Source organism: Eutrigla gurnardus (assembly GCF_963514095.1).
Source record: "Eutrigla gurnardus genome assembly, chromosome: 10".
NCBI classification, from domain to species: Eukaryota; Metazoa; Chordata; class Actinopteri; order Perciformes; family Triglidae; genus Eutrigla; species Eutrigla gurnardus.
This window is the reverse complement of record NC_139924.1, coordinates 28,499,211-28,781,710: the sequence shown is the minus strand read 5'-3', so window position 1 is coordinate 28,781,710 and position 282,500 is coordinate 28,499,211. Positions and strand designations below refer to the sequence as shown.

The 282,500-nt window shown below is 45.6% G+C and overlaps 20 protein-coding genes across 23 annotated transcripts; 11 read left to right on the top strand and 9 right to left on the bottom strand.

Annotated features, from left to right (window-relative positions):
* The first annotated feature begins 1,189 nt into the window (after positions 1 to 1,189).
* LOC311019306 (rho guanine nucleotide exchange factor 26-like) lies at positions 1,190 to 21,068 on the top strand. Of its 3 annotated transcripts, none has more exons than XM_084018624.1 (15): positions 1,190 to 3,122; positions 3,261 to 3,291; positions 3,605 to 3,656; positions 3,781 to 3,929; positions 5,109 to 5,165; positions 6,002 to 6,162; positions 8,247 to 8,402; positions 8,499 to 8,628; positions 8,870 to 8,944; positions 9,560 to 9,649; positions 10,493 to 10,647; positions 14,044 to 14,253; positions 19,872 to 19,942; positions 20,025 to 20,129; positions 20,379 to 21,068. In XM_084018624.1, exons 1-15 carry the CDS (start codon positions 1,870 to 1,872, stop codon positions 20,519 to 20,521), a joined length of 2,838 nt encoding a protein of 945 aa, XP_083874750.1. In that variant the 5' UTR covers positions 1,190 to 1,869; the 3' UTR covers positions 20,522 to 21,068. The 3 variants fall into 3 exon arrangements, with proteins under 3 accessions (XP_083874750.1, XP_083874749.1, XP_083874748.1); XM_084018623.1 differs by having other exon boundaries at positions 1,190 to 3,154; positions 3,248 to 3,291; XM_084018622.1 differs by having other exon boundaries at positions 1,190 to 3,291.
* Positions 21,069 to 21,182: 114 nt separating this feature from the next.
* Positions 21,183 to 40,392, bottom strand: dhx36 (DEAH (Asp-Glu-Ala-His) box polypeptide 36). Its single transcript, XM_084018621.1, has 24 exons — positions 39,788 to 40,392; positions 39,011 to 39,159; positions 38,809 to 38,922; positions 38,474 to 38,708; positions 37,755 to 37,793; positions 37,488 to 37,658; positions 37,302 to 37,381; positions 33,935 to 34,009; positions 32,616 to 33,008; positions 31,640 to 31,745; positions 28,839 to 28,926; positions 28,522 to 28,577; positions 28,229 to 28,293; positions 27,868 to 28,011; positions 27,567 to 27,684; positions 26,630 to 26,728; positions 25,883 to 26,056; positions 25,633 to 25,719; positions 25,477 to 25,560; positions 25,195 to 25,294; positions 23,325 to 23,415; positions 23,125 to 23,245; positions 21,766 to 21,921; positions 21,183 to 21,690 (listed from the first exon to the last, which is right to left on the bottom strand). Exons 1-24 carry the CDS (start codon positions 40,118 to 40,120, stop codon positions 21,469 to 21,471), a joined length of 3,300 nt encoding a protein of 1,099 aa, XP_083874747.1. The 5' UTR covers positions 40,121 to 40,392; the 3' UTR covers positions 21,183 to 21,468.
* A 5,801-nt stretch (positions 40,393 to 46,193) lies between these two features.
* Positions 46,194 to 55,064, bottom strand: LOC311019748 (putative G-protein coupled receptor 149; the record flags this gene model as incomplete). Its single annotated transcript, XM_084019318.1, has 5 exons — positions 46,194 to 46,836; positions 47,593 to 47,736; positions 51,706 to 52,148; positions 53,062 to 53,242; positions 54,120 to 55,064. The coding sequence occupies 5 exons, from the start codon at positions 55,062 to 55,064 to the stop codon at positions 46,345 to 46,347; spliced, it is 2,205 nt and encodes a 734-aa protein (XP_083875444.1). The 3' UTR covers positions 46,194 to 46,344.
* A 12,065-nt stretch (positions 55,065 to 67,129) lies between these two features.
* Positions 67,130 to 96,813, top strand: LOC311019643 (neprilysin-like). Its single transcript, XM_084019232.1, has 23 exons — positions 67,130 to 67,512; positions 71,949 to 72,125; positions 72,873 to 72,908; positions 74,165 to 74,326; positions 83,391 to 83,471; positions 83,561 to 83,656; positions 83,728 to 83,846; positions 86,465 to 86,533; positions 86,700 to 86,834; positions 87,260 to 87,361; positions 87,433 to 87,569; positions 87,664 to 87,757; positions 88,339 to 88,467; positions 90,389 to 90,487; positions 90,786 to 90,863; positions 90,973 to 91,076; positions 91,480 to 91,538; positions 91,625 to 91,744; positions 92,035 to 92,168; positions 92,416 to 92,481; positions 93,006 to 93,101; positions 93,911 to 93,987; positions 94,079 to 96,813. The coding sequence occupies exons 1-23, from the start codon at positions 67,470 to 67,472 to the stop codon at positions 94,176 to 94,178; spliced, it is 2,313 nt and encodes a 770-aa protein (XP_083875358.1). The 5' UTR covers positions 67,130 to 67,469; the 3' UTR covers positions 94,179 to 96,813.
* A 16,694-nt stretch (positions 96,814 to 113,507) lies between these two features.
* LOC311019878 (extracellular calcium-sensing receptor-like) lies at positions 113,508 to 116,971 on the bottom strand (the record flags this gene model as incomplete). The annotated part of the gene is made up of 10 exons (XM_084019507.1): positions 116,898 to 116,971; positions 116,275 to 116,578; positions 116,122 to 116,208; positions 115,921 to 116,028; positions 115,667 to 115,833; positions 115,102 to 115,579; positions 114,800 to 115,030; positions 114,560 to 114,683; positions 114,009 to 114,481; positions 113,508 to 113,939 (listed from the first exon to the last, which is right to left on the bottom strand). Exons 1-10 carry the CDS (start codon positions 116,954 to 116,956, stop codon positions 113,508 to 113,510), a joined length of 2,463 nt encoding a protein of 820 aa, XP_083875633.1. The 5' UTR covers positions 116,957 to 116,971.
* Positions 116,972 to 127,428: 10,457 nt separating this feature from the next.
* On the top strand, positions 127,429 to 130,370 carry LOC311019747 (extracellular calcium-sensing receptor-like; the record flags this gene model as incomplete). The annotated part of the gene is made up of 6 exons (XM_084019317.1): positions 127,429 to 127,649; positions 127,734 to 128,022; positions 128,099 to 128,839; positions 128,911 to 129,138; positions 129,253 to 129,376; positions 129,463 to 130,370. 6 exons carry the CDS (start codon positions 127,429 to 127,431, stop codon positions 130,368 to 130,370), a joined length of 2,511 nt encoding a protein of 836 aa, XP_083875443.1.
* A 1,102-nt stretch (positions 130,371 to 131,472) lies between these two features.
* Positions 131,473 to 134,687, top strand: LOC311019746 (extracellular calcium-sensing receptor-like; the record flags this gene model as incomplete). Its single annotated transcript, XM_084019316.1, has 7 exons — positions 131,473 to 131,487; positions 131,569 to 131,774; positions 131,864 to 132,137; positions 132,266 to 133,060; positions 133,142 to 133,369; positions 133,548 to 133,671; positions 133,780 to 134,687. 7 exons carry the CDS (start codon positions 131,473 to 131,475, stop codon positions 134,685 to 134,687), a joined length of 2,550 nt encoding a protein of 849 aa, XP_083875442.1.
* Positions 134,688 to 135,295: 608 nt separating this feature from the next.
* On the top strand, positions 135,296 to 144,653 carry LOC311019744 (uncharacterized protein; the record flags this gene model as incomplete). Its single annotated transcript, XM_084019314.1, has 11 exons — positions 135,296 to 135,501; positions 135,598 to 135,883; positions 135,981 to 136,793; positions 136,874 to 137,104; positions 137,245 to 138,393; positions 141,040 to 141,314; positions 141,405 to 141,705; positions 142,062 to 142,856; positions 142,967 to 143,194; positions 143,353 to 143,476; positions 143,743 to 144,653. The coding sequence occupies 11 exons, from the start codon at positions 135,296 to 135,298 to the stop codon at positions 144,651 to 144,653; spliced, it is 5,319 nt and encodes a 1,772-aa protein (XP_083875440.1).
* A 273-nt stretch (positions 144,654 to 144,926) lies between these two features.
* Positions 144,927 to 147,956, top strand: LOC311019743 (extracellular calcium-sensing receptor-like; the record flags this gene model as incomplete). The annotated part of the gene is made up of 6 exons (XM_084019313.1): positions 144,927 to 145,138; positions 145,233 to 145,506; positions 145,596 to 146,408; positions 146,480 to 146,707; positions 146,793 to 146,919; positions 147,037 to 147,956. 6 exons carry the CDS (start codon positions 144,927 to 144,929, stop codon positions 147,954 to 147,956), a joined length of 2,574 nt encoding a protein of 857 aa, XP_083875439.1.
* Positions 147,957 to 151,148: 3,192 nt separating this feature from the next.
* LOC311019879 (extracellular calcium-sensing receptor-like) lies at positions 151,149 to 153,921 on the top strand (the record flags this gene model as incomplete). The annotated part of the gene is made up of 5 exons (XM_084019508.1): positions 151,149 to 151,427; positions 151,564 to 152,376; positions 152,449 to 152,676; positions 152,795 to 152,918; positions 153,002 to 153,921. Exons 1-5 carry the CDS (start codon positions 151,173 to 151,175, stop codon positions 153,919 to 153,921), a joined length of 2,340 nt encoding a protein of 779 aa, XP_083875634.1. The 5' UTR covers positions 151,149 to 151,172.
* Positions 153,922 to 159,688: 5,767 nt separating this feature from the next.
* Positions 159,689 to 162,749, top strand: LOC311019742 (extracellular calcium-sensing receptor-like; the record flags this gene model as incomplete). Its single annotated transcript, XM_084019312.1, has 6 exons — positions 159,689 to 159,891; positions 159,971 to 160,241; positions 160,336 to 161,139; positions 161,267 to 161,497; positions 161,617 to 161,740; positions 161,836 to 162,749. 6 exons carry the CDS (start codon positions 159,689 to 159,691, stop codon positions 162,747 to 162,749), a joined length of 2,547 nt encoding a protein of 848 aa, XP_083875438.1.
* A 1,027-nt stretch (positions 162,750 to 163,776) lies between these two features.
* LOC311019741 (uncharacterized protein) lies at positions 163,777 to 174,874 on the top strand (the record flags this gene model as incomplete). The annotated part of the gene is made up of 14 exons (XM_084019311.1): positions 163,777 to 163,895; positions 163,988 to 164,273; positions 164,349 to 165,173; positions 165,262 to 165,483; positions 165,551 to 165,674; positions 165,804 to 166,692; positions 169,051 to 169,221; positions 169,820 to 170,108; positions 170,174 to 170,260; positions 170,986 to 171,177; positions 172,103 to 172,636; positions 172,705 to 172,929; positions 173,758 to 173,881; positions 173,973 to 174,874. The coding sequence occupies 14 exons, from the start codon at positions 163,777 to 163,779 to the stop codon at positions 174,872 to 174,874; spliced, it is 4,989 nt and encodes a 1,662-aa protein (XP_083875437.1).
* Positions 174,875 to 190,306: 15,432 nt separating this feature from the next.
* Positions 190,307 to 193,940, bottom strand: LOC311019740 (extracellular calcium-sensing receptor-like; the record flags this gene model as incomplete). The annotated part of the gene is made up of 10 exons (XM_084019310.1): positions 190,307 to 190,732; positions 190,901 to 190,981; positions 191,090 to 191,562; positions 191,648 to 191,771; positions 191,876 to 191,972; positions 192,054 to 192,184; positions 192,265 to 192,846; positions 192,941 to 193,141; positions 193,239 to 193,391; positions 193,512 to 193,940. 10 exons carry the CDS (start codon positions 193,938 to 193,940, stop codon positions 190,376 to 190,378), a joined length of 2,628 nt encoding a protein of 875 aa, XP_083875436.1. The 3' UTR covers positions 190,307 to 190,375.
* A 1,626-nt stretch (positions 193,941 to 195,566) lies between these two features.
* On the bottom strand, positions 195,567 to 199,974 carry LOC311019739 (extracellular calcium-sensing receptor-like; the record flags this gene model as incomplete). Its single annotated transcript, XM_084019309.1, has 6 exons — positions 195,567 to 196,658; positions 197,572 to 197,793; positions 197,872 to 198,071; positions 198,474 to 198,769; positions 199,327 to 199,616; positions 199,714 to 199,974. 6 exons carry the CDS (start codon positions 199,972 to 199,974, stop codon positions 195,567 to 195,569), a joined length of 2,361 nt encoding a protein of 786 aa, XP_083875435.1.
* Positions 199,975 to 201,469: 1,495 nt separating this feature from the next.
* LOC311019738 (extracellular calcium-sensing receptor-like) lies at positions 201,470 to 205,871 on the bottom strand (the record flags this gene model as incomplete). The annotated part of the gene is made up of 6 exons (XM_084019308.1): positions 201,470 to 202,561; positions 203,469 to 203,690; positions 203,769 to 203,968; positions 204,371 to 204,666; positions 205,224 to 205,513; positions 205,611 to 205,871. The coding sequence occupies 6 exons, from the start codon at positions 205,869 to 205,871 to the stop codon at positions 201,470 to 201,472; spliced, it is 2,361 nt and encodes a 786-aa protein (XP_083875434.1).
* A 4,976-nt stretch (positions 205,872 to 210,847) lies between these two features.
* Positions 210,848 to 215,963, top strand: LOC311019737 (extracellular calcium-sensing receptor-like; the record flags this gene model as incomplete). Its single annotated transcript, XM_084019307.1, has 9 exons — positions 210,848 to 210,984; positions 211,052 to 211,346; positions 211,420 to 211,506; positions 211,595 to 211,864; positions 212,990 to 213,193; positions 213,271 to 213,546; positions 213,845 to 214,069; positions 214,857 to 214,980; positions 215,059 to 215,963. The coding sequence occupies exons 2-9, from the start codon at positions 211,080 to 211,082 to the stop codon at positions 215,961 to 215,963; spliced, it is 2,358 nt and encodes a 785-aa protein (XP_083875433.1). The 5' UTR covers positions 210,848 to 210,984; positions 211,052 to 211,079.
* Positions 215,964 to 217,077: 1,114 nt separating this feature from the next.
* LOC311019736 (extracellular calcium-sensing receptor-like) lies at positions 217,078 to 224,519 on the top strand (the record flags this gene model as incomplete). Its single annotated transcript, XM_084019306.1, has 9 exons — positions 217,078 to 217,214; positions 217,282 to 217,576; positions 217,650 to 217,736; positions 217,825 to 218,094; positions 219,108 to 219,311; positions 219,389 to 219,664; positions 222,789 to 223,013; positions 223,413 to 223,536; positions 223,615 to 224,519. The coding sequence occupies exons 2-9, from the start codon at positions 217,310 to 217,312 to the stop codon at positions 224,517 to 224,519; spliced, it is 2,358 nt and encodes a 785-aa protein (XP_083875432.1). The 5' UTR covers positions 217,078 to 217,214; positions 217,282 to 217,309.
* Positions 224,520 to 225,076: 557 nt separating this feature from the next.
* Positions 225,077 to 229,218, bottom strand: olfcr1 (olfactory receptor C family, r1; the record flags this gene model as incomplete). Its single annotated transcript, XM_084019506.1, has 10 exons — positions 225,077 to 225,499; positions 226,145 to 226,426; positions 226,506 to 226,699; positions 226,804 to 226,927; positions 227,021 to 227,230; positions 227,314 to 227,763; positions 227,838 to 228,026; positions 228,097 to 228,276; positions 228,852 to 228,935; positions 229,039 to 229,218. 10 exons carry the CDS (start codon positions 229,216 to 229,218, stop codon positions 225,077 to 225,079), a joined length of 2,316 nt encoding a protein of 771 aa, XP_083875632.1.
* Positions 229,219 to 232,523: 3,305 nt separating this feature from the next.
* Positions 232,524 to 236,842, bottom strand: LOC311019735 (extracellular calcium-sensing receptor-like; the record flags this gene model as incomplete). The annotated part of the gene is made up of 10 exons (XM_084019305.1): positions 232,524 to 233,272; positions 233,352 to 233,545; positions 233,650 to 233,773; positions 233,867 to 234,076; positions 234,160 to 234,630; positions 234,693 to 234,881; positions 235,215 to 235,394; positions 235,970 to 236,061; positions 236,142 to 236,359; positions 236,598 to 236,842. The coding sequence occupies 10 exons, from the start codon at positions 236,840 to 236,842 to the stop codon at positions 232,568 to 232,570; spliced, it is 2,628 nt and encodes an 875-aa protein (XP_083875431.1). The 3' UTR covers positions 232,524 to 232,567.
* A 1,288-nt stretch (positions 236,843 to 238,130) lies between these two features.
* plch1 (phospholipase C, eta 1) lies at positions 238,131 to 272,648 on the bottom strand. Of its 2 annotated transcripts, XM_084020281.1 has the most exons (23): positions 272,363 to 272,648; positions 264,407 to 264,553; positions 263,021 to 263,307; positions 262,528 to 262,647; positions 260,716 to 260,886; positions 260,543 to 260,636; positions 258,193 to 258,396; positions 257,137 to 257,257; positions 254,100 to 254,271; positions 252,210 to 252,317; positions 249,893 to 250,048; positions 249,285 to 249,347; positions 247,856 to 247,962; positions 247,187 to 247,284; positions 246,111 to 246,290; positions 245,260 to 245,367; positions 244,820 to 244,944; positions 244,638 to 244,722; positions 244,138 to 244,284; positions 243,389 to 243,468; positions 243,239 to 243,298; positions 242,404 to 242,797; positions 238,131 to 241,703 (listed from the first exon to the last, which is right to left on the bottom strand). In XM_084020281.1, exons 1-23 carry the CDS (start codon positions 272,541 to 272,543, stop codon positions 239,197 to 239,199), a joined length of 5,715 nt encoding a protein of 1,904 aa, XP_083876407.1. In that variant the 5' UTR covers positions 272,544 to 272,648; the 3' UTR covers positions 238,131 to 239,196. The 2 variants fall into 2 exon arrangements, with proteins under 2 accessions (XP_083876407.1, XP_083876406.1); XM_084020280.1 differs by lacking the exons at positions 243,239 to 243,298; positions 263,021 to 263,307; positions 264,407 to 264,553; positions 272,363 to 272,648 and having other exon boundaries at positions 238,132 to 241,703; positions 262,528 to 262,651.
* Between the last annotated feature and the right edge of the window lie 9,852 nt (positions 272,649 to 282,500).

Below are 282,500 nucleotides of genomic sequence, written 5' to 3'. Positions count from 1 at the left end.
AGGATTATTCACAATAATAATAATAAAAATAATAATAATCATAATAATAATAATAATAATAATACGTTTTATATCGCGCTTTTCCTGCTCAAAGATGCTTAAAAAAAAAAAAACAAGTCAAAACAAAAAACAACGGAACAAAGCAAACAAGCCAGCAGAAGAAACTAATGTGATTAATGTGATCACATCAATCACGTGATTAATGTGATCACATTAATCACATTAATCACATTATTGAATGTATTTCCTCGTCTGTCTGAATAATGAGCACTTCATTGAAACATCAACTGCTTTACAGGATGACGCTCCTCTACTTCCGGTCTTCTCTGATCTTCCATATGAGTTGTAAACATGACGATCGCGCCCCCTAGCGGCCAACAGGCGAAATAACAACAACGACCAGTATTTGACCTGATTAGATATTTACAGTTAAAACATCTTAGTGTTTATGTTTGAGAAACTGAAAGAGGGTTTTATTATTATTATTATTATTATTATTATTATTATTATTATTATTATTATTATTATTATTATTATTATTATTATTATATGTGAGACAACTAGTTTCCATATAGCTGCACAAAAATGATGTTATTTTGTTTATTTTTATTATAAAAACATAGTTCTGGATGTGAATATTTGGGGTTTGTAGTCCTGCTGACTATCGCTGCCACTTCAATCACTTAATAAATGTTTTAATATCACTGTTTATGCCGCAGGTCTGCTGTAATTACGAGACGAGAACACACGGTGGCGCACAACATCAACGGGTCAGTTTAGTGTTCAGAACCTCTAAGAATGTTTTAAAATAGATCTAAATACTTTTTGGGGAAATGTTCTAAACATGCCTCGACCTCCTAATAATATTATCATAATAACATTCCATGATCATATTAATTAGACACGAATATTCTTGTTGATCAGCTTTAAAAAACAATTAATCCCACTTAACTCTACTTTCTTTATCAAACTCACAGATATGTTGCTTTTTGTTGAATTTATTTCGTTTGATTTCGTTTGTTTTAAACAGTGAGTGTTCAGAATATATTAAATCAATTGTGTTATTATTGTGAACTATGATAAAACTATACATTCAGGTAAATATAAAAAAAATAAGCTTAAAACACAACAAATGAATTTGTTACAGAACATAATTCTTTAAATTATAAGAAAGTACTTTTTTCGTAAGTTTAAATAACATTTGTAAGAATGTATATAATCTTTATGTCACTGCTTTATTAAAATCATCTTCATCCATAACTCCGCCCCCCGGTAGCTCCGGAGGTGAGTTCTGCTCCTGTCTGCCCTCCTCCTCCTCCTCATAGAAAACGTGCAGCTCCCTCGGCAGCGCTTCAGACGCGCTCGCCGCCGCCGCCGCGCGCTCCCGTTCCCAGTCGATCCCACACTTCCCAGTGAAACTCCGCGGATCCACCTCCCCGTGTTTCCAGTTCCGTGCCGGATTAAAGTTTACTTTCTGCAGCGGATCTGCCGGTTCGAGGTGAGTTGAACCTGGTTTCGGGACTTTGGACGAGAAAGTGGATTCAGCGGGACCCGAGTCTCGGTTGTGGACTCAGTAACTGGTTTCCTGTGGAGTCTCGCGGTGGTTCCTCCCGGATCCCAAACATCCCGGAATAAGGCCATTCCAGCACACTGCACACACACAACGGGATTATCTGCTTCTGTTGCGCAATGCAGCAACTTCTCTGCTGCCGCTGAAGTCCGGATCCCAGGTTTTGCTGAGTCCCTGTTAATGATTAAACCTCTGGGACCGGACTCACTGAGATCCTCATTGTTTGCCCTCAGGGAGGGGGGATCGGGTCCTCTGCAGGGTTTGCACTGTGACCTGCAGGTCTAGGAGAGTCCAGCATCATGGAGGTCGGCAACGATGTGGACCTGTCCAACCAAAACATCACGCCGCTGTGGAAACGCCGCACGGACACCTGCAGAACCCCCCAGGACCCCAGCAGACCCAAACCCCGACCCCTCAGCTACCACATAAACGGGGTCTTGACCACAGACTTCCCCGTGGAGGACCACAAGTGTCCGTTCACCTTGAGCCAGCCGGCCGAGAGGCTGCTGGTGGCCCCCCAACACCGCTGGGGTGCCAACACGGCGGTCCTGAAGCACATCCTGCACAAACCCTCCAGGAAGTCCCGGGTGGTCCGCAGCATCAGCAACGGGCACCTCTCCCACGGACTCTTCTCGCTGGCCCGGTTCAGGTCCGAGGACGGCCGATCCGCCTCGCTGGACAACCGGACGTGTAACAGGGACGAGGGGGGGACAACCGGAGGGACGGCGTGGCAGGACAAGCACCTCCAGGACCCTCAGGACCAGATCGGATCCGCGAGGAAACACCAGGGACCTGGGAGGGGTCCCCCGTTGGACTCGTCTCCCGTCTCCCCCAACAACAACACCTCCAACCATCACGAGCGCTCCTCCCTCTCGTCCACGTCCAGCTCCTCGCCCCCGGCCCGCCGGACCCCGCCCCCCTCCCACAGCTCCACCTCCAGCATCCCGTCCCTGTCCTCCCTGACCTCCTCGGACCCCCCGACCCCGCGGTCCCCGTCGCCGGCAGACACCAGGCTTCCCTCCCTCTCCTCCCCCTCCTCCTCCCCCTCCATCGTGCTCAGCACCCACAGCGCCGCCGCCCTGAAGATGGGCACCCATCAGCTGATCCCCAAGGGCTTGGCGTCCGGCGTGCGGCAGGGCAAGCCCACGTCCGAACCGCAGGGCCTGGCGGGGCTGCTGGGGTTGGACCATTCCAAGCGAGCGTTGAAAACCCTCAGCATGGTGGAGACGGGGAGCTACTTCTCCACGGGAGGGGGCCACGGCGAGGGGGCTGACGGGGACCCCGAGAGCCCCGGGACCCTGAGGAGGGGTCTGAGGAGTCCCTCTTATAGGAGGGCCGTGGTGAGCGGGGTAGACTTGGAGGTCCCGTCGGTGGATCCCAACGCCCAGCGGTTGGCCCAGTCCGTCGTCAGGTGGCTGGACGAGGAGAAGGCAGGTTCACCAGTAAATCCTGGACCTGCAGGTCTCACCAGTCCTGGGACACCCAAACCCACCAGTCCTGGGACACCCAAAGCCACCAGTCCTGGGACATCGAAACCCACCAGTCCTGGGACGAAACCCACCAGTCCAGGGACATCGAAACCCAACAGTCCTAGGACATCAAAACCCACCAGTCCTGGGACGAAACCCACCAGTCCAGGGACATCGAAACCCACCAGCCCCAGGACCCCCAAACCTGCCAGTCCTGGGACAGAAAAGCTGACCAACCCTGGGAAAAACAAGGTGGGTGAACTCGAGAAACAGACACCGGTGTTATATACAGATATAACTAACTCAGACAATGTCGCCAATAAAGAGAAAATGAATGCAGATCTGAAAACCTGGTTCTGGACTCACAAGTCCTGAAATTAACCCGAGAACATCTCTTTGTGTTTTAAACCGAGTGACTCATTTCATTATAATCTGATTGTGGACTCAAATTGTAAAATTGCTCTGTAATTAGACGGGTCAGTGACCGGAGGTGAAAGGTCACGGACAGGTGATCTTTTAAAGGTGTGTGTGTTGTCATGACAACCCTGTTTCCTTTTTCTCTCAGACTCCAGATAAGAAGAAGGTTTTGACGCCTCAGCGGACGTTTGACAGTGAGGGTGAGAAATCCCATTTTTATTTTTAGTGTTTGTCCTAAAAAACGTCTTCTTTTTTTTTAAAAATAAAAAGTTTAAGAACTTTATTTTTGGCGTCTGACGGCGGTTTGTGTTCTCCCGTCTCCAGAGGAGGAGCTCTACCAGAACTACCAGGAGAAGGCGCTGCACGACGACTCGGACGAAGACGCCGAGTCCAGATCTGCTCCCGAACCCGACGGCAGCGGCATCGTGGTCCAGTACAGACCCATACGGACCTCCTGGAGCCAGCTCAGCGTGGTGAGACACACACACACACACACACTCTCTCTCACACACACACACTCTCTCTCATACACACACACACACACACACACTCTCGCTGCTGTCTTGGAATGCGAGCAGCGTGAAGAATGCTGTCATATCCAGTTTGCACCCGTCCTCCCTCCGTCCTCCCTCCGTCCTCCCTCCTTCCTATCAGGGAGGACGGGAGCTTGCAGGACTCTGGTGGGCTGGACTTGTCAGCCAGACCCACAGGAAGTCTCGCGGGCCCGATGCCGGCCCGTTGGCAAACTCCCGAGTCGCATCAGGCTGCAAATATGCTTAAAATGCTGCTTCTGGAGGGAGAAGTGCGTTACGTAATCAAGTTAGGGAAAGAATGGATGGAATGGAGTACTGGTTTTTATCCTCGTGTAAACCAGTAAGACTCTGATGTGAACTGGGCCGACAGGACCAGGACCAGCTGGGATCAGGTGCCCCTGTGGATCCTGTATCTGGCCCAGACCGAACACGATGATGTAACACTGCTTTCTAATTGTGTGTCGGGAGGTTTAGTTCCCGGCGAGTTGATAGCCGTGTGAGTCGGCAGCGTTTACGGGTTTTGATTTCAAAGGTCAGGGTCCAGGATGATCACATTTCCAAGGAGACTCACCACCTGTAGTTTGGGGGGGCGGAGCCTCCCCTGGAGCTAGGAAACACCGGGTAAAGCGGTCCAGCTACGGGAAGGTCTAATAAGCCGGTTGGATAATGACACCGTTAATTGATGGTGTTTCAGTCACACCCAGTGAAACCAGTTCACACGCTCCGACACCAGCTCACTGAACCAGCCTCTAGACGGTCAGCTGAGTCTGTGTTGGAGGTTTGGTGGATCTGGTGGAGCGCACACACACACACACACACACACACACACACACACACACACACACACACACACACACACACACACACACACACACACACACCAGGTTTTTTGGTTCCTATTCCTAAGCTCGTCCATCTCGTCTTCACTCAGTGAAACTGTTCTGTTTGGTATTCAAAGGGCTCCTTTCCTTTGTGTGTGAGGACAATGGTGACACACACACACACACACACACACACACACACACACACACACACACACACACACACACACAGACCCAGACTCCTCAAACAAGTGTGTCTTTGTGTCTGAAATCTCTTCATGTCGTTTGTTTCCTGCAGGTGAAGAAGAGTGGACTTTCTGAGCGGATGAATCAGGAGCAACGCAAGAGACAAGAGGCAGGTTTTACCTTCTGGTTTCAGGGCGGCTTCATGCATGCAAGTTAGGTTACCGAGCCGAGTTACCGTGGTTACTGGGCATCGTTAGCGAGCATCGTTACCGAGCATCTTTACTGAGCGGCATTACTGATCGTCGTAACCAAGTGTTGTTACCGAGTGTAACAGTTTCCAAGGGTTACGAAGGATTTCCAAGGGTTACCAAGGGTTACCAAGGATTTCCAAGGGTTACCAAGGGTTTCCAAGGGTTACCAAGGGTTTCCAAGGGTTTCCAAGAGTTTCCAAGGGTTGCCAAGGGTTGCCAAAGGTTATCAAGGGTTACCAAGAGTTACCAAGGGTTTCCAAGGGTTTCCAAGGGTTACCAAGGGTTTCCAAGGGTTTCCAAGAGTTTCCAAGGGTTGCCAAGGGTTGCCAAGGGTTATCAAGGGTTACCAAGAGTTACCAAGGGTTTCCAAGGGTTGCCAAGGGTTTCCAAGAGTTTCCAAGGGTTGCCAAGGGTTACCAAGGGTTGCCAAGGGTTTTCAAGAGTTACCAAGGGTTACCAAGGGTTGCCAAGGGTTTCCAAGAGTTTCCAAGGGTTACCAAGCACTGGTGAGAGCATGAGTCCATTTGGTCTCTGTAAGTCCTGACCAACTAAAGGCCATTAAAGCAGGACTCCTCATCAGAGCGTGGTAGATGGAGGAGGACAGATGTTGTGTTTAAGAAGACAGAGGAGGAGAACGGCTGAGCAGCGTTCCTGGTTATGATGAACATAAACAGAACTGTTGCATTATAATATAATGTATATGATATAATTCTAATAATCTAACGACCCGTCTCCTTCCTCTCCTGGCCTCCAGGCCATCTTCGAGGTGATCTCCTCGGAGCACTCGTACCTCCACAGTCTGGAGATCCTGATCCGCATGTTCAAGAACTCCGCTGAGCTCAGCGAGGCCATGACCAAGACGGAGCACCACCACCTCTTCTCCAACATCGCCGACGTCTGCGAGGCCAGCAAGAAGTGAGTGTTGTTTTCCTCTTCATCGTCACACCGATGATGACGAGCCGCTTCTGACGCTGCCAGCTGGTATTTGTAGCTTTCTGTTCCCTAAACGTCCATCATGTTTGTGGCTTCTGGTTTTGTTGGTGACCCAGATCAGTGTGTGGGGTGTGTCTATTTACTGGATGTGATCCCATTCTTCCTGCTTCATTCGTTGTTTCCAGCGGTGTGAGGGATTGTGGGTAGGCAGCGCTGAGCTGCTTCCTGTGTTTTATGACTCTTCAGTTTGATAAAGTGCTGATGATGTCTGGGACGGCCTTCGTGCTGATCTGAAGTCAGCATGCAGTCGCTCTGCGATGTCATCACTGTGCTGACATCATTCTATGAGCCAACTAGTTGACCACCGAGGAGTCGTTACCACGGTGATGATACGAGTTAATGAGTCTGAGAGTGAAACGAGGTCAACGTGAGAGTCTCCGTATGGTGTTTCCAGTCAAGGAGGTCGGGAGGCGGGGCTTCTGGTCTTGAGGTTGAAAAAAGATGAGGTCACCACTTCCTCCAGCTCTGATTGGTTGACGGATGGAGGTTGATATATTATTGGGTTTTTACTGCTTGGTTTCCAGGAAGAACAGAAGACTGTATTTTCTTTCAGCGGGTGAACGATGTGATGAACACTCACTTACTTTGTGTAACTTATGGACTACACTGTATTTATTGAGTTTTACACTTTTGTTCATACAGGAACGGATCAATACAAGTACGATGCAAACATTAATAACTTCTGGACATTAGTTGCAGGTTTTCTTCCCTTGCTGCATGAACGCTGGTTCTCTGTGAATTCCTCCCTGCATTCAGACGTGCTGCAGCTCATCTCTACTCTCTCACTCCTTTACGTCGGCCACACACACATTAATGCCCCCCCCCCCCCCCCCTCCTAAAGCCCCGGGCAGCAGCAGAGTGGAGGAGGTGGAGGAGGAGCACGGAGATAATCGGCCGGTAGCACCGGTTCAGCAGCATGTTTGCCTTGGTAGGAGAGTTTCACCTCAAAGTGTGTGTGTGTGTGTGTGTGTGTGTGTGTGTGTGTGTGTGTGTGTGTGTGTGTGTGTGTGTGTGTGTGTGTGTGTGTGTGTGTGTGTGTGTGTGTGTGTGTGTGTGTGTGTGTGTGTGTGTGTGTGTGTGTGAGAACATATACGTTATAATGGCAGCAGCGTTCTCGAGGTGTACAGGGAGGTCTAAAAACTATTTTTACTTTTATACGATTTATTCTATTTCTTGGTCTACAGCCAAAATGTAACTCCTCCCCCTCATGACATCACACTGTCATTGGGGTCAGTGAGGTTGTGCCCGAGAAAAGGGCTGAGCATCTGTGACCTGGTAAAGCCCCGAGTACACTTGTAGGACCAGGTCCAGAGGACAGGGTATAGAGGATGGGGGTCCACAGAATCAGGTCCAGGGACGGGGGTCCACAGAATCAGGTCCAGAGGACGGGGGTCCACAGGATGGGGTCCAGAGGACGGGGGTCCACAGGATGGGGTCCAGAGGAGGGGGTCCAGAGGATGTGGTCTAGTGGACGGGGGTCCAGAGGATGTGGTCCAGAGGACGTGGTCTAGTGGACGGGGATCCAGAGGACAGGGTCCAGAGGACGTGGTCTAGTGGATGGGGTCCAGAGGACGGGGTCCAGAGGAGGGGGTCCAGAGGACGCGGCTGTTTCCCTGGGCGGTCTGGGGGGTGACGGCGTGGCTCGGGGGCAGCAGAGGTGCTGTTGCAGATGAGCTGAAAGTCAAGGTCAGCTTCCTGTTTGTCAGCGTGACAGCTTCCTGTTTGTCACCTCGGGGTCGTGCGTGCGACGACACTTTGATGCTCCTGAAGTTGGCCGTCGCGGCGTCCATCTGCAGGAAGAGGAAGCGTGCTCTGGTTGATGGGGGTGTGTGTATTTTAAGAGGCGTTTAGAAAGGTGTCGGCGCTGCTTCCTGCCTTCCTGCCTCTGTCATCGTGTCCTGTGTTTCCCCCGCGGCGTGCGATGACTCACGACTCGGCGGTTCTGAGCCGTCTCCATATACGGGCGTTAAACCCCCGACGTTCTGACTGGTTCTTCTTGTCATCAGGTTCTTCAAGGAGCTGGAGGAGCGACACCAGCAGAACATCGTCATCGATGACATCAGCGACATCGTGGACAAGCACGCCGCGCAGTCCAACTTCGACCCGTTCATCACGTACTGCTCCAACGAGGTCTACCAGCAGAGGACCCTGCAGAGGCTGCTGTGAGTGGACCCGGACCCGGACTCCAACCTCTCAAATACTGGACTCGGATCCAACGTGACTCCTCGTCCTGACCTCCCTCTGTCCCCCTCTGGCAGGTCCAAGAACCCGGTTTTCAAGGAGGTGCTGAGCCGGATCGAGAGCCACCCGGACTGCAGGAACCTCCCCATGATCTCCTTCCTGATCCTGCCCATGCAGAGGATCACCCGCCTGCCTCTGCTCATGGATGTGAGTGCTGGTTCCGCTGACCTCGGATCAGACTCGATCACCCAACGGATTTCTTCCTTTCATTGTGTGAATGTTTGATCTTCTTCTTTGGTTTCACACCACTTCATTCTGTCTCCCCTCCCTCCCTCGCCCTGCTTTCATCACCCCCCTCCCCGGAGTCTCTCCAGGACTCTGGGGGTCTACGTTTGCTTCCCACGCTGGTTTATCAGTGTTTTGGCTGATCTGAGTCTCTGTGTTGCAGACGATCTGTCAGAAGACGCCCAAAGACTCGACGCAGTACGAGGACTGTAAGAAAGCGCTGCAGGCCGTCAGCAAGGTGAGTCCACCGCCCATGTTTCCATGGTTTCATACCTCGTTGTCATGGTGATACTACCTCTCCTCCTACTGCATCTGTTTCACTAGAGAATATTCTACAAAAATGTTCTATTGATAAACACACCTGTCTGTCTGTGTGTGTGTGTGTGTGTGTGTGTGTGTGTGTGTCTCTGTGTGTGTGTGTGTGTGTGTCTACGTGTGTGTGTGTGTGTCTACGTGTGTGTGTGTGTGTCTCTGTGTGTCTCTGTGTGTGTGTGTGTGTGTCTCTGTGTCTCTGTGTGTGTGTGTCTACGTGTGTGTGTGTGTGTCTACGTGTGTGTGTGTGTGTGTGTCTACGTGTGTGTGTGTCTATGTCTACGTGTCTGTGTGTGTGTGTGTGTGTGTGTGTGTGTGTCTACTTGTCTGTGTGTGTGTGTGTGTGTGTGTGTGTGTGTGTGTCTACGTGTGTGTGTGTGTGTGTGTCTATGTCTACGTGTCTGTGTGTGTGTGTGTGTGTGTGTGTCTACGTGTCTGTGTGTGCGTGTGTGTGTGTGTGTGTCTATGTCTACGTGTGTGTGTGTGTGTGTGTCTCTGTGTGTGTGTGTGTGTGTGTGTGTGTGTGTGTGTGTGTGTGTAGGTGGTAAGGAAGTGTAATGAAGGAGCTCGTACGATGGAGAGAACAGAGATGATGTACACCATCAACTCTCAGCTGGAGTTCAAGATCAAGGTACGGACACTCATTAGTACACAGTTGCATCCTGGGTAATATTTATTTTGAATAAACATCATCAGGTGACTGACATGACGACGAATAGTGGGACGTTTTTCTGTAACCCTTCAGAGTATGATTATGTGAATCCTTCATGTAGTCCTGCATGAGTCTGCATGAGTCCTTCATGTAGTCCTGCATGAGTCTGCATGAGTCCTTCATGTAGTCCTGCATGAGTCTGCATGAGTCCTTCATGTAGTCCTGCATGAGTCTGCATGAGTCCTTCATGTAGTCCTGCATGAGAGTCTGCATGAGTCCTTCATGTAGTCCTGCATGAGAGTCTGCATGAGTCCTTCATGTAGTCCTGCATGAGAGTCTGCATGAGTCCTTCATGTAGTCCTGCATGAGAGTCATGTAGTCCTGCATGAGAGTCTGCATGAGTCCTTCATGTAGTCCTGCATGAGAGTCTGCATGAGTCCTTCATGTAGTCCTGCATGAGAGTCTGCATGAGTCCTTCATGTAGTCCTGCATGAGAGTCTGCATGAGTCCTTCATGTAGTCCTGCATGAGTCTGCATGAGTCCTTCATGTAGTCCTGCATGAGTCTGCATGAGTCCTTCATGTAGTCCTGCATGAGAGTCTGCATGAGTCCTTCATGTAGTCCTGCATGAGTCTGCATGAGTCCTTCATGTAGTCCTGCATGCAGACTCTCATGCACACGAGGCTCTGCAGGCTGGAGTGCCTCTAAGCATTGTGGGAAAACAGCAGTTGGTCCGTTTGGGATCCTCATGAACTCTCAGCTGTCGATTCAGGAATCCCCGCCAGCAGCTGACACTGCATGTCCACTTCCTGTCCCCCCCCAGCCGTTCCCGCTGGTCTCGTCCTCCCGCTGGATGGTGAAGAGAGGCGAGCTGACGGCGTTCGCCGAGGACAGCGGCCTCTTCCTGAAGAGGACGTCACGGCACCACGTCTACTTCTTCCTCTTCAACGACGTCTTCATCGTCACCAGGAAGAAGAGGTGAGTCCTCCGCTCCCTGTTTGTGTTGGTGTCGCCGGTTGCTAGGCGGTTGCTAGGAGGTTGCAGGCTCCGCCCATGACGACTTTGCCTGTTCTGACACGTTAGCGGTGAAAGTGTTTTTCGCTGTGAACTACATACGACCCGGAGGATTATAGTGCTGGAACAACAACAAAGGGTGTAGATTTAAGTGTGTAGATTTAAGTGTGTAGAAGGATCCTGGACCACGGTCTTCCTCCCTGGACCGGCGTGAACCTGAACCCGTTTTTATCTGAGTGTTGTTGAGCTTCTCTGTTTGACTCCTCTGACGCCTGCAGAGCTGCTTCCTCTAGTTTTCATGTGAAACCCTGGAGAGGACTTCCCTGAAACGATGTGGTTTTCATTTGTGTGCGTGCGTGCGTGCGTGTGTGTGTTAGAGTGCGTGTGTGCGTGCGTGCGTGCGTGCGTGCGTGCGTGCGTGTCTACTCCCTCGCTCTGCGTCTGGAACTGATTGTCCTGCCGTTTGCAAGAAGACACCCCTGAAGAATTCCTAGGAATCATAAAACATAAAAAGGGAAAGAAACATGTGATATTGTTCTGGGAATCTGACCCCGGGTCTGTTTGGCGGAGGGAGTGCTCCGGAGTCACGGTGTGTATTTGTGCCACCTGGAGAATCGCCGTGTTGTATTATTGGTTTGTGCTGTGGTCGAGCGCCCGAGTCCTGCCGCTGCACGCCACTCGGTTGCCGTGGAAACAAACCACCCACCTGATGCTCTAATAGCTCTTCCCTTTGTCATCAGGGTGTCGGGGATCCATTACAACCTGACTTCCATTGCCAAATACAATAATGCCGTGCGCTCGAATCCTCATTTGTCTTCAGCTTTCGTTTGAAGGAACACATGAGGACCAGAAGGTCAAAGGTCAAAGCCTTGAAACGTGGAGAGCAAACACACCTTGGACCCGAGAAGGTTCCGGGTTTCTAGGATGATGGATGTGAATGTTCAGTAGAACGACGTGTGAGCTTCAGTAGTCTAGGATCAGATCTGTTGTTTCAGGTGTTATTACACGTGTTTAACTGTAATAACTTTGAGTACGTGATGGAATAACTTTAATCACTGGTTGGTGTTTTACCTCGCTGGTTTCCATGACGATAAAAGGTTTCAGTAAGGGATCCGTTCGGCTCTCAGTTTAACAAACATCTTGAACTGGATCCAAAAATGAAAGTGGCCTCTGGAAGCCGAGTCCACGTCGGACTGGTCTGCTGTCACGCAGCGGGAACACTTACGCAACGCCGAGCCCCGCCCCCATCCCCCCCCCCCCCCCCCCCCCCCCCCCCCCCGTTTCCTCTGTGATGCTGCATGTAAACATTCAGACTCTCATCTCTCTTCTTTCCCTTTCTTTTTGGGTTGTTATGATGTGTGTGAAGCTTTGTGTGTGTGTGTGTGTGTGTGTGTGTGTGTGTGTGTGTGTGTGTGTGTGTGTGTGTGTGTGTGTGTGTGTATATATGTGTGTGTGTGTGTGTATATGTGTGTGTGTGTGTGTGTGTATATATGTGTGTGTGTGTAAGCCTATAATTCCATCACTTTCTGTTCTCGTTTTCTTTCCACTCCCTTTTGTTTGTTTGACCGTCACAGACTCAACACTCCTACTGTACTTTGCACCAGAACATTATGCTCTGACTGTGTGTGTGTGTGTTTATCTTTGTGTGTGTGTGTGTATGTGTGTGTGTATGTGTGTGTGTGAGAGGAGGATTGTTAGTTTCTCCCACATTTTAACAGAGAATATTCAAACTAGTTCCCAACTTCATTCCTGTATTCAGCAATAATCCAACACTGTTACCCCCCACCCCTACCCTGTAGATACCCCCCCCCCCCACTAATATACAGATACCCCCCCCCCCTCTAATATACAGATACCCCCCCCCCTCTAATGTACAGATACCCCCCCCACCCCCACTAATATACAGATGCCCCCCCCCCCCCTCTAATATACAGATACCCCCCCACTAATATACAGATACCCCCCCCCTCTAATGTACAGATACCCCCCCCCACCCCCACTAATATACAGATGCCCCACCCCCCCCCTCTAATATACAGATACCCCCCCCCCCCCACCCCACTAATGTACAGATACCCCACCCCCCCCCCTCTAATATACAGATACCCCCCCCCCCCCACCCCCACTAATATACAGATGCCCCACCCCCCCCCCTCTAATAAACAGATACCCCCCCCCCCCCCCCCCCACCCCACTAATATACAGATACCCCACCCACCACATTCCCCAAACCTCATGTAAATGGATTCCAGCCATTTCACCTGTGGGCCGTCAGGATCCTAAATTCCATTCATGGTTTAAATTCAGGGGCGTTTTCATGGCTTGGTTGATATTTTTAGAAACCCTTCAAAAGTAACTTTATTTAAACCCCTTTAATTATGTCATTAGTATCACTTCATACATTTATTTTCATTAGAAGTTTTGGGGATTTGAAGACAAAGAAATTAATGAAGTCTGTGGATCATTGCTGTGTGTGTGTGTGTGTGTGTGTGTGTGTGTGTGTGTGTGTGTGTGTGTGTGTGTGTGTGTGTGTGTGTGTGTGTGTGTGTGTGTGTGTGTGTGTGTGTGTGTGGGGGGGGGGGGGGGGGCGGGCTCTAATGGACCTGCTGGCTCACACACAGCCGGTTTCTGTCTCTTAGCTTCTGTTTCAGTCTGGGGTTGATAAAACAACACACACACACACACACACACACACACACACACACACACACACACACACACACACACACACACACACACACACACGTACACATCAGAGGTTTCACAATGGGCTCCAGATGTGTCGGCTCAGTCTGGTGCTGCAGGACGGCGGGTCACGGTGACGGGGCTCCTGGGAAACGTAGGCCTGTAATAAAGATGATTTATGAATCCAGGTGAATGGGATTAACTGCCGAGCTGTTTTTCCTCCGTCGGCTCCAAATACGATGTTTGCTTTGGTTTACTTGATGATATTATAATTGTATTCACTCTTTAATTTGCTCTTAATTTAGATATTCATTCTTGAAACATTTTAATCTGTAAATATAATATTTGTAACAACAACGTAGTGTTTTTCTTGGGCAGGAACAGGAAGGCAGACTGTCCCAGGTGTTATTCCAAAATGAAAATGAGGAAACAAGCTTCTGTTAAATGAAATGAACGGTTGTTTAGTTGAAGAAAAGAGGAGAAAATCAGCCGAATCCTCATTCATGTTGAATCTGAAACACGGGAACAGTTTTATCTTGAAATGAGGAAATGAAGAATGGTCAAATAGTATTTAATTAAATTTTTCATCGTTGTCTGCATTGGCTTGTGTTTCTGTTTGAACTGTGAAATAACTGACTCCCCGGTCTGAACCCTGTGGTGCTCCGTCTCCCCCAGCGAGGACAGCTACTCCGTGATGGACTACGCCCTCCGGGACCAGATCTGGGTCGGGCCCTGCCAGCCCGAGGACCTCTGCCTGTCGCCGGTCCGGAGCCCCGCCGGCATGCTGAGCTCGCGGCAACCCGGCGCCAACCATCTTTTCCGTCTTCGTTTCCGTAGCAACCACTCCGGAGAGAAGGTGCCCATGATCCTGGGAACGGAACTACTGTGAGTGACTTTATTTCCTTTACCTTCGGTTTTCTGGTTTCAGCTACAGATGAGGGACGTCTGCTGAAAAACAGGGAGAATCATTTATTATATATTTATATATATATAATATGAAATATATGAAAAAAAATACTTTTTACATTTTTATTTATATATGTATAAAATTATAAGTACATACATATATATATCCCATCACCCCTCTCTCTGTCTCTCTCTGTCTCTCTCTCTCTCTGTCCCACTCTCTCTCTGTCCCACTCTCTCTCTGTCTCTCTCTCTCTCTGTCCCACTCTCTCTCTGTCCCACTCTCTCTCTGTCTCTCTCTCTCTCTCCCTCTCTCTGTCTCTCTGTCCCTCTCTCTCTCTGTCTCTCTGTCTCTCTGTCTCTGTCTCTCTCTCTGTCTCTGTCTCTCTCCCTCTCTCTGTCTCTCTGTCTCTCTCTCCCTCTCTGTCTCTCTGTCTCTCTCCCTCTCTGTCCCTCTCTCTCTCTGTCTCTCTGTCTCTCTGTCTCTGTCTCTCTCTGTCTCTCTGTCTCTCTGTCTCTGTCTCTCTCTCTGTCTCTGTCTCTCTCCCTCTCTCTGTCTCTCTGTCTCTCTCTCCCTCTCTGTCTCTCTGTCTCTCTCCCTCTCTGTCTCTCTCTGTCTCTCTGTCTCTCTGTCCCACTCTCTCTCTGTCCCACTCTCTCTCTGTCTCTCTCTCTCTCTGTCCCTCTCTCTCTCTGTCTCTCTGTCTCTCTGTCTCTGTCTCTCTCTCTGTCTCTCTCCCTCTCTCTGTCTCTCTGTCTCTCTCTCCCTCTCTGTCTCTCTGTCTCTCTCCCTCTCTGTCTCTCTCTGTCTCTCTGTCTCTCTCCCTCTCTGTCTCTCTCTGTCTCTCTGTCTCTCTCCCTCTCTGTCTCTCTCTGTCTCTCTCTCCCTCTCTCTCTGTCTCTCTGTCTCTCTCTCTCTGTCTCTCTGTCCCTCTCTCTGTCTCTCTCTGTCTCTGTCTCTCTCTCTCTGTCTCTCTGTCTCTCTCTCTCTCTGTCTCTCTCTCTCTCTCTGTCTCTCTGTCTCTCTCTCTCTGTCTCTCTCTCTCTCTGTCTCTGTCTCTCTGTCTCTCTCTCTCTGTCTCTCTGTCTCTCTCTCTGTCTCTCTCTGTCTCTCTGTCCCTCTCTGTCTCTCTCTCTCTGTCTCTGTCTCTCTCTCTGTCTCTCTCTCTCTCTGTCTCTCTGTCTCTCTCCCTCTCTCTGTCTGTCTCTCTGTCTCTCTCTCTCTGTCTCTGTCTCTCTCTCTGTCTCTCTCTCTCTCTGTCTCTCTGTCTCTCTCCCTCTCTCTGTCTCTCTCTCTCTCTGTCTCTCTGTCTCTCTCTGTCTCTCTCTCTCTGTCGGCATCATGGCAGCTCACAGGGATATTCAGTTACGTCTATTCTCCAGCTTCCACCTGAGCCGCCGCTGGTTGCGGCTGTGAGCTGGGAGAGGGAGGATCAGGGGTCAGGGGTCGTCCTGTCACACGGACCGGCTCCACCGGAGACTGTTGTGTTGACTGAGCGTGTTAGACACCATCTATTCTGGGGAGAGCTGCTCTCTTTGTCTGCAGCCCACGTCAATGTTTACATCTGAACTGTGGTCAGCTGGTCTGAGGTCTGAGCTTCCTGGGTCGAGGATGTTTGCATGGATTATGTAACGGACAATAGGCATCTGTCATATGTTGGGCTTCATACAGGCTTTCTGTTCTGGCCAGACGTGCACGCACTGAGGTCGTGATTATGTTCTTTGTTGAGAGGCGTTTCCGTGAGCGCCGGTCCTGTTCCTCCTCATTCCTTCTGTAGATCATTACAGAAATCATCAGCTCCACTTTACCAACAATACCTTTAAATGTCTCCCCGCTCTTTAAAAGTCTGTTGCATCAGCTAAATGTTCCGCGGGGACATCGTGTGTTATTGTGTCACGACAACGTTATATAAAAGAGTTCGCATTTTAGTTCTCTCGTCTTCTCCTGAACCGAGAAACACAGCGAAAGAACATTTAAATGTAGCAGAATTAAATGTATTTATGTTTTTACCCAGGTAAATTATCTGGAACCACTATGCTGCAGAAATACTGAGAAAATGGTCCTACTTCTCTCTGCTGGCCACCAGGGGGCGACTCCTCTCTGGTTGTATAGAAGTCTATGAGAAAATGGTCCTACTTCTCTCTGCTGGCCACCAGGGGGCGACCTGCTGATTGACAGGTCCATTTAGCGTCCACCAGACCAGAAAGCAGGGGATGCTTTAGGGGGCGGGGCTTACCTGCTGATTGACAGGTTGCTACCACGCTACCAATGCTAGTTAGCTACTAAGATGACTTTAACACTTACGCTCTAAAGTTGACCTTGAGATATAGAAGCTAACTTTGTTAGCAGCTTCATACCAGAATCCACATGGATCCAGATCCAGTAAGGGTGTTGTGTTCATCAGATCCACCCGTCGCTCCTCCACAGTCCCAAATATGGTCACTTCCTTCCAGAACACCAGTGTGGACGGTGAAACCTGATAAATGACCCCAGTAACAGGGTTTGTTGGGACTGATGGTCTGTAGGAGGGAGTCTCTGGGTCTCTGGGTCTTATGGAGGGCTCATGTAGACATGAGGGGGGTCTCCTAGTCTGACTGGTCCCTCTGTCTTGGAGGGTCCTCCTGGAAATCCCCTAACCCTCCCGGGGTCTGGGCCCCTCGGCGAGGATCTGGAGATGTGCGTTAGTGCTCTCTAAGCTGAGGAGACCTCGGCAACCTATTGTTCCAGCGGTTGCTAGGCATTGTTTAAGCTGTTGCCTAGCAACGGTCCATCGTGAAGTGGGGGGCCGTTTCCCACGACTCTTCTTCTTCCTCACTCTTCCTCCCTCAGACAGCAGCCGGTGTCGGCTCTTTGTCTCCGGCGACCAGAATAACTTCCCCTCTTTTCTCTCGGACGTTCGTCAGCGAATTATCGAGCTAACGAGACGCGACACGAGTGTGGGCTAACGGCAGATCAACGGGACAAAGAGGAGCACTGAGGCGTCGTGAGAACAGAGGGATGATGAACTTTCACCAGGAAACTACTTATTGTCTTTAAAACGTCAGAACACTTCTTCATTTTCCACTTTCTTTGCATGAATACATTTCAGTCCAAATTTAGAAACATTCAAACATTCAGTGTTAGGGGTGGGAATCTTTGGGTGTCTCATGATTGGATTCAGAATAGATTTTTTAACGAGTCCATGTTTCAGGATCTTCTCCTAAATCTGGCATAAATCATGGCATTAGAGCATAAGATGATATAATTTATGTAAATACACAAAATGAAAGTCTAAGACCAAAGATCACATTAATTCTTCTTCTTCTCTCGTGTGACGGACGGGGTGATTCTGTAATTTCACTGTCTTCATATAATGACAATAAAGTCGACCTTCCTAATTCACGCTTAACTTGCACAAACTTTTAGTATTAAAAACACAAATAAAATATAAAATAAATATATTTTTGGAAGTTATGAATCGATTTGGAAGAAGTACAAGTTAAATAGTTTATGCCTTTCGACCAAGAGTCCAAAACTTACACGTTTAAATTGCAAAACAACAAAATAGAGAAATCATGCACAAAGTGCTACAATCAGCAGAACCATCAGAACCATCAGAACCAACAGAACCAACAGAACCATCAGAACCATCAGAACCAGCAGAACCAGCGTCCGTGTTGAATCCGGACCACATGGTTCCACCTCAGAGCGTCTCTGAAGCTGAAGTCGGGTTACGATGGGAAATTCCTCACATTCTGACCGAAGGCGGGTCTGTGTGTTTTATTTTGTGGAAATGAAAACCGTATAAATTCTTGTCATGTCGGTCAGTTTGCGGTGAGGGGGGGGGGGGGTTCTGCTTCCTGCTGACCCTCTAACCCCCCCCCCCTGGATCCCTGTGGGGGGTCTGAGAGTCCTGCAGGCTGCTCAGCTCTGACATCAGACATCAAGAATCCAGACAAGACAGCTGCTGGACACAAGGACGCCTTCTCTCCGGTGATGTCACCGCGTCCCCCCCCCCCCCCCCCATGACGGGTGAGTCCTGTCTGTCGTGGAACAGAGAACCTCAGAGGTCAAACAGCTGGAACACGGAGCAGCAGCCGTTACGTAACAGTTGTTTTTCATTATCGAGGATGGAACCGTTTCCCTCGGTAGATGTGGAGGAGGAGGAGGAGGAGGAGGAGCAGGAGGAGGAGGAGGAGGAGAAACACTGATGGGTGTGAGCCGAGATAAGGAACGGAGGTCTGGTGATGATTTGAAGTTGGCCGTGGTTGGAGAGTCTGTCGTCGCTGTTTATCTGCTGAGAATGAGTTCTTACAGCAGCAGAACCTCCGACGGCACATTCATGGTTCTCAGCATTCTCTCACGTCGGGTTAAAAGGCAAGGAGGGGTCAGGGGTCAGGGGTCGGGGTGTAGTCTAGTAGAGGACGAGGGAGACCACCTGCTGATTATGCATCATTCACATTATGTTCTATGAGTGTTGTAGGAGCCTAAATGCAGTTTAATGAGAATAAGTTAAGAAGAAGGATACGAATATTTACTTTATTAACAGTTTTATACTTTTGTTTGTTTATAGTGAAGCAATAAGTATGTTTGGTAAATGTAATATTTGTGGACAGCTTAAATGATCCTTTCTAGTATATTTGTGGTTCTTTATAGTGGGCGGATGTGTTGCACCTTTTAAGGAGGTTGAAAAAATTAATGAAAATAATAGATCAAATGAAGTGAAACAAAACCAACACAAACATGGTCATTGTTAGCATTGTTAGCATGAAGCTAGCTGCCTGAGGGATATAAAGTGTTGCGTCATGATTGAAAGTGATGACTCACCAGGACGGATAACCTAAAAACAGGTAGTTGAACCGCACCCGGTTAGAAATAATAAACATGACATCAGTGTAATCATAATGATTATTCTGGACTCTGGACTCCACCAGGACCTGATCAGGGACTCTAAAGCTCTTATCTGAGTCCAAAGGTCAGACCTGATCAGGTCTCATGTTGCATTGTGGTCGATGACCTCCATGTTAATCATTTTAGAGGTTTATAGTGCCCCCCCCCTCCTCATGGTAATGAGGTCTGACTCACGGGGACTTTTCCTGGTCCGAGGTCCGGTTTAAGGGGCCACACAAAAACCCTCTGCAGGACTCGAGCCAGCGGTGCTGAGTCACGGGGCCCTGCATACCCCCGGTTCATTTTCTGACCCTCCTTTGTCTCGCCCCGTTTGCTCTCTAAATCTCCTCCCCATTCAGTCGTCGACGGCAACAGGTGAAACCAGAGAGTTCTTTGGAACATGACCTGAGGGACTCCACCCACCGGTTGATTCCCACGAAAGAGACAAGAGAGAGAGAGGGGGGAGGCAGGAGGGAGCGGGTCTGTTCCCTCCTGGGAACCGACCTCATGTTCTCCCGGTTCTCCGGCTGAAACACACCTCTGTTCTCCCGTTGGGGGTGGGGGGGGGGGGGGGGACCTGCTGGGCAACTAGATGTCTCGGCTCCTGTGTATTAAAGCTGGCTTGTTATTGAACCTCCTTTGTTTTCAGATCCAGCTGTGACATCACCTCTGTAACTGTGACATCATCGTCTGGATGAAGCTCTAATGAATAACTGTGTGTTTCCAGGAACGAGCGAGCCCGGTGGATCAGCGCCCTCGGACACAACGTCAACAACAACAGGAGTCAGGACAGAACCAGTGAGTCCTCTGAGCCTGCAGCACCACCTTGTGGTCGCCTCGGGAACTGTTATTGTTGAATTCACACGTGTTGTTGTTGCAGACGTGATGCAGGTGGAGGTGATCCGCACGTACACGGCCAAGCAGCCCGACGAGCTGTCCCTGCAGGTCGCCGACGTGGTTCTGGTCTCGCAGACCGTAGAAGACGGTACGTTACCGGACCCGTTCCCCGGACCTTCACACGGACCCGACACCTTTCAAAGCTCCACAAACACACACACAGAGTCCCAAGGTCGTTTTTTACCCGCCTTTTGGTCACCATAGCAACTGACGGACAGTCGGCGTCGAGCATCAAAAAGCAACATTTTGAAAAGCTATGAAAAGACACAAAGACCTGGATAAGAATGAAATAAATACATCAAAATCTAAATAACAATCATGCTTCTCTTCCTCTCAGGCTGGTACGAAGGCGAGCGGCTGCGTGACGGAGAAAGGGGGTGGTTCCTCGCCGAGTGCGCCGAACCAATCACGTGCCAGGCCACCATCGAACGCAACATGCAGAGGATGGACCGCCTGCAGGGTCTGGAGACCAACGTGTGACCCGGGAGCAGCGATCCGGCCTCCTGAAGACCTGGACCAATCACAGGAGGCGCCTGCCGCTGATGATGTGTGATGTCATCAGCTTCATCAGGAACAGTTCCACTATGAAGATCGGCAGCTTCTTGAGTGTTTGATTATATTGATATTTACAAAAACAAAGCTGCCCCCCCCCCCGTCCACTCTGATTTGGAACAGTCTGAAACCGGCAGATGGACCGGCCCTCAGGATTTATTTCTGACATCACGGAGGCGAACCCGAACCTTAATGCGATGTCCGGCATGAGTCAGCGTTTTTATGTTTTTTGGGGGTTTTTTTTAGCGACGATGTCGGTTTTTTTGCACTCAGGGAAAAACACAAAAATTAGCTACGTGACGCCACACATCTGATCTTTATTTCCAGTCACTTCCTGTTCTAATGTAAAGCATCCGCGTTCATGTAAATATGTAAAACAGCCTGAAACTGTAACATATATATTTCCAAAATACAGATTTATATCGCAGAAGAACTTGTTGTGTTTCAGCCACTTTAAATAAAAGTTCAACTGTGTGTCGTGTGTTGAATGAATACTTCCTCCGTTAACAGTCGGACCAAAGAAGAACTTTTCACATATTTATTCCAACCAAATATTACTTAGAACAATGATGCTGGTTCTACGGTGGCCCTGAAGGGCAAACGGCAACGGCGTTAACAAAAACACGACATTTTTGTGGTTGTGTTGTTGTCGTTGGCCCTTCAGGGGCCTCATAAAGTATTTCAGGGTTATCACTCTGTGTTTTCAGCAGATGAAGCTCAGCCAGGCATCTTTGTTTGGACATGCTTTTTTTTTTATTGCACCTTACGTGTACAAACTGAAGAAACAGAAAATGAGCTCATTAGAACGTGGATTGGTCCTTTTTACAAACAGTAACGACCCTTCAAGAGGAGAACCGTCATGGAGGAAGTCTTTTCTAATCGTCCTCGTCGTCGTCCTCGTCATTGAAGTGGGTGTGTTGTCCCCTCGGCGTCCTCTCGTAGCCTCTAGCGCCCCCCGTGGGTTGCTCCTGCGTGGTGATGAGGTCTATGATGGCCGTGATGACGGCACAGTCTTTGGACTGGCGGTCCTGCCAGTCCACGGGGGCCGGGTGGCGGATCTTCTCCTCCAGCAGAGAGTGCAGCTCCTTCCTCAAACTCTGTGGAGACGAAACCAATCAGTGAACATCAACCTCATCATCGGCGGCGTTGTGATGTCATCGCCCTCGCCTGACCTTGACCAGGTGAGCGATGCGAGCCGGGGACCTGAAGATGATCCACTGGTCCACGGCGATGGTCTCGTGGCCGCCCTCGCCCTTCTGGATGGTGATGTCGCCGCCGAAGAACAGCAGCGAGAACGGCGACACCTCGGTGCAGTCGTACAGGAAGATCTGAGGGGAGAGAGACGTCACTAACGGCCAGCGACCTGCGAGCATCGCTAAGGTCGCCATGGTAACGCCACGCCCCACAGCCGCCGTGCCGTCGGGTGTGAGAGTGTCCCATTAGCGAGGAGAGGATGTGTTGACATGTCATCGTGTCCCGACGCCTCCATCTGTTTCCTTCTAGAGATCAGCTGACAGCTGCTCCAACACACACACTGATCACGCACACACACGCACGCACACGCACACGCACACGCACACGCACACACACACACACACACACACACACACACACACACACACACACACATCACGCACACAGATCACACATCACACACACTGATCACACACACTGATCACACACACTGATCACACACACACACACACACACACACACACACACACACACACACACACACACACACACACACACACACCTACAACCTCAGACACCAAAAACATACAACTAGTTCATCTTCGAAGAAAAGGTGGAGAGGAGACGAGGAGGAGGAGGGAGGTGGAAGGAGGTGGAGAGGAGGAGGGAGGTAGTGAGGTGGAGGGAGGTGGAGAGGAGGACGGAGGTGGAGAGGAGGACGGAGGTAGTGAGGAGGAGGGAGGTAGTGAGGAGGAGGGAGGCGGAGAGGAAGAGGGAGGTAGTGAGGAGGAGGGAGGCGGAGAGGAAGAGGGAGGTAGTGAGGAGGAGGGAGGTAGTGAGGAGGAGGGAGGTAGTGAGGAGGAGGGAGGCGGAGAGGAAGAGGGAGGTAGTGAGGAGGAGGGAGGTAGTGAGGAGGAGGGAGGTGGAGGGAGGAGGAGGCGGGACGGCCGGTCCATAAATGTGTGATGTCATCGACCACCAGGTGAGATAAAGAGACTTCTGCTTCCTTCTCTCTCTCTAAACAAATAACCGTGACAGTGTTACCTTATTATTATAATACATAAATGGATAGCATAATAATAATAACTGCAGCATAAAGGCGTGAGCGAGGACATGAAAGGTGATTTTCATTCACCAACAGAAGAGAACAAAGACAGACGGATGGATGGAAGGAGGAATAAAGAGAGGAGGAGGAGGAGGGAGAGAGAGGGCAGCACCCCGCCTCCCTTTATTGTGTCTGAACGCTTTGAAGCTTCAAAGAGTTGAAAGGCAGCGTTTCATCAAATATTCATTCAGAGTGAAGCTGGACGCCGCCGACCTTTAACCCCCCCACTCACGCTGCTCGTCCTCATCTTCAGGTGGTAGATGAGCCACGAGTAGTTGAACTGGGTCTCCTCGGCGTTGACAGACTTGGGGTGGATGCAGACCTTCCCGTCGGCCTGCGTGTACGCCTTCACCCTGAGGGAATAATACATAATAATAACATAATAATGATGATGATGATGTCTGTCTGTGGGCATCGAACCGCCGGACTCACCCGGGCCTCTTCTTGCTGCGAGACGGTCTGATGGTGGCCACCTTGGGGTACAGCCCGGCTACGATCACGGCCTTGATCAGCTTCTCGTTGTCTGAGGAGAACGTGTCATATTTACTGTTTCACAGCTTTAACATTCATTTTAACGCACGAGTACTGGACTACTGATGGGGTGATAGGGGCTCTCTGGTTCCCTGTGTGCTCTCTGGTTCCCTGTGTGTTCTCTGGTTCCCTGTGTGCTCTCTGGTTCCCTGTGTGTTCTCTGGTTCCCTGTGTGCTCTCTGGTTCCCTGTGTGTTCTCTGGTTCCCTGTGTGCTCTCTGGTTCCCTGTGTGTTCTCTGGTTCCCTGTGTGTTCTCTGGTTCCCTGTGTGCTCTCTGGTTCCCTGTGTGTTCTCTGGTTCCCTGTGTGCTCTCTGGTTCCCTGTGTGTTCTCTGGTTCCCTGTGTGCTCTCTGGTTCCCTGTGTGCTCTCTGGTTCCCTGTGTGCTCTCTGGTTCCCTGAGTGTTCTCTGGTTCCCTGTGTGCTCTCTGGTTCCCTGAGTGTTCTCTGGTTCCCTGTGTGTTCTCTGGTTCCCTGTGTGCTCTCTGGTTCCCTGTGTGCTCTCTGGTTCCCTGTGTGCTCTCTGGTTCCCTGTGTGTTCTCTGGTTCCCTGTGTGCTCTCTGGTTCCCTGTGTGTTCTCTGGTTCCCTGTGTGCTCTCTGGTTCCCTGTGTGTTCTCTGGTTCCCTGTGTGTTCTCTGGTTCCCTGTGTGCTCTCTGGTTCCCTGTGTGCTCTCTGGTTCCCTGTGTGTTCTCGGTTCCCTGTGTGCTCTCTGGTTCCCTGTGTGTTCTCGGTTCCCTGTGTGTTCTCGGTTCCCTGTGTGCTCTCTGGTTCCCTGTGTGTTCTCGGTTCCCTGTGTGCTCTCTGGTTCCCTGTGTGTTCTCGGTTCCCTGTGTGCTCTCTGGTTCCCTGTGTGTTCTCGGTTCCCTGTGTGCTCTCTGGTTCCCTGTGTGTTCTCGGTTCCCTGTGTGCTCTCTGGTTCCCTGTGTGCTCTCTGGTTCCCTGTGTGTTCTCGGTTCCCTGTGTGTTCTCTGGTTCCCTGTGTGCTCTCTGGTTCCCTGTGTGTTCTCGGTTCCCTGTGTGTTCTCTGGTTCCCTGTGTGCTCTCTGGTTCCCTGTGTGCTCTCTGGTTCCCTGTGTGTTCTCGGTTCCCTGTGTGTTCTCTGGTTCCCTGTGTGTTCTCTGGTTCCCTGTGTGCTCTCTGGTTCCCTGTGTGTTCTCTGGTTCCCTGTGTGTTCTCTGGTTCCCTGTGTGCTCTCTGGTTCCCTGTGTGTTCTCTGGTTCCCTGTGTGTTCTCGGTTCCCTGTGTGCTCTCTGGTTCCCTGTGTGTTCTCTGGTTCCCTGTGTGCTCTCTGGTTCCCTGTGTGTTCTCGGTTCCCTGTGTGCTCTCTGGTTCCCTGTGTGTTCTCGGTTCCCTGTGTGCTCTCTGGTTCCCTGTGTGCTCTCTGGTTCCCTGTGTGTTCTCGGTTCCCTGTGTGCTCTCTGGTTCCCTGTGTGCTCTCGGTTCCCTGTGTGTTCTCTGGTTCCCTGTGTGTTACTGCTGATGCTGGTTCCTAACGGGACTAGAGATGAAATCTCTATTACAGATATTTTTAGTCCCCGGATCAGAAAGCACGACGTCCCGGGACGTTGACTTTCTGCAAACAAAACAACGAGGAGGAATATGCAGAACGTGTTTATGAATGTGTAGCAATGTGTCCTATGTAACCTTCTGGAAGTCACATTTACACTCTTCTGTTTTCTCTTGGCTGCTTGTTCTGCCCCGTGGTTGCCGTGGCGATACCGTCCCGCGGTCCTGGAGTGACACCTGTATATTTCCATGTGTGGACGTTACCTGAGTTGACGTTGGAGGCGGGCTCTTTGGGGTCGCGGCTGCTGACGAAGCCCGTGTTCATCAGATGTTCTGCAAACTGGCCCTTCATGTTGTGAAGCATCTGAATTATTAAAAAACATCGTTACTTCTTCATCTGTTAAACTCCAGGGTTCCTCACCTTCTCCAAAGGCACATTCAAGCACTTTCCAAGCATTTCAAGGTGCATTTCCATGCTTTTCCAGCACCTTCCAGCTGCGGTAAACTCCATATTTGTATGTATTCAGTCTACAATCTTAAACTCACCTGGAGCGTGTTGGCAGACAGGAAGTTGTCCCAGCAGTACTCCCGCTCACACCTGGGCCCACGCTGTCTTGCGTCCTCCCAGCCCTGGACCAATCAGAAGAGGGCATTAGGACACGGTCCCGGTACAGCCAGAGAGGGCAGACAGGTGTGTCTTACCTGGCAGGCGTTGACGATAGTGAGGTGGTCGCTCTTGGAGTTCTTGGACAGAGTCCTCCTCCTCATGTCTGCTATCTTCTGTTTACCCTGAAACATTTATATATACCGGTATATTAATATATATATATATATATATATATATATATATATATATATATATATATATTAATTATATTAATATATATATCTATATCTCGCCGTGGATGGCAGCTTTGATGTGCGTGAGCTCGGCGGTCACGCTGCTTCCTACCAGCGGGATGAAGAAGGGGTCTTTGAAGCTGAGCGAGGCGGCGATGGTGAGGACCGGGTCCAGGCAGCCCAGCAGAGCTCCGAACAGGATCAGCTTGCCGATGTGAGGCTCCACGGGGAGCCGGGCCAGGTGGAACCCCAACGCCGTCAGGTTCTCCATGTGGTCCAGGGCGTTCTAGGATCCACAGCACAGTCACACACCCTTCAAAATCCACTATCATCCTCATTCTGTTTCTGGTGGATATATTTAACAAAATTACATTGGATATGAATGATTTAATTTAATAATAATTATAATAATAATAATATTGTATATAATAATAATAAATACATATTAATATCTAAAAAATATATTGTAAAAAATTTATAAATATATAATTTATATAAATGAATATACAATATTGTAATATAATAATAATTTAATTATTTTATATTTAATAAAACATTAATTATGTCACCTTCCTCGTTACCGTCACAAACACTTGTGTTGATTCTCGTTGTGTTTAAACCTCGTTAAGCATGAATGTTTCATCCTCTTTAATACGTTCTGATTTCTCATTTAATACGACAGATTTGTAAAAGTGAGACTTTGAATCCACGAGCTCGGGTTCAGAGTCTGTTCTCCTCTCTTTGCTGCCACAGAAACTATTACTGAGGGGATTCATCCAGTACATTTCAGCCGTTTTATCCCATGTTTCTGATGTTTCACGTATAAAGCATGTTGAATAAACCAAGCTTCTTGTCTCACCAGGTCTTTGAGGTTCTTGACGGCGAGGCTGACGGCCTTGTCTGTGGGGGGGTCCAGGGCCTTCTGCAGGAACGGAGCTATGGAGCCCAGCTTCAGGATCTGGACGGGGACATCACATGTTCATCGGCTTCTCTGACAGCATGCTAATAACATCCATCAGTGCTGAATGAATATATATATATATATTATATATATATATATTCCACATCAAGGAGAGATTTTAAATACACAGCGACAACATTTCTACGTCTGACTAATAATAATAACAACGAGCTGGCGTTGGAGTGTGTTAGCATGTTGTCAGGGTCTCTCTCTCCTTTTAAAGGACGGAGCGATGCATTAGTCTTCCTCCCACACACACACACACACACACACACACACACACACACACACACACACACACACACACACACACACACACACACTCCAACTGAAGTGGTGTAGACTCTGAGTATCCGATAAACCACCGGTGAGAACAATCGGATCCGAGTGAACTTTGGCTCGCTGTTCCATTAGCATGGGTGGAACAAATGTGAAAGTGAAAATCAAGCACTTTCCAAGCATTTCAAGGTGTATTTCCATGCTTTTCCAGCCCCTTCCAGCTGTGGTAAACTCCATATTTGTATCAATCCAATGGTCAGTATTCAGTCTACTTATTCTGTCACTTGTTCATCACATTAAATGAGATGTTATTGTCCTCTAAACAACCAACATGATGTTTGGAGACAGCTTTTTACAGAAGGACCACAAATGAAAGGAAAACTAATTCCACTAACAGATCCACAGAAATATAATCACCAACTATTTTCATCATCTGTTCATCATCAAAAGTCATTTTTCATAAAGAAATGTCACAAAATGCTGTTTTCAGTCTGGGCTTCAACACCTGTCTGTCTGCCTCCCTGTCTCTCTCTCCACATATATGTATATACAGAACCTTGATCTGCAGGCAGAGCTCCTCCAGCGGCGTCCTCATGATTTCGGGGAGCTGGTAGGCGTCCAGCAGGCTGGCCCGGAGGCCGTTGTACAGGTGGTAGCACTTCCCTGGACACACTCTGAGAGCAGAGAGGGTGTGTTACATCAGCTTCATGTCAGACCTTCACTCAGGAAGCAGCTAATTGGACGCCGCTCCGCTTTGATGTCAGGAGCAGATGTGGAGTCTGGGAGTGACGACGCTTTGCTTTCTGCATGTTTACAGACGGGAGGATCATATTGGATCTAATCATAAATGAACGTACCGGCCTGCGCGTCCTTTCCTCTGCTTGGCGTTGGCCAGGCTCACCCACTCCGCCATCATGGTGCTGATGTTGTTCTTGGTGTCGAAGTTGGTCTCTTTGATCTTCCCGCCGTCGATCACGAAGACGACGTCGTCGATGGTGATGCTGTGAGACGAAGACGAAGAGAATAAAAAACCCAACTTCAAAAGGAAATCTGTCAAGAGTGCTGATCTAACTCAGTGCAATCCTTAAAGGAGGGGAAAACATCTAATGCAGCTCTTTGGTAGGTTTATATTTAGCAGGCAGCTTCTGATATGATGATAGACTGGAATATATATATATATATATATATATATATATATTAATATACACACACACACACCTGGTCTCGGCTATATTGGTAGCGATCACAATCTTTCTGACTCCAGGTGGAGGCCGTTTGAACACCTGAGGAGAGAAACAGGAGATTTGAATATTACTGACACTGGAGAGAGAGAGAGAGAGAGAGACAGAGAGACAGAGAGAGACAGAGAGACAGAGAGAGACAGAGAGAGACAGAGAGAGAGAGAGAGAGAGAGAGAGAGAGAGAGACAGAGAGGGAGAGAGAGAGAGAGAGAGAGAGAGAGAGAGAGAGAGAGAGAGAGAGAGAGAGACAGACAGAGAGAGGATGCTGACCTGTGTCTGATTAACGGTCGGCATCAGGGAGTGCAGAGGGATGATAACGAACCGGTCTGAAACACAAAACACCGTTTGCTCGTGTGTCAGGAAGAATAATAGAACCTTAAATAGAATAAATATCCAAAATGCAACTATTCACCCCCCAATAATCCACTATATGTAAATGTCAGTCATCTGTATGACATATAAACATACTGCTTGGAATAATAATGTATGTGTTTTACACAAAGGAATGTTAAAATTCTGTTACATGTGTGTGTGTGCGTGTGTGTGTGTGTGTGTGTATATATGTGCGTGCGTGTGTGTGTGTGTACCTGATTTGAACATCTGCTGAGCCATGAGCAGGTCGTTCAGGGTGCTGATGTTGTCCCAGCCGGGGAGGAAGACGAGGATCGCTCCTTCCTGTGGGTTAAAGACACCAGAACCAGCTTCAGAAGAGAGAAGAGGAAGAACCGTCCTCGGAGGAGCCGACCTCTGACCTCTGACCACACTCACAGCAGACCCTGAGCCTGCCAGCAGCACTCTGACAACAATATGTTCTAGTGGTCGGAGAAAAGATCGATTCTCATACTAAACACAGCTTTGTTTTTCTCCCCAGAATCAATATATTTCTATTCTATTTACTGATTCAGGGTCGAGTGGAGCAGAAAAACCAGCAGCGGGCCGTGGAGAGCCAGCGGAGATGAAACCTGCAGCCTTCCATGTGAAACCAAGGTCCAGGAGAAGCCGGACCCAACCGAAGCTGGAGCTCTATCATGGACGGGTATCGTATCGGGGTAACGACTCCAACATGAGGGCTCAACTTGCCGTCGACATGGAGACAAAAACAAGTCAAACGACACTAAATGTCGCAGAATAATCCCCGTTTACATTTGATGTGTCTTTGGAAACGGGACTCAGGATGTTTTGTCTCTTGAAGAGAATAGTTCAACGTTTGTTTTTGTTTAAGAAGGGAAAAATGGAATTGTAAAAAAAGCATGACACATCCCCCACAGGGTCGACTCCTTCAAACTGCAAACACAGAAACCAATCAGACGAGGAGTTCTCCAGCTCCTTCATCAGTCTGACATGAAGACGGACGACCACTTCCTGTGAAGTCGGCGTGGAACCCTCAAACGTGAACCAGAGAGATAAAACAGACTCACAGGTTCCAGACAGAGCGCTGCTCGTATTAATCAGGTGTTCAGATGAAAACATCCTTATGTACCAACATCTCAAACTCCTCAGTGAATCAGTGTTTAACGTCGTCTTCAACAGCTTCACTTCAATACCGTTTAAAATGAGCCAGTCACATTTCATCATGATGTTTGATAGCTGGCACATCATCAGTTCTAAACAACAACAGGGTGTCTTTAATGTAAGAATCCAACTTTATGTTATCATCAACGGGGGAAACATCACAGACCTGAGTTTAAACCTGATCCCGGGGCCAAGATACGTCTTTAACACGGCACGACTCAGAGAGATGATCAGAGGCTCCCTGCCTTTAATTAAAGCTAATTATTATTACCAGAGTCACACACACACACACACACACACACACACAGTCACACACACACACACACACACACACACACACACACACACACACACACACACACACAGTCACACACACACACACACACACACACACACACACACACACACACACACACACACACACACACACACACACACACACAGTCACACACACACACACACACACACAGTCACACACACACACACACACACACACACACACACACACACACACAGTCACACACACACACAGTCTCACACACACACACACACACACACACACACACACACACACACACACACACACACACACACACACAGTCACACACACACACAGTCTCACACACACACACAGTCTCACACACACACACACACACACACACACACACACACACACACACACACAGTCAGTCACACACACAGACAGTCACACACACAGACACACACACACACACACACACACACACACACACACACACACTCTCACACACACTAATTAATGCCGGTATGTTGCCCCCCTCCCCCCGTGTTTAATCACAAACCCCTACGATGTCTTAACCAACCATCATCAGAGCGGCGAGCTCCAGCAGACGGTTTCAGAGCGCCGTCGTCACGGAGGATCCCCCCCCCCCCCATCAGCTGGTTGACGGGCTCAGACCGCCGTGACCGATGGGTACGTCTCCGTGTGGGACGGGGGTAATTATTCTGTCTGACCGCGTTAGTCACAGCCGTGTGTTTGGAGGATTCAGGCCACGCGGGGCTGAGAGTCGAGTGACGAAGGCTCCGACAGTAAAGAGACCATGTGACGACACATTTAAACACCATGGGTGTGTGTTGGTTGGAGAGCATCTGCTCTCTCATTAGCACATCTCTGCTGCCAGACTCTGATCCTCGTCGCCCCGGGTTTAGTGTTTCTTCCATCTGCTCTACCTAAGAATGCACTCCTCTTTATCTAACCCAGAACCCTCCTCCTGATGGCCAGTCTACCATCAACAACACTGACAATCTACAAATCTGAAAGACACGAGCAATGGACAGGGCTCCTACACCGTCTCCTAAGTCAAATTCAAGCACTTTCCAAGCACTTCAAGGTGAATTTCCATGCTTTTCCAGCCCCTTCCAGCTGTGGTAAACTCCATATTTGTACCAATCCAATGGTCAGTATTCAGTCTACTTATTATGTCACTTGTTCATCACATTAAATGAGATGTTATTGTCCTCTAAACAACCAACATGATGTTTGGAGACAGCTTTTTACAGAAGGACCACAAATGAAAGGAAAACTAATTCCACTAACAGATCCACAGAAATATAATCACCAACTATTTTCATCATCTGTTCATCATCAAAAGTCATTTTTCATAAAGAAATGTCAGAAAATGCTGTTTTCAGTCCCTCAGATATGGAGATCTTCTTTTCTCTGTTCTATCATAGATGTCATCACATACAACACACATTTCAAGCACTTTAGTCTGAATCCAAGCACTTTTCAAACCTGGAAAGCACCACACTATAATTCAAGTGTTTTCAAGGATTTCCAGGACCCCTAAGAACCCTGAATGGAATCCCATGTATTTAGTTTATTTAGAGCGCTCACCTCCTCATGGAGCACGATGTGGCGAATCAGAGCCAGGATCAGCTCCAGGTCAATCTTATCGTCGTTGTCCAACAACTCCAGAGTCTCCACGGTGTTGTCAGAGTATCTGTAAAAAAACAAATCAATTCATATTCCACAAGCGTCGGTGCTTGAACAATAACACGTATTATTTCTGGCTACAGTCCCTGGACTGAAGGTCGGCGAGGAGGCACAGCTTTTATCAGCCTCGCTGCTGAAACCTCGGAAAGAGAAACCGTTTCTACGTTCAGACGAGCATCGGAATATAATTCCAAGACTCAACTTAATTCTACGTGGGCATGGAGGACTTCCTGTTTTGGCTTTGTGACACCGAGCCGCTGTAATACATGTTTGCTGAGTTACTGAGAGGAGGCGACGTCTTAAGTGGAGCCGGGCTCCTTCAAAAAGGCCAATAAAAGGAAGTGCCAGCAGGGGAAACCATCCAGCAGTAAATCAGCACCGTCATCTACATGCAGTTAGAATCCTGCAGAGGCATAATACGCCTTTTTACATTCTGTCTTCCTGTTTTACACAAATCCATCAAAAAGGGTCAAAAGCACTCAAACTGCACTCGGGGGGAAAACTTTACAAAGACAGTATTCATTTTGAATAGGAGCTGAAAATCCTCTCGTTCTCCACCTTAACAAACAAATCCATCGTCATGGCAACCGCCAGAACGATCCGACCACTTGTGGTGTGAATTGTCAGTTAATATCACGGTTCTATATATATATATATATATATATATATATATATATATATATAGATCAAATTAAAAGAAACAAAGAAACTAAATATAGTTATAAATAAAAAGTTTGATAATGAGGATTTTTCCTTCTTTCAAATCAATCCTTATTTGTATGATACAGTTGATGTGCTACATTACTTAATAAAATGTGGAACGACATTTAAAAGATAAAACACGACTGCATGGATGCAGAATGGTTCTCTGACTCACCTTCCCTGCAGCGTCCGAGCGTAACAAGGCCAGCTCTCCTTGTACTCGGCCTCCTTCTCCTCCTTCTCCGGTCTGGAGTTCTGGCGTCCCTGCCAGAAGCCTCTCTTCCAGGAGGAGCGCTGGTCCTGGCTCTGTGGACGATAGCCGAGCATCTCCACGACGTCCTCCAGCAGGAACTCCTCCACCGGGAACGTCAGCCCGGGGATGTGGATCATCGCACAGTCGTCGAAATACCGGGAGAACTTCTCGGCGTTGAGCGTGGCGCTCATGAGGATGACGGTGAGGTCGTCTCGGAGACTGAGGATGTCCTTCACGATGACCAGCAAGATGTCCGACTGCAGGTTCCTCTCGTGGATCTCGTCCAACACCAGGTGGCTGATGGTGGACAACAATCTGACACGCACACGGAGAAAATACATGCAAGTATTTAGTATGACAGGAAACCATTTAAGACCAACGGGTTGCATTTTACCGTATTATATTCTGACTATCTGACCCACAATCCTTTGCTTCGGCGGTTACATGAGACGATGAAAAGCTCAAGGTGGAATGTTACGTATGTGTTATGAGAGAAGCTGCAGCAGGAATGTCTATCATTGGGGCTGAAAAACAGCCGTTCTGTGTCCATTATATCTGATTTCTCATTTTTACATTCTTTTGCTTTGCTTTTATTTCATTTATTTTTCATTGTAATTTTACTGTGGATGTTTGTTTGTTTTTGGATCGTTCTTGTTTTTACTGAACTGTTCTTTATTTTTATTTAACTGTTTTCAATTAATTGTTTTACTCTTATATTCTTCTTGTCGTAGAAAGTGGAACGTGCTTTATAAATGATCAATAATTTATTATTATTATTGATGCAGTATATGATACATACACATTTCCTGTAGTGAGACTGACAGTGGATATAATTGGGTTCTGTGCTTCTGTGTTACAGCAGCGGTCTAACGAGGACAATGTTAATGCATCACCACCACGTAAGTAAATGATGTGATGACGCCAAAAAAGACAAGAGTTGCAGCATTTCGTGAGACGACCGACGTCCTGAAATGACACACGAGAGCCCATTCTGAAAAAAGGAAAGCTGGCTCCCTCGCTCCGACTCAGCGTTTTCAAGGACTCGGGAGGCAGCGATGAGTCACTGAGTGCGTGTGTGTGTGTGTGTGTACACCACCCATACTAATGCTCCTTCCACAGACAGTCAACCACAAACCAGCGGGATGAAACAGAGTAGATGAAATGAGAGAGTGAGAGGAAACAGAGAGGAAGAAGAGAGGTTGAGATGAGGAAGAGGAGGCCGGTGAGGTCGGGTTACTTACGGGTCTGAGCGAAGCCACTGAAGAATAATGCCTGTTGTACAGTACAGGATGGAGCCTTGTCTCCGTGGTAACCGGCTGAGAAACAGGAGGGAGAAAAAAATGACGTTCTTAGTTGTTTTCTTAGTTATTGCTTTTTATTAAAAATGTTATATCCACCCTACATTTGGGGGTTTTACACACACACACAAATAAATTAACACTTAAAAAAAGGATTATTTCAGAGCTACAGTATCCTGATGCTCAGCCTGCACACAGAAGTACACATGAAGCTCGATCGCTTTAAAAAGTTACAGAAAACCCGTAAATGCAATATAGTGCACAATATCTTCATATCACATCATGAGAAATAGCACCAAAAATAAAAGAACTGTTTGAAACAAGTATTTAGAAGCAAACAAACAAATTAAACCTCACTGATAAAATAAAAAAAGATTACAGGTCGTCAATAGCAATGATACGACAGATCATAAATACAAGAAAACACATTCTAGATCAATAAATCCAAAGAAGGTAGTGGAGGAGAAGTCTGCCTAACACTGGCAGCAGATTTGCTGTTTTTTTTAAACATGTTTTTTAATTAAGTACTATGCTACAATATTATATGCTACAACCTTATTTTAAAACGTTTTCAACTACACCTGCTGTATGAATAACATTTTATTATCATCATTATTATTAGTTTAAACACCAGTTTAATCTTTCACACTGTATTGCATCTCATTATCTTTTATATATTTATAGAACTTATTAAGCTGTAAAATATATTTAAAATTAATAAAAACATACATTAACCTACAGGATCGTTATATGGACACAACCTTGATATTTCTTTACGACTCATTGTACGGACCGTGATCATTTTAGTTGTCCTCGACGTTGCCCGTTGTATTTAGCCGTTTGTTACAAATTGATATCCGTCTTTAATTATTTTAAAAAGGCTCCACGAGCATTTGTATTTATTTATTTTTTTACTTTCTTGACTTGTAATTTTATCTTTTAAATTGACAAACATTTTATTTGTATTTATTTAATTAATATTCAATGTACAAAATAAAATACTTATTTGTCTTTACTATGCTGTTATGTTAGCATTAAATCAGTGGCGTGACGCGATCTGCGACCCATCCCGTCAAAGACACGCCCCCCCACTGATGAACCAATCCGGTCCTTCTGGTGCCGTTTAAATGATGACGACGCTGAGATCCAAGATGGCGTGCCGCGCTGCGCGGAAGGGAAGCGACAGCGCAGCGCGGATTGTTCGGCTCGTTGACCGCCGTCTTAACGTTTCTTCGTAAAAGAAAGTAAAAAAAGTCCGCGTCCGTATTGCGTGTTAGTTCCGGCGCTCGCGAGGCCAACTGAAGCTGCATCCAACTTCACGAAGGTAAGATCCGGACACATAATGGCGCTCAATGGGTGTGTGTTTGTGTGCTAGCCGCAGCTAGCTAGCGTGCTAAATGCTAACCGGATGTGTCTACTGTTTTTAAATGACTGAAATGAGATTAACTGTGATTTCACTGCGTTATTCTATTCTCCCCTTTACGAATTTGTTTTTTAAAAAACGCTTACGTAAATGTTAAACTGACGTATTTAAAAAACTTTACAAACTTTATTGAATAATTTCACATAAAATTGACATGACAATACACTGAGAAAAAAAGAAAATAAATAAATACGTGGATAAAAAGTCCCAGTATAACATACATATGAATCATATAAAAATGTATATTTATTAATATGAATCTTCTATAAATGAATTCGTTTTAAATAACTTTCAAATGTTCATGAATTTGAGAGATTTGAGATGGTTCTGGAATTCAGTTTGGAAAGCGATAGTTGGGCATAGTTTTGTTTCCTTACATCTATGCAATTAAAATGTACCACATCAAATCATCAAGTTAACAGATTCAATATTCTATGCCTTCAAAGTACAGAATCACATTTTTACATTAAATTCTGATATATTGCAGTTAATTTTAAGAGTCCAAAAAGTAGCAGAATGTAAACGAATACGTGTCAAAGATTCTGGTTCATTGTTGCAAAAAGTGCATTTGTTCTTTTAATATGTAGGAATTAGGATAAATATAGATTTGTAGGATGTGTAACATTTTGATATGTACTTCCTTAATCTTATTGTGTTTAATTTATATGGAAATAGCCCTCACTGGTGTATTTTTGTGTGTATTTTGTGTTTAGGGCTTTCCATGTGACGTGTCCGGCCGTGTGCAGCTGCAGTGGAATAAACCCAGCACCATGGTAACTAACTCGGTAATTTGGATTTTAATTTCTTTATATTGGTTTGTTCATTGAAAAAACACTTTTCCCATCGTTGGTTCGCAGCTTCCTGCCCTCACTCTTTGCATGAATGTTTTTTTAATGACCGTACTGAATAAATCATCTTTTCCATCATCTATCACTTGCTCTAGTCATTTTTTTTCCTTTAAAAAAAAAAGTACCTTTTGCTAAAACTCATGTTTGTAGTTATAGACTACTATAAATGCTGTGAATGATTTTCATGGAAATGCGTGTTTAAATGCATCAGCTGTTGTTTTGCATGTGATTGAAATGAGAAGAGAGTTGAATATAAGCGTTCAGCTGTTGGTGGTTTGAACTCAAAAGGGACATCATGGAGGTTTTGTGGCATCATTTTGGATTTGTTGAAGCGTGTTGTGAAGGACTGAAGTAATCATGCCGGTGTGTTAACGGTGTTGGTGTTCATTTAGGCGACCCAGGGCAAAATCATCACGCTGTTAAAACCAGCATCCCTGTGATGAGGGTGTCTGGACCAGGAATATCTTGTTTTATTGGAGTGGGAAATAAGGATTTTGAGTTTTCTGAAAGGAACTATTTTTCTGTGTTCTTTGCCTTGAACCATTAAGCAGCAGGTATTATTTCACTTTAATGGCGTGTGTTGACACTGTGGATGCTGCTAACAAGCTGTAACTGATGCACAAAACCGCTCGAGTCCACTTCAGTGTTAAATCTCAGATTTTTATTTTTTTTAAGAATTGCTAGCTATGCTTGCGACATAAGTGACAAACCTGCAATTACTGCTTATTGCCATAGGTGTTGCCAAAGAGAACAAAATAGAAATGTTCCAGTTTTCTACTTTAAAAGGGCAATAAGGTTATGCACATGTCTCCATACATGAATCGTTGCAGATGTAAAGATTTGCTTCCAGAAAATCTATAGTCGACTAAATCAAGAATGGAAGAGACGATTTCACGCTTTTTCAATGAAAATTCACGGCTCTTCTGGAATATCGGAGCCCATTTAATTAATATTTATCTACATGTGGGGTATCCATTATATCCTGAGCAGGGCCTGAAACTCAACAGGACCCAAACAAAAGGTGAGAAGACTTCCTTACCTCTGCAGGCGGATCTGGTAACCACAGGAGTTTCCATTCCCGACACTTTCTGCCCTCTCTGCTGCGACACGCTCCGCTACCTGAGAGGAAACACGCAGAAACACGTAACACGATCGATGTGAAAGAACAACCAACTAAATGTGCATGAAATGACACATGCAGAGCGTGAAGCCCGATGGGACGTACCGAGATGGCGCTGATGCGGCGAGGCTGCGTGCAGACCACCCGACACATGGAGCCCACGCCTCTGCTGATGTAGTCGTCCAGGATGAACTGGGTCACCTGGGTGGTCTTCCCACAGCCCGTCTCACCGCTCACCACCAGCACACGGTTCGAGTTGATCAGATCCACGAGGTCCTGACGAGGACCACAAACAATTCAATATAGATGAGATTTAATTTGGCAGAATAAACGATGAGAATTTGATTTAAGAATGTGAAATCAAAAACTTACCTCTTTTTTGCTATAAGATGGGAGTTTTTCTCTGAAGGTCTGAAGGTACAAAGATGAGAAAACTTTGAATAAAGCCAATCAAATAACGAGCAGATGTTCAATCTTAACTATACACATTATCAAGTGATTACACACCAAACATCTAAGTTGTTCTTATCACAGAGTGTGCAGTGAAATACTGTGACATTACTACAATAATAATAGTAATACATTTGTTTTATACACGCTTTACAAAAGCAACTACATCAAATAAAACTGAACAGAACAAGCAATTTTGTGACTAATCTGCACATTCAACATTATTTTGATATTGAAGGAATATTATACCATCTGATTATGAGATATATTTGCCAGGGTTAAGTGTATTATGGTGTTGTGCTGAACTATTCAGATCCATAAATACTTGAACACCAACTGGCAGGTGTAATTAGTTTGAGGCTCTCATGCTGTGCCCATCTCCAATTATCCTGCTTGTTTACAGTCATTTTTAACACTTCATCGCTTTCTCCCCCACAGAAATAATAATGAAACTTTTTAATAAGATGATATCCATCTTATTTAAACGATCATTTAGGCAGACAACAAACCTGGCAGAGGAGATATTATAATAAATATCTGCAGACAACATTATAGCGTCAGAGAAAAGCAAACGGAGGACGGCAGGCTGATCTCAGTAGCCGACAAGCTTCCACTTAATGAAAACTAATGTGCAGACTCACCAGCATCTCTTTGTACTTCGGTTCGGACTTCTTGCTCTGCAGATCTCGCTTTAAGCGCTCGTCCAGTGTGCCGTCTCTGGCCACGTCCTGAAATAAGAAGTCCAGGTCCCTGTCTTTCACTCTCGGTTTCAGTTTCTCTTTCTCCTCCTGCTGCTCCTCCTTCTCCTCCTCCTCCTCCTCCTCGTCATCATCCCACGTGTCTGGAATCTCATCTTTATCGACTTGAGAGAAGTTACTGAACAAAAAACATTAAACGTGTAAATATCCACAATATAGTGCATCACCACCAGAGGATATTGCAGCAATCTGAATTTGGAGCAATGCATCTCAGTTACCGTCGTGATTTGGTCGTTGCTTTCTTCTGAGCCGAAGAAACTTCTTCCTCCTCATCCTCCGACTTGAGGTCATCCTTCAGTTTTTCCTCTTTGGATTTGTCCCCGTCAAAGTAACTGCAGGCACAAATCAGGAGTCAAACTTTCATCCGGGTTTCCCATCGGCTCCGTTCTGAAAGGTCTCCAACAGATCAGCTGATCCTACCAATGTCCACCGCTGCTGCTGCTGCTGGCGGCCGTCTGCATGCTGTTGGACATCGAGGCTATTGCGTTGCGGCCGTCGCTCCTCTGGACCGAGTTCAGCAGCTGGGTGATGTGCTGCTCTCTGGCCTCGTCCATCTGGACCAACTCCCGCTGCACACAGGGAAAGGAAAAACGTTCAGCTGGAAACTAAATAAACAAATGAGACGCCAAATTTGATCTAATTGCACTGAAATAAATCCCTGTGAAACGGTCACATCCATGTTACAGATGTTTTAATTTCAGTGACATCTGAGGGATTATTATGCAACCTTAAACCCTCAGACTCTAGATTTTGTAAGTTTTCCCACGTTTTATTGTGGCGGTGGTCCACCTCGGCTCTGCCGACACCAGCTTTAGTGTGTCTGTTGTTCAGGCCGTCGTCTCCGGACTAAGTCCAGGTGGTGAACCCGCTTTCTGCGGGATTTTGCAGAATCACGGATCAGGGTCCACGTCACTGCACCTGCAGTATTCAGGGTTCCTCCACCTTTTCAAGCACTTTCAAGGGGCATTTCCATGCTTTTCCAGCACCTTCCACTCCACACTAAAATTGTAGTGTTTTCAAGGATTTCCAGGTACCAACCCTGCAGTATTATTGCCCTGAACCCTCAATTAAATCAGGGTGTTTGAAGCTGTCACATTTTGAACCTTAGTCTCCCAGTCTCGTATCTGGACCTGGTCCTAAGAGACTCGAGCACGCGCTCACGTGCACGAGCATGCAACACACAAACATGACCCGTACCGACTTCCACTCGTCCTGCTTGTTCCTGGCCTGCGAGTGTTTGGCGTACCACATGCCGATCTCACGTCCCTTCAGGTGCGGGGGAGGACGCCGGCCCCGCGGGGCCCCTCCTCCTCCTCCTCCTCCTCCTCCTCCTCCCGGGTCCCGGTCCAAGTCGGAGCTGTGTCCCCTCGAACCTCCTCTTCCTCGGTCCCATCTCTCCCGGCTTCCATCCCTGTAGCCTCCTCCTCCTCCTCCTCGGTCCCTTCTCTCCCGGCTCCCATCCCTGTATCCCCGGCCTCCTCCTCCTCCTCTCCGGTCTCGTCTCCCTCCTCGACCTCCGTATCCGGACATGGCGCCGTCACAGCCGTTAAACGTTAATAACCGTGAGCCGGTAATAAAAACGTTAGTTAGCAGCTGATGCTAACGTGGCTAAGCGTTTACGACGCTCCAGGATGTGTTGGCTCGAGACTTGGGTGTAAAACACGCGAGACTTCAGCGACGGTGTCCGGGTGGCTGGTGTTTTGAAAATGTTGCTCCACTTTTAAACTCATAAACCAAAAAACAAACCAAAACAAACATGCAGGTGAATCTGGCTTCGCTTTCTCCGTTCACGTCCCGGCACGTCGCACAGAAACCTCGTCATAGTCGTAGCCGCGCCGCCTGATATTGTCGTCACAGCGCTCTGTGATTGGCTGTTTAGATGTATTTAAAGGGACCGTACCGGTGTTACTGCATGTCATGGCTGTTGACAGCATAAACCTCCACCTTGTTAACAGAGTTGCTTTATTTCTAATAGCATATACACGGTTGTAAATGGCGGACTACTGAACCCTCCTTTGATTGGTTTCTAAATTATTTTAAGTTGTTTTTAAATCACTCAAGAAAATGCATTGCAGCAAAATTACAAATAAGATAAGTGCAGAATTTTCTAGGTTGTTGTTATTTTGAGTGATGGCCTTGGATTTGTACCTTAATGTCTACACTCCAGCCTGTACATTTAAGATGCTTGGTGTTTTTATTTTAAAGTTTTTGTTTAGAATACTTAATTACTTCCACTTAATCCCCCCGAGTCTTTCTGTGTGTTATTTGTATGGTTTTGCCTGTCCTCGTGTTGTTATGTTTTTTTTATGTCATTATGATTGTACATCCTCTGCGAGACAATGTATGATCTTATGTTTAAATAAAAAATAAATAAAAAAAAGAGTTGCTTTATGTATTTTTCATAGATATTCTTAGATTTGTTTGTTTACGTTTTGTCTAGATTCAATAAACATTCCAGAATGTTCCTGAGAATGTCTGTCCAGATTAGTTAAAACACATCTCGTTAAAATCCTCCTTTTAGTGCAAATTCCAGTTAGAAACTCAGTTCTGATTGACAGCTCAGAGGGGCGGGGCCAACGTATAAAGGAGCTCAACGATTGGCTGGAAGTTACGCCTCAAGCTCTGATACATCTCAGTCGCAATAAATGAATGATTTCACCTTCTCCTCATATCCATACTGGGAGATCTGGGAAGTTGTTATACACCAGTATCTTCTTCTCTACGATGAATTGTCGATCATAAAAAAACAACGTTGAACTAGATATTAACGGCTAGCCCCACCCGAGCCACTTGCATAAACTGGAATGAGCCAGACATTAACAAGTGCACCCAGAACCTGCTTCTATATAATAATGATAATATTGTTAATAATAACAGTTAGAACAACAACAATATTAATAACAATTACAAACTTTATTTCTAGAGCACGTATCAAAACAAAGAGTGCTCCACAGAGAGAAAATAAAAAACCAAGGTGAAAGATACACAAACAAGAAATACAAATCAATACATCAAGCGGACAACTCGGATAAAAATCTGTTTTTCTGATAAATGTGTGTGTGTGTGTTTTAGAAGACACTGACTCAGACAGACTTATGTGTTTGAGAAGGTCTGTTCAGAGTCCTGGGGGACCTGATCTCCTTCAGTCTGGACTCTGGACTCCACCAGTCAGCCTCAGAGGATACCAAAAAGATTTCTAAATAAGAGATTAAAAGGTCTAAATGTAGTCTGGATCGTCTAGATGTGGTGGTAGCCGACTTTCTATACTTACATTCTCATCACTCCACAGGCAGATAGGGTTATAACTCCACAATGTCATGAATTAAATTAGATTAGGAAATCCTTCTTGTTGTCTTGCATTTGTATTTCCGAGGTTTTAGTAGTCGGCTACGAATGTAAGCACGACCCTGATGACAGACGGTGTAATAACACGAAGAGATGACGGAAACGAGTCTGGTGTCTAACGATCACATTTATCTTTTGGAGATTGCGATCACAAATGTGAAAGTATCGCATCGATCTGTATTCTTTCTTTGAATTGCTTGTCAACAATAAGGTGTTGCTCTTAAAATACTGTTTACTAAAATGAAATATGTATTTTCTGAGTCATCTTCTGCATGAAAATGACATAAACGTTTTGATTAGTTCCCCAGTTAACCCATGCATGACGTGTTATGGTATATATTTCTTCATGTATGGGTTTTCTCTGATTCCTCATGTCCGTGATGCTGCTGCAGCAGAGCGGCGAGGATGACCCGCCGTCTGGGCCTTAAAGGTCACAGACTGATGAAACAGATCCACCGTGACTGCTGGACCGCCTCACCTTAAAGGTTCTCTGCTGTATTCAGGCTAATAAAGTCTACAGAGTTTCAGTTCAACTGGTGTCCTTTTTGTTCTAAAATAAATAATCTACTGCCGCTAATAAAGCACAACCACTATCCGTCACCTTGTAATTGAAAATGCACTTCACACACTAATTAGTAAAGGAACGTCTTTAACGAACCAGATTAAAAACACAATTAGCAGCTAATAGACTCCATTCAGCCAATAACGCGTTCTTTCCATCTGCGTTGTTCTTGTTTCCAGAGGTGTCTTAAGTCCAGATGTTCTCTAATCGAGGAGTACTGATATACTTGTGTTCAAAAATACTCAGTAATGATATAATAAGTCATGATTTTTGAGATAATAAGTAATTATTATGAGATACTAAGTCATGATTTTTGAGATAAGTCATGATTTTTGAGATAAAGTCATGATTTTTGAGATACTAAGTCATTATTATGAGATACTAAGTCATTATTTTGAGATACTAAGTCATGATTTTTAGATAATAAGTCATGATTTTTAGATAATAAGTCATTATTATGACATTTTATGAGATACTAAGTCATTATTTTGAGATACTAAGTCATGATTTTTAGATAATAAGTCATTATTATGACATTTTATGAGATACTAAGTCATTATTATGAGATACTAAGTCATGATTTTTAGATAATAAGTCATTATTATGACATTTTATGAGATACTAAGTCATTATTTTGAGATACTAAGTCATGATTTTTAGATAATAAGTCATTATTATGACATTTTATGAGATACTAAGTCAATGTTTTGAGAAAGTTACTCTTTTTTCCCCTGACAGTAGTGTAAACGTGTTTCCATAGATACCTGATAATTGTCGAGTATATAATATGTATAATGTATGTAAGAGGACGTAGACGTGTGAGCATATCGACCTCCGGTCAGGAAACGTCGGCTTCTCTTCTTCACGTTTCTTCATCACGGCAGCGATTCAGTCGACGGAGCCAAACGTGTGATTTTATCCACTGTGAAATGAAAAAGTCACATTCTGCAGCAGCATGTCGACGTTCACGGAGCTGCTTTTAAAAACAGAGGAACCCCGACTACCACACACACGATATCCAGATCAAATTAACGTCTTTACTGTCACGGTGTGTGAACGATCAGCTGATTTATGTGTAATTTTGAGATATTATTGCTGTCTCACATCAATCGTTATGAAAGTGTTCGATATTAAGCTTCGATAGAAGAAGATGAAATATTGCCTCGGAGATGAAATCCGCTGCCAGCTCCTTTCATCCGTGTGATTATTTTTTAAACGTGTGAGCAATAATCAATATCTGGCCGGGGGAAGTAGAACGTAACGTGCAGAGTGAAGCCGAGGTGTGGGGAGGCTTTTTAAAAAGGATGGAGACTCTGACCTGCCATGAAGGCACCTAACGAGACATTTAGATGAAAGGATGCATGTTCTCCTGCTGCATGTTTGGTGAGGAGACGGAGCGCTGCAGCGCTGGGTTGCAGGCGAGTGGTAGGACGACCTTGAGTGGGAGGAGGACGACCTTGAATCGCAGAGAAAGGACCAAAGTTTAGCTTCTGGCAACTCCGTTCTTAAATGAGTTAAATTTGTGTTGTTGTCTCCCCCATATACTCCTCTACAAAGATGAGTTTTACACCTTCCTAAAAACAGCTTTCACTATATTGTGAGATACTAGGCCTAAGTCGATACTTTTGAGATATTAAGTCATTATTTTTGAGATATTAAATCAATATTTGAGATATTAAGTCAATACTTTTTAGATATTTAGTGAATATTTTGAGATATGAAGTCATTATTTTTGAGATATTAAGTCAATATTTGAGATATTAAGTCAATATTTTTAGATATTAAGTCAACATGCTGGTGTTCAATTCCTGTTTGCTCTCCGGGTCTCTCTCTCTTCACTCTCCTACAAAAATCACAAAGATGAGATTATAACTGAGATATTAAATATTCCTTCTTAAATGCTGACCTGAGGTCAGCTCACACACATGAGAAGATTATGATTAAGATGTAGATGAGTCATATTCCCTTCGTCCTCCACGACTTCATTATTCCACTTTATTCTCTTATTGTGTGATAGAATCCCGTTAGAGGAGTTAGTGCTGCTGGCGCTCCTGATCTAATCTAATCTATAACCCGTCATTGATCACATGACACCAGAACCGACGTCCTGCCGGAACAGTGAGAACAAGCAGATGATCCGATCACGGGCTGCCGCGGAGGCCAAGCGGACCTTTTTGGCACCATTAAACGGATGAAATGGTTTCTGACATTGAATAACTTTACATTCATTATGAGTCAACTTTGTACATCATTATTTTTTCTATTGCCCTCGGGGGGAGCACTCAACTGGACGGGGGGGGGGGGGTCGCGGGGTCGCAGCTGATGAAGTAGACGGTTTCAAAACACTAACATTAGCAACAAAACCAGACTTAATTACAAAAAATTGTTTAAAAAATAAAGAAAGAAAGAAATGAATAAATAACTAAATAAAGTGATGCGTTGAAGCTCGAGCATATTGAAAAATATCAATAAAAGATTGTAAAACAAACTGAAATAAATAAATATCTACTCTAAACTCTACCTTATGTTTTATGTAAATATGCATATAAGTTATGGATATACTGATATTATCGTGTGGAGAAAACATGAGTATTTGATTGATTCTGATGGATATTGGCAGTTTGTGTAACGGTTCAGTGAAACAGTAATACTGGATATGATATTGATACGTGTTCAGTGGGGAAGCGAGCTCTCTGATTGGCTGAGCAGCGAGCTCTCTGATTGGCTGAGCAGCGAGCTCTCTGATTGGCTGAGCAGTGGCTCTGTAAATGAACATTCATACGCTGCCATTCTGCAGGAGAGTCTCCTCGACCACTTCTTCACCCCCCCCCCCCCCCCCCCCCCCCCCCATGAGTCATCCATGATGTCCATGCATGGGAGCATCTTCACTGTGAGACCTTATTGGCTCCTCCTTTTCTCACTTCTTGATCGGCTGCCAATATGACTCTCTCTCTCTCTCTCTCTCTCTCTCTCTCTCTCTCTTTGCATTAAAGGTAAATACGTGAAGGACGTCCCACCTGGACGCCAAAGAAAAAAAAAAACGTCATACGTCCGTCGTCGTGGCGAGGTCGTTTCACACACATAAGCGGGATGAGTCAGACACACACGGGTCAGGTGACCCCTCCCCCCACTGATGAGTTATCCATGACGTCGTCCACGGGAGCATCTTCACCGGGAGACCTTATTGGCTCCTCCTCTTCTCACTGTTTGACCGACTGCCAAGCTCTCTCTCTCTCTCTCTCTCTCTCTCTCTCTCTCTCTCTCTCTCTCTCTCTCTCTCTCTCTCTCTCTCTCTCTCTCTCACCCTGACACAGCGCTGCAGGGATGATTCCCTAAAACCCAGAAGTGACTCAGCACTTTTTACACTCCCGGTTCCCTCGTGTTGGTTTGATTTGTTTTCGGTTTGGGAACCTGAAATGAGCTCTGTGGTGAAAACAAGCTTCAGACATCTGACATGTTGTCTTTAAAAAAAGGCGGCTACTAAAGCATCGCCATGACGACCAGTCCGCCTCCACACCCTGAGTGGTGTTTACTGTTATGGTGATTGTATTTACGCTTCAGGAAAACAAGGGTTTCATCTGTGAAGATTGTCTGTAATGATCAGAAACACTCTGTGTTGAGGGAACCGGTCGCTCCTCCTTTCTGGGGGTTGGACTACAAAAATGGTGGTCCCTGCAGCGCTGCGTCCAATCACGGACCTCCATCACTCAGACAGGTGACGTGTGTGTGATGCTCTAAAGGTGACGTAGAAGAAACGAGCCACGTCTCTGTTGGTGGTGATTGATTAGGAAATCTCCTCGTTATCCCGTCTGCCTGTCTGTCTGCCTGTCTGTCTGCCTGTCTGCCGTCACTCGTCGCCCTCGCCGCCCTGCTTCCTGTAGGCCTCGTTGAGCAGCTGGATCTCCTCGCGGTACCCGGAGCTGTCCCCGGTCTGCCGCCGGCTGTTCTTCCGGTGGGCCTCCACCGTGTCGGGGATGGTGATGTTGATGGTCTCGGCCTCGGCGGCGCCGCTGCCGGGGATCAGCAGCGAGTAGGACGCCGTCTCGCCGAGGTCGCAGGACACGAAGCGGTTCTCCCGCCGCGAGTAGCGCAGGGAGGGCGAGCGGGCGTGGCCGGACGACTGGCTGATGTTGGAGATGATGGAGACGCTGTCCATGGCTTCCTCGTTGTCGCAGATCTCCAGGACCTCCAGGTGGATCTTGACGTTGGTGTCCCCAATGCCGGCGCCGATGCCCACCCCGATCTCCATACCGCCGCCCACGTCTCCGGCCGGGCCGCCGGACGCCTGGTCGTCGGCGCTCGGCTCGTGGCCGACGGACTTGGAGCGATACACCTCCACCTTTAGAAGGAGGCAGATTTTAGAACGCTGAAGCGTGGAAATCAGACCTAAAATAGTTTCCTTATAATTAACTTTTCTCCTTATTTTCAGATAATATGTCGATATATTTTACAGTGGCGGAAATGGGCGTCGCCAGAGAGGTTGTTTTTTTTCAGTGGAAGTGCGCCCTCTCATGGTGAGAATAGAATGGCGTTGTTTTTCTTTTCGGTCGCAGCAGAATATGCTAGCAACATATTTTTATTAATCAAGCTATCATTATCGATAGATAAAAAAATTAATTGATAAAAACAATCTAGATAAATAAATAAATAAAAATAAATTATAATAATTAAAATAAATAAATACAAATAAATAAAGAAAAATAAATAAATACAAATAAAGAGAGAGAGAAATAAATAGATACAAATAAAGAAATGAAAATAAATATATACAATTAAAATAATTCAATAATTTAAAAATTACAAAAATAGACACTGCATGAATCTAATTAGATGTCGTCATAAATGACTTCAAAGAAGGCGTGTTGAGATTTAAAACGGTTATTGTTAACAGTTCTCAGAAGTTTCCTTAAATATTTGTTATTATGTCTTTTTCATATTTTTTTATTATAAATTCTACATAACTCATGCATTATTTATTGATATTGTTTTAATATTTAAAAAGGAAGTCTACCATTCTCCTCTTTTTGTCACACATTTGTATTTTCTTCTCAAAGGTCAAACAGGCGTTGACCTTGTGTCGGGGGATTCTTGTTACCTTCTTGGCGTTGCCGGGGGAGATCTTGAGCCCGTCGCTGCTGACCTCGTAGGTGGACAGGGAGAGGGTCTTCCCGGTGGGCGCCTGCAGAGATACGGTGCCCTGGAAGGCACAAAGGGGGATGGACAGACCGCCTGAAGACCGCTGAGGAGGGAAACCAGAGACCAGGGTTCAGTCCACGTCTTCATCTCAACTCATTCATTTACAGTAGATTACATTTCCTCATCATGTCATTGCATCTTGCTAGTAGAGATGACATCATATCGATGATGTCATCGGGGCGCTGTGCATCAATGACCCCAGCGATGATCCCTATCAGCTCATTTAATATGAATCATGTCCAGCAGTTGTTAAATGTCATTTCTTCTGGGTTTCTGATCACTTTGCCATCATTTTTCAATCGTGTTTCAGATTTTCCTGTCGTGTGTTTCCTCTAGTTTTCACAGACACACGTTGTCGTGTTGTTGTGTACATGTTGTGTACATGTTGTGTTCATGTTGTGTTCATGTTGTGTTCATGTTGTGTACATGTTGTGTTCATGTTGTGTACATGTTGTGTTCATGTTGTGTTCATGTTGTGTTCATGTTGTGTTCATGTTGTGTTCATGTTGTGTACATGTTGTGTTCATGTTGTGTTCATGTTGTGTACATGTTGTGTACATGTTGTGTTCATGTTGTGTTCATGTTGTGTTCATGTTGTGTACATGTTGTGTACATGTTGTGTTCATGTTGTGTTCATGTTGTGTACATGTTGTGTACATGTTGTGTACATGTTGTTGTGGACGAGGAGCCTCCTGCGTTGCCGTGGCAGCTCTCATTCATCCTCTAAATGATTTACAGTGGAACATCTGATAGTGACGAAGACGCAGAAACAATAGAAACAAACAGAACGTCCATCTCATGTCCTCGCCGACTCTTTGTGTTCGCATCGATGTGAAGGACGAGGACGCACAAAGAGACGGGGGGGGGGGGGGGGGGGGGACCGCCATGTTGAGCTGAAACAGATGATGGATGGATACGTGGATAAAGAAACGGATATGCATATTTAGATATATTTATGTCTATCTGAATGACATGAATGTGAACATTTACTGCTTTGACTTTGCAGCCAATCTCAACAACTTTTGAAGGAATTGCCATGTAATGCTGCTCATGTTCTCCAGAGGAAGAACCCTGCTGGTCCCCTGACTTTTCTCTTTTCGGTTGAAATGTCTCAATAATGACATGATAATCACGTCCTACAGACTGTGAATTATAACAACCTTTCGTGGTTACGATTGAGAAGTCTCGCCAGGAGTCGGATGGATTGTTGGTTGACGTTCATGGTCCCCTCAGGATGAACGTTAATAACGTCGGTAGTCCTATTCTTGGCGTGTGTGACCCATCAGACTTTAAGATTAAAACATAAAACCCAAACATCAGCATTGTGTTAGCATGCTAAATTTAGCCTTCTTGGTTGAAAGCCTGCCTCACATCCTGCTGTCAGATCCCTCCACTCCGTCTGCTCCTATATTTAACTCCTATATTATACAAGCCACGCCGTCAGTCATCTGTCCTTGATGCCTGCAGCTGATGTTTGCTTCTTGCTGCCCGTCGCTGAGAACAAAGATGCATTCTGGGAGCTCTGCTAAACGGGTTTCACTCCCCCGGACGTCTGAATGCACATTAGATCTGGGTGCTGCCCCTCTGGGAGGCAGCTGGAGAACTGAAGCTCTGCAGCAGGAAGTCACCGAGAGGGTAAAGATGTCTTTAAGCTCTAATTCCTCGTCTCCCCGTGGACGAAGGCGAAGGCCGGCAGGAAGCGGCGTCCACGCCGGTAATGACATCTCACCGCTAACGAGCAACAAGCAGGCAGGAGATGGAGCAGCCAAACCAGTTAGACGGGCTTTCATCTGTGTGTGTGTGTGTGTGACTGTGTGTGTGTGTGTGTGTGTGACTGTGTGTGTGTGACTGTGTGTGTGTGTGTGTGACTGTGTGTGTGTGTGTGTGACTGTGTGTGTGTGTGTGTGTGTGTGTGTGTGTGTGACTGTGTGTGTGTGTGTCTCAGATCATTTAGAGTGAAATGTGTCTTTGTGACGGTTGTTGGATCTTTATGTTATTTCTTGTCTTTGTTGCTGCTGCACTGAACACTGAATATCACATATAATCTCATATATGATATAATATATAATATAATATAATATATAATATATATAATATAGTCTGCTACTAAGAAACTGGGATGATCATCATTTCATTTTTCACTATTATCGTCTTCACCTTTTTAATTTTTTTCTCCCCTCTTCTCTGTTTCTGTTTATTAACATTATTACTACTATTATTATTACTATTATTATTACTACGGTTATTATTATTTTTCTTATTTTTGTTATTATTATTATTACTATGATCATTATCTTTCATTACTGTTATAATTATTATTTTTATTATTATCATTATTTTCTTCTCTTTTTTTTATCTATTCAGTTGTAGCTTCATTTTTCATATTACCCCCCCCCCCCCCCCCCCCCCCCCCCCACACACACACACACACACACACACACACACATACACACACAGTCACACAGTCACACACACTCACACACACACACACACACACACACACACACACACACACACAGTCACACAGTCACACACACACACACAGTCACACACACACACACACACACACACACAGTCACACACACACACACACACACACATACACACACACACACACACATACACACACACACACACATACACACACACACACATACACACACACATACACACACACTGGTGATTTTCAAAAACCCCAATCATGTCAGACTTCTGAGCGGAGAGGAAGAGCGACGGGGATGAGCGTGTGTGTGTGTGTGCTGTGTTTGTGCACGTGTGCCCGTGCATGTACGTGCACGAGTGTGGAATCGAGCTCACGGTGTCGTGTGGTGGGAGTCACATCACGCTGCTTCTCTGGAACAGAATGAGGCTAAAGACGGATTTGAGGTCCGTTCCTGGAACAAACTTCTTATGGAATAATAATAATAGTCATTTATGAGTCTGCTCTTTGATTCCACTCTAAAACAGATCGAGTGTTTTTCACTCAATATTCATATTAAATCACATATGCAGAAAAACAGGTCTGATCTGGTCTGAGAGTCTGGTCTGAGAGTCTGGTCTGAGAGTCTGGTCTGAGAGTCTGGTCTGGTCTGAGAGTCTGGTCTGAGAGTCTGGTCTGATCTGAGAGTCTGGTCTGAGAGTCTGGTCTGATCTGAGAGTCTGGTCTGAGAGTCTGGTCTGAGAGTCTGGTCTGATCTGAGAGTCTGGTCTGATCTGAGAGTCTGGTCTGAGAGTCTGGTCTGAGAGTCTGGTCTGATCTGAGAGTCTGGTCTGAGGTCTGAGAGGAATGAGAGGAAACATAAGTTCAGGGGAGGAGGAGAGAGTCTGATGGAGAGGGGGGAGGAGGTGAGAAGGGGGAGGATTGAGTCTGAGGGAGAGGGGGGAGGAGAGAGTCTAAGGGAGAGGAGAGAGGAGGTGAGAATCGAGATTGAGTCTAAGGGAGAGGAGAGAGGAGGTGAGATGGGGGAGGAGAGAGTCTAAGGGAGAGGAGAGAGGAGGTGAGATGGGGGAGGAGAGAGTCTAAGGGAGAGGAGAGAGGAGGTGAGATGGGGGAGGAGAGAGTCTGAGGGAGAGGAGGATTTGAACTGTTTGCTGTAAACCACATGCAGCTCTGCGTCCGTCGGCTCGATGATGAAGAGGCAGAATCACAGATGCAGAAAGAAAAACCCTCCGAGATCACAGTCGGACGGACAAAATGCACACACACACTTCTCCTCCTCCTCCTCTCCTCCTCTTCTTCTCCTCCTCCTCCTCCTTTCCTCCTCCTCCTCTCCTCTCCTCCTCCTCCTCCTCTTCTTCTCCTCCTCCTCCTCCTCTCCTCCTCCTCCTCCTCCTCTCCTCCGGTTACGTAAACACGTCTTCTGTCTGAAACACAGCGTCTCGTTTTTCAACAGAAGGTAAAACGGGAGAGTCTTCAGACGCTAACGACCCGTAAACGTCTCTGAGTCACGTGTTGCAGGGGAACCAATCAGAATGCAGCCTGACACATGACTTCCTGTGATGGTGAACTCACCTGTCGGGGCGTCCTCTCCGACTTACTCCGGCACCACTCCCAGTCCGTCAGCTCGATCTTCCGGCACTCCTCGTGGGACAGCCTCCTCTCGGGGCCCTCGAACACGGACGACGCGTCGGCGAGGTCTTGGTCCTGCTCCCCGTCGTCATGGTTACCGTGAGGGAGCGTCTCCCCTCCTCCTCCTCCGGTCTCCAGCGGGAGGTCCGCCTGAGAGGAGCTGTCCACGGGGCGGGGGGTGCTGAAGTCGAAGCCGGGCCCCAGTCTGGAGAGGCCGCCGCTTTCCAGCGCGTCCAGGCCGCTGCTGGGGAAGTCGCAGTTGAAGAGGCTGTGATAGGCCGGCTTCTCGGGGGCGGGGCTGTGGTAAGACGCCGCCGCGTGGGAAAGCTTGTACACGCCGTAGCCTTGTTGGAAGGAGAGGTTGAACTCCAATCTCCTCTTCATCACTGGAGGGAAGACAAAACACAGAGGATGACGTCATTACACCTTTAGTCCTTTAGCTTTACTCTAGTCTCCTCTGGTCTCCTCTAGTCTCCTCTAGTCTACTCTAGTCTCCTCCAGTCTACTCTAGTCTCCTCTAGTCTCCTCCGGTCTCCTCTAGTCTCCTCTGGTCTCCTCTAGTCTCCTCTAGCCTCCTCTGGTCTCCTCTAGTCTCTATTCTCCTCTAGTATCCTCTGGTCTCCTCTAGTCTCTATTCTCCTCTAGTCTTCTCTGGTCTCCTCTAGTCTCTTCGTCTCCTCTAGTCTCTTCTAGTCGTCTCTAGCCTCCTCCAGTCTCCTCTAGCCTCCTCTAGTCTCCTCCAGTCTCCTCTAGTCTCTAGTCTCATCCGGTCTCCTCTAGTCTCTAGTCTGATCGAGTCTCCTCTAGCCTCCTCTAGTCTCTAGTCTCATCTGGTCTCCTCTACTCTCCTCTAGTCTCTAGTCTCCTTTATTCTCCTCTCCTCTAGCCTCCTATAGTCTCCTCCAAAACCCTCTAAAAGCCTCCTATAGTCTCCTGGTCTTACCTGAGGGTTCCTCTAGTCTCCACCTGGTCTTACCTGAGGGTTCTTCTAGTCTCCACCTGGTCCTACCTGAGGGTTCCTCTAGTCTCCACCTGGTCTTACCTGAGGGTTCCTCTAGTCTCCACCTGGTCTTACCTGAGGGTTCTTCTAGTCTCCACCTGGTCTTACCTGAGGGTTCCTCTAGTCTCCACCTGGTCTTACCTGAGGGTTCCTCTCTCCTCCTGGTCCTACCTGAGGGTTCCTCTAGTCTCCACCTGGTCTTACCTGAGGGTTCCTCTCTCCTCCTGGTCCTACCTGAGGGTTCCTCTAGTCTCCACCTGTCCTACCTGAGGGTTCCTCTAGTCTCCACCTGGTCTTACCTGAGGGTTCCTGGGTCGGATCCTGCTTGCAGTTGATGAAGCAGCCACAGGGCATGTGGATCCAGCGCTCCGACAGCACGAAGAGCGGCGTGGCGGCCGGGGCGAGCAGCGTGAGGAAGAAGCTGAGCGTCTCCAGGGAGGAGCAGCGGGAGTCGGCGGCGTGGCGGAGCAGCAGCAGCGTCTGAGGACGGCGAGGAGGCGGGGCTTTAATTCTCATACACAGCAACAGCTGCATCTTATGCACTCATAATTTGCAGTTTGAAAAATAATTTGATCCTGAAGCATTAATTAGGACTCCCCCCCCCCCCCCTCTCATCAGTGACATGTTGAAAATCCTGATTTTATTCACACATTTTCTGTTTGTTGAAAGTTGATGTTTGCTCGTCATCGTCCTGAAAATAAATGTCTTAGTTGTTTGTATGAAACGTGTTTTATTCCTGCGAGGATGAACGCTGCCCTTTAGGTGTAAAACAACAACACATCCTTCTCTGGAGGGAGTCTGGATTTAATGGGACGCTCATATCAGCAGATCGCTGCTTGTTTCTTAAATGTCACAGTTTTAATGAGATGTGCCATGAATTATTAAAACTGATTATTAGTGAATTAAATAGAAATAATCTAGTGTGTCCAAAAAAATGCCTCAAGCGACACATTTTTAATCACAGGAAAGTGTTTTTAGTAAATAATAATACACTTTTATTCCACTATCTATGCTTGCTATAAACTCTGAGAGCTCAAAGACCCTAAAACAGAGACAATGCTTATATTTGAGGTTGTTTGACATTTGCTGCGAGTTTCATGCTGAATGTTTCTCATTCAGGGAAACGTTATAGTCCTTTTTGGGTGTAAAGTTTTCTAATGAATTGAGCCTCAGATCTCAGATGTGCTCCCTCATTAAGAAGAGGGAAGAAGTTTAACTGACAGGAGGTTTCAGGTTCAACTGACTTTATTATTTCTATATAATATAATTAAACACTTGTTGGAAATAAGTCAGATCTCAGCAGGTAGATGTTCCAATAAAAAGCTAATTATGTGAAGTCTAATAGATCTGATCTCACCATCATCGGCATCCAGAGGACCACCCGGACCACCGCCAGGATCATGGAGAACCGCTTCTGCGCGAACCCCACCGGCGTGTCCCCGACCCCAGCCGGTCCCCCGGTGCCCTGCTCCCCCTTCCCCCTCGGCTCCGTCCCGCACGAACTCGGGCTCAGCTCGTTGTAGGCGCCGAGGCTCGCGTCCGGACTGTCCCGGGAGAAGGAGGGGAGCTCGCAGAGGGGCGGCGCGGAGCCGCTCAGCGCCTCCAGGTACCGCGGGTACAGCAGCGTCCTCTGGGGCTCCCGGGAGCACAGCAGCTGGTACGTGAGGGACACGAAGAAGAAGAGCAAGCCGCAGAAGCACAGCGAGTACACGGAGAGGAGCAGCGGCGCGTAGAAGCCGCCGCTCTCCGGGAAGCAGCCGAGGGAGGCCGGCGTAAAGCGACCCCCCCACCCGCACAGGGGCAGCGCGCTGACGGCCAGGCTGACCGCCCACACGCCGGCCACGGCCCACAGCACCCCGCGGGGCCGGCGCACGGACCGGAGCACCCCGAACCTCTTGGTGACATAGAAAGTGTAGGCGGCGATGAGGCACGCCTTCATGTTGCTGGAGAGCCCCTGGAACACGTACAGGAGTCCCGCCAGGGTGCACAGGCTGGACCCGGAGCCCCCCTCACCGCCCCCCCACTGCAGCAGCAGGAACAGGGACAGGGGGACCACGCTCAGCAGGTCGTCCACCGACATGGACGCCACGATGAGACACAGCGAGGTCTTCCTCCTCATGCGGAGCAGCGACAGCAGCGAGAAGACCCCCCCGACGAAGGTGGCGGCGGCGAGCACGGCGCACAAGCCGAACATCAGCAGGCGGACCTGCCGGCGCGCGTCCGCGGGCGAGTCCGGCTCCCCGGACGCGGAGAGGAGGACGCTCCGGTTGGAGCTCAGCAGCGGCGGTGAAGTCGTGGACATGTTGGTGGAGAAATAACTTTCAGCTTCTAAGTTTCACCTCCGTGAGACGTCACCGTGGAGATGATGGAGACGGTGACGCGTAAAGCCGCGCGCCTCTCCCCCTCCCCCCCATCAGAGACCACCGGACGCGGAGCCTGCTCCGGGATCCGAAGCTGCCGCTGCACTTGTGTTCAACATTCACGGCGCGTAACCGGGACACTTTCTCGTTTTTGCAGCTGCCGGATGGATTTACGCGCTGGCGTCGTCATCGCTGGAGGGGGCGGGGCCAACCGTGCTACTACGTTTCCCTGTGTAGGTCTGGTTCCGCGGAGCCAATCAGGATGCGATCTCCGTTGCCCCCCTCAGGTCCCGGTTTAAAAAGACTTTATCTGGGAGCTAAATTCCAGACCTCCATTTACAAACATGCATGTGAGTTGGTTTGACCTTGTTGACCTTGTAGACCGGATGCTCTGAGACAAAGTGCACGTGTGTCTGTTTGGATCTGATCCAGTGGGGAGCTGGAATGATGCGTTCAAGTACTTTAGAAGTCCAAATGGACATTATTATAGGAAACCATATAAACTGATTTATATAAAGATTAAGTTGTAAATAATCGTCATGGTGACGTCACCCTCTGGATTTGAAGCCTCTAGTTTGGCATTTTGGCCGTCGCCATCTTGTATTTTTTTGCAACCAATAGAAGGAAGTGACCATATTTGGACTGTGATGGAGCGATGGGTGGATCTGATCCCCGAACAGCACCCTTACTGGATCTGGATCCATGTGGATTCGGAAGTGAAGCTGCTAACAAAGTTAGCTTCATAATTCAAGGTCAACTTTACAGCTAAGTGTTAAAGTCATCTTAGTAGCTAACTAGCATTGGTAGCATGGTAGCGACCTGTCAATCAGCAGGTAAGCCCCGCCCCCTAAAGCATCCCCTGTCATGAAAACAGGACTGTGTGTGTGTGTGTGGGTGTGTGTGTGTGTGTGTGTGTGTGTGTTGGCCTTGTGTCATCTTTCTAAGAAGCGATCAAGGATTTCCAGGCTCAAGGACTCCTCTGTTTGTTTAAAAGGTTGTTTGTTTCTCACATTAATACAGATAGAATCCTCGTCGAGTATTTCTCTGTTTATCTGATAGATTTCTGCTCTTTATGCTTCATGAAAACGTGCCCTCTATTATGATTTCACTGTCTGCAGCTCTTTCAGCCTTGTGAGACAACATGAACACACACACGGCATCTGACTTCAATTCCAGGTGTTGTAATTGAATTAGCGTCGGGTCTGAGGGACTAACAGCCGTCTAATGAGTCCACTCCCTCCGGGCCACGAGGACTCGGAGCTCAAAACACACTCGGCATTCAAAAGACACACAGAGGAGCTCAGCGTCACACATCAAGGTGACCCACTTTGTGTGTGTGTGTGTGTGTGTGTGTGTGTCACACAGTGTATGCATGAACAGGTAAAGTGAGACTCTCATAGACAAACAGACTGAAAGCTGAATCTGTGGGTGGATATATGACGTTCTGTCAGAACGGTTTTGGAAGAGACAGAAAACAGAAATCTGTGAGAATGTAGTTTAACTGAAGGCCTGATTTATGCATAACGTGTCACCGTCGAGCAAAACAACACCTCTTACATCCATTATGGATGCGTAATGAGCTCACCTCACTCCGGAGAACACCAAAGCATATTTCTTTTATACGTTTGCTGTAATATACAAACAGAGAGCACACTTCGGTGGTCGTCTTCCCGTGACACTCGTCCTATTTGAACGTGGATCAGCAGCTTCTAACGTTCACGTTGTGCAGAATACGATTAGATCAGAGAAACATCGTCCATCTGCAGATGTTCCCGCCGACTGATTCACGTCCATCCCGATCAGAGTTGTGGGCAATTAAATATGTGAAATGAGGCTCTTTATGACTTCTATTGTTCTTGTGTTAAGAAAAAAAAGTGTTTTTGCTGAAACTGGACATTTTCATTGCCTGCTTCAAAACACATTTAATGACGTCAAATCATTTACATTAAAACTAATGAAGTGAAGCTTTGATTTGAGAATAACAGCAACATCTAATAAACCATTCGTCTGTGATATTGGCTGGGAAATGAGTATGGAACCGCCAGTTCTGAAAAGTGAAGCCAACTCTGAAGTGCCTTAAAGCTGCATTCTCTCTGCTGGCCACCAGGGGGCGACTCCTCTCTGGTTGTATAGAAGTCTATGAGAAAATGGTCCTACTTCTCTCTGCTGGCCACCAGGGGGCGACTCCTCTCTGGTTGTATAGAAGTCTATGAGAAAATGGTCCTACTTCTCTCTGCTGGCCACCAGGGGGCGACTCCTCTCTGGTTGTATAGAAGTCTATGAGAAAATGGTCCTACTTCTGGCTGGCCACCAGGGGGCGACTCCTCTCTGGTTGTATAGAAGTCTATGAGAAAATGGTCCTACTTCTCTCTGCTGGCCACCAGGGGGCGACTCCTCTCTGGTTGTATAGAAGTCTATGAGAAAATGGTCCTACTTCTCTCTGCTGGCCACCAGGGGGCGACTCCTCTCTGGTTGTATAGAAGTCTATGAGAAAATGGTCCTACTTCTCTCTGCTGGCCACCAGGGGGCGACTCCTCTCTGGTTGTATAGAAGTCTATGAGAAAATGGTCCTACTTCTCTCTTGATGTATTATCTCAGTAAACATTGTAAACATGAGTTTATGGTCTCAATCTCTAGTTTCAAGTCTTCAACACTCAGCTGTAATGTATGAATAATGAATCATCCAGATCCAGTAAGGGTGCCACTCTGCTTCTTGTGTTTATCAGATCCACCCGTCGCTCCTCCACAGTCCAAATATGGTCACTTCCTTCTACTGGTTGCAAAACACCCAAGATGGTAACGACAAATCAGCGGGTGACGTCACCATGACGACGACCACTACAGTCGATGATCTCAGCATATATTTATCTGAACTGTGAAAATAGAGGCAGCTAATCAATATAGATGATTGAAATACCCTTCAAATACATTAATAATGTACTGTGTTGTACATGTATCTGCTGGCCCCTGGTGGACACCTGTACACACACACACACACACTATCCTGAGTCACATCACGTATTAATGAAGCAGCACTTGACACAGAGATACAGAGACAGAATGGGAGATTGTATTTGCATAAAAGAGAGAGATAAAACAGAGGACGAGTTAGTTGGTGTCATGAATTCATAATGACTCAACCTTAAACTAAATTTGGCTTATTTAAGTCATAAGCAGCGAATCAAACGAGGGCTGATCACAGAACAGTCATCACTTCCCTCTCAGAGCTTCAGGGCCTTTCACAATGATTCAACCCCTCCTGGTGTTTTTCTTATCTTCTGGAATTAAAATGTTTGTTTTTTTACACAAAATAATAACCATTGGCGAAGTGAGAAGAAAATGATGAATTGAAATGAACAAAATAGAAAACTGAAAAGTGTCACATTATGTATTCACCCCCTCATGAATCAGAGGTGAGTTCTCCCAGTTACCTTCAGAAGACACATTAAATAACGTCCACCACTTTATTTCACTTCATCATTTTGACTATTTTATGTAGATCCAGTCCAAAAAATTAAAATCAAATTAATATTATTTATTTATTTATTATATAAATTTGATTCCAGGTTGTAAGGCAGGGAAACATTAAAATAATATATGCTGTAATTATATATAATTTATTTATAAAAATATAATAAATATATAATTATTTATAAGACGTGAATATTGTGGCTGTGTGTCTCACAGCTTATTGAGGTGTTTCTGCCTCTTAGTGGCCAGAGATCATGCAGCTTCCAGTTGCTGAGTTGTCTCTCTATGGGACGATACGTAAAAAAATTGTTGCCATTATCCTGCCAAAAATAATTGCGATGCAGGATATTATCCCAGTAATCATCAAAACATGCTTAAAACTCTTAAAATTGCACTAAAACATGCTGGAATCACTTTACATCATATTAATGCAACATCCTTTTTTGTGAAAAACAAATCACTCAATGCTTTTTGAGATCAAACAGTATCCATGGAAACGAACACCAGCCTACCCACCTACGAAGACTTGAGCAAATGTATTCAAATGTCGTCGAGGTGAGAACACCACTTCAAGTTTTCTAAAAGTTTTTTGCCAGATGATGTTTTCGTGCCGTTTGGCTGATTTTAAATTCGCAACAAAACAAAAGTCTTTTGTTTTGTTGATGAGCTGAAATATAACAGCTGATGAAAATATGTTTTTGACATAAAGCATCCCCTGCTTACTGGTCTGGTGGACTCTAAATGGACCTGTCAATCAGCAGGTAAGCCCCGCCCCTTAAACTTGAAACTATAGATTGAGACCATAAACTACAATGTTTACTGAGATAATACATCAAGAGAGAAATAGGACCATTTTCTCATAGACTTCTATACAACCAGAGAGGAGTCGCCCCCTGGTGGCCAGCAGAGAGAAGTAGGACCATTTTCTCATAGACTTCTATACAACCAGAGAGGAGTCGCCCCCTGGTGGCCAGCAGAGAGAAGTAGGACCATTTTCTCATAGACTTCTATACAACCAGAGAGGAGTCGCCCCCTGGTGGCCAGCAGAGAGAAGTAGGACCATTTTCTCATAGACTTCTATACAACCAGAGAGGAGTTGCCCCCTGGTGGCCAGCAGAGAGAATGACAGTTTAAGGACCTTCAGCAGACTGTTCTCAGGTACCAAAGAATGTGGATTTGGTGTCCCATGGCTGACATGGTCTTATAGAGGGGTCCCTTTAGGACCATGAACAGGAGAACCTTGTGTGTTTATGGGCTTTCAGACAGAAAGCTCACCTTTAACGTCCAGCTCACATCGAGTTGTGAATCGTCCACCAGATGGAGCTATTGCACCGTGAAACTCCGGCCTGTGTGCCGGACCAGTCAGACACTTCCTGTCCTCAGGTTTCTGAACCCTGCTGGTGTTGGACGTGAGGACGCCGGTGCAGCTCTGCAGGTCCTGACTGCACCTGCAGCCTCAGGTGCTTCACAGGGACTCGGGTCATGTGACCGAGAAGAAACGCACGAATCAGCATAATCAATTCATCCGGCTGTCTGGCTGAGAGGGATCAATGACAGGAAAACACCTTTCCTGGATGTTCACGGAGAGAAACACATGTAGTGTTTAAACAGAGGAAGTGATGATGATGAACTGTTTTCACTGTTGCTGGAGGGAAAGGCAGCAATACGTGAAGGGAGAGCAAGGACATAAAAGGAGTGCATGTGACAAAACCATCTGTTTTTCTGTGTGTGTGTCTTTCTACGTTAACGAGCCGGCTGGAGATTTTCATTAAAGGTCCTATTAGAGCCTCCGTTCCCCTCCAGGCCCCTGGAACTATAAATCTGCAGACAGACAGACAGGCGGCAGACCCGTCTCACTGTCGCAGGAATTCACTAAAGTGTTACCTTGAGAATAAACTCACTCTTTTTGTTTTTTTACTCAGGCTTTAAATGGGTTTTCAGAAAGAAAAGGCTTAATGATGAAATATGATTGTCGGGCGTTTTTTTAAGGTTCAGAGCTCCATGTCTGACTTATCTCCAACAAACAGAAATGGGATGCGGCCCTGGATTTTCTTCCAGCTGACGTGCAGCTGACAAGCTCGGCTGGGCAGCTTCATTTAAAAAGCTCTCAGGCGGTCGAGCTGCTCTTCAGAAACACTGAGGAAGCGTTGCATCTCCCCGGCAACTCAACGGGCAGCAGATATGTTTTTATGTTTTTCGATCTCGGCTTTTCACAAATCGAGTGTTTTTGAACCTCACAAAAAAAGACAAGCGCGCCTCACAACATGGGGGGATGAGAGGGATGAAGCTGTGCTTTCATTCCAGAACATTAGAGGGCAGTGGCTTTACATAAAGCAGCTTCAGGATCAGCCAGCCTTTCAAGTGCTCTGGTGGTGAGCTGTCACAACGCTTCCACCGCTCCACAGACACAACGCTCACTTACTGCTGCATCTTTGATGAGGAGGAGGAAATACAACGAGCAGGTCATGTGGTGCAACCAGACGGGAAAAAGGACGGATGACGGGAACGTTTCCCGTCTGAGAATTCAGGACGAAAGGGGGAGGAAGGAGTGTCAGCGGTCATAGACTGTATACGTCGTCATGGTGACCTATTGGTTTATGCACTATAAGGCCTGATGCCTCCAGTTCTGCATTTTGGCATTGTCATCTTTATAGTAGCTCCTTTTATTCCACACGATGCCCAGCAAGGCACCTTTCAACAAGGCAATCCAAAGGGCTTTACATAAAACATTAAAAGCATTGGAAAAACACATTCAAACAAGCAAATACAACTTTTATTAATAAAATACTAAAAGGAAATAAATACAAATAAAAACAAGCATATCAAAGCAATAGAAATGACAGTGCCGTATAAACTATAACTTCTCTTGCAGTTGAAGAGTCGTGTAAAAGTTCACCTTCCGTTGTTGTTTTGGTCCAGCTGATCGTATTTACGACACATAATAGATCACATGACCGCCGACGTCTTACACATCACGGCCGCTCTGCTTCCTCAACGCCAGGATGCTCCTGGAAAACGCTATTGAGGGCTCTTCTTTCCGTGATTACGGCACTAAAATGATAAATAAGTGAGGAGTAGTGTCACTTCCATGCAATCATGTGTCGCCCCCTGATGGCCAGCAGAGAAAATGCAAGTTTAAAGGCACTTTGAGCCTTGGCTTCACTTTCTCAGAGAGCGGATGGTTTTCCCGTCCTGGAACATCTCCCACGGTATTACCTGGAGGAACCGTGGTGGTCCTCTGACTCGGGGAATCCGTCTAGACAAGCTTTACGTTTCCAGAGAATCCGTCCTTGCGTCGGGCTCAGGAATCGCACGCCCACGCTAACACGCCGAGTCCAGATTCCTGCTGAAACACGCGGCGATGACGGCTTCATGAAAGTATTCTGGCTGCCGTAACCCAGTTGGTTTTGTCACATACTTTGTACTTTGGGCTCATTCAACAATCTGTGATACTTCCAGAGACGAGAGTGATATCCTGTAGACACTCCGAACGTCCTCTCAGCAGCCTCGCTCCATTAAAAAGACATCGATGGAGCCTCAGAATGGAATGGTTGCCAGACACAATGTCTTTTTGATGGCTTGTGAGGAGCATCGTCACTTGATAACGAGTCCTTCATCGTGTTCTCATGAGCGTGTTCTAGTCCTGAGATAATGAACTGTTATTAGATCTATCCACCAAATAAACTCTACGATGACGGGGACGTCATGTACCGAGACCAACTGTACACTGTGGTGGTTTATCACAAAGATACTCAGTCAGGAGAAAACATGCTGAGTCACCTTGATAGAGATACCACACACACACACACACACACACACACACACACACACAATGCATATGTAGTTGTTGTAAGTGTCCTGTGGGAAGAGATGGAGGGCGGGAAAGCTTCAGGGTTCAGCACACAAGTAATAGCAGGACCGGATTTCACAGAAATACACAACACGTTGTACTACACTCTCTTATTGGATATGCATTGTTGGGATACGACCACTGGGGGGCGCCACCTTAGGGCCTGTGTCCACATGGCGCCTTTTTTCTGGCTGAAAAGTGTCCGCATGCATTGGGAGTGCTTTATCCCAGAGTTTTTTTGTTTCCATGACAACAATATCTTTACAAAATATCACCACTCTCATCAGTGTTGTATGAACTAGCACCGGCCCGTTTTATTAGCATGATGCTATTTCTTTTCACCAGAAGAATCCGAGGACGCTGCTTCTGTACGACGAGCTCAACCTGACTGACGATCCGTCACAGAGTACAAGTACAGTGATACAAGTACAGTGATACAAGTACGATACAAGTACAGCGCTACAAGTAGGCTACAGCGATACAAGTACAGCGATACAAGTACGATACAAGTGCAGCGATACAAGTACAACACTCTCCAGCAACATTCAGTGTTCTCCACCGACCTGCGAGGAAACATATATACGGCTTCTAAGCTGCTCTGTTCTTTACTATGTTGCTGTCAGTCTGTTTTTTTGGCGCTGGGCCGCTAGCAGAGCATTTACCAGAAGGTTTTGAGGACGGAAACACCGGGAGGACGAGAGTGCCGAGGAAGCGGAGCGAAGGACTAAAGGTCGCGGATCTAAAACCGTCAACCTGAAAGATGGTAAAACACTCTGCTGTTGAGTTGAGTGGATGAATCCTCCCGGCGCTCATCGCTGCAGGTGACCCCTTTCACTTCGTTCATAGTCATTAAAGCCATTGTCGAAAACATCCATTAGTGCCGTTTTTAAAATAGACTTATGATAGAGATAAAATATTCATATTCCGGGGTTCAACTGGAAAAGTGCATCAGTGCATGTTTATGGGCGGAAACGAGCTGAGTAAACACCCTTCATCTGTGTGAATTCATCACGTTAATATGATAAAAGAAGAGGATTAGAAACAAAGTGAGTTCTGAGTCTTTAAATACGTCCATCATCATTATTCTCCAAATAGGAATTATGGATATTTAAGGCAGGTTTAATGTGGATCTACGGGAAGGCTTTTCTTTTTGAACGGACTGTCTGTGTGAGTCACTTGTCATTCCTCTTTCCAGGCGATCAGATTCCTGCAGATAGCAACTCCCTGTGGGGAAGCGTGTGCAGGCAGGTGGAGGAGAAGGGAACGTCGCTGTCCGTGACGGCTGATAATCATAAAGCAGCGAGACGGGAGAACACACAGGACGACCAGAAAACACAGAGACCTGGAGGAAACACATCATATGCAGAATAGGCTTTAGATTTATATATATATATATATATATATATATATATATATATATATAATTGTAATAATTTAATAATATATAATAAGTGGAATAATGTGCAAATGTCTTGTCTTATAGAGCTCCAAACAAATGATCTCAGCTCTTATTGATGCATGTAAATAGGAATGAACAGAGGATTGTTTGTAAAAACTTCATGGCATGTACAGTGTTGATACTTTTTTCTTTGGGGGACACATTGTTATGGTTTAAAGTTGGTTCTGATTAGGTATTTCTAGGATATTGCAGATCTCCAGAGAATGAAGTAAACATTTGATCATCCGGCCTTGCTTCATTGTTTTTTTGTAACGGCTTCCCATGTTGGCTCATGTTTTATTACAACACTTTTATTTCATAGTGAAATAAACGTGCAACAAAAGAGCCTCGGATACTGTCGTCTCCCTGTGGAAACGTCAGCTTAGCTCTTCTTCTTCTTCTTCTTCTTCTTCTTAACTGCCACAAACCTCTGAGTGACAGTGCCCATGCTCATTATGGGCGTGTGTGTGTGTGTGTGTGTGTGTGTGTGTGTGTGTGTGTGTGTGTGTGTGTGTGTGTGTGTGTGTGTGTGTGTGTGTGACAGCAGAACTGGACAGCCTGTCTGCCAGCTGATTGGACGGTTCCTCCCCCGACGCTTCCTGATAGAACGTTCCTGACCTTGATCCGTGACCAACAGAACACATCTCCTCGTGGTTGTGACACTCGCCGTGATTCACGGAGCATATGTGGACCGAAAATACAGAACTGCTCCGTTAGTCAGCGAGTGTTGCTTCCTCCCATCTCTCTGGTAGCAGACGCGTTACTCACGGCTGGATGGGAAATCACAAAGCAGCATCTCGAGGAGTCGCGTAGGTGTTTTAAGAAATGAAAACCACATATTTCCAGTCATGCTGCTGCATGATCCATGTGTGGACTGTAGACCTAGACCCAGACCACCGGAGGACTTCCTCTAATCCAGCTCTTCTCTCCCTCTCCATCCATATACATGTTAATACATGTATATGGATGACAATGTGACACGAAAGCCAATCAGCGTTGGAGATCGTCCTCCCGTCGTCATGACGTCGACCAATCCTAAACGGAGGAACGAGATCTTGTCTCCTGGGTCTGTGGTCCCCCAGAGGTCTAGATAGTAGCTCACATGAGTCCAGAGACCAGACCAGACTATGTGGAGGAACCAGAGACTGTCTGTGGTCCCCCAGAGGTCTAGATAGTAGCTCACATTAGTCCAGAGACCAGACCAGACTATGTGGAGGAACCAGAGACTGTCTGTGGTCCCCCAGAGGTCTAGATAGTAGCTCACATTAGTCCAGAGACCAGACCAGACTATGTGGAGGAACCAGAGACTGTCTGTGGTCCCCCAGAGGTCTAGATAGTAGCTCACATTAGTCCAGAGACCAGACCAGACTGGAGGAACCAGAGACTGTCTGTGGTCCAAACAACAAGGTCTCTGCTGTATTTATGTCTAGATGACCTTATTTGGAGTGTTGATGGAGCAGCTACAATGTTAGCGTAGCCTAGCACCCATCAACCAGACTCCATTCAGAAAACCAGCGTTTTAACAGTAGTTTGCATGTCTTTATTTCAGGGACTTTTTTCTTCGTCGTGTGCTGAACAGATTCAAAGACCTCCGAGGCAAATAAGTGATTTGTAATGTTGGGCTGTATTAATAGAATAAAGTTTAATTGAAAGTGTATTTTTGGCACTGACTGCTTTCATTGAGAAAGAGTGTGTGTGCAGGTCTGTAGTGTTTCTATCTTTTGCAGAGAAAGGCTGTTTAATACCTGCGTCACCCCGGGCACAGCGCAATTAAAACTCAACCCTCTCCGGGAGTCGACCCCACGCTGGGCTTCCTCCGCACGGCCACAAGGACGGGAGAGAGAGAGCTTTTATTTGAAGAGCAACAAAATGAGGGAAAATATGATCACAGAGGGCTTTTATGCTGCTGAACATCTTCTAGATGCACTGATATGTGTAAAGCCTTCAGAGGGGGAATCATGCTGTTCTCTATCAGAAGGCTTAAAGGCACCATCAAGGGGACACTAAAGGAGGACCTGCATGAAGATCCATGTTTTACGTCCAGCTGTAAATAGAGAGTCATAAAGCGGAGAGGAAGTGTGACGAGGCCACGAGGAGACGGTTGGGGTGCAGGATGAGGGTTAGATCATTTAGAAACAGGTTTCCTAATCCTGTCGGCGTCGTTACCAGATGTTTGATTGCTTCACTTTGACTTCAACTCTGTGGGAAAATGTTCTGTAACTTAAAGAGATAAATAAATAGCACATCCCCGCTCGTATCCATCACCTGACCTAACCTATAACCTATACATCTTAATCCAGGGTCCTTTTCTTATCCTGTAAAATCGGATATCGGCTATCACATTGAGACGTCCATTATTCAATCGAACGGAAGATCGGTGGTTCGAATCCCGGCTCCTCTGGGCGAGATGCTGAACCCCACAGTGTGAACGTGTAGCTCCTGATGCGTTTAATCTTTCCAACCAATCAACGTTATGTCCCGCCTCCTGTTTCAGCCCCGACCGCGATCGGCCGCTGACGAATGAAATCACCTCATTTATACTCGTTTCTTCTCACGTTCATGTTAATCCTGCTGTGTTTGCAGATCCAGATCCAGATCCAGATCCAGTAAGGGTGCCGTGCTGCTTGTGTTCATCAGATCCACCCGTCGCTCCTCCACAGTCCAAACATGGTCACTTCCTTCTATGGTTGCAAAGAGGTTTGCGCCCCAGACCATGAATACAGCAGCTACCGGTAACTTTACTTTTGAACCTTTTATTGCAATTATACATTTAAGTCAGTTATAGGCGATATTATTGTTTAAAAAATTATGTAAAAGTAAACGTTTTATCCAATGAAGGCTATAGATTCTTCTTTGTGTGTGACAGCGCCCTCTATTGACCAGCCGCCACTGCTGCAGGTAGTACTGGTCCCGTTCATGCCTTCAATCAAGGAGTTACATTGTGACAAATTGGAGTTCCACCTCAGAAATGAATCATCTGTGTTATTAAAACTGTCCAAATATGAATATGATCACAGCGGTGTGTACTTAATAACCACAACTTTATTGACAGTGGTTCACTGGGACGCGCGCCAGTTCACCTGGAGCGGCGCGTCCCGGATCCGGGATCCGTGTAGGTGTTCCAGGCGCCCCGAAGAGGAGGCAGCGCCGCGGAGGACCAGGAACTTCCGAGGGGGGCCGCCGCTCAGCGCCTCGCCGTCCGTCACCGGCGCTATAAATATGCCCCCCCTTCACACACACACACACACACACACACACACACACACACACACACTTGACCAACCCGCCGCCGCCTCCACCGCGCCGACACTCTGATGGGTCACATTTGAATCCAGCGATCCTCCTGTGAGGGACGCGGACTTGTGAGCTGTGTGCGCGTGAGTGTGTGCGCGCGCGTGCCCTGCTAGAATAAATAAAAAAAGCCAAAGAAAGAAGAAGAAGAAGAAGAAGAAGAAGAAGAAGAAGAGGGGAGAGAGATCTGCGCGCGCCCCTTTGGTTTGGAATCCGGGATGAATCGATCAATCTGAACGGATCGATCAGCACCTCGCGCTCCGCTGTGTTGGGTTTTTTGATGGATCAGCGGATGTGATGCCCATTTATATCATCGACCGAAAATTTCCCGACACATCTGGTAAGTCGCTTCTCGTATGATGGCGCTGCCATGCGCGTGCGCGTGTGTGTGTGCGTGTGTGTGCGGTTTTTTGTGCGTGTGCATGCGCGCGCTTTTTGCCGGCTGGGTGACACGGGGGTACCGCGTGCACCAGTTGATCATGACACCCCCCCCTCGGAATTCCCGACGTGCAACAGGAGACCTGGCAACGCGTGTAATACACTGCTGGAATAGTACCGTGACAGTATTGCAGTAATATCGACACAGTATTGCAGTACTGTAGATACTTCTGTCCCAGCTGAAAGAGGGATTTTTTGGGAGTTTTTTTACATTTATTTTCCCTTTTTCAGAATAAAAAACCCTAATTATGAGGTGAAGTTCATTCCAGCCCCTCAAAGTGAGACATGGGGTTCTAACCTGACTTCAGTGGTGCAGTGTGCAGGTCCAGGGTCAGTTCTCAGAGTCGTATACTTCCCACAGACACAAGGTGTTATTCTAAGTTAAAGGAGGCCACATTCCTCCACTCATTCAAACTCAATTAGGAACATGACATGTTCATGGGCTCGCATGTAGGCTGTCAAAGAGAAATGTGTGTGTGTGTGTGTGTGTGTGTGTGTGTGTGCAGACAGACAGATGAGTGATAGTTTTAATTTTGGAGAGCGTGTGAGTTTATGTTTCAGATTCATCACGACGGACAAAAACAAAACAAAAGAAACCAAGAAAAAAAAAAAACATCATGGAAAGTAAAAAAAAAACATTTACAAAATAACAAATCAGGCGTTAAACAATCCTCAGCTACGCTAACGTTAGCACGCTAACCCGATCCTTGAATCCACCCGGGTCCAGGTCCTATAGTGTCTCTCCGAGGTCCCGCAGGGAAACGGTGGGTAGATGTCTGTACAGTAAGTGGCTCCTTAAGATTCATACCTAACGTGCCTCCGCTCACTGAGACCTGATTTAAGACCTGTCAGGGTCCAGGGTTGTCCCCCCTCCACCTCACTAACACATTCCTCCACTCATTATGTTCCCTTTCAAATACATTTTCATGTCTTGCACACGTCGGTTTCACACGAGATGCAAGCGGCCGCCGTCACACTAATGGGTTAGCTCACACAAAGAAAGAGACAGCGAAGTTCCCGCCTCCTCCCGTCAACCCGCCGGCTCCACAACCGCCTCCTCGTCTCCTCAACCGCCTCCTCGTCTCCTCCCGTCACTCCTTTTCCTGCTCGGATCAAAAACACAGAAACGCTGCTGGAGGGACCCCCAAGGCCTATAGAGACCCAGGAGGGACCCCCGAGGCCTATAGAGACCCGGTGGAGGGACCCCCAAGGCCTATAGAGACCCAGGAGGGACCCCTAAGGCCTATAGAGACCCGGTGGAGGGACCCCCAAGGCCTATAGAGACCTGGTGGAGGGACCCCCAAGGCCTATAGAGACCCGGTGGAGGGACCCCCAAGGCCTAAAGAGACCAGGTGGAGGGACCCCCAAGGCCTACAGAGACCTGGTGGAGGGACCCCCAAGGCCTATAGAGACCTGGTGGAGGGACCCCCAAGGCCTAAAGAGACCAGGTGGAGGGACCCCCAAGGCCTAAAGAGACCAGGTGGAGGGACCCCCAAGGCCTACAGAGACCTGGTGGAGGGACCCCCAAGGCCTACAGAGACCTGGTTGAGGGTTAGGGTTATATTACATATAAAACTGTGTTCCTTATTAAACAACACTCATGTGTAGTGCAGCCTATAGTTCCATGTGTAACAGTACTTTGTAATGATGGATGGATACTATAAGACATTAAAATAATAATTGTTCTATTTTGACATTTCTACGTCACAATTTCTCAACACGATATTAAACAAACAGGAAGATTTATGTTTGATTATTGTAGGTTGTATTCATGTTAAGGTGGATTTTTGGACACATTTACATTTTTGGAAGAAAAAAAAGTTTGGCATCAAATAATTTTGGGGGACCCCCTGCAGTAACTCTGTGGACCCACTAGGGGTCCCGGACCCCCTGTTGAAGATTGCTACTGTTAATCCAACACCAAACCCAGATGGAAACCCAACAGAATTCTGCCTAAAAGTCTGTTAAGGTGGGTTTTTTGGACTCTGAAGATCCTGATCCTGGTCTAGTCCCGACTGCATGTGTAAATGTCCTGAGGTAACTGTTGTTGTGACACTATAAATAAAAATTAATGGAGTTAGGAGAGTGGCCAATCCCCGACCTGGATAACGGTAAATGGATCTGCATTCCTAGAGCGCTTTTATAGCCTTTTCGGCTTCTCAGGGAGCCCTTCGTTGGCAATATGGGGGTTCTGTGTCTTGCCCGAGGACACGTCGGCACGTGGACAGGAGGGGCTGGGATTCGAACCGTCGATCTAAGCCACAGTCGTTTAATCACGAAGAAGAATGGTTTGACATTCGGCAGGACAGAGGCCGAATGGTGCTGTTAAAGGCAGAGTAGGTCATTTGGAAAAACAGATTTTGACTTTGAAAACAAAGCCCCGCCCCCCTCATTCAGACCTCTGTTCAAAGCCCCGCCCCCCTCGTTCAGACCTCTGTTCAAAGTCCCGCCCCCCTCGTTCAGACCTCTGTTCAAAGTCCCGCCCCCCTCGTTCAGATCTCTGTTCAAAGTCCCGCCCCCCTCGTTCAGACCTCTGTTCAAAGCCCCGCCCCCCTCGTTCAGACCTCTGTTCAAAGTCCCGCCCCCCTCGTTCAGACCTCTGTTCAAAGCCCCGCCCCCCTCGTTCAGACCTCTGTTCAAAGTCCCGCCCCCCTCGTTCAGACCTGTGTTCAAAGTCCCGCCCCCCTCGTTCAGATCTCTGTTCAAAGTCCCGCCCCCCTCGTTCAGATCTCTGTCAAAGCCCCGCCTCCTTTGTTCAGACCTCTGTTCAAAGCCCTGCCCCCAGAACGCCAAACGAGTCCTCGAGATTGGCAATCAGGAAGTAGGCAGGCAGGCCGTCCAATCATTTTCTCCGGCCCGACTCTTTTGATTGGACGGTGGTTTTTACAGTCCTGCCACGGACACAGAAGACATTTATCTATTTATTTAATGTCAGAGCATTAAAGTATTCATTGCTGTCGGTATGTTACGAGGATTTCAAGTCATATCAGAGAAAGTGTTTCCGAATAGAAAAACCTCCTCAACCTTTAATTCATAATAATAATAATAAATACAGTGACTTTGTCCTGTTGGTTGGCGGCGCTCTCGTCTCCGTCAGACCCGCCCATCTGCACAGATGCCTCATGACAGCAGCTCGTAAAAGTGTGTGTGTGTGTGTGTGTGTGTGTGTGTGTGTGTGTGTGTGTGTGTGAGGGATTAAGCATTAATTGCCTTCAGAGATAAACTCAACCGCTTGTTACATGAACTTTGTAAAGTTCTCACTCGGCCCCAGAGAGAGAAACAGCGAGAAGAGGAGAAGGTTTCTTCAGAAGTGTGTCTTTCTTTCTTTGGTGTGTTTTTTTGCCACTTGAGGGTAAGAACTAACAACGTTCTCACCTTTTGCTACTGTTTGTCTTTCCTCATTACGCTTTCCTCTCACTGCCGGCTGTGTTTCATGCTTTTTTTATCTCACTTTCACTCTTTGTACTTTTTTTCTTTCTTCAGCTTGAGTTTTAAAAAAGATTTAACAGAATGTTTGTCTTAATGTCTTTATTTTGATTTTGAATCATACGTTTTAAAGAAGCTGCAGCCAGAAAGTGTTTTGGGATTTTTTGAGGTTGATGACTCGAAAGTTGAATTTTCAGAATTGGATTTTGAAATGATGCTGACATGATGAGATCGTCTTTCCTTCAAGTTCCTACGTGATTGTTTTTTTAATGTTAAATAAGTCTTTTTATTCTGTTTTTTAAAATTATTTTCAACCTCAATTAATCTATACATTAACGTATTTGTTTGCCAAATCCATTAATTGATTGGTATACTGTCAGGAAATTGTGCGAGCCCAAGGTGACGTTAATGTTCAACGTAAGATAAGATAAGATAAGATAAGATCATCTTTATTAGTCCCACATCACCCAGAGGTGCTGGGTGAATTTCATAGAGCTGTTTTCAGTGTGAATATCAAGACAAACTAAATAAATCAACTTTGTTGTGATTTAACTGCAATAAACGGATCAAAATGATGCCGAATTAACGACATAATGACGATGATTGGTAAAAAGTCAGAAGTCGTGGTTTGTTAAGTCTATCTGCAGGACGATACGCAAATCACTTTTAAAATGCTTGTTTTCTGAATGGAGTTTGGCTCGATCAGAGCTAGGCTACGCTAACACCGTAGCTTCTCTGTAAACACTAAATATAACATCTCGCTGTTCATTTGCACCCTTTTAAAAATCGCTTTGACCTTCCATCAACAGCCAAATGTGTAACGACGGTGAAGTGATCGTTCGCTGATCGGTTGCTGATCGGTTGCTGATCGGTGGACTGGCGTTGCCATGACGATTCTTCTTCTCTCCTCAGGCGAGTCGATACAGCCGGCGGCTGAACGAGGAGAGCTCACAATGACGGAGACCAACCCGCCCAAGTCGGCGAAGAAGCCTCGCTGGACCTCGCTGGAGGTCGGCCTCATCACCATCGTCTCCCTGCTCTTCATCGTCATCGTGGCCCTCGTCATCCTCTTCGCCACGCAGAAAACCGGTGAGTTCAGAGGACCGCAGACCTGGTCCCAAACCCGCTGATCATGAGATCCAAAGCGTTGTGTTCCGGTGACCAGAAGACACTCGAGCTGTTGTTGCTTCTAAAAGCAAAGTGCAAAAGTACAACGACTGAGCCGGAAAGAAGACGAGCAAAGTTCAGGGATGTTTACCTCCAAAGTGTTCTGCTCACTTTCACTTCAGACTCTGTGAATCACAAAGAATGTAATATCTGGAGCAGTTTGACGTGTCTCGTTGCCGTGGGAAACCGATCCAACCGGCTGTGTCCAGATCAAATCCCATCAGTGATAGGATCATTAACATCCTCACTTTTCTCGCCTTCTTGCACTCGGATGTCAAGCGTTTTTAAAAAGGCGCTGACTCGGCGGTCCAAGGTCTGCTGCTGCGAGTCCAGCTGTCTGCTAGGGTGACATTAAACGCTCGTGATAAACAGCTTGTTTATGGATCCGCTGATTAATTATTGACAAACAGAACTGAACTGGGAAGTTTGGCAGGTCAACAAACACCCGTCGGGTAAAAGAAGGTGTTTAAATTAAATGTGATGATGCGTACGAGAGCGGCGGCGGCGGCGTATAATAAAGCCTTTAATTACTGTTTGTACCTGAACACATCGTGTGCATTCAGGCGTAGCGTATTTACCAGCTCACTGTGTGTGTGTGTGTGTGTGTGTGTGTGTGTTCTAAAGGAGGATGAGTTGATGATTTATTCTGTGTTTCTTTTCTTCCTGCAGATGAAATCTGCACCACGGCCGACTGCACACAGTCAGGTGAGCCTCGTTTGTTTATCGTCTCCTTCTGAAGGCTTTGCGTTTGTGGTCCGGGGACGGGGGGGGGGGGGGGGGGGGGGGGGGGGATTGTGAAAGGTATTTCAGAAACACTTCAGTTGTGAACATGTTTCCTCTCAAAGTCAACGGCGATCAAACGATCCCGATCGGCTGAAACGTGTCGCAAAGGATTATTGTTCCCGGATCAACGCTTTCTCAACGCTGATGTGTGCGAAAGGTTTCAACATGTAACTGTAAGAGCTGCTGGGAAACATGGTTGCAGAAATCCTGCAGAGACCTTTTTGTTCTGGATCACGTAGAACCGCTCTCAGACTAGAAGTCAAACATTTCTTTTATTACTCCTTCATGCAAACAAACCCTCCACCTCTCAAATCTGACATCTTTATTTGATAATTCAGCTCATCAGCGCTGTCGTATCACATCAAAGATAGAACTCCTCCTCTGACAAACGCTCGTTTACGATGTATTTTTGGGAAACCGACGTCCCAATTCAGTCAGATTTGACGGACAGACTCGTCACAAGAGATTCTCTCGGCTGCTTCGTGTCATTAATTGCAGCTCAAAGAAAAAAAGTTCCCAGTTTTTCCGTCTCCAAGGAAAAACATAACCCAGTTATTGCCACGACGGAGTCCATTAAATATATATAAATATGTATATGGATACATATTTATGGCTCCTGGAAGAGCGTGAAACATCCTGGCCGCCATCCAAGGTCTAAAGCGCTCCATAATCTTCGTTAATAGTTCGGATCAGAGGATCAATCCGACTCACATCTGTCCGCCGGCCGAGCAGCTGCTCATCTGCAGCACAAAGACCAGAAACAGCTGGAAACAGCTGGTCCGCCTCCGTCTGAAGGTAACTCACGTCACACCTCTGAGCCCACAAATTAGCACATTTACACTTTTAGAGAAGTGAACCCCACACGGCGCTGGTTCTCCGCTAAGACGCAGATCAGCGAGCTTCAGGGCCCGTTAGCCGTTAGCTCCACTAAGCTAACCGGCTGCTTCTAACAAAAAGAGCGTGAGTGACGTTAAACTTCTGGTCTAACAGGAATAAAACAAATATGAATATTTCCCGACTATTAAACAATGTTAAACAGGCTCGTGGCGGCTCTGGCTTGTACGGCGCCCTGAGGGACGCCTCCCGGAGCATACGGGTCTTACAGTTTTCATGAGGATTTCACACCAAACCCAGAATAGAATGCAACTTGTTGTCCCCCCCCCCCCCCCCCCCCCCAGCTTCCCGCCTCATCGAGAACATGGACGCCGGCGTGGACCCGTGTGACAACTTCTACCAGTACGCCTGCGGAGGCTGGCTGAAGAAGAACATCATCCCTGAGACCAGCTCCAGATACAGCACCTTCGACATCCTCCGGGACGAGCTGGAGGTCATCCTCAAAGGTCACACACACACACACACACACATGAATCTTTGTTGTAAAGCAACAATAAACAGCGAGTCCTTTTCAGAGCGGCTTGAATAGGAGCTTAAAACAAGACTTTTCCTTCAGGGACTCTTTAGATTGGAAGTAATAACGTCTGAGTGGAGAGATTGGCAGCGTTGGCATCATTGGTGTGTGTGTGTGTGTGTGTGTGTGTGTGTGTGTGTATGGTGTGTGTGTGTGTATATACATTACTTTCAGACATCTGAGGCTGTTTTTCTAAAGACGTCAACACTTCATTTGGAGTTTGTACGTTTGCGGTCCGATGGAGGGTCAAGTTACTCTGCACCCCCCCCCCCCCCCCCTGTGTGTGTGTGTGTGTGTGTGTGTGTGTGTGTGTGTGTGTGTGTGTGTGAGGCTCCATACTTCACTCGGAGGCCGGTCCGTTCCCGAGCCGGAGGAGAGTTAAATCTTTCGAGGGGGGCAACAAAAAGTCTCCACGGACCGAAAACTGAAAACACTCAATCTGCCAACGAAATGTACAGTTTATGTGCGTCGAGCTGATTGGCTGCCGGAGAGCGACGGGGTGACGGGGGGGTGACGGAGGGATGGGGGGGGGAGATGGATCTTAGTGGCTTTAAAGTGCAGCCTGTCTCTTGGACTCCGATAATTTGCAGCGGCCTTGAGCACTTTATCTGTCCGATGTTGACGGGCGTCTCGGGACGCTGCTGTTGTTGTTTTTTTTCTCTTTTTCCATCTGGCAGATCGTCTCTTCATAAAAACAAACCTGAATCCAGCTGGTGTGAAGATTTATTTTATCAGTGAAATTAAACATATATCTACGATAATTAACCTTTCATAATAAAACACATTATTGTTATGATATCAGACGTCTTTGCTTTAACTTTAATTTGTTTTTTCATTCCATTTTTTTGGTTGAAATTGGAATACATAATACGTCATTTTTTTTTGCTAAAACACACACACACACACACACACACACACACACACACACACATACATACCGGTATGTCCATAAACACACCCAGAAGTATAGCAGCTTTAACTTTTAAGCTGTCCTTCTACTTCCACACGTCACATCGTCTGTTGTCTTGTTATTCTTTAAGGGTTGTTGTCGTGGTAAAAGTGTATCATCCTCATTATAAAAGCGGCTCGTTGAGGTTCTTTCACAACAATTAGGAAAAATGCAACGACGTTAATGTTTTTGGCTTTGTGGTTTATCGGCTATAAAAATCACAACTACGGCTCATTTTGGGCCTTTTAATGTTGTATGTGCATTCATGCATTCACGTACATAACGTGTCTCCTTGTTAGCGTGTGTGTGTGTGTGTGTGTGTGTGTGTGTGTTTGTGTGCAGAAGGGGATGGAAAAACACACTTCTGCAACTTAATGATGAAATATTGGGCAAAAATGTTTTGAGACTTTGGTGTGATGGAATGGCGAGCAGCCAGAGACTGCTCTTAATCATTCAACAGCTTAAACTCATTGTTGTTGTGCTCATTCCTCTGGCTCGCCACTCAGAGTTGGAATGCGGCCGACTCTACTGTACACACACACACACACACACATGTTCAGGTTCTGTGTGTGTGTGTGTTCTGCAGTAGCAAACAGGATTTATTTTTCTCCTCGATGACTTGGAGGTGTGAGTTATGACCTCGCCGTGGAGGTGACATCAAACATGTGACCTCTGGTCCTCGGGACGCGGCCGCCGCCACCACCTGCTTCAGGAGCGCGCTGACGGACGGATCCGTCTTCCTGTCATCAGCCCGCGGCGGCCTGGAAACACCTGGACGCGGTGCAGCGAGCGGCTCCGGGCCGCGAGGGCGGCAGTAAAAAAACAAAAGAAGAAAGGTGGCGAGCGTTTGATGGGTTTGCGGCTGCTTGTAAATGCCTCGGATTGTTCTCTGCCGCTGTAAAAGGTCATAAAAGATTCATAATGAGGACGTGAGTGTGACCACAACACACACACACGCAGGTGTAGCATACTGTGCAATGACTTGCCCAATTGGCTGTGAGTGTTTTAATTACCAGCTCGTTTGTGTCGGGAAGATGAAGAGGCGGGAGGAAGAAGAGGACATTCCTGAGGTGAAATAGAGGACAGAAAAAGAAGAAGAAGAGTGATGATGGAGGAGGAAGAGGAGGAGGATGATAGTATATCGATGTTTGAGCCAGTAAATGTGAATCAGCGTGCGGTCGTCGTCGAGTGAGAACAGAGAGAGTCAAAGTGCCACTACACCGCTTATAGACATGCTGGCGTCAGGCGGCAACCTCCGGCTCTGAAAAGTAAAGCCGAGGTTGAAGTGCCTTAAAGCTTTCGCTCTCTCCGCTGGCCACCAGGGGGCGACTCCTGTCTGGTTGTATAGAAGTCTATGAGAAAATGGTCCTACTTCTCTCTGCTGGCCACCAGGGGGCGACTCCTCTCTGGTTGTATAGAAGTCTATGAGAAAATGGTCCTACTTCTCTCTGCTGGCCACCAGGGGGCGACTCCTCTCTGGTTGTATAGAAGTCTATGAGAAAATGGTCCTACTTCTCTCTGCTGGCCACCAGGGGGCGACTCCTCTCTGGTTGTATAGAAGTCTATGAGAAAATGGTCCTACTTCTCTCCTGATGTATTATCTCAGTAAACATTGTAAACATGAGTTTATGGTCTCAATCTCTAGTTCCAAGTCTTCTTCAATCCAGCATGATGTTCATTTAGTACATTATGGTCCATTTAGAGTCCACCAGACCAGAAAGCAGGGGATGCTTTAGGGGGCGGGGCTTACCTGCTGATTGACAGGTCGCTACCAAGCTACCAATGCTAGTTAGCTACTAAGATGACTTTAACACTTGTCACCTGTTAAGATGAACCTTGAACTACAGAAGCTAACTTTGTTAGCAGCTTCACACCAGAATCTACATGGATCCAGATCCAGAAAGGATGCTGCTCTGGCTGCTGCTCTAGATCCACCCATCGCTCCTCCAGAGTCCAAATATGGTCACTTCCTTCTACTGGATGCAAAACATCCAAGACGGCAACGGCTAAAATGCCAAAATGAAGGCTTAGTCCACAAACCAACGGGTGACGTCACCATGACGACGTCTGTAGTTTTTAGTTATGAAGCTAACTGCCATCGTGACTCTGGACTCGTGTTCAGATGTCGATAACAGAAAGTTTGTCCAACGCAGCAGATAAGACAAAGCACTTTGTTCACATGACCTTCAACATTCCAGTCCGTTGCACAACAACATAAATATTCTCATCAACATATCGAATAAAGATAACAGAACCAGACGATCGCGGCCAAGTTAAATACGCCGACTATTCAGGGCCAACAAAAAGATCCTGAGGTGAAAGTGTGTTTCTGCCAGCGAGGATGCTCATGAATAACAGGAAGGAGTCCAAAATCTGCCCCGTTGGCCGTTTCTGGGCCAAAACTGGCATATGACTTTGATTTAGAGGAAGGGGAGCTGAGGGGCATTACTGTCACTTCATATATGCACATGGATCATATACATTTGATCAAAGAAAACCCCATAGTCTCCAGCAGAGTTTAGGAAGGGTTGTTGTTCTGCTTTGGACGACAATTTAAACGTGTTCTTTAGTCTATTACATTTCCTTAAAATGGGACGACTGTCACTGTTTTTATGCCACACAGAAGAGGAAACGTACAACGGCGTAGCAGCGGACTGTGGGGGCAATATTCAGAGAGAAAAAGTCCGAAATTTGCCACTTTATAAATATAAATATAGTCGATATAAACAAGATTCTTGGTTCTGCTAACAGCCGATGTTTGCCGTTGCTATGACAAACAAACATAAACACCCATAAGATGACAATCTGTCCTCATATGAATAAAGGCATCAACATCATCACCATAAGGACCTTAACGAGGTGATGTCACACGTTGGGATGATTCATTACAAACATACACGTACATTCATGGGACGTTAGCTAGCATAGATTTGGTTGTTAGCGTCGTAATAAACATAATAAATGCGTTTTTTCTCAGCATATTGCCCCCCTCTCTCGGCTCTTGGCCCTGACGCCGTCGTAGTAAACCGCTCTATTGCTGCAGATTGAGACTAATCACATTCATAAAGAGTCGAGTCAAGAGTCAGTAAAAATAAGGACTATAACGTATAGATGTGTTGCATCACGATGATGAACCGGAAACACGGAAACAACGTGGAAAGGAGAGGCAGCGGAGGAGAGAAATAATCTCAGGACTGCATTCTGCATCACGCCGAGTGTTTGACGTGACGTCTCAAACGAACGTCGGGGGGCACAAATCCAAACACCCACACACACACATGGGGCGAGGGAGGGGGGGCGAGGGAGGTTAAGCCTTTGCTGTGGTTAAACATTAGCACCAGGCAGTCGGTAATCCCATCACACACACATGATCTGTGCCCTTTAGCAGGAAGCGCCGTTGCAGGACTTCATTAAGATTAAATGAGCGCATGAATAGTTCATACGTGGTAATGAGGCGACGAAGACGCCACTGTTTGATTTACTGAAAAAAGTGAAATATTGGATTCAATGTGATTGAATGAGATATATTCCATAAATGATGCAGGAAAAATAATCTGATGTGACGGGAAGTGAGATCGGAGATTTAAGAAAAGTATAAACCTGTCCTTCATCTCAGTCAGCAGGTTTGTGCTGCTCAGGTCATTTTAAACTGTATTCATATTTAAAGGTACTTCACTGTTCAATCTGATGATCTGATCACTATTTATTGCAGGACTACTTTCTCTCTAGATGTCTCCGCTAGCTGCATAATAACGACTAATTGTTGTTTTTAAGATGCAACCTTAGTTGTTCTGGAGCAGCTACGAGTCTTTATGCTAAGCTAAGCTAAGCTAATCGTCCATGGAGTGACGCACCAATCTCCTCCTCTAAAGCTAAACTAGTTGGGTTAGAAATGTAGTTCCGACGATGTGAACAGAATGTGTTTTAGGACTTGGAGATGAGTTCCAGGTAGCCTGTTGAGTTTCGGGGGAAGTGTGTATTAGTTGTGTGTATTGTTCTGGAGCTCACCGAGCGTGAACAGCTGGCAGCTTATCGTGAAATCACAGGCCGCTGTTTACTGTGATACCCATGATTCATAGCACCTTTCAGACTTAGAAAGCCGAGGAAGCCGTAAATCATCAACCGGAGGTTTTATTAATATGTGACGTAAATGTAAATGTACGTGGAGTTTAAAGGATGAACATGTGGAATTCATAAAAGCGTAATTTCCATTTTGCCTCCACGTTTTGAGTTGATCACACGCTCCGGGACTTCAAATAGATTTACATCATCCATAATAAAAAAAAAACAGCAATTCTACGTCCTCCACATAATAACCAGGTCTCGTTAATGTTACACACATATGTGTGTGTGTGTGTGTGTGTGTGTGTGTGTGTGTGTGTGTGTGTGTGTGTGTGTGTGTGTGTGTGTTTTAAACAAGCATTTTCTCTAAATTGTAATAATTTAAACATTTCACTGTAAAGCGACAACACGCAGCTTTGTGTTGAAGCAGGGAGGTTGATGCTCCTCCCCCTCCCCCTCCTCCTCCCTCCCCCTCCCTCCTCCCCCTCCTCCCCCTCAGTTGAGCACGTTTATCACTCACCTTGATTATCTGTCTACCCAGAATGCCTCAGGCTGAGCTTCGGGGCGTTCAGGCCTCCAACAGGTGTTGAAAAGTTGATGTTAGTGGGGCAATAAAACCTAACGTCCTTTCACACCTGCAGCTCTGCTCCTCCTTCCTGCTCCTCCTTCCTGCAGCTCTGCTCCTCCTTCCTGCTCCTCCTTCCTGCAGCTCTGCTCCTCCTTCCTGCAGCTCTGCTCCTCCTTCCTGCTCCTCCTTCCTGCAGCTCTGCTCCTCCTTCCTGCTCCTCCTTCCTGCAGCTCTGCTCCTCCTTCCTGCAGCCGGGACTCCCCCGAGGTTGCCCTCCTCGCCGGAGATTTTAAATATTAAAATCTGAGGTTTGAAGGACCTCCGTGAACAAATGAAGCTAATAATCTTCACCAGCTGGATGAAAACGATTCATTTCACTGCAGCTCATAAATGGTTGTTGATCAGTTATTCGATGCATCAAAGAGGAGCGTGTGATCGCAGCACGCCGGCGAGGCTTTTATGGATCGCGTATTAAAACGTTTGATCAACAACGACTCGAGACGGCTCGAGACGACTCGTCATCGATGTGGAATCATGAAGACTCGCGTGTGAACGTGAAGATGAGGTCAGAATACCAGACCAGAAGGTTTTGTTTATTGGATCAAATCCAAAATCTCAGAAAACCCCTCACATCACCATGGAGACCTAGATGGAGACCTGGATGGAGACCTGGATGGAGACCTGGATGGAGACCTGGATGGAGACCTGGATGGAGACCTAGATGGAGACCTGGATGGAGACCTAGATGGAGATCTGGATGGAGACTTAGATGGAGACCTGGATGGAGACCTGGATGGAGACCTAGATGGAGACCTGGATGGAGACCTGGATGGAGACCTGGATGGAGACCTAGATGGAGACCTGGATGGAGACCTAGATGGAGACCTGGATGGAGACCTGGATGGAGACCTGGATGGAGACCTAGATGGAGACCTGGATGGAGACCTAGATGGAGACCTGGATGGAGACCTGGATGGAGACCTAGATGGAGATCTGGATGGAGACCTAGATGGAGATCTGGATGGAGACTTAGATGGAGACCTGGATGGAGATCTGGATGGAGACTTGTATAGAGACTTGGGGAGAGACCTAGATGGAGACCTGATGGAGACCTGATGGAGACCTGGATGCAGACCTGATGGAGACTTAAATTGAGACCTGGATGGAGACCTGATGGAGACCTGGATGGAGACCTGATGGAGACTTAAATTGAGACCTGGATGGAGATCTTAAATGGAGACTTGGATGGAGACCTGGATGGAGACTTGGATGGAGACTTGTATAAAGACCTGGATAGAGACCTGGATGGAGACTTGTATAGAGACCTGGATGGAGACCTGGATGGAGATCTTAAATGGAGACTTGTATAGAGACCTGGATGGAGACTTGTATAAAGACCTGGATAGAGACCTGGATGGAGACTTGTATAGAGACCTGGATGGAGACTTGTATAAAGACCTGGATAGAGACCTGGATGGAGACTTGTATAGAGACCTGGATGGAGACCTGGATGGAGATATTAAATGGAGACTTGTATAGAGACCTGGATGGAGACTTGTATAGAGACCTGGATGGAGACTTGGATGGAGACCTGGATGGAGACTTGTATAGAGACCTGGATGGAGACTTGGATGGAGACTTGTATAGAGACCTGGATGGAGACCTGGATGGAGACTTGTATAGAGACCTGGATGGAGACCTGGATGAAGACTTGTATAGAGACCTGGATGGAGACTTGGATGGAGACTTGTATAGAGACCTGGATGGAGACCTGGATGGAGACTTGTATAGAGACCTGGATGGAGACCTGGATGGAGACTTGTATAGAGACCTGGATGGAGACTTGTATAGAGACCTGGATGGAGACCTGGATGGAGACTTGGATGGAGACTTGTATAGAGACCTGGATGGAGACTTGTATAGAGACTTGGATGGAGACTTGTATAGAGACCTGGGTGGAGACTTGTATAGAGACCTGGATGGAGACTTGTATAGAGACCTGGATGGAGACTTGGATGGAGACTTGTATAGAGACCTGGATGGAGACCTGGATGGAGACTTGTATAGAGACCTGGATGGAGACTTGTATAGAGACCTGGATGGAGACTTGGATGGAGACTTGTATAGAGACCTGGATGGAGACTTGTATAGAGACTTGGATGGAGACTTGTATAGAGACCTGGATGGAGACTTGGATGGAGACTTGTATAGAGACTTGGATGGAGACTTGTATAGAGACTTGGATGGAGACTTGTATAGAGACTTGGATGGAGACTTGTATAGAGACCTGGATGGAGACTTGGATGGAGACTTGTATAGAGACCTGGATGGAGACTTGTATAGAGACTTGGATGGAGACTTGTATAGAGACCTGGGTGGAGACTTGTATAGAGACCTGGATGGAGACTTGTATAGAGACCTGGATGGAGACTTGGATGGAGACTTGTATAGAGACCTGGATGGAGACTTGTATAGAGACCTGGATGGAGACTTGGATGGAGACTTGTATAGAGACCTGGATGGAGACCTGGATGGAGACTTGTATAGAGACCTGGATGGAGACTTGGATGGAGACTTGTATAGAGACTTGGATGGAGACCTGGATGGAGACTTGTATAGAGACCTGGATGGAGACTTGGATGGAGACTTGTATAGAGACCTGGATGGAGACTTGTATAGAGACCTGGATGGAGACTTGGATAGAGACATGGATAGAGACCTGGATGGAGACTTGTATAGAGACCTGGATGGAGACTTGGAGGGAGACTTGTATAGAGACCTGGATGGAGACTGGTATAGAGACCTGGATGGAGACTTGTATAGAGACCTGGATGGAGACTTGTATAGAGACCTGGATGGAGACTTGGATGGAGACTTGTATAGAGACCTGGATGGAGACTTGTATAGAGACCTGGATGGAGACTTGGATAGAGACATGGATAGAGACCTGGATGGAGACTTGTATAGAGACCTGGATGGAGACTTGGAGGGAGACTTGTATAGAGACCTGGATGGAGACTGGTATAGAGACCTGGATGGAGACTTGTATAGAGACCTGGATGGAGACTTGTATAGAGACCTGGATGGAGACTGGTATAGAGACCTGGGTGGACCTTCAGTTGAATCCAGGACTCTCTGCTGGATCCGGTACACAGGTTCCAGCTGCTGACAGTTGGTTGATGTTCCAGGTTTCATCTTCTTATTCTGTAAAAACTAAAAGTCTTCTTTGCTTCTTTGAGGTTTTTGTTTGGTCCTTCACGTTCGTCCCTCGGTGGATTAACGCCGGTTCGTCTGCTGAACGTCTTCGCCGTTTGAAGTCATCGCTTTGCTTTTGTTGACAGAAAACACACGATGAAATGCATCTGGAGGGACAGCTGGTCTTCTTTCCCATCATGCTTTGCTGTGTCTCTGTCTCAGGCGTCCTGGAGAAGACGGTGGAGGGGGAAGCCACGGCGCTCACCAAGGCCAAGACCCTCTACAAGTCCTGCACCAACGAGAGTGAGTCACATTCCGCATCTCACTTCCTGCGTTTGTGATGATGTCATTGTGATGATGTCATTGAGATGATGTCATTGTGATGGTGTCAGGTTTCATCGAGCTGAGGGGCGGAGCTCCGCTGCTCGACATGCTGCCCGACGTGTCCGACTGGCCCATCGCCGTGGACGACTGGGAGACCAAATACGGTAGAGTACTTCCTTTTTCCTCGCCGCCACACGCCGGTGACATCACATAACTCGCCCTCTCTCTCTCTCAGGTCCAACATGGCGGCTGGAGGATGTCATCGCCAAGCTGAACGAGAAATACGGGACTCAACTGCTCGTCAACTTCTTCGTCGGCACCGACGACCGCGACTCCAGCGCCCACATCATCCACGTAGGTGTCGGGACGAACCGGCGGGGCGGCTGCAGACGCCAACCCGCTTCCTCCCCGTCTCACCTCCCCGTCTCACCTTCCCGTCTCACCTTCCCCTCTCACCTTCCCGTCTCACCTTCCCGTCTCACCTTCCCCGTCTCACCTCCCTGTCTCACCTCCCCGTCTCACCTCCCTGTCTCACCTTCCCCTCTCACCTTCCCGTCTCACCTTCCCCGTCTCACCTCCCTGTCTCACCTTCCCGTCTCACCTCCCTGTCTCACCTTCCCCTCTCACCTTCCCGTCTCACCTTCCCCGTCTCACCTCCCTGTCTCACCTTCCCCTCTCACCTCCCCGTCTCACCTTCCCGTCTCACCTTCCCGTCTCACCTTCCCCGTCTCACCTCCCTGTCTCACCTTCCCCTCTCACCTCCCCGTCTCACCTTCCCCTCTCACCTCCCCGTCTCACCTCCCCGTCTCACCTTCCCCGTTTCACCTTCCCGTCTCACCTTCCCCTCTCACCTCCCCCTCTCACCTCCCCGTCTCACCTTCCCCGTCTCACCTTCCCCTCTCACCTTCCCCGTCTCACCTCCCTGTCTCACCTTCCCCTCTCACCTTCCCCTCTCACCTCCCCGTCTCACCTTCCCCTCTCACCTTCCCCGTCTCACCTCCCTGTCTCACCTTCCCCTCTCACCTTCCCCGTTTCACCTTCCCCTCTCACCTCCCCCTCTCACCTCCCCGTCTCACCTTCCCCGTCTCACCTTCCCCTCTCACCTTCCCCGTCTCACCTCCCTGTCTCACCTTCCCCTCTCACCTTCCCCTCTCACCTCCCCGTCTCACCTTCCCCTCTCACCTTCCCCGTCTCACCTCCCTGTCTCACCTTCCCCTCTCACCTTCCCCGTTTCACCTTCCCGTCTCACCTTCCCCTCTCACCTCCCCGTCTCACCTCCCTGTCTCACCTTCCCCTCTCACCTTCCCGTCTCACCTTCCCGTCTCACCTTCCCCTCTCACCTTCCCGTCTCACCTTCCCCGTCTCACCTCCCTGTCTCACCTTCCCCTCTCACCTCCCCGTCTCACCTTCCCGTCTCACCTTCCCCTCTCACCTTCCCCGTCTCACCTCCCTGTCTCACCTTCCCCTCTCACCTTCCCCGTTTCACCTTCCCGTCTCACCTTCCCCTCTCACCTCCCCGTCTCACCTCCCTGTCTCCCTTCCCCTCTCACCTTCCCCTCTCACCTTCCCGTCTCACCTTCCCCTCTCACCTTCCCGTCTCACCTTCCCCGTCTCACCTCCCTGTCTCACCTTCCCGTCTCACCTTCCCCTCTCACCTTCCCGTCTCACCTTCCCCCTCTCACCTTCCCGTCTCACCTTCCCCTCTCACCTTCCCGTCTCACCTTCCCCGTCTCACCTCCCTGTCTCACCTTCCCCTCTCACCTTCCCCTCTCACCTTCCCCTCTCACCTTCCCGTCTCACCTTCCCCGTCTCACCTCCCTGTCTCACCTTCCCCTCTCACCTCCCCGTCTCACCTTCCCGTTTCACCTTCCCGTCTCACCTTCCCCTCTCACCTCCCCGTCTCACCTTCCTGTCTCACCTTCCCCTCTCACCTCCCCGTCTCACCTTCCCGTCTCACTTTCCCGTCTCACCTTGCCGTCTCACCTCCCTGTCTCACCTTCCCCTCTCACCTCCCCGTCTCACCTTCCCCTCTCACCTTCCCGTCTCACCTTCCCCTCTCACCTCCCCGTCTCACCTTCCTGTCTCACCTTCCCCTCTCACCTCCCCGTCTCACCTTCCCCTCTCACCTTCCCGTCTCACCTTCCCGTCTCACCTTCCCCTCTCACCTTCCCATCTCACCTTCCCCGTCTCACCTCCCCGTCTCACCTCCCCGTCTCACCTTCCCGTCTCACCTTCCCCTCTCACCTCCCCGTCTCACCTTCCTGTCTCACCTTCCCCTCTCACCTCCCTGTCTCACCTTCCCCTCTCACCTTCCCGTCTCACCTTCCCCTCTCACCTCCCTGTCTCACCTTCCCCTCTCACCTTCCCGTCTCACCTTCCCCTCTCACCTTCCCGTCTCACCTCCCCGTCTCACCTCCCCGTCTCACCTCCCCGTCTCACCTTCCCGTCTCACCTTCCCCTCTCACCTCCCTGTCTCACCTTCCTGTCTCACCTTCCCCTCTCACCTCCCTGTCTCACCTTCCCCTCTCACCTTCCCGTCTCACCTTCCCCTCTCACCTTCCCGTCTCACCTCCCTGTCTCACCTCCCTGTCTCACCTTCCCCTCTCACCTTCCCCTCTCACCTTCCCGTCTCACCTCCCTGTCTCACCTCCCTGTCTCACCTTCCCCTCTCACCTTCCCCTCTCACCTTCCCCTCTCACCTCCCTGTCTCACCTTCCCCTCTCACCTTCCCGTCTCACCTTCCCCTCTCACCTTCCCGTCTCACCTCCCTGTCTCACCTCCCTGTCTCACCTTCCCCTCTCACCTTCCCCTCTCACCTCCCTGTCTCACCTTCCTCTCTCATCTTCCCGTCTCACCTTCCTGTCTCACCTCCCTGTCTCACCTTCCCCTCTCACCTTGCCGTCTCACCTCCCTGTCTCACCTTCCCGTCTCACCTCCCTGTCTCACCTTCTACTGTCTTCCTTCTCTGCCAGTTTGACCAGCAAACGAGCCTTGGCCTCCTCTCCAGAGATTACTACGCCTGCACCGGGCCTTACGCAGAGGTACACACACACACACACACACACGCACACACACACACACACGCACACACACACACACGCACACACACACACACACACACACACACACACACACACACACACACACACACACACACACGCACACGTATGATGACTGTGATGAACCTGATGATTGTGTGTATTTTAGGCGTGTCGAGCCTACGAACAGTTCATGGTCGACCTGGCGAAGCTGATCCGCACCGATCGGGGATTGGTCGTCAATGAGGTCCGCATCAGGGAGCAGGTGACCCGGGTCATGGACCTGGAGCGGGCCATCGCCAACGTGAGTCTGGTTTCTCCTCTAGTCTCCTCTGTGTTTGAGGCTCCGGTCTGCGTTCGAGGCTCCGGTCTGCGTTCGAGGCTCCGGTCTGCGTTCGAGGCTCCGGTCTGCGTTCGAGGCTCCGGTCTGTTAAAACAAGCCGTTAAGCAGTGTGATCCCGACCCGTCGGAGGTTTCCACAGTCCGTCTTTGTCATTCCGAGCTGCTTCCTGCTCGCCACGCTCCGCTTCCTCTCCACTCGGCTGCTTTTACAAGCCGGCCGCTGTTCAAAGCCCTGACATTTACAGGGCCGGAGCCTCCCGGAGCCTCCCGGGAGTCCTGGACTCGTTCTGCTGCTGGACCTGCAGCCCAACACGAGTCAGGAAACAGCAGCGTTGTGTTTGTGACTGCGGTCTGATCCCTCTTCTTCTCCCCCCTCGCCGCTCCAAGGCCACGGACACCCCCGAGGACCGGAGCAACCCGGTGCTGCTCTACAACAAGATGGAGCTCGGAGACCTGAACGCCAACTTCACTCTGGAAGTCGAATCGCAGGTGAAGAAGAAAAATAAAAACTCTCTTTTTCACCTTCCTTCCTGTTTTCTAACGTTTGCTGTTTTCTGAAGGCGTTCAACTGGAGCTACTTCACTGCCAAGATCATGGACACGGTGAACACCAGCGTGCCCGACACCGAGAAGGTCATCAACTACTCGCCCAACTACTACCGGAGACTGAACCCCATCCTGGCCCGATACACCAAGAGGTGTTTGTGTTTGTGTTGGTGTTTGTGCTGAAACGGAGAAAACATCGTAGCTTTGAGAGAGAGTTTGTCTTTGACGACCTCCATCTCCTCACAGGGATCTGCAGAACTACATGGTGTGGCGTTTCAGCATGAACATGGTGGTCGGCCTGAGCCGAGCGTACCGGGACACCAGGAAGGCCTTCCGCAAGGTAAACCTGGAAAATGTCAGAACCCTGCGGCCGGCGTCCGATGATCATTTGTTCACACGCTCAACGATGCCGTTTGGTTTCCATTCTCATTCAGAGATGAATAAACTCGTTAATGAACATGTTAGATGACCCAGACGTGGTTCAAAAACCTGCTTCCTGTCCTCCTACACCTGATCCTCTTCTCCACTACACCATTCATGAAGCGGTGTGATCGTTCTGAATCTCAGGCTCCATGTTGAAGGTAGAATTCAGTAGTTTTTACTGGATCTCATGGCTTGAATACCAGGCCGAGTGTTTCTAACCTGAAGCAACCTCACCTAAAGTAAAGTAAGGAGAAGCCCATTTATCTACAGAGGTGGGGAGGTGTGGGAGTCGTTTCTCTGAATAGTTTAAACAACAGCTGATCCTGAGTCCCAGAACAGATCTACACCGTCCTTGTGTGTAAAAACATCGCTTACGTTAAATCACATTAAATCACAGCGAAAGTAAGTCATGTGACTTCCTGCTGATATCCTGTATCCTGATTCAAGTCCACCGCCTATATGAGACATTGATGGGCGCCTCGTTTCCGCCCCCTGCAGGCTCTGACCGGGACGACGTCGGAGGCGGCGGTGTGGCGGCAGTGTGCGCTCTACGTCAACAACAACATGGACAACGCCGTGGGACGGCTGTACGTACAGGAGGCGTTCTCCGAGAAGAGCAAAGAGCTGGTCAGTGGGAGGGGGAGGGGCTTCATGTTGTTTATCATCCACTACTGTTGCATGTTGTGTCTTAACTTCCTGTTTACGCCCACTGAAAGTAGCTGAAGGTGTGTTTGTGAGTGTCGGGTTGTGATGCTGAGAGTCTCGCAGGGCGTAAATCTCCCCGGACCTCGACCCACTCCGGCATGTGGATCTCACATTCCTGAGTGTGTGTGTGTGTGTGTGTGTGTGTGTGTGTGTTGGGTTGACCCGCCGCTGGCACGCCACGCCGCGCTCCTCACATAGCGGCCTTCCTCTCCGCCGCTCGGATTCATTTCAGACGGGATCGCCGGCGCTTTGACACGAGTGCTGCACTTGAATAGATGTGAGAGTTACTAGAAGTTCATGTCACTTAATACGGACGCTTCCTTATTTAGACGCAAACATCACACATTTTAGTCCGAGACGTTCAGGTCAACGATGGTAAAGTCTTCTTCAATCCAGCATGATGTTCATTTAGTACATTATGGTCCATTTAGAGTCCACCAGACCAGAAAGCAGGGGATGCTTTAGGGGGCGGGGCCTACCTGCTGATTGACAGGTCGCTACCAATGCTAGTTAGCTACGAAGATTACTTTAACCTTGAACTATGAAGCTAACTTTGTTAGCAGCTTCACACCAGAATCCACATGGATCCAGATCCAGTAAGGGTGCTGCTTTGCTGCTTGTGTTTATCAGATCCACCTGTCGCTCCTCCACAATCCAAATATGGTCACTTCCTTCTACTGGTTGCAGAAATCCAAGACTGTAGTCCACAAATGGGTGACATCACCATGACGACGCCCACTTCTTACATACAGTCGATGCATTTAACCCATGAATACTGAAGACAGTCCTGCCTGCTAGAAGGTTTCCAGTGAGTCCTAATCAGTCTGGTCTCTGTGGTCTGTGGTGGTCTACGTGGTCTTGTGTGCCCCCTCTGCTGCTGTGATGGGAACGTTTCTGTGGGATCCACGGGGACTCTAAACCTTTTGCTTTTGCTGAACTATTTCATAATTCTGGATTCCGGTGAATTCTATGACTTGTGTTTGTTGTTTAGTCCGTGGGTCCGGCGGCCGTGGCCCGTCCACAGTTTCCCTCGGCATCGAGCCATCGCCACGGCGGCGGCGGTCGGTCTGTCTCGTGTGCATGCAGGCACATTCTTGTAACCGAAGATGCATCATAGAAAGTGTGAGCGCTGCACCGCAGGTTGCCTGAACGCTCCGTGCTCCCGTGTTGCTGCTGGAGCGCCTCGCTGTGAGAATTTACATATAAAAATAGAAAATGTCATCATCGTGAGAAGTAAGCGTTTGTGCCGATACGTCATGTGACGACGCCGCGCTCAGGAGGAGATGTTTGTTCACGAACACACATCAAGCATCTCTCCTATCGTTTAGATTTCTAAAGCTTTTCAAACATATTTACACAGAAATGCAACACCCCCGAACTGCTGGACCGCAGCTGAACTTTGCAGATTTAAATATGTAAATCCGCAGCCTCATCAATAATGCATCTGCAAGAAAATGTGCCAGCTCAGCAAAAAAAATTTATTCTACAGTAGAAAGTTTTAATATGACAACAGGAGACTTTTGAGTTTTCTTTTAATTATCACAAAGTGACTCTGCCTCCGACCTCATACATAAACACAGTTGATGTTTTTTTTTATTATTATTCCATCTGTCCCTATTAATCAGGCAGAATATGTAACCGGGGTAATATTACCGCTGGGCCTCCACACATGGAGCGAGTGTAACCGTTTACATTCAGATGTTCAGCTTATTTTTAGGACTTTGTTGCACCATATGTTTGTTCTCTGCAGATCTCATTATTATATTATATATGACTAATATTATATTATATGTACTGACTGTGTTTTCTAGTAAACATGTTAAATATGAGCGATGTGTTTCAGATGGAGGAGATGATCAAAGACATCCGGGAAGTGTTCATCAGTAACCTTGACGACCTGAGCTGGATGGACGCAGCGACCAAGAGAGCAGCCGAGGAGAAGGTACCGCGTCCAACGGCTGTGTGATGATGATGATATTGTACATATTATTATTATGTATATTAAGTGTCTTTTTCAGTTCTTGACTGCAGTACTATTTTTAATTATTTGTAATAATATTCCTAGAATTGCTACACATACAAATTCCTTGTATGTGAAAACGTACTACAATAAATAATACCAATAATACATTTTATAGAGTGCTTTTCCAGACAAAATCCAAACATAAAAAAACATTTAAAAGGTTAAAAGCTATGGATGATGATGAAGATGACGAAGATGCTTGTCTCCTCTTCTTCAGGCCCGAGCTATTCGGGAACGGATCGGCTACTCCGACAACATCAGGAACGACGAGTATCTGAACAAAGAGTACAAAGATGTGAGTGTTCCACATCCTGGATCTCTTCCGTTCTGTGAGAACATATGACCACGTGTTGATAGTCAGAGCTCTAATCCTCTCTCTGTCTCCCCGGCGGTGTCGGTGTCAGCTGGACTACAGTGCAGAGGAGTATTTTGAAAACATCCTCCAGAACCTGGAGTACATGCAGAAGAAACGCCTGCGGAAACTCCGCGTGAAAGTCAACAAAGAGGAGTACGATTTTAACTGATTTCATTCCGGGAAGGAAAGAATCAATGTCTGCAAAAAACCAGCTCTCATTCCAAACGTGGAGTCATTTAATTCCTGAATAATAATGCTTATAGGTGCTTATAGGTGCTTGTGTGTGTGTGTGTGTGTGTGTGTGTGTGTGTGTGTGTGTGTGTGTGTGTGTGTGTGTGTGTGTGTGTGTGTGTGTGTGTCTGCATTTAGCACAGCTTCCTCCCACACACACCTCCCACTCACACATAAAGTTCAGCCTTCCAGCTCAGCACAGCAGGAATGTTAATATTAGCTGGCGGTTGATCACAGCTTCATTTGCATATCTCTCATTAAAAGGTAAAGCTCATCATATCTCTGAATCAGCCTCCTCTTCCTCCTCTTCCTCCTCTTCCTGCAGGTGGGTGACCGGCGCCGCCGTCGTCAACGCCTTCTACTCGTCCAGCAAAAACCAAATAGGTGTTTTTCACTTTTATTCAACGTTTACATTTGTGTCAAGTTTTTGTAAAGATTTTGTAAAGACGGATGGTTTCCCCCGCCGACAGTTTTCCCAGCAGGCATCCTGCAGCCGCCGTTCTTCAGCAAAGGCCAGGCCAAGTCCCTGAACTACGGCGGCATCGGCATGGTGATCGGCCACGAGATCACGCACGGCTTCGACGACAACGGTACGATGTTTTCCACGCCGTCGCTCCCTGGTTTCCCTCCGAGGTGGTTTCACGGATTATGCTGTAAACGTGTGACTGGTACCAGAGGAAACGGAGCCTTGTGAAGTGACATCTCTTTGTGCTGCACGTCGTTACGTTTCAATGTCTGGCTTCTTTCACAAAAACACGCCACCCAGAAGCACCAATGGGAAAGCCATTTAAACGTGATGACATCACTTGCAGCCTTTTGGCGCCGACCCAGATTCCACTTTTTTCCTTCCTTTTGATGCGTTTGACTTGTTCATTTTCAGGTCGTAACTACGATAAGGACGGAGACCTGAAGGACTGGTGGACTCCACAGTCCACCCAGCGGTTCCTGGACCTGTCCAAGTGCATCGTCAATCAGTACGGCAACTTTTCCTGGGACCTCGCCAACGGACTTCACGTACGTCCGAGTCCACAATCCACATCTACTTTACATTGTCTTGCTCTTTGCTTCCCCCCCTCCAGTTTCTACATTCTCTTCTTGCCTTTAATATCTCGTGTTGACATATTTTGTTTCTCCTCCTTTTGAACAAGCCTCCTTTCATCCCGCGAGTCAATGCCTCCTTGTGTGTCTGTGATGAGGAGAACACGAGTATCCCCCTCCACCTCTCCTTTGTGTTTCACTCCCTCTTGTGTTGCCTCTCCAGCTAAATGGCAACAACACCCTCGGGGAGAACATCGCTGACAACGGAGGGATCCGGCAGGCGTACCAGGTAATGATCCCAACACAAAAGGAGGACCTGGTTTCATGAGGACGGCGGTTCGGTCTCATTAAGAGACTTGTCATCTCTGCAGGTCGGGTCACCGACTCGCTCATTAGCTCCGTAAACAGTGACGGACGTGATGTTGCTGCTGATTTCATCAGGTTTTTATATCGAGGTGAACGGGGGAAGGGCACATTTAATCATTCTCCATCAGGTCATCCGGTCATTTCATGTATTATTTATGTTATTTATGTTAACATCTGTTGAGGCAGAGCGGAGGTTGGGTTTGACAGAGGAGTAAACAAACAGACAGAATGTGACGGGTTTTATTTCTCTCCATAAACACAACGTGGACATTAATTAGCATTTAAATGATTATTTCAGAGTCTGCAGGGACATTCAATTTGTTGCAGTAAGTCAATGAATTGTGTGTTGACCAGACTGTTTACACACACACACACACACACACACACACACACACACACACATCATAGTAATCATAATCAATAACTGTTGTCATATGAACTGTGCAGGCCTATCAGAACTACGTGCAGCAGCACGGAGAGGAACCACCACTTCCTGGTATCGACCTTTCACACAATCAACTCTTCTTCCTCAACTTTGCTCAGGTATGTTTGGATGGATGATGGATGGATGGATGAATGAAAGAAAGGATGGATGAAAGGATGGATGGATGAATGAATGAAAGAATGAAAGAAAGGATGAAAAGGATGGACGGATGGATGGATGGATGAAAGGATGGATGGATTGATGATGGATGAACGGATGGATGGATGGATGGATGAATGAAAGAAAGGATGGATGAAAGGATGGATGGATGAATGAATGAAAGAATGAAAGAAAGGATGAAAAGGATGGACGGATGGATGGATGGATGAAAGGATGGATGGATGGATGATGGATGAACGGATGGATGGATGGATGGATGGATGGATGGATGATGGATGAAAGGATGGATGGATGGATGATGGATGGATGGATGGATGGATGATGGATGAACGGATGGATGGATGGATGATAGATGGATGGATGGATGAAAGGATGGATGGATGGATGATGGATGGATGAAAGGATAGATGGATGGATGATGGATGGATGAAAGGATAGATGGATGGATGGATGGATGGATGATGGATGAACGGATGGATGGATGGATGGATGAATGGATGATGGATGAACGGATGGATGGATGGATGGATGGATGATGAAGGATGGATGGATGGTGGATGGATGGATGGATGGATGATGAAGGATGGATGGATGGATGAACAGATGGATGAATGGATGATGGATGGATGGATGGATGGATATAGAGATGGATGGATGGATGGATGAACAGATGGATGGATGATGGATGGATGGAGGAATACCTTGTAAGTGGTCGTGGTCTCAGACCTGATGCGGTTCCTCTGTGCAGGTCTGGTGTGGGACTCACAGACCGGAACAAGCTGTTAATTCCATTAAGGTGGACGTGCACAGTCCAGGGAAGTTCAGGTAAACCTCTAAACAAACAGCAGCAACGTTTCTACATGTAAATGTCCGAGTGTACATGGACCCCCAACGATCCGCCTCCTCTCTGCTCCAGGGTCCTCGGATCCCTGCAGAACTTCCCGGAGTTCGCCCGAGCCTTCAGCTGCAACGCCAGCAGCTCCATGGTCCCCGACAACGTCTGCCGGGTCTGGTGATCCTCGGACCGCCGGGACGGGACTGTAGTGACCCGGGTCGTCCCCTCTGACTGTTGGGGACTATATGGGGGGGGGGACTCTTTTTTTACTGGACCAGGTCTGGTGGAGCGACACTTCAGTACACACTTCCTGGACCGTTTCCCCTCGCGGGACAGACGGAGGGCCGTCCAATCAGACGGCTTTCTTCTACCGGATACAATCAGTCCTCGTGCTCTCTCTGTTTTCATCTCGCCGTTTATGATTTGATTTGAGTCAGTCTGTGTGTGTGTGTCTGTGTGTGTGTGTGTGTGTGTGTGTGTGTGTGTGTGTGTGTTTCATTCAAGATACTGTAGTTGTGAAGAGAGGGGCGGACGGATGAATGTGCTCGAATCCCCTGGCTCTCGAATGCACCACTCACTCACTCACTCACTCACTCACTCACTCACTCACTCACTCACTCACTCACTCACTCACTCACTCACTCACTCACACAGGGCTGCACCACTCTACTGTACGTGGGACTCGTTAAAGAGAACAACCTCAGCTGGTTTCAGCCTTCATCTGCCGCCGTGTTCCCCACCGTGTACTCGTGGTTAATATGTAGAACTAGATGAGGTAAATTATTACAGATTAAAACGATCTGAATTTGCTGAGTAGACCAGTAAGTATTTAACCGTATCACATATTACACAATTACTGTCCTATATTGAATGATAATGAGTCGGCAGGCGGCTGCCGTTTGAAATAAGCCAAAATTATGTTGAACAAACCAAAATGTTTGCCTTTTTTAAGATGACGGCCGGTCACCAATCATTGAGCCGACAATCGAGTGTTTTTCTACGAGCCTCCCGTGTTTCCACGTCTCCGTCATCCGATCGTCCTGCTGTTTGAGTCGGTTTGCCTTACATGCTCCGCCGTGCTGCTGTCTGAGACCGAACGAAGAACGGATCAGCGATGCAACAGTTGACAAATAAACGCCTCTTTGCTTTTCTGAGAGTCGGACGAGGACGTTGATGCCGCTCCGTCGCAACGTAAGCAAGAACATTTCCTGCCAAAGCTCACAAAGAAATATGTTCTTTCTCATTTGTTTGATTGGTACGAGAAATGTTTGTCAGACCATTTGTTGGCCAGATGCAGTGACTTCCTGCAGCCTAAAGGGGGCGTTCAACACCACGAAAATTCACATAATGATGGCGGTAAAAAGTCAGAAATCGTTAAGTCTGTCTGTAAGATGATACGCAAATTACTTTTAAAATGCTTGTTATCTGAATGGAGTTTGGTTCTCTCAGAGCGAGGCTCTGCTAACAATGTAGCTGCTCCGCAAACACTGAAAATAACGTTGTCTGGGCGTAAAGACGGCCGTGACCTTGTTGTTTGGCCAACAGGTCTCTGGTTGGGTCTCTGTATGAAACATGAGATGCTATCATCGAGTTCCAGGAGACCACAAACAAAAACATTAGCATTTGACTTTGTACGTAATTGGGTCTCGTGAATAATTTGCGTTGCGTTTGGTGTGAGCGCCCCTTAATGGTGATGCTGGACGTTTAATAAACACGATGCTTGAGGCTCATTTATGCTTCCATTTCGTGCGTAAATAGAGACGTGCGTTATCAACGTTCTAAACGTCGCTGCCCTCATGCTTTCATGCGTCCTCTACGTTGGAATGGACGTTGAGCAAAACATCCTCTAGAGGGCGTCGTTCACATTAAAACGTTACTCCAATAAAGTTTAAAAAAAATAAGTTTATCACAACAACAAACATGGCGACTGGACAATGGAGGAGATAACAATCCTGCATCTATTGAGAAGGAGGCCAAATGGCAGGCAGCGTTGTAGACGGCGGCGGTCTGTGAGACCACTGAATACATCCCGAGTGTGGACGGAGAGAACGGACAGAAGGCTCCGTCCGTATCCGTATGCGTGTCTAGCGTAGAGCATAAATGAGCCTTTAGTGTTGATTGGTTAGCTTAAAAGTTCTGGTGGGTAGATTTAGTCACCAGGCTTTATGCTAAGCTAAGCGAAGCTAAGCTAAGCTGACCATCTCTCATTATTACACAGTTTTGAGTGGCATCAACATTCTCAACTAACTCTTTGAAAGAAAAGCAAATAATCGTATTATTTCACAAAAAAATTGTTGAACTATTTCAGAAGCGCGTCACATGATCCGCCTTTTTCTACCGATCATTTTCCACGCCGCCGCGGACGATGACGCCACGAAGCTTCTGGAAGGCTTTTCAACAAGCGGACAAACTTTTCTGAAACGCAGGAGTCGCATCGAGTCGGCCGGTCGTTTGCAGGTTTTGTACGACTTTTTTGTTTTCTACGTGAAAATATAACACGAGGTCGTATCGTAACGGTGGAGACTCGAAGCCTTTTGCCTTTTTTATAGAGAAATTAGTGCAACGAATGATGTGATGTGGTGAACAAACAGCCTCCATGTTTCAGCTTTCTGTCTCTGCTGCTCGACGCCTCAGGCTCTCTCTCTCTCGCTCTCTCTCTCTCTCTCTCTCTCTCGCTCTCTCTCTCTCTCTCTCCACCTATAGAAAGACAGATATACCTCAGTTGCCTGTATTTAGATACTTTATTATAATGACTGATAATCATCTTGAGGAGCATTTTTTTTCTTTTCCTTTCAGAAATAAATATTTAAATAACACGTGTTGCAGTGTGTGTGTGTGTGTGTGTGTGTTACATTAAGTGCTTCAAAATGAGACACTTTGCTATAATGTGAGACTTAAATCCAACAGTGACAGAACGTCTCGGTGTCTTTTCACGCTTTCACGTGGTGATTTTTGTAAAACCTTCTACATCAAAGCAGAATTTCAGGGTTTTTTTCATGTTTTCGCTCCCTAACGAGCGTTTCTTGTCTGATGTTCACATAAAGCCTCCGTTCTGTTATCTCGTATATGAGCTGACTGGAGGAGGGGGGGTAGTTTAATTTTGTAGTTTCCACAGAGCCGAGAAGAAAAAGTTAAAGTCTTTTTTCCTGGATAATCGTACCTTTAGGCACATCGGAGCAGCCGGAGATGATATGTGGAGTTCAGTCGGAGGCACAATGCAAATAAATGAAATCTTTACGGCTGCTTCACGTTAAATACACCCCACGCTGCAATGAAAGTGAACCGGAGAGCGAGGCAGCCGGGGACGTTCAGGGAATAACAAGTAAAAAGAATTACAACAGATGGGAGGTGTGCAAATACACACAAGTTAAGTTGGGAAGTTCGTGACCTTTATCGTATTTATTTTGTACGAAAATAAACCCAACCTATTCGTGACTTCCCGCCACATCGTAAACAACTCGCCAGCCCACCTCTGATTGGTGGAGGCCAGCAGCAGCATTTTTGAGGTTTTTTTACTCCACATAACATTCGATGATGACTGAAAGTAAAAAAAAACAACCTTTCCACTTGTTTCTTTTTGGTTATTTTCACAAAAACATGCCTGAGTGGATCGACGAGGCTCATTGAACAGTTTGATCTCAGTCATTTGTGATTTACCTCACACCGCCCACGTCTCCTCACGCTCGCCTCGTTAGCAGCATCGTCGCTAGCGCTCACAGCTAACGCTGCGTGCTAACAGCTAACATGTTCCCGGGAGAACACAGTCGCCTTGCACATTCACCAGATTCAGCAGCACGGAGGGACGTTGGAGACTTCAGGGGGGTCACAAAGAAAAAAGCAGCTTTTACACTTTTTAAAAAGTCTCCGTGTCGAGAGCTTTTGTTTTTGCTTCAGTCTTCAGTCCTCGGCTCGTAAAACCACTCGCTTTCCTTTTGTGTGGCCTTTGGGCGACCCTCACAGTGGGTCCAGAGGTATGTGTGTGTGTGTGTGTGTGTGTGTGTGGATGAGGGGGGCACGCAGCCTCTGGAATGCCTGTCAGTGTGTGTGTGTGTGTGTGTGTGTGTGACCACATGCATACCTTAAAGAACATGTGCACAAAAAGTACACATGTGTGCAAATGATATATCGGGACGGCGGTGGCACAATCTGCTGTTTGCTTAAATTTGAGAGGAGCTCTTATTGTGAAAGGCATCCGATAACATCCTGTCTGATAAGTAGTTTTTATTTGTCGTGGCTTTAATTCACAGAATAAAAGCAGCAATATGGTGCTTTCGACTTCAAATTACATTTAAAAACACAACTTTTATGTGTCTTTTTTGACTTGTGTCAAAAACAATGACATTTCAAATCATTTAAATAATCAATATTTAAATGATTTGCTTAACCTGACCTCAAGCTTAACCTGAATAAAACCGAACTCCTCTTCATCCCAGGGAAAGACTGCCCTCACATGGACCTGTCGGTCACTGTTGAGGGCATCACAGTATTTCCTTCCTCAACTGCGAGGAACCTGGGTGTAATCCTCGATGACCAGCTATCCTGCACCCCCAACATCACTGCTGTGGCCCGATCCTGCAGATTTGCCCTCTACAATATCCGCAGGATTCGGACCTTCCTCACAAAGGATGCAACGCAGCTCTTGGTCCAAGCACTGGTCATCTCCCGCCTTGACTACTGCAACTCTCTCCTGGCCGGATCCCGGCCTCTGCGATTAAACCATTGCAGCGTATCCAGAACGCTGCAGCACGCCTTATCTTCAATCTACCCAAATTCTCCCACGTGACCCCCCTCCTCCGTGACCTCCACTGGCTCCCTGTTGCAGCACGCATCCAATTCAAGACGATGACACTGGCCTTCAGGGCCATCAATGGAACGGCACCTGCCTACCTTCAAACACTGGTCAAACCTCATGCCCCGAAGCGAGCACTCCGCTCCTCTACTTCAGCTGGCCGGCTGGTACCACCATCGCTGAAATCAAACAAATGTCGCTCAGCAAAGTCCAGACTCTTCTCTGTTCTGGTGCCTCAGTGGTGGAACGAACTCCCGACCAATGTCAGGACAGCAGAGTCATTTGCCATCTTCCGAAAAAGGCTCAAGACTCACCTGTTCAGACTTCACCTCGACTCTACATAGCATGACCCACTAACACCCTCCCTCGACCCCCCCCCCCCCCCCCCCCCCCGCAAAAAAAAAAAAAAAAAAAACTCGGATCGTAGCACTGTTACTCTTGAAGTACTACTTTACTCAGATGAGGACCTAACACTTGTTCTATTTTTAGCTCTTACTGCATCGGCAATGATACGTCGTGGTTTCTTTGTTTCCTTCTTTTGACAAATGTACTTATTGTAAGTCGCTTTGGACAAAAGCGTCTGCTAAATGACCTAAATGTAAATGTAAATGTAAATATAAACTGTGAATGTACCTGCGAGCATTCGGAGACGGACAGCAACACAAACTGGCTGTTTGTAAAAAAAATACATCCGTGACTGATCAACGCTGTCAAAATCTACCAACTAACTTTAAAGAAAAACTACAACTTTTTCCCGATCTATTCCAGAATACAAAACTACGCATCGTTTTCCCTCTAAATGGATGTGAAACAGTGACCCCCTGTGGTCGTTCAAAGTATATTCCCATCTCACTCAGCGGAGTCTTTATTTAAAAGAAGTACTTGAAAACTTCAAACAGCAAATATAATACACACTATCATTTATAATATAAAGCGTCTGTTTCTTCTTCACAGGTTAAAGCTGCATGTTGGGTTTGTTTTCATCTGGAACTGACGGCGCTCTGATGTCATTTATGAATGAGAAGTCTGGAGGAAGACGTTCACACTCTTTTGATCTCCTTCACTCAGCGTTTCTTTTCCAACCTCACATTGATCCCCGCCATTCCAATCAGTGAATATAGTATCTAATGATGAGGAATCATCAGAATAATAGGTACCTTTAATGAATCAACCATCTCTGGTTGGCCGTATTGTACAGTTGCTGCAACCATTGATTGCCCGTTCGCAGCCTCAGGGTGAAACAGCACTTTCATCACTTTTAGATCTCGGCGCCGTCAGACACTCTGAAGACTTTTGCAAATTCTAACGATCAAGTTGAGCGCCGTGAAGGTCACAGCACTTAATTGGTTCTGTCACGAAGGGAAAATGCCACTTCCTCTTCTTCTTCTTCCCCGACATGCACGACTCCGTTGGCTTTACTTTCCACTCCGATGCTTGTTAGGCCAAATAATCCATAAGCTCGGCGGTTCGGTGGCATCTTGCATCATTACGAACTGCTGAGTCGCTCTCAGAGAATATCAAAGGGAAGGCGTTTAAACTGCCAGATGTTTTCTCTTTTAGGGGAAAATGTGGTTTCTCTTCCTTCTTCTGCAGGTTTTCAGTTTGAAGAAAAGCCTTTTGTGTCCTCGGATCTCCCGACATCTGGACCGGACCGAACCGCCGTGTCGTCACAAGACAAAAAAGAAATGTACACTGTTTTTTACTGTAGGATAAAAAAAAACAGGGCCGAGAGAGGGGGCAATATTCAGAGAAAAAAAGTGGCAAATGTGTGAGTTTATCAATATATATAGCCGATATAAACAAGTTGCTTGGATGACAAACACTGGATGTTTGCCGTTGCTATGACAACAAGTGAAAGTTACCGCTAGCATCTTAGCCCAACCGTCCCGATCAATAAACACCCATAAGATGAAAGTTTGTCCTCATAAATAAAAGCAACAATAAGCATCAACATCATCACCCTAAGGACCTTAACGAGGCGTTGTCACATGTTGGGATGATTCATTAGAAACTTAAATACGTACATTCATGGGACGTTAGCATATTAGCATAGTGATAAACCAGCAAATTTGCTTGATAAAGTCGCAACTTGTTTATATCAGCTATATTTGTAAACTCTTAAATCCCGCCAACAAGACGTTCGAAAGGAAAACAACAATCTATATTCATGACACATATTTTTTAAATCTGCATCATTAGATCACTTTAACAAGCTGTCATTTATTTATGTTTTGCACAAATGACATTACCGCCATGCATGTTGTTGTAATTACCTTTTAAACACGGTGTTTAGGGAACATCTGTCTAATCACATGTTTTCCACGGTGAAACGCCGGCAGAGCGCCAATTTAGACTTAGCGTAAATAGAGGGGGACGATGATGGCGGCGTTAATGTGCCACCTGAGAGACGTCTTACTCCGGAGCGTGGAGCGGAATGATCTGAGGGGAGTCATGCTGAATTAGCAGTGTTGTTGCAGACAGCTGCATCACTGTCTGTTGCACAGTTAACATATTTGCACGCGTCCACTCGTGCGAGCGTTAGCGTCGTCGGGTCACATGTGGTTCTACTCAGCCTATCGCTGCGGTGCAGAGTTTCCGTCTGGTTATGCTGCAGCAGGCCGGGCGTGTTTGCATGTGCTGCACATGTTCCAGTGTGCACCATTATTCGGGTCTGTGCAGGTTTATAACTCCAACCTGAGTCCCTGTTATTAAAAACACTCTTTAAAGCTGGACCACGCACATTTGGAGAGGCTCAGTCATGTATATAATGCATCATAAGCACATTCATAACACATTATAATGCATTTATAAGGCTTCATAAACGCTCTAACGTAGTATAACTAGGGCTGTTAATCAATTAAACATTTTAATCAGATTAATCACAAGGTAGCTGTGGATTAATCACCATTTATATATATATATATATATATAAATATAGAAATATTCTGTTATGATACGTCCACCACTTATAATGCTTTATAAACCTTGTTATAAAGGTGTCACGCATGATTATAAACATTTATGACAACGTATGAAGCCTGATAAATGCATTATAATGTGTTATAAATGTCCTTATGATGCATTATGACCTTCATAGAAAGTGAAGAGTTCTGTAATGTGCTGAAGGTACTTCATCAAGTGTTTACGCTTAATTAAAAACGAATTACAAGAAGAAAAAAAATCCCTGAAGTCGCCTCCGAACAATTAAAGGTGTTTACGATTCAGAAAGTGCGTCTCCCCAAACAATCCTCCCGTCTTTTGTTTTTCTGTTCACGTCTTCTATGAGAGAACAGGACGACTCAAAAGAAAGACATGTTGTCGCCATGGCAACGACACTGCCAGTCCTGTACCGCCCAATAGTTCTGATGCCCGGCAGCACACACACACACACACACACACACACACACACATACACACACACACACACACACACTACACACACACACTACACACACACACACACACACACACACACACACACACACACACACACACACACACAGGTATATATATCCATCCCTCATTTCACTTCCTCTTAGTTATAAAACACTTTTTCCTGCTTTAACTATGAATAAATTAGCAGCCCGGGTAGATTTATTATGATGTGTGAATATGGAAAGTAATGATTTATGTTACTGTTCTAACTTACAAAAGGCTCCCAAAGCACTTCGAAAAATATGCAACTCACTGCTGGTGTACTTCTACTTCAGGGGGACATATTGTAGTACTACATTTACATGACAGGGAATGTGTTAATTGAATGCAGTGACTATAGTGTTAATAGTTTTTATTATTATTAATTAGTTTTACTATGATTGACTAACAGTTAATAGTTGTGCTTTAGATAACAGGGTGGAAGGATGCATGTCAGGAACACCAGTGTGGAGGTAAACCCTCGTTTTCTAAAGCAGAGCATGGACTTAATTAGTGGAAGTATTTGGGTTTAGCCTGCTACATACATGTAGCATTAGCAGGCTACATCCATGTAGCGTTAGCAGGCTGCATCCAGGGTCCATGTAGCATTAGCAGGCTACATCCATGTAGCTTTAGCCTTCTACATACATGTAGCAGGCTGCATCTAGTGTCCATGTAGCATTAGCAGGCTACATCCATGTAGCTTTAGCAGGCTACATCCATGTAGCTTTAGCAGGCTGCATCCAGGGTCCATGTAGCATTAGCAGGCTACATCCATGTAGCGTTAGCAGGCTGCATCCAGGGTCCATGTAGCGTTAGCAGGCTGCATCCATGTAGCGTTAGCAGGCTGCATCCAGGGTCCATGTAGCATTAGCAGGCTACATCCATGTAGCGTTAGCAGGCTGCATCCAGGGTCCATGTAGCATTAGCAGGCTACATCCATGTAGCATTAGCCTGCTACATCCAGGGTCCAGCAGCAAAGGTGAGCTGCAGTCAGTGAACTGCTACATAAACGCTTGTATTTTAAAAGTTGCATCTTTCACTCCTTTTAAATCAAAGTTGAAGACTTTTTTTCTGGTGACTTTTATTGCATCGTTTCTTACACTGTAACTTGTTTTATTGTATTTTGTAGCCAACTTGCTCGTTTTAATTTTCTATTATCTCGGCTCTAAAACTAATTGTATTGTCCTTTTCTAATGTGTTTCATTCGTATTTCTTCCTTTGGCTTCTGATGCTTCATGTTAATTGCCTTGAATTGCCTTTTTTGTTGCTGAAATATGCTGTAGAAATAAATTAGACTTTTTACCAAGTATCCAAATTGGAAGCCATCGCTCTGTGGGGTCGACAGCAAACACCGCCAATGTGAGTAGAATGGTCTGAAGACAGACGACAGAGACGCCTGGCTTCATATTGAAATATCTTACAATAATTCATGTCCAAGGAACCACAGCAGAGAGCCACTCAAACATCTATCTGACAGGAAAGCAACATCAACGCACAGATTATCTTGTCCGCTTCACTCCTGCGATGAATTCAGGGTCTTCCCCGAACGCCTCTCTTCTGCCAAGAGAAAGAGAATCGGAATCCGTTAGTTGGGATGTTAACATGCTAACTTTGTGACGTTTAACAAGAATTATGTCCGCCATCTTTGTTTGTTGGCATGCAAACATTTGTGGATTTGCACTAAAGTGCAGCCGAGGCTGATGGGAATGTGGTGTTGTTGTGGCGGCGACATGAAGAATTATGGGATTATCGCAGGTTTTACGATTCAGCCCGAGGGGAGACTGTACGTCAAAACATTCTCCTCAAAAACCACAAACGATGAAGAATTAATCCTCCGAGGAACAGGAAAGACGGACGGACACGCCCGCGCCATCACTCACACACGGATTATGTGTGTTTACAGGGATATACATCTACAGGAAGGAATCCTACCCAGGCAAAGACGAAGACAAAGTAGACGACCGCCGTGCAGCCGACGATCCATCCGAGCGTCAGCAGCACGGAGAAGAGTTGGTGTGGAGAAGCTGAGAGACAAAGTATAGAAACAGGATGAGGATGGAAAGTCATTCAGTTGAACTCTGGATGTTCATTTCTCTCTTACCTCTCCTGGACGTGACGGCTCTCTCCGCTCTAATCTTTCGGCTGCAACGCCAGACGCCGTGCTGCGAACAGTTGGCGCCGGCATCCGGCGGCGAAGGGCGGAACAGATGGAGGGGACTCGGGTTCAAATCCACCCTGAGCCCCTCATCGGTCCCGTCTAAGTCCAGCATCCTGCCGTCTCCGCCGACATTCACCAAACACATGATCCTTACTGATGAAACTTACATGGTTTTTATTTTTTTACTTTGGGAGGTGAGGCCACATCCTGGTCTCTGTGGACCTGGTCCCAGCTGTGCAGGCTCCCTGTATTCCCCCCAGAGGAGCTGCTCCAGCTGGGGCCGGCAACTTGGTCTCCAGGGATCTCTTCTTCCACTCAGGCCAATACGGTCAATGTCAGAGCAACATGGAAACAAATACAGCTCCTTTATAACGAGCAACATCTGATCCAAAGTCAGCTTCATGAAGGGAAACTAACTCGAGCTTTAAAAGAACAAGTTTGACATTTGCAGAAATGTGCTTCCTGCAGCCGGTAGAGAGATCCATGGATCCCACGTTCACATCTGTAGGATAAATGTGAAGCTACGTCACTGGATGCAAACTTGGGAGTTTGTCTTATTTGTAGAATAAAACCAGTAGAAGTTTAAAAATGTCACACGGGGTCACTAGCTGTGACTTCCTGTGAGTCTCAGCTAGTTGCCTGGCAACCTGATGGAAAGCTGTCACATTTATACTTTTCACTCGTGTTTAAACTTTAAACCTGTTTGATTTATTGATTTATTAATTTGTTATTAGTTTTGTTTAGATTTTTTGCTGGCTTGCTGGTTTTTATCTGTTCTCTTTTGTTTTGATATTATTATTATTATAATGCGGGTTAAATGGTGTGATTTAGAGGTTGCTGGATGGAGACGGACTGTTTTCCACGTTTTTCAAAAATATGCATAGAAGATAAAATAAAGCTCTTATATATTTCCCCCCAAATATCAAACTACTTTAAAAGTGAAGAGGAGAAGAGCAGAGCAGCAATTAACGGAGACTCCAGAAGTATCAACAAAGGCTGGAGGAGGAGAGATCTGCAGGAGGAGGAGGAGAGGTCAGGTGGTGCAGGAGGAGGAGGAGAGATTTGCAGGAGGAGGAGGAGAGATCAGGTGGTGCAGGAGGAGGAGGAGAGATCTGTAGGAGGAGGAGGAGAGATCAGGTGGTGCAGGAGGAGGAGGAGAGATCTGCAGGAGGAGGAGGAGAGGTCAGGTGGTGCAGGAGGAGGAGGAGAGATTTGCAGGAGGAGGAGGAGAGATCAGGTGGTGCAGGAGGAGGAGGAGGAGAGATTTGCAGGAGGAGGAGGAGAGATCAGGTGGTGCAGGAGGAGGAGGAGAGATTTGCAGGAGGAAGAGGAGAGATCAGGTGGTGCAGGAGGAGGAGGAGAGATCTGCAGGAGGAGGAGGAGAGATCAGGTGGTGCAGGAGGAGGAGGAGAGATTTGCAGGAGGAGGAGGAGAGATCAGGTGGTGCAGGAGGAGGAGGAGAGATCTGCAGGAGGAGGAGAGGTCAGGTGGTGCAGGAGGAGGAGGAGAGATTTGCAGGAGGAGGAGGAGAGATCAGGTGGTGCAGGAGGAGGAGGAGAGATCAGGTGGTGCAGGAGGAGGAGGAGAGATCTGTAGGAGGAGGAGAGATCAGGTGGTGCAGGAGGAGGAGGAGAGATCAGGTGGTGCAGGAGGAGGAGGAGAGATTTGCAGGAGGAGGAGGAGAGATCAGGTGGTGCAGGAGGAGGAGGAGGAGAGATCTGTAGGAGGAGGAGGAGAGATCAGGTGGTGCAGGAGGAGGAGGAGAGATTTGCAGGAGGAGGAGGAGAGATCAGGTGGTGCAGGAGGAGGAGAGATCTGTAGGAGGAGGAGGAGAGATCAGGTGGTGCAGGAGGAGGAGGAGAGATCAGGTGGTGCAGGAGGAGGAGGAGAGATCAGGTGGTGCAGGAGGAGGAGGAGAGATTTGCAGGAGGAGGAGGAGAGATCAGGTGGTGCAGGAGGAGGAGGAGAGATTTGCAGGAGGAGGAGGAGAGATCAGGTGGTGCAGGAGGAGGAGCATGGGAAGGCTGGCGGTGTAATTGGACGGACACTTGTCGCTGACAGAGCCGCTCCTGGAAGTGACAGCTCCTCTCTTTCTTTTTATTGGCCACTCGAGATCCCCCCTCACACACACACACACACACACACACACACACACACACACACACACACACACACACACACACGCACTTAGTCTCAGCATGTCTGCGTGTAAACCCGTGATTAGCGCTGTGATATTGGAGAGGATGTACGGTCACATTGATTGCATGATTGCATGGAATTATCTGATCCTTACCGTCGCTGGAAAGGAGCCGTTTTGTTGATGACCATCAAATATGATGAAATCACACCTCTCTACGTTATCGACCAAGCAATTTGCAATTTGCCCCTCACTCCCCCGTAAACACTCTGACCTGCTAATCGGGAGCAATTTGGCGTTCAGCGTCTTGCTCAAGGACACTTCAACATGCGGACGGGAGACGAACTTTGTTATTAAATGACGACCCGCTGTCTCCCCTGAGCCGCAGAATAATTGCAGTAAATAACAAGACAACTTGTAACTATAGACTGTATAGAAGAGGTGGACGTCGTCATAGTAACGCCAACCATTTGTGGACTATGGTTTAGAAGCGTTGAGATTGCCATCTTGGGTTTTTGCAACCGGTGAAGGAAGTGACCATATTTGGACTGTGAAGGAGCGACGGGAGGATCTGATGAACACAAGTGGTAGAGCGGCACCCGTACTGGATCTGGTCTGGACTCTAAATGGACCTGTCAATCAGCAGGTAGCCCCGCCCCCTGAAGCATTCCCTGCTTCCTGGTCTGGTGGACTCTAAATGGACCATAATGTACTAAATGAACATCATGCTGGATTGAAGAAGACTTGAAACTAGAGATTGAGACCATAAACTCATGTTTACAATGTTTACTGAGATAATACATCAAGAGAGAAGTAGGACCATTTTCTCATAGACTTCTAAACAATCAGAGAGGAGTCGCCCCCTGGTGGCCAGCAGAGAGAAGTAGGACCATTTTCTCATAGACTTCCATACAACCAGAGAGGAGTCGCCCCCTGGTGGCCAGCAGAGAGAAGTAGGACCATTTTCTCATAGACTTCTATACAACCAGAGAGGAGTCGCCCCCTGGTGGCCAGCAGAGAGAAGTAGGACCATTTTCTCCTAGACTTCTATACAACCAGAGAGGAGTTGCCCCCTGGTGGCCAGCAGAGATAATGCAGCTGTGTGAGCAGCAGTGTCTATGAAGATTTAAATCTTATATTGTATATGTATATATTAAACACATCGTCGCCCTCCTCTTCCTTCCTGCAGCCACTGCTGCTCAAAGCAAGTATCCTGTTACCGGCCTCTGCTATTAGTTTGTGTTTTGAGAATAAAATAGAAACATTTCATTTGGTGTGCAATAACAGAAAGAGCATTTGTTATAAATTCACAAATCCACAAGACAAGAAGGGGAATAAACGTTATTAGTATCGCACCTTTCATACAATAAAGAAACAAACATAAAAACCTTCAACAGAGGTGATGTGAGACTTATTAAATGTAAACTCTGAAAGTTTGTGAAGGATAAATATTCGATAGGCGTCTGATGCTACGTGTGCTACATGTTAACATCTTAATGTTGTTTTTGTACATTGGGACGTCATCAATCAATCCCAGTAATGCATATGTGATCATCCAGGTTCATAGAGGCGCTGCCAGCTGGTTAGAAGTCTATTCCAGGAAGAAGATGCAGCGTCATGTTCATGAAGGCATCGATTTCCCAGCAAGAAGGTTAAAGCTTCCTGTGAAATCTGAGAAATTGAAGAAGTAAATATTTTCTTTTCTTGTACACACATTTCATATTTGTGATCTGAGTTCAGGCTGTGATCTTTGCAGCTGAGGAAATGAAGGATAACCCGGAGATCGGAGAGCAGCGCTCCGTCTGGCGCCGTGGTTTCTGTTAATTTGGCGAACTGAGAACGAGGATCGGTGCCATTTATTGTTGGGACGCCCCTCGGCCTCCGTCGTCGTGGCGAACGCTGTAGTATCTCTAATAATAATAATAATAATAATAATAATACTGAACCACGTGTCTACGTTTGGGCTGCACTTCTCTGTGTCCACAGCTGCTCCTCTTGTCTTCTGTATTAATTATCAAACCCTTTTTCCAGCAAATTTAGCGCATTTATGCAACTAATATCTGTTGGCTTGAATTTGTGGTGCGATGACAAAGAAAGAGCCGGAAGATGGGAATGAAATGAGCCTTTTTCCATCATGTTTCACTGCTGATTGGCCAATAAAGACCTGGAGACTCCTGCAGACTCGTTTGTCCAGGACCGATGCTGACTGGAAGACAGATGTCAGATGTGAGGTGTGGAAACCGGACTTTAAAGATGCTCCACAATTACTTTGGATAAAAACATTGGATTGTGATTCTTGACATAAATAGTTGTCAGGATAATATTCCTGTCTGGTGCTTCTGTTTTTCACCTGTAACTATCTCCCTGTCTCCTCCTCCTCCCATCCGTATGTCTACCATCGTATTGTAACTCCTGTGTGTCTGAGTACGGGTCTGGAGTATTACATATTAACAGCAGGTAGGAGGCTGGGCCGCGGTGGACTTGTCTCAGCGGGGGAGAAGACTCTGGTGGGGGGGCTGGTGTTTGCAGATGAGGATATATTTGGCAGATTTGGGATTCAGGGAGAAGCAAGAGGAACAATGTGTGCATATTTGCTGATATTTCTACCTCCATCGGAGTCTATTTGAATCACTCAGAACCTCAAGATTATGATGAAATATTCCTGTAATTTTACGGATTAGGTGATCGGTGTCTTTGCGTGCTGCTTTGACTTTGTGCTGAATTAGCACAGAAGATTCATTTGATTTGTTTGAAGGAAAACACATTTGTTCCTGAAGAAATGCTTCACTGGTTGTAAGCAATAAATCAAGCGAGAACGAGGGTCATTTTCTCTTCTTTGCAGTCAGACTTCTCTTTGCAACTTTAAGGCACAACTTTGGCTTCACGTTTCAGGACAGCCTGCTCCTTCCCAGGAGGGCTTCTGCAGGAGGACACAGAGGCCACCCGGACAGTACAGCAGATCAGCATGCTGGAGGTGATCCATCAAGCTTCATTAAAGGCTGAGACAGGCCGGCAGGGCGGCCCACAACCACGTGCCGAAGGCCCACCAGAGGGCTCATCGCACATTCACCGATGACCTTGGATCTCCCGTGGTTCATGTTGTCCTTTCCTGCAGTCTGAGGAGGCAGCGGCGGGGTCGGCCACAGCACACAGATGAGCAGTACGGTAGGTCAGGAGATGGAGGGTTGTTGAGAATACAAAGGAAACTAAAGCAGATATCACATATGGAAACAAGAAGCAGGAACCTTCAGGACCTTGAAGAAGACACTGAATCTCTACTTCTACAACTGACCCGGTCGCAGCTTAAAGCAGCGGGTTAACTAACAGCATGGTGCCTTAAACTGTCATTCTGCTGGCCACCAGGGGGCGACTCCTCTCTGGTTGTATAGAAGTCTATGAGAAAATGGTCCTACTTCTCTCTGCTGGCCACCAGGGGGCGACTCCTCTCTGGTTGTATAGAAGTCTATGAGAAAATGGTCCTACTTCTCTCTGCTGGCCACCAGGGGGCGACTCCTCTCTGGTTGTACAGAAGTCTATGAGAAAATGGTCCTACTTCTCTCTGCTGGCCACCAGGGGGCGACTCCTCTCTGGTTGTATAGAAGTCTATGAGAAAATGGTCCTACTTCTCTCTGCTCGCCACCAGGGGGCGACTCCTCTCTGGTTGTATAGAAGTCTAGAAGACCAGAAATCAGGGGATGCTTTAGGGGGCGGGGCTTACCTGCTTGATTGACAGGTCACTACCAATGCTAGTTAGCTACTAAGATGACTTTAACACTTTGCTGTAAAGTTGACCTTGGATTATGAAGCTAACTTTGTTCGCAGCTTCACACCAGAATCCACATGGATCCAGATCCAGTCAGGGTCCTGCTCTGGGATCAGATCCACCTGTAGCTCATCCACAGTCCAAATATGGTCACTTCCTTCACTGGTTGCTCAAACAATCCAACATGGCGATGGCCAAAATGCTGAACTCGAGGCTTCAAAACTCTAGTCCGAAAACCAACGGGTGACGTTACCATGACGACGACTACGTCTTACATAAAGGCCATACGGGAGTAAACTATTCTGTCACAGTGGAGATTTTGTCGTCCTTGCCTTCTTCTTTCTGCCTCTTTTTGAGAAACAATCCACAAACACGTCAGGAAACATCCACTCCTCATGACATAAAAACATCAGAGGGAAATGAAAACAGAAGGATTGGCTTTTTAAAAACAGTGTGACAAACGCTACGACAACAACAACAACAGCAGCAACAAAAGAAAAGAAGCAATAAAAACACATTGTTGAAATGAATTGTGTTATTTGTGTTTGAATACTGTCCCTTTTCTTTTCTCATCTGTAGTTCACATCATTCTCTAAAATGTTCAAATACCTGCATATGTATTTCTGCATGTGTGGAAGGAAACAGTTGACTGACGAGTCCGACATCCCATCATAAACATCCACTCATCAGCGTCTGTTGTCATCATTGTTTGTTCTCTCGGATATTTATTCAGAGTGGGAAGCGTCGTCTCTCGGTTGATTCTGCCAACACAAATGTAGGACTTGGACGTGGATCTGGTGCCTAATTAGATCACCCACATAGAGACTACTATGAACCGTCATCTCTACCAGTACCTCAGTTTCTCTGAGACCGCCGGATCGTTTGCTGCCGTATAGATAACGACTGCCAGACAGTGAATGGTGCTTTTGTGGCAGAGACCATTAGTTTCTATGGTTCTCCTCTGTGATATCGGCTCTCGCTGCATAAAGGAAGAAAACATGGGTTTGAAGAGGGAAAGATGGGCCGGGGTTACGGTGAAAAAGAGATTTTAGGTCATGATTCATTCACTCGGTAATGATGATACAAAGTGATGGTGTGGTTCCTAAAGCTGGAGCAGATGAGAGAGATGCTGTCTCTCAATGCAACACTGTATTATTATTATTTATACAGAACTGAATGTTTATTTGAGATATTGATTTAACGGGTTATTTTTGAGGAGGTTTGCCTCCGTCGGTGTACGAATGTGTGAATCTGACAAACATATTCAGTCATTTTGCCTCATGTTGGTGTTTTGCATTTCCCTGTTTCCATATTTCCTAATATTTCAGCGTTAATGATGGATCTATCAGCAATCCAAGACATATTTAATCTGGATATATCTGCCAGTTCCTTGCTGCTGGTCGGACTGGAACTGACACATAATGCTAATTGCTGCTTTTTTACCATTTTGCCTCCTCCGCGCTTCAAACGCTTCAAAATTAGGTGACAGAAAAAAAAAGTACAAGGCGACAGTGAACAGCACTTGGCAGAATATTTGATAAACGACTGTTAAATTAAAAAACTCCTTCCCTGGAAACAGGATATTAAGTTAAAAAAAATAAAACAAAGGCTGCATTAAATTAACATTTCAGGTGTTTTTGTTATTTTTTTGCTATCTCTAACACTTCCTTTCACCCCGACACATCACACTACATCTTCCTATTCACAACACAGGATTTAGTATTAATTCTCAACCCCTGTCTTTGGTGAGGTAACCCCCCCCCCAAACATCTGCTCAGCATTAGAGAGACTCACTGATGAAAAGATTGAGTAAATAGCTGCATGTAGTTCTGATTACATTCCACCTCGACGAGAAGCAACGTCGTCACGTCTCCGGTTATCTGCTCTCATTATGTTGAGGAATTCTGGGCCTTTTCTCTGCACTCACTCACAATATTGGATTTCCTTAATGAAATCATGCGATTCTGAAGGATCACACCAGTAGCAGCCACATGCTGGTTACTGGAGCTGTCAGTGCTGGACAGACAGACAGGCAGACAGACAGCTGTCTTACCAGGAGAGAGGACAGACGAGCATAAATTGTGAAGGCTCAGAAGAGTGAAGGTTGGAAATGAATGTAAATCAATAACACAGTGCCCCCCCCCGACACCTCCTCACCCCTGGAGGACGCCAGACACCAGACGTCTCTCCGTCTTCCTCTCTCGTCTTCGTCGGATCAATCAGTGGCCGACAATCAATGTGAGGCCGAAAAGCAGCTGTCTGACGTTTTAAAGTTTGTTATTGGAGGGAACAGCCAGGCGTGATGTTTATATGTAAAGGCCTCTGGAGTCTGGAGGTTTTAAACGAGCCAATGACAGCTGGGATTTCTACAGAGCGTTCCTCTCAGGGACCCGGGGCCTCATCAAGTCTATCTCAGGTCAGATCAGCACGGACGCTTCGCTGCCAAAACCCCGATCACGCCGTCCAGCAGCGTGATGTCGGAAACATACAGGAGATTATGCTCATTCATTCTTTATGAAGTCTTCTGTATTGGTTACACTGTCTGTTTGCATTTAAACACTGAATCAAGTTGATAGATCTTAATCTAAACCAAAGAGAAGAATTTACATTACAGGAACAAAAAAGGGAAATGTCTTCCTGGAAAAGGATGTGGGGAAATGTATGTGTTTGGATGGATGTGAAGCTCCACCCACAGTGATGTAGAAGTCCAGTGTACTACATGAAGCAGCCGGCCGATAACAGGATCCACAATGGAAGTTATGTGATCCACCTTATCAAATGGACCAGGATCAACGACACCTGGAGGCACAGCATTCAGATCGGAATCAAGCGTGTTAAATCTCCCAGAAAAAGGAAGTGATGTGTTCTCATCTTGTCTGATTTGTGATGATGAATATGAATGTGTTTTATTTGTGGAGGTAGTGTTAGTTTTGATGTTTTTGCTTCATTGACCTGTCGACGGTTTATGGACATCATCTCCTTTTGATAAAATATCCTGAAGATCCCAGCAGGATGGAGACGTTTCCATGAATTCATTGTGGTGTGGAGTTACAGGTGGGATGTGATGGATGACAGAAGGCAGCACTGACAGCACAACACCACCATCTAGTGGTCAAATGTTCATATTCAAGGACAAGAGGCTTATAAACTGTCTCTTTGCCACAAAACTCACATTTTGAAATTAAATCATATATATTTTATGAATCCATGAGAAGAGAAGAAGTCATGAAATGTGCATTAAATGTGTCAGTGGCAGCTTTTCGACATCAGGTGCTTCCACGTGTTCTTTTCCGGCCGTAGAAGGAGGATGTAGCACTTTGGCGCGAAGATGCATCCCAGCAGTCCGTAGCTGGAGGCCAAGATGGCGAACACCTCCGTGGCCGTGGCGTACTTCCCCGGCGAGCTGACGTAGGCGGGGACGAAGGCGATCCACACGGCGCAGAAGATCAGCATGCTGAAGGTGATGAGTCGGGCCTCGTTGAAGTTGTCTGGGAGTTTCCTCGCCAGGAAGGCCAGGAGGAGGCAGAGGCAGGCGAGCAGGCCGATGTAGCCCAGGACCAGGGCGAACGCCACGGGCGAGCCTTCGTCGCACACAAGGATGATGATGACGCTCTCGCGTGGCATCAGTTGGCGTGGAGTGGGCGGAGCAACCACCAGCCACGCCGTGCAGATTATCACCTGCACAGAAAGAAACACGTCAGACATTTGAATAAACGCTGACTGTTCAAAAGCAAATCAAGTCCTCACCTGGACCAGCGTGCAGAAGCTAATGATCGCCTTTTGCTGCGGCGGCCCGAACCATTTGATCACGTTGCTGCCTGGAAGCGTCGCCTTGAAGGCCATCAGCACCACGATGGTTTTCCCCAGGATACAGGACATGCAGAGGACGAAGGTGACGCCGAACGCCGTGTGTCGCAGCATGCAGGACCAGTCGGAGGGCCGGCCGATGAAGGTCAGAGAGCACAGGAAGCACAGAGTCAGGGAGAAGAGCAGCAGGAAGCTCAGCTCCGAGTTGTTGGCCCGGACGATGGGCGACGTCCTGTGGTAGGAGAACACGAAGGCCACCGCGCAGGTGCAGATGGAGCCGATGAGGGAAATGGCCATCAGGATGATGCCCATGGTGCTGCCGAAGGACAGGAACTCCACCTGTTTGGGGATGCAGGCCGTTCTCCCGCCGTTGGACCAGAACTCTGGCAGACAGCGTTCACACTCTATGGCATCTAGAAAGAGGGACAAAGATGGCTTCAGCTGCTGGACTGTGGCTTCACCGCTACAGACTGGGGGTCGGGTTCTCTCACCGGTCTGATTGCTAATCTCCCCCGCTGTGCAGACCACACAATCATGGCAGCAGATAGGGAAGTTAGGTCGGATTGCCTTCCGGGTACCTGGGGGACAAATGCTGCTGCATACTGACAAGGGAATCTATAAGCAGAAGAGGGAACATACACTGGTCCCAATACAATCACATAATAAATAAAAACATTACTACACAAAATGCAATTAAGGAAAACACTATTTTATTCTCTTGAGATCCCTACTTTGGTCTGGTTGCCGTTCCACACGATGAGGTCTTCCTGGATCTGGAGTTTTTGCCTCCCATCCGTGGTCGTCTCATCAAATATGCCGACCGTGACGAACTCCATCTCTCCGTCGGGTCTCAGCTGCCAGTTCACGAGGTCGTACATGGCGGCCGGGTCGCCGTTGTCATCGAACTTTGTTTCCTCGCCGAAGGAGTTTGTGTATTCCACGTTTTTGATGTAATGAAGCAGCTGAGGGAAGAAAGTTGTTCTGTGGTATTGGCGAGATGCATAAGTGATGTTTTAGCATCGCTGACTGGTACCTGCCACGGCTGGATGTTGTCTGCATCCGGACAGGCCTGCAGAGGAAACGGCCCTTTTCCCTTCACACACTTCCTCATCGCCTTGAGTGCGTGGACGATGGCGTACACGGCCTTGTAGACATTGTAGGAGATCCTCAACTGAGACACGTCTGAATAGATATTGGTCACCGTCCTCAGCTCTTCTTTCCCGGAGCACGGTGGTTTACCTTCGACGGGGCGCCTCTGACCTGCAGCCTTCGTGCCCAGACTGCAGTGAAACACTTCCTCCCAGAAGGGCGTCAGAAAGGGGTCCGCTGGGGCGCCGGGGCTCGAGGGATGCAGGCGGAGCAGGAAGTCCTGCAGGCCGGGGATATGTGCTCGCCGAATGGCGAATCCCATAGAACCCTGGAGAATCTGGTGGTGCTTTCTGGGGGTGGAGAGGACGGCGGCCGTGCTCCAAGCCTCGCTGGCCAGCCACTGGATCCCAGAGAGCCCCTCTCTGAATCAAAGACAAATCAACAAAACTAAAGTTGATAGTGAGTTTTCATCACATCATGAATACTCTAGTGCTGTTAATGCGTCGTGCCTGAGAGCTTCGTCGAACAACGCGGCGGCGTCTTGTTCCACGGCGAACACCAGAACGGCCCGAGCCCCGGAGGAGCGGATCTTGGAGACGATCGAGGAAATGGTGGCCTGGGCTCGGTTCTTTGGGATGACCTCATAAAGGGCGATGCAAACACCCAGCTTTCTCACCTGAGACCAACCGGAGCCAGTTCACAACACATTAAAGAAGTTGAAGAAGTGAAAAATGAATTTTTCTTCTTCTTTTTTTTTTTAAACCTCATTAGCGAAGATGTTTGCGCCACCGCGGCCGTAAGCATCGTCCCCTGCTATCACACCGACCCACGTCCAGCCAAAATGCTTGACGAGTTGCACTAATGCATGAACCTGGAGATGGAGGGAAAAAAATACTTAATATTATTCCGGAAATAAAAAATGTGGATTTTGTTCGTGTGTCGAGGTCACGTGGGTTTGTCTAACCTGGAAGAAGTCACTGGGCATCGTCCTTAAAAAGGCGGGAAACTCCTTTTTGTCACTGAGGCAGGCACAGCTGGAGAAATAACTGACCTGATGGCAGATAAAATTGTTTAATTTGAAAAAATGTCAATCTTTAATCAGTTGGTCCGGACTCACCTGTGGCATGTGGAAGACCCCCAGGAAACGGGCGACCACCAGAGACTGGGTGGAGCCTCCGTCCCCAATCACCGCCGGCACCGTCCCACGGCAGCCGTCCTCGCCCAGCGCCTGCCCTCCGAGCCCCGAAACCTTCTCACTCCTCACCAGGTCCATGGCGGCCTTCAGAGCCTGATGCGGCGTGCTGCAGGAGTCATAGATCTTGTAGCCCAGCGTGACGTTGGGAAGCAGCTCATCATCTCTGTTGATCTCCTCGATGGCAAAGATCATAGTCTGCATCCAACGGAACGTCCGGAAGTTAAATCTGGAAGAAGAGAACAGAGAAGAGATGTATCGAGGGCAAGAAAGGAACTATATATTTATTATTTCAGAAGTCACTTAGGCACTCCCGCTCCAGAGACCACATCACACCCGTCCCTCAACACCTTCACTGGCTCCCAAGACAGCATTGTATTTACTTCAAGATCAAAGTCCTCTATAACCTGACCTCATCACCAGGACCAAGCACCGCACCTTGGGGGGACCGAACCTTTGCCATTGCTGCTACAACCATCCTACAACACCTGACTCCCACTTCTTGTCCACACCTGAACTGTCAAATCCCCTATTAGAAGCCAGCTCACCTGGTGCACTGTGTTGGTGGAGGTGTGGTGGTGAAGGACAAACTGGGCTCCACCACCATGTCATGAAGGGAGAAGAGTCCCCCCAAGACGATGTCCCCCTTCTTCTCCAGCACAGGCAGGGACGTGGACCCCGGGATGAGTCTGCATCGTCTCTGGTCTTGGTGGGAGTCGTGGGGGAAAATCAGGAACCACAGGAGGCTCAAAAACATGAGCTCCGTCCAAAAAACATCCATCCTTTCTTTGGGCTTAGTCACTGATGTATGTCTACATTTGGACCCGTGCAAACAGTGAATACTGAACCAAACAAACACCAATCAGTTTGATCTAATGCAAAGAAAAGAATACATTACTTGCCCATTCGGGAGAACACAGTATCGACAGAGTGTAACATTTCCAGTGCGGTAATCATCTTTAAGTCTTATATAAAGGCAAGGTTCCTGAACCGCTGCATTGATGCTGCACAGACCAGCTATCTATCGGGTTTAGGTCTTAGATGCCGCCCTGTAGCCTTTATACGCCGCCTGCCTCATATCACAACTGTCAGATTGACCTAATTTCCCCCGTGGCCTCTCGTCAACGGAAAAAGAGTCGTCGCTTTCTAACAACAGCAACAACAAGCGACTGGAATGAACACTTGACCTTAATGGAGAAAGACGTGAGCCGTGTCATGTCACGGTGTCATGGCTGACTGGCCTCGTACACTCATGTGGGAATAAAAAGAACAAAACAAAGGAACCGAGTGAGAGGAAAACCTCAAAGTAGCAAAACCTCAGAAGTATGAGTGATGGATAGAAAGATGTAAATGCATCATTGTATGGTTTTGCATATACAATTTAACGTGAACATATTGAATCGGAGTGTTACCTGACGTACAGTGTAACTTAACAAACTTCCAAACTTTTTCTTGCCCTCCTATAGAATATCTTTACGTAGATTTGAGCTGGTTGACTACGGTGAAAGCAACGAGTCATTAGGGTGCTGTGTGTATCATTAAGAGGAGAAACCCTGCAGGCTACAAAACAGATCACTAAAGAGTGTGTAGCAAACATCATTTACATGCTGCCTCAGGTCATGTGTGCTGTAGGTTTTGTCCCTGTTTAACATCAGAAGACGAAGGAACACTCGGTATTATGAGTCAGGCGGCTCCTTTTCATCTCAGAAAGATCACAGACTTGGGATTTATGCTCTCAGGGGAAGATTAGAAGATTAGGAGTGAACAATAAGGACATTTGCAATTGTATCACAGTGATCCTCACAGGATGAGTCGAGATGATTGAAGCCCCCGAGGGTTTGGCTGTTTCACTGGATTCTATTAAGGCCGTGAGTGTTCAGGGAAACAGGCCGACACACAGTCGTACAGACGGAAAGTGTTTCTGACAGAGACACAAACAGTGGTGATGATGTGAGAGATGTGAAGAGTTCAAGCTTCGGTTGATTAGAAAATAAACAGTCGGACAGGAAGAAAGGGACGAGAGACATTGGAGGCGGTTCAGACCAGCAGATGGGATCAAAGACACAATCTGGAGTTGATTAAATGTAATATCTTTTGTGTATTGCAATATATCAGATATATAATATATGAAATTGATTTTATGTTGAAATGTTAGCACTCTCTCTTCATTGCAACATGAAAAAGAAATGTCCCCAGTAAAATAAATTGTAACAGTGTTTTAAATGTGAACAGATGAACTCTGCTTGAAGGTCTTCTGTGACTGAAGACGAATGAAGAACCCACGAGTGCACAACTGTGGGCAAAGAGATGTCGGCTTGGTGGACGAAAGCAGTTCCCGAAGCAGCAGATATGGGAAAACCAGAAGGGCTGCAGATTCTGTGGTTGCTGATGCAAAAAGAAACGTGGGTCCAGGGAGGTCATAGGAGGCCTCAAAGCAACGTGGCATCATGACTTTTCATAAATATACACGCCACTTCCTGTGGCTTCGTGTGGCGGCTTGATTCATTCATCCAAAGACTGCATACAAGAAGTCCTCGTGACATCACCCGTTGGTTTGTGGACTACGGTTCTGAAGCCCCAAGGTGACATTTTGTCGCAGAGGAGCGACGGGATCTAACGAACACAAACAGCCGAGCGGCAACCTTACTGGATCTGGATCCATCTGGATTATGGTGTGAAGTTGCTAACAAAGTTAGCTTCATAATTCAAGGTCAACTGCATTGGTAGCAACCTGTCAATCAGCAGGTAAGCCCTGCCCCCTAAAGCATCCCCTGCTTTCTGGTCTGGTGGACTCTAAATGGACCATAAAGGCCACCAGGAGTCGCCCCCTGGTGGCCAGCAGAGAGAAGTAGGACCATTTTCTCATAGACTTCTATACAACCAGAGAGGAGTCGCCCCCTGGTGGCCAGCAGAGAGAAGTAGGACCATTTTCTCATAGACTTCTATACAAGCAGAGAGGAGTCGCCCCCTGGTGGCCAGCAGAGAGAAGTAGGACCATTTTCTCATAGACTTCTATACAACCAGAGAGGAGTCGCCCCCTGGTGGCCAGCAGAGAGAAGTAGGACCATTTTCTCATAGACTTCTATACAACCAGAGAGGAGTCGCCCCCTGGTGGCCAGCAGAGAGAAGTAGGACCATTTTCTCATAGACTTCTATACAACCAGAGAGGAGTCGCCCCCTGGTGGCCAGCAGAGAGAAGTAGGACCATTTTCTCATAGACTTCTATACAATCAGAGAGGAGTCGCCCCCTGGTGGCCAGATGAGAGAATGACATGTTCAAGACACTTCAGATTTTGGCTTCACTTTTCAGAACTTGAGGTTGCCACCTGGTGTCATCATAGCAAAAATGTTACAATCAATTTCAACATAACATTGTGGATACAGGCCAGTAACCAGTCTCGTCCTGTTATTGCTTAAAGGAAAACACCACCGCATTTCCATACTGAACTATGTTTCTGCTCTGATCTTAGACGAGGTGATACATACCTCCCTCTCCTCTGTGCGTGCACTCAATGGCTCTTGCGCACACTCCGCGCAGCACTAATTTGCTAGCATGTAGCTTGGCCCAGTATATTCCTTAGGATCCAAAGGGGGGTGAAGTTAGAAGCAACCAAGCACTTCCACGTTGTCCCTATTTAAATACGGTTACGTGAGTAGTTACACGACCCAAGTTTGGTTACACAAAATGAAACATGCCAATTTTTCTAAGCGGATAACAAGGATAACTATATAGTATGGCGGAAATATCGTCACTCAAAACATGACGGGACTATATACCTTCTGCTTGTTTTCACAACCCTGTACGATGCACGTTATAACCATGATGTTTGATTGTTCACAAACTATCTTACTACAACCTGATGCTTCCTCAACTGTGCACAAACTACTACAGGTAGTGCAGGCGACGGCGTGCAGGTCACGTAGGTTCTATTGACGGAAGTAAGAGGGGGAGCGGAGTGATGATATTACTGCGCCGACGTCGAAGTGCTTCCAGTTGTTATTCCGCAATACTATATAGTTATCCTTGTTATCCGCTTAGAAAAATTGGCATGTTTCATTTTGTGTAACCAAACTTGGGTCGTGTAACTACTCACGTAACCGTATTTAAATAGGGACAACGTGGAAGTGCTTGGTCGCTTCTAACTTCACCCCCCTTTGGATCCTAAGGAATATATTGGGACAAGCTACATGCTAGCAAATTAGCGCTGCGCGAAGTGCGCGCAAGAGCCATTGAGTGCACGCACAGAGGAGAGGGAGGTATGTATCACCTCGTCTAAGATCAGAGCAGAACATAGTTCAGTATGGAAATGCGGTGGTGTTTTCCTTTAATCTGTAACGATGATTTCTGGTTCGTATGATTGATAAAGTATGATTTGTGTGGTGCTTCCTGGTTTAGACCTGCTTTTAAGAGGCGGAAAATGTCAAAATAGCACCGCACTCTAACTCGCAGTTTTTGTAAAAACTGGGGAATATATAATTAGGTGCACCCATGACCCTTTCTGCTCATGTGGCACGCAATCTGCGCTTTTACCCAGGTGCCCCTGTTTGTAAATACCGTTCCATGTTTTTATGCGCTAGTTGTGAGCGGATTGCGCCTCAAGCGGGCGCAAATGTGTTAGTTAATCTGGCCCTCAGTGTGCAAAGGCCTTTAAAGTCATCTCATCATTTTATTTTCCATACACACACACACACACACAATCTCCCACTAGGGAGGGCAGATAAGCACCCCTACACTAAGAAATGTTGAATTCAATAAATAGTTTTGTTTGTACAAATGTATGTCTTTTATCAGATTCACATGTTTTTATCCGCTCTACCCGTCCGCACCCCATCTGACCCCCGATCTGACCCCTGACCCCACCAACGCTGCAGTCTCAGGGAAGATCTTCAAGTTCAAAACTTGAGAGCCCTGCTGTAGTGTGTCAGGACTGCAGCTCCAAGGTATTATAAAGCTAGTTTTATGTAGAGAAATAAAAGGGAAAATATAGAGAAGACAAAACGCTGCTAAAAAAAGATAATAACTGCAAGGCCTGATTCTAAGTTTCATTGATTAGAGCTCTATAACATAAACTCCCTGATTAAACGTCTGGGAGGAGCACCATATGGGGAGGAGGCGTATGAGTGTGTGTGTGTGTGTGAAGCAGTGAAGTGTAACACATCTGGGAAACACTTCCACTTGTTATTGTGTATGTTTTGAAGGTGGTGTCATGGCGTCATCCTAAACCTGCCAATTTATCTTGTACCCGGGGGGATGGAGGGGGAACCGGGGGCCAGCTGGGCAAGCAAAGACAAGCAAGTGTTTCCGAGCAGACTGATGACATCTGAGCCCCAAGGCTGTTTCACCAGGTGCTGTGTAGGAAAATTAATTAATTTTTAAAGTTTTAATGGAAGGGTTGATTACACCGCTTTCAAAAACAAGCTGCTCAAATTAATTAGCAGCAGAATTATTATTCAGTACCAGATACACCAACTACTTAATAATTTGGTTGAATGTGATGAATCTGATTAACACAATCTAACACTGTGAAACATTAACACATAATAAAGTCAAAGTTATGAGCTTATATCTAGAAAGTGATATAAAAAGTTCAAGCCTTTGACTCGACAAGGTTTCAACATTATATTATATAAATTTAGGACTTTAGGAATCTTAGGCTGCCGAAGGTTGTAAATATAATGTCTGCAAGATAATAATAATTTCCAACATCTGGGCTGAATAAATAGATCTTGATGTTCCTCCATCCACAATTTGGATGATATTTAATTAGTCTGTAGAAATACATAATTGTCCTCATGAAACACTTGATCATCCAACACAGTCTCAGTTCGTAAAATAGTCACCAAAATGTCTATTGGATTGGTTCTACTAATATGAATTTCAATTTTTGGTTCGCTCAGCACAAATTTCAAACCAATGTATTTTGAGTATCAGGCGGACAATATTACACTACAAATCATGGTTGTGTTTGAAATAACGCTAGCTTTAGGTGACAAAACCAACATTAGCTATATAAACAACAACACCAACGCTTTCTAGACAACAAAGCCAACGTTAGTCTTAGACAACAAAACCAATGTTAACTTTAGACAACAAAACCAAACCAACGTTAGCTTTAGACAAAAAAACCAATGTTAACTTTAGACAACAAAACCAAACTAACGTTAGCTTTAGACGACAAAACCAACGTTAGCTTTAGACGACAAAACCAACGTTAGCTTAAGACGATAAAACCAACGCTAGCTTTAGACAACAAAACCAACGTTAGCTTTAGACGACAAAACCAACGCTAGCTTTAGACGACAAAACCAATGTTAACTTTAGACAACAAAACCAAACCAACGTTAGCTTTAGACGACAAAACCAACGTTAGCTTTAGACGACAAAACCAACGTTAGCTTTAGACAACAAAACCAATGTTAACTTTAGACAACAAAACCAAACCAACGTTAGCTTTAGACGACAAAACCAACGTTAGCTTTAGACAACAAAACCAATGTTAACTTTAGACAACAAAACCAGACCAACGTTAGCTTTAGACGACAAAACCAACGTTAGCTTTAGACGACAAAACCAACGTTAGCTTTAGACAACAAAACCAACGTTAACTTTAGACAACAAAACCAAACCAACGTTAGCTTTAGACGACAAAACCAACGTTAGCTTTAGACAACAAAACCAACGTTAGCTTTAGACAACAAAACCAACATTAGCATTAGACAACAAAACCAACGTTGGCTTTAGACGACAAAACCAACGTTAGCTTTAGACAACAAAACCAAACCAACGTTAGCTTTAGACAACAAAACCAAACCAACGTTAGCTTTAGACGACAAAACCAACGTTAGCTTAAGACGATAAAACCAACGCTAGCTTTAGACAACAAAACCAACGTTAGCTTTAGAAGACAAAACCAACGCTAGCTTTAGACGACAAAACCAATGTTAGCTTTAGACAACAAAACCAACGTTGGCTTTAGACAACAAAACCAACGTTAGCTTTAGACGACAAAACCAACGTTAGCTTTAGACAACAAAACCAACGTTAGCTTTAGACAACAAAACCAACTTTAGCATTAGACAACAAAACCAACGTTGGCTTTAGACGGCAAAACCAACGTTAGCTTTAGACAACAAAACCAACGTTAGCTTTAGACAACAAAACCAATGTTAACTTTAGACGACAAAACCAACGTTGGCTTTAGACAACCAAACATCTTAGGCTTAGTTAGGTTTAGGATAACACTTTGGGACATGCCATGTTCCGCTTCTTTCCTGTTTGTCTTGGATGTCACAATAAAGAAGATAGATGCTGATGATAGATGATAGAAACAGCACTTGGCCATTTGAGGGAAATGGTTAATAAACCTTTTTTTCTTTTTAACTAAGCAAATTAAACTTGTTTCGTTTGGTGTTGGGAAACTGAAGGCTGAACTGTCTCACAGGGAGACGAGTTTCAGAAGTCCTCTGGAGGACCTGCAGATTTAGTGGACTTAAATGTTTCTATAGAAGGCTTCTCATTAGCCAGCTGAATCCCCATTTCATGTATTTATAGATTAAGTGCACTATAAAGATGGTTTCTACTGACCATTACAGGGTAGACTTGCTGCAGTACCTTTATGGTATCCCAGTAATAAATAATAATATACAGTACTATATATTTAAGTGATGAGGAGCCAGCTGGAGGCCCCGGGGCCGGAGAGTTAGACTGGAGGGGTTCAGGGGGGCAGGGCCTTGGACCCGGAGAGCTTGCCGGAGGCCGGTCAAGGACCACCGAGTGTCACAAAGAGAACCTGGGCCACGAAAATCTCCTTCTAGTCACAACAGACTCCTTCCATATTTAAAATTTCATTGTCCTTTTATCACATTTCTTTATGTTACTCATATCTTACCTTACAGGTCGGTCCATTTCAAACTTTATTTCATCTCTTAATACATGTATGTATGTATTCATATTCATATTGGTTCTATTTGCTTGAAGCCTTTATTATTGTGTTTTAATTTGTCAGCAAGAACAATTAAACAATTTATAAAATATTGTTTTCTTCTCAATACTACTACTAGTAATATCACATATAATAATCATCCTCAATAGCAGCATAATTATCTGACAATATTTTTTTAAAGATTTTCAGTAATTGCACAACATTGCCAGTTGATGGCAACATTGCCCATGCTATGGCTGCTCATTTGTTTACACAGTAAAGATTTGTCTATATTTATATCTACTAATATTAGTTTTTTATTAACTGTCACATTTGCTGAAACACATCTTGTAATCTTCAAAAATGATGTCTTCTCAGATTTTGGTATTTTGTATTCAAAAAGACAAAAACACTCATAATATCCTATGAAGAGACATTTAAAAGTAAGACTTTAAAACACTCGTATGAATGTAAATGTATGCCTTTTGTATGTTCAGTGTTATAATATATTTATTTATAATGTTTTTATACTCCGGACATACTGGAAACATCACAACAAACACAAAGTCAGATTTGTAAAGTTTTTACATACAGAACAAACTATAGAAACATGTTCTGGAGACAATCATCGTAAAGATTTCTTGAGTCTCATCAGAGATTCTGGTTTCTCTTGGACCTGGTCTTGGTCCAGGTCTGGGTCTTCTCTCACTCTGTGTTTGCATCCATTGATCCAAAAACAGAAGAGGAGCTCACCTGTGTGGCCCTTTTAGTTGCTGAAGTTCTTATTGATCATTTGAACAATTTTCCATGTTGGGAGTCGGAGTGGATTGTGGGGAATTTATTTTTTCTGAATGAAACACTATGAGTGATTCTTGGTACTTTTTGTGAAAACATCAACAGTTGTAGCCAATTAATTCATGTTATCTGCTTTAGTGACAGAATAAGTTTTGACAAGTGTTTAGAATAAACATGTCCCTCCTTATTTGCATGACTATTGTAATATCAATGTCAGTCGAGTTTGGTAAACAGCATCGTTTTGGTCACGTTTGATAGACAGACACAAAAAACGTGATGATGATGATGATGCAACAACAGGCCTGATAGGAAGTTTCCAGTGTGAGCTGATGGGACAGCCTGAGGCAGACTAGAGACCTCTAGAGGGACTTTGTTAGTTTGTCGGCTCGTGAGTGGGCGGAGCCTGAGGGGTGAGTCGTGGTCAGGCCTGAGGCATCTGCACTTCGCCACATGTGGTCCAATCAGCCCACCCCCCCCCCCCCCCCCAAAAGATTTAATTAACTAACAGTCGTTTCTACAAACACACAAACAACAATTATGTTTTTAATTAAAGAGGACCTAAGAGGCAAAGCAGCTGAGTGTTACCATCCCTTTGGTGGAGAAATAACAATAACACCAAATTAAACGTCACACCTGATGACTGGCTGGATCAGCTGTTATTATTATAATTATTTATTTTGATCACTTGTCATAAGTGTAACTTTAATTACTGCATCCAAATGCAGAAATCCATAAAACTGATGATGATGACATGTAGGGGGAAATTATAGAAAATGAAAAATAACAAATAATGTACCGATAGGGATGAACACACAAATACATTTTTTTTCACATTTACATTTACATTTAGGTCATTCAGCAGACGCTTTTGTCCAAAGCGACTTACAATAAGTACATTTGTCAAAAGAAAGAAACCACAACATATCATTGCCGATAAAGTAAGAGCTAAAAAATAGAACAAGTGTTAGGTCCTCATCTGAGTAAAGTAGTAGCTGTTCAGCAAACATACCTTAAGAACAACAGTGCTATCATCAAAGTGCTATAGGTAAGGTTTTTTTGGGGGGGGGGGGTTAGTGGGTCATGCTAGTCGAGGTGAAGTCTGAACAGGTGAGTCTTGAGCCTTTTTCGGAAGATGGCAGTGACTCTGCTGTCCTGACATTAGTCGGGAGTTTGTTCCACCACTGAGGCGCCAGAACAGAGAAGAGTCTGGACTTTGCTGAGCGACATTTGTTTGATTTCAGCGATGCTGGTACCAGCCGGCCAGCTGAAGTAGAGGAGCGAAGTGCTCGCTTCGGGGCATGAGGTTTGACCAGTGTTTGAAGGTAGATGGGTGCCGTTCCATTGATGGCCCTGAAGGCCAGTGCCATCATCTTGAATTGGATGCGTGCTGCAACAGGGAGCCAGTGGAGGTCACGGAGGAGGGGGGTCACATGGGAGAATTTGGGTAGATTGAAGATAAGGCGTGCTGCAGCATTCTGGATACGCTGCAATGGTTTAATCGCCGAGGCCAGGAGTATTTACACAGTTAAAGCTGACATATTTGGAAAAACAAGAAAGAGGGGAAATGAAAAATGAATGAAACATCTTCTCCCATTCTTATGACGTTTAAGATCTGGTCACAATTTTTGCATCGAATGTCCATTTTCTGCCTTAAAAATGCATTCACTAAGGGATTGTGGGTAATAAATGTTCTGGACTTCAACCTTCCAAGTTGATTCTGTCCGACATAGTTTTAAAAGTGTTTTCAAATATAACTAACTACTCCTCACTTGTATTTAAATAAATATGGTTTGTATTATAGTGTTTATTAAGTTAGAAATATAAGTAAAAATGAAATAAGGCATTCACAATTTAAGTACATTTAAAAGAGAAAACTACATTTCAATTTGTATTTGTTTTTAATTTGTATTGCTTATTTTTTCAGCAGTAAAAGTGGGACAAGCTGAATATATTTGTGAATAATATGCATGTGTAATGTATTATTAACACAACAGAGCTGAGCATGTCACCAGAATTCACATTATTGAATATAAAGATGTCAGCTTAATATTAGTGCATCCAAAGTAAAAGTACCAGTTATTCATTTTGTTACTGTGTTATTGTTCCTATTTTCTACTTTTTAATCTATAACAATGCATCATATTTGGTAACTTATCATATGTTTTGTACAAAAGAACTTAATCTGCAAAATAAACTTGGCACAATTTCATGGCAAGACCCAATCAGAGCGTCCGGTCTCTCATTGGTCGGTGAGAGGTCAGTGACCCCTGTCGTCAGCCTGCATAATAAAACGTTGCATTTAAGTCTTGTTCCCGAATTGGCTGGTTGGCTCTGCGGCATCGCCATCTGGGGAAGGGGGAACATGTCGCCGGTGGTAACGGGGCTTCTTTTCACGGGGCTGCTGGTGACATTGGGAGCAGCCGAAGAGGAAGCTCCCATCTGTCACATCTGGGGGGGTCCAGAGTTCCCCTTTCTGTCTGCCAATGGAGACGTCACGATCGGGGGAGCGTTCTCCATCCACAGCAAAATCACACAACCTCCGCTTTCCTCCGCAGAGAAACCGACACGTCTCACGTGTTCCAGGTACATTTATTGTTAGTGTTGCCTCATAAAGTTGTTTGTAAGTTCTATCACAGTGTGTTTGTTTTTTTGCTCTTTCTGTCTTAGCATCAACCTCAGGGAGTTCCGATTCGCCCAGACTATGATCTTTGCAATCAAAGAAATAAACAAAAGCTACTTTCTCCTTCCCAACATCTCGATCGGTTATCGTATTTATGACAACTGTGGCTCAACATTGTCCTCGATGCGTGCGGTGATGGCGCTGATGAACGCTGGCGAGTGGACCGCTGGAAACAGCTGTTCGGGGCAATCGGCCGTCCATGCCATCATAGGGGAGTCTGAATCCTCCTCAACCATTGTGCTGTCTCGCACCACCGGACCATTCAACATACCCGTGGTAATACCGACGTGTATGTGTATAACTGTGTGTATTACAGGTGAACGCTCCTCATTCTGTCTCTGTCGTTCCTCAGATCAGTCATTCAGCCACGTGTGAGTGTTTGAGCAGCAGGAAGGAGCATCCGTCTTTCTTCCGAACCATCGCCAGCGACCTCTACCAAAGCCGAGCCCTCGCCCAACTGGTCAAGCACTTTGGCTGGACCTGGGTGGGGGCGGTGAACAGCGACAGCGACTACGGCAACAACGGTATGGCCATTTTCCTCGCCGCGGCCCGGGAGGAAGGCGTGTGTGTGGAGTACACAGAGAAGTTTCACCGGGCAGAGCCAGATAAACTCATGAAGGTGGTGGAGGTGATCCGGAGCAGCAGCGCCCGGGTCATCGTCGGCTTCCTGGCCCACGTGGAGATGAACAACCTCCTGGAGCAGCTGAGTCTGCACAACATCACGGGCCTGCAGTTTATTGGCGTAGAGGCCTGGATCACCGCCGACAGCCTCGTGACGCCCACCAGCTTCCGCGTGCTCGGAGGCTCGCTGGGTTTCGCCGTTCAGAAGGCAGACATCCGTGGTCTGGATGCTTTTCTGATCAAAGACTTCTGGGAGACAGAGTTTATGTGTGAGGGGACAAATGGAGCAGAACTGTGCAAAGAAAACCAGGATCTCATTGAGTTTATAGATTATGCCGATGACGTGGCAGAGCTGAGATACTCCACTAATATCTACAAAGCTGTTTACGCCGTGGCTCATTCTCTGCACAGAATCCTCAACTGCTCCAGACCTCAGGGCTGTGACAAGACTGTTAAAGTCACTCCCTGGCAGGTAGAAAGGTTACTAACTTGTTTTATTTCTCAGCTCTGTTCATATTGAAATATTGTCTTACTGCTGTTCAGGTGGTGGAGTCTCTGAAGCAGGTGAATTTCACCATCAACAACGGGGACCAGGTGTGGTTCGACAGCACAGGAGCCGCCGTGGCTCGCTACGAGGTGGTGAACTGGCAGCTGGGATCGGACGACTCGGTCCAGTTTAAATCCGTCGGCTACTACGATGCGTCTCTGCCTCCCGGACAGAAGTTCGTCCTCAAAACCCAAGCCATCATGTGGCCCGGAGGGAAGACAGAGGCAAGTGTCCCAATTGACTGTAAAATTACAATTTGAGTAATGCAAAAACATGACGATATTTCATCTGGAACCATTGTCTACAAATAACGTGACGTGATCTTCTCTGATCCGAAGCTGCCGGTGTCTGTGTGCAGTGTGAGATGCCGACCAGGATCTCATCGAGTCCTGCAGAAAGGGAAGCCGGTCTGCTGCTACGACTGCATACCATGTGCGGAGGGAGAAATCAGCAACAGCACAGGTATACGTCTGTGCATCCTGTTAAGGTTGGCCATGGTCCGCTCCCTCATTTACGTGTTTAGCATGTAACTGATTTCTCTATTACAGATTCTAATGACTGCAGAAAGTGTCCTGAAGAGTTTTGGTCCAATCAAAACAGAGATGCTTGTGTACTCAAAAATGTAGAGTTCCTCTACTTCACCGAGGTCATGGGTATCATACTTGTGTTTTTCACGTTGTTCGGGGTGTTCCTCACTTTCATCGTGGCCACTCTGTTCTTGATCAACAAGGGCTCTCCGTTGGTGCGGGCCAACAACTCGGAGCTGAGCTTCCTGCTGCTCTTCTCCCTGACTCTGTGCTTCCTGTGCTCTCTGACCTTCATTGGCCGGCCCTCAGACTGGTCCTGCATGCTGCGACACACAGCGTTTGGCATCACCTTTGTCCTCTGCATCTCCTGCATTCTGGGTAAAACCATCGTGGTGCTGATGGCCTTCAGGGCCAGACTTCCCGGTAGCAACGTGATGAAATGGTTCGGTCCTGCACAGCAGAGACTCAGCGTTCTGGCTTTCACCCTCGTGCAGGTTGTGATCTGCGTTCTCTGGCTGGCGATCAGCCCTCCGTTTCCTGTCAGTAACATGTTGCTCCATAAGGACAGAATCATCCTGGAGTGTGATCTGGGATCAGCTGTAGGCTTCTGGGCCGTGTTAGGGTACATAGGACTTCTAGCCCTGTTGTGTTTCGTTCTCGCTTTTTTGGCCAGAAAGCTGCCCGATAACTTCAACGAGGCTAAATTCATCACCTTCAGCATGTTGATCTTCTGCGCCGTCTGGATCACCTTCATCCCGGCGTACGTCAGCTCTCCGGGGAAGTTCACCGTCGCCGTGGAAATCTTTGCCATTCTGGCCTCAAGTTATGGGATGCTTCTCTGTATATTTGCACCTAAATGTTTCATTATCGTATTCAAACCTGAACTGAACACAAAAAAACATCTGATGGGGAAAACAGGATCCGATTAAATCTAAAAGAAATGCATGAATGCACTTTTTTATTTCATGGCATTTTGTAGAGCCTGAAGCATATCCAGAGGCAATAAAACAACAATAACAATGTTTGCATTGTTGAATTTGGATGTATATATTATATCATTATTATAACAAAAATAACACAAGAGACTACCGATAATAAACAAATCTGTATCTTATAACACTTTGTATTGTCTTGCACTACTCTACCACTTCATTGCACTGTAAATAATAGAAAAATAAAGACTATCCATGACTTCTTGTCTCTTTATTTTAATAAGCAGAATTAGGGCCTGAACAGTCCAGAATACTGTACAATCCTTCACTAATAAACTGTCATCAGACAAGCACAATATGCACAAATTTAACAAAAATAAGTGGGTGAAAATGTTTTGCCTTCATATAAAAAAATGCGTGAAGAGAAGCTGAAGCTGACTATTCTGTCTTCAGAAACCCAAAATATGAAACAGCTAATGAAATAACTAAAATGTAATATTAACTTTAATTAATTGATAGACGCTCCACTGATGTCATTCACACCTTGAACCCAGATAGTGCATAGCTCCACTGAGTCGGGTTAGTTATACATCATGAGAGAAGCAGTGTCATTTCCTTAGGCTTCATAGACTTCAATGCAATCAGATGGCCAGAGAATGACCGTTTATGCCACTTCAGCTTTGGCTTCACTTTTCAGAACCTGAGGTTTGCCACCTGGTCGGCTCTGAACATTGCCGTTGTACTCAACGGTGACGTGTAGAAGTTTTAACACAAGTACACATTGTTGAATATTAAATGAACACATTCAATAACACATATGGCCATAATGCCACACCAGTGGTGTATACATGGTTGAGTAAAGAAACTGGGTGTGAAGGGCCTTCTCTTCTAATAAGCTGCACCAAACAGTTCAACTCATTCTACAGCTCCACTCAACTCAACTTAAGTTTAAAAACCATAAATGTTCGCATATTTGTCCGAATCACAAATAAATGTTGCGTTTCTCCAGATCGTCGATTTGATTTCCAGCTTTACTTATTTTTCCCCATATTTTCCGTTTTTCCCCTTTTATTATCATAAAAGCGATAAAAGAGTTATGATGAAGAGCAGCAGGGTAAACTCATTTGATCATCATCATCAGAGGTATAAAGCTCTGCCCATGAAAGGAGATACGTGTTTTGATTGTTTGTTCCAGATGTGTGACTGTACGATGTTCCTGGTTGTGCTCTTGCTGGCAGCCTTCGGAGACGCTGAGCTCTGTGAATCATTGTCTCAACCAAACTTCCCTCTGTTATCCAAGGAAGGAGATCTCACTATCGGAGGAGCGTTCTCCTTCCACACCGTAATCTCAAAGCCTCGGCTCTCCTTCACCGATCCTCCACCACCTCTCGTGTGTTCCAGGTACTGATAGTTGTCTCCTTCCTCATTTATCATTTTCTTTTTTATCAGAAGCAAAGTGATGCTACATTTTCTATTCTTTCTGTTTTCAGGATCAATTTGAGAGAATTTCGTTTTGCCCAAACAATGATTTTCGCCATCCAAGAGATCAACAACAGCAGTTCTCTGCTGCCGAACATCTCGCTGGGCTATAAGCTGTTTGACAGCTGTGGGTCGACGCTGCCTGCAGCCCGAGCAGTGATGGGTCTCCTGAATGGGCAGGAAAACTGCTCCAGTCAGTCACCTGTCCATGCCATCGTCGGAGCCTCCGAGTCCTCCTCAACCATCGTGATGATGCAAATTTCAGGGATTTTCCAAATACCGGTGGTAAATATTCATCATATTTGTTGACGCATTTCTCTTTTTAAGGAAGGCTTGTAATGATCTTTATGTCTAATGAATCAACAAAGAGTTTATTTCAGGGCTAAATGTTCCCTTGTTGTCTTTCCTATCAGATCAGCCACTTTGCCACCTGTGCCTGTCTGAGCAATATGAAGGAGTTCCCATCCTTCTTCAGAACCATTCCCAGCGACTTCTATCAGAGCCGAGCCCTGGCAGCACTGGTGAAGCATTTTGGCTGGACCTGGGTCGGTGCTGTTAGAAGCGACAACGACTACGGGAACAGCGGCATGGAAACATTCATCACGGCTGCCAGACAGGAGGGAGTCTGCATTGAGTACTCGGAGGCCATCTCAAGGACGGACCCCCGTAGGCAGGTGGACCGGGTGGTCAGGGTGATCCGGAGTGGCAGTGCAAGGGTTTTGGTTGCCTTCATGTCCCAGAGTGAGCTGGAAATTCTGCTGGAGGAAGCTTTGAATCAGAACCTGACTGGGCTGCAGTGGGTGGGCAGCGAGTCCTGGATTACACACAGCCTCCTGGCCTCTAAGAGGTACTTGGGAATCCTGACAGGGTCTCTGGGCTTCACTATCCGAAAAGCAAGAATCACAGGCCTGCATGAGTTTCTTTTGCAGGTTCACCCTAGTGAAGACCCTTATAACGAGCTGCTCAGAGAGTTCTGGGAGGCCACGTTTGGTTGCAGCTTCCAGTCCAGTCCGCGTGGTCTGACCAAGCTGTGCTCTGGCTCGGAGAGACTACAGGCAGTGCACAATCTTTTCACAGATGTGTCAGAGCTAAGAATATCCAACAACGTGTATAAGGCCGTGTACGCTGTGGCTCATGCGATGCATAACATGTTGAAATGTGGTGAAGCGGAGTCGTGTATCTGGAAAGATGATTTACAGCCGAAACAGGTGGGAGCTGAAGAATCATTGTGAAACGTTTGAAATAGTTCTCTCTACTTCTAGTTATTCACTGTTGTTCTCTGTCGGCAGGTCGCAAAACATCTCCAGGATGTGAATTTCACCCTTCGGTCGGGAGAACGAGTGGGTTTTGACGAGAACGGAGACCCTTCAGCGACGTACGAGCTGGTGAACTGGCAGAGGGATGCGGCAGGAGGCGCCGTGTTCGTGGTTGTTGGGAGCTTTGATGCCTCGTTGCCGGATGGGATGCAGTTCACCATGAACGGAGTCAACACAACCTGGGCTGACCAAGCCACTAAGGTACCACCCCCCCCCCCCCCCCCCCGAGTAATTTTTAATCAGTAAAAATGGGAATTCTGCTTTATTTAGGAAGTCATATAAAACTAAACAAAATACATGCATTGATATGCAAAGTGCCAGGAGTTTCACTTCTGATGCTGTAATCGATCGATGTGTAAGAGGTCTAAACTTGTTCCAGAGACCGCAGTCCGTCTGCAGCCAGAGTTGTCTGCCAGGTTCCCGGCAGGCTGAAATTAAAGGGAAACCTATCTGCTGTTTCTCCTGCATCCACTGTGCCGCCGGAGAGATCAGCAACTCCAGCAGTAAGAAGGCTTCCCATCTGTAATTCATGATGTGATAAATCCCTAAATAAAAATGCTTAAATTCTTAATATGAGCTCACACATTTCTGTGACCACGTTCCTCATTCAGATGCTGCCGAGTGTTCCCGGTGTCTGCTGGAGTTCTGGTCGAACGAGGAGCGCAGCCGGTGTTTGCCAAAGATGATCGAGTTCCTTTCCTTCGGAGAGACTATGGGCTCCATCCTAGCTGCGTTCTCGTTGGTTGGAGCGGGTTTGACGCTGGCGGTGTTGTGTGTCTTCTTCCGGTTTCGCCACACACCTCTGGTGAAGGCTAACAACTCGGAGCTGAGCTTCATGCTGCTCTTCTCCCTGACTCTGTGCTTCCTGTGCTCTCTGACCTTCATCAGCCGGCCCTCCGACTGGTCCTGCATGCTGCGACACACGGCGTTCGGTGTCACCTTCGCCTTGTGCATGTCTTGCGTCTTGGCTAAGACCATAACGGTGGTGAATGCCTTTGAGGCCAAAAGGCCGGCAAACGCGGTTCCTCAGTGTTCCGCTTCGCTGCAGAGAACCGGCGTACTCGGCAGTACCTTACCGCAGGTGGTGATTTGTGTGCTGTGGTTGACTCTCGCCCCACCGTTCCCCCACAAGAGCACAGCTCACACCACCGAGTGGATTATTCTGGAGTGTGATATCGGTTCTCCTGTGGGGTTCTGGGCTGTTCTGGGATACATTGGACTTCTGGCCTTGTTGTGTTTCGTCTTCGCTTTTTTGTCCAGAAAGCTGCCTGATAACTTCAACGAGGCTAAATTCATCACCTTCAGCATGTTGATCTTCTGTGCTGTCTGGATCACCTTCATCCCGGCTTACGTCAGCTCTCCGGGAAAGTTCACCGTTGCCGTGGAGATCTTCGCCATTCTGGCCTCCAGCTTTGGGTTGCTCTTCTGTATATTTGCTCCAAAATGTTATGTTTTACTGTTAAAACCAGAGAGGAATTCTAAAAAACACATGATGTCAAAATCTCACAACAGAAACTAAAATGCCTGAATTTTCTATTTCCATATTAATATTTTCATTTATCTACGGATTAAATCGGATTGGCCACTTGGTTGTGTTTAAATGCAATAAACTATTTCACTGTGTTTAATATTAAATGTTCTCATCTGAACTGCATTGAATGCCCGAAAAGTAATGCATTGTAATACATTTTTAATAGAGTGCAAATGTCATATGTAGGATAGGATGTGAAACGTTATGCTTTAGCTCCCTTGAAAGAATGAGATAGTTAAAATTAAAAGTTAAAATGATCACCTTCATATATTGGCTCATAATTAAGCTCAGAATTAAAGGTAAAAACTTAAATAGAACAGCTCACATCCCGTCAGTTGTGGCTCTGAAATTCATATTGTAAGAAATTGGTTGTGCCAAAAACAACAATGACATACAAATGAAGCAGGCTCTCTGATTGGCCGATCCATCTGTCAATAACACCACAAGCACCATCATTGGTGGAGGAAGCATGATGTTCACATAGGTAGCAATCAGCCCCCCAGGGCCCCCGGGGGCTTTGTGATAGAAAACCCTATAAAAAGCTCTGTGTTGGGGGTTTCGTTTTTGGGCCTTGGGTGGTAAATATGGAGGCCATGATGCTGCTGGTGGCAGATCTGCTGCTTCTTTCCCTGCTGGCTGTCAGAGAAGTGACGACGGCGTGTCAAACGTACGGGACAGAAGAACAGTCTCAGTTCTCTAAGGAGGGAGACATCAACATCGGGGGCATCTTCTCCTTCCACCAGAACCCGGTCAGTGTCTATCCAGCTGACCAGGTCGACCCCGGAACGATTCACTGTGAAGGGTAATATGAGAACACATGTGATACATGTTGTTTATTTATGTTCGTTTTTAACTTTGCACAAATAGTAAACGTCCTCCCTCTCCTTTTTTTATTAAGTCTGGACCCTGGAGAGCTTCAGTATGCATATACTATGATATTTACCATTGAGGAGATCAACAACAGCTCAGATCTGCTGCCGGGAGTCACGCTGGGCTACAGGATCTTTGACTCCTGTCCCAGCATCCCCCTGTCCATCAGGGCGTCACTGAACCTGATGAACAGGTACGAGCGCGGAGACGGCAGCTGCAGCAAACTCTCTAATGTGCACGCCGTCATCGGGGAAACCACGTCCACCTCCACTATAGGTATCGCACGCACCATGGGACCCTTCCATATACCCGTGGTGAGCCTACGCAAACTCACACATGAAGCATCTGTGTTGTAGAATGAGAAGAAATATGATATTTGAGTGCTTCATGTGTGTGTTTTTTTAAATTCAGATCAGTCATTCAGCCACATGTGCATGCCTGAGCAACAGGAGAGACTACCCCTCCTTCTTCAGAACCATACCCAGCGACATCTACCAGAGCAAAGCCCTGGCAAAGCTGGTGAAGCACTTTGGCTGGACCTGGGTTGGGGCAATCCGGACTAATAGTGACTACGGGAACGACGGCATGGCCACTTTCCTGGAAGCGGCCGAGAGCGAAGGTGTGTGCGTCGAGTACTCGGTAGCCATCTACAGAACCGATCCCAGGAAGTGGTTCTTAGAGGTGGTGGACATCATAAAGAAATCCACCTCCAAGGTGATCATGGCGTTCGCTGACGGCACCGACCTCGACATCCTCATTAAGGAGCTCCACGCTCAGAACGTGACGGGCCTGCAGTGGGTCGGCAGCGAGGGCTGGATCACGTATCGCTACATTGCCTCGCCAGTGAACTACGGCGTGGTGCAGGGCGCCGTGGGCTTTGCGGCTCTGAACGCTCACATCCCTGGACTGCAGGAGTTCCTGGCTGACAGCAGGCCCTCCACCACACTGGGGGACCGGGGCCTGGTGGAGCTGTGGGAGTCTGTGTTTGGCTGCACCCTGACTCCCCGGGCGGAGGCTGAGAGCCGAGCCTGCACTGGGAAGGAGTCTCTGAGGGACACGGACACGCGCTTCACGGATGTTTCAGATGCCAGCCTGCTGAATAATGTTTACAAGGCCACTTATGCCGTCGCTGAAGCGATGCACATGTTGTTCTCCTGCACAGACAGACATGGGCCCTTTGAGAACTTCACCTGTGCTGATAAGGAAAATGTTCAACCGTGGCAGGTAAAAAATAAATTTGGAGTCTAAATTAAACCGACTGTACACATTAACGGCTATATAACATAACCTCTGCTTCCCTGCAGGTGCTGCATTACCTAACAAAGGTCAACTTCACCACCAAAATTGGTGAAAACGTGTTCTTCGACAAGGTGGGTGACCCCGTGGCACGGTACAAGCTGGTGAACTGGCAGATGGACGAGACAGGTTACATAGTGTTTGAAACCATCGGTTTCTATGACGCCTCGCAGCCCGAGGGTCAGCAGTTTGAGATGAAGACAGACGTGAGGGCGATCTGGGCCGGCGACAGTCTTCAAGTAAGCAGATCTACACTGGAATAAGGAACTTTTTGGTATTTTATTTTGAACGTAACATGCAACCCTTTTTTGTGAGCACTACTCAGTTCATGACCATATTAACACGATGCATATATAAAAATGTATATTTTTTAATGCAGGTGCCGCGGTCCGTTTGCAGTGAGAGCTGCTTGCCCGGGACACGCCGGGCTTTCGTCAAGGGTAAACCCATCTGCTGCTTTGACTGCATCGCCTGTGCAGACGGGGAGTTCAGCAACAGCACAAGTGAGACAGTGGGAGCGCTCGCCATCACACTGGCGCTCATCGTGTTTCTGTTGGGTAAAATCAGCGCGGGCACGTTGCTGCTCTCTCTGAGGATGTGTACGCCATTCAGGCTAAACGTCTTTATGCTTTCAGATGCGGTGAAATGTGACAAATGCCTCCCTGAGTACAAGTCCAACGACGAGAGGGATAACTGTGACTTGAAAGCCATCGAGTTCCTCACCTTCAGGGAACTGATGGGTATTATGTTGGTCACCTTCTCCGTCTTTGGCGCCTGCCTGGCGGTGACCATAGCACTGATATTTTTCCACTACAGGCTGACACCCATCGTCCGGGCCAACAACTCGGAGCTGAGCTTCCTGCTGCTCTTCTCCCTGACTCTGTGCTTCCTGTGCTCTCTGACCTTCATCGGCCGGCCCTCCGACTGGTCCTGCATGCTGCGACACACAGCGTTTGGCATCACATTCGTCCTCTGCATCTCCTGTGTTCTGGGTAAAACCATCGTGGTGCTGATGGCCTTCAGGGCCAGACTTCCTGGTAGCAATGTGATGAAATGGTTCGGTCCTGCACAGCAGAGACTCAGCGTTCTGACTTTCACCCTCGTGCAGGTTATTATTTGCATTCTCTGGCTGACAATGAATCCTCCGTTTCCTTTTAAGAACATGAACCACTACAAGGAAAGGATTATCCTTGAATGTGCACTGGGATCAGCTGCAGGCTTCTGGGCCGTGTTAGGATACATCGGCTTCTTAGCCCTGTTGTGTTTCGTTCTCGCTTTTCTAGCCAGAAAGCTGCCCGATAACTTCAACGAGGCTAAATTCATCACCTTCAGCATGTTGATCTTCTGTGCCGTCTGGATCACCTTCATCCCGGCGTACGCCAGCTCTCCGGGGAAGTTCACCGTCGCTGTGGAGATCTTCGCCATTCTGGCTTCAACTTATGGGATGCTGTTCTGTATTTTTTTGCCAAAGTGCTACATCATTTTATTAAAGCCTGAGAACAATACAAGGAAACATTTGTTGGGTAAAGTGACCTCAAGGAACCTTTGATTTATTTGTTGAATCACAGCACTAGATTTATATTTATACTTTTATTCTATGTCTAATAGACGCTTATGGGTTTATATATATATATATATATATATATATATATATACCTAAAAAATAATAATTTCTGAGGAAATAGGCCCTGTAATGTAGCAACGTTTTCTCATGTAACCGACTCAGAAAATAACCTTTTCAACTGGTTATATGTGTATCACTGAATCATGTAAATGCACTTAAATGATATGTATCAATAAAACAGAAAGGAAATTAAAATATTGTGTTTTTTTTCATGTCCATGAGAACATAGTCTTTCCCTCCCTCCTTTCTCCGCCGTAGTTCACATACATAAAACATTTCACACAGTAAACACTTCACGTAACAGAATGGATCATGACTCATGTGAGTTAACGTATTACAAATTAAACATAAACATGGCTGCTCAGGAGTACATCTAGTACTAATGCACTCCTGAAGCTCATTGAAGTACATCTTAAACTGCTGTAATTTTAAGGCTCAACATTGACTGAGAGTTGAATTCATCTGTATAGTGACGTTTTTCTGAGTGAAACAAGAGGCGTGACATAATGGGAAGTGGGATGGGGAGTATGAATAAATAAATATACAAGATTTTATCACCGATCGGGATAAAAAACACAAGTTGATCTTGGTGAATTTCTATAATCGGGATAATTGTAATTAATCGCTGACTTCTAAATGCTGTCTGGCCTTTTATTTAATTTAATTATAATTAATTTGGCTTTTTTAGTGGTTTTTAGGTACTCAAAGACACTTGCTTAGATTCTGGAGAAATACAGACTCAGGATACAAAAGTAAAATAAAATTTAGACACATCAGTGGAAAAGACCCAAGTTATGAACTCAAAAGGATGTTTTATCTGTGCTGCCATAAAAATATTTATTTTTCAACAAAATGTAAGGTGATGTTTTAAGCATATTTTAATTACAATGAACAAAAATATAAACTTTTGTTTTTGCCTCAATTTTTCATGAGCTGAAATCAAAGATCTCTGACTTTTTTGAAGTACACAAAAGGCCCTTTTCTCTCTTTGTTCACAAATTTGTTTAAATCTGTTAGTGAGCACCTGACAGGTGGTGATGTGATCTAAGAGGGTAAAAAAGCATTTTCACTTCAGCTCGACTTGAATACTAATGATTTAATCAGAGGCTGTAAATGGGAAAATATATGTTTGTGTATTTATACATAAATAGTTTAAAATTATTTTTGTCAAAGTTACTTTTCATTCTCTATTATTTCACCCTACATGCCTGCATTTGGATGCAGTAATTAAAGTTACACTCATGACAAGTGATCAAAATAAATAATAATAATAACAGCTGATCCAGCCAGTCATCAGGCCGTGTGACATTTAATTTGGTGTTTTTTGTTATTTCTCCACCAAAGGGATGTTAACACTCAGCTGCTTTGCCTCTTAGGTCCTCTTTAATTAAAAGAAACAAGCAAATTGTTGTTTGTGTGTTTGCAGAGATGACTAGCCAATTAAATCTTTCGGGTGGGGGGTTGATTGGACCACATGTGGCGAAGTGCAGATGCCTCAGGCCTGAGGACGTCTCACCCCTCAGGCTCCGCCCATTCACGAGCCGACGAACTAACAAAGTCCCTCTAGGGTTCTCCAAGCCTGCCTCAGGCTGTCCCATCAGCTCACACTGGAAACTTCCATTCAGGCCTGTTGTTGCATCATCATCCTCTACAGATCTCTACTGGAGAACTTTGTCTCGACTAGGCCCTGGAACAAATCAACGTTTAATTTATTGTCACAAAACAAAATTCTACTTCTACTTAAAAAAATATATATTAATGAGCTAACAATTATCAATGTGGTGAGTTCACTGTCCCGAACTCACTGTACAAATCCAACAACATGGACTAAGTTACTGTGGATAGACATCTTCAGTAGCTGGTGGAAAAACCCAGAATCTATCCAAAAGAAACACTCAAGGCCAGTCACACTGGAGAGTCAGCACTGAGAGTTCTCAAATGATTTCAGTGTTACGGGCCGACGTACTGATGAAGTCCTCAATCATCACACTGTAACACCAACTGTGTTGTATCGGGCGACTGTGGCTCAGTTGGCAGCCACGCTTCCGTCAGCTGTGGCTACTATCCTAGTTTACCACCACCAGTATGACTGTGTGTGAATGAATGGAACCCGGAACCCTGTCAGAGTGCTTTGAGTGTCTTGAAAAGCGCCATATAAATCCAATCCATTATTATTAATATTATCTGTCCCAAGGCGAAGTTAGCAAAGTTTGTGCATTGGGTGGATTAATGGAGGACAGCAATGCAGGCAATGCAATTTTTAGGCTAAATTAAACATACACATGACTATCATCTCCAAAGCAGCAGGGGGAGATACCTTTACATGTCTTATTATCTAAGGTGAAGCACATAAAAGGCAAACAAAACTGGACTGAGAACAGAACGTTGGGGAATACCACAAACTGGTTTAGAGTCTTTTTCTTTCCCCTTTTTGGGCACCTCGTTCCTCTCCCCCCACCAAGTCCAGTTGGAACTTCACTGTTGGATTATTATTCCCATGTTGCTCCAAAAAAGTATAAATACCAGTACCAGCTTTGATTTAACATTAAGGTAGGCATGATGCCACCCAGTGGTTTCCCTCTATTAGACAGCATGGCATCGACCCAGAGGTGGCCGGAGCAGGGATGGGCGCTGCTACAGCTCCTACTGGTGGCATCTTTCTCTCAGACTGGGGAGCTGGTGTGCAGGCAGAGGGGGGACCCTGAGACCCCCCAGCTGTATCAGGATGGGAACATCATGTTAGGGGGAATCTTCTCTTTACACACCAGCTGGAAAGACAGACTGGACACCTTCACGCACAAACCAGTGCCGCTGCAATGCACCAGGTAAATTACCATATTTGTAATAAGAAATATTCCCTTGTTTTCATTGATTATGCTATTAAATTCCAACTTTTTCCAACTGTCTGCATCCAGTTTGAACTTCCGAGGGTACCAGTTTGCCCAGGCTATGCTCTTTGCCATTGAGGAGATCAACAACAACACAGACCTGCTGCCTGGTGTCTCTCTGGGCTATAAGATCTATGACTCATGCGGCTCCATTGCCAGAAGTGTGAGGGTTGCACTGGCCTTGGCCAACGGCAACGAAGCGGTGTCGGCACCCTCCGAGGAGGACCCGTGCACCAGACCGGCCCGTGTGCAGGCCATCATCGGAGAAACCTCCTCCTCTCCTTGCATGGCCATTGCTACTGTCATCGGACCCTTTCATCTCCCGATGGTGGGTAAGATTAATAAACATGAACCCTAATACAATATGAGGAGGTTTAGCTCAGGAGGTAGAGTGGGTTGGCTGGTAACCGCAAGATTGCCGGTTAGATCCCCGGCTCCTCCTAGCTGAGTGCCTGGTGTCCCTGAGCAAGACACCTCACCCCAATTGCTCCTGACGAGCTGGCTGTCACCCTGCGTGGTTGACTCCGCCGTTGGTGTGTGAATGTGTGTATGAATGGGTGAATGTCAGTCATTACAGTAAAGTGCTTTGGAGAAAAGCACTATATAAATGAGGCCATTTACCATTTATACAATATCATTCTATTTTCACACTTGAGATATAATTTCTCTCTTTTCCTTTTTTAGATCAGCCATTATGCCACGTGTGCTTGTCTGAGTGATAAAACTAGGTACCCGTCCTTCCTCAGAACCATACCCAGCGACTACTACCAGAGTCGAGCCCTGGCCCACTTAGTGAAGCATTTTGGTTGGACTTGGGTCGGAGCCATCAGAACGAATGACGACTACGGCAACAACGGCATGGCCACGTTCACGGAGACGGCCCGGCAGCTGGGCGTCTGCCTGGAGTACTCCGTGGCCTACTTCAGGACGGATCCTCCAGACAAACTGCAGAAGATAATCAACGTCATCAAGGCCTCCACCTCCAAGGTGATCATCACGTTCCTGTCCCACATGGACATGGACGTGATAATACACGAGCTGTCCCGCCACAACGTGACCGGGTACCAGTGGGTGGGCACCGAGGCCTGGATCTTCGACTCCCAAACCGCGGCGACGGACGAGAGCCACATTCTGGATGGCTCCATCGGCCTGTCCATCCCCAGAGCGCACGTCGGCGGCATGAGGGACTTCCTGTCTGAAGTGAAGCTGCTCAACTCGTCCGGCGATGAAATGTTCACAGAGTTCTGGGAGGCGTTGTTCAGCTGCAGGTTCGAGCGGTCAACGGCGTCGTCAGAGCGTCGGAGAGAATGTTCCGGAGACGAGGTTCTGAGCGGAGAGCAGAACAGCTTCACCGACATGTCGCTCATGCCCATCTTTAACAACATCTATAAAGGAGTGTACGCTGTGGCTCACGCACTTCACAGTGTTCTGAGCTGCAACCAAACATGCAACAACACGGTGCAGCTGGATCCGTTCACGGTGAGCTGAATTCACAGGGAAGATAAACGCATTTTACAGTCTCTCCATCACCGTATTCAGTATAACAAATGTTTTTCAGATGATTTATACATTGATACATCTCTTCTCAGACTTTACAGCGCATAAAAAAGATCAAGTTCAAAACGAAGGAGGGAGAGGAGGTTTACTTCAACGAGAATGGAGACCCAGCAGCAAAATATGAAATCATAAACTGGCAGCCGACAGAAAGCGGCCTCGTGGACTTTGTCACGGTCGGTCATTATGATGCATCTTTGCCTGCAGACGAACAGCTGAATCTGCTCGATGCATCTTTAATTTGGGCACAGAAGTCACGACAGGTACGATGATGACTGCTGATTCCTGTCTGTTTGAGATGAATACGCTTGTTAACAGTTATTGTATCATAATAATGTTTTATTTTTGATGCATTGCATTTATAATAGAGGCTTGCAAAGTGAAGGGCCACACAATTGTCTCACAGGTGTTGTTCATGCAGGTACCGTTGTCGGTCTGCAGTGAGACGTGTCCCCCAGGAACCCGCAAGGTCCTCCAGAAAGGAAAACCCGTCTGCTGCTATGACTGTTTAAGATGTGCAGAAGGAGAAATAAGCAACGTTACGGGTGTAGTAAAGTTTTTATTGATAAAAAGTTCATTTCAAAGTGGTCTTTAAAGGACGCATGCAGATCTCTGATGATTTACTTATGTTTTTGTGTTGACAAAATGTAATGTTTAGTTATTAAGAAACGAAAACACTGTATCTTCATGTTGACATCATAATTCCATCCATGTATCAGCTACTCGTGTCCTGACCTCGTGTGCAAAGAAAAGACGCAACAAGACGAATGCATTGAGTTGGTGAAACACCTGCTTCGATGTTCCGTTTCAGATTCCATCAACTGCGTGCGATGTCATCCCGAGTTCTGGTCAAATGAGAGGAGAGATGCCTGCGTGGAGAAGGAGGCAGAGTTCCTGTCGTACGCAGAGATCATGGGAGCGCTGCTCACCGCGGCGTCCTTGTCCGGAACGTGCATCACCGCCGCCGTAGCACTCGTCTTCTTCAGACACAGGCGAACACCCGTCGTCCGGGCCAACAACTCAGAGCTGAGCTTCCTGCTGCTCTTCTCCCTGACTCTGTGCTTCCTGTGCTCTCTGACCTTCATCGGCCGGCCCTCCGACTGGTCCTGCATGCTGCGACACACGGCGTTTGGCGTCACCTTCGTCCTCTGCATCTCCTGCATTCTGGGTAAAACCATTGTGGTGCTGATGGCCTTCAGGGCCAGACTTCCAGGTAATAATATGATGAAATGGTTCGGTCCTGCACAGCAGAGACTCAGCGTTCTGGCTTTCACCCTCGTGCAGGTTGTGATCTGTATCATCTGGTTAACAAATGCTCCTCCTTTTCCATATAAGAATTTTAAAGAATTCAAAGATAAAATCATCCTTGAGTGCGCTCTGGGATCAGCTCTGGGCTTCTGGGCCGTACTGGGCTACATCGGCCTTCTGGCCATGTTGTGTTTTATTCTCGCATTTCTGGCCAGAAAGCTGCCCGATAACTTCAACGAGGCCAAACTGATCACCTTCAGCATGTTGATCTTCTGCACCGTCTGGATCACCTTCATCCCAGCGTACGTCAGCTCTCCGGGGAAGTTCACCGTCGCTGTAGAGATCTTCGCCATTCTAGCCTCCAGCTTCGGACTTCTCATTTGTATTTTTATGCCAAAATGTTATATTATCTTACTGAAACCTGAGAAGAATACCAAAGGTAATATGATGGGGAAGGGGGCTTTAAAGGGTTGAAAGCATCAAATAATATAGTGTAATAATGTAATTTGTTTTTCAGACTCTATCTATCTGCATTTTGTACCAACCGATATGTAATCAAAGAATAAAATCTTAATTTTCACAGACAATAACATCTTTTTTTCTGGACTTGTTTGGTTCGATCTGGTCTCCCGAGACCTGACTTTCAACCATGACTCCTTCCTCCCCCCGTGTGGTTGGAAGTGTATAAAAACCCTGTCCTGAGCTGCGGAGCTACTATTTGCTAGGCCTGCAGAGCCGAGCAGAGCGATGCCACTGTCGAAGCTGCTGCTGCTGCTCCTCTTCCTGGTTCTGCTTGTGATGAAGGGCAACGGCGTGTGCCGACGGCGAGGCTCAGCACTACTGCCTGAACTGGCCCAAGATGGCGACCTCGTCATCGGAGGCATCTTCTCATTTCGCACGGCGCAGGATTACGTAGTTGACACGTTTCAGACATTTCCAGAATTACGAAAATGCAAAAAGTATGTGTACTGTATATTCTAAAGTGTGTATTTCGTATTGTATCTTAGACATTAACATGAACACATGATCTCATTCTATCTTTCATCTCACCAGCTTCAACTTCAGAGAGTTCAAATTTGCTCAAGCGGCGATATTTGCCATAAACGAGATAAACAAGAGTCCCGACTTGCTCCCTGATGTTAAACTCGGCTACAAGATCTACGACAACTGTGGGACGATGGACGTCCTAAGAGCAGCTCTGGCGCTGCTGAGCAGCGCAGACGACAACTGCACCCGGTCCGAGACGGTTCAGGCCATCCTGGGACATTCGGGCTCCAGACCAACTATCGCTTTTGCACAAGTTGTTGGAAGGTTTCGTGTCTCTGTGGTAAGTCGGTGGGAAGTGTTACCTAAGTTATTACAATGTTCAAACTGTGTGTTTGCTCTGTCGTCTGATATTTGTGTGTTTGACTACAGATCAGCCATTTCGCCACATGTACCTGTCTGAGCAACAGGAAAGAGTTTCCCACATTTTTCAGAACTATTCCCAGTGACTACTACCAGAGCCGAGCACTGGCGAAGCTGGTTAAGCACTTTGGTTGGACCTGGATCGGGGCGCTGGCCGTGGACAACGAATACGGCCTCCACGGCATGGCGGCGCTCACCCGAGCTGCACACGAATACGGCGTGTGCATCGAGTATTCTGAAGTGTTTTCGTCCTCGGATCCACCTGACAGGCTGCAGAGAATAACAGAGGTGATAAGGCATGCCACCTCCAGAGTGGTCGTGGCTTTCATGTCTCACAGGGAGATTAAGTTGCTCGCAGACGAGCTGTTCAGGCAGAACGTTACGGGTCTGCAGCTGGTGGGCAGCGATGCCTGGATCACGGACCACTCTCTGACTGACGCCAAGGGCCACGGCATCCTGGTGGGCTCGCTGGGCTTCGCCGTGAGCAAGGCCCAGATCCCGGGTCTGGAGGATCACCTGAGGCAGCTGCACCCCTCGCAGTTCCCTGACAGCCGGTTCGTCAGAGACTTCTGGGAAGACACCTTCGACTGCTCTCTGAACGACTCCGCAGACGCATGGAGGACACCGTGCAGCGGCGAGGAGAGCCTGCAGGACGTCCAGTCACCATTCACCGACGTGTCCGAGCTCAGATTCACCAACAACGTGTACAAGTCAGTGTACGCAGTGGCTCACGCCCTCCACGACATGATCACGTGTGAGGAAGGTCGAGGGCCGTTTGCAAACGGGAGCTGCGCTGATGCCAAACGCATCGAACCCTGGCAGGTGAGGACGCGTCAGTGAAGTCAAATCAGCAGCAATCCGCCCTCTTAACCTCTCTGTTGTTTATTCACCAGGTGCTGCAATATCTCCCCACGGTGAATTTCACCACCGAGGAAGGAGAGATGGTTTACTTTGACGGCAATGGAGACTTGCCGGCGAGATACGAACTTGTAAATCTACAAATGATGAATACAGGAAGCGTGGAAGGCGTGACGGTCGGCGTTTATGACGCTTCGCTTCCAGAGATTCATCAGCTCATCATGAACCAGGTCCCGGTGGTCTGGGGGAACCGGCTCACGGAGGTACAGCACACTGCCTGTTCACTGAAAACCTTGATGTGGATGCTGAGTTTTATGTTTTGTATGTGATTGTGTTTGTGGACCGTAGGAGGTTCCTGTGTCCGTCTGCAGTGAGAGCTGCCTCCCAGGAACCCGTAAGGTCCTGCAGAAAGGAAAACCGGTCTGCTGCTTTAACTGCGTCCCCTGTCCAGCAGGCGAGGTCAATAATTCAACGGGTAAACAAACAATGTGACAGCATTATCCCTGTTTGAAATGCAATCAAATATTACACATAATGACATAAAGGGAACAGCAGATCAGGATATTTCTCTGTATTGTGTTACATTTTGCAGATTCAATCCACTGTATGAAATGTCCTCCAGCATTCTGGTCCAACAAGCAGCGAGACGCCTGCGTCCACAAAGCAACAGAGTTTTTAGGGTATGATGAGATCCTGGGAGTGCTGCTGGCCTCGTTCTCTCTGCTCGGAGTTTGTTTGACAACGCTCACGACACTTGTCTTCTTCGGCCACAAGGAAACGCCCGTCGTCCGGGCCAACAACTCGGAGCTGAGCTTCCTGCTGCTCTTCTCCCTGACTCTGTGCTTCCTGTGCTCTCTGACCTTCATCGGCCGGCCCTCCAGCTGGTCCTGCATGCTGCGACACACGGCATTCGGCGTCACCTTCGTCCTCTGCATCTCCTGCGTTCTGGGTAAAACCATTGTGGTGCTGATGGCCTTCAGGGCCAGACTTCCCGGTAGCAACGTGATGAAATGGTTCGGTCCTGCACAGCAGAGACTCAGCGTTCTGGCTTTCACCCTCGTGCAGGTTGTGATCTGCGTTCTCTGGCTGGCGATCAGCCCTCCGTTTCCTGTCAGTAACATGTTGCTCCATAAGGACAGAATCATCCTGGAGTGTGATCTGGGATCAGCTGTAGGCTTCTGGGCCGTGTTAGGGTACATAGGACTTCTAGCCCTGTTGTGTTTCATTCTCGCTTTTTTGGCCAGAAAGCTGCCCGATAACTTCAACGAGGCTAAATTCATCACCTTCAGCATGTTGATCTTCTGCGCCGTCTGGATCACCTTCATCCCAGCGTACGTCAGCTCTCCGGGGAAGTTCACCGTCGCCGTGGAGATCTTCGCCATTCTGGCTTCGAGTTACGGACTTCTGTTCTGCATATTTCTGCCCAAATGTTACATCATTGTGTTCAGACCTGAGCAGAACACCAAGAGACACCTGATGGGAAAGACGCTTAATAGTGAGATACGTTATTAACAACCGAAATGTAATCTGTGATTTAAAAGTACATTGATTTGTGATCACTTTAAAGGGTTTCGGCTCCATTTGGACCCATGCTGGGTCAGCTATTATGTCTGCAGGTGATCTTGTGGTCCCCGAGTCCTGAATCTAGTTTTGCAGTAGCAGCATTTTCTTGCTATATATACAACCAAACATCCTCATCACATTCACAGTATATAGAACACTGCTCTGCTGCACACTGGTGGTCAAACTACAGAAAAGCCTCAAGTTGCTTGTAATCATGAGACCTCCATGGTTTCTTGCTGCAGGAGTCAAAAGTCCACAAACTGTTTTAATAAATATCATCCATCCATCTATCCATTGTCTACCGCTTATCCTGTATTCAGGGTCGCGGGGGGGCTGGAGCCGATCCTAGCTGTCATTGGGCGAAGGCAGGGTACACCCTGGACAGGAGGCCAGTCTATCACAGGGCCAACATGTAGAGACAAACAACCATCACACTCACATTCACACCTACGGGCAATTTAGAGTCATCAATGAACCTATCCCCATCCTGCATGTCTTTGGACTGTGGGAGGAAGCCAGAGAACCCGGAGAGAACCCACGCTAACACGGGGAGAACATGCAAACTCCACACAGAAGGAACCCGGGCCGACCCTCTTGCTGTGAGGCGAGAGTGCTACCCACTACACCACCGTGTAGCCCTAATAAATATCATGTTTAATATAATAATAACAAACTGTGTAGTTCTCTTCATACTACCGATCCCACCCTTCATCTCCAGCATCAAATGTTCATGTTCCTCTCATTCATCATTTCATTTAATAGTAAATATTTGATGGATCTCTCAGAAAAGGATAAAGTATATAAAAATATATCATAGTATGTAAACATAAATATCGCTTCTATACAAATACAATGAACCTGCTGTATAAAGGACTTAAACAGAATATGTGAACCCCTTTTTAAGAGAATTACAGTTTGTCTAAAATTTGCAAGTCTTGTTCTTCACGTCAATTTAATAATTTCCATTTCTCAATTTTGTAATAAGATGCAATCTGATTAAAGTTTTCTCACATATATACAAGTTGAAAGAGTTATTAATCATTCTACATGTCCATACTGAGGATTAAAGAACCTAAATTGTATTGTTATCAGAATAATTCAAGTTACACCATTAAAAAAAATTCATAACTGCATTCCTCTCAAATTCTTTTCAGTTTTGTTGAAATTTTCTTAAATAAATATCGAAAGCAAATGAATAAAAGTTTTCATGTGAAAGTTCATGTGAAGGAGAAGTAAATCAAAATAAGATTGATGATGATGATGCAATACTGACAGGTTACACATAAACAACAACAACAGTGGTAGATAACTAAGTTCCCATCTGTTGTGGGATTATTAGCCGGCGGCTCGGCTCCGGTGGGAAACTCCCACAAAGACACAAGAGATTAAAATTCATTCTTTCAACACAACAGCAACAACAGGTGACATGTTGCCTCCAGCTAATGAACATCCTGGTCACAACATGTCAGTGTCACGTTGTTAATCAATTAAGAGATTGTTTTGATCTTTCATTTTCCCTCCTTAGATCGAGCCCGCAAAATAAAGTTAATGTTGTATTTTAAATAGTTAAATAATAAATGAATATGTCATCATATATCACTCCCTGTTTATTCTAACTGCAGGTACAATATGACAGACCTGCATGAAATTCAAACATTTCCCTCTTTTAAATAATGAGTAAAAAGAATCATTCAGCTTTACCTCCAACAACTGAATGATTAATGTGAAATAGTTGGATAATAGCAGTGAAATCCTGCAGGATGTTTTTGTTGATGACACAAATAAATTCATCATCAGTTGATTTTAAATCATTTCTCTGTTTGGTTCACGGTGAAACTGGTTCATCGTACTAATGACCGACACAAATGGATTCATAAAGATATACAAAACACTCATAGAGAGAATATTTGCAAAAAGACACATTCATCTGTGTGATTATAGATTTGTGCACTAAAACACATTATGAAGCATTTTGTAATGACTTACATGGTCAAATATAAAACTTCATAATTGCTTGTCCCTCAAATAAATAAATTCATTATTAAAAGACCAAAATGTAAAATGTATTATGAACATGATTATAATGCAATAAAAAGATAATGCATTACAACAATTAATTATTAAGTATTATGAGACCAGATCTTATAAATCAGAAAATGCTTTATAGTGTGTTATGATTGTTATTAAGCCTTTTTAATATGCACGACTGCTTATATTTATGATTATATAGCACTATACGCAGATTCACATAAGTATGTTTATAATGTATAGTATAATAGAGTCAACATCAAAATGGGAACCTAAAGACAAATGTTGAAATTGAAATTACATGAGAAAATAGTAAAAATTAAAAAAAAAAGCCTTTTCACAATGATAGGAAATAATTAAAAAAACTGAACCTAAGTCATGACAACCTTCTGCCATAGCGAGATATCCCAACAAACCAAAAAAAATACAAAAATAAAAGAAAATACAATAAATAAAACCTGGGATGGATGAAATCAGAAAGAATCAGAATAACAAAGGAGTTTATTGCCAAGTACGTTTTCACATACAAGTTCAGTGTGCACAATAATTCCAAAGAATACACAAATTACCATAAAATGAAAAAGACACTATATACATATGCAGTCAGAAAAACACCGCATTTTAATAATAACATGTACAATTTGACAGTGCAAAAATATAAAAAAATATGTTTGCTTCCGTTTCTGTGCAGGAAACACCGTCTGTCCTGCGTCCGTGGGGACATTCGGCTCACGGGTCCGTGGGTTTGATCACGGTGGAGTACGGAGGCCCAGGTAGTGTATAAAGGGCCACGAGTGTCACAGGGGCCAGTCTGCAGAGTGAAGCCATGCCTCTGCTGGAGCTGGTCCTCCTGGTCCTCTTGAGCAGAAGGGGGACGCCGGTGTGCCAGCTGCAGGGGCGGACTCAACCGCCCGAGCTCACCAGACCCGGAGACTTTGTCTCGGGTGGCATCTTCACCTTCCGCACTGGCTACAGAGGCAACAAGCCCACGTTTCAGACCGCACCAGATCCTCCAACGTGCCTCAAGTACGTATGTTTTATTATGTGATTTTCTCATTTTTGTGCAACTCAAATCTTTTAAATAAAATGTGCTTTATTTCCAGCATCAATCTAAGGGAATTCAAATTTGCCCAGACCATGATCTTCGCGATAGAGGAGATAAATAAAAATCCCGCCATTCTTCCGAACCACACGATGGGTTACAAGATATACAACTCCTGTGGGATGACCAACATCATGAAGTCGGCTCTGGACTTGGCCAACGGGCGGAGGGAGGTCATCGATGAGAGGAACTGCACGAAGGCTGACACGGCACTGGCTGTGCTCGGCCACTCCGGCTCAGCGCCCACGGTGGGACTGGCTCGGATGTTAGGGAGGTTCCGGATACCCGTGGTGCATATTTTACAAAAGATGATGTTTCTAAATCCCTGTCACAATCTTGCATATGTTTAATGCTTGATTTCAAACAGCTTCTTTCTGATTTTGCACAGATTTGACATGTTCTTGTTCTGTCTACATTTCTGCACAGCTCAGCCACTTTGCAACCTGTGCATGTCTCAGCAACCGGGAGGAGTTCCCGTCCTTCTTCCGGACCATTCCCAGTGACCTGCACCAGAGCAGAGCCCTGGCCAAGCTGGTCAAGCACTTTGGCTGGACCTGGGTTGGGGCTGTAAGTAACAAGAACCGCTATGGCGTCGATGGGATCGCGGCATTTATCAGAGCCGCGCAGGAAAACGGGGTGTGCGTTGAGTACTACCGGGCGTTTGAGCAAACGGGTCCTCTTAGTGAGTTGAAACGAGTTGTGGAAACTGTGAAGAAGTCCACGTCTAAGGTCCTGGTGGCCTTCATGTCCCACAGAGAGGTGAAGGTTCTGGCGGCCGAGCTGTTCAGGCAGAACATTACAGGCCTACAGCTGGTGGGCAGCGACGCCTGGATCACGGATCACTCTCTGACCGACAGTGAGGGCCACGGCGTTCTGGTGGGCTCGCTGGGCTTTGCCGTGAGCAGAGCCCAGATCCCGGGTCTGGAGGATCACCTGAGGCGGCTGCACCCCTTGCAGTTCCCTGACAGCCGGTTTGTCAGAGACTTCTGGGAAGACACCTTCAACTGCTCTCTGAACGACTCTGCAGATGCATGGAGGACGCCGTGCAGCGGCGAGGAGAGCCTGCAGGACGTCCAGTCGTATTTCACGGATGTGTCTGAGCTCAGATTCACCAACAACGTGTACAAGTCGGTGTACACGGTGGCTCACGCCCTCCACAGCCTGGTGTCGTGTAGGGAGGGGAGGGGCCCTTTCGGCAACAAGAGCTGTGCTGACACCAAACACATCCGACCCTGGCAGGTGAGCAAGAAATCATTTGTAATAATTATTTGTGCCACAAAGTGTTTAAGGACATCTCTCCTCGTCCCACAGATGCTGCATTACTTACAGAACGTCAACTTCACGACCGATCAGGGCGAACAAGTGACTTTCGACCAGAACGGAGATCCGCCGGCCCGATATGAACTCGTGAACGTGCAGCGCGTGACCTCTGGGACGATGCAGGTCGCCGCGGTCGGGCTCTTTGACGGCACTCTGCTCCGCGGGCGCCAGTTCAAAATGAACGGCGTGCAGATAGTGTGGGGAGGAGAGAGTCTCACGGTACACATTCACGTCGCTTTGTTCTCACATTTCTGGGTTGTTGGTTGTAATATAGTACTGCATAATGTTTAACATTAACCGGCGAGCATGTGACCAGATGACCGCTCCACATATTCAGGTACCGGCGTCCGTGTGCAGTGAGAGCTGCACCGCGGGAAAACGCAAAGTCCTGCATAAAGGAAAACCTGTCTGCTGTTATGACTGTGTGCCGTGTGCAGAGGGAGAAATAAGCAATGCTACAGGTTTGATTCATGAGAAACACAAATGTCTTTCTGTGATCAGCATTTGGCCCTAACCGATGTTTCTGTCTCCTTTTTAAAAACAGACTCTGTGACGTGCTTCAAATGTCCTGTTGATTATTGGTCGAATGCCCGAGGAGACACATGCATCTCCAAGGAAGTGGACTTTTTGTCATATACGGAGATCATGGGCGTCGTGTTGACGTTGTTCTGTTTGATGGGCATTGTTTTGACCACTATAGTCATGTTAGTGTTCTTTCACTTCCGGGAAACGCCTGTCGTGCGGGCCAACAACTCGGAGCTGAGCTTCCTGCTGCTCTTCTCCCTGACTCTGTGCTTCCTGTGCTCTCTGACCTTCATCGGCCGGCCCTCCGACTGGTCCTGCATGCTGCGACACACGGCGTTCGGCGTCACCTTCGTCCTCTGCATCTCCTGCGTTCTGGGTAAAACCATCGTGGTGCTGATGGCCTTCAGGGCCAGACTTCCCGGTAGCAACGTGATGAAATGGTTCGGTCCTGCACAGCAGAGACTCAGCGTTCTGGCTTTCACCCTCGTGCAGGTTGTTATCTGCGTTCTCTGGCTGGCGATCAGCCCTCCGTTTCCTGTCAGTAACATGTTGCTCCATAAGGACAGAATCATCCTGGAGTGTGATCTTGGATCAGCTGTAGGCTTCTGGGCCGTGTTAGGGTACATAGGACTTCTAGCCCTGTTGTGTTTCGTTCTCGCTTTTCTAGCCAGAAAGCTGCCCGATAACTTCAACGAGGCAAAGTTCATCACCTTCAGCATGTTGATCTTCTGCGCCGTCTGGATCACCTTCATCCCAGCGTACGTCAGCTCTCCGGGGAAGTTCACCGTCGCCGTGGAGATCTTCGCCATTCTGGCTTCGAGTTACGGACTTCTGTTCTGCATCTTTCTGCCCAAATGTTACATCATTGTGTTCAGACCTGAGCAGAACACCAAGAGACACCTGATGGGAAAGACGCTTAATAGTGAGATACGTTATTAACTCTTTCACAAATCCCTCGTTTTGTAGTTTTTTCTTTTACTCTGTAATTAAAAAATATGAAATGCTATAAAGAGAATATTAGTGGAGATATTTGCTATACTGACTTCAAGTTATTCACTTCTTTTCTACATTTTTATCCCTAAATGTTATGTAATTTTACCAAGACCAGAACAAAATACCAAAAGGCAAAACAAAATTATTCAATGTTAATTTTATATTGTTGGGATTCCTTTCTTTTGCCTTATTTTGTTTTCTTTATGAATTACTTGCTATCTATTAAAGTTCTATCATCATGGTTGTTTCCCTTATGTCAAAGAACATATATTTCTTCATGAAATACGACTACTCCTAATATTAAAGATGTTTATTACATGTAACACATCATGAATCAATAAACTTGAAATTTGCATTGCATAATTATTTGAGTATTCCCACTCACCAACATGTGTTGTTTCTTATTACACACCAGTGCACGAGTACACATATTATTTATTAACATCCTATGATCCTTTAATAAATGAAATAACCACAATATTATATCAGCAAAATATTCCAGAGGTTATAATAGATTTTCAGTTCTCAATTTGTCTTTATTAAATTACATTTTAAATAAATTAAATACAAATTTGAGCAGGTCCTTTTTTAGAGTTTGTTTGCAACAGCATCAGATTGTGGCACAAGTAGGGTTTTTTTTTTAAGCATTTAATACTTTTTACATAGTGGAATTAGATGTGACGCGTGTAAATTATAAATTTACCACTCGGCTAAACTCTGACTGAGCAGACGCTGAAAGTTCTATTGATTCATCACTTCCTGCTTGTGTTTTAACAAGCCAGGATCTCTGTCAGACACAAGATAGATAGATAGATAGATAGATAGATAGATAGATAGATAGATAGATAGATAGATAGATAGATAGATAGATAGATAGATAGATACTTTATTGATCCCGAAGGAAATTCAAGCATCCAGTAGCAATAAATTAAATTAAACATACATTAGAAACTATACAAAAGCTATATCAAATAGAAAGTGACTAGAAATAAAATGTTTTATTTTACACAACTATAAACTATATTACAACTATAAAGTGACCAAGTGTCCATTGTCTATTGTGCCTCCTCCTGCCATCACTGAGAGCTGTTGTATAGTCTGATGGCCAGGGCGACGAAAGAGTTCTTAAGTCTGTTGGTGGAGCAGGATTGGGACAGCAGTCTACCACTGAACACACTTCTCTGCCTGATGAAGGTGTTGTGCAGAGGGTGGTGGGTGTTGTCCAGTATGGACAGCAGTTTGTCCAGGGTCCTTCTCTCTGCCACTGTCACCAGAGAGTCCAGCTCTGTGCCCACCACTGAGCCAGCTCTCCTCACCAAGATCGTTAACCAATTAAATATTCTATGTGATTAAAAAACTACTTTGTTAAAGGAAAGTGGAGTAAAATCTACCTGAACAGGTATTCTCTCTCCCTCTGTGTGTTCATAGACTAAGAAGTGGATGGACGTCATTAAAGAAGCATCACCTCTGTTGCTGTTGTTTGCACTGTTAGCACCATTAGCTACGAGCCGCCAGCTCAGCCGTCACCAAGTTGTGAGCCGTGCAGTGCAAATCAAGCATCTTTAACTAAAGTCTCATAAATTGTGTGTCTGACATGATTTATTTGATTTGATTTAGTGCCGGCTGTAAAAAAGTCAAACAAGTCGATCTCTGTGAACACTTAAACTGAAGACTGATCGTTAGGAAACGTGGACCCATGTGTATTCTAGTCCGATTCAGGTCTTGTGTATTTGCATGTACCTCTGAGACGGGACCTCGGAGTCGCCTCCTACATCCGAGGAAGCTATAAAACATGTCTCTGTGAGAATGCCCGACCGCCGCCGGCGAGCTTCTTGAGATGACAAGCGTGGCGTTCGTCCTCTTGACACTCTTCTTTGCTTGGGCGGTGTCATCCGGTACACGGCTCCGACCGGACTGCTGCACTGAGGTCAGTCAGCGTGGCAGTGATGGCGAGGCGAGGCGAGTATATTGTTGCAAAGCTGAAGTCTTTTCTCTTCTATCTTGCTCATTGACTTGATTTTTTCTTTGTCTTGTCGAGGACCTGGAATGGAGGACCTGGAGGCCCAATTTCCCACAGATTCATCAGCAATTATCTTGTAATTTTATGACCTCCTCAGTGGGGAACCTGTCTGAACGATGGCGGCCTAAACACCTCCAAACACAATTAGACCGTCTCTCTCGAGGAGCTTTTATACAAGTCAATTACAATTTTAAGTCCCTCTTACTGTAATTAAGTCTCTCAGTTGGGTCATTATGCTTTCCATGCTGTTAGATTTGTACAATTGAATTGTCAGATTAGCTCATGTGTGGTTACAGATGGTGATTAATGCGACTGCAGCTGATGAATTTGTGATGTTTGTGATCATGAGATGACATGTTTTCCCTCCACGTGTTTAGATCTCATGAAACAGAGAGGATTTTCAAACAGGCCGGGGTTAACGGAGGATGCATGAGCTCTAATGAAGGCGTGAAGCCAGACAGGCGAGTCTGCAGGTTCCAGCAGCCGTTGGTGAGCTTCCTCTCTGAGACCGACGACCGGCTGCTACGTACAGTGGAGGTGAGAGCAGGAATCATGTTCATCATCATGACACGTTGTTTCAAATCTGAATTTAGTTGCTTTCTTGTGTGTTCAACAGTGTTCCTGATGTTTTATGAAATGATCTTGTGTGTTTTCCTGTCATTTTCCTTCACGCAGACACAGACCGATAATCACAGCACACACCTGAACAACAGAAGTATCAGTCGTTTGTCTGTCCTCCTGAGATATACTGTCATTCTGACGGGTCGCTGGGAAACAAAGCGTTGCATCTGCACCTTTAACGACTGCAACCTCAAATTCAAAATCCTGCGAGGCTTCCTGTCCGGAGACCTTGGACCTGCGTTTCTGGAATTTTGTATCTTCGTCCTGTGTGAGAGCCGAGCGAGCTCAATGTCCTCAGAAGATCCAAAGTGTTGCAGCGTCTGCTTCCGGCAGGTTTGTTCATGATGTTTTAATTCTGCCTCCGACTCTCCAGATCGGCCATCTGCTCATCCCAGCTGAACACAAACACTGAACCTTTTTATTTCTTTTTTATTATTGGTACAAGAACAAAACAAACAGTAGAGATTTTACAGATATTGTGAGTGTAACAGGAGTAAAATACTGAATAATTCATATAAATAAAAGAGAAAAATTAAATAACAATAACGAAAAGAATATAACGTGACACAATGTGAAACAAAATAGCTAAATGTATTAATACCATAATACAAAACATAAATGTATGTAATGAAGCTTACAAAAATAGGGGATACATTTTTAAATAATGTCAGATATGGATGCTGTGAGAAACCTGCTGTGAGCAAATATGAAGATATTATAATATTTATATTATACTAACCATACAGAGACGTCTCACAGATATTATTGTCACCTCACTTTGCATGAATGTGTCGTGTGTTTGCAGCAAACTAACTTTCATATGTTGCCAACAGATTCCATCAAAGTTCTCTCCATCACGCTGTCGTAAAGAAGCAGGTAATGTTGAAAAAAACTACAAGAAAAGCATGCTTTCATTTCCTTAATAAGTTAAGCAAAAAAAATTAAACAATTTAATGGGGGTCTGGGTTTTTCCACAGAGATGTGGTTTCCTGTATTCTGACACATTTTGACCTGGTTTGATACTTTTTTCTGGCTATAGCATGATAAATATGGGTTCATGTTGTAGTGGTCGGCTCCTGTCAGATCACATATTTTAAAAATATTAAATAACAAAAAGTATAATTTGATTCCATGACTAATTCAGAGGAACTACTTATGCTTGCATGCAATTGCAATGTGAGTTAAATTCATTTCTCTTGATGTTATTAAATTAGTTATCGGAGAGAGGAAACTCTCCAATAAACTACATTTCCCCATTGTGGATTATTCCTCATGTATTATATTCTTTCCCGTTGATAATAACAAGTCCTACCAACGTGAGGACGGGTCAAAAAGTAATGATTTTAAAGATTAAGTGAGACTCCATACAATGATAACGCACTTTTTTTTCCCCGCCCAGACGGCGCCACGTTGAGTGTCCGACCTGCAGACGCCAGCAGGCGCACTGCCAGATACTTCCTGGCAGCCGTGTTGCTGTTTGGAATCTACATGACAAGAATAAAATCATCTCCGAATGGCGTCAGTGACTCGGCGGTGATGCTCTTCACTGCGATGCTGCGTTTCTTCGCTCCGTCCGTTAGCGTCCGTCGGTGCTCCCGGGCCGCCGTGACCCTCTGCTGGGCCCCGGGGAGAACCGATCAGATGGTGTTAATCTACAGGGCTTCTCGTACTGTCGTCTCTTTGTTTTCTCCCACTCAGCAGCAGAGATTTAGCTGTCTGTCCGTCACCGTGTTGTTGGTGTGGTTGGCTTCTTCTCCTGATAAGAAGATAAAACGTTGGTTTGAAGGAGGCGTGGCGTCGAAGCTAACATCCTGGGCTGTTTCGGGGCAGATGGCAGCGTTAGCTGCCGTGTCCCGTCTGCTCGTCTCACTTCCCACATTGCTGCTTTCCATCATGGCTGGAGTCAATGTGTTGAGTTTGCTTGTTCATGTACAGCTGGTGAAATGTCTCCGGAGTTCAGGGGGACCGACGAAATATGTCCTCGTTATTAAGATCAACAGGTCGATTTACGAAACTTAAACATAATTAAACCTGACGTGTATGTACATTTATATGTGAGTTCTTGGTGAATGTTTTTTTTTTTTAATATTACACAATATAGCAGACGGCCATAATAAGCCTCTGTGGATATTTATTAATTTTCTCTGCTACTAATTTTTCACTTTCTGAAAATATAATAAAGTATATTATATATTATTCTTTTTTTAATGGAGATGTCTCCTTTGGCGTTCATCAATAGTAACTTGACATCATGATATCAACAAGTACACCAAGCATACTGTGGCTGAATACATTTAACACATCTCTATTGAAGATATATTTTGATTAAATAAATCTTTATAAGTGTGTGTGTGTGTGTAGAGTTTCCTAATGACTTTAAAAACATATAAATATACATCAGGCCAAAGTACAAAGGAGAAGAAGTGTGAAATGAAGGTGTCCTTGAACAAGACACTGAACCCTGATTGATCCTGATGGTTAGGTTATTATTGTGTGTGTGTGTGTGTGTGTGTGTGTGTGTGTGTGTGTGTGTGTGTGTGTGTGTGTGTCTGTCTGTGTTTGCTTTAAATGAGCCTTATATATGCAGACCAATCCATTTTTTTTAAAACAATGATGCATTCACGGAATTGAAGTTGACCAAAATGTGTTATTTTAACTAAATTCTAATGACCAAAAAATGTATTCTGGATAACTTTGACGGATAACTTCTCACCACTTCAACATGTTTATGAAGCTCTTGAAGCCTTTTTCTGAGTGATGCTAAATCATTTCCATCGATTTATTAATCCAACAAATCAATTAACACACAGCACATCACATACCCACATTGTATTAAATTCTAAAGTAATTATGTTGATTCTCAGGAAACTAGGTGAATCGAGCCTTCTGTCTCCGACACGTCGATCAGCTGATCAGACACATAGAAGTGCAGCGATGTGTAAAAACAACACGCTAATCTTTCGAGGATTGAGCAAGACTCACATTGGCTGCTGATGCTTCTCATCCGGTTAGAATAAAGCTATAAAGGTCGGATCCCGGGTGAGAGCCGGGTAAAAGGGAGGGGGACTTGTGATGGCTCGCATCACCATCATCTTATTCACTTTGCTGGTGAGGGCCAGGTCAGAGAACCAAACCTGCAGGTTGATCGGGCAGTCTGGGTTCATGGAGTTCTCAAAGGAAGGCGATCTCATTATAGGAGGCGTTTTCTCCTTTTCCAGTACACGCCAGTTGGTCGATAATGGCTACCAGGCGTTTCCACGCACATATTGCATTCGGTAAGTGGTTGAAATATGTATTAAACTGTACAAAACGTGGTTTACGTGCAGATCTGCACCATATGTTGTTTATTTGCAGGTGGAACGACAGGGAGCTGAAGTTTGCCAGGACGGTGATTTTCACCGTGGAGGAGATCAACAGAGAAGCCAAGCTTCTCCCCGGAGTGACTCTGGGCTACCGACTGTTCAACGGCTGTGGGAGTGAAAACCTGATCCGAGACGCCGTCGAGGCCGTGAACGGAGAGTATGCGGAGGGCTGCGGGAACCGGATCCAGGCTCTTCTGGGCCATTCGTCCTCTGGAGTGAGTAAAGACATAAACCTCATTCTGAGCCCGCTGTCCATCCCACAGGTAAGAAGAGAATCACTGCAAACTGTCCAATTTATTATTCAAAGAAATAACAATTTGTTGTATTTTCCGTGTCTTTTTCTCTCTCCCTTTGAAGATAAGCCACCTTTCCACCTGTGCTTGTCTGAGCGATAAAAGACTGTATCCCACCTTCTACAGAACTGTGCCGAGTGACCGCTTCCAGATCATCGGTCTGGTGCAGCTCATGAAATATTTCGACTGGCGCTGGGTTGGGATTATTCACTCTGAGGGTACGTACTCAGAAAAGGGCACTGCTGAGTTGACCAAGGAGGCAAAGAAAGGGGGCATATGTGTTGAATTCACAGTACCTCACTCCAAGAGCGACCCAAAGCAGCTGGCTGCTATTGTGGAGATGCTGAGGGCGTCCACGTCTAAGGTGGTCGTGCTCTTCATGTCCTTGTCATTCACTAAGTCATTCCTGTCAAAGATTGAGAATTATAACATAACTGGAAAGCAATGGCTCGGCGGTGAGGCTTGGATCACGCAGGCAAACCTGGCTTCTGTCAAGAGGAAGAGCGTCTTGCAGGGTGCGATGGGCTTCGCCCTCCCTCGGGCCTCCATACCCGGTCTGGGGGAATTCCTACTGAGCCTGAAGCCTTCAGACGAACCCCAGAGTATGATTGTTAAAGCTCTGTGGGAGAAGTTCTTCGACTGCAGCTTCTCCCCGTCGAACACCACAACTTTGTGCATGGGCACGGAGGACCTCCGAGCCGTCTCCAGCCACTACACCGACGTGACACATTTCAGGGCTGAGAATAATGTGTACAAAGCCGTGTACCTGGTGGCGTACGCCCTTCACGCACTGCTGCAATGTAAGAACGGCTCAAATCCCACCACAGGAAAGCCCTGCGTGAACAAGACCCAAGTTCAGCCAAAGCTCGTAAGTTCTGGTGGCAAAGTATTTAGTGCTTATCCAGTCTATGTGTTGTGGTAAATGCAACAAAAAAAGGAAATGTTTGTCTTGTGGCTGCATGTTATGTTTGCTAAGAAATGTACCTGGTCTGCAGGTGTTGGAACACATCAACTACGTGAACTTCACCACTCAGAATGGGGCGAAGGTTTTCTTTGACGAAAACGGAGATTCAGTCGCCCAGTACGACCTGGTCAACTGGCAGATGAAAGATGACGGCTCCGTCGAGATCGTAAACATCGGTCGATACGACACATCTTACCCAGAGGCGGAAAAGTTCAAACTACAAGATGACGCCAAGATAGTTTGGGGAGGAGACAGTGATGAGGTAAAGTGTAGAGATGATATCTCATATGTAGCTGATCCTATAGGGATCAGTTCACACTCACACATATGCAAATGCTTGTGTCCTGATTAAGCTTTAAACACGGCGTTTTGGCTGATCAGGTGCTGAGGTCTGTCTGCCGAGAACCATGTCCACCGGGGACCCGTAAGGCCATGAATAAGTTCAAGCCTGTGTGCTGCTTTGACTGCTTCGACTGTCCCGAGGGGACGATAAGTAATCAGACGAGTGAGTGAGGAATTTCAACATTGAAGTCATTCATGTGTGTTGCATAAAGAGTGCTGTATTTATACAAGATATGTTTGATTGTTGATGTTTCCCAGATTCTCCAGACTGTCTGATCTGTCCACCTGAGTTATGGCCAAATGAAAAAAAAGATGAGTGTCTCCCAAAGCCGACCGAGTACCTTTCCCACAGAGAGATCATGGGAGCACTTCTGACCGGATTCGGCTGCATCGGAGTGTTTTTATCTCTCCTGACATCTGTCGTCTTTCTGACTCATAAAGAGACTCCGATCGTCAAAGCCAACAACTCGGAGCTGAGCTTCCTGCTGCTCTTCTCCCTGACTCTTTGCTTCCTGTGCTCTCTGACCTTCATCGGCCGGCCCTCCAACTGGTCCTGCATGCTGCGACACACGGCGTTCAGCATCACCTTCGTTCTCTGCATCTCCTGCGTTCTGGGTAAAACCATTGTTGTGCTGATGGCCTTCAAGGCGACGCTTCCAGTCAGCAACGTGATGAAATGGTTCGGTCCTGTGCAGCAGAGACTCAGCGTTCTGATTTTTACCCTCATTCAAGTTGTCATTTGTATTCTCTGGCTGACGATCAGCCCTCCGTTCCCGATGAGGAACATGCAGTACTATAAAGAGAAGATTATCCTGGAGTGTGATCTGGGATCAGCCGTAGGCTTCTGGGCAGTGTTGGGCTACATCGGGCTTCTCGCTCTCTTGTGTTTCATACTCGCTTTTCTAGCCAGAAAGCTACCAGGCAGCTTCAACGAAGCCAAGCTCATCACCTTCAGCATGCTGATCTTCTGTGCCGTCTGGATCACCTTCATCCCAGCGTACGTCAGCTCTCCCGGGAAGTTTACTGTGGCTGTGGAGATATTCGCTATTTTAGCCTCCAGTTTTGGTTTGTTGGTGTGCATTTTTTTCCCAAAATGTTACATTATTATCTTCAGGCCAGAACAAAACTCCAAAAAACTGTTATTGGGGAAAATACCACAGAGAACTCTTTAATTTGTAATAAAAAAGCAGAAAAAAACAAATGTCTTTAGTGTAACAACAAATAAACCAAAATTATAGGAAGATATTGTAAAGGCAAGATGTTGTGATTCATGACCTTCTTACTTGTGATGTGTTGAATAAATGATATGCACTGACTCAGGTCTTTCTTCTCATTTTTACTTTACGATCAAAACTGTTTAGTATGAAAGATAGTTTGTAAAAACATTATGTTCATGTTAGATGCAACATTTCTATTAGATTCATTAAAAAAAATGTGAAAAATGTGTAGTCCCTGATGTCACAGGGAAAATGCTGACCATAAGTTCACAAGTTTAATGAAAAATAAATTAAAAATGGAGGGTTGTGAGATGAAGCACACTTTTGAATAAGCTACACATTAACACACTTTTCAAAATCTCAGGTTTGAAAATCACCTACAAACAGAGCAAACTGCTTTCTAGTTATTATGTATTTATTTTGTGATTAATTTATTGTTAAATTGTCATATGCAAATGTTGTTTACTACAGTCAATGTAAATACAATTTCAAATCAGAGAAAAATAACACGACATACATACTATGTGTATGTATTTATGTCCAGTTTCAGTCGCTGTAACGCTTGCCCCTGGGTGATGTTGGGAATTTGAAATTGTGTTGACTCTTGAAATTTTGAGCGTATTCTAGTCCTGCTCAATGTGTTAAGTGTCCTGAGATGACTTCTGTTGTGATTTGACACTATAAATAAAATTGAATTGAATTGAATTTCTGGTCTGGTTTGTTGGTCTGTGTGTGTGTGTGTGTGTGTGTGCACATATTGCATGCAGCATACTGAATAGACTGATCACCGTTCCCTGCCCTGACCTCACCCTGTGGGACATAAATCCACCCTTTTTACTCAGAGAGCAGCTCCACACAGATGTTATAAGAGTCCTCGTCGACGTCGAAAGGATGCCGAGCAAACATGAGAGCTTCTGTCTTCTCTCTGTCCGTCCTCTGCCTGACTACTGTCTCCGGCTGCGAACTCTTCGGGAAGTTCGACATGCCGAGTTTGTCCAAGCGCGGAGACGTCACCATCGGGGGGATCTTCCCCATCTTCAACAAAGAAATAAGCAGCACTTCTACGTTCAAGGTCGAGCCACGTGGAGCGAAGTGTGCCGGGTTAGTTTTAACACTCACTTCATACGTCCTTATCTGACAAGCTGTTCATTGTATATATGTGCTGTATTGTTTTTCCATCAAAACGTGTCTAGATTCGACCTGCGAGCTTTCCGATGGACCCAAGTCATGATATTTGCAATTGAAGAAATCAACAAGGATCCCTCTCTCCTTCCAAACGTATCTCTCGGCTATCGGATCCTTAATTCTTGTGCATCGCCGACTAACACCTTACGTGCCGCGCTGACACTGGCTGGTGGACCAGAACTGGAGATGGACCTGGACACTTGTCCTCCGGCTGTGTCTGCCCTGATAGCAGAGTCCGGATCGTCTCAGTCCTTAGCCGTGGCTGGAACTCTCGGACCGTTTCAAGTGCCGATAGTAAGAGAGAAAGTGTTACTGCATTGGTGTATTTCTAGTACTTGTTTTTGTGATGCTTTTTGGTGTTTTTCACAGGTGAGTTACTTCTCGACGTGCTCCTGTCTGAGCGACAGAGCTAAATACCCGACGTTTTTCCGGACAATCCCTAGCGACTACTTCCAGGCCAAAGCTCTGGCGGCGCTGGTGGCACGTTTTAACTGGCAGTGGATCGGCGCCATACAGTCGGACAACGACTACGGACGAAGCGGGGTCCTGGCTTTCACCGAGGAGGTCCAGAAGCTCGGGGTCTGTATCGCGTTCGTCGGGACGATTCTACGCACGCATGCAGAGGATAAAATCCTGGACGTCGTGGAAATGATCAAGCGGTCAACAGTCCGAGTCATTCTGGCCTTTGTTCCAGAGGGGGACTTTTACCCTCTGATGAAAGAGATCGTGAAACAGAACATCACAGGAATCCAGTGGATTGCCAGCGAGGCCTGGATAACGGCGACCCGACCCTCCACACCTGAAATGTACCAAGCTTTCGGTGGGGCCTTGGGATTTGTGGTGCAGAAGATGGCTATTCCAGATCTAAAGCACTTTCTGACAGGGATTAGCCCTTATAAGGACCCACATGCAGCCTTTGTGAGGGATTTCTGGGCGACGATGGTCGGCTGTCGACCCGCCTTACCCGGGGAACATACAGGCAACACCGAGAGAACAAATAAAACATGCTCAGGCTATGAGACATTAATGAATTCCCAGGATGTGTTCTTCAATGTCACACAGCTCAGAGTTTCTTATAACGTGTACAAAGCTGTTTATGCCATCGCACACGCCTTCCATCAGCTGCTATTCTGCAAACCGGCCAACAAACAAGAAACAGCCAGGCCGTGTTCGTCAGAAATTCAGCCAAAACAGGTGAGAAAAATTGTGCAACTAAAATCTACAATCTAAATCTGAACATCTTGAAATGCATAATAAATATTATGTTTCCTTTTTTCCTCAGGTCACTGATCAATTACAAAGGGTGAATTTTAGGAATAAGTTTGGTGATCGTGTGTTTTTTGATGCCAACGGCGACCCTCCTGCTTCCTACGATCTGATCAACTGGCAGCTGATCAACGGGCAGGTGCAACACGTCACACTGGGTCATTTTGCCTCGGCTGCTAACGGAGATTATAAACTCAGCATCTTGGAGGAAAACATCATGTGGCGGACAGGGAAGATGGTAAAAAAAAAAGAGTTTCCAACAAGATCGGTTGAAGAACACAGTTCAAACGTTTTTCTTCCCTTAGGTGCCGACGTCGGTGTGCTCTGATGTCTGTCCGGTAGGAACGAGGAAAGCTCAAATCAAAGGAAAACCCAGCTGCTGCTTCGATTGTATCCCGTGTGCGGATGGAACTATGGCCAACTCGACAGGTATCGAACGCAAAAAATGATCTTTGTATTTCATGTTTAAGACTTTTAAGATATTTCGCATTCTTGCATTAGATTTATTTTCTGTAACATCAAGACAGACTGCTGATTATTTCTGGTGATGTTGAACAGGCGCGGCCGACTGCACGCCGTGTCCTCAGGCGTTCTGGTCCACTGAGGGGAAAGATGAGTGCGTTCCCAAAACCGTGGAGTTCCTGACGTATGTCGAGCCGATGGGGATTGCCGCCGCGGTCGTATCGCTGCTCGGGGCCTCGCTGTCGCTGGCCACGCTGACACTCTTCATCGTCCTCAGGGAGACGCCCGTTATAAAAGCCAGTAACTCCGAGCTTAGCTGTTTCCTGTTGTTCTCCCTCTTCCTGTGCTTCCTCTGCCCCCTCACGTTCATCGGCAGGCCCACGGCGTGGACGTGCATGCTGCGTCACACGGCTTTCGGTATCACATTCGCTCTTTGCATTTCCTGCATCCTGGGGAAGACCATAGTTGTCGTCACAGCTTTCAAAGCCACGATTCCCGGCAACGCGGTCGCAGGGAAGTTCGGTCCGGCGCAGCAGAGGCTCATAGTCTGCTGCTGCACCGCCATTCAGATCGTGATTTGTGCGTTGTGGCTGCGGTTGAAGCCACCGTTCCCCGACATGGTGTTCACGTACAGCACTAAGATCGTGTTGGAATGCAACACGGGCTCCGAGGCCGCTTTCTACGCGGTGCTGGGGTACATCGGGATCCTCGCGGTCACATGTTTAATGCTGGCTTTTCTTGCCAGAAAGCTGCCCGATAACTTTAACGAAGCCAAGTTCATCACCTTCAGCATGTTGATCTTCTGTGCCGTCTGGGTCTCCTTCATCCCGGCGTACGTCAGCTCTCCGGGGAAGTTCACCGCCGCCGTGGAGATATTCGCTATTTTGTCTTCGGCTTTTGGCTTGTTAATTTGCATTTTTGCACCTAAATGTTACATAATATTGATCAAGCCGGAGAGAAATACAAAGAAACATGTCATGGGAAAAACATGATTTCTGAATAAGTTTCATATTTAATGAATGTATTATGTAAGATTGTGTTGGAGGTGAAAACCGTGGATGGAAATGATTACTTGATATGTATTAATTATACCAGTAATTGATGAATGTTCGCTATGTATTGTATATTTATTGAATCATTTGTTTAAGTAGACAACAATTAAATTATGTAATATTATGGATTATTTATTATTGTTTATTATTACTGTGTATTACTGTGTATGTGAGTAATTAAATGCACATAGTGAGTAATTAAATGCACATATTGCTTTCAATTATACAAATGATTAATAATCCATAAATTAGTAGTACAAGCACTTCATTGTTTTGTCTATTCATATTTGCCAATAAACAAAAATCAAAACATCTGTCTCTGATGGTGTTTGTGTTTTATTTCCAAACATAATCAAACCAAATTAAAACCCTGGTACTTTGCTCACTTTAATCTTTTTTAACAGTGATATGTACATCACAATATGAAACTAAGGTTTTTGTTTTCCACTTTGCTGCTGATTTACTGGTTTGCAGGGCTGAATATATATATAACTAACCCTAACCCTCCTAGTTTGTGTGTGTGTGTGTGTGTGTGTGTGTGGGGCGCAACAGGAAGTGTTTTCTCTCCACCCAAGTGTAATTTGTAATATAAATAAGAGGACAGTATGTCGCAACTTGAATGGATGACAAAGTGATTTGGCCCTATATAAATACAATTTAATTTAATTATTTGAAATACCTTAAATTCAAAAGCAATACCATTTAACAGTGCCACAAGCTACAACCTCCATAAATAAAAAAATATAAATATAATATATATAATCCATTCTCGCGGATGTAACTAACTGAACCTAATAAACTACTTAATTTCCCATCATCATCAGTTTCCACTCAGCGGTACAGAAATTATCCTCGCCGCGGTGTTACAACAGCGCCATCGTGCGGTTTGCGGTAATAACGCAACCAAACCCACTTTGTGTGTTAATTAATGTCTACCTGCGCCAATGTTGAGGTCGTTTTCTGCGCACTTTATTTGTCTGTACAACACCTCGTGTCCGTCACCGCAGTATGTATCTCTAGCTTAACTGAGATATTAAATTGATGAATTTATTAAATGTATTAATTTATTTTCATCTTTGCCGCGGCCAATTGCTGCTAGGCCTACGTTTAAACCCCCTTGTATCTTGGTTAGCCACTTTAGCTTAGCCGTTAGCTTAGCGGCTACGATGGCTTCTCCATTCCCTCTCCTGCCCGGCGTGCCTAACGTTTAAATATCTCTCCATCTCCAAGGCGACGGTTAATGATTATTATATGTAATTATTATAATGATTAAAACTCCTCTGTCGGCTGCCGTAATTAGCTAGCTAACGCCGTAACTATCCAGCTAACGCCATAACTAGCCAGCTAACGCCATAACTAGCCAGCTAAGCTAACGCTACCTGTAGCCGCCCCGGTGCGGACCGACGTAGCCGCGTAGCGTGTCTTCGCCGTCCCCCGGTAAACCCCGAGCAGCTGGCCGGGAGGCTGGATGGATGGATGTTCATGTTTCCACCAGATATCCCGCTTCAACGACCCGCAGAGAGAAGCTCCGATGATCGACATCTTCATTGTGAGACCCGTAAAAATTAGCGTAGCGGTCCGAGGTATGTAATGTAACACTATATACAATGTAATTTAATGTGTCGTCACGAGGACTCGTTGCAATCACGTGTTTAAATGAGACATTTTACTCTTTACTTACTGGCTAATTTAGATGTAAGTATAAAGAGTGTTCAGCCAATGAGCGAGTGGAATTCACTGTTGCTATGGCAACATCACGTCTCCTTTGACCTTTTTCTCCTCAGCATCAGGGTTCTGGATTAATTTAATAATAATACATTTTACTTGTTGTTCATTGTTAAAAACAATCTCACGGTGCTACAGAGTAAAACAAAATAAAAACAGAATTTATTATTTATTTTTTATTTGATTGGTCGGGACAAGACAGTTACAATGATGTGATTCCCTCGCTATATGTTATGAGTTTTCCTCTGGGGAAAGTTTCAACGTTGAGGGTGGAGATTAACAATAAATAAATAAAAAACGTGTACTGGCGGTACGGCTGTGATGGACTCGACACCGCGGTGCATGCGGTGATGCGGTGTTACTGCTCTGGTCTCCATGGAGCCGGCTGACATCCAATCAGGTGTCACTCTGTCAGTAATAAGATGCACGGATGAAAAGCTCACTTGCGTACGTGTATAAAGTACCTAACTCCTATCCGTTTGTGAACGTGTGATCATGATGACGGTGTTATTCCCCTTCCTTCACTCTCTCCGTATCCTCACCATGACCTATAACTCCGTCTCCAGCTTCAGCCCTTCGACCCCGTCTGCAGACGTCTGCAGGCTTCAGAACAGCTTTCCGCCAGCCTTCGTGGCCGAGGGCGACTACGTCATCGGGGGGATCTTCCCCCTGCACTACAACCAGGAGATGCCGGACCTCAACTGCACCTACCGGCCGCCGCCGGTCAAGTGCAACGGGTGAGTTTTGATTGAAGTGGAAAAATGTGTTTCCATTTAAATTGAGGGGAAACTGTCGTTTCACTGAACGGATTATGCAGCATGTATTTGTAATTACGAGGTTTAAGTACGAAATGTAATAATTCCCAAGAAGTTTCCTGGAGAGAACTCTGTAATTTGGTGATCTCAATGACATGAGAATTTCAAGGTAACATTCAAGATTCAAGGTTTTTATTGTCATGAACATTCGTTACCAAACTCAACTTTTAAAAAGTAACAGTAAAAGTACAGGAGTCATAAATAAAATAAAGTAAAATATAATGAAATAAAGTAAAAAATAGAAAAACACTACAGTTCAGAGCATAAATTGTAAAGGATACACATTTTTATAAATACTTTTATTATTATTAGGAAATAATTTAAAAAATGTCAAATAAAGCATTGCAGAAACGTATCTTGATAACATATTTGGAGGGGAAAGATTACAAGCAACAACAAGGCAATTCAAAGTGCTTTACATAAAACATTAAAAGCTTTTGAAAGAAATACATATAGCAATATTTATAAAAAAAATCGTATCTTCCTGTCCTTTGACTTCCTGCGGTTGTTCCGGCTGCAGCTTCGACCCCCGGGCGTTCCGCTGGGCTCAGACGATGAGGCTGGCGGTGGAGGAGATCAACCAGAGTGCAGAGCTGCTGCCCAATCACACCCTCGGGTACCAGATCTTCGACTCGTGTGCGTACCCGCTGACCGGCCAGAGGGCCGCCCTGGCCGTGCTGGGCGGCCCGAGCGAGGGCGACTCCCCCGGCTGCAGCGGCGGCTCCCCACCCCTCGCCGTCATCGGAGAATCTGGTTCCGCTCAGTCCATCGTGGTGTCCAGAATCCTGCAGCCGTTCAGGATCCCCATGGTAACGGTGACTCCTCTGTCCCCCCCCTCCAAAAGAACACGTTATGATCTGTCTTCTTTCCACAGATCAGCTACTTCTCCTCGTGTGCATGTCTCACCGACAGAAGGAAGTATCCCAACTTCTTCAGAGTGATCCCCAACGATGACTACCAGGTGAGAGTTCGGCCTCCGGAGGAAAGAGGATCTTCTTGAAATGGTCATATATTTCTGTTGTTTGGGACAAGAGAACACAACAAAAGTTTAAATATGAAGAGTATGTATGTAGGAAAACATTTTGGTTTTGCAGCATTTATTCATATTATACAATCCTAATTAGTCTGAGTTTAAATACTCAAGTAGAAGTACAGATACTCATGTTCAAAAAGTAAAAGTGTAAAAGTACTGATATGTACTCAAGGTAGAAAGTAAAAACTATCCCCATGAAGGACATTTTTACTGGCTGTTTTTTTTACAAGGCTAACTGAATCATATTAATAAGAAAAAGATAATCAATAATTCTCCTCAAATGAATTCAAACTAAATTAAAATGCCTCTTTTGGAAATGTGAGGAGTAGAAAATACAGATATTTGTTTTAAAATGCAGGGAAAAATAAATACTCAATTACCTGAAGATTCTACCAAAGTACTTCAACAAAATGCCGTTCCAGAAAGAAACACAAAATGAAAGGCTCACTTATAATTTCCAACTAATTCCAAGAAGTTTCCCCGAGAGAACTCTGTAATTTGGTGCTATTTATATTTGAATGATGGGAATTTCCTCTTTGTAACATGAGCAATGTATTTAGAACTAATAACGTGGAAGTGGCGTTGAACAGACAGACCGGTTTGAGTTGTGATGTCTGTGTTTTGAGTTTTCTCCACTGTCAAACCCATGAAAGGTGAAAGCCATCGCTCAGCTGCTGGTCCGCTTCAACTGGACCTGGGTGGGCCTGGTGCGGGGGGACCACGAGTACGGGAGGTTCGCGGTGCAGGGTTTGCTGAGGGAGCTGCAGGGCACCAGAGTGTGTGTGGCGTACCAGGAGATGATCCCTCTGCTCTACGACAGCCGGAGGGCCCTGGAGATCCTGCAGGTAGACGCTGATTACACATCAGAGCCCCGACAAATCTGTTGTTGATTAGAAAGATTTCTCTCATTATGATCCTCCATTAACTTTTGTTATTTATTTAAATTAAGCGGGGCGATTTAGTGTACCAAAGACAACGTACAGTTGGATATAGATCTAACTATCCTAACTACAATAAGTAGCAAATGAACTTTAAAAAAACACGTGAAAAAGCATCTACATCAAAGGAGTATAGCCTTAGCCAGGGGCAGACATCTCCAGAGGTCTGTAGTATAGTATTTTCAATGTACCTTTTAAATTAAATTCATTTTCTAATTGACTTTTGGATAAATGAATGTATTGATTTTTAACGTACGTATGTATTTTTTTTACTGCTGGACCCCAGGAAGAATCGCTGGGTCTGTGCCCCAGCTAATGGGGATCCTAATAAACTAAACTAAATTATCATTAAGGTCAAAGAGAGTCGACTCTGAGCGTCGTTTGATGTGAGGTAGATAATTTTATACCAATAAATCATTTCTAGTGTTCAACCAACACCATAATCATGATTTTGATTTTAGAATATCAATACACACAGACACAAATTCTGAATAAATAACAGAAACACATTCTGGCAGTAGAAATACAGAATGAATTATTTATTCATGTTCCAGCTGTGATCAGAGGAAAGGACGTCACGAAGGGGAAAGAGCAAACAGTGGATGCAGTTTAAGAGACTTTGAATGCAGCCCATGTGTTGCTGTAGCCCGTTTATCCCCAGGTTGGATGTTCAGACATTGCCGTTTGCCAAAGTGTCTTTTTTTATATCGCCACTAGAGGTCACCAGAGAGAGGAATCCTATACAGAGACCTTAAAAAGGCAGTTTATTTCACATGTACCTCCTCTCTTCCTCATGAAACCTTCCTCCTCCATCGTCTTCCTCTCTGCCAAGGTGATGCGCAACTCCTCGGCTAAAGTCGTGGTCGTGTTCTCCGCCGAGGGCGAGATGACACCTTTCCTGAGGGACTACATGATGCAGAACATCACAGGGATCCAGTGGGTGGCGAGCGAGGCCTGGGTCACAGCGTCGGTCTTCACGGGGAGCGAGTTCTACCCTTACCTGGGGGGCACCATCGGGTTCGGCATCAGGAAAGCTCAGATCTCCAGACTCGGCGGCTACCTGCAGACCGTCAACCCTCAGACGTATCCTGGTGACGTGCTGGTGCAGGAGCTGTGGGAGACCCTGTACGGGTGCAGCCCGGCTCCGGACCCCGGGTCCCAGCGGCCCCCGTGTTCAGGTCTGGAGTCCCTGCTGGAGCAGCACTCGGCCTACATGAACACCTCCAGCCCTCGAGTGGCCTATAACGTCTACAAGGCCGTATATGCCGTCGCTCATTCCCTCCACAACCTGCTCCTCTGTGAACCGGGCGGCGGCCCGTTCCAAAACAACTCCTGTGCCCAAAGCAGCAACATCCAGCCCTGGCAGGTATGTTTCATTTTCCCTATTTTTTATTTTTTATTTCTCCTATTTTACATGATGTATTTGTTTTAAAGCTCCAGCACTACCTCCAGGAAGTGACGTTTAACATGGCCGGGGAGGAGGTGAACTTTGACCTGAAGGGTGACCCCATACCTTATTACGATATCCTCAACTGGCAGCGCGGCGGCGGCGGCAACATCGAGTTTGTCAGCGTGGGTTTGTTTGACGGCACCGAGCCGGCCGGAGAGGAGCTGGTGATCCAGGAGGACGGGATAATGTGGGCGGGGCATCGGAGTGAGGCAAGCTGCTCCCAATGTTTTACCTTCATCAGATGCCAACTGTTGAAGTTCTGTAGGTTGAGGTGGAGGTGAGTCAGGTGGGGGGGCGGAGCGAGCTGGATCTGATGTGAGTTTCCTTTCATACAGACGAAAGGAATTTTATTCTTGCAGCCAAAAAAAATTGGTTTGAAAAGTGCTTGGATTTAGACTAAAGGTCTTGAAATGTGTGTTGTATGTGATGACATCTATGATAGAACAGAGAAAAGAAGATCTCCATATTTGAGGGACTGAAAACAGCATTTCCTGACATTTCTTTATGAAAAATGCCTTTTGATGATGAACAGATGATGAAAATAGTTGGTGATTATATTTCTGTGGATCTGTTAGTGGAATTAGTTTTCCTTTCATTTGTGGTCCTTCTGTAAAAAGCTGTCTCCAAACATCATGTTGGTTGTTTAGAGGACAATAACATCTCATTTAATGTGATCAACAAGTGACAGAATAAGTAGACTGAATACTGACCATTGGATTGATACAAATATGGAGTTTACCACAGCTGGAAGGGGCTGGAAAAGCATGGAAATGCACCTGGAAATGCTTGAAAAGTGCTTGAGTTTGACTCTGGAAAAGGTGTAGGAAGCCTGTATATCGTTAAATACGTTCATATATATTGGAGTTACTATAAAACGTATTGAATAGAAAGCAAACCTTCCTAAACAGCTTCTGGACAGTAACAGTCCTCAGCTGATCGTCTCCACTGTTGTTTTAAACTGATTTGAAGATCACATGTGGGTGATCTCTGCAGATCCTTTCACCCTGCAGAGGTGAGGCCGTTCTCTGCTCCCGTAGGTGCCGGTGTCTGTCTGCAGTGCCGGCTGTCTTCCAGGCTCCAGGAAGGCTGTCCGTCGTGGGGAGCCTGTCTGCTGCTTTGACTGTGTACCATGTGACAGCGGCAAGATCAGCAATCAGACAAGTGAGCTGCGAACCGACAAATCACAATGAGACATTTAAACACACTTGAAGTGTAAGAAATACTCGACTTATATTTGATTTCTTCCCCTTAGATTCAATAGAGTGCACATTTTGTCCCGAGGACTTCTGGTCCAACAGCGACCGAACGGCCTGCATTCCCAAGAAGGTGGAGTTCCTGTCCTACGATGCCCTGGGTCTGGCCCTGACGGTGGTCTCGGTGGCGGGGGCCTGCCTCACCATGGCGGTCTTCGCCGTCTTCTTCCACCACAGGAACACGGCCATCGTCCGCGTCAACAACTCGGAGCTCAGCTTCTTCACGCTGCTGGCCCTGACGCTGTGCTTCCTGTGTTGCCTGGTGTTCGTCGGCGAGCCCACGTCCTGGTCCTGCATGCTGCGCCACACCGCCTTCAGCATCACCTTCTCGCTGTGCATCTCCTGCATCCTGGGGAAGACGCTGGTGGTGCTGGCCGCCTTCGCCGCCACCCGGCCCGGCGCCAACCTCATGAAGTGGCTGAGGCCCAAGCAGCAGCGGGTCATCATCTTCGGCAGCACCCTGATCCAGGTGGTCATCTGTGCCGCCTGGCTCATCGACGCGCCGCCGTTCCCGTCCCGAAACACCCGCTACGAAAGCTCCAAGATTATCCTGGAGTGCAGCGTGGGCTCTAGCCTCGCCTTCTGGTGCATCCTGGGATACATCGGCCTGCAGGCGTGCCTGTGCTTCATGCTGGCGTTTCTAGCCCGGAAGTTGCCGGGCAACTTCAATGAGGCCAAGTTCATCACCTTCAGCATGCTGATCTTCTGCGCCGTGTGGCTCGCCTTCGTCCCGGCGTACGTCAGCTCGCCGGGGAAGTACGCCGACGCCGTGGAGTCCTTCGCCATCCTGGCCTCCAGCTTCGGCCTGCTGTTCTGCCTGTTTGCTCCCAAATGTTACATTATTCTCCTGAAGCCAGAGAAGAATACAAAACAGCATCTGATGGGGAAAGAAAAGAAGTAACGTTAGAGATTTCCATTTAGAAATAATTTATTACATGTTTTTATTGTATTGCAACTGTTTTACAAGAACATAAATAGGAATAATTGCAAAGAACATATGACGGTAATGTATATTTTGAAGAAATAAAGATATTCAGTGGTGAATGTGGAGTTTGGGTGAGCTTTAGTTACAATTGTACACACTAGAAAAACAATACTAATCAATTAAACTGATTCAACTGTCCACTGTTTTTGAGAATGTTGAAAGATGAAATAAAAAATCCTGTTTGGTGATTTGATGCTGTTGTTCAAATGTTTGGAGATAAACACTGATTTAAATAATTAAATAAACAAGGTGTTTAGATGATGGTCTGTGGATGGAAGTATGGAGTATGTTGGAGATATAAAGCAGCTGATGAAGGATTTAGAGAAGTCAAAATAAATAAAACATCAAGAGTTTCCTGCTGCTGAGCTCATGTCACCTTTAGAAGCACATCGTTAGTAGTTAAGGTCATGAGTAGTTAATTAAATATAAGATTAAATATATATAGAGCGTTTGTCACTAAAATGGAAAACTAAACTAAACAAGATTTCTTTAGATGTGAGAGATATTACAAACATGAATATAGATGAATATGTGACCCCATGAAACTAAACCAATGGGATAGAGTGTTTGTGATTTAGTTGGATGGGTTTTTTAAGTCCCGCCCACTGAGCAGCAGCTCATCCATTCACAGCCTTGCAGGAAGTGACTTAAACCAGGAAGTAAAAATTCAAATTTCATAGAGGCCCACATGCTCGACAGGTGAAGTTCACTATGTTTGCTTTAACTTAACAACAGTTTGTAATTAAAACTTAAAGTTTAGTGACAGAGATACGAGGTTTGATCTGGTCTTCAGGTCTCTGGTGGACCTGGATGGGGGACAGAGTTAAGTACCTGGACCTTTGATTTGTGGCTACAAACATTTAGAGCTAGTCATTAATTGGAGTTAATTTATTTTCTATGGATTTAAATGGTCTGTATTTGATTGGAGTGATGCTGTGACGTACTAAACTGCCAGAATGTAGCTTAAAGATCATATGAATATAAGTATAGGAGTTTTAGTGAATGGTGTTGGTGGTTTTTGCTGGACCAGGATGTGGGCCTAGTAGCGTCATTAGGGGGTCCAGGTTTGTTTTACACTTATTTTATCAGACTTGCTCTTTCTTATTAGATTATCATAAAGATGATTAACCTCTATTTAGAAAGTGCTGTTTTAGACCTGAGGATTTCTACTTATTTAATTAATTATTTTAGCTTCATGGCCACCACGTCGATGCCACAGCTAGGGTTAACACAGTCTACTGAGGATGGAATACACGTGACGTTTTATTTTATTAAATCAGAATTCTGATTTCATAGGTAACAAAATGGAAGGTGACTGATTTGGCCTCCATGCCAAGATCTTCACAAGGTAAGTGTCCTGTTTTATTTTAATAGTGTCTTCGTGGTTGGCTGCCGAGCCTTCCTACTTATTAATCTACTACTAATTATTTATCGATCGATCTATCGTTCACCATCATGGCCGCCGTGCCATACTGTTCATTTAAACTTTTGGTTCGCCCCGTAGAGGGCCAGCCTTCTACGTGTCTCTCTGGCTGAGTTAGCAAGTCAGTGATCGGAGTTGCACCTGCGGTCCGTCTAGTGAATTACGTCACCAAGCTACGTTGCTAACGAAGCTGCGTTCATGGTCGTCTGAGGGAATCGGAGCGGCAGAACGGTGGCGTTCGAGACTCGAGCCGGACACACGGACGTCACCGCTGCAGAGTTTGTGATGTGAAACGTGAAGCTGGAGACGTCGACGCGTCCAGAACACACAGAATACGGAGGAACTAAAGGTGAAGCGTTTATCACCGTTTATCGGTCTGAAAGCTTAATCCACCACAGCAGCTGTAGCTAGCGTTAGCACAGCAGCTGTAGCTAGCGTTAGCACAGCAGCCGCAGCTAGCGTTAGCACGCCTGCAGCCAGCGTCTAAACAATCTAACTTCACCTGCGGCTGCAAGTATGTAATAATAATAATAATAAATAACTTTATTTACATAGAACGTTTAAAAACAGCAGTTTACAAAGTGCTTTTCATGGCAGAATATAAATATTGTCAGATTATCAAATACAACAAATGCATAAAGAGATAAAGGTAAAAAAGACAATAAAATATAAAAAAAATAAATAAAAATATAAGTTAAAACAGGTGACTTCACGTAAAACAAAGTCTGTAAAAGTGAGTTTAAAGGTCACTGATTCAGCCATTATTAAATTACACATTTGGTGACTCTCTTAGCTACATAGATGCAGAATTCAAGTAACAATAAATACTGTAGATACAGTAATTTAGTTTATAAAAAATAATTGATACAATGAAGTTTAAATGAGTAGTTATGTGATTTAGAGAAACATTTTTTTAAATTTCCTTCAAGCTTAAATGTTCCTCGTTACTCCCCAGGGTGATGTTAGTTTGGGTTTAATGATAATAATACATTTTATTTATAATGCACGTTTCATTGTTAAAAACAAAAATAAAAACAGGTTTAAGAACGGCAACAAAAAGAGAACAAAGAAATATTTAGGTGCTCTCCAAAGTTGAACATCACACAAACACTGTAGAACATTATAAAGCTGAATTTCAAGTAAATAAAATAACTAAATCTAATCTAAAATCTTGATTCTGAGCAGGCAGGCAGTTTAGTTTTCACATAACTATTGAAACAAAATAATCAGAAAAAGTTTAAATTAATAGTTTTGATTTTTAGAGAAACATTTAATGACAATAAATGCATAATAATCAGATTATAGGTTGTATCAATATGACTGATAAGAGGGTTAATTAAAAATGAAATGAATTCTTCACGGCAATATCCAATCCACGATGGAGTACACCGTAGAAAGATGAAATAAATAAAATAAATCACTTGGCTGGCTGTTCTATAATAACTTTTTGTTTCCAGGAAAAAGGTAAGTGGTCTTTTATTTTTATATCCAACATGGCCACCGTGCCATTTCAACATGGCCGCCGTGCCAGTTTCTTTCCAACATGGCCGCCGTGCCATTTCAACATGGCCGCCGTGCCAGACTGTTCTATCCTAGTTTTGGTGTAATAACTTTTTATTTTCAGGAAAAAGGTTAGTGGTCTTTTATTTTAATATTCAACATGGCCGCCGTGCCTGTTTCTTTCCAACATGTTTTTTTTTTTGGCAGCCGTGTCTGCCTATGTATCGCATTGATTGTGCTGTATATTCATAAGTTATATCATCACACATCATGAACAATACATTTAAAGAATATTTTAGTTAAATGGCTCCAAGCAATATTAAATACTGTAGCTAGATGCATGTAGATTATTAAAAATAATTAAAAACTTTTTTTAAGTAGTTATGTGATTTTCTTTTTTTTCTTTTTTTTTTTATTTCGTTGAAGCTAAAATGTTCCTTTTTACTTGTGTAGATAAGACTGTTAGTTTTAGTTTAAATATGTCGTTTCTCTCTGACGTTGAATATCACACACTACATTTATCAAGCTGAATTTAAAATAAATAAAATGGCCATACATATTTTAACTAAAATCTTAATTCTGACCAGTCAGAAGTTTCAAGAGGACGAATAAATTCAAAATAAAAACTACCTCACTGTATATTTTCCTTTTTTGTGTAGATTCAAACTGATTTAAATATTTGTGAAACAAACCCATAAATAGACTTAAACATTCTGGATATACATAGTCAGTACACACTAGAAGATAAAGGTCTGTTGTTGTCCAGGGATCACACTGGTGGTCCTAGAGGGACCAGCAGGACCTGCTGGGGGTCTGGGACTGTGAAGTCCTGCATGGTGCTGGTCTAGAGTTGGACTCTCTTCAGACTGCAGAGACCGGTGCTGCTGCCCGACTGTGTGAACATGATTTCCACACAGTTCAACAGTGAAACGCTGCTCTGCTTCTCGTAGGACTCTGAACATCTAAATCATCTCCACGCTGGTGAGCTCCTCGGACCGCCTTCTCCACGCCGTCCTCGTCTTCTGAGCCCCCGTTTGCGTCCGTTGGGGGCGTCGTCTTCAGTAACGATGACTCGGAATTCTCAGAGTGGATTGCTTTCCTTCTGGTTGTCTGACGTTGCAGCGCTGCAGGAACACAAACATCAGCAGGTGAGCTGCTGCCGGCTGCTTCTCCTCCCGCTCTGCTGCGAGAGGCCAACCCAACTCCACAAGGCTGGAGCTCTATTCCAGCCACACGATTGGTTCATCAGTGCTGCTCTCATTGTCATTGGCTGATCGGGTTGTCTGTCAGAACATGCAAGGAATGAGTTCAATCGACGTTCTATCGACCGCATCGCACATTTCTAATCAAGGACAAAGTTATATCGCGATGATTTATCACAACCGTTTTATCGCCCAACCCTACATGGTACAACATTATAATAGTAGCCTGCACAAATGTATAGATTCATAGGTATTTATCTTCTAATATCAGCTTTTGTCAGTATGGGGGTAATAACTTTTAATTTCCAGGTAAATCTACGTAAGGTAAGTGCACTTTTATCTTAATAGTTTGTTATTTTGGCAGCCGTGTCTGCCTATGTATCGCATTGTTGATTGTATATTTATATCCAATTAGATCACAAAAACAATAATAAACAATACATTTGTGCATTTTAAAAAAAGTAAATAACTTCAGAATTAAAGCAACAATAGTGTAGATAAATTTAGTTTACAAAAAACATTGAATCATGTTTAAATGAGTAAGTTAGGTGAAGATTAAAGACAACAAATTCATAATAGAATATAGATCTCAAACGTTGCTTACATGTAATGACTGTCCAATATGGCCGCCGTGCCTCTTTAAACCTAAATACGTCTGTATCTCAATGTTGCAATAACTTTTTTATTTTCAGGTAAATCTACATAAGGTAAGTGAACTTTTATGTTAATAGTTTGTTTTTTTGGCAGCCGTGTCTGCCTTGTTGTTTGATCAAATACCGCTTTCATGGCCTCTATGCCATATCTGTATATTTCTCTAAAAATCAACTTATATAGTCATACACCATCATAAACGATACATTTGTGCATTTTTAAAGTAAATGGTTGAAGCAACAATACTGTAGCTACATGTAGTTTACATAACAGTATTTAAACAAACACAATCAGAATCCGTTTATATAAGAAAGTTATGTGATTTAGGGAAACATTTAAAGACAACACATATGTAATGATCAGAATATAGCTGATATCAGTATGACAGGAGCATAAATTAATACATCTATTTATCCATAACTCGAACATCTCCGTCAAGGTAAGTGTCGTAATTTAATCGTTTGTTATTTTGGCAGCCGTGTCTGCCTGTTTATTTTAATGCATTTACACAACTCCAGAATTCAAACAATAAATACTGTAGATACATTTATTTTACAAAAATTAAATGTATCTACAGTAATATTTAGAATAGAACTGATATCGCTATGATGTGATAGATGACTTTAAAAATTCTATCGCTCGGTCACTCAAACATCTCTGCCGTGATCTACAAAAGGTAGGTGTTTTTTTTTATTGGCCGCCGCGCCATTCACAGCTTTCCAACATGGCCGCCGCGCCATTCACAGCTTTCCAACATGGCCGCCGCGCCATTCACAGCTTTCCAACATGGCCGCCGCGCCATTCACAGCTTTCCAACATGGCCGCCGTGCCAATTTACAGCTTTCCAACATGGCCGCCGTGCCAATTTACAGCTTTCCAACATGGCCGCCGTGCCATATTTGGGTCTATCTCAAATAGTTTTAGAATCTATATATAATAAACACTAAACTTAATGATGATAATGCATTTGATTAATTTAAAATGAATAGCTCCAGAATTGAATCAATAATAAATGCTGAATTCAGAGAAACTGAATGCATAGATTTAATTTACAAAAAATTATTTTAACGGTGAACATAGTCAGAATCTTTAATATATTTTAATATTAAATTAATATTTTTTGATTTAATAAGATTAAAATAACAAATTCATAATGATCAGTGTATTTTTATCTCAAAATAATAATAAATTATTTATAAATTAATAATAATCATAATAAACAATACATTTGGTGATGGGTCGGGCAATAAAACATTGGCGTTTTAATTATTGCAATAACTTTGTCCTCGATTAGAAATGTGCGATGCGGTCGATAGAACGTCGATTGAACTCATTCCTTGCATGTTCTGACAGACAACCCGATCAGCCAATGACAATGAGAGCAGCACTGTGATGAACCAATCGTGTGACTGGAATAGAGCTCCAGCCTTGTGGAGTTGGGTTGGCCTCTCGCAGCAGAGCGGGAGGAGAAGCAGCCGGCAGCAGCTCACCTGCTGAGGTTTGTGTTCCTGACAACCAGAAGGAAAGCAATCCACTGTGAGAACGCCGAGTCATCGTTACTGAAGACGACGCCCCCAACGGACGCAGACGGGGGCTCAGAAGACGAGGCCGGCGTGGAGAAGGCGGTCGGAGGAGCTCACCAGCGTGGAGATGATGTAGATGTTCAGAGTCCTACGAGAAGCAGAGCAGCGTTTCACTGTTGAACTGTGTGGAAATCATGTTCATACAGTCGGGCAGCAGCACCGGTCTCTGCAGTCTGAGGAGAGTCCAACTCTAGACCAGCGCCATGCAGGACTTCACCGTCCCAGACCCCCAGCAGGTCCTGCTGGTCCCTCTAGGATCACCAGTGTGATCCCTGGACAACAACAGGCCTTTATGTCCTCATTCTGCAGAAGTAATAATTAACATAATCACAATTAATGTCAATGAGTATTTATGCCATGCAGCAAGACGATACGTAATCAGAATATTTTAATAAATATCTATCCATTAATTTTTTTAATTCATTTCTTAGCGACATATCTCCAGAATTCAAGCACTTGGGTACATTTATTTTACAAATGAGACGATGAACATAATCAGACAGTTCAGATCTAGAGAAAAATTAACAAATGCATAATTAGAATATAGGTGACATCAGTATGACAGTGATAGATGACGGGATTAATTACAAATTCTATAGATCCTTCACTTCTCCACACAAATGAACATAATCAGAATAAGTGTCAATGAGTATGCATGCCATGTAGAGACAATAAATACATAATTATCAGAATATAGCTGATATTAGTACGACGGTGATGGATGACTTTAAAAAATATCGATCCATCACTCCACCATTTACAAAAAAAAAAATTTAAACAACGAACAGAATCATCATACATTTAAATGTAGTTATGTTAATTAGGGAAAAATTTAAGAAAACAAATGCATAATGATCAGAATATAGGTGATATCAGTATGACAGGAGCATAAATTAATACATCGATCGATCAATAACTCGAACATCTCCAACAAGATCTACGTAAGGTAAGTGAACTTTTATTTTTATAGTTTGTTATTTTGGCGGCCGTGTCTGCCTATTTATCGCATTGTTTTTGTAGTGTGTATATTTATCTCAAACAATATATATCATCACGTACACCATACATTTAGTGAATTTCTACGTAGATCCACAATTCAAGCAACAATAAATACTGTAGATGGATATATTTTATTTATTTATTATTAATATAATAAATCTAAATATTAAATAATTAAATTTAATAAAAATATATTAAAATAAATGAAATAAATGTAAATATTATATTGATTATATTTTCTTATATTAAAGAAAAAACACAAATCATAAATACATAATGAATAAAGGTGAATGATGAATTAACTCGACATGGTTCAGCTACATTTGAGTAAAATCAACCAAAACAGTTATGGTAGTAAACGGTCATCTCCAATCACAACGTATCTAACGAGCTTATTAATCACATTAACATGTGAATGAAGTTTGTGATTCTTCAATTATAGTTTTGCTGTCTATTAAGTTAGATTGTTTAGATGCTGGCTGCGCTAGCTACAGCTGCTGTGCTAACGCTAGCTCCAGCTGCTGTGGTGGATTTAGCTTTCAGACCGATAAACGGTGATAAACGCTTCACCTTTAGTTCCTCCGTATTCTGTGTGTTCTGGACGCGTCGACGTCTCCAGCTTCACGTTTCACATCACAAACTCTGCAGCGGTGACGTCCGTGTGTCCGGTTAGTCTCGAACGCGACAGTTTCTGCCGCTCTGATTCCCTCAGACGACCGTGAACGCAGCTTCGTTAGCAACGTAGCTTGGTGACGTAATTCACTAGACGGACCGATGGTGCAACTCTGATCACTGACTTACTTGCTAACTCAGCCAGAGAGACGCGTAGAAGGCTGGCCCTCTACGGGGCTAACCAAAAAAAAATATTTCTTTCATGACTGTCATGCTGGACTGTTCCATCTCCCTATTGGTGCAATAACTTTTTATTTCCAGGTAGCTCTACATAAGGTAAGTGTCCTTTAATTTTAATAGTTTGCCTTTTGGCCTATTTATCTATCTTTACGACCGCCGTGCCACATGTGTATCTTTATCTCAAATCAAGATATATCATCATAAACCATAATAAACAATACATTTGATTAATGTCTTAGTTGCATAGCTGCAGAATTCAAGCAGCAATAAATACTGCAGACTCATAAATGAAGTTTACAAATAAGTATTGAAACAATGAACAGAATCAAAATAAGTTTCAATGAGTAGTTATATTTCGAGAACATTTAAAGTGTTTTGGGTTTTTTTTTTTATTGTTGTGTTGGATATTTATCTCATTCAAATTTGGATGACCATTTCACAAAGATGTAGGAGCTATACGTAAATGATACTGTAAATTTTACGTGATATTGTAATTAAGGGGCAGGACGAGATGAGCTGTGCTTCATGTCCCTCCTCGAACTTGAAAGATTTTAGTGCTTTATTTTTGTTTTTTCATATTTGTATGATGTATGTCATGTAAATATTGTACTTAATATCAAGGAAAACAAATACATGATCCGAACATAGGTGATATCAGTATGGCAATGATCTAATCTACAAATTATAGATCTGGTTTTTATCTTGTGCCTTTACTACCAGCTTGTGTCAGTATTGGTGCAATAACTTTTTCTTTTCTTTTTTTTCCAGGTAGATCTACATAACATGTTTATTTTTCTTCGTTGGCCGCCGAGCCGCCTTATTTATCAGATTGTTTATAATCTGCCTATATTTCTCTATTTCATGGCCGCTGTGCCATATAGTTCTGTCAATCTCAAAAATCAAATTAAGTTTTAATGTTGCGTAGTAGTCGATCGAATGATGAAGATTCTTAGGTACCGATCTATAGACTAACTTGATAGAGGGTTCAAATTTGGTTAGACATTTGTTAGAAATATTTTAGAATGAGTTTCAGTGCGTAAAATGAAACCATATGCCCACTATATTATAATAATAATACATGCAGATTATTGACACCTGTTTAAGTTATGTATATCAACTGGACAAGTTATAGCTCCTATATGTATCTACATATCCCCCGTGCCTTTTAATATCGCTTGTGTCAGTATTGGTGCAATAACTTTTTTTTCAGGTAGATCTACACACGGTGGGTATCCTTTATTTTAATTCTGTCAATTAGAGTTATCCAAATTTTGATACCGTCAAACCTCCCTATTTTACCCCGGTATACAGGATTACCGTGACTAATTAAAAATTATGACGTAAGGCTCGGACGACGTCACCAAACTCATTAGAGTTTAGCTTCTCTGCCCGAACCCGGCCCGACCCACCACTTCCCTCGGGCTGGGTCGGGCCGGGCCTTTAAACAAGCGTTTGTGTTCGTTCTTTTTTTTTTTTTCTATCATTGCATTTATTCGTAGCCTTCTCCCCTAATCTGAGGAGAAGGCTAGGCATAAACATTAAATATTATTGGTTATATGTAGGGTTGCACGGTATACCGGTACTAATTTGGTACCGGGGTACTGAGGCATTTATCCGCCACCGCGCCGCAACTTGTGGCGAAACCAGGGGCGCGCAGTGCAATATGGCAGTACTCTGGCCTCGAAACAAATGAGCAAGGCAAGGCAATTAACGCCGATGCACCGCTATGTAAACAGTGTTTGAAAATATGCTTGGCTAAGGGCGGAAACACCTCCAACTTAGCATAACATCTCAAGGACAAGACCTGCACACTGAGCTCAGGGAACGACAGGTAATTTACTCATGGAAAAAAAGCCACATTCAGTGCTGAAAGCAAGCGCCACCCCCCTTCACTCTTAACAAAAGTAGTTCTGGAAGAAGAAAAAAATAGAGCGGCTTTATTTATATCATTATATTTATATTATAATATTTATGTTTTGTGGCGCCCTGGTCAGGTTTATAGCTCAGACTATGCCCAAGTATATTGTTATTTAGTTATTGTTCTTACAAGTGCCCCCAAACTATTATTTTTCTGGTAAGATGTAGATGCTAAGTGTACCTGAAAATGCACCTGCTTGAGCACCTCCTGCAGAGGACATCGGTAGCAACAGTATGAGACGCCGATCTCCATTAAAGAATATATTTTTGTTATGTTACAGGCTTTGAATAAAGACATGCTATAAGGATCAAACTGGTCATCCTGCGGCGTGTGTAACATATGTAACAGTTTCAGTGATTTTTAAACTTTTTGCCATACATGTACATGCTGTAAAAAGCATACATGCATGATCTTTATAAAGTAACAAACTTTTACATATACATTTAGCCATTTAATGTTATAAAGACTAGTAACATAACATTTAAAGACATTGGTCCTACTTAAGACAGGCTATATCTAATGAAAATATTTTTAGGTTGTGTATCTCAACCTAATTAAGGTCTCAGCTTGTATGACAAATGTATCACCTTAATTTTATTTTTCACTGCAGAGGTCTGGTGCTTCTGGTCCGGATAGAGTGACCCCACCCAGTGCCCCCACTCAGGCAACCTACTCTTTGGGCTGTTTTTGAGCAGCATACAAAATATGCAAAAGACTCAAAAGATGCTAAAAGGCTGAACAGAGCAGTCGCCGAATACATCTGCATGGACCAAGTGCCAGTTTATACAGTTGAAAAAGCTGGGTTCAGAAACCTCATTCAGCAGCTGGACAAACGATATGACCTCCCCTCAAGGAATTTCTTCATGTACAATGAAATTCCAAAAATATATGAAGAGACAAGGTCAATAATTACTGCACAGCTGGCAGACAAACCATTCTTCTCCTGCACTACAGACATCTGGACAAGCAGAGCTGTGAGTTCCTACATGGCTGTAACTCTGCAGTTCATTACAGCATCCTGGGAAATGCAGTCCTGGTGCATAGGATGCTCTGCTTTGCAGTCTGACCACACAGCTGACACTCTGAAAGAGGTCCTGGAAGATGTCGTCATGGACTCCTGGGGCCTTGATATGGCAAAAATGTCTGGAATCACAACAGACAATGCAACAAACAACCGCAAGGCATTTTCCAACCACCTCTGGATTCCCTGTTTTGGCCACAATTTGCATTTGGCAGTAAAAAAGGCCATAGAAATTGATCGAGTGGCGAACTGTCTGTCCCGGCTACGTAAGACAGTGTCAGGCTTCTCAAGATCGAATAAAATGTCAAGGCAGCTGAAGGAAAAACAAAAATCTTTAAAGCTACCACAACACAAGCTAATTCATGATGAGCCTACACGATGGGGATCCACCTATGATATGGTGGAACGCTTTTGTGAGCAGCTTTTTTTTTTGTGGAAAATTGAAGCCTGTCTGAAAGATGAGGGAAATGACAGTCCACTGGCACTGGAAATGAAGAAGAAATGTAGAGAAGACTTTGAAAAGAGATATGATGAGCACAATATTAAGATGGCCCTGAACATCTGCACCTACCTAGACCCCAGATTTAAAAGCACATTTGTTACAATGGAAGAAGAAGTTAAAGAGGAACTGCTCCTAAAAGCTCACACAGTTCTGCTTCCAGAGGAGCAGAGAGCAGAGCAACAAGAAGACTCGGGCTCGGAGCACCAACCAGCAGGGGTAGGGTCGGGCTTGATTTTCTGGGCCCGAACTAAGCTCTACTTCTCATTAGGTCGGAACCCGAAATACTGCCAAACTGCAGAAGTCGTGTTCTTCTTTGAGACCAGGTCACTCGGTGCGCGACTCGCCATCTTCTCTCTCTCTCTCTCTCTCTCTCTCTCTCTCTCTCTCTCCTATATAAGTGCATTGCATTTTTTTAATGACGGTATTTAAACTGATACCGTTGCTATTTTTAAGACCCGTGGTATACAGTATTACCTTATTACCGCCCAAGCCAACTGTCAATGAATCAATACATCTCAGTCATGGCCATGGTCATCTCTCAATTTAAATGTTTTTATATATATATATATATATATATATCATAATCATACTCTGTGAGAATTCTTAGGTGCTAATGTCCATGTAAATCAATCATGTCAATGTATCAGACAATTAACCATTTTATCAGAATGATTTTCAGTGAGTATGTTTCGCTTTAACCTTTTTGTTTCAGATCTACCAAACGTATGTATAATTTTAAGTCTTTTTTTTTCGGTGTCTGCTCACTTCATTTTCCTTCTATCTCATCTTTTATCTTTCATTGAAATCTCTCTGTCTATCATTATCCGTCTACATCATGCCATGTCTATCTCAAAGCAAATTAAGTATTGTCACATTCGAAGTCTAAAATTGGGAAAGCCACTGACACTTTTAAATCCAAATTCTTAATTATTCCTGACTTGTTGGAAACTTGTCAAATAAACGTTATGTCAACAGTAGTTGTTAAGAGCAGATAAACTAATTTCCAGGAGAAGAGAGAGAGGGACTCTGTATTTAAGTTGCTGTTTGTTGAGTCTCAAAGTCGGCTCAGCCAATTGTGATTTCTGGGTTCAAAATACAGTTGGAGGGATCATTTCAGAGTCTGGAGATCCCAGATGGGTGTCAATGAATAAGGCTTCTCTCTCTGGTTACCAAAGGAAGTAGGGGAGAGGGAAAGTTTTGCCAGACGCCTGTGCAGGAGGTGGCTCAGATGTCTGACAAAAAAACGTTTCTACAACGTAATTCCATATCTTGATGATCTGGACCCAGTTCGATCCTCATCTATTATAGATTTCATACGTGCAAACCTTGAGTTCCAACAACGGACAGCATCGCAGCCAGGATTCAGTGTGCTAAACCAATCATTCTTTCCACACTCATGCAGGATGGGTTTAGACGGTTTGAAATTATAGGTGGATCCTTGATCTTGAGGGTAAGTTAAACAAAAACTTCTCAACAAAGGTTGTCATGGAGAATTTACTCGGTCTCTCTTCCAGAAAAACCCTTTCATTTCGAATCACAAGATGCTTCCATTCCTTTTGAAACCAAGTTCAAAGAAATTAACTTTTAACCTAGCAGGTAAGTTGTTCTCCTAACAAACTGACTTCGTCAAGCGGTAAGTTAAAGGGTTGGGATCTGTGACAACGATTAAGGTGTTGCTATGCAGATGGCCCTGACATTTTTCATGTATGGCCCATTTCAGAATTCCAGTTTATCTGGATCGACTGCAGGACAAACCTCTGCTTGCGTGGTTTGGAGCATCACATCCAGGATTCAGCTTGCTCAACCAATCATCTTTTTCCCAAACTCATGCAGGATGGGTTTAGATGGTTTGAGACTACAGGTCGATCCTTGATCTTGAGGGTAAGTTTAACAAAGAACCTCCTGGAAGAATTTACTCCATCAGTCTCTGTTCCAGAAATACCCTTTCATTTTGAAGCTCAAGATGCTTCCATTCCTTTGAAACAAAGTTCAGAGGAATTAACTTTTAACCTAGCTGGTAAGTTGTTTTCCTAACAAACTAATGACTTTGCTGATGAAGGGATCATCTCTGCATGTCTCAATGTGCAGGCTTTCCCCCCAGGAAACCAGGTCTTTCTCCAGCAATCCTAGAGGCATTTTGGATAGGCCATCGGGATTCTGTTGTGCAAACAGTTTCTTTTGCCAGACATTCGATCCACCATCTGCACAGGGCGTTGGCAAAACTCTTCCCTGCCCCTACTTCCTTTGGGATGACCAGAGAGAAGCCTCATCTCTTGACACCCATCTGGGAACTCCAGTCTCCAATGGGATTGTTCGAACTGTACTTTGAATCCAGAAATTGCAATAGGCTGAGCTGACTCAAGTCTCAACAAACAGCAACTGAGACTCTGGACTCTCTCTCTCTCCTCCTGGGCTTTGACCGGAGGGGTTCAACCCCCTCCAAGCAGCAGAACCAAGCCAAGAAATCTGTCAGTTGAAACTGGTATGAAGGGCCAGCACATTCTGGCTTTCTCTAAAGTCTTCACATACAAACAATGTCATCTCACAATGTGACAATTAAAATAAGGTTTAATCCCCAGTTACTCTCACACTGGTTCTAAGGGCCTTTGTGTCGCTCCAAAATTACCTTATCTCTGTCCTGTTTTCTGCATCCACCTTATACTGCACTGTGTGAATTTGAAAAGTGACCTTTTCCCCCCTTTATCAACTCACAAAACTTTCATTTTCATGGGTGAGTAACTGTGGGTACTTTTTTTCGTGGTGTGTGGTTTGCGTAAGGCACGCTTCTGGTTCCTGTGGCTGTCCCGACTTGAGCTTTTCTAAAGCCTGAGTGCAGAAGTCTAGTTTTCCTTCATTTTCAACATTTAAATTACAATAGACTAAGAGGCTTATGGAATTTGACAGCCCCAAACTCTGCCTTCCCTAATTCAATAGTATGAAAGGGAATAAAACAAACATTCGGCATGACCCTCACTCAAAAAATACATACAGGCTACTAGGAATACAATTGATAATATTTTATTGCTGCTATTTTGGTCAATTGTCAGTAAAATGATCCACCAGACATAAATAATAGTGTGCTTAAAATAATGAAGTGCCAAAGTTCTTAACATGCTGAATACATTTGAACATTTTTTTAAATAACCTCCAAAATCAAGTAGTTGGATATTCACATATCAATCTCCAAGACATTTTACACCTACATGAGATGATTAAATGACGTTCGTCTTAACTTGGCTGGATGGAACAAATTACCACTCTCCCTTATTGGATGGGTCATAACCCTAAAAATTAATATTCTGCCAAAATGTAATTATTTCAAATAACTCCAGTTACGCCTCCATCAGAGTGATTCATTAATTAAGCCACTTCATTATATTGTATAAAAAACGGAAACAACTCAAACTATGTCCTCTTCAGTACCAGTAAGGCTGCAAAGTTTTTATTTAATATCTGCTTAGTTACAATATGTAAGACATTTGACAACCGACAAAAACCAGGGACATTTTTGAAATATTTTCAGAAGAGAATTTCAGTTAGCTTCATAATTCAAGGTAAATTAATGTGTTAAAGTAATTTTAGTAGTTAATTGCATTGGTAGCCACACCCTAAAGAATATCCTGCTTTGTCTATCTATTTTACTCTAATGGGACCATAATCTACAAAAGGGACATAAATCTAAGTATTTTCATAATTTCGTATTAAAGTGTGTGCTTCTGTTTGCTTGGTAATCAGTTAAAATAACCACCAACAACAAGTAAGAAGTTCATGTGAGATATTTTCCAGTCATTCCTTTCTTAATGTTTCTCTGAGGCTGCATTAAAATGATGTAACATTTGGGCACAAATATGCATAATAACAATCCAAAACTAGAGGCTAATATAGCGAATATTTCCACAGCCACGGTGAACTTCCCAGGAGAGCTGACGTAAGCCGGGATGAAAGAGATCCACACAGCCCAGAAGATCAGCATGCTGAAAGTGATGAGCTTCGCCTCGTTGAAGGTATCCGGCAGCTTGCGTCCAAGGAACGCCAGGAGGAGGCAGACGAAGGCCAGCAGACCGATGTAGCCCAGGACCAGATAAAATCCAGGAGGCCATGGCTCCTTACACTCCACAACAATCTATGTATGTCCAACAATACATGAATATAGATCAATCAATACATATTGGTGAAATAATGGTTTGTTTGCTTCCTGTCGGTTATTGCTATTAAAGCCCCAATGTGTAGGCAGGATTTTAACATTTCTGATTTTGGCATCACTTAGTGGTAGTACCAGTGTCATTCTCACCTTTCCAGTTGAGGCTTGGTAGTTTGGGTTCTTGAATGGGAAGGGAGGTGTGCCCAAAAGCCAACCAGCACAGAGACAAAGCTGAGGGGAAGATGGAAAGGGATGGTGTGGAATTTTAAAAGCACACAAAAAAAAATGTAATGGTCACAACTTGAGGTCAAATAAGTAATGGTTCCATCGCCCTCCCACCTGAGGAGCCGTAGTGCAGAGGATCAGGGTCCTCTGTTGAGAGGGACCAAACAGCTTCAGAGCCTTCGAACCAGGTACATGAGACCGGAAGGCCAAGAGAACCACAATGGTCTTAACGAGGAGGCAGGACAGACAGAGGACAAAGCTGATCCCGAAAGCCGCCTGGCGGAGTCTACATGTCCACACGGACGGCTCGCCGATGAAGACCAGCGAACACAGGAAGCAGAGCTTGAGTGACAAGAGGAGCAAGAAACTTATTTCGGAGTTGTTGGCCTTGACTATTGGCGTGCAACGGAAACGGTGAAAGACGGCGGTGACGATGGTCGTCAGGACGACGCCCAGCAGCGTGAGCGTGACCAGGATGATGCCCATGGTGTCGTGGAAAGACAAGAACTCTTCGACCCCGGCAACGCACTTAACCTTGTCTTTGTCTGACCAGAAGTATTCCGGGCATTTTGTGCACTCGGTGGAACCTGGACACAATGTTTTTTGTTTTATTGGCCTTTTGCCTCTTTTATAGAAATTAAAATCTGAATACACAAAGACACACAGGGCTACCAGTTTGGTTGCTGATCTCTCCGTCTGCACAGGGAACACAGTCAAAGCAGCAGTGGGGCTCTCCTGGGCGTCTGGCCTGCCTGCTGCCAGGGGAGCATGGAGTGCTACACTGAGATGTTGGCACCTGAACAAATACAGATGTATAATTATGTGCTAGGATTTGCTTTGCTACATACTAGATGCTTGGAACAAAGAGTTTCTGTTCTAAAGAAATGTAATATGATCCACCTGTGGCTGTCCTCTTGTCCACACAATGGTGCTCTGCTCTATCTGCAACTGGTCTCTCAGTGGAGCTGAACCATCATAGCTTCCCACTTTGATAAATCTAAACACAGCAGAACATCATTTTAAAATGCAATCAGGACAAACATTTAAAAATGATTCCTTAAACACCGTTGTACTCCACCTAATTTCACCCTTGTCGTCCTTCTGCCAGTTAATGATGTCATAGAGTGGAACTGGCTCTCCGTTGGAGTCGAAGTAAACCTCCTCCTCAAACTGATCGGTAAAATTCACTGTCTTCAGATGATGTAGCAGCTGCATGGAGAGAGAATCAGAGGGGGACATGGGAGAAGAATGATGTGAACACTAAAGGGAAACATTTTAGTTTAACTTACCTGCCCGGACGTAAATGATTTCTGAGTCTCACATGTTGCGTTACGTCCTGCAGAATCACAGTTAAATAACGTGTGCAGAGCGTGGGCGATGGTGTATACAGCTTTATACACATTATAGGATATTCTGACCGGAGATACGTCTGTAAAGCTGCTGTCGGTGTACGTCAGATCCTCTGAACCTGTGCACACAGGCTTTTCAGCAGCAGGCTCTTTGAAGGTGCTTGGTTTTCCTACAATAGACCTCAAGGATCCAGATTTCTTCTGAGGGTCTGGTTTGTAACCAAAAGCATCTGATCTCCCAAAGTTGTCCACAGTATCATTTCTTTTGGATCTGTGTTTGTTAAACTCGAGCCTGCAGCCAAACAGCTCTTCCCAGAACATGTTGACAAATGCTCTCCCAGGTTTGGGAGACGGGTGGACGGTCAACAGGAATTCATTCAATCCAGGGATCCTGACTCCAGGGAAGGAGAAGCCCAGCGCACCCTCCAGGAGAGGGTGGAAGTGGGGCGAGGTTAGCAGGTTAGCGGTCACCCAGGCCTCACTAGCTACCCACTGGATCCCTGTCACATTCCTCCGAGCCAGCTAGGAAATAAGGTTTACAGATTTTTAGGACTCTCATATAATTACTTATATAAATATATAATTGTATGCCTAAGCATATCCATTAAGTGCTCACCTCTAAGACCAGATCCAGCAGCTGTCCCTCGTTGGCGAAGACCACCACTACCTGTGCGGTTGAACTCTGCAGCCTGTCGGCCATCTCGTATATCTCAGCCGCTGTTGGGGATTTTGGGATGGTCAGATGAAATGCCAGACACCCACCTCGCTGTCGAAACTGTCTAGAGAAAGCTTGGATGCCATAGCGACTGTAGTCATCCTGAAACACATAAAGGGGTTTTGTCAAAATCATGTTGGTGTGTTTGAACAACAAATGGTAGGGTTAAAAAAAAAAAAAAAAAAAAAAATCATCTCACCGTGGACCCTATCATGCCAACCCAGAGCCAGCCTAAGAAGGTGACTAGCTGAACAAGACCTCGAACTTGAAAGTTATCACTTGGCGCAGTCCGCAAGAAAGACGGATATATGTGCTTATCAGTGAGACAGGCACAAGTAGCAAAATAACTCACCTAAAGGGAGATAAAGTTTTGAGATGAGATGGAAACCTTTTCAAACAGTGTTGGAAATGGAACGGACTACCTGTGTGGAAAATAAAGTGCATGTTCCTGACTTCTCATTGCTCTTCTCACCAGCGGGAGGTTGAAAGGGCCGAGAGTCTGAGCAACAGCTCTCGTCGGGGAAGAGGAGGCCAGGCCGATCACAGCGGGAACCGGAGAACCGGCCAGACACCAAGGTAAAGGTTTGGATTGTTTACTCCCATCTGTTCTCTCCCCTGTTACATTTCCATCATTCCATCTCTTTCTCACTGTGGACAGCATCCTTCCTCCCGGTTCAACCTCCTTCGATCTAGTAACGCCCTTCCTAGGCATATCTGATCTTTTTTCAGTTTCTTCCATTTGTTTCACCTCACCCGTCACCACTTCCGGGTGGCTGACTAAAGACAAAAGAGCTTGCAGGCTGGTGTGAACGTGGTCACAGCTGTCCATGATTCGGTAGCCTAGTTTCACTCCAGGTAGGAGGCTTGAATTACGGTTAATTTCCTCCACTGCAAACACCATGGTCATCATCCAGCGGAAGGCTCTGTGGTCAAAGCTGGAGCGAATTGAATAAATGCAGATTTCGTAATTCACAAGAGACAGGAAAAAAAACGAATATCAGATCTTAATACAAAAAGCAATGAGGGGGAGGACATATTTTGCACGTGGGACCATCCTTACACTTACCCGCTGCAGGGTGTGAGCTGAGGTTTGCTCTGGTAGCTGTGCTGTGGTTTAGGAGCCACGTAATGCAAAGGGAAAAGCCCTCCGATCACAACATCCCCTCCCGACTGCAGGGCCAGAGGCTCGCCGTCTGCCAGGTTCACACAGTGAGGTAAGCTAGACCCGACCTGACCTAGACCACCTGGTCTCTCTGTCCTCGTCTCTTTCACCACCCCTCTCTCTAAACATAGTTCTGCCCTCTCTGTCGTGTCTGACATCGCTGGGCAAAGGAGGCTGAATGAGACCCAAAGAAGCAGCCAGGGAGGCTGCCACGTCAACACCGACCCCATGAAGACCAGAAGATGATGGTCCTCCACATATTCTCTCAAAGACTGAAGAGCTCAACTATATAAAAACAGGGACGTTTGCGTCGTTCCGTGGGTCATATGACTCATCGACGGCTTGACCAATGAGATGCAGTGGTAGTTTTCACCCAAGCAGGCGGAAATTCAGTGTGGAAGTCTAAAGGCGTGTAATCCCTTTATTATAGAACTTTATTATAGAACTAAAGGTAGTGTACATGTTGGAAGGTTGCACACATGCTTACGGCTGATTTACAGCTCAGCGTTGTTTTAGTTTAGTCTGCAAAGTACAGAATTACATTGCATAATTCAATGTCCTTGGTTACACTGAACCCCAGATTGCCGATGTGTTTGAATGTGTGTGAGATTGAGTATAAGATCCTGATGGGAAGGTGGCACCTTGTTTGGCAACAGGTGTAAGGTGGAGGGCAGTTATTTGTTGTTTTTTGTGCTCTTCCTCTATCTTACGACCCGTTTTCTCCTCCTTTTCCCAATCTTGTGAATTACAGAGATGGTTTCATCTCAACGGGATGCTCAAGACTGAAGATGTGGGATGTTTGAGCTGCAGCTGGCTTTCCCTGCTATCCTTCACCACAGAGACAAATAAGCCCCACAATTTTACAGCTATATGCACTATATTTCAAGCCATTAGATAATAGAATCATAATAAATAATTTGTTGGAAATCCATCAAATCAAATTTCATCATTCTCAAACAATAAGGTAACATTTTAAAATTTAAAATGTTTCCCCATGTACACATATATGCATTATTTTTCAAGCCATTTGATAATAAAATATCGTTTTCATGCATTTCAGAAAAAGAATTCTGATAATAAACTGATATTTGAACTCATGTTTTCCTGGTCGTGGACTGTTTTCTGCACACTGTTAAATGTTCATGCAATGTTTTTATAAAAGACAAAGAAACCACTTTATATATTCTTTATTTATCCAGTCTTTGCTGTACTCTCAACCCATATTATATTTCTAAAATAAGACGACATATGACATTAGAAAGAAAATATTCAACATAAAGAAAACTTGTAAAAATGTAAACAAGGTGAAGACTGTACATCATACAATTGCCATCTTAACGCTTTCTAAATTTCCCGTTTTCAAGCTTAATTTTTTTTCATTAAATATTTCCTGGTGTTTTTCTCTGGCTTGAACAATATGATGAAACACTTTGGTGCAAATAAACACAGTATGATTCCAAAACTGGAGGCTAAAATAGCAAATATCTCCACGGCGACAGTGAACTTCCCGGGAGAGCTGACGTAGGCCGGGATGAAGGTGATCCACACCGAACAGAAGATCAGCATGCTGAAGGTGATGAGCTTGGCTTCGTTGAAATTGTCAGGTAGCTTCCGAGCTAAGACGGCTAACGTGCAGCAGAAGACGGCCAGGAGGCCGATGTACCCGAGAATGGCCCAGAAGCCGATGGCCGAGCCCAATGCACACTCCAGGATGATCCTCTCCTTATACGTGCTCAGGTTCTTCATCGGAAACGGTGGACTAACAACCAGCCAAACGGTGCAAATGACAACTTGAACGAAGGTGAAAGACACAACGGTCATTCTCTGCTGCGGAGGACCGAACCACTTCATGACGTCATGACCTGGGAGCGTAGCCTTGAAGGCCATCAGCACCACGATGGTTTTCCCCAGGATACAGGAGATGCAGAGGACGAAGGTGACGCCGAACGCCGTGTGTCGCAGCATGCAGGACCAGTTGGAGGGCTGACCGATGAAGGTCAGAGAGCACAGAAAGCACAAAGTCAGGGAGAAGAGCAGCAGGAAGCTCAGCTCTGAGTTGTTAGCCCGGACAATCGGCGACGTCCTGTGGCGATAAAACAAGACCGCCATCAGGATGGCGAGACAGGAACCGCCGACGGAGAACGCAGCCAGGACGGTTCCCAGGACCTCGCCGAAGGACAGGAACTCTAGCGGCTTCGGTAAACAGGTGTCTCTCTCAGCGTTGGGCCAGAACTCCTCAGGGCAAGCGGAGCAATCAGGAGAATCTAAAGAATCAAAGACTTTAGCAGTACTGTATATTTGGTGTACAGTAGATACGCATGAGGGGAAAATACCTGTTGCATTGCTGATCTCTCCTTCAGGACACTGTATGCAATCGTAACAGCAGATGGGTTTTCCTTTCTGCAGCACTTTACGAGTTCCTGGATGACAACTTTCAGTGCACACGGACACAGGTACCTAGCACATACGCAATCTGTCACACTTTAGTTTTTAAGTCTATTGGAACAATACTCGCATGTCAATATCGTCAATGCAACTGCTGATGGGGAGGAAAAAAATCTGGTTTTGTGTAAAAAGAACATTCTGTTTTGCCCCTCCCTCCCAAAAAGCCCACAGTTGCATTTCAGGTGCCTACTAGAACATGTTTACATGCTTTACTTAAAAAAAAAAAAAAAAAAACAACAAAAAAAACCACCTTGAATTTCCCATCAGGCTTTGCTGCAGCAGCTCTTCTCATGCATGCTTAGCTTGACTTCCTGCCCCTCCCTTCCAAAAAGCAAAGTCTGCTCTGATTCGTCAAGCTCGTAGCATCGCAGCTTTATCAAATATGTCCCGCCCCCTCAACACTACCAGCATCTTGTTCTTCAGCTCCTCTTCCTCTACAAGTCCAGACGAAGGACATTTAGTTTTGTACTGCACTGTGACTTTGTTTGAGGGCAGGACGAACTAGCGGCTGGGTGGATAATATGCTAATGAGTTACTTGGTGACATCATCACTTTACTAAAGATTTGAATGGATGTGAATTGGTTCAGGAGCAGAGTTTCTGTCAGGGTGATTGACTCCCTTTAGACCTGGACTTTAAAACTCTGGAGAACTTTTTTACATGAACAGCAAACTATTAACACACGAAAGGGCAGAAGAAGAAAATACTAATAGATCATTTAGATAATTTAAAGTTCAACTCAAGCTCAAGAAAAGTCTGAACAAGACAAATCAAGTGCTCATCTTCCAAACGTAGACTTGTTTTGTTACTTGAATGAAAATATTGTAACTTTGGAGCAGATCTCTTCATGAAATGGAGGAACGGGGACCAAATATACAAGATCACCACATTTGAAGACGATGAACCGTTGTTTTCTGGCTTCTTACCTGTGTGCTGCCTTCCATCCAGGTGAGGCTCCTGTCGATGTGGAACTCGCGTCCTGCCGGCAGCAAGGCGTTGTAGTGTCCCACCTTCACCAGGTTGATGCCGCCGCCCTCCGATCGTTGCCAGTTGACCAGCTGGTACGTTGCCACGGGATCCCCATTGGCATCAAACGACACATTGTAGCCGTTTTGCTGAAACTGAACTTCCTTCAGCTGAGTGAGAACCTGTGACGATGAAAGTAAAGATGAATATTAATGAGGAAAGACGAAGGTGGAGCGTTCACACGAGTGTTATCGACCGACCTGTTCGGTCCCGGTGAGTTTGTCACACAGAGTCACAGAGTTCGATTCCCGACAGATGGCGTTGTGGAGGGCGTGTGCGACTGCGTAGACCGCCTTGTAGACCATGTTGGTGATCCGGAGTTGAGACGTGTCGGTGTACGGGGTCCGGATCGAGTCCAGGTCCTCGGTCCCGTCACAAACACTCTGATCGGTGGCTGCAGCTGAAAACACATTCACGACTATTATTATGCTTTTTGTGTACTTAATTTCAATGCATTCGAGGGGAATTATTGATGATTTTTTGTTTTATTAATGACAAGAAATTCAGTTACAAAATAACAGTAGTTCCTTAATAGGGAAAATTTGGACTTTCTACTTTGAGTACATTTTAGTACTTATTTTACTTTTATTAGTAAAGTTAGTAAAGCAGTTGAATCAGTACTTTTACTTTTACCAGCGTTTTTGAACACAAGTATCTTTACTACTACTTGAGTAGAGAATGTCTGTACTTTTGTCTACCAGTTCATGAAAACATAAATCAGTAAGCAGACAATTAATCGGGATAAAAATGATAAATTTGTCTTTGTGAAAATGTTCTGGGATTTGGTTTGAAACTTTCTCACGTTTTCCGAGCCGGCAGTCGAACGCTTCCTCCCAGAACTCTGTGAGCACCGGAGAGGCGGCGACCGCCGAGGGAGAGAGATCCAGCAGGAAGTCCCTCAGACCTGGGATGACGGACTGCTCGATGCCGAATCCGATCGCTCCGGCGCAGAGGCCGAACGTCAGCATGTTGGGGTCGGTGACCCAGGATTCACTGCCGATCCACTGGCGAGGGGGGGACGGCTCCAGAGACAACTCCTCCAGCAGAATCCTCAGATCTCCGGGGGACGTGAACGCCACGACGACGGCTGCTGTCGACCTGGAGACGACTGCATTATCTTATATCACACAATATTAACTTTATTCATATGTGAATAAGACATGATACTTAATTGTTTGATCTGAATATTTGTATAACGATATCAACAATAAATATGAGATAAATAAACGTGAAAGAAAAAATAGGATTCCATTCCATTATGAATGTCATGATTATCCTGTGAAAATAATAGCAATTCACAATATCTCGATAATAATCAAAATATGCTTAAAAATGCAAAACATACTGGAATCACTTCACCTTCCAAACAGAATGGAGACTCATGGTTTTATTGTGTCGCAGGTATAAATTATGTTTTTCAGTGGAACATTTTAAAGGTTATCAAATCTTAACATCCATCTTCACAAATACAGTTTAAACAAATGTTCTTTGCTACATGATGCTACATTTTTAAATCGGGCTCTATTTTTCACGTCTCCACCATGATAGCAGCTGTACAGATTTTTCAAGTTACTTAAGTTGATATTTACGATAATCCCTTTTTTCTTTTGGTTTCATTGCGATCCGTGATAAAATCCTATATTGATGCTGTAAACCTGCGGATGACGTCGGCGACTCTCCGGATCCTGCTGCGGCTCTGGGTCCGGTAGAAAGGCTCGCCGTACTCCACGCAGATCCCCTCTTTGCGCGCCGCCACCAGGAAGGATGCCATGCCGTTGTTGCCGTAGTCCGAGTCGGACCAGACCGCGCCGATCCAGGTCCAGCCGAAGTGTTTCACCAGCTTGACGAGGGCGTTGGCCTGGAACTGGTCGCTAGGGACGGTCCTGAAGAAACTCGGGTACTGCTGCTTGTCTGACAGACAGGCACACGTGGCGAAGTGGCTCACCTGGACCGGCAAGACGGCGGCTTTAAGTTACGGCACGGACGGCGGCTTTAATTTACGGCACGGTTAAACACAGTTAGTAAGATACTAAAGATTATACCTGCGGGATGTTGAAGGGCCCGATGATGCGCGACATGCTGATGGACGGCGTGGACCCTGACTCCCCGATGACAGCAACCACCGAGCCGGATTGCGAGCAGTTGTCGCCGGCGTAGAACACCGGGTCCAGACCGCTGGACAGCTGGAAGGCCACGTGCACGGCAACTGGCACCGAGGCGCACGAGTCGTAGATCTGGTAGCCGAGCTCAACGCCCGGAAGCAGCTCGCCGCTGGTGTTGATCTCCTCGAGGGCGAAGATCATCGCACGCGAGAAGCGCAGCTCGCGGGAGTCGACGCTGCACACGGAGGCTCACGTTAATCTTTATTTATGATGATTAGTAACAATTTAACACATTTATTCTGGAAAATTCCTTCGACAACTTAATACTTGACTTTAACACAGGAAGTGACACCTTCATGCAAATTGGACAGAAGTCATTTTTAAAAAATCTGGGGTTTTGTTTGTAAATTAAAGTTTCAACCTATTTAAGTAATAACTTAATTCCAACTACATTTCAAGGTTCTGACCACATTTCTTTAACACATATTATAAAACACAATGCGTCACATCAACCTTTTAACCCAACACAAAGTAATGTATTTGCACCAGGTGTTCATTAATATGCATCGTCTTCCCCAAATATACAATTAAATTAAATTAATTAAAATTGTCACAGAAAAGCTGATTTGATTTTTCAGCACGAGAAGGAAAATAACAATTAACTTCTGAATTAATTTAGTTGATTCAACTTATTTTGATTTAATTTTCTGTTATTATTTTAAACACGTGGACATAAAAATGGCAAATAATTCAATTATAAATCAATTGTATTATCCTTTAAAGAGAAACAGGAGACACACCACTCATTCATCATTCAAAGACAATAACTGACAACTGAATCTGTGAAGAGTTCATACAGTGTTAGATATCAGTCCAGATATAACATACTAAATATAAACTCTTCATTTGTAATAATCCTCTTAAATATGTGTAAATCAGTTGATACAATATTTTTAGAGTGGGGGGGGACAACAAAAATCAATTTTTTAAAACAGTTTTACCTGAAATTTCCAGAACTAAAGACTGATTTGTTGATTTGAAATTAGATATTTCTTCCAACACAAAAACTTTGCAGCATCAAACCATCCTCCTCCTCCTCACCTCCCGGAGCATCTCGGCTGCTCGGGTGCTGCCGTGTAGTTGTGCTTCACCGTGTGCATTAGGTTGTGGATGGAGAAGGCGCCGCCCACGACATAGTCGCCGTCCGCCGAGAACGCCGGCACACGGGTCCGGCCCCGGAGCTCACACTTCACCAGGGAGGGGTCGCCGGGGGTCAGCTCACACAAACCCAGAGACACCATCAAGTGGATAACGAGAGCTGAGATCTCCATCACTCACCTGGAGGACAAACATCTGGGCTTTATGTAGACGTCAGGAGGGAAACGTCCTCCTTCTAATGTCGTCATCATCAGTCATCTAGTCATCACTGTTAAATGTTCATGCAATGTTTTTATAAAAGACAAAGAAACCACTTTATATATTCTTTATTTATCCAGTCTTTGCTGTACTCTCAACCCATATTATATTTCTAAAATAAGACAACATGACATTAGAAGTAAGAAAATATTCAATGTAAAGAAAACTTAAAATGTAAATCAACAAGGTGAAGACTGTACATCATACATTATAGTGTATACTATTTGTTAAAAGTCCACAATTGCCATCTTAACGCTTTCTAAATTTCCCGTTTTCAAGCTTAATTTTTTTTCATTAAATATTTCCTGGTATTTTTCTCTGGCTTGAACAATATGATGAAACACTTTGGTGCAAATAAACACATTATGATTCCAAAACTGGAGGCTAAAATAGCAAATATCTCCACGGCGACAGTGAACTTCCCGGGAGAGCTGACGTAGGCCGGGATGAAGGTGATCCACACCGAACAGAAGATCAGCATGCTGAAGGTGATGAGCTTGGCTTCGTTGAAATTGTCAGGTAGCTTCCGAGCTAAGACGGCTAACGTGCAGCAGAAGACGGCCAGGAGGCCGATGTACCCGAGAACGGCCCAGAAGCCGATGGCCGAGCCCAATGCACACTCCAGGATGATCCTCTCCTTATACGTGCTCAGGTTCTTCATCGGAAACGGTGGACTAACAACCAGCCAAACGGTGCAAATGACAACTTGAACGAAGGTGAAAGACACAACGGTCATTCTCTGCTGCGGAGGACCGAACCACTTCATGACGTCATGACCTGGGAGCGTAGCCTTGAAGGCCATCAGCACCACGATGGTTTTCCCCAGGATACAGGAGATGCAGAGGACGAAGGTGACGCCGAACACCGTGTGTCGCAGCATGCAGGACCAGTTGGAGGGCCGGCCGATGAAGGTCAGAGAGCACAGAAAGCACAAAGTCAGGGAGAAGAGCAGCAGGAAGCTCAGCTCTGAGTTGTTAGCCCGGACAATCGGCGACGTCCTGTGGCGATAAAACACGACCGCCGTCAGGATGGCGAGACAGGAACCGCCGACGGAGAACGCAGCCAGGACGGTTCCCAGGACCTCGCCGAAGGACAGGAACTCTAGCGGCTTCGGTAAACAGGTGTCTCTCTCAGCGTTGGGCCAGAACTCCTCAGGGCAAGCGGAGCAATCAGGAGAATCTAAAGAATCAAAGACTTTAGCAGTACTGTATATTTGGTGTACAGTAGATACGCATGAGGGGAAAATACCTGTTGCATTGCTGATCTCTCCTTCAGGACACTGTATGCAATCGTAACAGCAGATGGGTTTTCCTTTCTGCAGCACTTTACGAGTTCCTGGATGACAACTTTCAGTGCACACGGACACAGGTACCTAGCACATACGCAATCTGTCACACTTTAGTTTTTAAGTCTATTGGAACAATACTCGCATGTCAATATGTTTGAGTATCGTCAATGCAACTGCTGATGGGGAGGAAAAAAATCTGGTTTTGTGTAAAAAGAACATTCTGTTTTGCCCCTCCCTCCCAAAAAGCCCACAGTTGCATTTCAGGTGCCTACTAGAACATGTTTACATGCTTTACTTAAAAAAACAAACAAACAAAAAACACCTTGAATTTCCCATCAGGCTTTGCTGCAGCAGCTCTTCTCATGCATGCTTAGCTTGACTTCCTGCCCCTCCCTTCCAAAAAGCAAAGTCTGCTCTGATTCGTCAACTCTTAGCGTGTTTATCAAATATGTCCCGCCCCCTCAACACTACCAGCATCTTGTTCTTCAGCTCCTCTTCCTCTACAAGTCCAGACGAAGGACATTTAGTTTTGTACTGCACTGTGACTTTGTTTGAGGGCAGGACGAACTAGCGGCTGGGTGGATAATATGCTAATGAGTTACTTGGTGACATCATCACTTTACTAAAGATTTGAATGGATGTGAATTGGTTCAGGAGCAGAGTTTCTGTCAGGGTGATTGACTCCCTTTAGACCTGGACTTTAAAACTCTGGAGAACTTTTTTACATGAACAGCAAACTATTAACACACGAAAGGGCAGAAGAAGAAAATACTAATAGATCATTTAGATAATTTAAAGTTCAACTCAAGCTCAAGAAAAGTCTGAACAAGACAAATCAAGTGCTCATCTTCCAAACGTAGACTTGTTTTGTTACTTGAATGAAAATATTGTAACTTTGGAGCAGATCTCTTCATGAAATGGAGGAACGGGGACCAAATATACAAGATCACCACATTTGAAGACGATGAACCGTTGTTTTCTGGCTTCTTACCTGTGTGCTGCCTTCCATCCAGGTGAGGCTCCTGTCGATGTGGAACTTGCGTCCTGCCAGCAGCAAGGCGTTGTAGTGTCCCACCGTCACCAGGTTGATGCCGCCGCCCTCCGATCGTTGCCAGTTGACCAGCTGGTACGTTGCCACGGGATCCCCATTGGCATCAAACGACACATTGTAGCCGTTTTGCTGAAACTGAACTTCCTTCAGCTGAGTGAGAACCTGTGACGATGAAAGTAAAGATGAATATTAATGAGGAAAGACGAAGGTGGAGCGTTCACACGAGTGTTATCGACCGACCTGTTCGGTCCCGGTGAGTTTGTCACACAGAGTCACAGAGTTCGATTCCCGACAGATGGCGTTGTGGAGGGCGTGTGCGACTGCGTAGACCGCCTTGTAGACCATGTTGGTGATCCGGAGCTGAGACGTGTCGGTGTACGGGGTCCGGATCGAGTCCAGGTCCTCGGTCCCGTCACAAACACTCTGATCGGTGGCTGCAGCTGAAAACACATTCACGACTATTATTATGCTTTTTGTGTACTTAATTTCAATGCATTCGAGGGGAATTATTGATGATTTTTTGTTTGATTAATGACAAGAAATTCAGTTACATAATAACAGTAGTTCCTTAATAGGGAAAATTTGGACTTTCTACTTTGAGTACATTTTAGTACTTATTTTACTTTTATTAGTAAAGTTAGTAAAGCAGTTGAATCAGTACTTTTACTTTTACCAGCGTTTTTGAACACAAGTATCTTTACTACTACTTGAGTAGAGAATGTCTGTACTTTTGTCTACCAGTTCATGAAAACATAAATCAGTAAGCAGACAATTAATCGGGATAAAAATGATAAATTTGTCTTTGTGAAAATGTTCTGGGATTTGGTTTGAAACTTTCTCACGTTTTCCGAGCCGGCAGTCGAACGCTTCCTCCCAGAACTCTGTGAGCACCGGAGAGGCGGCGACCGCCGAGGGAGAGAGATCCAGCAGGAAGTCCCTCAGACCTGGGATGACGGACTGCTCGATGCCGAATCCGATCGCTCCGGCGCAGAGGCCGAACGTCAGCATGTTGGGGTCGGTGACCCAGGATTCACTGCCGATCCACTGGCGAGGGGGGGACGGCTCCAGAGACAACTCCTCCAGCAGAATCCTCAGATCTCCGGGGGACGTGAACGCCACGACGACGGCTGCTGTCGACCTGAAGACGACTGCATTATCTTATATCACACAATATTAACTTTATTCATATGTGAATAAGACATGATACTTAATTGTTTGATCTGAATATTTGTATAACGATATCAACAATAAATATGAGATAAATAAACGTGAAAGAAAAAATAGGATTCCATTCCATTATGAATGTCATGATTATCCTGTGAAAATAATAGCAATTCACAATATCTCGATAATAATCAAAATATGCTTAAAAATGCAAAACATACTGGAATCACTTCACCTTCCAAACAGAATGGAGACTCATGGTTTTATTGTGTCGCAGGTATAAATTATCTTTTTCAGTGGAACATTTTAAAGGTTATCAAATCTTAACATCCATCTTCACAAATACAGTTTAAACAAATGTTCTTTGCTACATGATGCTACATTTTTAAATCGGGCTCTATTTTTCACGTCTCCACCATGATAGCAGCTGTACAGATTTTTCAAGTTACTTAAGTTGATATTTACGATAATCCCAATGTTTTTTTGGTTTCATTGCGATCCGTGATAAAATCCTATATTGCTGCTGTAAACCTGCGGATGACGTCGGCGACTCTCCGGATCCTGCTGCGGCTCTGGGTCCGGTAGAAAGGCTCGCCGTACTCCACGCAGATCCCCTCTTTGCGCGCCGCCACCAGGAAGGATGCCATGCCGTTGTTGCCGTAGTCCGAGTCGGACCAGACCGCGCCGATCCAGGTCCAGCCGAAGTGTTTCACCAGCTTGACGAGGGCGTTGGCCTGGAACTGGTCGCTAGGGACGGTCCTGAAGAAACTCGGGTACTGCTGCTTGTCTGACAGACAGGCACACGTGGCGAAGTGGCTCACCTGGACCGGCAAGACGGCGGCTTTAAGTTACGGCACGGACGGCGGCTTTAATTTACGGCACGGTTAAACACAGTTAGTAAGATACTAAAGATTATACCTGCGGGATGTTGAAGGGCCCGATGATGCGCGACATGCTGATGGACGGCGTGGACCCTGACTCCCCGATGACGGCGACCACCGAGCCGGATTGCGAGCAGTTGTCGCCGGCGTAGAACACCGGGTCCAGACCGCTGGACAGCTGGAAGGCCACGTGCACGGCAACGGGCACCGAGGCGCACGAGTCGTAGATCTGGTAGCCGAGCTCAACGCCCGGAAGCAGCTCGCCGCTGGTGTTGATCTCCTCGAGGGCGAAGATCATCGCACGCGAGAAGCGCAGCTCGCGGGAGTTGACGCTGCACACGGAGGCTCACGTTAATCTTTATTTATGATGATTAGTAACAATTTAACACATTTATTCTGGAAAATTCCTTCGACAACTTAATACTTGACTTTAACACAGGAAGTGACACCTTCATGCAAATTGGACAGAAGTCATTTTTAAAAAATCTGGGGTTTTGTTTGTAAATTTTCAAAAACCTATTTAAGTAATAACTTAATTCCAGCTACATTTCAAGGTTCTGACCACATTTCTTTAACACATATTATAAAACACAATGCGTCACATCAACCTTTTAACCCAACACAAAGTAATGTATTTGCACCAGGTGTTCATTAATATGCATCGTCTTCCCCAAATATACAATTAAATTAAATTAATTAAAATTGTCACAGAAAAGCTGATTTGATTTTTCAGCACGAGAAGGAAAATAACAATTAACTTCTGAATTAATTTAGTTGATTCAACTTGTTTGGATTTAATTTTCTGTTATTTTAAACACGTGGACATAAAAATGGCAAATAATTCAATTATAAATCAATTGTATTATCCTTTAAAGAGAAACAGGAGACACACCACTCATTCATCATTCAAAGACAATAACTGACAACTGAATCTGTGAAGAGTTCATACAGTGTTAGATATCAGTCCAGATATAATATACTAAATATAAACTCTTCATTTGTAATAATCCTCTTAAATATGTGTAAATCAGTTGATACAATATTTTTAGAGTGGGGGGGGACAACAAAAATCCATTTTTTAAAACAGTTTTACCTGAAATTTCCAGAACTAAAGACTGATTTGTTGATTTGAAATTAGATATTTCTTCCAACACAAAAACTTTGCAGCATCAAACCATCCTCCTCCTCCTCACCTCCCGGAGCATCTCGGCTGCTCGGGTGCTGCCGTGTAGTTGTGCTTCACCGTGTGCATTAGGTGGTGGATGGAGAAGGCGCCGCCCACGACATAGTCGCCGTCCGCCGAGAACGCCGGCACACGGGTCCGGCCCCGGAGCTCACACTTCACCAGGGAGGGGTCACCGGGGTCGCCGGGGGTCAGCTCACACAAACCCAGAGACACCATCAAGTGGATAACGAGAGCTGAGATCTCCATCACTCACCTGGAGGACAAACATCTGGGCTTTATGTAGACGTCAGGAGGGAAACGTCCTCCTTCTGATGTCGTCATCATCAGTCATCTAGTTGAGATAAATCATTAATATTCATTGTTGTATGAAGAAGAGGTGGGAGGTAACAAAGTACAAATACTTCATTACTGTACTTACTTTTTTTCTGGCCAGTTTTACATTTCCTCTCTACATTTTAACACAAATATCTGTACTTTCTAATCACGTTTTCAAAACGTATTTTAGTTTTAATGTTCTTTTTTCTTATTAATATGAGAGATAAAAAAAACAGCCAGTAAATGTCCTTCATAGGGATTCTTCTACATTTCAGTACTTTTTCACTTTTACTTGAGTAAAGAAGTAAAACCAGTACTTGTACTTGAGTAGAAGTAGAAGTCTGGATTTTGACTCCTGATATTTAGCATGACTTGGTACTGAGTACATGTTGTTAATAATAATAATAATTCAATCCATCAAAAAATAAACCGTCAGACGTGCCATGAATACTGCCATCGCATATTTCTGGTTACTTCAAAACTTGGCAGTCAAACTTGTGTTTTTATTTTTTATTTTATTTATTTGTTATGTTTATTGTAAATATTTGGGGTTTTTGAAAAATAAAAATACAATTTCCTGAAGGGCTAAAACAGTATTCTGATTCTGATATTCACTGAGTGTGCATGCACATAAAATACCAAATAATGTAAATGTAGTTTTTGTTCACAAAACGTGTAGTGACGTTTCCTGTCTTGCATGTTATAAAGGCTCAGTCTGCTACTGCCACCTAGTGGACGTTTTATTCAGACTCAGAACATATGAGAGGGATTTGGATGATCTAAAACTCGGGTTTGTTTAAATCAGGGGTGTCAAACTCATTTTAGCTCAGGGGCCACATGGAGGAAAATCTATTCCCAAGAGGGCCGGACCGGTAAAATCATGGCATAATAACTTAAAAATAACAGCAACTTCAGATTTGTTTCCTTTGTTTTACTTTTGTCCAAAATAGTATAAGCATATTCTGAAAATGTACACACCACAAATAATGCTCTTTACAGAACACTTTAAATTAGTTGAACATTCTGAGGAAAAGAATGGTGCAATTTCAAGAACACTATGCCTCAGTGATTGGAACTTAGACTTCGTCTCAGTGTAACTACAAATGCATACAACTTAAAGTCACAGCCTATGTGGGATTGAACAAAATACTCTTCTAGGTATCAAATACTGCATTTATCATTTCCACATCTTAATCCTGAGCTAACTCACCACACCATACAAACTGAGGTAGAAACTATTCAAGAGGGTTGAGTTACTTTTCTCTTTTTTGACAGACATTTTCGGGCAATGAAAGCGCGGTAGAAGAAGAACAGGAAGAGAAAATACATTTAATAAATGTGAAGAGTAGATAAACAAATATGTGTATTTCAATGGTATATCTGCAATACTACTGTCTACTATACACACTCTCTGTGTGTGTCTCTTTCTCTCAGAGAGAGAGAGAGAGAGAACGGATGAATAAAAGAAGTGTACGAACTTCTTGGTTACAGAAACATGGCGTATTAATTTTATGAGGTTATTTACTCCATAAAGAAAAATAGCTCTGAATGAACAACAGCTGAGCAGAAGCGCTTGTCAACTGTCGGAGAAATACGCGTCTGGTCTGAACGGGGGGTCAGCGGGTCGCGCGTGATTTTCGTGTTTTTTTGTTTGTTTTTTGTTTTTTTTAGGATTTTAAAAATGATTTAGTCTTCAACAGCCAAAAGAACATAGAAAGTGATATTTGAAGTCATTACAACATAATTAATGACTAACGTTGCCAACATAATCATCATCACGATTCAGCTGAAATGTTATGATGTACTCAGAATAAAACAAAAAATGGAGATGACTTTCTACAACCTGGTGCCCCTGTCAAAAAGTTTAAGTTTAGGAATAAATACACCCCATATGTAATCCACAGCCATTTAAAATATCTCAAGTACAGAATGTATTCTATGGAAGTGGCTTACACGAAACCCCATTGCCATTCAGACCAATATGCCATTGTTTTGCATTGAAGACAACAGACCAAAATACTTGATGGTGGAGAATCTGCTTTAACTCATCGGCTTTTTTTTTTTTTTTTTAATTTAAACAACTTTATTGACAACAAGAGTATACACAGGATTGAATGCAGTTAGATGAGATAAGTGTAAACAACATTAATACACAACCAAACTATCATAAATACACCAGAGATTCACAGCAAGAAAAAAACAAAAACATACATTTAAATACATATTTTGTAAAGCTCACAAAGATCATACGTTTTAACAGCTTTTTTATTCTCACAATCACAGAGGGTGGAGATATATTGACCAACATATGCAGACAGTTCCAGGAAGTTTGGCTGCTTACCAGAAAATTTAGAACATATAAAACTGAGAATTTAGTTTTTTATCATATTCAGTGTAGCCAAACAAAAACAATTTCCAGCATAAATTAAACTGGGGGTAAATATGATCCCTGATAAAGCGTGCCAGTCTGCTCCAAAGTTGTCTGGTGTGTGGGCAAGACCAAAATAAATGAACCAAGGTTTCATTGACAGAGACACAGTGGGTACAGTTCACATCAATGTCCGCGGCCAGTGTGAGCCCGGCATAACAAGCAGAACGACAAGGCAGCTCCGGGCCAGCTGTCAGGTATAGGCCTGCCACGCAACGGCCACGCAGTTGCTTGGAGACCGTGATGGTTCTGCGTTGGGTTTACGTGTCGTAATGCAGTTCAATGCCACACCGGTAACGGGCGCTATGTTTTTTGTAAAGACTGACCGACCGACCGAGACTCTAGACGTATATCATCGTAGCTTCGTTATAGCGTATTTGTTTACTTTCCGGCTTTAAACGTCCACAATTTTTCAGAACTTGGTGTTTTATTTCTTTGTGCAAAAGCGACAAGGTGCAAACAATAAAACGAGGTGAAAACAATAAAAGTAGCCTTTTAAAAGTTTAAATGGCGGTGTTTATGAGTGGAAACCGGATAGCGGTCTCCAGCGGATGTAGTTAGCGGACCAATCACAGCCAATGCCGCTGCGTTGGCGTTGCGTTGGTGTTGCGTCGCCTCGACGCGCGTCTAGGATTTTTGGGAGGTACACGTCAGGCCCTTGCGTTGGACGTAAGGGGGGTCCGCAAGGACGTAAGGGGTCCGCAAGCCCCCTTGCGTTGTGTCGACGCGGAAGCATAACTCAGCCTTTACTCGGCCCCGGTATAAACAGTTTGCTTGAGTAACAGAATTGCTATTGCGACATCCAGTGGACACATTTAGAACAGCAGTTTCTTTTATTGAAAATTTGCAGCTATTTTTATACTTTGGAAATCATCTCGCGGGCCGGATTAAACGCGGTTGCGGGCCTGATCCGGCCCGCGGGCCGTAAGTTTGACACCCCTGGTTTAAATGGACGTGACTAACATGATGTTGAACGCACCTCATCACAGCATCAATCACATCATCATCACACACTTCAGAAATAACCAAATTCAAAGTATGATGACTTGAACACTTCATTTAAAGTTTCCATCATCGACTTGAAGGGTCTTTTCCTGATGATTATTATTATTATTATTAAACTACTGTTCCCTGATAGGTTCTGTGAAAGATTAAACAATGACGTAATGCAACACAAAGTGTTTTATAGACCTGCACCATAAAGCAGGACTAGAAGGAGGAGGGTGAAGGCAGGGCAGCAGCCATGGGAGTGTTTTATGATTTATTCTTCAGCGTTTGCATCATCTTGCTTTTGTTCTCGTCATCTTTCTTCCCCACTTCGTCCTCCGTTGCCTCAACCTGTAAATTAAACAAACGGTTTCATCTCAACGGGCTGCACAAGGCTGGCGATGTGGTTCTGGGGGGTCTGTTTGAGGTCCACTACACCTCCGTCTTCCCCGAGTGGACCTTCTCCTCGGAGCCTCAACAGCCCACCTGCACCGGGTTGGTAACCGCGATCCGTAGGAGGTGAAGTGGATCGGATGGTTTTGTTTGACTTCTTGTGTTTCAGCTTTGACACTCAGGGCTTCAGACAAGCCATGACGATGGTCTTCGCCGTCGATGAGATCAACCGAAGCGCCGACCTGCTGCCCAACGTGACTCTGGGCTACAGCCTCTACGACAACTGCGGCGCCCTCGTTATCGGTTTCCGAGCCGCCCTGGTTCTGGCCAGCGGTCAGGAGGATCAGTTCCCCCTCCAGGAGGCGTGTTCGGGGGCCCCGCCGGTGCTGGGGATTGTGGGGGATTCCTACTCTACGTTTTCTATTGCCACCTCCAACGTGCTGGGCTTATTCAGACTGCCCATGGTGAGTGTACGGTCATTCCCGAGCTCTCCAGAATGTGTTTTTCAATTATATGTTGATGATTTGTCTTTTGCAGGTGAGTCATTTTGCTACGTGTTCCTGTCTGAGCGATCGGCAACGATTCCCATCTTTCTTCAGAACGATCCCGAGTGATGCTTTCCAGGTGAAACGATTGGCAAAGTAAAGTAAACAAAGTAAATCTCCCAATGAAACAAAGAGGAGGAAATCCTGAACCTCTTCCATCCACTTAGGTCCGAGCGATGATCCAGATCCTGAAACGGTTCGGCTGGACCTGGGTCGGCCTGCTGGTCAGCGACGACGACTACGGCCTCCACGTCGCCCGATCATTCCGGGCGGACCTGGCCCGGACCGGCGGAGGCTGTCTGGCCTACGTGGAGGTTTTGCCCTGGGGTCGTGACCCGGCAGTGCTTCGGAGGATCGTGACCGTGATGAAGAGATCCACGGCTCGCGTGGTCATGGTGTTCGCTCACGAGATCCACATCTATCAGCTGATGGAGGAGGTCGGGGCTCCGAGAGCAAGACCCTTCATGAATCTGTTTGCTTTTGAATAGTTTATTTAGATGCAACAGTGATTTTTCCTTTTATTTCCCCCTGCTGCTGTCAGAAAAGTAGATTGCCTCTGTTGTAATTTGTGTTGTTTATTCTCTAAACATGGTGCAGAGATCCTCCTCAGAGGTTTCTTCCTTTCTTTCCGTTAAAATGTTTCTTTCAGGGAGTTTTTCTTGGTTCGTTGAGGGTCCCTCGATGTTGCATGCATACAGATTATAAAGTCAAATTTGTGATTTGGTAATTTATAAACAATTAAATACAAATTCAGTGACAAATTACGAAGAACATGCATTCAATTGCATAAATTGTGTTTTGCCTCCACATTCAGAAAGTTCTTCAAAATTCTATTTCAAAATAATAGATAAAAATCTTTAAAAGAAGCAATAATCCAAGAATTTCAACATTGATGGAATAAACACAGCACCAGATAAATGCATCTGATAGTATATATTCTCATTATAACGCTGCTGTTGTAAGATGATTTGCTTTACAGAGTTAAAATGTTTAAACCTTGCTCAGATGAACGTTAATGTTGTCGTCTGCACATGCATAGAAAATATGAACGATCATTTTATATTTTAAGATTGTTTCTATTATGTCTGGTATCAGTTATTAGGCTTATTATCTTCATATTAAAGTAATTGAAATACAAAAGAAGAAGACACGGTGGGTTAATATGAAAATTCTCAAATAATGAGATTTTAAAACAATTTTTATCTCTCAAGAGCAGCTCAGAGATTATTTTTTTTATTTATTTATGAATCTCAAGCATTCAACATACTGTAAAAGAAAAACAAACAAATATAAATCATATTCTTCCATGGTTATAAAATCCTGCCCTACTTTACATCATGTGAAAAAAAAACCAAATATGTATGGTTATACCATTACAATTACAACAGTACAATTCTATAATGTATCTACAATATTTCTTTGTGATTTTGTTTGATCAATAATCAGACTCGTCCTCTAAATTGGTAAAATATGTTTTCTTGTACCTTTTATTTTTTTAATTCCCACAAAGCAACCCTTGCTCTTATCTGTCTGAAAGAAGATGTTTGATGATGTAACACCAGGTGGTGAGGCAGAACGTGACGGGTCTGCAGTGGATGGCCAGCGAAGCCTGGACCTCCGTCGACGTTCTGCACACGGCCGACTTCATGCCGTTCCTGCGCGGTACGCTGGGCATCGCCATCCGGCGAGGAGAGATCGCTGGCTTCAAGGACTTCCTGTTAAAGTTGCACCCAGATCAACACCACAGCACCGACAGGAACAGCATCGTGAGAGTTCAATCTCACCATCTCACACCTGCAACATATTTATGTTGACACTGATTTATGTTTGGGTCCCGTTCCAGGTGAACCAGTTCTGGGAAGACGTGTTCCGGTGTCGGTTCCCGCCTCCGCCGGCAGGCTGGGTTGCAGCTGGAGGGGCGTTGTGCGGCGGGGACGAGGATCTGGCCGGCGTGGACAGCGAACTGTTGGACGTCTCCGACCTCAGGCCGGAGTACAACGTGTACAAGGCCGTGTACGCGCTGGCGGTGGCCCTCGATGAAATGCTGCGTTGCGAGCCGGGGTCGGGGCCCTTCAGGGGCCACAGCTGCTCCGGTCTGCAGAGACTAGAACCGTGGCAGGTGAGATATCAGGTCTAGAGCTTCAGCTGTCTGATCCAGATTGACTGTAGTTCCCTTAGCTGAGGGTTTCAGCTCTGAGGGTCTTTGGGTTCTCCATGTATCTGCATTATAGCATGGACATCTTCATCAATATTATTGTATTTATTATTATTATTATAAAAAGATGGCTGCAGTGACATGTGGACTCAGATGTTCTCCAGAGAAAACAATAGAATTTGAGTAAAGCTAGAACCAAGAATACTTCTGATTGATTGCTGATGATCAGATTGGTTATCTGTTGTTTTATCCCCCCCCCAAGCTTGTGTATTATCTGGACCGAGTGAACTTCACCACACCGTTTGGTGATCAGGTGACATTCGATGAGTACGGCGACGCCCTACCGATCTACGATGTCATGAACTGGCTGTGGCTGCCCGGCGGACGAGCCGAAGTCCAGAACGTGGGTGAGGTCAAAGAGTCAGCCGAAGGCGAAGAACTCACACTCGACGACGACAAAATCTTCTGGAACTTTGACTCTAAACAGGTTAAGATCCTGCTGATTCATATTAGTGATTTTTAGTTTTTTCTCCAATCATAATCCATATAACAGCATCATATACACTCTTAAGGGGCGTTCACACCAAACGTGACCAAATTACATATAAAATCAATGCAAAGACGCAACTTGTTGCGAATGGCGAAACTTTTCAACAAGTTCGCAATCAGCGTTTAATTTCTTCTCGTGTCGTCACTCGTATCGGTAATGGAGACATCATGTGGAGGCGGTCTGTGGTCTCCTGGAGGTCTACGATAGTATCTTAGTTTCAAACCAGTGACTCTGTGGTCCAAACAACAAGGTCCCTCTCCTATTTATGCCGATAAAACATTATTTTCAGCGTTTACGGAGCAGCTACAGTGTTAGCGTAGCCTAGCTCTGATCCATCCGAACTCCATTCAGAAAACAACCATTTTAAAAGATATTTGCGTATCGTCTTAAGGACAGAGTTAACAAACCCAGATTTCGAAAGATTATTTTTTCGGCTAGAGCGCCGTTCAAGCCTTTTATTATTTTATATAGACAGTGTGGAAATAGGGAGAGAGAGGGAGAAGACATGCGAGAAACTGACTACCGGGCCGGGAGTCGAACCCAGGACCGCCGCGTCGAGGATGTTGAGCCTCTGTACATGGGGCGGCTGCCCTAACCACTGCACCACCAAACCCAGATTTCTGACTTTTTACATATCGTCGTCATTAAGTCGTTACTTCGGCATCATTTTTATCCATTTATCACAATCACGTTTGGTGTGAACGGCCCGTTACGATGTGCACAGCCGCCGCGGTCGGTGTGCAGCGACAGCTGTCCTCCAGGTTTCCGCGTGGCCAGAAAGAAAGGACAACCCGTCTGCTGCTTCGACTGCCTCCCGTGTTCTGAGGGGAAGATCAGCAATGAAACGGGTTGGTGTTGCGTTTCCTTTGAGTAGATACTGTGTATATATAAAATATAGATATTTATTCTGTGTTATTTCCTGTCAGACTCGACGGCGTGCACCAGCTGCCCGGAGGACTTCTGGTCCAGCCCCCAGCGGGACCACTGTGTCCCCAAGAAGACAGAGTTCCTGTCCTACCACGAGCCTCTGGGCATCTGCCTGACCGCCACCTCCCTGCTGGGTACGTTGATCTGCGTAGTCGTCCTGGTGGTCTTCACCCGCCACCGCGGCACGCCCGTGGTGCGTGCCAACAACTCGGAGCTGAGCTTCCTGCTGCTGGTCTCTCTGAAGCTGTGCTTCCTGTGCTCGCTGCTGTTCATTGGCCGACCCCGGCTCTGGACCTGCCAGCTGAGACACGCCGCCTTCGGCATCAGCTTCGTGCTCTGCGTCTCATGCATCCTGGTGAAAACCATGGTGGTCCTGGCCGTGTTCAAGGCCTCCGAGCCGGGGGGCGGAGCCAGCCTGAAGTGGTTCGGCGCCGCCCAGCAGCGGGGGACGGTTGTGGTTCTGACCTCCATCCAGGGGGCGATCTGCACCGCCTGGCTGGCCTCCGCCTCGCCGGCGCCTCACAAGAACACTCACTACCACAACGACAAGATCGTCTACGAGTGCGTGGTCGGCTCCACCGTCGGCTTCGCCGTGCTTCTCGCCTACATCGGCGTGCTGGCTGTCCTCAGCTTCCTGTTGGCGTTTCTGGCCCGGAACCTTCCAGACAACTTCAACGAGGCCAAGCTCATCACATTCAGCATGCTGGTCTTCTGCGCCGTGTGGGTCGCCTTCGTCCCCGCCTACATCAACTCGCCGGGCAAGTACGCCGACGCGGTGGAGGTGTTCGCCATCCTGGCCTCCAGCTTCGGCCTGTTGGTGGCGCTGTTCGGACCCAAGTGCTACATCATCCTGCTGAAACCGGAGAGGAACACCAAGAAAGCGCTCATGGGTCGAGGGAATTGATGAAACGTGAAAAATAAAAGCCTGCGCTTGGTTTCATGAAACATAATAAATATTTTTTCTCTATAAAATGCCTTAAGATATTGAGAATGTGAGAATATTTAAACATAACAAGTTCTTGTCTTTCGTTTTTTACAGGATGCAGTTTAACACAACAATACAATGCTTTTTGCCTTTTTTTGTTTAAGTTGTTTTGGATTAAATGTTAATTCAATAAAATGACTTGTCGTCATCTGAACTTCTGTCTTGTGTTTGTTTTACAGTTTAAATAGACAAATAAATAGCAGTGACACAGTGTGAGACAATTAATACAATTACAAATTAAATTACAAATTTATATCCATAAATATCTTAAGTGTCCACAAGAAATTAATACAAATCAGTTCTGCAACTTGAAAAAATATGTTTTCTTATATATTTGCATGTATTCTTTTCTCTCCTGGAAACGTATTTTACCCATTTAGTTCTGTGCATCATGCGTTACTTCTGTATTTTAGTGTTTTTCTATTGTTGCAATCCAGTAAACTCTGAAACTAAATAGTATTTATCTTCCTGTTGGATGCAGGTATCAGGTACTGATTCATTTTTTATTAAGGAAAATTCATTATCATCATCCAGTGATAGAATCTGAGAAATAAAATCAGTATGAAAAATGTTAAACATAGGAGACATTGTATTCATAATGCATTTATATTAATCAGTAGTTAGAGATGCAGCCTTTAGGTCATGTACAGATATGTGGCAGATACATTCAACACTATAGCAACAACAGTCATATAGTCATATAATGTTTACTTTTTAAATGATTTTCTTAAGTTACGGAAGGAATATGATAGTTGCATCCAAACAGAAAAGAGGTTCTTTCCCTGATTATTATTATTATTATTATTAAACTACTGTTCCCTGATAGGTTCTGTGAAAGATTAAACAATGACGTAATGCAACACAAAGTGTTTTATAGACCTGCACCATAAAGCAGGACTAGAAGGAGGAGGGTGAAGGCAGGGCAGCAGCCATGGGAGTGTTTTATGATTTATTCTTCAGCGTTTACATCATCTTGCTTTTGTTCTCGTCATCTTTCTTCCCCACTTCGTCCTCCGTTGCCTCAACCTGTAAATTAACCAAACGATTTCATCTCAACGGGCTGCACAAGGCTGGCGATGTGGTTCTGGGGGGTCTGTTTGAGGTCCACTACACCTCCGTCTTCCCCGAGTGGACCTTCTCCTCGGAGCCTCAACAGCCCACCTGCACCGGGTTGGTAACCGCGATCCGTAGGAGGTGAAGTGGATCGGATGGTTTTGTTTGACTTCTTGTGTTTCAGCTTTGACACTCAGGGCTTCAGACAAGCCATGACGATGGTCTTCGCCGTCGATGAGATCAACCGAAGCGCCGACCTGCTGCCCAACGTGACTCTGGGCTACAGCCTCTACGACAACTGCGGCGCCCTCGTTATCGGTTTCCGAGCCGCCCTGGTTCTGGCCAGCGGTCAGGAGGATCAGTTCCCGCTCCAGGAGGCGTGTTCGGGGGCCCCGCCGGTGCTGGGGATTGTGGGGGATTCCTACTCTACGTTTTCTATCGCCACCTCCAACGTGCTGGGCTTATTCAGACTGCCCATGGTGAGTGTACGGTCATTCCCGAGCTCTCCAGAATGTGTTTTTCAATTATATGTTGATGATTTGTCTTTTGCAGGTGAGTCATTTTGCTACGTGTTCCTGTCTGAGCGATCGGCAACGATTCCCATCTTTCTTCAGAACGATCCCGAGTGATGCTTTCCAGGTGAAACGATTGGCAAAGTAAAGTAAACAAAGTAAATCTCCCAATGAACCAAAGAGGAGGAAATCCTGAACCTCTTCCATCCACTTAGGTCCGAGCGATGATCCAGATCCTGAAACGGTTCGGCTGGACCTGGGTCGGCCTGCTGGTCAGCGACGACGACTACGGCCTCCACGTCGCCCGATCCTTCCGGGCCGACCTGGCCCGGACCGGCGGAGGCTGTCTGGCCTACGTGGAGGTTTTGCCCTGGGGTCGTGACCCGGCAGTGCTTCGGAGGATCGTGACCGTGATGAAGAGATCCACGGCTCGCGTGGTCATGGTGTTCGCTCACGAGATCCACATCTATCAGCTGATGGAGGAGGTCGGGGCTCCGAGAGCAAGACCCTTCATTAATCTGTTTCCTTTTGAATAGTTTATTTAGATGCAACAGTGATTTTTCCTTTTATTTCCCCCTGCTGCTGTCAGAAAAGTAGATTGCCTCTGTTGTAATTTGTGTTGTTTATTCTCCAAACATGGTGCAGAGATCCTCCTCAGAGGTTTCTTCCTTTCTTTCCATTAAAATGTTGCTTTCAGGGAGTTTTTCTTGGTTCGTTGAGGGTCCCTCGATGTTGCATGCATACAGATTATAAAGTCCTCTGAGGCAAATTTAATAGCTAAGAACATGCATTCAATTGCATACATTGTATGAATGTAGTTTTGGCCTGTCTACAGTTGATTTGGACATAAAGATAATCTTGTCGTCTGCACATGCATAGAAAATAAGAACGATAATATTCTTTATATTTTAATATTGTTATTATTATGTCTGGTATCAGTTATTAGGCTTATTATCTTTGTATTAAAGTAATTGAAATACAAAAGAAGTAGAAACACTGGTGATACACGGTGGGTAAATATTCCTTCACTTCCATGAATAAAGTTTTAATAATCAAATAATGAGATTTTAAAACATTTATCTCTCAAGAGCAGCTCTGCAGATGAACAACAACCTAAGTGACTTGTTTTTATTTTTTTTATTTACTTATGAATCTCAAGCATTCAACATACTGTAAAAGAATAAGAAACAAACATAAATCAGATTATCCAGAAATCGAATACATTGAGGAGCAGACCGACAAAAAAAATGCTTCCCCTACTTTACATCATATGTAAAAAATAACAAAAACAAACAAAATATGTATGCTTATAACATATTAACAGTACAATTCTATAATGTATCTACAATATTTCTTTGTGATTTTGTTTGGTCAATAATCAGACTCGTCCTCTAAATTGGTCAAATATGTTTTCTTGTACCTTTTATTTTTTTATTTCCCACAAAGCAACCCTTGCTCCTATCTGTCTGAAAGAAGATGTTTGATGATGTAACACCAGGTGGTGAGGCAGAACGTGACGGGTCTGCAGTGGATGGCCAGCGAAGCCTGGACCTCCGTCGACGTTCTGCACACGGCCGACTTCATGCCGTTCCTGCGCGGTACGCTGGGCATCGCCATCCGGCGAGGAGAGATCGCCGGCTTCAAGGACTTCCTGTTAAAGTTGCACCCAGATCAACACCACAGCACCGACAGGAACAGCATCGTGAGAGTTCAATCTCACCATCTCACACCTGCAACATATTTATGTTGACCCTGATTTATGTTTGGGTCCCGTTCCAGGTGAACCAGTTCTGGGAAGACGTGTTCCGGTGTCGGTTCCCGCCTCCGCCGGTGGGCTGGGTTGCAGCTGGAGGGGCGTTGTGCAGCGGAGACGAGGATCTGGGCAGCGTGGACAGCGCGGCATTGGACGTCTCCGACCTCAGGCCGGAGTACAACATATACAAGGCCGTGTACGCGCTGGCGGTGGCCCTCGACGAAATGCTGCGCTGCGAGCCGGGGTTGGGGCCCTTCAGGGGCCACGGCTGCTCCAGTCTGCAGAGACCTGAACCGTGGCAGGTGAGATATCAGGTCAGGTTTACAGCTTCAGCTGTCTGATCCAGATTCACTGTAGTTCCCTTAGCTGAGGGTTTCAGCTCTGAGGGTCTTTGGGTTCTCCATGTATCTGCATTATAGCATGGACATCTTCATCAATATTATTAGGGCCCGAGTGCCAACAACGTCAGGGTGCATAGCCCTAATGTATTTAAATTTTTTCTTATTATTCTTTTACGAGTTCGACGTGCCTTTTGGGGGCCTCATACTTGATAAGAGTCCCGTCCTGAACACGTCTGCACTGCAATATTGCTTCACAGTCAGAGCGCCACCTAATGGCGACATGAAATGTGACTGATTTTATGCCCTTTTTCTGAGTAACAGCGCCCCTTAAGGTTGGGTGTACACGCACAAATTATTTATTCCTAGATAGACTATGTGGAGATGTACAAAAAAGCCTCTTAGACCCACCGCCTCAAGTCAACAGGAAATGGGCAAAAAAATCATTGTAACCACCTGCGTATCAGCTCTGTGACTGTAGATAGTGGGGGAGGGGAAGAAGAAACACTAAGGGGACTCAGAGAGATGTCAGGAAGGCATGGAGAAGATGTGACCTCTGTCACTGTTTAACACCAGATCAACACTCATGAAAGTTTCCACACCTGCTAATAACTTTATACATTGTCTGATCTGCTCCAGGAGAGTCCTAGAGTCCCACCCTGAAGACGTCTGCACTGTAATATTGACTTACAGTAAGAGTGCCTCCTACTGGCAACAGGAAACATCACTAATTTGGGACTTTTTTTGTTATTTTTGGGCTAATTCCTCTCATTCCAGCCTGTAGTGAGGACACAGGGGGAGGAGGAGAGATGTCAGGGAGGCATGGACATGTGTGTGAGCTCTGTGACTAAGATGTAGTTTCACTTTGGATCACAAACTTGAGCCACGAGGAGGCGGCCCAGCAGGGGTAGACGGCCACGACACTGCACGACCGCATATGAGCGAGGGCCCGTCACAACACTGCTTGCAGTTTTAATTATTCTTACGCCAAAATAACTCACATTTTGGAGGCCTTAATATTTAAAAAAAACTCACCAAAATTGGTGTGTGCGTGGAAATTACAGGAAATTCCGATATGGTAGTGGTTTCGCATTTGGCCACAAAAAATGTGCTCGCTAGCGCCACCTAGTGTGGCCATTCGCCAGCCCCGCCGCACCGTAAGTCTGATTAACATAAAATTTTGCACACATGTGCGGACGAGTGTCCTCTATAAAAACTCCTCTTGGAGTACCAAAGTCCGGCTACCGAAATTTTCCGCCATCTTGGATTTTATGTAAAACCCGATGTTGCTAATTTCTCCAACACCCTTAATCCGATTTGGACGGAATTTGGTGTGCGTACTCATTAGCCTTAGCTGGGGTGATGGTCCAAAAAGGTTTTCAGAATATGGTTGTATTCAGAAGATATTGGCCAATTAACATAAGAGTGTTGTTCCTCCAAAACGCAATTAGCATAACTCCATAACCTTTAGGCCCATCATCACGAAACTTGAAACCTATGTTGACATAGCATCAAAGAACATACATGTTAATTTTCATCAAAATCAAGTAATCTGGGGCGCTTCCAAAAATTTCACAAAATTGCCATTTTTGCCCATTTTTGGCCACTCACAGGGGTTGTACTTGATCTAACTTGGACTATACTGTTGATCTGATTGACAAAAAAAATTAATATATAGTTGGAAAGGCCTTACGGACAAAAAGTTATCCAAAGATATCCAGAATATTTAGGGGCGTGGCCAGGGCGACGCTATGACTGCAGTTCGATTTTGAACCTTCGCCAAAGGCATAAAAGCTGTTATAACTTCAGCGTTTCTTCTCCGATCTGCTCCAAAGAATTCATACTTAATAAGAGTCCCGTCCTGATCTGCACTGCAATATTTTCTCACAGTCAGAGCGCCACCTAATGGCGACATGAAATGTGACTGATTTTATGCCCTTTTTCTGAGTAACAGCCCTCCCTTTAGGTTGGGCGTACACGCCTGAAATATGTTTTCCTAGATAGACCATGTGGAGATGTACAAAAAAGCCTCTTGGACCCACTGCCTAAAGTCAACATGAAGTGAGCAAAGAAAGTGTTTGTAACCACCTGCATATCAGCTCTGTGACTGTAAATAGTGGGGGAGGGGAAAGAGAAACACTAAGGAGACTCAGAGAGATGTTAGGAAGGCATGGAGAAGATGTGACCTCTGTCACTGTTTAACACCAGATCAACAGTCAGGATATTTTCCACACCTGCTAATGACTTTATACATTGTCTGATCTGCTCCAAACTTCACATGCACCTCACTCAGACAGCTGTCAGTGGAACCTTCGCCATAAACATCAAAACTATGATAACTCCAGTGTTTCTTCTCTGATCTGCTCCAGGAGAGTTCTAGAGTCCCACCCTGAACACATCAGCACTGTAATATTGACTCACAGTAAGAGCGCCTCCTACTGGCAACAGGAAAAATTTGTGACTTTTTCCAAGTAAAAACCACACCTGATTATTTTTTGACAAATTCCTCTCATTTCAGCCTGCAGAGAGGACACAGGGGGAGGAGGAGGGGTCACACTAGGGGGAGGAGGAGAAATGTCAGGAAGGCATGGACATGTGTGTGAACTCTGTGACTGAAATGTAGTTTCACTTTGGATCACGCCAGATCAACAGTCATGAAACATTCCACACCTGCTAATGATTTTATTCATTGTCTCATCTGCTCCACACTGAGCACGCACCTCAGACAGCAGTCAGGGAGAGAGATGGCTTTGAATGTCGATCGCTTGTGTCTAAACTTGAGCCACGAGGAGGCGGCTGCAGCACAGGTTTGCGGCTGCGACCTGCCGTGTGACCGTAGGCACTCCACGACCGCATATGAGCGAGAGCCCGTCACGACACTGCTTGCAGTTTTAATTAGTTGTTTTTATTATTATTATTATTATTATTATTATTATTATTATAAAAAGATGGCTGCAGTGACATGTGGACTCAGATGTTCTCCAGAGAAAACAATAGAATTTGAGTAAAGCTAGAACCAAGAATACTTCTGATTGATTGCTGATGATCAGATTGGTTATCTGTTGTTTTATTCCCCCCCCCCCCCAAGCTTGTGTATTATCTGGACCGAGTGAACTTCACCACACCGTTTGGTGATCAGGTGACATTCGATGAGTACGGCGACGCCCTACCGATCTACGATGTCATGAACTGGCTGTGGCTGCCCGGCGGACGAGTCAAACTCCAGAACGTGGGCGAGGTCAAAGAGTCAGCCGAAGGCGAAGAACTCACACTCGACGACGACAAAATCTTCTGGAACTTTGACTCTAAACAGGTTAAGATCCTGCTGATTCATATTAGTGATTTTTTGTTTTTTCTCCAATCATAATCCATATAACATCATCATATACACTCTTTAAGGGGCGTTCACACCAAACGTGACCAAATTACATATAAAATAAATGCAAAGACGCAACTTGTTGCAAATGGCGAAACTTTTCAACAACTTCGCAATCAGTGTTGAATTTCTCCTTGTGTCGTCACTCGTATCAGTAATGGAGACATCATGTGGCAATATTTAATAGATATTTGTGTATTGTCTTACGGACAGAGTTAACAAACCCAGATTTCTGACTTTTTACATATCGTCGTCATTAAGTCGTTACTTCGGCATCATTTTTATCCATTTATCACGATCACGTTTGGTGTGAACGGCCCGTTACGATGTGCACAGCCGCCGCGGTCGGTGTGCAGCGACAGCTGTCCTCCAGGTTTCCGCGTGGCCAGAAGGAAAGGACAACCCGTCTGCTGCTTCGACTGCCTCCCGTGTTCTGAGGGGAAGATCAGCAATGAAACGGGTTGGTGTTGCGTTTCCTTTGAGTAGATACTGTGTATATATAAAATATAGATATTTATTCTGTGTTATTTCCTGTCAGACTCGACGGCGTGCACCAGCTGCCCGGAGGACTTCTGGTCCAGCCCCCAGCGGGACCACTGTGTCCCCAAGAAGACCGAGTTCCTGTCCTACCACGAGCCTCTGGGCATCTGCCTGACCGCCACCTCCCTGCTGGGTACGTTGATCTGCGTAGTCGTCCTGGTGGTCTTCACCCGCCACCGCGGCACGCCCGTGGTGCGCGCCAACAACTCGGAGCTGAGCTTCCTGCTGCTGGTCTCTCTGAAGCTGTGCTTCCTGTGCTCGCTGCTGTTCATTGGCCGACCCCGGCTCTGGACCTGCCAGCTGAGACACGCCGCCTTCGGCATCAGCTTCGTGCTCTGCGTCTCGTGCATCCTGGTGAAAACCATGGTGGTCCTGGCCGTGTTCAAGGCCTCCAAGCCAGGGGGCGGAGCCAGCCTGAAGTGGTTCGGCGCCGCCCAGCAGCGGGGGACGGTTGTGGTTCTGACCTCCATCCAGGGGGCGATCTGCACCGCCTGGCTGGCCTCCGCCTCGCCGGCGCCTCACAAGAACACTCACTACCACAACGACAAGATCGTCTACGAGTGCGTGGTCGGCTCCACCGTCGGCTTCGCCGCGCTACTCGCCTACATCGGCGTGCTGGCCGTCCTCAGCTTCCTGTTGGCGTTTCTGGCCCGGAACCTTCCAGACAACTTCAACGAGGCCAAGCTCATCACGTTCAGCATGCTGGTCTTCTGTGCCGTGTGGGTCGCCTTTGTCCCCGCCTACATCAACTCGCCGGGCAAGTACGCCGACGCGGTGGAGGTGTTCGCCATCCTGGCCTCCAGCTTCGGCCTGTTGGTGGCGCTGTTCGGACCTAAGTGCTACATCATCCTGCTGAAACCGGAGAGGAACACCAAGAAAGCGCTCATGGGTCGAGGGAATTGATGAAACGTGAAAAATAAAAGCCTGCGTTTGGTTTCATGAAACATAATAAATATTTTTTTCTATATAAAATGCCTTAAGATATTGAGAATGTGAGAATATTTAAACATAACGAGTTCTTGTCTTTCTTTTTTTTACAGGATGCAGTTAAACACAACAACAATACAATGCTTTTATTGCCTTTTTTTATTTAAATCGTTTTGGATTAAATGTTAATAAAATAAAATAACTTGTCATCATCTGAACTGCTGTCATGTGTTTGATTTACAGCAGTTTAAATAGACATCACCATTTGGAAAAGACAAATAAATACCGGTGACACAGTGTGAGACAATAAACACAATTACAACTTTAGGTCAATTACAGCAGATACATTCAACACTATAGCAGCAACAGTCACATAGTCATATAATGTTTACTTTTTAAATGATTTTATTAAGTTACAGTACAGAAGGAATATGATAGTTGCATCCAAACAGAAAAGAAGGGAAACCAAATATTCTTTAATGAATTTTGATCATATTAATGATCTAAGACGTGTTTTGTTGAGTTTCTCGTCGTCACCGGGCCATCAGGTGTTTCTTGGTGTTCCTCTCGGGTCTCAGCAGGATGATGAAACATTTGGGGGCGAACACACAGAGCAGCAACCCGTAGCTGGAGGCCAGGATGGCGAAAACCTCCACCGCGACGGCGTACTTCCCCGGCGAGCTGACGTAGGCGGGGACGAAGGCCACCCAGACGGCGCAGAAGATCAGCATGCTGAAGGTGATCAGCTTGGCCTCGTTGAAGTTGTCGGGCAGCTTCCGAGCCAGGAAGGCCAGGAGGAGGCAGGAGCAGGCCAGCAGGCCGATGTAGCCCAGGACCAGGGAGAAGCCCACCACCGAGGCCATGGCGCACTCCAGGGTGACCTTTGACCCTGGCGTTTCCAAGTCAGCTCGAGGCACGGGGGGGCTGAGGGTCAGCCAGATAATACAGATGACCACCTTGATGGGAAAAAACAATATCAGGTTAATGTCAGCAAAGTAATAAATATGAATAATCTCAGTACTGCGGCGTATTAGGACCGTTGTAGGGATTTTATGGGCTAATATGCTAACAGTCACTTATTGTCATAGCAACTGCAAACCGGTGTCTTGTTTATATCGGCTATATGTACACGTTTGACATCAGAAATACTTTTCTAGTAGGTCTCCATCGACATAAACAAGTCCCATGTTAAACACCTGTATATTATTGTAAATCTGCGTAAATTTCTGATTTTATAATCTCGTACATATTTGCGATTTTTATATTGTAAATTTGCAACTTTTTCTCATATGTGACTTTAGAATCTTGTAATTTGTGATTCTTCTCGTATATTTGCGACTTTATAATGTCGTACATTTTTGACTTTTTTCTCGCAATTTGCGACTTCGGAATCTCCTAAATTTGTAAACTTTATAATCTTGTTTCTCGTAAAAAAAAATCTCATAAATTTACGATTTTAGAGTCTTGTACATTTGAGTTTTTTTTCTCATAAATGTGCTAGTTTTTTCTTTGAATATTGCCTACCTCAGCTGCGATTTTATTTTATTTTTTATTTTTTAACCTCCAACGGCCCTATAATACGCCGTCGTAGCAACTCTGACCTGAATGCAGGAGAAGAGGCCGACGCTTCCTCTCTGCTGGCCTGGACCGAACCACTTCATCAGGGATCCGGCTCCGGGCTTGGCGGAGCGGAAAGCCGCCAGAACCACGATGGTCTTCACTTGGAGGCACGAGACGCAGAGCACGAAGCTGATCCCGAACGCCGCCTGCTGGAAGCGACAAGACCAGACAGAGGGCCGGCCGATGAAGACCAGGGAGCACAGGAAGCAGAGCTTCAGGGACACGAGGAGCAGGAAGCTCAGCTCCGAGTTGTTGGCTCGCACCTGCACCAAGAACCGGATTAAAACCACACAAACACCTTTTCAGACCAAAAAAGGGTGAAATGCAAACTTGTCTTGTTACCACGGGCGTCTGACGGTAGTGAAGAAACACCACAAACACAGCCGTCGTCACGGCGACGCCAGACACGGCTGCCGTCGTTAGGGTGATGCCCAACGTCTCGTTGAAGGACAGGAAGTCCAGCTGGCGAGGGACGCAGGCGGTTCGTCCGGCGTTGGACCAGAAGTCTGACGGACACCGTTCACAGTGGAGGGAACCTGGGAGAGGGCGAACGAGGAGAGGGAGGTGAGGGAGGGAGGAAGGAGGAGGACATGGTCCTGGTCTGTGGACTTCCTGTTCTCCTCCGGTGTGATTTCCTCACCGGTCTGGTTGCTCATCTCTCCGTCGGCACACGGGACGCAGTCGAAGCAGCAGAGAGGTTCTCCTTTCCTGGTGGTCTTCCGGGTCCCTGGGGGGCAGCTCTCACTGCACACTGAAACCGGGACCTGGACCACAAGGAAAAACCACATCCTCAACTCCATTTATCTTGAGACGTGACGCAGCAGAGTCCTTCGTAGCCTTGAGACCAATCAAACCACCTGATTGGATCCCGTGCTCCACTGAACCGCCGAGTCGTCGAGCCGGAGGTCAAACCCGTCCACGCGGCCCACCAGGACCAGCTGGAGGGATCCCTCGGGGGTCTCCCTCCAGTTGACCAGGTCGTACTTTGCCGGCGTGTCGCCCCCTTGGAAGTAGAAGGTCTCTCCTTGTGGTGTGGTGAAGTTCACGCTGCTCAGGTGCTGCAGCAGCTGGAAGAGTCACGTTACTAGAAACAATCCTGAAGACAGATTCTGGATCATTGTCATGATGAAGGGCTGGTTGTCCTACTCACCTCTCCGGGTCTGATGTGGTCTGGAGAGGAGCAGGTGGATCTGGGTCTGGGTCCGTGGGGGCAGGAGAGGAGGCTGTGGAGGGCGTGGGCTGCAGCGTAGACCGCCAGGTAGACGTTATATGTGACCCTCAGCTGGGACACGTCGGTGAAGTGGTTCTGGACTCGCTGCAGGGACTCGGTCCCCCTGCAGGGGGGGAGGGGGGCTCTCTGGGGCGGTGGCGAGGCCTCAGGACTGCAACCAAACATCTTTTCCCAGAATTCTCTCAAGAATTCGTCGTCAGGGCGATGAGTCGGATGCAAACTTCTGATGTAGTCTTCAAACCCGGGTATCGGTGAGCTCCTAACGGCCACGCCGAGAACGCCGGCCGCCACTTTAGAGGTGGCGGGATCCTGGAGGAGATCCCCGCTGGTGCTCCAAGCCTCGCTGGCCAGGAACTGTCTATCAGTCACCTGGTGGCAAGAAAACACAATAAATCTAGAAAAAGAATCTAAACTCTGTTGCTTCTGGATTTCTTGGTGCTCACATTGAGGCGGGCGAGCTGCAGGAACAGCTCCCTCACATCCGTGTACCAGCTGAAGACCAGGACCACTTTGGCGGTCGAGGCCTGAATAGCGAGTGCTGCACGTCTGGCGTCGCCCACGATGGTTTCCCTTTGGAGGGTCTCCACGAAGGCCAGACACACCTCGGACCCCCGAGTCTCCTCCTCGAACACCTGAAGGAGCAAAGACATTAGATGAACATGAAAAATCTGAAAATGTTGATTAGATAGAAAGTTTAAACACCTTGACTGCCATGTGTCCGTAGTCGTTGTTGGCCACCACGGCTCCGATCCAGGTCCAGTTGAAGCGTAGGCACAGCTGGGCCACGGCCCGGGCCTGGTACTCATCACTGGGCATGGTCCTGAAGAAGTTGGGGTACTGGATCCGGTCGCTCAGACAGGGGCAGCTCGCCGTGTAGCTCAGCTACAGCAAAAACACAGATTACATTACATTACACCGATTTCTGAACATTCATACATTTCATGATTTTTATGTTCACCCAGTGATCATATTTTTTCTGCAGTTTATAACAAATATGTTCCTTTTTACCTGTATTTCACTCCACATCATGTTAATTCAATTCAACACAATTTAATTTAGTGTCATATTACAACAAAAGTTACCTCAGGAAACTGAACACATCCAGCAGGAATAAATCACACTATTCTTTTCTTCTGTTCTTATTGTTTTTTGCTTTGTTTATTTTTTTTTAGCTTTTATTTAACAGGGGACAATATGTACAACATTGCCACAAATAATTTGGAAAATATGACATGTCTAAGATTTCTAGTTTCATCTTCTTTGCATCTTACGTGTGTTTGTAAATGTGCTTCACAAATAAAGTTTGACTTGAACAAAAGAAGGCGAGGAAACAGAAATGAGCCTCGATTGTTGCACCAAAGTGAATCAGAAGATTTGAAAAAACAACTAAAAATGTGTGAAATTATGTTTAGTATACTTTAAAGACACAGTCATAGATTGTGATATCTTGAACTCACTAAAGGAACGGAGAGGGGCCCCAGGATCCTGGACAGAGTCTTGGCGGTTTTAGACGAGGACCCACCGATGAGCAGAGGAACCGGCTGCTCCCCTGATCACATGATCATCATTTCAGTGTTTATGCATGATTGTATCGTCTTGTTATATCAACGTAGAAGGAAACCTAATACCTCTCCCTGCTCGGACTCCTGCAGGATACCGTGGTGGAGCTGCCAGATCACAGCTGGCGGCATCCCCCCCTACCAGCGACAGGGCTCCCTGCAGGCCGCGGGAGGGCAGAGCACAGCTGTCCAGGATCTTGTAGCCCAGCGTCAGACCCGGGAGCAGGACCGGGCTCTCGTTGATCTCCTCCACAGCAAAGACCATGGCGTAGATGTACTGCAGAGGCAGGTTCTGCAGGCTGAGACAGAAATCCAAATGTTCATGCATAATCTGTAAATATATACAATTCATCCCATTTATCACAAGAACCCAGCATCTATCCGGGTCCAGACCAGGTATTCTACAGGATCAGGTTTTACCCGGTGCAGGCTTTGTTGTGTGGTGGCCGAGTGAGGTCGTGGTTCATCGCAGGAGGTTTGTAATAAAGACTGAAGAGCCCACCGAGCACCACGTCTCCCCCCCGGAGCAGACCCCCATCGCTGGGCGTCCCCCACCGAGAACAAGCCAGCTGCTGCTGCTGCTGCCCCGCCCCGACCCCCAACTGGCTTCCCACCAGCCCGGCCAGCAGCAAGGTGGAGCAGGGCCTCAGAGCGAGGAAGCAGCAGAACCACCACATGGATGCAGCTGCACACCTTTAAGTCTGAGTGAAAGAGCTTCAGGTGAAGGCTGCAGGTCTCACAAGCAGCTGAATGATCCTGAAATGGAGAAGCAGTTAAATTAATTCAAACGCATCCTCGTGACCTGTGAATAAAACACAACTCAATGATTAAGTTATGGCAGATATAAGGTGTGCTGAGGAGGTCCGTGACATACCCCGTCCCCCTCCTGCTCTGCACCACATACTGTTGTTCTGTGTCTTTATACCAGCAGGGAAGCCGAGGTGGCTCGCCGTAAACAGGAAGTGGCTTCTCTCAAAGGTGAGAGCAAAAAAAAAATCTGAAAATAATGTCGTGTGATCTTTAACCTGCTGGCCGGTGATGTCCAGCATTTAGCCAGGGCCCTGCACAGGGTCCTGTTATTCAGGGAGGAGACTTTTTGGAAAACGCTTTCTTAAAGGTTCATTTGTTTTAAATGATGATAATTTCCCTTCCTTCTAGTAACTGTTATAATAGATGGAGTTGGAGATATCAAATCAACAGCAACATATCTTTGCAGAAAGTGTCTCACACACAAGTTATTTTTGTAGAAACAAATGTTTTCTTATTTTACTTTGATCTAATTCCTATATAACATGTTTTGATGTGATGCATTATATAATTGTTGTATGTATGAATGTAATGTATTAATCTATTATGTATCACATTGCCTTTTTTAATTTAAGCCTCTTGTATTGCAACTTTGCATGAAAGGCTCTATATAAATAAAGTTTGATTGATTGATTGATTGATTGATTGATGATAAATCTTCCCCCAGCGTCCTGTAGACACTAAAAAAGGAACTATAATACTCCTTTTCTGGTTCCTACTAGAACACGTTTACATGCTTTAATGCTCAAAACACTTTATTTTTCCCATCAGGCCATGCTGCAGCAGCTCTCCTCAGCCTCTCTCCTGCCCCTCCCTCCCAAAAAGCCCAGTCTGATCTGATTGGTCCGTTAACCAGAACCAGATTACAGGAGTTGTTCTGCTGAGGAATAGTGAAGAAAATCAATTTGTTCTTCAGCTCCTCTTCCTCAAGACGTCCAGATGAAGGGCATTTGTTTGAGGGCGGGGCTAATAATATAGACTGATAATATGCTAATGAGTTACTTGGTGACATCACCACTTTACTGTAGAAATGAGTTCAGGAGCCGAGTTTCTGTGGAGGAGAGGAACTCTCTTCAAACTATAATAACACCAAAGGGAAGAAGCAGAAAATTAAAATCAGTCCTCTTTCATGAAATTATGTCATGTTTATCAGTTAAGCGTGTACACCTGCAGCAGTTTAAGGAGCTTTAATATGCCTGTTAAAGTCGTAATCAGAAAGAGAGTGAGTTTAAAGAACGTAAATACCGGGGAGCGAGGCCGACTTAGCTGTAAAGGGTTAAAGGTCACCTGGTCTCGGAGGCACATGAAGATGAGTTGTTGGTGAGAGAGGAGCTGCTGATGAGCATCAGGTGTGCCGCCGCTCACCTCCATCGTTGTTGATTTCACAAGCAATTACATCCGATTACACGGAGCAGAGAGGTCCGGGGGGGCCGGGAGGTCCAGGAGGACCGGGGGGACCGGGAGGACCGGGAGGCCTGAGGCGGGTTGGTTGTTTGTCACAGTGTTGCAGAGTGTATGTTATGTATCTACAGGAGATTAATTATTATTTTGTAGCTGGAATAGACTGAACTGTAAGCACAGTCCATTTGATGTATTTTTAATTCTTGGTAAATTCAGCAGAAATCTGGCCCAGGGCACCAGATTGGTTTTGGCCGGCACTGCTGTGACTGATCCACTATCTAAATCCTCCAGTTCCCAAAAGTAAACCTTACTGGATCTGGATTCTGGTGTTTCCTTCACACACAAGTCACACATGTTTATTTACCATTTAACTGAAGAATCTTGCTCAAATTCCACCATATTTAATCTCAAAATGAAGCTCATGCTTTTATTGGATTATTGCAACTCTCTTTTTATTGGTCTCCCTAAAAGGTCTTTAAGAATATTACAGGGATTACATCACCCATCCGCTGCTCTGATACTCATGTAGAAGAAAATGCGTTACCTTACAGTTCTTATTTTTATCTCATACTAATATTCCTTTCTCTTGTAACTTTTGTTATCCTGATGAGAAGACCTTTTGGTCTTCCCCCCTTCCTGGACCGTCTCCGAAACATCTTTATCTCACATACATTGATAAGGCCTGATGCATGACCCCTGTTGTGACATTGTGTAGAGAAACCCAGCCACCCTGAGACCATCTTTTAGATTCTACTTTCAGGTCCTTTTTAATGATCAACACTTCTTTGTTTATCAGAGTTTGAGAGCAAGTAGTACACGAGCATCATTGAATGGTGAAATAGCTCCATCTAGCGGTCGTGATTAGCACATGCAGGATAACGCTGTTGTCATCGCCACATCACCCTTCATTTACCAAAAGTACACATTATGTACTCAAGTAGAAGTACTTCTTTCCTCTGAAATTAAAAAGTATAAAGTATCCATATGAAGTACATGACTGGATGTTTTTTTTTTCTTAGCTGGATCTCATGTCTTAATACTTTTTTAAAAAACAATAATTCCCCTCAAATGCATTCAATATTTTATGAAAATATTATCTTTCCTGACAAACTGGAGGAGAGTTTTATTCAGATGAGTCTAATTTATTCAAAACCCAGAAAAAGGCGAACAAGCAAACACTTTTAATTCAAGATGAATCATTTTTATTGAGGACCATTTATTGGACAGGATTGTGTGTTTTTTTCATCAACGGCTGAAGATTCATGTTATATGAGCATTTAATTATGTCCATAAACCACAGCCATACTTTCAATTAATTTCATACAAGCACATTAACTATTGGTGTTATTTTGATTGATATGAAATAATGAACATGAAGAAATGCAGCTTGGAGGGCCGATGTGAAGCTACCGGGCCATCAGGTGTTTCTTGGTGTTCCTCTCGGGTCTCAGCAGGATGATGAAACATTTGGGGGCGAACACACAGAGCAGCAACCCGTAGCTGGAGGCCAGGATGGCGAAGACCTCCACGGCGACCACGTACTTCCCCGGCGAGCTGACGTAGGCGGGGACGAAGGCCACCCAGACGGCGCAGAAGATCAGCATGCTGAAGGTGATCAGCTTGGCCTCGTTGAAGTTGTCGGGCAGCTTCCGAGCCAGGAAGGCCAGGAGGAGGCAGGAGCAGGCCAGCAGGCCGATGTAGCCCAGGACCAGGGAGAAGCCCACCACCGAGGCCATGGCACACTCCAGGGTGACCTTTGACCCCTGGAAGCCCAGGTCACGGCGAGGCACGGGGGGGCTAAGGGTCAGCCACGTGGCGCAGATAATCACCTGAACGGACGTGAAGAGGCCGACGCTTCCTCTCTGCTGGCCCGGACCGAACCACTTCATCAGGGTCTCGGCTCCGGGCCGGGCGGACCGGAAGACAGCCAGGACCACCAACGTCTTCACAAGGAGGCACGAGACGCAGAGCACGAAGCTGATCCCAAACGCCGCCTGCTGAATCCGGCAAGACCAGACGGAGGGCCGGCCGATGAAGACCAGGGAGCACAGGAAGCAGAGCTTCAGGGACACGAGGAGCAGGAAGCTCAGCTCCGAGTTGTTGGCTCGCACCTGCACCAAGAACCGGATTAAAACCACACAAACACCTTTTCAGACCAAAAAAGGGTGAAATGCAAACTTGTCTTGTTACCACGGGCGTCTGACGGTAGTGAAGAAACACCACAAACACAGCCGTCGTCACGGCGACGCCAGACACGGCTGCCGTCGTCAGGGTGATGCCCAACGTCTCGTTGAAGGACAGGAAGTCCAGCTGGCGAGGGACGCAGGCGGTTCGTCCGGCGTTGGACCAGAAGTCTGACGGACACCGTTCACAGTGGAGGGAACCTGGGAGAGGGCGAACGAGGAGAGGGAGGTGAGGGAGGGAGGAAGGAGGAGGACATGGTCCTGGTCTGGGGACTTCCTGTTCTCCTCCGGTGTGATTTCCTCACCGGTCTGGTTGCTCATCTCTCCGTCGGCACACGGGACGCAGTCGAAGCAGCAGAGAGGTTCTCCTTTCCTGGTGGTCTTCCGGGTCCCTGGGGGGCAGCTCTCACTGCACACTGAAACCGGGACCTGGACCACAAGGAAAAACCACATCCTCAACTCCATTTATCTTGAGACGTGACGCAGCAGAGTCCTTCGTAGCCTTGAGACCAATCAAACCACCTGATTGGATCCCGTGCTCCACTGAACCGCCGAGTCGTCGAGCCGGAGGTCGAACCCGTCCACGCGGCCCACCAGGACCAGCTGGAGGGATCCCTCGGGGGTCTCCCTCCAGTTGACCAGGTCGTACTTTGCCGGCGTGTCGCCCCCTTGGAAGTAGAAGGTCTCTCCTTGTGGTGTGGTGAAGTTCACGCTGCTCAGGTGCTGCAGCAGCTGGAAGAGTCACGTTACTAGAAACAATCCTGAAGACAGATTCTGGATCATTGTCATGATGAAGGGCTGGTTGTCCTACTCACCTCTCCGGGTCTGATGTGGTCTGGAGAGGAGCAGGCGGATCTGGGTCCGGGTCCATGGGGGCAGGAGAGGAGGCTGTGGAGGGCGTGGGCTGCAGCGTAGACCGCCAGGTAGACGTTATATGTGACCCTCAGCTGGGACACGTCGGTGAAGTGGTTCTGGACTCGCTGCAGGGACTCGGTCCCCCTGCAGGGGGGGAGGGGGGCTCTCTGGGAGGATGAGGTTGGTGTAGAAACGTTGAGCGGAGATGCAGGATCGCATCCGAACTCTTTCTCCCAGAATTCTCGTAGGAACTCGTCATCAGGACGACGAGCTGGGTCCAAACGTTTGATGTAGTCTTCAAAGCCGGGGATGGTGGAGCTCCGGATGGCGACGCCCAGAACGCCGGCCGCCACGCTGGAGATGGTGGCGTCCTGGAGGAGGTCATCGCTGGTGCTCCAGGCCTCGCTGGCCAGGAACTGTCTGTCGGTCACCTGCCGAGAGCAACGCCGCAATAAACAACAACAACACCACATTGTTCGTTCCAGATACTCACATTCCTCCTGGCCAGCTGCAGGAAGACCTCCTTCACGTCCTTGTACCAGCAGAAGACCAGGACCACCTTGGCGGTGGAGGCTTGGATCGTCAGAGCTGTACGTCTGGCGTCGCTCACGATGGTTTCTTTACGCACGGTCTCGATGAACTCCAAACACACTCCTTTCCCCCGGGTCGCTTCCTGGAAGGCCTGAAAACAACACATTTAATATGATTTTATTTATTTATTATTTATTTTTACCATATTATCTGTTAATTTCATTTTTTTGTCCTTTAAAGGTCTCCTATCTTTAATTTAACTTTTATTTATTTATTCTTTATTAATTTCATGTGTTTATTTATTAACCTATTATTTTTTAATTTCATTTCATTTTTAGTTATTCATTTGTTGCTTTTACTGTCCTTTAAATGTGTCCTATCTCTTATATTTGTATTCACTATAATAAAAATGTGTTTTTAAAGGTGCTATACAAATAAAGTTTATTATTATTATATTTGTTCATGCATGTTTTATTTACTCCACCTGAATGGCCAAGAGGCCGTAGTCGTTGTTGGCGACCACGGCGCCCATCCACGTCCAGCCGAAGCGCAGGGCGAGCTGCGCCATGGCCCGGGCCTGGTACACGTCGCTGGGGATGGTCCTGAAGACGTTGGGGAACTTCTGCCTGTCGCTCAGACACGGACAGCTGGCCAGGTAGCTGATCTGAGACGCAGACATACAATTATAATAATACATTTTTAATAGCACCTTTAAAAACACATCTTTAAGGTAGTGAAATAAAATAAAAGATAGGACACCTTTAAAGGACAGAAAAAACCCACAAATTAAATTAAAAGATAATAGGGTAAAATATAATAAATAAATAAAAATGTAAATAAACTAAAACATTGATGAATAAATTATTAGAAATATAATAAATAAATGAAAATAAACTAAAACATATATATATATATATACATATATAAAAATGAATACATTAATAAATACATTATTAATGTAAAATATCAAAGTACATTTGTTGTTTTGACCTTCAGTAGTGTTTTGTGTGCGTCTAACTTGTTGAACTGTATTGTTTGATTAAAGACAAAGACATGTTGTATGTATTGTCCCCGTTAAAGAAACAATAGAATACAAACAAATACATACATTTACTTATAACTCTAAATCACAGATTTTCCTCAGAGGGATTTATACAACATAAAACATCTGTATTATGAAAAACTATAATAGAAGCTTTTGAAGAGAGAAAACCGAGGTGGAACCATCGTAAGACTCACGAGGGGCACAGAAAGCGGGCCCAGGACCCGGGACAGAACCATGGTGGTCGTGGACGAGACGGGGCCGATGAGCAGCGGGACGGACCGACCGCCTGCTGATGACGTCACACGTTTAATTACCTTACAAGCGTTTTCGATAATCACACATGTTGTTTATATGAGGTCATCATACCTGCCGTCTGTGCCGGAGGTGGAGGCGCGGCCACGCTGCAGCTGCGCGCGTCCCCGCCGACCAGCGACAGCGCGACCTGCAGAGCCCAGTGGGAACGCGCACAGCTGTCAAACACCCGGTAACCGAGCTTCAGACCGGGCAGCAGGCGGCTGTCCCGGTTGATCTCCTCCACCGCGAACGTCATCGCGTACAGATGTTTCAAGCCCTCCACGTCTAAACTGGGATTACATTATTATTATTATTATTGTTGTTATTATTATTATTATTATTATTATTATTATTATTATTATTATTAAGATCGAGATGAATACAAAAACAACTAAATGTCACACATGATTACATATACATTAAAATCTGCTTATCTCACATATATGCAACATTTGTGTTAATAATTAGAAAACATATTATAAACATCACATCCATCTGCGTTTCACCAGAAACATAAGTAAGTTTTACCCCGTGCATGGTTCATACTGGGGCCGCCGGGTGAAGCCCTGCTCCACGGCCGAGGGGACGTAATACAGGTTGAAGAGGCCGCCTATGATCACGTCTCCGTCCCGGGAGAGGCTCTTGTCTCCGGGCGCTCCCCACCTGGAGCAGACTACTTCCTGGACCACCTCCTCCGGCCCCGCGTGTGTGGCCACCACACCGAGGAGGAGCAGCAGCAGGGCCGAGGAGGGCCACCGGGGGGACCGATACATCACCATCAAACACACATTAAACTGATCCATATCCGAACACGTCAGCGCGTCATCAGTCTGCGTCACAGTCACATCAAACCTGCTGCTTCAAACCTGACAGGAGGGCTGCTGGATGTCTGACCTGCAAGAACAGAGGACATGATAAACAGCTCCCTGACCCTGAACACAACCTGAGCGCACCCTGAACGCACCCTGAGCACAACCTGAACGCACCCTGAGCACAACCTGAGCACAACCTGAGCGCACCCTGAACACAACCTGAGCGCACCCTGAACGCACCCTGAACACACCCTGAGCGCACCCTGAACGCACCCTGAACGCACCCTCAGCCCTACCTGCGCAGGTGAGACGCACGTGCGTATTTATAAGATGTGAAAACCTGAAAACTGATGAGCGCACAAATGGTTCCTCTCTGGAGTCATCATGGTGGAAAAACAATCAAGTGTGTGTAGGTGTGTGTGTGTGTAGGTGTGTGTGTGTGTGTAAGTGTGTGTGTGTGTGTGTGTGTGTGTGTGTGAGTGTAGGTGTGTGTGTGTGTAAGTGTGTGTGTGTGTGTGTAGGTGTGTGTGTGTAGGTGTGTGTGTGTGTGTGTGTGTGTGTGTGTAGGTGTGTGTGTGTGTGTGTGTAGGTGTGTAAGTTTAGGTGTGTGTAGGTGTGTGTGTGTGTGTGTAGGTGTGTAAGTGTAGGTGTGTGTAGGTGTGTGTGTGTGTAGGTGTGAGTGTGTAGGTGTGTGTGTGTGCGTGTGTGTGACACATCAGGTGAAACGTTTCTTAGAAAAACAAGTCAATGTCTCCTTTTTAGAAAGTCCATAACTGCCAGATAAAAAAGACTTTCTTAAAATATTGACTTGAGTTGGTGAAGTATATCAATATTTTGAGAAAGTTTGTTTTTATTTGGAGAAAGTCTCTGATTTAGAGATAATAAGTCATTATTTGGAGAAAGTTTATCATTATTTACTGACAGAGGCAGAAATGGGAACACCTTTTTGTATTCTTGATTTAAGTTTTTTTTTTTTATCAATTTTTTATTTATTTATTCAATATTTCTGATTAAAGTTCTTGGTTTCTGCAGCTTTACCATGCAGTTGTGTGTTGCCGCCGTGTGTTGCCGCCGTGTGGGGATTGTCCTCCCAGAGCAACAGGTGCACCATTTGTCAGCTCCATTATCCGTAATTTCATGAGCAATTACATCCCATTATGAGTTAAGGTGGCATACGGGAGAAAGATGAGGCTGTTTGTGACTCATGAATTGATTTTTAATCCTCGTCTTTATTCTTGACAAACAACATGTTTGTGTTTCTGTGCAGCTTTTTTTAGTAAAACAAGAAACAAGCATGAATGTTTGAAATCAAATATTTCAATAGTTTATTGCATTGGTAGTAAAATGCTCAGAGTCCTCTGACGAGCAACAATACAAAGAAAAACAAGGATGCTGTAACACTGGAACCATTAAAAAACAACAAACTGCTGCTTTGCCTCCCCTCCCCCGCCCTCGGCTGTCTTCTTCACTCCATTAAGTTATACAAAATAAAACAACCGTAACCAACGAGATTATTTTTGCAGTCTGTATCAAAGCAATTATAAAAATAAAAACCTTTTTTAAACTCCCAAATCTTTCCACTTTGCAATATTCTAAATTCTACAAATCATAAGAGAGCAACAAGTCCGAGAACCAGAAGATCCTGGACTCTGTTGCACCTAATTCCAACAAGTGTCCTCTGCTGTTTCCAACACAACGGGTTGTTCTGTGCAAATGTTGTCTGGCGATGCAACATCTATTGTATAAATCGGTGCATAGTCATGCTTGACATGTTCACAGGTGACATGCACAAACAGAAAAAAGGTACAAACAATGACACGACACCGAAAAAGAGAAGGAAGACTTAACGTTTTCATCTTCGAAGAGCTCGACCCCCATCGATTTTAAAAAGTCGGATTATACTTCACATTCAAAATGATACGAAGAACAACATTCCCTCTCTGCTTCAAACCCAATTATTACTATTATTCATATTTTTTGCTTCCGGTTTTGACGGTACATCACAGTGACGAAAAGATAACGAGTATCTGAACAATCAGTCTAGGAAGCCGTTTTTGGGAGGAAATCAAAGTTCCCACTTACAGTTTACACATTAGAATATAAGACGATACGCCGCCGTACTAGAAAGACCATTTTCATACAGGAAATTCATGCTGTCAGATCCATCCATGGATTTACACGTGACACTTACGTTGTACAGAATGTCTCCAGAAATACCCCAGAATGAGATGGATTTAATTGTCCAAATCAAGGCAAGTATTTATCTCCTTGATCTTCTGATATCAATCGTTAAGTCTTTATTTTTACGATCGGAGCTACAGTCTGAGCAGGAAGTACACCTCGGGCTCTGACGCGGATCGGTCCGAGTCCCCGTGTGGAAGGGAGTCGTCCGTGTAGTAGTGGTCTCCGTAATGGTCCCCGTTCCCATAACGCAACGACGTGCAGGCTCCTTCGGGGAGCCCCCGGTCCTCCAGCTGACCCAGGTAGCCCGCGATGTAAGAACCGGTTGAGTGTCTGTTTGCTGGTGGGTTCTGGGAGGCGGGTTTGTTTCTCAGCACCACCCCCCCGCCGATGCTGACAGCTCCGCCGTTGATCGGCGCGCCAACGCGAGGCTTCAGAGCCTCTTGGAGTCTTTCACGAGCACGGCTGTTGATGTGACGCACTCGGCTCTGGCTCCGGGAGGACAGGCGGCGGGTGAGGGGCGGCGGGGAGTCGTCCACATCCCCGGGAACAACGCTAGTTGGCTGTGACTGTGGGGATTCTGCTTCCGGCGGCCGGGATCCGCCGCCGTCGTCGTCCCCCTCCAGACTGACCAGTCTACGGAGCTGCTCCGTAAGAGGATCGCAAGACTGCGACTGGAGCGCCATGTCCCCCCTAGCGCCCGCCCTCTTTTGCCTCCTCATGTGCGGAGTGATGAAGCTGCGACTGATAATGTGGTATTTGCTCTGGAAGTTGCACGATATGTCTTCGGAGGTGAGGTCGCCCAGGGACTTGGATTTACAGGGGCTGGGGACCGTGTGGTCTATGGTACCGGGCTGGGATCGGGTCGATAAAGGACCTAAATTTGAGTGGCGAGAATCTCTGGATTCGGGCTGCTTTGTGGCGACCAGGGCAGCCTTTTGGTTCCATGAATGAGTCGGGGTGTTTGATTGACTTTGACAGTGTGGCCGAATGTTTCGAGGGGTTGGGGACTCTGTTGGGGGTGTAATGAGGTCATAGTCCAGGCGGCTGTACACGGCTTCACAGTCTGAAGTAGGCGAATATAGATTTCTGTTACTGGGGAGGCTTTCAGAAGAAGAGAAACCATTATGGAAGCACCTAACTGTCTCCGTCTCCACCTGTTTGTACCCTAGCCTATCGTGTTGGGGTCTGTTCGGGATCTGGCTCCGCTGTTGGGTGTAGGAAGTCCTCAAGTCTCCGCCGTCGTTGCCCTGAGGAACGGGGAAGCTGTTCTGACGTAGTGGACTCGGGTTGGAGGGTCTCAAGTTGGCAGGTCTGTGGAAGGGTGATGGCTTGGAGTGGTTCTGGTGGTGATTGTTCAGCTGATAGGAGGGTTTATTCATAGGGGAGGGACACGGCGACGAGGTGTGCGGCGGGTATGACGAAGGCTGTTTTTGTTGGGAGTAGTTGGGAGCGGACATGTGGTTTTGGTATATGGCGTGCCGCTTGGTCGGACTCACAAGCCCCTCCCACTGGTCTTTCGGGGAGGACACCTTTGTCTCCAACGGATCCTCATCAACGTTTATCTCCACTTCTGTGAAAGATTTCCCGGCGGCGTCGTGGTGAAACTGGAAACGGTTGTCGTTTACGGAGGAGCCCACATACCTCTGCTCCATCCCCGGTACCAGCGATGGGGGATCATACACCTCCTCGTACACACTCTCCTCCACCTCCTCACCCTCCTTATCCCAGCCCATGTTGTGCCCTTTCCTTAGACCCTGGACCACCTTGCCCGGGGAGGACCCAAAGCCATTCGAGGGGGTGCACTCCCTCGCGTCCGTCTGTTTCCTCAGATTGTACACTGATACGGGCAGCAGCACCTCCTCGTCAAGGATGGTGTAGACCTCCTCGAGCTCGGCGGTTTCTGGGCTGGAGAGCAGAGCCGAGGTGAGTGCGTCCGCCTGGGGAATCTTGCACGGGGAACGGAGTTCACGATTTGTCTTTTGAGATACTTTTTGGGAAGTTATTAGGTGCGTAGATGGTGCGTTGGACTTCAGAGGAGACCTTATATCTTGCAGCACGTTAGGGGTGGTGGGCCTGAAGTTCGAGCGATGGACGGGGGTACTATGATGAGATAATGATTTGTTCTGTTCAACGGTGCTCTCGAACTGACCAATCAGAGCAGAGATGGAGCCACACGTGTCTTGCTCGTTGCCTAAGGAAACAGCATCGATGAGTCTGGAGATGGTGCTGTCATGCAGAGAGCTAGGACTCTTCAGGTCCCTGCTAACGGGGGAAAGGGGGGGCAAAGACGAGGGTTCGGAGGAGGAGGAGACTGAAGGTGCAACTGTGAAGGTTGTGCTGTTGGATGATGTTTCTGGTTTATCTGATTTCATGTGGCCGGTCCTGCAAGGCGAGACGAAAGTCTCTCTTCCGGCGGAGAAGACTTTTGATTTGTTGTCAGCTGACTGGTAGTTGGCGTACTCCTCCTCCTGTCTTACTTCCCCTCCACCAATAACCAGATAAGAAGCCTCTTCTGATTGGTCAAACTCTTTATGTCTACTGTTGTATGAAGGGGAAGAGGTGTTTGGCTCGATGGAGAATGAGGATTTGATGAAAGGGTCCAAAGAGGAAGACCTGGGCCTGTTGAAGGGGCGACCTCCTGTGGACATGGAACAAAAACCATTAATACAGATAAACATGCCATTTGATTCAGAACACCAAGCCGACCAACGATTAAATGACAACAATTAACAGTCCAGCCAATACGATAAGCAAATAGCGATACACAGACAAATGGATCACCAAGTACGACTGTGAAGGGGGAAGCTGGAAAATGAGGTTAAAACAAAGGAAGAATCCACGTTTTGCAGACGTCTGATCGGGAGAGAGATGGTCAGATGGGATCAAATGACAAATATATATATCTCAGACCACTTTGGGACAAAAATACACTGGGTAGACGCAATTTTTTTTGGACGATGCAACCGTCAGACAAGAGGCATTTTAGATTACCTGCAGGATTTTCCTAGTCAGTTCTCTACTATAAAGAAGCAAATGAAGACGGGACAGAAAAGGCATGTTAAAGGTATCATGGAGGGCTGCAGAAGGTCAGTTCACATGAGTTTTAGATAGCAGAGGAAGTAAAGCAACATTAATCAATGTGGGGAAGCAAGTTTTAGCCAGAGAAAGTAGCATTTTTATCCTACAGTTTAAAGAAATTACTTGAAGAACAGCATAATAGTGACTCTCATAGATTAGATAACTAATCATGGATCCAACAAATTATGAAGTTAAAGTGGATGTAATTTGGGTGTAATTTGCCTATCCTTTGACCGGCTTGATGAATGAAATGCACCCACCGAAGATGGCGTCCGATCCCGCGTCACACTGCTGCTCCTTGTCCGGGGAGCAGAGAGACAGCTGCCCTTGCAGAAGCCTGTCTAACGGCATGGAGATCGGCCTGTGGGTGAGGGGTCCTCGAGGCTCGTAGCGCTTCTCCACCACCCCCTGCCTCCCCGATGCCTCTTCTCCTCTTGCTCCTCCCCCGCCCGAGCCGTTCCTCTGATCCGACGTCGAGGCCACGGACTCCGACAGCGCCATCTTGGTCTTCTTGCGACCCTTCGCCGGGGCGCTGGCCGTGCGCCGCAGAAGGTGATCGCTGATGGATCGTTTCCGGAGGCCGCCAGAGTTCGTGTCCACGGAGGACTTGGAAGAGCGGTTGAACAAACCCCGGATGCCTCGCAGCTGATGACCCTGAGGGCGGGAACAGGAAGTCAATTAGAAAAAGGTGTCTAGAAAGACGAAATGTGATCAAGGCGCACTTCGGACATGGACTGAACTTTTCACACATTACAGTTTTTTGCATTTGCATTTTGCATGCTTTTAAATGCACCGCCTATAGGGGGCACCCTTACTCCTCAAGTTGCCACAACAAACACTATGCAAGAAGCCATTGAGGATTAGTCATGCATGCTTTACATTGCAAATGATTCTGTGTTGAAAACAAGATGAAAAGGTTCCGGGTTGTACTTTTCTAATAAAAATGAACTTATTAGCAAACAAAGCCTTGGCGGTTTTAATGTCACACACAAACAAAGTCATTTAGCCACACGGATGAAACACAAACTGCACTGCACTTTTTTGCATCATGCGTTGCCGTTTCATGCAGCACCACACGCCGCGGCGTCCGGATACCTTGTTGGATCCTAGAAAGTGCATTATGGTAAAGCTGGGGTTCAGGACTAGAGGGCTCCACTAGAAAGAAAAAGTATTGAGCTGAAATGCCTGTTGAGAGAAGCTGTTTGATAAAAGAGGGTCACATGGGGGGAGGGGATCCTCACTTACCTTCCCATAGACGTCGTGCACAGACACGTGCACGAAGATGGACGCCTCGGTCAGCCCCTCCAAGTAAACATGTCTGTAACCTGTTAGAGATGAAAGCAGAAGGACGGAGTGAGTGGCCGGCCGTCATCGGACCGGCGTTGCCCGAGGAGAGGTCAACGGCAGTTCAGGGACGACTGATGGATTCAAACAACAAAAATAAACCACGGGCTTAACGGTCTTTTTACGAAGCAACGTCACGGTTCACTGATGATGTTTCCCCGTAAGGGACATGTGTTTCTGTGGGAGTGAATGTGTCTGTCTGGTTGAGTTGACCAGGAACCTGTCGTGCTGCTCTGCTTCCTCCCTTTCCTTCAGTTGGTTTGTGTAGTTGTTTGTTCGTGTGGAAGATCAAGTATCATCAAATTATGATTAACACTCTTTAAATGGCAGTTAAACATACTGGAATAACTTTACAATCAAATCTTTTTTTACTCTTTAGTGAAAACAATCCAAAAATGAATAAGACGATCATAAATCATAAGGTCTTCCTGCATAAATAAAGTATAAATACATGATTAAATATATATTTTTATCCTGTATTTTATAAATCAGGCTCTTTTTTCATTGTTTTCCAATTAAAGTGTGTAAACCTGTTCTAGTAGGAACCTTAAATACTAGAAAAGGAGAGAAAATGTCAGAACTATAAAGGCAAAAAAAGTTCCTTTTTTCCTCACATAACGGTGAAAAACCCTGAGGAATCCCACACATACCCGGCATCAGGCTGCTGAAGGCGACGGTCCGTTGCCCGATGAAGTCCCGGCCGATGGGGTCGTGATCCCAGACCAGGAACCGCACCAGAACCACCTCGGCCATGTGAAGCGTGAAGGACAGGGTCTCCTCCCAAACCGGATTAAAACCTGGAGAGGAAACACAAACATGTTTGTTTATTATAATAAATAAAAGATGAAGATGAGGAGCGATGCAGCCGGAGGTGGTGATGTGTATTTCATGGATCGATGTCCTGCACACTTATTAATTAAGATTAAATTAATTCATGTGACTTTTGACTCCAGCAGTGCTGCACACACCAATCAAACGCAGCATCTGTAACCATGGCAACGTGTTTATCTGGATCTGCATGGTTTGTTTTCAGAGAAATGGATTAATTAGATATTTACAGGGGTGATTTGATTTTTGTCTGTCGTATATATGTGGTACTTTTGTGATCTGTGTGTATGTGTGTGTGTGTGTGTGTGTGTGTGTGTCGCACCGTTGTCGTCAACAACTCGTGTCTGCTCCTTGCAGCAGTCGACCGGCAGGCCGATGATCTCCACTTCCACGAACGGATCGATGATCTGATAGAAGAGAATTACATATTTGCAGCTGAGTTGTGTGTGTGTGTGTGTGTGTGTGTGTGTGTGTGTGTGTGTGTGTGTGTGTGTGTGTGTGTACCTCTCCGCGGTCCCCCATCATGGAGTCTGGGGGTTTGGGGAGCTGCTGTCCACTGATGATTTTGAGGACGAGCTGCTTCTTGGGGCAGGCCGGCAGCGGGTCGTCGCTGAACGGGTTGAAGGAGCCTGAAGGGAAAAAAACACTTTATATAATCAAATAACAGATATCATATCAAACACTCTGAGATGAGATCATCCTTCTAAACTATATATATAAATAAATATGTCACTTTGAATTACAGTCACGAACAGTGTTCTGATATAATATAATGTGTGAATATTTCACTGCGAGCAGATCCAAAACATGTAAATACATAGTGATATATATGAATATATATATACTTTTACATACATTTTATATTCCATTCTGTGCTGCCACTAATACTCTATTATCACAGCACATGAACACTGATTTTATTATTTGTATGAATAAATCCTCACCTTTACACATGGGCGGCGGCTTGAGGACGTAGCCGATCCCTCCGTTCACCATGAACTTGGCTCTGTTGAGCTGCATCATCCTGCCCTCCGTCTGGTAGTTCAGAGCCACTGGAGGGGGGGGGGGCAGTTATGACTTCATCATCCAGAGAGCACTTTTACATAAACTGTGAAAATCACTCGACAGTCGTATGAAAAGACTGATTTGTCGCTCCAGTGATTGTTCGTTCATCACATGTTTTATTCATTAGTTTATTATTCATTAAGGCTGCGTGTGAAAACGACCCTGAAACCTTAATTAGAAAAAAAAACATCAGAAAATAATCTTCTTTCTTTGCTATTTATTAATTATTTTCTCCTTTTGGAACTGTTTTTGTGCATCGAACGGGGGAAGAGATCGGGATCGCTCTCTGAATGTAACTGAACTAAAACAATAAATAACATAATAAATAAATAGTCTGGAACATCAGGGATTCCTCCGATCTCAGAGTTCCTGCTAATTTCTGCAGATAAAACATATTCAGCTCTGAATAATAACTGATGTTTTTCTCCCAAATCATCACAGTTTTCTTTTCCAGCTCTACGAGTTTCACAAACATGCAAACACACACACACACACACACACACATGCAAGACGTGCTCGTGTGTGTGTGTGTGTGTGTGTGTGTGTGTGTGTGTGTGTGTGTGTGTGTGTGTGTGTGTGTGTGTGTGTGTGTGTGTGTGTGTGTGTGAGTTAACATGTAATGACGGATGTGTGGCTCGAAGCGAAGGCACTCTGTGTTTTCCATGAACACGACCTGCACACAGGTTCACCAGCTCAGACAGACAGGCAGACAGACAGGTGGCTGTCTCACCCAGCTGACAGCCCACGTTCCAGTAGAACTGCGGGTTGAAGTTGGACGAGTCGATGCGATAGGCCGACGGGTAGATCCTGGACAGCTGCCGCTGGTTGAAGGCCAGGAAGGGCTCGGCCCGGTGGTTCACCAGCGACTGGGCTCGGGTCTCGCTGAAGGACAGGACGTCGCCCGGGGTTCCTGCAGGACGAGAGACAGACGGGTCAGGGACAGACGGGTCAGAGACAGACGGATCAGGGACAGTCAGGTCAGAGACAGACGGGTCAGAGACAGACGGGTCACAGACAGACGGGTCACAGACTGACGCGTCAGGGACAGACGGGTCAGGGACAGACAGGTCAGAGACAGACGGGTCAGAGACAGACGGGTCACAGACAGACGGGTCACAGACTGACGCGTCAGGGACAGACGGGTCAGGGACAGACAGGTCAGAGACAGACGGGTCAGGGACAGACGGGTCACAGACAGACGGGTCACAGACTGACAGGTCAGGGACAGACAGGTCAGAGACAGACGGGTCACAGACTGACAGGTCAGAGACAGACAGGTCAGGGACAGACGGGTCACAGATTGACGGGTCAGGGACAGACGGGTCAGAGACAGACAGGTCAGAGACAGACGGGTCAGAGACAGACGGGTCAGGGACAGACGGGTCAGGGACCGACGGGTCACAGACTGACGGGTCACAGACTGACGGGTCAGAGACAGACGGGTCACAGACTGACGGGTCAGGGACAGACGGGTCAGGGACAGACAGGTCACAGACAGACGGGTCACGGACAGACGGGTCAGGGACAGACGGGTCAGGGACAGACGGGTCACAGACTGACGGGTCAGGGACAGACGGGTCAGGGACAGACGGGTCACAGACTGACGGGTCAGGGACAGACGTTCACAGACTGACGGGGCAGGGACAGACGGGTCAGGGACAGACGAGTCACAGACTGACGGGTCAGGGACAGACAGGTCACAGACAGACGGGTCACGGACAGACGGGTCAGGGACCGACGGGTCAGGGACAGACGGGTCACAGACAGACGGGTCAGGGATGGTAAGGACTTGTTTGTTTGTCTCACCTTCGTTCAGACACTCCTGCGAGGCGACGGAGTTGGTGAACACCACCAGGTTTGACAGATCTCTGCTCAGCTTCATCGTCTTCCTCTTCCTCCCGCCCCTAAACACAGAGACAGACAGGAGAGTGAGACAGGTGGGAGACGGAGACAAGCACCAGCTCTAAGGCGAGGGAGGAGAGTGAGACGGGTGAGGAGATGTGCCGACTCATTTAAATTATTTTATTTGTGAATCAATAATCTGAATGATTTTCATCAATAATCTGATCGGAGATCATGAATATCTGGTTTATTAAAATGAATGTATTATTATTATCGATAATAAGGAGGAATAACTCACGCAGGCAGAGGGAGGGAAATAACGAGGTACACTGAATAAGTAATACTTGAGTATAAATAATTAATAATGAAGTATACGGCTCCACTTTCACTACACTGTATTTATACCAGCTGGGAAGTACAAATACTTTGTTCCTTTCCCTGTCTGTCTGTCTGTCTGTCTGTCTGTCTGTCTGTCTGTCTGTCTGTCTGTCTGTCTGTCCCTCTGGAAATGGGACCTAATAAACCAATAAGGTGTTGTGAAGCAGGTCACATGACATTACTCCCGCAGCAGGGCTGGTTTGGACTCGTGTGGCGTGGACAGGAGCGTCGGTGTTGAAGCACGATGAAGGTCACCTGTTGAACTGGCCTCCGGCCTCCCTGCCGGACCGCTCCTGGACCTGGACCTGGACCTCATCCTCCTTGTCCACACTTTGGCAGGTCAGTCTGGATTTGGAGTGTCTCTGGATGAAACACACAGAACCGAAGGTTTCTTATCAACACATGAACTCCCAGAATACACACATATATACATGTATATCTATATATTTCCATGTGATGTGTGTATTAAACCCGTCCCGTCGCTGCGGCAGCGTCGTGGGTGTTGGAGGTGAAACCTCATAATTATAACGAGCGTGGATTTGGTGAAGTGAAGGAGCGACATCTCCATTAGGACTAAAGTGGAGCCGAGGAAGAGGATGAAGGTCGTGGTAATTACAGGCTTTAGGCCGGCTGCCAACGGATTACACACACACACACACACACACACACACACGTGGGAGGATGCTGCATATGCAAAGAGGGAGGCATAAAGTGATGAAGAGGAGATGTGAGTGGGGGAACGGAGGAAGGTGGAACGTGTGGAAGAAGAAATCCTGGATCTGAAACATCTCACAGATGATTTAACATAAAACCATTCAAATCAATCTGACATGTTGAGGATCTGGACCTCCGGCCTGTTGAATGGACGAGCAGAAGGAAGACTTTAATCTGCAGCGTGGAGCAGGAGGACGAGCGTTAGCCGTCTCCGTTATAACGAAGCGTTGTCGGCGTTTCTCACGTGTGATTTTATGGAGGATTTGCAGCCGTGAGGAGATCTGCTTTGTTTTAATCCTATTGTCTGTGAAGGTTCTCCGTCATCCTTGAAAGCTTTTTCCTTTCCTGCAGCCGGACTTCCTTTTGGTTTTTGAAGACATTTCACGTCATTCTGAACTCTTCAGAGCTGAAGAAGTTTCTTAGATGAGATGAAAAATCGTCAAAACTAAAAATCTTTCAAGGATGACGATGGTTTTATGGGGTTTAAGTGTCAGACTGCTCTCTGACAGCGAGCGGCCTTCATGTAGAGATTATGACACATACACAGTTCCATGGAGGATGTGGGACGAAAGAAATATACAATAAAAAGAAAACAAAGAAAGTTTGTAAAATTAAATATTTCTAGATCTAGAATTCTGGATCCAAGTCAACAGAGCCGATGATTCCTGATACGATCTGAAACGTTTCCCTCCGATAACTTAACGTGTTCCTGCTGACGATGTCGTTGCAAAACCACGATGTCCGATCCGTTTCTGTTTTTATCTCAAACTATGAACCTCGGACCGTCCTCTGATCTCTGAATTCACCCTTGAAGTAAAAGTCTGCAGTTTTTAGGCCACTTTGGAGCAAATCATCTAAAGAAGTTCAGTAATTATCGTGGTCTATAATAACGATCTCAAAGCTGAATCTGGCAGCTGAGATCTCCCACAAATAGATCAAGAATCTAGCAAATAAAAAAATCAACCCAAACCTTCTGTTTCAGCGTCGTGATGAAGGATCTGCTTTGGGATTTCTTCAGAACCCCTTTGGAGCTCTGCAGACGAGAAAGAGAAACACAGATTTGTATGCGAGTGTTTGCGTGGAATCATTTGATGTGAATCTGAACTACATCAGCACCCAGCGAGACCCTTTAAACAGCTGGGGGGGCTGCATCAGACAGCAGCCAATAACCAGGCTGAGGAAGAGGGATGGGTGAGGAAGAGGAGTTACAGTAAGGAAACAAGGCTTTCAGAGGCAGAACGGGGAGACGGGGATCACCAACAACATCGCAGGAGAAGAAAGAGAATAGGAAAACCCCCGATGCATCAACACCCACCACGTTAAAATGGCTGTCAGGGAAAAAACAGGCGTCTAAAAATAGCAACGAGAGGCGAGCGGGGAGATGAAATATTAAGTAACACTGCAGACGTTGAGTTTCTTATCGCTTTCTGGGGTGTTTGGACGAGGCGAAGCAGTCCGAAGGACCCGAGGAAGTCCTGCAGTATCTAGTCCACCTTCATCCCCCTCCATCAGCCTAGTGTTCAAGCATTATTCTGCTTCAGTTTGCAGGTCTACACGTGGCCCTCCAGGGTCCTGTACCTGGCGCAGGTTCTTCTGGAGGCCCTGGTGCGTGGCTCTCAGCAGGGCCCGGATGCTGAAGCTGTCCGTGTCTTCCTTGTCTCCGATCCGAGACTCCTTCAGCAGAGAGTCCAGTTTCTTCCGAATGTGAGACTCCACCTGGTGGTGACCGTTGTCCTGTTGTGGAGAGAAGAGGAGGGGAGAGAGAGAGACGGGTGAAGGAAGTGAGACTCAATACAGGTGCAAGGACACAAATACTGTCACTGAAACCAGGTCCGACCAACTGCAGAGCCGCAGGACCACCAGAACCTCCGGTTCTGAACAGTGAAGCCGAGACTAAAGTGCCTTAAAGCTGCATTCTCTCTGCTGGCCACCAGGGGGCGACTCCTCTCTGGTTGTATTGAAGTCTATGAGAAAATGGTCCTACTTCTCTCTGCTGGCCACCAGGGGGCGACTCCTCTCTGGCTGTATAGAAGTCTATGAGAAAATGGTCCTACTTCTCTCTGCTGGCCACCAGGGGGCGACTCCTCTCTGGTTGTATAGAAGTCTATGAGAAAATGGTCCTACTTCTCTCTGCTGGCCACCAGGGGGCGACTCCTCTCTGGTTGTATAGAAGTCTATGAGAAAATGGTCCTACTTCTCTCTGCTGACCACCAGGGGGCGACTCCTCTCTGGTTGTATAGAAGTCTATGAGAAAATGGTCCTACTTCTCTCTGCTGGCCACCAGGGGGCGACTCCTCTCTGGTTGTATAGAAGTCTATGAGAAAATGGTCCTACTTCTCTCTTGATGTATTATCTCAGTAAACATTGTAAACATGAGTTTATGGTCTCAATCTCTAGTTTCAAGTCTTCTTCAATCCAGCATGATGTTCATTTAGTACATTATGGTCCATTTAGAGTCCAACAGACCAGAAAGCAGGGGATGCTTTAGGGGGCGGGGCTTACCTGCTTATTAACAGGTCGCTACCATGCTACCAATGCTAGTTAGTTACTAAGATGACTTTAACACTTAGCTGTAAAGTTGACCTTGAATTATGAAGCTAACTTTGTTAGCAGCTTCACACCAGAATCCACATGGATCCAGATCCACCTGTTGCTCTTCCACATTCCAAATATGGTCACTTCCTTCACTGGCTTCCTTCAGTTTTTTTTTTCCCAGCTGTGAGAGTGCGTGTTTAATATCTTTTAAATGATATATTTCCAATCTGCAAAAAGATAACTGGAGTATATTTAGTCCAGCGTTCAGACGGCTCAGAGTTATTGTTTGAGCTGGAAACACTTTATTTTATTTCTTGGAAAACAACACAAATAATAAACTCTTTAAAAACATCTGCTTGCTGTCGAAATGCCACACAGCTGCATTTGACTTCTGCAGGATTATTTCCACTATACGTCAGCGTCTCGTTGTTTTCACGTCATTTCTATAACGGACACGTCGTTTAGGCTCAAGTCTTTGATTTGCAGCAGTCGGAGTGAAACACCATTAACGCGGCGTTAGCAGCTGTGAAAGCCCGCTGGTTAAGTCGATGGGTGGAATCGTGCCAGCGAAGCCCTTTAAACGGCCAGCGAGGCGTCCTCGTGGCATCTGCAGCCTCCAGTGAGACGTGGAAGCACCATGCCATATTGTGGGTTTTTTTCACGCAGCCATCTGGAAAAATAGTCAGCGAGTGTTTCCCTGCTTTTAAAAATGTGCCGAGGACGAGCCTGGCAGAAACACCCGGGATTAAGAATGATGCTAAAAGGGGCCGGAGGCGACTTCAACAGCTTATCTATGTTTAATATTTAGATGTGCACCATTAAGCATTGATCGTTGCTGCAGCAATGATCAATAAAGCTTTACAAGCACCGATGTTATTACCCGATGACTGAAGTCATTACGTAGAGCACAACATTAAGATGCCATTATGCAAGTTTCTGCATGGAAGACGGTTGGATCCTTAAATAACTGACGGAGAAACTCAAATAGAAATCCATCCATCGTCTACCGCTTCATTTAGAGTCATCAACCAACCCCATCCTGCATGTCTTTGGACTGTGAGAGGAAGCCGGAGAACCCGGGGAGAACCCACGCTGACACCGGAGAACATGCAAACTCCACACAGAACCATGTTTGAATAACATAAAGAAGGATGGCAAATAAAAGGAGCTCTTTTATAATTACAGATGAAATCTAAATGAGTCCATGGATATCATCGTCATGGCAGAATGGTGTTATGTGTGTGTGTGTGTGTGGGGGGGGGGGGGGGGGTTAGTGTGTGTGTCTGTGTGTGTGTGTGTGTGTGTGGGGGGGGGGGGGGGGGGGGGGGTAGTGTTTGTGAGAGTAACCTGAGAGTCTTACATTGCTGCTCTTAAGCTTGAAGTCTTCCTCGATTTCATCAGCGCTGTCGTCATCGGACACCTCGCCTTCCTCCACGTCGGCAGACAGGTACGCAGGCAGACTCTTCCCCTGGACAGACAGACAGGCAGGCAGACAGGTGAGCAAACAGACCTGCTGCGTGTCGTCATCTCTTTCATACACAACAAAGAGAGACAGACAGGTGAGCAAACAGACATGCTGCATGTCGTCCTCTCTTTCACACACAACAAAGAAACTGCACCTTAAAGTCTGGAATAAAGGCCGAGCCACGTATCGGAACACAGATTACACAACCGGCTGCAGAGGAACTCCCCGAGCAGCTCTTCAAGCCGAGCCGAAGCCCGTTAGAAGGTTTGAGTGGGAGTCGAGATTTTCTCAGCTTTTCTAAAAAAAAGAAAAATCAATGCTGGGACTCCAAGCAGTGTTTTAACCGCCGCCACAAGGTGTCCACCCCCACCTCCCCCTTTTTATATCTGAGACCGTCCAACAAACCCCTTTACAGCGGCCTGCTTTATTGTGCTGTGACTCTCAGGGGCCCCAAGGAGGAGGAGGGAGGAGGAGGGAGGTGAGAAGGAGGTGGAGGGAGGTGAGAGGCCCGAGAGGTGGGAGGAAGGAGATGGAGGAAAACTGTTAGAGGAATAAAGAGCTTTAAAGAAAATCAATACTGCCCTTTCACTCCTTCAGAAACGTCTGGAGAGCGACGAAGCCAGAGGTTGTTTTTTTTATTATTTTTATGGAACAATGACGGCTTTTTTTTTATGGAACAATGACGGCTTTTTTTTTATGGAACAATGACGGCTTTCTTTCACACTACAGATAAAATCAATTTAATCAGCTTCTTTTTTTTTTAAATCCATAAATGCTGCAGAGCTGAGATTTATTTCATTCTTTTTTAAAGATTGATCGTATCAACTGTTTGAAAGAGAGAAGCTTTAAAGTCATTTATACGCAGATCGCAGAAAGATTATACGCTTTCAATGGCTATTTATTACTCAGATCATATAAAATCATATTTATAGTCTTTGTGCAGGTTTATTGGTAGAATGAAACATATATGAAATCTGTGTATTTAAGTGAGTGAGTGAGCGTTCATCTCTGTGTCTGTCCACAGATAATCTCTAAATCTGCTGCTGCAATCTGGATCAGATTTCTTTTAGCATAATGCAGATTTTATTCCTCCAACAAACAACACAACAATTGTCATCTGAAGGGTTGACCTTTCTAGTTAAATCACGTCTTCCAGAAGGTTCTCTGAAACCCCCAAATAAAAGTAATGCTTTAAAAAGCCGGTGTTAAAAAAGAGGAATCTGTACTTTTCATAGAAATACTTTTTACCTCCCCCGACCATCTCCTTGTTTCTAACTCAATGAAAAACTGCATTATTTATCATTAGGGGGGCAAATTGCCATATTGAGCCTCTCTAGTACATAAAAAAAGATGACTAGGTTTTTTTTCAAAATCTGAATTATGAAAAACAAAAATGATAGTTAGGATGTTGTAACCCTGGTTCAATGAGGACAGAGCGGAGCCCTCTGGTGGACGTTATGTGTACTATTCTCCTCCACTAACGAGCATGCAATCACGAATATCGAAACCTTTGTTCTACTGAGACGACAACCTCCGGTCCTGAAAAGTAAAGCCAATCTGAAGTGCCTAAACATGCATTCTCTCTCTGCTGGCCACCAGGGGGCGACTCCTCTGGTTGTAAAAAAGAAGTCTGAACCCTTTTTCTCACTTGATGAAGTAAATATACGTAGAGTGCTACCTTCTTCTCTGGAATACGAGGAAGGAAGTGGAGATTTCTACCGGGCGTATTTTCACGTATTCATTTTAAAAACACGATAACCAATAAGCTTCCAGAGTTGCTCTGACCTTGATGAGAATCTTGCCCTGCAGGCTCTGAGGACTCGGTAACGTCTTGGCATCTCTGCTCATGGCGTCTCTCACGTCCAGTTTGTCTCCGAAGATTTCTCGGAGGTACTGAGCGATCTTCTTCTGCTGCTGGATGCTGCAGTGGTTCTCTATGGACAGGATCACCGGGTACCTGGGGGGGAGGAAGGTATTCAATATAACTTATTAATGTAGTTTATGAGAACATACAGATGTTTGTGGACGAGAAGTTACCCTCAAGACAAAAAAAAGATTAGATAGATTATTTTCCAATTATTTTCTCACTTAAGTGATTCATTATTTGGCCTTCTGACTAATCAATTAATCATATCAGCTGTAGCTCAGAGTCAGAAGTAACTACTAACACAGAAAGCAGGTCGGCTCTGGTGTTCATTATGCTTCTGAAAGTCTGAAAGGTTTCAAAATGTCATTAATTATCACATAACATCTGGTTTGTTTCACCTGTACAACAAAATAAAGAGTATAACTAAAGTTTCTGGCTTTGTGGGGTTTATGCTAAGCTAACAAAAGCCAATAAACACATATTACGCTTCATTTAAACCCAGATTACCTGCTAAAGACTGAAAGAATTATCGTGTAGAAGTTGACGACTAGAAATAATAATTTTTATTTTTTTAAATCTTCCAACAAGCTTCGGCCAAATGTTTCTACATTTCTAGATGAAATTGAATCTTCTTCAACCTCTGAATTCAGGGAAAGTTTTTATTTCTCAGGCGTCGTGTAAGAAGTCAGCGTGGCAGCAGGAAGCTGCATCACTTGGTCCGGGTTCTGTTGGACCCGGCAGAGACCAGAACGCCGGCTCCTCGGGGGAACCAGAGGGAAAAAGGCTGCTGAGCAGATGGTTCAGTAAAAAGGTGCTAATTACTGCCAGGAACCACAGTGTTCTCTAAAAGTACAAACCTGGCCGTCCAAACTTCCTCTTCTCAAAGATATTCCATTATATCGGTGTGAGAGATTATGTTCATTAAACCTTTATTGAACAAGGTAAGAGTCCCGTTCAGATTTAAAATCTCTTATTATAATTATATTTTATTATAATTATCACACATTTAACAGTTAAAGGAAAACACCACCGCATTTCCATACTAAACTATGTTCTGCTCTGATCTTAGACGAGGTGATACATACCTCCCTCTCCTCTGTGCGTGCACTCAATGGCTCTTGCGCGCACTCCGCGCAGCGCTAATTTGCTAGCATGTAGCTTGTCCCAGTATATTCCTTAGGATCCAAAGGGGGGTGAAGTTAGAAGCGACCAAGCACTTCCACGTTGTCCCTATTTAAATACGGTTACGTGAGTAGTTACACGACCCAAGTTTGGTTACACAAAATGAAACATGCCAATTTTTCTAAGCAGATAACAAGGATAACTATATAGTATGGCGGAATAACAACTGGAAGCACTTCGACGTCGGCGCAGTAATATCATCACTCCGCTCCCCCTCTTACTTCCGTCAATAGAACCTACGTGACCTGCACGCCGTCGCCTGCACTACCTGTAGTAGTTTGTGCACAGTTGAGGAAGCATCAGGTTGTAGTAAGATAGTTTGTGAACAATCAAACATCATGGTTATAACGTGCATCGTACAGGGTTGTGAAAACAAGCAGAAGGTATATAGTCCCGTCATGTTTTGAGTGATGATATTACTGCGCCGACGTCGAAGTGCTTCCAGTTGTTATTCCGCCATACTATATAGTTATCCTTGTTATCCGCTTAGAGAAATTGGCATGTTTCATTTTGTGTAACCAAACTTGGGTCGTGTAACTACTCACGTAACCGTATTTAAATAGGGACAACGTGGAAGTGCTTGGTTGCTTCTAACTTCACCCCCCTTTGGATCCTAAGGAATATACTGGGACAAGCTACATGCTAGCAAATTAGTGCTGCGCGGAGTGCGTGCAAGAGCCATTGAGTGCACGCACAGAGGAGAGGGAGGTATGTATCACCTCGTCTAACATCAGAGCAGAACATAGTTCAGTATGGAAATGCGGTGGTGTTTTCCTTTAAGGACTTACACACAGAGACAATTCCCAAATACTTCCACATTCTAGGTCCTTCAGTAACGAGCCGAGGGCATGAAATGAAATCAATTCTGACAATTTCAAGTCTTTTTGGAGGATTGTTTGTGGAGAAATACATTAAATCTGCAGCGTTTTTATATAAATCTCGTCCCATCGGAGACCATGAAGCAACATAATTAAACAGAAGAGGACGATATACAATCAATAATGCAATCTGTGAGTGTGTGTGTTTATACGAGTGTGTGTTTATATTTATACGAGTGTGTGTTTATATTTATACGAGTGTGTGAAGTGAAGGAGAAATAAGTGAATTGGCATTTCTATTTGTCATTCTGGGCTATTTTCTCCCAGTTACAATACACACACACACTCTCTCTCACACACACACGCACAGACACACTCACTCTCTCTCTCACACACACACACACACACACACACACTCTCTCTCACACACACACACACACACACACTCTCTCTCACACACACACGCACAGACACACTCACTCTCTCTCTCACACACACACACACACACACACACACTCTCTCTCACACACACACACACACACACACTCTCTCACACACACACACACACACACACTCTCACACACTCTCACACACACACACACACACTCTCACACACACACTCTCACACACATACTCTCACACACACACTCTCACACACACACGCACAGACACACTCACTCTCTCTCTCACACACACACACACACACACACACACTCTCTCTCACACACACACACACACACACACACACTCTCTCTCACACACACACGCACAGACACACTCACTCTCTCTCTCACACACACACACACACACACACACACTCTCACACACACACACACACACACACACACACACACACACACACACACACACACTCTCACACACATACTCTCACACACACACTCTCACACACACACACTCTCACACACACACACACACAGCGGGGTTGAGGACTCACTGGTTGTTTATGAAGGCGTACTTGTTGATGGTCCCGATGACGGACCTGAACGGGATCTTGGAGGTCAGCGTGTATCCGTGTTGGACCATCGGCTCGCCGTCGGGTCCGTCCCAGCAGTCGACTGCAGGAAACAACAGACGATGAATAAAACACTTCACTGCTGTCAGCATCCTGTCTCCTCACTTTCAGTTCCACAAAGACAGATGTGTAAACGTTTAAACGAAGGCTCATTCTGGGGAACAAAAGGAGAGAATGAAATCTAACATAAGCAGGATTGTCTTTATTTCAGTGTAGCTGCCTCTGTGGACCCGTCTCAACCTTTATTACCACACATAAACAAAAAGGTTTTAATACGAAAATAAAAAAGGAAATGCCTGCACACGACTCCATGACTCGGCACTTATTTATACATAATTCACCAATCGGTAAATACGCTCACGAGCATCATAAACCGTCCACATCTAAAAATATACTGAAAACAGCAAATACTAAACCTCCACATAACAAACATGTATTCATAATCAAAAATCTGAAAATATGTTATAAATTACATCAAATGTATTCTATTCTGTTGTAAAAATCTGATTTTCCAGAGAGAGAGAGTCAGAAGATATATATTAATAACTTTGTCTTTGGAGTAAAAAAAGGGCTGCTGTGACCCATCAGGACCAGGTTTCTACTGGTCTGGGATCTGACCAGGTTCTTGCTGGTCTGGGATCTGACCAGGTTCTTACTTGTCTGGGATCTGACCAGGTTTCTACTGGTCTGGGATCTGACCAGGTTCTTACTGGTCTGGGATCTGACCAGGTTTCTACTGGTCTGGGATCTGACCAGGTTCTTGCTGGTCTGGGATCTGACCAGGTTCTTACTGGTCTGGGATCTGACCAGGTTTCTACTGGTCTGGGATCTGACCAGGTTCTTGCTGGTCTGGGATCTGACCAGGTTTCTACTGGTCTGGGAATCTGACCAGTCTTCTTGCTGGTTTGGAATCTTACCAGGTTCTTGCTGGTCTGGGATCTGACCAGGTTCTTACTGGTCTGGGATCTGCAGCCTTACCCTCCACGCAGCGGCAGCCCGACTGCAGCACCCAGGCGTACATGTCGGTCTTGGAGTGGGACAGCAGCTGGTCTCCGGTCAGGTACGTGTTGTGGGAGGAGGCGATGAAGTAGTTGCACAGCGGCTGGTCCATGTCCTGGTTCACCTGGTGGTGCAGCGGGTTGAAGACGTCGCACGTCGGACTGCGCATGAAACTCGTAAAACCTGAAGAAAAATTAAAACATTTGTGTCCTGCACCTTCTAACAGCTGACCATGGCATCTTGGTCGTCACCAGCTTGTTTTTTTTGCAACCAGTGAAGGAAGTGACCATATTTGGACTGTGGAGGAGCGGTGGATCAAGCCGCAGAGGAGCACCCTTACTGGATCTGGATCCATGTGGATTCTGGTGTGAAGCTGCGATCAAAGTTAGCTTCATAATTCAAAGTCAACTTTACAGGTGAAGCTAGAGGAGTTGGCGCTCTGGTGGCCAGTAGAGAGAATGCATGTTTAAGCCACTTCAGCCTTGGTTTCACTCTTCAGATCCGCAGGTTGCTGCCTGCCTCGAACATAAATCTCTCGTATATCAGCACGGAGGTTTCAAACCGCTGAGGTGAAGTTTGAAACCACGACTGTTGGATATTTATTATTCACACAGCCAACTTTGTTTTTTGGTGGTTCAGCATGAAGAGCAGCGAGAGGGGAGAAGGCCTCCTTTCATCCAGAGAGGACGGATAAGAACAAGACAAGAATACTTAAAGCGTGAAAATAAGCCAGAAAGCAAAAGCAGTGAGGAGAAGAAGCTGAGCGTTAATGTGGAAAACCACAGCGAGGAGAAGAGGAGGAATGTGATGCAGATATTAGAAGGATGTTTGATAAGAGGAAGCTTGGACACATTATCTCGTCCCGGTGTCATCGCGGTGACTCGGATCTGAACGCTACACCGACATGAAAGCGGCTCATGGCACCGTGAAGGAAACGTTCATGTGAATCTGTTTGTACGTTACTGTCACATCCGTGCACAGCGCACGTAAACACACTCAGCCTTCAGGCCTCCAGCAGCCAGATTAGTCTCACCCTCCCACCTCTCATTTCTGTCACACTCTCATGTCCTCTTCATCCTCACTCCTTCCTTTCCCTTAACTTCACCCTTCAGAGGCAACTCAAAACGACACCCATGAAAACTTGTCAAAGACTAAATCCCAAAACATTCACGGCTTTGCAGGAATGTTGGAGAGATTTTGTCTCTGTGATGATGTTGCAACAAAGCGGCAACCTCCCAGTTCTGAGAAGTGAAGCCGATTCTGAAGTGCCTTAAGGCTGCATTCTCTCTGCTGGCCACCAGGGGGCGACTTCTCTCTGGTTGTATAGAAGTCTATGAGAAAATGGTCCTACTTCTCTCTGCTGGCCACCAGGGGGCGACTCCTCTCTGGTTGTATAGAAGTCTATGAGAAAATGGTCCTACTTCTCTCTGCTGGCCACCAGGGGGCGACTCCTCTCTGGTTGTATAGAAGTCTATAAGAAAATGGTCCTACTTCTCTCTGCTGGCCACCAGGGGGCGACTCCTCTCTGGTTGTATAGAAGTCTATGAGAAAATGGTCCTACTTCTCTCTGCTGGCCACCAGGGGGCGACTCCTCTCTGGTTGTATAGAAGTCTATGAGAAAATGGTCCTACTTCTCTCTGCTGGCCACCAGGGGGCGACTCCTCTCTGGTTGTATAGAAGTCTATGAGAAAATGGTCCTACTTCTCTCTGCTGGCCACCAGGGGGCGACTCCTCTCTGGTTGTATAGAAGTCTATGAGAAAATGGTCCTACTTCTCTCTGCTGGCCACCAGGGGGCGACTCCTCTCTGGTTGTATAGAAGTCTATGAGAAAATGGTCCTACTTCTCTCTGCTGGCCACCAGGGGGCGACTCCTCTCTGGTTGTATAGAAGTCTATGAGAAAATGGTCCTACTTCTCTCTTGATGTATTATCTCAGTAAACATTGTAAACATGAGTTTATGGTCTCAATCTCTAGTTTCAAGTCTTCTTCGCTGTAAAGTTGACCTTGAATTATGAAGCTAACTTTGTTAGCAGCTTCACACCAGAATCCAGATGGCTCCAGATCCAGTAAGGGTGCTGCTTCGGGTGCAGATCCACCCGTTGCTCCTCCACAGTCCAAATATGGTCACTTCCTTCACTGGTTGCAAGAATCCAAGATGGCGACAGCCAAAATGCCAAACTTTTTCAGGTAGTCAAGCTCAAAATGAAGTTAAGTTTAAGTTAATTTTGCATATCAAATTCAAGTTTTCCTGAATCAAATATTAAATCTTAGAAATATCTTTGAGGCTGAACCCTGAAAAATAAAGACATTAAATAAGTGTTAAAGTTACCTTCGATCCCCAAGACGCCTCTTTGTTTATTCTCATCGGACATCTCGAACTTTTCAACGATTTCTGCGACGTACTCCGGAGTAACGCTGGACATCTGAGGAGGGAAGAGGAACAGAACAACGAAGTTAGTGAGAAATAAGTCGTGGAAACCTCGTCATCAAACTCTCTCTCACCTTCTGCTCGTTGTGCAGGAAGTTGGTGAGCTCCTCGGCGGTCAGGTGGTCCTTCCTGTCGCTGTACGCCATCATCAGCAGGAAGAGGTCGCGCCTCAGTGACATCATCTTGTAGAAGACGGAGAACTCCTCGTAGGTCAGCGTTCCCTGCTGGTCGTCCGTGTCGGCTTCCTGCGAGGACGACGAAGCAACGCCTTTATATGAGAACTTAGGACTCGGAGGCCATTAACAGATATCCTGATATGAGGTGGTCTGTTAAATGTCTGCAACAACCAAGGAACCTGAAATTCTAATTTGGTTACTAAATCTGAGGGCCAGACAAAGATATTATATTATAAATGATGGAAGTAACAACGTACAATAATAATTTGTATTGAACTGAATTTCAACGATACAAGCAAATATTGCATTATGAATGACTAACAACTAGAGTGTTTAGTTGCTGCTCCGAGCGAACGCAGCTGCTGGTTGGATGGAAACGTTTCTCGGTGAGAAAAATCATAAATGTCCAAAAAAACGAATGATTACTTAAAGTGATAAACCATGTCAGTCCAGAACATCACAGGCGTTTCTACACAGAGATCCTGCCGTCATCACGGCGTCGATGGTAGTGTGAAGTATTAAATATGTGAATACAATGACCTGTAGCACGCTAAACAAGGTCAACTTTTGCTGGGTGTAACAGCAGAAGAGGCGGCGTGAAAGGAGGCTTCAGTGGTCAGTAAAGACTTGTAAGGCGTTTTTTCTTCCTCCGTCCCTCGTCCTGTTTTTCTCTCCTTCACGACGATATAAACAGAACAATGTTCCCGCTTCATGGCACAAACACATTACCTCTCCAAACAGCTTTCTTCTTTCTATCCTGACATCATATCTCGCTGTTGCCCGAGGACACACACACACACACACACACACACACACACACACACACTCATTTCACCTGGATCTCACGCCGGGGCCCACTCCACTTCACACCAAATCTAATAATGCCAGATAATGCCTCCATCACACTCGCGTTAATGAGCTCGCCTCGGCGTCGGGGGACTCGATCACAGAAGGAAATCTACACCGTGATGGAGTTCACGGGAACGCGAGGACAGAAAACAAACAACTTTGGGGATTCTGAGCGACCGCACAAGCTGTTCTGGGTTTCTGACGCTGCTATCTGCCTGAGCTTAAATGGAAAGAGATCAGTTAACGGAGATTTCCCATCAAATCTAATTTTCTTTAGAGAGCATAAATGAAAATGTAGCACATTAGGAAGAGAAAAGACTTGAAATCCACTGAATCAGTTCTAAAGTGTTGGGGAAAAGAAATCCCCTCTGATCTCATAATTAACTCTCAAATTAAGACGCTGATCAAATCAATCCTGCCTGCTGGAGTGAGTTTGTTTATGTTCAACAGATAAAAGAAGAAAGTGAAACATCGTAAACCACGTTTGAAAAGCGCTAGCCTCTACGTGGATTTCTGACTTTACTCAATGTGACTTCAGTTTTAAAGATTTAAACGGGCCCTCTCCGACACTTCCTCATCTCTCTCCTTTAAAAGTGTCTCTCTTACGTATGAACATATGAAATATTTCTTGCACATTTATTGAAATTACAGAAAAGCACAGGAAAGTGAAAAATGCAACAGTAATGAGATGAGAGTGACTTTAAATATTAATTCACGAGGAATTTAATGCGTTTGAATGAAAGCAAACCTCATGTTTTATTTCATAAGAGAGCTTGATTTATGCATGTACGTGTTTTGGTTCATTCATTTCTCCGATACGTGATGAACTTGTGTATTTGGGAAGTGAAATCTGGTTCTGACCTGAAACATCTGTTTGACCTTCCTGCGCGGCAGATTGACGTTCAGCTTGTGGAGAAGTTGGTGGATCTCCTCGATGTTCAGCAGACCGTCTCCGTTCTTATCGGCCTCCTCGAACGTCTGCTTCAGCCACGTCGCACAAACATTAAGGAAACGTCGCTAACATGTGTACGTGAAATCTGTCTGCATCATTTCAACTATGTTAACTTCATATATGATTTCTTAAGTCAGTTAATGCAAAGAGGACTTTATTTTCAGTGTTTACCGAGAAGCTACGGTGTTAGCGTAGCCTAGCTCTGATCAATACGAACTCCATTCAGAAAACAACCATTTTAAACGTTATCTGCGTATCGAGACCAACTTAACAACTTTGCACAAACCGTCGTCGTCATGTCGTTACTTCGGCATAATTTTTATCCGTTTAGTGCAGTTAAATCACAACAAAGTTGTCTGATTTTGGCTGTAGTAAACCAGCCGATGTGTGAATCCTGGATACTCTAAACCAACACAAATTCGTTGTCCTATCAGGTGAAGGATATTGGTCGTGTGTCCGCTGCCTTCTGGCCAGCGAGTCCTCGTCGCTGATGCCGGCCATCAGGTAGCGGAGGCCGGTGATCCAGGTTCTGGCCTCCTCCGCATTGGAGGTCACTAGGTCCAGGGACTCCATGTGGTTCCCGTGGTACACCGTGAAACAGCAGGCCGGGTCGAAGCTGCCGTCGGCATGGCGATGGAAGATATCCGACTGACTTCCCTCCGTCACTTTGTACAGCGAGTCGATGGTGACTGAGGAGGGAAAACACCAGTTTGATGATTAGTAAGAGAAACTTTCCGTAGCTCCATCAATCTATCGACACTCTTATTGATTGCCAATACCTGATTGTGTGTTATTGTGGTTGTGTAAACTTGTGTTTCTGGTTTCATCCTTTAAGACTGTGACTGTTGAATACAACATAACGACAGAGGGACGGAACGGCAGAATAATTCACTTCAAATTGAATAACAGCAGGAACTTATCTTTTTTTAAATAGCCGCGACCAAAACGAAGCACATTCCCTCTCTTTCTCCGTGAAAACACAGAGTCAGCAGTTCCTGTCAGCTTCACAGCGTCACGCTCTAATGTAAGTTTAACTCAGCTTCGTTAAGAGCCGACTAACGTATTTTAATTCTACATTCTTTTACAACATACCATTTAACAAATGGGAAGATGTATATTTGCTTATTATAGGTTGTAATGTGTATTTCGGGGACCTCCTGCAGTAACACTGTGGACCCCCTAGGGGTCGCAGACCATTATGTTTGATTAATAGATAAAAGATTTAATGACACGATAAATTGATTGAATTAATTGCGTTCGTAATCGAAAAAAAAATACTTTGTCATAACAAAAACAATTCCTGTCCATTTTTTTATTCCTCTCATCCTGTTACATAATCTCATCTCTGAAATGACGATATGACTAGAAGTAACAATATGGCAGCCAGAAAACACACACACACACACAAAGAAGAGCTGTGCAGCTGTTTGTTTCTCTTTATCATGTCAATGGAGAGGATCTAAGAGGCTTATCTAATGCTGACAGCCTACACACACACACACACACACACACACACACACACACGCTTCAGTAGGTTGAACCGTGAAACCTGTAAAGTGAGGAAAGTGACAGCGATGCTTTGAGGGGGCCGTGAGATATATGACAATAATCCCTCGGAGCCAAAGCCTCCAAAATAAAAGCATTGTTACTCTTATTATGTAAGTCGAGATGAAATTAAAAATGCCTCTTTGAGATCACAAACACTTATTTTTATAGTTAAGGTTGAGCTCCGAGACTGCAGGGAAACCTACACTTCCCACGATGCAACTCTTTCATCACAATACTCACTCTTGGCCTTCTCGCTCTTGCGTGACGGCTTCCAGCGGATGCAGGAGCGATGGTCGTCCAGGAAGAAGAGCCGGACCAGGCCTTTGGATCCCGCCTTCAGCTTCACCATCTGCGTGCCGGACTGCATCGCAGTCATGCATCGCTCCACTGCAGACGAGCAAAAACACACGGCATGGAGGTCAATGGAGCGCTTTATTTCCAGGGCAACCACAGGTGTCTGGCCTCGCATCGACTCAGGAAGAAGCGAGCAGAGGAGCGCCGAGCAGCTGACGGCGGCCGCCACAGAGACCATCCTGTTCGGAGGCACAGCGATGCGTTTCTGTTTCCTGCTGCAGAGAAAAGATCTCACAGAGAGAAACAGAGCTGATGTGTTCGAGGAGGAAAGCTACACAGCATCCCGAGGCAGGTGGAAGCTAGAGGATGAAGAAATAGGAAAACTGCTGCAAAAATCCTGGAGGGATGGTTTCGATGTTGGTTTAGGATTTGCAGATAGTTTAGCTTTTATGTGATTTGGTTGTCTTTGCATTGTACAGCGATATATCAGGGCGACTGTAGGAAAAACTAACGAGCCGAGAGAGGGGGGCAATATTCAGAGAAAAAAAGTGGTAAATGTGCTAGTTTATTACGATGCTAACAACAGAATCTATGCTAGCTAACTCCCCATGAATGTACATGTATGTTTGTAATGAATCATCCCAACGTGTGACATCACCTCGTTAGGTCCTTAAGGTGATGATGTTGATGTTATTGTTGCTTTTATTCATATAAGGTCATGTTGTCATCTTATGGGAGTTTATTGATCGGGCGGTTGGGCTAACATGCTAGCGGTAGCTTTCACTTGTTGTCATCCACTAACATCGGATGTTTGCTGTTGTTTTTCCACAGTGGCCCTTATATGCCGTCGTAGCATTGAAAGATTCATTTAAAGGCAGTTTTGCATTTAGGAAACTAGTCCCAATGAAATCTGCCTGGTGGAGTTTTGTCGTGGATGAGCAGCAACACTGATTTTGTAACTGAAATGCGTCTCCTGCATGGTATTTAAAGCCACCTGCGTGGAGAGATAGCACCCGGAGGTGGGAGAGGAAATCTCCCTTCTGTTTTCTAATTTCACCCTTTTTAAACGGGCTGAATTGAACGCTGGCTTCCAGCATCTCGGAGGGTTTTTTTAATTCCATCGTAGCTTTTCAATTTTGATTGCAAAGCTGGTGACAGCTCACCTTCTTTTCCCACAATGCATTGCTGTGCTACCACGCGTATCGTATCCTTCTGAAAGGAAAAGCCGGTTTTCTAGCTTCTCTGGGTTCAATAAGAGACACTTGAAAGGAAGATGAGAGGCAGAGTAACGGTGCAGGCGCTCTGAAGAGGAGAGCGCTGGGCCTCGACAGTGATGGTGATGAAGAGAGTGCGTTTGATTGGTTGATGCCTGGCACCGTCCGGCACCGAGAAACGGGATAAAAGAGCAAACTTCAAACTTTTTACTTGGTGTGACAGCTGGTGGCAGAGATACAGACGGGCATGACAGCAGAGAGATGGCGGGATTTCCATCCTCATTAGTGGAGTATGTGCATGCACGAGTGTGTGTGTGTGTGTGTGTGTGTACACTGTAGTTTTCATTTATGCAATATGTCTTCATGTAATACGTTTACATGCATCACACATAGCCCGTATTTTGTCCTTGCAGTAAATAAAAACAACTTGTTAACAGACAGAAATGTTCATATTTAATTCCTAGAATTCACTCGACTCATTCTCGGCTGAGAAATATACTCGCTGCCCCCGGCGTCGTTTCAGCGTGCATGTGATGCAGGAATATGTTTTATTCCACGGGACGCGTTCGATGCAAATTGACTGATACTGAATTTCAAATACACTGTTGGAAAGTATATTTAGTTTTCCTGGTTAAGATTAGAAGGTTATGTTTCAGATAACTGGATGTAAAACGCTTGTTTATTTTCTGCGTAAAACCAAATCTCATCTCCGCCCGAGGACCGGCTTGTTGTGGATGTCCGACCACTTCTTTGAGACTCTCTCTCTCTCTCTCTCTCTCTCTCCAGAGAGACATTAAACACACACCAGCGTAAACACACGGCCCCCGCGGCCCACAGCTTATTTCCCAAGGTGCAATGGGAAGGCATCGCGGCTGCACTAATGGACACACAAGCTGCCGTGTTGTAACACAACGGAGTATGTGAGCAGAAACAAACAGTGACTGTGAATAAAACAGGAAACATGAGAGACAGCTCACAGTCCAGGTGGAGGAAAAGTTAGCTGGAGAGTCCAGAGAACTTTATTATTTCCAGTAATTTACTGGCAACAGGAACGTCTCTATTCTGGTGAGATTCAGGCCAAGATTAATAAACACACAAATCCACTCTGGGCAAATAAAACACAGCAACTATAATTAACCCCATTTTTCTTTTTTTGGTTTTGTTAATCAAATGTTTGTGTTGGTTTAAAGCCACATTCGTTGTTTAAACAATGCAAACTTTTAAATGAGCTTGTTTACACATGGAGCAGACCCGGAGCAACATTAGCATTCATCTGGAGTCCTGTATCTGTCCACCGCATTATTAGAACTCCAATATCACCTCGTTTTCACTCCATCTTTGGTCTCCACCCAAGAAAGGTCTTTTTAGCTGCTTCACTTTCTCTGCTTTATCTCTTTCACATTATACATGGTCATTTACTCCATTTAAATATAAAACATATATTGATTATTGCAGCTTTAAGACCCATTAGCACCCTGGGAAGGTCACAATTTGTTTGTTGCACTATAAACACCTGGCATATAGCCGTGGATAAGGAAAAACATGCTGATTTGTAACACTAGGTTTAATTTCCCAGCAGGATAATATTCAGCGCACCGGGCGGCTGGTAAAGAGAGTAAAAGTTCATATCCTTCATCATAACAGGAAGCCGAAGACATGAGTTGGAAGGAGAATTCATCAGAAAATCGGCTGTTTTGCATTATTTATCTCACATGGCCTCTTCTGATATCCGTAGCTTCGTTAACGATGGAATTCAGTGGAGTTCGGTGTTAAATGTAGGTTTGCTGTGTTACAGTTTTTCTCAGTGGCTTTGGTGCTTTTCTCAGATCAGAATGAAAATTCTCATAACTATTAGTTCAACCTCCACAACGTTTAGTCATTTGTGGACATCATAGTAGCGATTCCTCCTTCCTCTGAACAAATTACAAATGCTTTTGGACATGAATCAGCTGCTTTCATACAATTCTCTGCTGTTTTATAACATTATCATTTGCTTATGTCATGTCAGTCAAAATGAACTATACTTATGGATGCTGAATAGTCGCTCCCAATAAAACTAATAGTCTTCATTTCATTGCTTGAGTCATTACATACAAAATGGTTGAACTATAGTTATCAAATTCTATCAAGCTAATTTTACACCTTTCTTTATCATTTTTTCCTGGAAATGTCTCCTAAATTGAACAGTTATTCTCAGGTGAACTTCAGCTTTCACTCAGGAGGAGGTGTGTGAAGTATTAGTTGTAACCATGACAAGCCACTTGTTCACGGTCACTCAGGGATGAATCCCATGAACCCTCACTTGGCAAGCATAATGAACCGAGCAGGACATAGTGTGTATTCTACAATCAGAGGAAGAGGGAGAAGAGGCCAAATACATCGGCAGATTCCTAATTAAATTAGGGCTACAGTTGTTGACCATGTTGTCAATCACGGCCTCACGATGGCTGAGGCTGGTCGGAGGGTGAACCAAATGTTGGAAGAACACTGTGAATTGAAGCTTTACCAAAGAGTTTCTTATGTTTGTTCTAAATAAGTGACTGTAGTGTATTTTTCTTTTGCACAATGCTGTAGAATTGCAAAGAGCATATACAGTAAAAATGTGAAATGTACGTATTCAGTGTCTTGTACTCACTTACTCACCTAACTACAGCAATGTGTAACTTTACTGTAGTTTTCAAATGGCTGTACAAGTAGTGTATACTGCTGTCTTGAGCATTTTTAGGTCGTGTCACTGAATTCTGACCTTTTTTTGCATTGGAATACACTGAGAGAATAAACTGTCACAATGAAAACATGACAAAGCCATTTGACTATCTTGATCATAAACGATGGTGTCAAGACTTCTCATTTGATGACTCTGGCAGTTTCATTGACATGAATACCTGCTTTTGAGGAATGGACTATCCATTTTGAGCAGGTGACGTGATTTTGCAGGTTATCCACTAGGTTTTGCAGTTTGCACTAATTGTCGTGAGAAATGCACTAACTGCTGTGCAAATGTTAATAGTGATGTGAGAAAAGCACCAAAGCGACTGAGAAAACTGTCATCATAAACACAGGCTCTGCTAGAGGGAACATGCATGTTCTTCTGGGATCCTGGAAAGATCCACGACTCGGACGAGCAATGCATCTCAATGAACTCTGAATAAACACTGCTAGCATCACTGGAGTGCATGCATGTTCTCCCACCATTCCCTGTGGAGCAAACGTACGAGTGTTATCCAGGAAGCGGCCAGATATACAGTAGTTCACAAGAAGAAAGAGCTCAAAGGGAATCCAGAAGTCTGCTTTATTTCCATCCAGAGGACTGACATCTGTTGTTTGTCTGTTTCTGTGGATCGGAAGTAAAAACCTCCAGACAAACCCACGATTGTCTTTTTATTAAATATAACAACGTTATACTGTTTTAAAAACGGGAAGTCTTCAGCTTTCAGAATCCGTAAACCAACTGTGTTTTATTATGAAGCATTTCACAATAAAGTTGCACAGATATAAACATGCAAACGAGTTGTCATAATGCTTGTAATTGTTGGAAACTAGAAATTCTAATGCTCCTAAACACACCTCGCATAAAGCCACACCCACCATATGGCACTGGCAACCTCAAACTACCTCGTCTTCATCTGACGTACGAATGTGTCTGCCTGTATAACATGCAGCTCTCGGTTCAATTTGATCCATATTCACTGTGTTTATGACTATTTTAAATGTTTTAGGGAGATTATTGTTATTTGTAACGTGGCTTTATGGAAATCCTTTTTGTTTTGAAGTAAAACTCCAGTTCACATGTAAACAGTAGACATGGAGAAGGTCTGAGTCTATCTTTATGAATTGGATCATAAATGATGTGTTTTAGTGTATTTTCATCAAATCTATGATTACAATTGAAGTCCAAGTGGGAAAATGATTCCCTCTGAATCATATTGCCACTGAATTTTGGATTTTAGATAGATAGATAGATAGATAGATAGATAGATGGATGGATGGATGGATGGATGGATGGATGGATAGATGGATAGATGGATGGATGGATGGATGGATGGATGGATGGATAGATAGATAGATAGATAGATAGATAGATAGATAGATAGATAGATAGATAGATAGATAGATAGATAGATAGATAGATAGATAGATGGATGGATGGATGGATGGATGGATGGATGGATGGATAGATAGATAGATAGATAGATAGATAGATAGATAGATAGATAGATAGATAGATAGATAGATAGATAGATAGATAGATAGATCCTGTATATATTTCATCTGTCTCTGGAACTCCTTTGACATTTCTGCAGGCAATCTGCGGTCACTTTCCTCTCCATCAGCAACGATAAGCACCGCCAAGAGCCGAATCGAACCTGGTTAGGTCGACGATGGCGGGGCCGAAGGAGGCGAGGCGGCAGGATTAATGCCTCCGCTCCGGGAGAGGCGAGCCGCCTCGTAATCAAAGATGAGGAGTGATGTAAGTGGCTCTCAAAGGATGAGAGGAGGTGACGCCTGGATCAAAGGACCGGTGAGCGCCCTTCACATCTTCACTCTCCTCATCAAACCGCCGAAACGTCAGGATATAAACGTGGTTTAAACGTGCAATTCCGTTGTCTTATTGGGCGTATCGTAAAAAAAAGTGTCTTCTTAAATCCACCTGGCATTTTTATAGAAGGTTATCACTCTCTGTGGCTGCAGCGTCTCTCACCTGGACAACCTCTCAGGAAATGATTCAAAAAGGCAAAAGAAATGTGTTTTTTCAGCTCGATATGAGAATGTAAAAACCTGAAGTAATGGAATAATCCACGACGGGGATGTCGTTTATTGGAGGATGTACTTTGACTACTGTGTTCTCCACTTTACTCATGGATTTGATGACATCAACAGACATTCATTTAACAGAAGCATGAGTAGATCCTCTGAATAAGTCATGAATGTACTGGAATACCTTTCTCATGTTGCAGCCTGATAAAAGTATCAAACCACGTTAAGATGCAGCAGAATACCGGAAATGACATCTCCACTGTTAAAATCAACTGATAAATACTAAGTAAAAGTACGTATACCTGAAAATGCTACTTCCCTCCCCTGCTTGTACTTTGCCCTTTTCCACTCTCTAATAGAGACATTTACTGAAGTCGTTTCCAGGAATTCCTCACAAGCAACATTTGAATTTAACTGTTTCACTACTTATGAGAATAAAAACGACAATATATTTTTTCTACGTTTTGCACGCCATTTTCTTCCGAGCGTGTCCATCTTTGTCTTTGTTCATCTCCGTCGGCGACGAGCAGAGAGAGCAGATCAAAGCTTTGTCTCGCCACAGAATTGCAATTAAAATAAAAGATATTTAAATGAGGGTCGCTGACGGAGACGCGGCGAACAAAAGCCTCTTCCTCGCTCAGATCCATACGATGACGGTTTCTGTCCGACCGTTAATCTCATCATCTCAATCTGAAACGATGAGGACAGATTCCCTCGTTTCATGAGTTTATATTCCGAGATCTCTGTTTAGGAGTCGACGGACCACCGAAGCTTTCACCATGAATGATTCATAACTACACAAATTCATATTCAGCAGCATCTGCCCTGATTCTTCATGCACTATTCATGTAACATCAGGTACCGCTGAGCAGGAAGCCTCCACGCCAGTCAGACTGCTGAAAACACCTTAAATGAAACATGCAGAACCAAACACCCGCAATCAAAAACCCGAAATCAAAAACCCGAAATCAAAAACCCGAATACAAACACCCGGAATCAAACACCCGAAATCAACCATCCGAAATCAACCATCCGAAATCAAACACCCGAAATCAACCATCCGAAATCAAAAACCCGAAATCAAACACCCGAAATCAATCATCCGAAATCAAACACCCGAAATCAAAAACCCGAAATCAAAAACCCGAAATCAAACCCCGAAATCAAAAACCCGAAATCAAAAACCCGAAATCAAACACCCGAAATCAACCACCCGAAATCAAAAACCCGAAATCAAACACCCGAAATCAATCATCCGAAATCAAACACCCGAAATCAACCATCCGAAATCAATCATCCGAAATCAAACACCCGAAATCAAACACCCGAAATCAAAAACCCGAAATCAAACACCCGAAATCAATCATCCGAAATCAAACACCCGAAATCAACCATCCGAAATCAATCATCCGAAATCAAACACCCGAAATCAAACACCCGAAATCAACCATCCGAAATCAAACACCCCAATGATTCTCTCGATGCCCCGCCGGATCGCGTGACCCCGAAGGTTTATTTTTGTGTGCTGAAGTTGAATCAACATGTTTGTTGTTTTCAGCTGACTGACTGAAATGAAGGACATTCACACCTCATTATTGTTAAAACAGAAACCAGGATCTTCTCCTGCACGAAGAAACATCTCATTAATACGAGTTCAAAGTTGCGTGAGCAGAAAAGTCTGATGGTCCTCGGGGGATTTCTGATACATAAACATGAGCTGCTATTAATAGCACCAGCACACGGTTATACATTCAATATGCAGCACGTTTGTCCACATGCCTGTTTAGTTGGAGAGGAACCGGTTTTCATACGAAACACGTTGATTTAAATGTTGAGGAAATGCTATCTGTGTGTTGGTTTTAATGCTTCCTCCTGTGAGGTGAACTCTGTTAAAGCGTCTAGACTCACACACACACACACACACACTCACCGATTTGTGTAAGCCTGCATTTCTGCGGCACGGCCACGGTGCCGCCGATGTGGTAGACGTTACGCGCCAGCAGCGTCGCCACGGTTACCATGGCCGACCTCTCCGCCGGGCCGTGGACGAAGGTGGATCGGACTTTGTGAGCAGATGTGAACGCAGCGGGACCCAAACTAATTTCCTCCATTTGAAAAAAAATAAAAAGTAAGCTCCTGCTTTTGCTCCCGTCCCAGAATGCACCACGGTACCACCTGTAGCTAGAAACCCTCACATCAGAAACTCCTGCAGACGTCCTCCTCCTCCGAGGCTTCGACTGACCGTCTCTCTGGAAACACACCTTTCCCTCCTCCCCCCCCCCAGGTCATCTACTCCCCACTCCCACTTCCTGCCCCCCCCCCCTCTCTCTCTCTGTTTCCAGGTTCAGCATTCAGCAGCTCCACGACGTTATGAAGCGATTAAGAGTGCAGATGCATCAGCTGGGTGCTTTCAGGGTCAACCAGTGGGATACAGGGATGAGAACGATGACATAACACTCATTATAATGGACGACTAAAAGTCAGTATGTGTGTATGTCTGTGTGTGTGTGTGTGTGTCTGTGTGTGTGTGTGTGTGTGTGTGTGCGTGACACCGACAGCTGTCCATCTAAATGCTTTTTCTATGTGACACACGGGCTTCGCCCTCCTGAGGGGGAAGTCCTGCTCGCCCACGCTCCACTGTGTAGCCTGCTGACATTTACATGTACCGGAGCAGAGGGGGGGGGGGGGGGGGGGGGGGACTATTCTTTAGGAGCAACACAAGACCATGAAAAACACAATATGGGTTGACTTTGAAGGAACACTCCATCTGACTGTAATAGGCAGGAAATGCAAGAAAAATCCGCAGGTGCAAACAGTGATGGGCATCCATCCATCCATCCATCCATCTATCCATCCATCTGTCCATCCATCCATCCATCCATCCATCCATCTGTCCGTCAATGTTTACTGAGATAATACATCAAGAGAGAAGTAGGACCATTTTCTCATAGACTTCTATACAACCAGAGAGGAGTCGCCCCCTGGTGGCCAGCAGAGAGAAGTAGGACCATTTTCTCATAGACTTCTATACAACCAGAGAGGAGTCGCCCCCTGGTGGCCAGCAGGGAGAAGTAGGACCATTTTCTCATAGACTTCTATACAACCAGAGAGGAGTCGCCCCCTGGTGGCCAGCAGAGAGAAGTAGGACCATTTTCTCATAGACTTCTAAACAACCAGAGAGGAGTCGCCCCCTGGTGGCCAGCAGAGAGAAGTAGGACCATTTTCTCATAGACTTCTATACAACCAGAGAGGAGTCGCCCCCTGGTGGCCAGCAGAGAGAATGACAGTTGAAGGCACTTTACTGTTGGCTTCACTTTTCAGATCAGAGGTTGCCGTCAGAGCTTCCATATGGTACTGAATATATCACACCTGGGGGTGATATATGGTTATGTATGGTAATGTATTTCTGGAGATGTTTTTTTTTCAGACTAGTGAAGCAGCTTGATTTATAATTTCATAATATCAGTGCAGCAGTTTAATTCAACGATGATTAACCTGAAATGACACAGTAAGTCAACTCTTCAAATATCGCTGTTCTCCTCTGGCGTCACATGTCAGTCTCATCACATCCAGTCTAGTCCTGAATATGGAGTTAGGTCGTCCGGTCTGCGTCCTGCCTCCCCGCTCCTCTCGGGACATACAAAGCTTATGAAATTAAATGAGTGAGGTGCACGGCCTCAGCCTGATGACTTTGGGATAAATGTGAGCCCAGAATCACGATGAGGGTCAAAAGCCGGGAGCTTCTCCATCAGATCTGCTCCACCAGCGACTTTACTGGGTTCATCCGGGCGTAACAATTACACATAATCAACAAATAACAAAGTGACATTTACTCATTTTGTCTGCTTGCTTTACTTTCTGTTCGGCTCGTTGAGGCCCGCAGCCCTTTTTTCCCAGCATGCATCGTAGGTGGAGGTTTCGACCTGAATCAGCTCTGAGTCAGTCAGGTCTAACGCAGACAGACGGGCAGTCAGCGAGACAGCTGGACATCTACTCCACCTTAACAGAGTGGAGCTGTTTAAGCTATAAACTCATTCATCAGCTGATTTGGGGGTTTTTCACAGAAAAAATCTATTTTGATTGGTGCATGGAAAAAGGTGAAATCATACCAGAATTAAGCCACGCCCACTTCAAACAGCAAGAAGAGCAAAACCCCAAATGAAGAAATATTTCATGTTATGTAAAATAACGGATAAATACCCTTTCACAGCCAACTCATTACACAAAAACCTACACGCCAAAAATCTATTTTGGCATGAAATCTATTTTGGCATAAATTATATTTTGGCATAAATTATATTTTGGCGTTCTCTCTTATTAGCGACATAAAAGGTTCTGGAAAAAAACACTCGCTCACTTCGCGAATTTAATTAAGAGCCCCCGAGGCGACGCTCCAAAACCCGCCGGTGCTACAAACGGGTTCCCAGGGCTCCCCGGGGTGCCGGGTGCCGAGCAGCACCGGAATGAAGGGAAATAAACCTGCGACAACTGCAGCATGATAATGCATTCACCGAGGATGCTACAGGGGAGGAGGGGGCGACATCAAAGGAGTGTGTGTGTGTGTGTACTGATGTTCATGAGACGTTGGAGCTGCTTCCTGCCTCACCAGGCTGGATGGGTGTGAGGAGATGGAGATACAGGGTCAGACATGCCAACATGTCGGAGGTAAGACCAACTTGAAGCTTCATGTTCGGCTTTAAAAGCTTCGTGAGAGGATGGAAGCACGATGGAGTAACAGCCTGTGGTTACAGATAATATGCCTTCTATTTTTCACACCTTTTTACCGATGATAGTAAAACATCACACTCACATCCGATCAGTGACATGAAATGTAAAAATACGGTGCTTCAGCATCGAGTAGAAAGACAAAGAGCGGGAGGCGGCTGCCTGGATGAACACGATAAATGTGTTGCATGTTTTTTTGATAAAATGGTGGAAAGGAGATACGGCGGCATATTATTAGGGTCACTGTAGAAAAAAACAGAAAAAAGTATATTCAGAGAAAAAAAATCGCAAATTTGGCCGACAAGTCACTTGGTTCCGCTAACGTTTGCCGTTGCTATGACAACAAGTGGAAGCTATCGCTACCGCATCTTAGCCCAACCGCCCCGATCAATAAACACCCATAAGATGATAATTTGTCCTCAAATGAATAAAAGCAACAATAAGCATCAACATCATCACCTTAACGAGGCGTTGTCACGCGTTGGGATGATTCATTACAAACATAAACGTACAATCATGGGACGTTGGCTAGCATAGATGCTTGGTTGTTAGCATCGTAATAAACTCACAAATTTGTGACTTTTTTCTCAGAATGCGGCCCCCTCTCTCAGCTTCGTTTATTCTTTCCTGATACGCCGTCGTAGACTTATTCTACTTGACTTTGGGTAACTCGCCATGTAGTGAAGTGTTTAAAATCTGGAGCAACCCGATCAGATATTCAACATCTTTCTGGAGCATTTAAGTCGCTACCAAACAAGTATTGCAGTCCGATTCCCGAGGAAGAGGCAGTGTTTTCATTTGAATATATATTTCGGTTTGTCATTTTCAACTTACGTCTAAATTTGATTGAAGATTTTTGATTTCGATTCGATCCGGAGCCTCGTTTTTTTTGGTGCATTACAGTTTTCACTATTCACGCTTTCAGTGGTTTAATATTGTATTTAGGAGAGGAGAGGTTGTTAATAAGGAGTAGAAGAGATGAACAGGATGAGAGTGCTTTCCTCCCTCTGTGAGCTGGTCTCTGGCCTGGAGCGACTCAAAGGAACAGATTCATGCTGAGATTCATCACCATCAGTACACGAGACACAACATTTAACATGGAAAAGCCATTCCCTCCATGTGGAGGAGATTAGCAGCAGCAGCGCTTCCTCATCGCCCGTTATTGTCTCTCTCGGCGAGGGTTCGTACTGCCGTGATGCTCCTGTTGCCAGAATGGGGGGGTGAAGGCCTCCTGGCACATTAAAGGAAGCCCCAACACTCACATATAGATACAGAAAACACTGCAGCCTGAAGACTGACAGCTCCACATCCAAGTGCCGGAGAATGCACCAGCTTTTTTGACAGTGTGTACCGTGGGGGAGAGCGGAGGGGTCGCTGGGAATTCAATATTTTTGTCATCAAAGCTCCATCAAGGATCTCATCTGGGTTCCAAGGGGGTTCCTGTTTCTGTTACTGAGACCTGGTGGTGGTCCGTCAGTCTCAAACCCACAAACTCCACACACACACACTGAAGCCTGCTTATGTGGCCCCGGGGGCACAGCGGGTCTCATCAAGATGGACACATTAAGAGGCTTTCCTGCCCCCTAGTGACAACAACAAAGGGGGCTTTTCCAGCACCCCGCTGCCGTGCTGATGCTCCACATGCAGAGCTCTGAGATCATCTGACAAAATCATCTCAGGAATGAAATCATGAATTCTGACATATGTCCAAAATGCAACATTCATTGTTGCACATTCATGCAAATTGACACTCCTCAGTGAAGATCCCTTCCTGGAGTGTTTGCAGCAGCGTGGGTGATGATGACACGAAAACAAGCGCAATGGAGAAATTACGCATGGCGTTGCGTCGAAGCTGCTGCCGACGGGGACGCGTGCACGGTGAAACATGCTCTCACTTACCCTTCTCCAAACTGAGATTCCTGCAAACTTCGAGTTCTGCCATGTCGGAGCGGAGTTGGCTCTCAGAAGGTTCCTCCTCCTCCTCCGGGCGCGCTGGGCATCGTTTTAGCTCCTAATGGTAGCGGTTTGGAGGGAAAACCCCATCAACACGCGCCTGACTGCTCCGTTTCTCCATGACTGCACGTGCACACTGCACGCGCCATGTCGATGATGATTTAGTGTCACTTTTTATTTATTTCCCCCCCCCAAAGAATAATAATAATAATAATAATAATAATAATAATAATAATGAATAAAAAGAGGGATGAAAAGCAGAGCTGCGTCTCCTCCTCTGAGCGATCAAAGCCCTCAGCTCACCTCCACAGCCGCCGCGCGCACATCCGCTCCTCTCCTCGCCACGCGCACCAGGAGAAAAAAAAGGAAGCGCGTGGCTGATAAGAAGTGCGCGAGGTGGACGAGACAGTTTGAATTCCTCCACCAAACTGAGCTCGCGCCACATCCGTTAGTCTCGGTCAGCTGTTCCTCGGTGTTTCTCCTGCGCGCGAGGACACCAGAGCTTTGACCTACTTCTCTCTCTCTCTCTCTCTCTCTCTCTCTCTCTCTCTCTCTCTCTCTCTCTCTCTCTCTCTCTCTCTCTCTCTCTCTAATATGAGGGTTGAAGCTCTGCAGTGCGCATCCGGGGTCCGCGTGCCCCCCAAGAGAAGAGTTAAAAGGAGGAAAGCCTGAGAGCGCGTGCGTTGTCTAAACATCCATTAGGGGTTTTTTTTTTAATTGTGCGCGTGTGCGCGCGTGCAGCGTCGAGTGTAGTTGAATCGATTCCCAAATTAAAGTTTGGCCAATCCAGAGCTTCCAGATGAGTCTCGTCTCATTGGTTTAATTTGGGGACAATGATGGAGTGACCAGGCGTGCACGCGCACACACTCAAATGCATCGATTAGTGCGGTCTGTCTAACCATCGGTGCGTGCGTGTGTGTGCGACGGAGCTTTCCAGTGATTGCTCACTTTGATTTAGGTTGTAAACCCTTTTTCTTCTCCCACGCCTGCCTGCCCCCCCCCCAGACTGATTTATGTGCCATGACTAAACAAAACCCATCATTCACTCACAGACTGGAAACACTGGGAACAACTGGGAGGAAGAGAGCGTGAGACATAATGGGACAACAAGAATAGACGAAGGATGATGAAGATTTCATGTTGCGATAATTCTGCCAGAATAATTGCAATTCACAATATTATCTCAGTTATCATAATAATATGTTTAAAACTCTTAAATGACAGTTAAAAACAAATCTTAAATCAAATATAAAAAAAAATAAAAAAGAATAAGTACATTTAAAAACAATCATTTTTGTATCCTGTAGTTTTTAATCAGGCTCTATTCTTCACTTTATATGATATTTATAATTATCCCGATGATGGAACCATAACCAACGTGGTAACCAAGATCAACAGGATCTGAACTTTGATAAAAACAGTTTATTCTATATCATTTGTTGTGTTTTTAAATCTTAACAGCAGCAAGAAACATAACTGCGGTGACTTTCATATGAGAATATAAGTTAAGTTAATACCTTAATAATAAGTTGTGAGAAGGAGTTGAAGAAAATGTATTCACAACTCATGTTCATTTCAGCAGCATGAGTTCATCACACCCTGGAAGAAATGTCAACTGTGGTTTGGAGGAACATATTTACAAAAGGTACAAAATCCATTCAAATGCCCATAAATGTGATAATATCCTTATTTGGAAGCAGACATGCATGTTTGCTCTCAGCATCAATCAGCTGTCTGCAAATAAAAACCTGAGTGTTTGAGGCCCGACGGTGGAGACGAGTCTCCCTCTACTGTTCATTCCCGTGAAGTACACCTATCAGAGGATTCTCACTCTACTGTCCATTATTGAGAGAAAGACAGGCCGAGAGAGAAAGACAGGCCGAGAGAGAAAGACACATTCTATGCAAACATTCATTGATAGGAGAAAGTTTTTAAACGTTGTTATTTACCATGAAAGGTGCTGTTGTCTGTCAGGAAGTGGCGGCGATACTGAGGCTCTCCTTTCCTGTTGATGACCCGGGAACTCATGTTGAGAGGAGGAGGAGGAGGAGGAGGAGGAGGAGGACCAACAGTGGGATGACCTGCGGAGGAGAAGAGAGTTAAATATTAATAAATTAAGTTGACCATTTTCTCATAGACTTCTATACAACGAGAGAGGAGTCGCCCCCTGGTGGCCAGCAGAGACAAGTAGGACCATTTTCTCATAGACTTCTATACAACCAGAGAGGAGTCGCCCCCTGGTGGCCAGCAGAGAGAATGCAGCTTTAAGGCACCACATGTTTTCATCTGTCTTCTTTCTGTTTCTCGTTGCCATTTTTCCCGGATTCCCAATTTTCCCCCGACTTCCTCCTGATCACTTTTCATTCCTACCGCCCCCCCCCCCTCCCACCTGTTGCTCATCCGTCTCTGTGTGATTTACTGTATCCGACCACACACACACACACACACACACACACACAGACACACACACACGCACACACACACACACATAAAGCTACTCGGAGACAGTGTTATTGGCGTCTGGTGCCGGCTGACCCGAGGAGAGGTGACTGGACCCCGAGGAGCTCACAGGTTAACTCTCTTTGAGTCAGCAGTGTGTGATGTCTGCGGCGTTTATGATGCACCATATGGACAGACACCCACCCGTTCTGTCTACGTGACACCCTGGGGTGAGCAGAGCTCAGCCAACATGGGTGCAGCAGTTTGTTTTGTAATGCAAATAAAGTCAGTTCTCTCTTAGATGTTTAATATCTGTTCCTTTTGAATGATGAAATTAAATATTAAGATCAGTTTTTCCAAACGTAATCCGATTGGATTTGAGATTGGATTAAAAATCTTGAAAATGGGTTCTGAAATAGGATTAGATCACATAATCCAATCTTGGTTTTTATCTGGATGAAACCTTCAGTCTGTGATTTTACAAAACATTTTAGTAGGATTGGGATAACTTTCATCCAAAACAAAGTCAGGATTAACCGGATCCAAGCAGAGGGGATTCCAGGAACGGACAAATATACACTGTTGAACATAAAGTAGGAATATTTAGTTTTCAGACACAATCCTCTGTTAATTCCTGTTTAAATGCATCAGTCATCACTTCTCACCAGGTGCAGTGATTACATGACAGTCCCAATTACACAGGTGGAATGAATTCATGCATCACATTTGTTTGGGGCCGATCCTGTACTTTTGTATCATGTAGTATATAAACATTTTGTTTTTTAAGATTTGTGTAAATACAGCAAACATTATTCGGCCACATTTCAATACAGAAATTCAAATTGGAAGAATTTTTGTTTTGTTTTGAGTTGAGCTGACTCTTTAAACAAAATGGAAGATGACGTGATCTAATCCGATTTCAGAATCCTTTTCTCCTTTTGAAAAAGCCATTTTCAAGATTTATTCCAATCCTAAATCCAATCGGATTACTTAAGAAAATCTGGTTCCAGCTGATTCACTGTAGGAAGTTGAAATTACAGAAAACACAAAGGTTTCTGTTCCAATCAAAGCTCTCTGGCTTTGGAGGGAAACAAACACAGATTTGACTTATCGTCATAATGTTTTGCTAAACTGTGAAACATTTGGTCGGTTTGTAAAACGTTTGAATCGTGAGACTCTGCTTCACCTTCACCAGCGTCGTCTCTCGTCTCCCTCGTGGCTTCGCTGCTAAATTACACAATAATGTTTCAAAATGGCTGTTTGTTTTCACAACAGAGGCCAAATGAGAGACGAGAGCCGAGCATGATTAGAGACGCCGTTAGCAGCTTTAATGGCCTGCCGGGTCCCTGATGCAGCTACGCTGTACATCCACCACAGAAGAAGAAGTGACCGGAATGATTAAGTAAATCCTACAGCGTCTATAATTAACATCTCATTATTGCTACGATGGAAATAATTGAGCCAAAGAAACTTCCTACATATATTCATTGTGACTGGGGGAAAACCCAAGTATGATTATATGAATATAATAAAGTTAAAGGGATAGTTTGACATTGTGGGAAATGTGTTTTTCTTGCTGAGATTTACGGCTCACACATCAGGGTGAAAGCAAGAGGCTAAGCCCCGCCTCCTTCCCGTGGACACACCATGTGACATTATTTTGGACATAACTTTTTGAATTGTGCTATGAAATATACACGTATGATGTTTGTCCGTTTTTGATTGATCACGTCATCTAACGATCAGCGAGAAAGCAAATAAGCACATCCTCCAAAACGCCAAACTTTAACAATATCAACAACAAACATGCGTTTTATGAAAAAAAAAATAAGTGTGAGTCAGTAAAATCACTCAGTCTGATCTCTTTCCAGACTAACGTCACTGCTGGGAGAGAATGCCGTTTAAATATAAATGCGTTCCTGCCTGTTGAGCGGCTCCGCCTCCCTGACAGGAAGTAGGTCGAGGAAGCCCCGAAGTTAAAAGTTTTCAAATGAAATGATACACATGAATGCATGCTGTCTGACCTGCATGTGGTAAAACACATTTAATTATGAAGCACCGTCGTGTCTTTCAAATAGAACATTTGAGAGCAGACTGTACAACATGAATGTAATTCATAAAATTAACTGTTGCTGCTATTATCATATTTTGGGTTTTCGTTTGTGAGACAGTTGGGAATAATAACATAGAGTCCCAAGGGGAACACAGGAAGAGGCGGGACGTAGCCTCTCTTTCTTTGAACATCAGCTGGGATGGATGAGGACCCTCATGGCATTCCGGCTGTTAACCCCCCAATGGTCTCCAGAGTCACTGAGTAGCTTGTAATTGCTTCTTAGCGGTTATCAGAGCCGAGTCAACAGTCCTGGTATGCTGACGTCTCTACGGACGCTTTCCTGGTTAGGCTGAGTGCTCACTATCTCACTAACTTGATAACTCACTAACTCGCTAACTCACTAACTTGACAACTCGCTAACTCCCTAACTCCCTAACTCACTAAATCACTAACTCAATGACTCGCTAATTCACTAACTTGATAACTACCTAACTACCTAACTCCCTAACTCGCTAACTCACTAAATCACTAACTCACTAACTCGCTAACTCACTAATTTGATAACTCGCTAACTCACTAACTCGCTAACTCGCTAACTCACTAATATGATAACTCACTAACTCACTAACTTGACAACTCGCTAACTCACTAACTCGCTAACTCGCTAACTCACTAACTCGCTAACTTGATAACTCGCTAACTCACTAACTCGCTAACTTGATAACTCGCTAACTCACTAACTCGCTAACTCACTAACTCGCTAACTTGATAACTCGCTAACTCACTAACTCGCTAACTTGCTAACTCACTCACTTGATTACTCACTAACTCGCTAACTCATTAATTCACTAACTTGATAACTCCCTAACTCACTAACTCACTAACTCGCTAACTTGCT

What these genes read in the sequence shown, in the direction of transcription:
- LOC311019306 (XM_084018622.1), top strand. Translation starts at nt 1,870, where the DNA reads ATGGAGGTCGGCAACGATGTGGACCTGTCCAACCAAAACATCACGCCG. An exon ending in GTCTGCGAGGCCAGCAAGAA is followed by an intron (nt 6,163 to 8,246) that starts GTGAGTGTTGTT and finishes TCTTGTCATCAG; the next exon opens with GTTCTTCAAGGAGCTGGAGG. An exon ending in CGCTGCAGGCCGTCAGCAAG is followed by an intron (nt 8,945 to 9,559) that starts GTGAGTCCACCG and finishes GTGTGTGTGTAG; the next exon opens with GTGGTAAGGAAGTGTAATGA.
- dhx36 (XM_084018621.1), bottom strand. Translation starts at nt 40,120, where the DNA reads ATGTCCGGATACGGAGGTCGAGGAGGGAGACGAGACCGGAGAGGAGGA. An exon ending in TACCAGATCCGCCTGCAGAG is followed by an intron (nt 34,010 to 37,301) that starts GTAAGGAAGTCT and finishes CCTGTTTCTCAG; the next exon opens with CCGGTTACCACGGAGACAAG. An exon ending in CGCAGCAAGAAGAGGCCCGG is followed by an intron (nt 23,246 to 23,324) that starts GTGAGTCCGGCG and finishes TTATTCCCTCAG; the next exon opens with GGTGAAGGCGTACACGCAGG.
- LOC311019643 (XM_084019232.1), top strand. Translation starts at nt 67,470, where the DNA reads ATGCCCATTTATATCATCGACCGAAAATTTCCCGACACATCTG. An exon ending in GCACCGGGCCTTACGCAGAG is followed by an intron (nt 86,534 to 86,699) that starts GTACACACACAC and finishes TGTGTATTTTAG; the next exon opens with GCGTGTCGAGCCTACGAACA. An exon ending in GTCCAGCAAAAACCAAATAG is followed by an intron (nt 91,539 to 91,624) that starts GTGTTTTTCACT and finishes CCCCGCCGACAG; the next exon opens with TTTTCCCAGCAGGCATCCTG.
- plch1 (XM_084020281.1), bottom strand. Translation starts at nt 272,543, where the DNA reads ATGGAGGAAATTAGTTTGGGTCCCGCTGCGTTCACATCTGCTCACAAA. An exon ending in CGAATTTGTGTTGGTTTAGA is followed by an intron (nt 262,648 to 263,020) that starts GTATCCAGGATT and finishes ACGTGGCTGAAG; the next exon opens with CAGACGTTCGAGGAGGCCGA. An exon ending in GCCGCCGCCCATGTGTAAAG is followed by an intron (nt 244,945 to 245,259) that starts GTGAGGATTTAT and finishes TTTTCCCTTCAG; the next exon opens with GCTCCTTCAACCCGTTCAGC.